Genomic DNA, 288,358 nt, shown 5'->3' with positions numbered 1-288,358 from the left:
CATTTCACATGTCTAGAAGTGAAATAAAAAATAATTTGGATAATATCTTACAGATTTTTAAATTTGTTAAAAAATCTGTCTCTCATCCTGACCGCGAAAAACTAAGAAAATCTGAAAAGTATGAAAAAAATCAGACCAATTTTTTTTTACATTTTTTCCCATAGTTCATGCATTTCACATGTCTAGACGTGAATTAAAAAATAATTTGGACAATATCTGACATATTTTGAAATTTGTCAAAAATCTGTCTTTTTTCCTGACCCCGGACCTTATGTGAAAACTAAGAAAATCTGAAAAGTACGAAAAAATCACACAATTTTTTTTTTCATTTTTTTTGCCATAGTTCATGCATTTCACATGTCTAGTTGTGAATTAAAAAATAATTTGGACAATATTTGACAGATTTTGAAATTTGTCAAAAATCTGTCTTTTTTCCTGACCCCGGACCTTATGTGAAAACTAAGAAAATCTGAAAAGTACGAAAAAATCACACCAATTTTTTTTCACGTTTTTTTTGCTATAGTTCATGCATTTCACATGTCTAGAAGTGAAATAAAAAATAATTTGGATAATATCTTACAGATTTTTAAATTTGTTAAAAAATCTGTCTCTCATCCTGACCGCGAAAAACTAAGAAAAACTGAAAAGTATGAAAAAAATCAGACCAATTTTTTTTTACATTTTTTCCCATAGTTCATGCATTTCACATGTCTAGACGTGAATTAAAAAATAATTTGGACAATATCTGACATATTTTGAAATTTGTCAAAAATCTGTCTTTTTTCCTGACCCCGGACCTTATGGGAAAACTAAGAAAATCTGAAAAGTACGAAAAAATCACACAATTTTTTTTTCATGTTTTTTTGCCATAGTTCATGCATTTCACATGTCTAGACGTGAATTAAAAAATAATTTGGACAATATTTGACAGATTTTGAAATTTGTCAAAAATCTGTCTTTTTTCCTGACCCCGGACCTTATGTGAAAACTAAGAAAATCTGAAAAGTACGAAAAAATCACACAATTTTTTTTTCATGTTTTTTTGCCATAGTTCATGCATTTCACATGTCTAGTTGTGAATTAAAAAATAATTTGGACAATATTTGACAGATTTTGAAATTTGTCAAAAATCTGTCTTTTTTCCTGACCCCGGACCTTATGTGAAAACTAAGAAAATCTGAAAAGTACGAAAAAATCACACCAATTTTTTTTCACGTTTTTTTTGCTATAGTTCATGCATTTCACATGTCTAGTTGTGAATTAAAAAATAATTTGGACAATATTTGACAGATTTTGAAATTTGTCAAAAATCTGTCTTTTTTCCTGACCCCGGACCTTATGTGAAAACTAAGAAAATCTGAAAAGTATGAAAAAAATCAGACCAATTTTTTTTTTCACTTTTTTTCCCATAGTTCATGCATTTCACATGTCTAGACGTGAATTAAAAAATAATTTGGACAATATTTGACAGATTTTGAAATTTGTCAAAAATCTGTCTTTTTTCCTGACCCCGGACCTTATGTGAAAACTAAGAAAATCTGAAAAGTACGAAAAAATCACACAATTTTTTTTTCATGTTTTTTTGCCATAGTTCATGCATTTCACATGTCTACAGTGGGTCCCCGTTAAGTTTGGACGGGTTCCTTCAGGAATCACGATCCCCATTTTCTCAGCAGAAATGGCACAAACGTCAGTTGACACAAACAACCACAAGGTGTCACTTTGGAGTTCTGCCACTACTATTTTTGATGCGACTTGACTTACTGCTTCCATGATGCAGTTTCCAAGTCAGTAGAACAATCAGAGAAAGCTGAGCCATTACCAAACATATATGATAATACAATAGCGTGAGTTTATATATCTTATACCCTATTTGTCACGGTTACTTATAGATTTGATAGTGTAACGATAAGAGCATAAGAGACTTTCAGCGGGGGCACGGAAACTTAATTTGATCACGGTAGTTTAAGCTTACACTTGACAAAACATTCTAATATGAAAATGTAGATGCAATTGTTGTAAGATGGTGCAGCTCCTTTAAGAAAGCACCGTGCAAAAAAGTAGACGTGCTGGAGCGAGTCATATTCAAAATGCAAAAAATAACACCGCAGATAAAACCAATTATCCTCATTCATTGCAACCGCAGCATGCCTGCTTGCCAACGTTTAAACAAAATATATCAAAGCACCTTTTGCGTTTGAATGTAACACGAAAAAATGTTTAAACAGCTGGACAAATGATTTAGCTAATTGATTATAGCCTGTACACCAGCAATTGTTGAACATTTGGAAAAAGATCGCTCAGCTGTTGCCACAGTCATAGGCAATGTAGAAACAACATGAGAGCAGTACACACTTCCCCGAATGTGGATGTTACACTGTCATAATCTACCACCAGCCTTTTGGCAAGTTGAAAAATAGATGACTTCTGTGAAATCTCTGCTTTAAAGCAAGACCTAAATGAGAGGAGTTGTGTTGGGAATGTCGGTGCAATGTCCATGCTATAATGGTCTGACAAACGTACTGCCTTTTCAAGCAGTTCATCATCACCGGCGAGTTGAAGGATCATAGGACGTAAAGACTCAAACACATAACAAGTTTCCCGCATGCTTGCACATCTTTGGGAGAGCTGACTGATTATGATGTCCAGAGTTGCATTAAATACCTGCACTTTTAAGTATCTCTCTGCATCGGTTAAGCGTTTATCTTCCGATAGTTCGTCAAAGTGACGCTTCACTCTTCACATTTTCAAATGTACTCTGAACCCCCATTTATTTGCGAGTGTCTGCGCTGTAGCCTTGGCCTGGTCAAAGGCACGCAGGTAGTCAGAAAGGACCGGTATAGAATTTTCCAGCAATTGCATTGCGGGGGTAGCGACGGAGGTCATAGGCCCTGGTGCGACTGCACTTGCTGCACCTACTAGGCCTAGTTACGCCACTGCGTGGAGCGCTAATGTGTCTACTGTAAATCATTCATGTGTGAAAGTCATTAGGCTGGAAGCGCTAATGTGTCTAAGCTCATTAGTCTACTTTCAATAGGCCTACTGTACAGCCTGAGAGGGGGAACATAACCTATAGCCTAGGCTACTGTAGAGTAGGCCTACAGTAGGCTACTGTAGGCTAAACAATCAGTTGTGAAAGTCTGCAACGAAAGTTTCCTAATGGAAGCGCTAACGTGTCTATTGAGCTCATTAGCCTACTTTCAATAGGCCTACTGTACAGCCTGAGAGGGGGAACATAGCCTACTGTAGAGTAAACAATCAGTTTACTTAGTTACATTTGTTTAGTTAAATCCAGTTTTCTACTCTATCTCCATTATATGCTTAGCCTATAGAAAGACATTCAAAATGTGTGAAAGTCATTAGGCTGGAAGCGTGTCTGTCAGTGACTAATGCGAGAAGCGGGTTCTGTGTTGTAGGCTATGCATTTTTCCGACACTTGGCTGCAAGCTCCCCTCCCCCACCCCCTTCTTTCACAAGCAGTGCAGCTTTCTGAAGCGGTGCCTTTTGAAGCTAATGTAACAAATACCACCAATATTGTTGTGTGGCAATAAAAGTATCCAGGGTTTGCGCAAGTAGCCTAAATATATAAATAAATTAAGGACATACAATCCTTAACGTGAAAAAGCTTAACGTAGCTTAATGTCCCAAACAACAAGTCGTTTTATGCGCTCATTATAAAGAAAGTTTAACGTGTCCCAAAACAGCTGTCAATTAATCACCAAACGTCAAGAGGGTTGAGTCTGAATGACACCGAGTTTTAGACACTGAGTTTTGAAGTTAAGAAATATTTTCTGCAGTACCCAGAAGTTCGCATCATATTGCGGGTGACTTTGTAGGCCTAGTTCTTTAGAGCCCTATTTCTACTAGCCCTGCTGTCTGTACCACATCCATTACGGACACTATTATCACGATTACCACTGCAACCTCCAAGCTATGTTGGGCAGAGGGTCGAAACAAGCATGGTATGCTTAGTGGACACCGTTGTATACACGCACCTCCATTCAGAGACGCACCGTGACTATCACTGTCATAGACGATCGATCATAATCTCCAAAAGGATATTCTTCTTCAGAATTAGAATAGGTGAATAACATAGCTTACCTAAGACTTCATCACACGTGAACGTTTTTCAACATTTGGTGTAGGCCTATTTCTGCTTAATTTCTGCTTCAATTTCTGCAACACTATGGCCTGCATCGCTTCCGCGTCATTACATATGCACGTCTTTGTGTTTCTCGCGTGTAATACAAGTATTTCCTGAAAACTTTGCGCAGCGATTTTGGGTTTGAAGAGTAGAGTAGGCCTACAAATGAGATTTGTCACCGTACCTGGATCTATCGTCTATTTTAAGCAGTATAGTTGTTTGTCGCAATGAATAGCCTCAAGGGCCGGATTACATTATTATTTTGTCATACGTCGCGGGCCGGAATTGGGCAGGACGCGGGCCGGATTTGGCCCGCGGGCCGGGTCTTTGAGACCCCTGCTGTAAATCATTCAAAATGTGTGAAAGTCATTAGGCTGGAAGCGTGTCTACTGTCAGTGACTAATGCGAGAAGCGGGTTCTGTGTTGTAGGCTATGCATTTTTCCGACACTTGGCTGCAAGCTCCCCTCCCCCACCCCCTTCTTTCACAAGCAGTGCAGCTTTCTGAAGCGGTGCCTTTTGAAGCTAATGTAACAAATACCACCAATATTGTTGTGTGGCAATAAAAGTATCCAGGGTTTGCGCAAGTAGCCTAAATAGGCCTATATAAATAAATTAAGGACATCCAATCCTTAAAGCTTAACGTAGCCTACATGTAGATTAATGTCCCAAAACGTCAACAAGTCGTTTTATGCGCTCATTATATATGGATTTCTATGAAACGCCACGAAAACATGCGTGCGCAACCAAGAGGCAGAAAGCACCATAGAACAGCATAGAGCAATGCAAAAGAGCAAAAGAATAAAATGAGTTTTTGTGCCGACAACTGCACCAATTCGAAATCACGATGGTTAGAGAATGTTAAATATGTTCAATATCCCTAACGGAATGCATGTCTTCGCCAAAAATGACAATATACGATGTTATGTTAATAATGCAAATGAACGGCACACTTTGAAATATAGTCGGAAATGAGATGTTATCATCATTGAGACAACAGGGGTATACAATAAAATCCGATTGTAGCTTACAGCAGCCGACTATTTAGGTTAAGTTTATAACGTTGTGGACGGCCACCAAGCGTCTTCTGCCCCACGGCTGCGGCACAGTCTTGAGTGACCGGATTCGTTTTCCTTTGTCATATGAATGCTGTCATTTTGTTAACTTTACTGTTAAGGAGATGCTGTAGGCAAAGGCTATATTTCAACCTCGTTAGTGTCAGAACTATTCACAAGGTTTCTGGGCAGCATTTTTATGTTCTGTTAGCAAGCGAACTTCTCATGACTACAGACAAAGTAGCCTACTGCCAGCTGACGAAGCTCTCATTTTAAAACATTACTGAGAGACAGGCACTATACAATCAAGAAATCTTGCCACTGAATCCAAAACTATGTTTAACATTATGTACAAAGCTTAGGCTACAGTGGATTAGCATGTTGCAGGGGCTGCTAAAAACAGAGAAACGCACTGAAAACTCGGCCAATCACAGCCCTTGCTGTCGAATGCGCCGTCCAGTTCGACCGTTGAACGCCACAGCGGACTATGCTGCCCCCAAGCGGCTGCAGTTGTACTTACATGTCACCCAGCTGCGTGAATCACCATTATCGTGAATGAAGTGTCAATTTTTAACGGGGACCCTCTGTAGTTGTGAATTAAAAAATAATTTGGACAATATTTGACAGATTTTGAAATTTGTCAAAAATCTGTCTTTTTTCCTGACCCCGGACCTTATGTGAAAACTAAGAAAATCTGAAAAGTACGAAAAAATCACACCAATTTTTTTTCACGTTTTTTTTGCTATAGTTCATGCATTTCACATGTCTAGAAGTGAAATAAAAAATAATTTGGATAATATCTTACAGATTTTTAAATTTGTTAAAAAATCTGTCTCTCATCCTGACCGCGAAAAACTAAGAAAATCTGAAAAGTATGAAAAAAATCAGACCAATTTTTTTTTACATTTTTTCCCATAGTTCATGCATATCACATGTCTAGACGTGAATTAAAAAATAATTTGGACAATATCTGACATATTTTGAAATTTGTCAAAAATCTGTCTTTTTTCCTGACCCCGGACCTTATGTGAAAACTAAGAAAATCTGAAAAGTACGAAAAAATCACACAATTTTTTTTTCATGTTTTTTTGCCATAGTTCATGCATTTCACATGTCTAGTTGTGAATTAAAAAATAATTTGGACAATATTTGACAGATTTTGAAATTTGTCAAAAATTTGTCTTTTTTCCTGACCCCGGACCTTATGTGAAAACTAAGAAAATCTGAAAAGTACGAAAAAATCACACCAATTTTTTTTCACGTTTTTTTTGCTATAGTTCATGCATTTCACATGTCTAGAAGTGAAATAAAAAATAATTTGGATAATATCTTACAGATTTTTAAATTTGTTAAAAAATCTGTCTCTCATCCTGACCGCGAAAAACTAAGAAAATCTGAAAAGTACGAAAAAAATCAGACCAATTTTTTTTCACATTTTTTCCCATAGTTCATGCATTTCACATGTCTAGACGTGAATTAAAAAATAATTTGGACAATATCTGACATATTTTGAAATTTGTCAAAAATCTGTCTTTTTTCCTGACCCCGGACCTTATGTGAAAACTAAGAAAATCTGAAAAGTATGAAAAAAATCAGACCAATTTTTTTTTCACTTTTTTTCCCATAGTTCATACATTTCACATGTCTAGACGTGAATTAAAAAAATAATTTGGACAATATTTGACAGATTTTGAAATTTGTCAAAAATCTGTCTTTTTTCCTGACCCCGGACCTTATGTGAAAACTAAGAAAATCTGAAAAGTACGAAAAAAATCAGACCAATTTTTTTTCACTTTATTCACCATGGTTCATTCATTTCACATGTCTAGAAGTGAAATAAAAAATAATTTGGACAATATCTGACATATTTTGAAATTTGTCAAAAATCTGTCTTTTTTCCTGACCCCGGACCTTATGTGAAAACTAAGAAAATCTGAAAAGTACGAAAAAATCACACAATTTTTTTTTCATGTTTTTTTGCCATAGTTCATGCATTTCACATGTCTAGTTGTGAATTAAAAAATAATTTGGACAATATTTGACAGATTTTGAAATTTGTCAAAAATCTGTCTTTTTTCCTGACCCCGGACCTTATGTGAAAACTAAGAAAATCTGAAAAGTACGAAAAAATCACACCAATTTTTTTTCACGTTTTTTTTGCTATAGTTCATGCATTTCACATGTCTAGAAGTGAAATAAAAAATAATTTGGATAATATCTTACAGATTTTTAAATTTGTTAAAAAATCTGTCTCTCATCCTGACCGCGAAAAACTAAGAAAATCTGAAAAGTATGAAAAAAATCAGACCAATTTTTTTTTACATTTTTTCCCATAGTTCATGCATATCACATGTCTAGACGTGAATTAAAAAATAATTTGGACAATATCTGACATATTTTGAAATTTGTCAAAAATCTGTCTTTTTTCCTGACCCCGGACCTTATGTGAAAACTAAGAAAATCTGAAAAGTACGAAAAAATCACACAATTTTTTTTTCATGTTTTTTTGCCATAGTTCATGCATTTCACATGTCTAGTTGTGAATTAAAAAATAATTTGGACAATATTTGACAGATTTTGAAATTTGTCAAAAATTTGTCTTTTTTCCTGACCCCGGACCTTATGTGAAAACTAAGAAAATCTGAAAAGTACGAAAAAATCACACCAATTTTTTTTCACGTTTTTTTTGCTATAGTTCATGCATTTCACATGTCTAGAAGTGAAATAAAAAATAATTTGGATAATATCTTACAGATTTTTAAATTTGTTAAAAAATCTGTCTCTCATCCTGACCGCGAAAAACTAAGAAAATCTGAAAAGTATGAAAAAAATCAGACCAATTTTTTTTTACATTTTTTCCCATAGTTCATGCATTTCACATGTCTAGACGTGAATTAAAAAATAATTTGGACAATATCTGACATATTTTGAAATTTGTCAAAAATCTGTCTTTTTTCCTGACCCCGGACCTTATGTGAAAACTAAGAAAATCTGAAAAGTACGAAAAAATCACACCAATTTTTTTTCACGTTTTTTTTGCTATAGTTCATGCATTTCACATGTCTAGTTGTGAATTAAAAAATAATTTGGACAATATTTGACAGATTTTGAAATTTGTCAAAAATCTGTCTTTTTTCCTGACCCCGGACCTTATGTGAAAACTAAGAAAATCTGAAAAGTACGAAAAAATCACACCAATTTTTTTTCACGTTTTTTTTGCTATAGTTCATGCATTTCACATGTCTAGAAGTGAAATAAAAAATAATTTGGATAATATCTTACAGATTTTTAAATTTGTTAAAAAATCTGTCTCTCATCCTGACCGCGAAAAACTAAGAAAATCTGAAAAGTATGAAAAAAATCAGACCAATTTTTTTTTACATTTTTTCCCATAGTTCATGCATTTCACATGTCTAGACGTGAATTAAAAAATAATTTGGACAATATCTGACATATTTTGAAATTTGTCAAAAATCTGTCTTTTTTCCTGACCCCGGACCTTATGTGAAAACTAAGAAAATCTGAAAAGTACGAAAAAATCACACCAATTTTTTTTCACGTTTTTTTTGCTATAGTTCATGCATTTCACATGTCTAGAAGTGAAATAAAAAATAATTTGGATAATATCTTACAGATTTTTAAATTTGTTAAAAAATCTGTCTCTCATCCTGACCGCGAAAAACTAAGAAAATCTGAAAAGTATGAAAAAAATCAGACCAATTTTTTTTTACATTTTTTCCCATAGTTCATGCATATCACATGTCTAGACGTGAATTAAAAAATAATTTGGACAATATCTGACATATTTTGAAATTTGTCAAAAATCTGTCTTTTTTCCTGACCCCGGACCTTATGTGAAAACTAAGAAAATCTGAAAAGTACGAAAAAATCACACAATTTTTTTTTCATGTTTTTTTGCCATAGTTCATGCATTTCACATGTCTAGTTGTGAATTAAAAAATAATTTGGACAATATTTGACAGATTTTGAAATTTGTCAAAAATTTGTCTTTTTTCCTGACCCCGGACCTTATGTGAAAACTAAGAAAATCTGAAAAGTACGAAAAAATCACACCAATTTTTTTTCACGTTTTTTTTGCTATAGTTCATGCATTTCACATGTCTAGAAGTGAAATAAAAAATAATTTGGATAATATCTTACAGATTTTTAAATTTGTTAAAAAATCTGTCTCTCATCCTGACCGCGAAAAACTAAGAAAATCTGAAAAGTATGAAAAAAATCAGACCAATTTTTTTTTACATTTTTTCCCATAGTTCATGCATTTCACATGTCTAGACGTGAATTAAAAAATAATTTGGACAATATCTGACATATTTTGAAATTTGTCAAAAATCTGTCTTTTTTCCTGACCCCGGACCTTATGTGAAAACTAAGAAAATCTGAAAAGTACGAAAAAATCACACCAATTTTTTTTCACGTTTTTTTTGCTATAGTTCATGCATTTCACATGTCTAGTTGTGAATTAAAAAATAATTTGGACAATATTTGACAGATTTTGAAATTTGTCAAAAATCTGTCTTTTTTCCTGACCCCAGACCTTATGTGAAAACTAAGAAAATCTGAAAAGTACGAAAAAATCACACCAATTTTTTTTCACGTTTTTTTTGCTATAGTTCATGCATTTCACATGTCTAGAAGTGAAATAAAAAATAATTTGGATAATATCTTACAGATTTTTAAATTTGTTAAAAAATCTGTCTCTCATCCTGACCGCGAAAAACTAAGAAAATCTGAAAAGTATGAAAAAAATCAGACCAATTTTTTTTTACATTTTTTCCCATAGTTCATGCATTTCACATGTCTAGACGTGAATTAAAAAATAATTTGGACAATATCTGACATATTTTGAAATTTGTCAAAAATCTGTCTTTTTTCCTGACCCCGGACCTTATGTGAAAACTAAGAAAATCTGAAAAGTACGAAAAAATCACACCAATTTTTTTTCACGTTTTTTTTGCTATAGTTCATGCATTTCACATGTCTAGTTGTGAATTAAAAAATAATTTGGACAATATTTGACAGATTTTGAAATTTGTCAAAAATCTGTCTTTTTTCCTGACCCCGGACCTTATGTGAAAACTAAGAAAATCTGAAAAGTATGAAAAAAATCAGACCAATTTTTTTTTCACTTTTTTTCCCATAGTTCATGCATTTCACATGTCTAGACGTGAATTAAAAAATAATTTGGACAATATTTGACAGATTTTGAAATTTGTCAAAAATCTGTCTTTTTTCCTGACCCCGGACCTTATGTGAAAACTAAGAAAATCTGAAAAGTACGAAAAAATCACACAATTTTTTTTTCATGTTTTTTTGCCATAGTTCATGCATTTCACATGTCTAGTTGTGAATTAAAAAATAATTTGGACAATATTTGACAGATTTTGAAATTTGTCAAAAATCTGTCTTTTTTCCTGACCCCGGACCTTATGTGAAAACTAAGAAAATCTGAAAAGTACGAAAAAATCACACCAATTTTTTTTCACGTTTTTTTTGCTATAGTTCATGCATTTCACATGTCTAGAAGTGAAATAAAAAATAATTTGGATAATATCTTACAGATTTTTAAATTTGTTAAAAAATCTGTCTCTCATCCTGACCGCGAAAAACTAAGAAAATCTGAAAAGTACGAAAAAAATCAGACCAATTTTTTTTCACATTTTTTCCCATAGTTCATACATTTCACATGTCTAGACGTGAATTAAAAAATAATTTGGACAATATCTGACATATTTTGAAATTTGTCAAAAATCTGTCTTTTTTCCTGACCCCGGACCTTATGTGAAAACTAAGAAAATCTGAAAAGTATGAAAAAAATCAGACCAATTTTTTTTTCACTTTTTTTCCCATAGTTCATGCATTTCACATGTCTAGACGTGAATTAAAAAATAATTTGGACAATATCTGACATATTTTGAAATTTGTCAAAAATCTGTCTTTTTTCCTGACCCCGGACCTTATGTGAAAACTAAGAAAATCTGAAAAGTACGAAAAAAATCAGACCAATTTTTTTTCACTTTATTCACCATGGTTCATTCATTTCACATGTCTAGAAGTGAAATAAAAAATAATTTGGACAATATCTGACATATTTTGAAATTTGTCAAAAATCTGTCTTTTTTCCTGACCCCGGACCTTATGTGAAAACTAAGAAAATCTGAAAAGAACGAAAAAAATCAGACCAATTTTTTTTCACTTTTTTTGCCATAGTTCATAATAATAATAATAATAATAAAGCTTTATTTGTATAGCACCTTTCATACACAGAATGCAGCTCAAAGTGCTTTACATTTGAAGCATGTAACACAATAATAGTCAGTCATTATCAATCACTTTTCTTTGCTGTTTATGATATACTCAGCAACATATCAAAAATATAGAAAATGACGTCATAAGACTGGCAGCCTTAACCCTCTTACCCCCCACAAGCACGCCATATGGCAACTGTGGCAAGGAAAAACTCCCATATTCCAGGAAGAAACCTTGAGCAGAACCTGACTTAATAGGGGTAGCCCATCTGCTTTTGGCTGGCTGCGCCCTCCAATAGTAGCAGATGTAGAATAATCTGAAAATGTAGTCTACAGGATAAGATGAGTTAACTAAAAGCTTTCCTGTACAGGTATGTTTTCAGATCTTTTTTAAAAATATTTACTGAACTCGCCTGCTTGATGTACAGAGGCAGGGTGTTCCATAGTTTGGGGGCATAATGGATAAACGCAGCTTCTCCACTTTGTTTGTGGAGCACTTTGGGTACGATTAAAAGATTAGAATTGGATGATCTAAGTTTCCTTTGTGGTTGATAAGATATTAAAAGCTCAGAGATATATGAAGGTGCTATGCCATTCAGAGCTTTGTAAGTAATTAACATAACCTTAAAATCAATTCTATAGGAAATAGGGAGCCAGTGCAGTTCAGCCAACACAGGGGTGATGTGTTCTCTCTTCTTAGTCTTAGTTAAAAGTCTAGCCGCAGAGTTCTGTATGAGTGCCAATTTCTTTAGATGTTTTTTGGGAAGACCAGTGAAAAGTGCATTGCAGTAGTCTAACCTGCTAGTGATAAAGGCGTGAATTAGTTTTTCTGCATCTTGTTGAGTTAAAAAGGGCCGCACTTTGGCAATGTTTCTCAAGTGGAAATAGGCTGTCTGAGTAACTTTACTGATATGGGGCTTAAAACTTAACTCTGCATCTAAGATGACACCGAGGCTTGTTACTTTTGGTTTGACCTGGTGTGCCAAGTTCCCCAGATTACTAAGAATAATATCTCGCTTTAGTTTTGGTCCAACCAGAAGTACCTCTGTTTTGTCATCATTTAGTTTCAAAAAGTTTTTGCTCATCCACTGATTAATGGAGGTTAGGCATGCAGTGAGGGAGCAAAGGCCATCTGGGTTAGTTGGCTCCACAGAAAGATACAATTGGGTATCATCTGCGTAGCTGTGGAAGTTTACATTATGTTGACTTATGACGTTTCCCAATGGAAGCATATATAGAGAAAATAGCAGGGGACCAAGGCAGCTCCCCTGGGCCACACCAAAAGGCAAGTCTTGTTTTTCAGATACATGATCTCCTAGACTGATATAAAAATCTCTGCCAGTAATGTAGGTTTGAAACCAGTTTAGAGCATTATCAGAGAGACCCACCCACTTCGCAAGGCGGTGAATTAGGATGCTATGATCAATGGTGTCAAATGCCGCACTCAAATCCAGAAGAATAAGGATTGAGACTTTGTTTGAGTCGGTAGCTAGTCTGAGATCATTGACTATTTTTACTAGAGCCGTTTCTGTGCTATGATTTGATCTAAAACCTGATTGGAATTTTTCAAGGATACTGTTTTCGTTGAGGAAGGTATTTAACTGATTACAAACAACTTTTTCAAGTACTTTGCTCAAAAACGATAGATTTGATATAGGCCTGTAGTTGCTCAGATTGGTATGGTCAAGATTTGACTTTTTAAGTAAAGGTTTCACAACAGCGGTTTTAAAAGCAGTTGGAAATATACCTGTTTCTAATGAGGTATTTATTACCTTGAGAAAAAAGGGAGCTAAGCCATCATATACTTTTTTGAGGAATGTAGTAGGGATTGGATCTAAAACACATGTTGAGGAGCCGGTTTGAGTTATAATTTTACCAAGCTCAGATTGAGTAATAGTGCTAAAGGACCTTAATTTTGGGGGGCTGTTTTTGGGTGTACTATCAAACATATTACTTGTGTTACCAATAGCCTCCCTTATAGAAATGACTTTGTTTTTGAAGAAGTCTGCAAATTCTGCGCATCTTAGAGAGGATGCCTGACTGAGTGTATCAAAAGGTGTTTGATGCAATAGCCTATCAATGGTAGAGAACAACACCCTAGAGTTTCCACTGTTTTCAGCAATTACCTTAGAGAAGTGGTTCCTCCTCTCATTCCGAATAGCTCTATTATAATTTGCAATTTTTTCTTTTAGAATGGCACGGTGAACCTGTAACTTAGTTTTTCTCCATGTTCTCTCAGCTTTCCTACATGATCTTTTTAGATCATGGATATTTTCGTTCATCCAAGGTGTCAGTTTGCTACAGGGCCTTTTTTTAGTCTTTAAGGGTGCCACTCTGTCAAGCAGAGCGCCTAATTCACGATTGAGAGCCTCTACCATTTGATCAATGGGATGATGTAAAATATCTAAATTTATGGAGTCTATAAGAGCTATGAACTGCTGTTCTGCTCTAATGTCCAAGAGTCGCGATTTGATTGCAATTTCGGGATGAATTTTTGGAGTATGTAGTACAATATTAAAAGATACACAATGATGATCAGACATATTTATATCATTTACTGATAAGTCTGTGACTTCTATCCCTCTGGAAATGACTAGATCGAGGGTGTTGCCAAGGTTGTGGGTGGGTCCTGTAACATGCTGCTTTAGCTCTAAACTGTCCAACACATTAAGGAACTTACTGGCTTTAGCATCAGTTATCTTATTGACATGAATATTGAAGTCGCCATTTACAATTATCCGATCATAGCTAGTGATGATGAGCGACATAAGCTCAGAAAACTGGTCGAGAAAGCCAGTCCATAGTTTAGGAGGGCGGTATAAGGTTAATAGAAGTACAGCTGGGTCAGCCTTCAGAGTGAGGGCAATATACTCAAAGGAAGCGAATTCGCCAAAGTTGACTCGTGCGCAACTATATTTGTTTGAGAGAATGGAGGCAATTCCACCACCTCGTTTGCCTTGTCTAATTGAGTGGAAGAAATTATAATTTGGGGGACAAGTCTCAACAAGAACAGCTTCGCTGTCTGAAGTCAGCCAGGTTTCAACAAGAAACAGAAAATCCAATTTTTTTTCACTAATAAAATCATTGATTGCAAAGGTTTTGGTAGTAAGTGCACCTATATTTAGTAAACCCATGTTAGCTGAAAATGCCTCTGGCTTTTGAGGAATATGCTGAGGTATGGAAAGAATATTTGTTAGGTTTCTAGTTTTAAATTTGTCTTTTCTTTTTACTATACGTTGGGTAGAAATCAACGTTGGAATAGAACTATGAGCATAAGTCATGCTATTGCATGACACAGCTTGATCTATGGTAGTAGTATTGTATGTTACCCTGCAGAAAACATTCTCAGACTCATCCACATGTATAATGCCATTCGAATCAATACCTGGGGGGCGTGAATCTGTAATATTTTCTACAGAATGTCAATGTCTCAGTGTGGACGCTATGTTGTCAGAGAGTAGCCTGGCTCCATGTTGGTTTGGGTGGAGACCATCACGCTTCAGCATACTGGGCCTCTCCCAGAACAAGCCCCAGTTGTTGACATAGGGGATGCTTAGGGAAGCGCAGTAGCGTTTGAGCCAGGTGTGGAGATCGAACAGTCTGGACCATCTCTCAGCACCTTTTCTGTAGGTAGGGAGAGGCCCAGAGATGACAAAGCGTTTTTCTGTGCCCATCAGAGTGGTGATGAGAGTTTTGTAGTTTTCCTGCAGTGCTACTGACTGCTTATCTCTGATGTCGTTCGTGCCCACGTGTACGATGATGTTGTTGACCTTGGTGTGGCGGGCCAGGATGCTTGGGAGTTTCTGCTGGATGTCAAGGACCTTGGCACCAGGGAAGCAGTAGACCTTGGAGGGACCGCTACATGATGGGGGAATGCAGAGGTCTCTAACCATGGAACTGCCGATGACCAGGGTGGAGGTTGATGAGGTCCGGGGAGGAGGGGGTCGGGGGGGCGCCGACTTTGAGGAGGGACCAGGATGGTTGTCTCGGGGCTGGAGGGGCTCCTCATCCTCGGTCAGAATGGCATAGCGATTTTCCAGTCGTATAGGTTGGGCTGGGCCTGAGTGCCGTCCGGACCGTCTGCCGTGCTTGTGATGCTTGCTTCTACGCCATGGCTCAGGCTGGTGTGGAGTGGAGCTGGCCAGCAGAGCAGGCTTGGTTCTCAGCAGAGGCCGGGGAGAGGCAACAGGGACAGAAGTTGCATTAGTGCATGGCATGGTTAAAGTATTGGAGGACAGAGTGAAATCAGGGCATCTGGCATTTGTGTGTGTAAGAGAGGTAACGTTACTTACGGAGAGAATGGTGTCGAGGAACTGTTCATCCTTCTCAATCTGATGGAGGGTCGCTATTCTGGCTTCGAGTTCCACTATCTTTTCGCTGAGAAGGACGCATGAGTCGCAGCCTGGTGCACAGCTGAGGGGAGGCATCGTGTCGTGGCGAGGGCTCGCCGGTGTCAACTGTCTTTTAAACGTTTGTTTGCTAGTTGGCTAGCAACAGCGATATCGTGCAGTTCCTTGATAACTCGAACACAGGTAGCGGGTAAGTAATCTGGGAAGATCTCACTTTTATATTGAGTCACTAGTTTTGAGAGACGTTAGAAGGAATTTGATGCTTTCTTCTTCCAGATATCGTTTCCTTGGCCCGGTATTATTTGCAGCCCTTGATACTGGCTTAACGTTTAACGTTAACGTTTGACAGAAAAGTTTGGCGATCAAGGTTATAGAGTCCGATAATCCAAAGCCTCGAGCAACAACAGTTTATGCAAGAGTTTGTTCACGAGATATAATCGGTAGTCAGTAAATCCGTAGAAAGTAGATGGTAACAAGGAGATTTAAGATAGATAAGTTTGGAAGTTTAGGTAGTTACATACGGAGCACGCCGACCGGAACCGGAAACCAATGATCAAATCAATGATCAAAGTTCATGCATTTCACATGTCTAGAAGTGAAATAAAAAATAATTTGGAAAATATCTAACAGATTTTTTAATTTGTTAAAAAATCTGTCTCTCTTCCTGACCGCGAAAACTAAGAAAATCTGAAAAGTACGAAAAAAATCAGACCAATTTTTTTTCACATTTTTTCCCTTAGTTCATGCATTTCACATGTCTAGACGTGAATTAAAAAATAATTTGGACAATATCTGACATATTTTGAAATTTGTCAAAAATCTGTCTTTTTTCCTGACCCCGGACCTTATGTGAAAACTAAGAAAATCTGAAAAGTATGAAAAAAATCAGACCAATTTTTTTTTCACTTTTTTTCCCATAGTTCATGCATTTCACATGTCTAGACGTGAATTAAAAAAATAATTTGGACAATATTTGACAGATTTTGAAATTTGTCAAAAATCTGTCTTTTTTCCTGACCCCGGACCTTATGTGAAAACTAAGAAAATCTGAAAAGAACGAAAAAAATCAGACCAATTTTTTTTCACTTTTTTTGCCATAGTTCATGCATTTCACATGTCTAGAAGTGAAATAAAAAATAATTTGGAAAATATCTTACAGATTTTTAAATTTGTTAAAAAATCTGTCTCTCATCCTGACCGCGAAAAACTAAGAAAATCTGAAAAGTATGAAAAAAATCAGACCAATTTTTTTTTACATTTTTTCCCATAGTTCATGCATTTCACATGTCTAGACGTGAATTAAAAAATAATTTGGACAATATCTGACATATTTTGAAATTTGTCAAAAATCTGTCTTTTTTCCTGACCCCGGACCTTATGTGAAAACTAAGAAAATCTGAAAAGAACGAAAAAAATCAGACCAATTTTTTTTCACTTTATTCACCATGGTTCATTCATTTCACATGTCTAGAAGTGAAATAAAAAATAATTTGGACAATATCTGACATATTTTGAAATTTGTCAAAAATCTGTCTCTCATCCTGACCGCGAAAACTAAGAAAATCTGAAAAGTACGAAAAAAATCAGACCAATTTTTTTTCACTTTATTCACCATGGTTCATTCATTTCACATGTCTAGAAGTGAAATAAAAAATAATTTGGACAATATCTGACATATTTTGAAATTTGTCAAAAATCTGTCTCTCTTCCTGACCGCGAAAACTAAGAAAATCTGAAAAGTACGAAAAAAATCAGACCAATTTTTTTTCACATTTTTTCCCATAGTTCATGCATTTCACATGTCTAGTTGTGAATTAAAAAATAATTTGGACAATATTTGACAGATTTTGAAATTTGTCAAAAATCTGTCTTTTTTCCTGACCCCGGACCTTATGTGAAAACTAAGAAAATCTGAAAAGTACGAAAAAAATCAGACCAATTTTTTTTCACTTTATTCACCATGGTTCATTCATTTCACATGTCTAGAAGTGAAATAAAAAATAATTTGGATAATATCTGACATATTTTGAAATTTGTCAAAAATCTGTCTTTTTTCCTGACCCCGGACCTTATGTGAAAACTAAGAAAATCTGAAAAGTACGAAAAAATCACACCAATTTTTTTTCACGTTTTTTGTGCTATAGTTCATGTATTTCACATGTCTAGAAGTGAAATAAAAAATAATTTGGATAATATCTTACAGATTTTTAAATTTGTTAAAAAATCTGTCTCTCATCCTGACCGCGAAAAACTAAGAAAATCTGAAAAGTATGAAAAAAATCAGACCAATTTTTTTTTACATTTTTTCCCATAGTTCATGCATTTCACATGTCTAGACGTGAATTAAAAAATAATTTGGACAATATCTGACATATTTTGAAATTTGTCAAAAATCTGTCTTTTTTCCTGACCCCGGACCTTATGTGAAAACTAAGAAAATCTGAAAAGTACGAAAAAATCACACCAATTTTTTTTCACGTTTTTTTTGCTATAGTTCATGCATTTCACATGTCTAGAAGTGAAATAAAAAATAATTTGGATAATATCTTACAGATTTTTAAATTTGTTAAAAAATCTGTCTCTCATCCTGACCGCGAAAAACTAAGAAAATCTGAAAAGTATGAAAAAAATCAGACCAATTTTTTTTTACATTTTTTCCCATAGTTCATGCATTTCACATGTCTAGACGTGAATTAAAAAATAATTTGGACAATATCTGACATATTTTGAAATTTGTCAAAAATCTGTCTTTTTTCCTGACCCCGGACCTTATGTGAAAACTAAGAAAATCTGAAAAGTACGAAAAAATCACACCAATTTTTTTTCATGTTTTTTTGCCATAGTTCATGCATTTCACATGTCTAGTTGTGAATTAAAAAATAATTTGGACAATATTTCACAGATTTTGAAATTTGTCAAAAATATGTCTTTTTTCCTGACCCCGGACCTTATGTGAAAACTAAGAAAATCTGAAAAGTACGAAAAAAATCAGACCAATTTTTTTTCACTTTTTTCCCATAGTTCATGCATTTCACATGTCTAGACATGAATTAAAAAATATTTTGGACAATATCTGACATATTTTGAAATTTGTCAAAAATCTGTCTTTTTTCCTGACCCCGGACCTTATGTGAAAACTAAGAAAATCTGAAAAGTACGAAAAAATCACACAATTTTTTTTTCATGTTTTTTTGCCATAGTTCATGCATTTCACATGTCTAGTTGTGAATTAAAAAATAATTTGGACAATATTTCACAGATTTTGAAATTTGTCAAAAATCTGTCTTTTTTCCTGACCCCGGACCTTATGTGAAAACTAAGAAAATCTGAAAAGTACGAAAAAATCACACCAATTTTTTTTCACGTTTTTTTTTGCTATAGTTCATGCATTTCACATGTCTAGAAGTGAAATAAAAAATAATTTGGATAATATCTTACAGATTTTTAAATTTGTTAAAAAATCTGTCTCTCATCCTGACCGCGAAAAACTAAGAAAATCTGAAAAGTATGAAAAAAATCAGACCAATTTTTTTTTACATTTTTTCCCATAGTTCATGCATTTCACATGTCTAGACGTGAATTAAAAAATAATTTGGACAATATCTGACATATTTTGAAATTTGTCAAAAATCTGTCTTTTTTCCTGACCCCGGACCTTATGTGAAAACTAAGAAAATCTGAAAAGTACGAAAAAAATCAGACCAATTTTTTTTCACTTTATTCACCATGGTTCATTCATTTCACATGTCTAGACGTGAATTAAAAAATAATTTGGACAATATCTGACATATTTTGAAATTTGTCAAAAATCTGTCTTTTTTCCTGACCCCGGACCTTATGTGAAAACTAAGAAAATCTGAAAAGTACGAAAAAATCACACCAATTTTTTTTCACTTTATTCACCATGGTTCATTCATTTCACATGTCTAGAAGTGAAATAAAAAATAATTTGGACAATATCTGACATATTTTGAAATTTGTCAAAAATCTGTCTTTTTTCCTGACCCCGGACCTTATGTGAAAACTAAGAAAATCTGAAAAGAACGAAAAAAATCAGACCAATTTTTTTTCACTTTTTTTGCCATAGTTCATGCATTTCACATGTCTAGAAGTGAAATAAAAAATAATTTGGACAATATCTAACAGATTTTTAAATTTGTTAAAAAATCTGTCTCTCATCCTGACCGCGAAAACTAAGAAAATCTGAAAAGAACGAAAAAAATCAGACCAATTTTTTTTCACTTTTTTTGCCATAGTTCATGCATTTCACATGTCTAGACGTGAATTAAAAAATAATTTGGACAATATCTGACATATTTTGAAATTTGTCAAAAATCTGTCTTTTTTCCTGACCCCGGACCTTATGTGAAAACTAAGAAAATCTGAAAAGAACGAAAAAAATCAGACCAATTTTTTTTCACTTTTTTCCCATAGTTCATGCATTTCACATGTCTAGACGTGAATTAAAAAATATTTTGGACAATATCTGACATATTTTGAAATTTGTCAAAAATCTGTCTTTTTTCCTGAGCCCGGACCTTATGTGAAAACTAAGAAAATCTGAAAAGAACGAAAAAAATCAGACCAATTTTTTTTCACTTTTTTTGCCATAGTTCATGCATTTCACATGTCTAGAAGTGAAATAAAAAATAATTTGGACAATATCTAACAGATTTTTAAATTTGTTAAAAAATCTGTCTCTCATCCTGACCGCGAAAACTAAGAAAATCTGAAAAGTACGAAAAAAATCAGACCAATTTTTTTTCACTTTTTTCCCATAGTTCATGCATTTCACATGTCTAGACGTGAATTAAAAAATATTTTGGACAATATCTGACATATTTTGAAATTTGTCAAAAATCTGTCTTTTTTCCTGACCCCGGACCTTATGTGAAAACTAAGAAAATCCGAAAAGAACGGAAAAAATCAGACCAATTTTTTTTTACTTTTTTTGCCATAGTTCATGCATTTCACATGTCTAGACGTGAATTAAAAAATAATTTGGACAATATCTGACATATTTTGAAATTTGTCAAAAATCTGTCTTTTTTCCTGACCCCGGACCTTATGTGAAAACTAAGAAAATCTAAAAAGTACGAAAAAATCACACCAATTTTTTTTCATGTTTTTTTTGCCATAGTTCATGCATTTCACATGTCTAGACGTGAATTAAAAAATAATTTGGACAATATTTGACAGATTTTGAAATTTGTCAAAAATCTGTCTTTTTTCCTGACCCCGGACCTTATGTGAAAACTAAGAAAATCTGAAAAGTACGAAAAAATCACACCAATTTTTTTTCACGTTTTTTTTGCTATAGTTCATGCATTTCACATGTCTAGAAGTGAAATAAAAAATAATTTGGATAATATCTTACAGATTTTTAAATTTGTTAAAAAATCTGTCTCTCATCCTGACCACGAAAAACTAAGAAAATCTGAAAAGTATGAAAAAAATCAGACCAATTTTTTTTTACATTTTTTCCCATAGTTCATGCATTTCACATGTCTAGACGTGAATTAAAAAATAATTTGGACAATATCTGACATATTTTGAAATTTGTCAAAAATCTGTCTTTTTTCCTGACCCCGGACCTTATGTGAAAACTAAGAAAATCTGAAAAGTACGAAAAAATCACACCAATTTTTTTTCACGTTTTTTTTGCTATAGTTCATGCATTTCACATGTCTAGAAGTGAAATAAAAAATAATTTGGATAATATCTTACTGATTTTTAAATTTGTTAAAAAATATGTCTCTCATCCTGACCGCGAAAAACTAAGAAAATCTGAAAAGTATGAAAAAAATCAGACCAATTTTTTTTTACATTTTTTCCCATAGTTCATGCATTTCACATGTCTAGACGTGAATTAAAAAATAATTTGGACAATATCTGACATATTTTGAAATTTGTCAAAAATCTGTCTTTTTTGCTGACCCCGGACCTTATGTGAAAACTAAGAAAATCTGAAAAGTACGAAAAAATCACACAATTTTTTTTCATGTTTTTTTGCCATAGTTCATGCATTTCACATGTCTAGACGTGAATTAAAAAAATAATTTGGACAATATTTGACAGATTTTGAAATTTGTCAAAAATCTGTCTTTTTTCCTGACCCCGGACCTTATGTGAAAACTAAGAAAATCTGAAAAGTACGAAAAAATCCCACCATTTTTTTTTCACTTTTTTTCCCATAGTTCATGCATTTCACATGTCTAGAAGTGAAATAAAAAATAATTTGGACAATATCTAACAGATTTTTAAATTTGTTAAAAAATCTGTCTCTCATCCTGACCGCGAAAACTAAGAAAATCTGAAAAGTACGAAAAAAATCAGACCAATTTTTTTTCACTTTTTTTCCCATAGTTCATGCATTTCACATGTCTAGACGTGAATTAAAAAATATTTTGGACAATATCTAACAGATTTTTAAATTTGTTAAAAAATCTGTCTCTCTTCCTGACCGCGAAAACTAAGAAAATCTGAAAAGTACGAAAAAAATCAGACCAATTTTTTTTCACATTTTTTCCTATAGTTCATGCATTTCACATGTCTAGACGTGAATTAAAAAATAATTTGGACAATATCTGACATATTTTGAAATTTGTCAAAAATCTGTCTTTTTTGCTGACCCCGGACCTTATGTGAAAACTAAGAAAATCTGAAAAGTACGAAAAAATCACACAATTTTTTTTCATGTTTTTTTGCCATAGTTCATGCATTTCACATGTCTAGACGTGAATTAAAAAATAATTTGGACAATATTTGACAGATTTTTAAATTTGTCAAAAATCTGTCTTTTTTCCTGACCCCGGACCTTATGTGAAAACTAAGAAAATCTGAAAAGTACGAAAAAATCCCACCAATTTTTTTTCACTTTTTTTCCCATAGTTCATGCATTTCACATGTCTAGAAGTGAAATAAAAAATAATTTGGACAATTTCTAACAGATTTTTAAATTTGTTAAAAAATCTGTCTCTCTTCCTGACCGCGAAAACTAAGAAAATCTGAAAAGTACGAAAAAAATCAGACCAATTTTTTTTCACATTTTTTCCTATAGTTCATGCATTTCACATGTCTAGACGTGAATTAAAAAATAATTTGGACAATATCTGACATATTTTGAAATTTGTCAAAAATCTGTCTTTTTTCCTGACCCCGGACCTTATGTGAAAACTAAGAAAATCTGAAAAGTACGAAAAAATCACACAATTTTTTTTTCATGTTTTTTTGCCATAGTTCATGCATTTCACATGTCTAGTTGTGAATTAAAAAATAATTTGGACAATATTTGACAGATTTTGAAATTTGTCAAAAATCTGTCTTTTTTCCTGACCCCGGACCTTATGTGAAAACTAAGAAAATCTGAAAAGAACGAAAAAAATCAGACCAATTTTTTTTCACTTTTTTTCCCATAGTTCATGCATTTCACATGTCTAGACGTGAATTAAAAAATATTTTGGACAATATCTGACATATTTTGAAATTTGTCAAAAATCTGTCTTTTTTCCTGACCCCGGACCTTATGTGAAAACTAAGAAAATCTGAAAAGTACGAAAAAATCCCACCAATTTTTTTTCACTTTTTTTCCCATAGTTCATGCATTTCACATGTCTAGACGTGAATTAAAAAATATTTTGGACAATATCTAACAGATTTTTAAATTTGTTAAAAAATCTGTCTCTCTTCCTGACCGCGAAAACTAAGAAAATCTGAAAAGTACGAAAAAAATCAGACCAATTTTTTTTCACATTTTTTCCTATAGTTCATGCATTTCACATGTCTAGACGTGAATTAAAAAATAATTTGGACAATATCTGACATATTTTGAAATTTGTCAAAAATCTGTCTTTTTTGCTGACCCCGGACCTTATGTGAAAACTAAGAAAATCTGAAAAGTACGAAAAAATCACACAATTTTTTTTCATGTTTTTTTGCCATAGTTCATGCATTTCACATGTCTAGACGTGAATTAAAAAATAATTTGGACAATATTTGACAGATTTTGAAATTTGTCAAAAATCTGTCTTTTTTCCTGACCCCGGACCTTATGTGAAAACTAAGAAAATCTGAAAAGTACGAAAAAATCCCACCAATTTTTTTTCACTTTTTTTCCCATAGTTCATGCATTTCACATGTCTAGAAGTGAAATAAAAAATAATTTGGACAATTTCTAACAGATTTTTAAATTTGTTAAAAAATCTGTCTCTCTTCCTGACCGCGAAAACTAAGAAAATCTGAAAAGTACGAAAAAAATCAGACCAATTTTTTTTCACATTTTTTCCTATAGTTCATGCATTTCACATGTCTAGACGTGAATTAAAAAATAATTTGGACAATATCTGACATATTTTGAAATTTGTCAAAAATCTGTCTTTTTTCCTGACCCCGGACCTTATGTGAAAACTAAGAAAATCTGAAAAGTACGAAAAAATCACACAATTTTTTTTTCATGTTTTTTTGCCATAGTTCATGCATTTCACATGTCTAGTTGTGAATTAAAAAATAATTTGGACAATATTTGACAGATTTTGAAATTTGTCAAAAATCTGTCTTTTTTCCTGACCCCGGACCTTATGTGAAAACTAAGAAAATCTGAAAAGAACGAAAAAAATCAGACCAATTTTTTTTCACTTTTTTTCCCATAGTTCATGCATTTCACATGTCTAGACGTGAATTAAAAAATATTTTGGACAATATCTGACATATTTTGAAATTTGTCAAAAATCTGTCTTTTTTCCTGACCCCGGACCTTATGTGAAAACTAAGAAAATCTGAAAAGTACGAAAAAATCCCACCAATTTTTTTTCACTTTTTTTCCCATAGTTCATGCATTTCACATGTCTAGACGTGAATTAAAAAATATTTTGGACAATATCTAACAGATTTTTAAATTTGTTAAAAAATCTGTCTCTCTTCCTGACCGCGAAAACTAAGAAAATCTGAAAAGTACGAAAAAAATCAGACCAATTTTTTTTCACATTTTTTCCTATAGTTCATGCATTTCACATGTCTAGACGTGAATTAAAAAATAATTTGGACAATATCTGACATATTTTGAAATTTGTCAAAAATCTGTCTTTTTTGCTGACCCCGGACCTTATGTGAAAACTAAGAAAATCTGAAAAGTACGAAAAAATCACACAATTTTTTTTCATGTTTTTTTGCCATAGTTCATGCATTTCACATGTCTAGACGTGAATTAAAAAATAATTTGGACAATATTTGACAGATTTTGAAATTTGTCAAAAATCTGTCTTTTTTCCTGACCCCGGACCTTATGTGAAAACTAAGAAAATCTGAAAAGTACGAAAAAATCCCACCAATTTTTTTTCACTTTTTTTCCCATAGTTCATGCATTTCACATGTCTAGAAGTGAAATAAAAAATAATTTGGACAATTTCTAACAGATTTTTAAATTTGTTAAAAAATCTGTCTCTCTTCCTGACCGCGAAAACTAAGAAAATCTGAAAAGTACGAAAAAATCACACAATTTTTTTTTCATGTTTTTTTGCCATAGTTCATGCATTTCACATTTCTAGTTGTGAATTAAAAAATAATTTGGACAATATTTGACAGATTTTGAAATTTATCAAAAATCTGTCTTTTTTCCTGACCCCGGACCTTATGTGAAAACTAAGAAAATCTGAAAAGTACGAAAAAATCACACAATTTTTTTTTCATGTTTTTTTGCCATAGTTCATGCATTTCACATGTCTAGTTGTGAATTAAAAAATAATTTGGACAATATTTGACAGATTTTGAAATTTGTCAAAAATCTGTCTTTTTTCCTGACCCCGGACCTTATGTGAAAACTAAGAAAATCTGAAAAGTACGAAAAAATCCCACCAATTTTTTTTCACTTTTTTTCCCATAGTTCATGCATTTCACATGTCTAGAAGTGAAATAAAAATAATTTGGACAATATCTAACAGATTTTTAAATTTGTTAAAAAATCTGTCTCTCTTCCTGACCGCGAAAACTAAGAAAATCTGAAAAGTACGAAAAAAATCAGACCAATTTTTTTTCACATTTTTTCCCATAGTTCATGCATTTCACATGTCTAGACGTGAATTAAAAAATAATTTGGACAATATCTGACATATTTTGAAATTTGTCAAAAATCTGTCTTTTTTCCTGACCCCGGACCTTATGTGAAAACTAAGAAAATCTGAAAAGTACGAAAAAATCACACCAATTTTTTTTCACTTTATTCACCATGGTTCATTCATTTCACATGTCTAGAAGTGAAATAAAAAATAATTTGGACAATATCTGACATATTTTGAAATTTGTCAAAAATCTGTCTCTCTTCCTGACCGCGAAAACTAAGAAAATCTGAAAAGTACGAAAAAAATCAGACCAATTTTTTTTCACATTTTTTCCCATAGTTCATGCATTTCACATGTCTAGACGTGAATTAAAAAAATAATTTGGACAATATTTGACAGATTTTGAAATTTGTCAAAAATCTGTCTTTTTTCCTGACCCCGGACCTTATGTGAAAACTAAGAAAATCTGAAAAGTACGAAAAAAATCAGACCAATTTTTTTTCACTTTATTCACCATGGTTCATTCATTTCACATGTCTAGAAGTGAAATAAAAAATAATTTGGACAATATCTGACATATTTTGAAATTTGTCAAAAATCTGTCTTTTTTCCTGACCCCGGACCTTATGTGAAAACTAAGAAAATCTGAAAAGTATGAAAAAAATCAGACCAATTTTTTTTTCACTTTTTTTCCCATAGTTCATGCATTTCACATGTCTAGAAGTGAAATAAAAAATAATTTGGAAAATATCTTACAGATTTTTAAATTTGTTAAAAAATCTGTCTCTCATCCTGACCGCGAAAAACTAAGAAAATCTGAAAAGTATGAAAAAAATCAGACCAATTTTTTTTTACATTTTTTCCCATAGTTCATGCATTTCACATGTCTAGACGTGAATTAAAAAATAATTTGGACAATATCTGACATATTTTGAAATTTGTCAAAAATCTGTCTTTTTTCCTGACCCCGGACCTTATGTGAAAACTAAGAAAATCTGAAAAGTACGAAAAAATCACACCAATTTTTTTTTCATGTTTTTTTGCCATAGTTCATGCATTTCACATGTCTAGTTGTGAATTAAAAAATAATTTGGACAATATTTGACAGATTTTGAAATTTGTCAAAAATATGTCTTTTTTCCTGACCCCGGACCTTATGTGAAAACTAAGAAAATCTGAAAAGAACGAAAAAAATCAGACCAATTTTTTTTCACTTTTTTTGCCATAGTTCATGCATTTCACATGTCTAGAAGTGAAATAAAAAATAATTTGGACAATATCTAACAGATTTTTAAATTTGTTAAAAAATCTGTCTCTCATCCTGACCGCGAAAAACTAAGAAAATCTGAAAAGTATGAAAAAAATCAGACCAATTTTTTTTTACATTTTTTCCCATAGTTCATGCATTTCACATGTCTAGACGTGAATTAAAAAATAATTTGGACAATATCTGACAGATTTTGAAATTTGTCAAAAATCTGTCTTTTTTCCTGACCCCGGACCTTATGTGAAAACTAAGAAAATCTGAAAAGTACGAAAAAAATCAGACCAATTTTTTTTCACTTTTTTTCCCATAGTTCATGCATTTCACATGTCTAGACGTGAATTAAAAAATATTTTGGACAATATCTGACATATTTTGAAATTTGTCAAAAATCTGTCTTTTTTCCTGACCCCGGACCTTATGTGAAAACTAAGAAAATCTGAAAAGTACGAAAAAATCACACCAATTTTTTTTCATGTTTTTTTGCCATAGTTCATGCATTTCACATGTCTAGTTGTGAATTAAAAAATAATTTGGACAATATTTGACAGATTTTGAAATTTGTCAAAAATATGTCTTTTTTCCTGACCCCGGACCTTATGTGAAAACTAAGAAAATCTGAAAAGTACGAAAAAAATCAGACCAATTTTTTTTCACTTTTTTCCCATAGTTCATGCATTTCACATGTCTAGACGTGAATTAAAAAATATTTTGGACAATATCTGACATATTTTGAAATTTGTCAAAAATCTGTCTTTTTTCCTGACCCCGGACCTTATGTGAAAACTAAGAAAATCTGAAAAGTACGAAAAAATCACACAATTTTTTTTTCATGTTTTTTTGCCATAGTTCATGCATTTCACATGTCTAGTTGTGAATTAAAAAAATAATTTGGACAATATTTCACAGATTTTGAAATTTGTCAAAAATATGTCTTTTTTCCTGACCCCGGACCTTATGTGAAAACTAAGAAAATCTGAAAAGTACGAAAAAAATCAGACCAATTTTTTTTCACTTTTTTCCCATAGTTCATGCATTTCACATGTCTAGACGTGAATTAAAAAATATTTTGGACAATATCTGACATATTTTGAAATTTGTCAAAAATCTGTCTTTTTTCCTGACCCCGGACCTTATGTGAAAACTAAGAAAATCTGAAAAGTACGAAAAAATCACACAATTTTTTTTTCATGTTTTTTTGCCATAGTTCATGCATTTCACATGTCTAGTTGTGAATTAAAAAATAATTTGGACAATATTTCACAGATTTTGAAATTTGTCAAAAATCTGTCTTTTTTCCTGACCCCGGACCTTATGTGAAAACTAAGAAAATCTGAAAAGTACGAAAAAATCACACCAATTTTTTTTCACGTTTTTTTTTGCTATAGTTCATGCATTTCACATGTCTAGAAGTGAAATAAAAAATAATTTGGATAATATCTTACAGATTTTTAAATTTGTTAAAAAATCTGTCTCTCATCCTGACCGCGAAAAACTAAGAAAATCTGAAAAGTATGAAAAAAATCAGACCAATTTTTTTTTACATTTTTTCCCATAGTTCATGCATTTCACATGTCTAGACGTGAATTAAAAAATAATTTGGACAATATCTGACATATTTTGAAATTTGTCAAAAATCTGTCTTTTTTCCTGACCCCGGACCTTATGTGAAAACTAAGAAAATCTGAAAAGTACGAAAAAAATCAGACCAATTTTTTTTCACTTTATTCACCATGGTTCATTCATTTCACATGTCTAGACGTGAATTAAAAAATAATTTGGACAATATCTGACATATTTTGAAATTTGTCAAAAATCTGTCTTTTTTCCTGACCCCGGACCTTATGTGAAAACTAAGAAAATCTGAAAAGTACGAAAAAATCACACCAATTTTTTTTCACGTTTTTTTTGCTATAGTTCATGCATTTCACATGTCTAGAAGTGAAATAAAAAATAATTTGGATAATATCTTACAGATTTTTAAATTTGTTAAAAAATCTGTCTCTCATCCTGACCGCGAAAAACTAAGAAAATCTGAAAAGTATGAAAAAAATCAGACCAATTTTTTTTTACATTTTTTCCCATAGTTCATGCATTTCACATGTCTAGACGTGAATTAAAAAATAATTTGGACAATATCTGACATATTTTGAAATTTGTCAAAAATCTGTCTTTTTTCCTGACCCCGGACCTTATGTGAAAACTAAGAAAATCTGAAAAGTACGAAAAAATCACACCAATTTTTTTTCATGTTTTTTTGCCATAGTTCATGCATTTCACATGTCTAGTTGTGAATTAAAAAATAATTTGGACAATATTTGACAGATTTTGAAATTTGTCAAAAATATGTCTTTTTTCCTGACCCCGGACCTTATGTGAAAACTAAGAAAATCTGAAAAGTACGAAAAAATCCCACCAATTTTTTTTCACTTTTTTTGCCATAGTTCATGCATTTCACATGTCTAGAAGTGAAATAAAAAATAATTTGGACAATATCTAACAGATTTTTAAATTTGTTAAAAAATCTGTCTCTCATCCTGACCGCGAAAAACTAAGAAAATCTGAAAAGTATTAAAAAAATCAGACCAATTTTTTTTTACATTTTTTCCCATAGTTCATGCATTTCACATGTCTAGACGTGAATTAAAAAATAATTTGGACAATATCTGACATATTTTGAAATTTGTCAAAAATCTGTCTTTTTTCCTGACCCCGGACCTTATGTGAAAACTAAGAAAATCTGAAAAGTACGAAAAAATCACACCAATTTTTTTTCACTTTATTCACCATGGTTCATTCATTTCACATGTCTAGAAGTGAAATAAAAAATAATTTGGACAATATCTGACATATTTTGAAATTTGTCAAAAATCTGTCTCTCTTCCTGACCGCGAAAACTAAGAAAATCTGAAAAGTACGAAAAAATCACACAATTTTTTTTTCATGTTTTTTTGCCATAGTTCATGCATTTCACATGTCTAGTTGTGAATTAAAAAGTAATTTGGACAATATTTGACAGATTTTGAAATTTGTCAAAAATCTGTCTTTTTTCCTGACCCCGGACCTTATGTGAAAACTAAGAAAATCTGAAAAGTACGAAAAAATCACACAATTTTTTTTTCATGTTTTTTGCCATAGTTCATGCATTTCACATGTCTAGTTGTGAATTAAAAAATAATTTGGACAATATCTGACATATTTTGAAATTTGTCAAAAATCTGTCTTTTTTCCTGACCCCGGACCTTATGTGAAAACTAAGAAAATCTGAAAAGTACGAAAAAATCCCACCAATTTTTTTTCACTTTTTTTCCCATAGTTCATGCATTTCACATGTCTAGAAGATGAAATAAAAGATAATTTGGACAATATCTAACAGATTTTTAAATTTGTTAAAAAATCTGTCTCTCTTCCTGACCGCGAAAACTAAGAAAATCTGAAAAGTACGAAAAAAATCAGACCAATTTTTTTTCACATTTTTCCCTATAGTTCATGCATTTCACATGTCTAGACGTGAATTAAAAAATAATTTGGACAATATCTGACATATTTTGAAATTTGTCAAAAATCTGTCTTTTTTCCTGACCCAGGACCTTATGTGAAAACTAAGAAAATCTGAAAAGTACGAAAAAAATCAGACCAATTTTTTTTCACATTTTTTCCCATAGTTCATGCATTTCACATGTCTGGACGTGAATTAAAAAATAATTTGGACAATATCTGACAGATTTTGAAATTTGTCAAAAATCTGTCTTTTTTCCTGACCCCGGACCTTATGTGAAAACTAAGAAAATCTGAAAAGTACGAAAAAATCACACAATTTTTTTTTCATGTTTTTTTGCCATAGTTCATGCATTTCACATGTCTAGTTGTGAATTAAAAAATAATTTGGACAATATTTGACAGATTTTGAAATTTGTCAAAAATCTGTCTTTTTTCCTGACCCCGGACCTTATGTGAAAACTAAGAAAATCTGAAAAGAACGAAAAAAATCAGACCAATTTTTTTTCACTTTTTTTGCCATAGTTCATGCATTTCACATGTCTAGAAGTGAAATAAAAAATAATTTGGAAAATATCTAACAGATTTTTAAATTTGTTAAAAAATCTGTCTCTCTTCCTGACCGCGAAAACTAAGAAAATCTGAAAAGTACGAAAAAAATCAGACCAATTTTTTTTCACATTTTTTCCCATAGTTCATGCATTTCACATGTCTAGAAGTGAAATAAAAAATAATTTGGAAAATATCTAACAGATTTTTAAATTTGTTAAAAAATCTGTCTCTCTTCCTGACCGCGAAAACTAAGAAAATCTGAAAAGTACGAAAAAAATCAGACCAATTTTTTTTCACATTTTTTCCCATAGTTCATGCATTTCACATGTCTAGACGTGAATTAAAAAATAATTTGGACAATATCTGACATATTTTGAAATTTGTCAAAAATCTGTCTTTTTTCCTGACCCCGGACCTTATGTGAAAACTAAGAAAATCTGAAAAGAACGAAAAAAATCAGACCAATTTTTTTTCACATTTTTTCCCATAGTTCATGCATTTCACATGTCTAGAAGTGAAATAAAAAATAATTTGGAAAATATCTAACAGATTTTTAAATTTGTTAAAAAATCTGTCTCTCTTCCTGACCGCGAAAACTAAGAAAATCTGAAAAGTACGAAAAAAATCAGACCAATTTTTTTTCACATTTTTTCCCATAGTTCATGCATTTCACATGTCTAGACGTGAATTAAAAAATAATTTGGACAATATCTGACAGATTTTGAAATTTGTCAAAAATCTGTCTTTTTTCCTGACCCCGGACCTTATGTGAAAACTAAGAAAATCTGAAAAGAACGAAAAAAATCAGACCAATTTTTTTTCACTTTTTTTGCCATAGTTCATGCATTTCACATGTCTAGAAGTGAAATAAAAAATAATTTGGACAATATCTTACAGATTTTTTAAATTTGTTAAAAAATCTGTCTCTCATCCTGACCGCGAAAAACTAAGAAAATCTGAAAACTATGAAAAAAATTAGACCAATTTTTTTCACTTTTTTTTCCCATAGTTCATGCATTTCACATGTCTAGACATGAAATAAAAATAATTTGAACAATATCTTACAGAATTTTGAAATTTGTAAAAAAAAACTTTCTCTTATCCTGACCGTGAAAACTAAAAAAATCTGAAAAGTACGAAAAAAATCAGACCAATTTTTTTTTATTTTTGTTGCCATAGTTAATGCATTTCACATGTCTAGATGTGAAATAAAAATAATTTGGACAATAATTGACAGATTTTTAAATCTTTCAAAAATCTGTCTTTTTACCTGACCCCAGACCTTATATGAAAACTAAGAAAATCTGAAAAGTACGAAAAAATCAGACCAATTTTATTTTCACTTTTTTTGCCATAGTTCATATATTTCACATGTCTAGATGTGAAATAAAAATAATTTGGACAATAATTGACAGATTTTGAAATTTGTCTAAAATCTCACTTTTTTCCTGACCCCGGACCTTAAATGAAAACTAAGAAAATCTGAAAAGTACGAAAAAAACAAAACAATTTTTTTTTAATTTTTTTGCCATAGTTCATACCTTTCACATGTATAGATGTGAAATAAAAAATAATTTGGACAATAATTGACAGATTTTGAAATTTTTCAAAAATCTGTCTTTTTTCCTGACCCCAGACCTTATATGAAAACTAAGAAAATCTAAAAAGTACGAAAAAATCAGACCATTTTTTTTTTCACTTTTTTTGCCATAGTTCATACATTTCACATGTCTAGATGTGAAATAAAAATAATTTGGACAATAATTGACAGATTTTGAAATTTGTCTAAAATCTCACTTTTTTCCTGACCCAGGACCTTATTTGAAAACTAAGAAAATCTGAAAAGTACGAAAAAATCAAACCAAAATGTTTTCACTTTTTTGCCATAGTTCATGCATTTCACATGTCTAGACATAAAATAAAAAATAATAATTTGAACAATATCTGACAGATTTTGAAATTTGTAAAAAAAAACTTTCTCTCATCCTGACCGCGAAAACTAAAAAAATCTGAAAAGTACGAAAAAAATCAGACCAATTTTCTTTTCATTTCTTTTGCCATGGTGAATGCATTTCAAATGTCTAGATGTGAAATAAAAATAATTTGGACAATAATTGACAGATTTTGAAATTTTTCAAAAATCTGTCTTTTTTCCTGACCCCTGACCTTATGTGAAAACTAAGAAAATCTGAAAAGTACGAAAAAAATCAGACCAATTTTTTTTCACTTTTTTGCCATAGTTCATGCATTTCACATGTCTAGACATCTAACAGCGCAACAAAAAGACAGCAAACAGTTAGAAACAGTCACGCAATTGGCTTCTTAAGAGATCGCACGCACGCACGTTCTCGCGATCAGCGATTGCACTGACACAGGTTACTGGACACCGGTAAAATTAACGGGAGACCGCGGTGGTCACGTCACGAAGCAGGATTAGAACCTGTGACGCTGGCACAATGCTTCAAGTGCTTTGCACATCGACTAATCCATTGTGCTATGGGAGCGCTGTTTAAGATAGTGCTCGGTGTTCTATCAATTATGACAGTCTCGAGACGCTGGCCGTAGCTTTTGTAAACCAAAGGCCCTCCTTCTCTTAAAAAATGATTTTTATTTCACTGGCTGTTGCAATTGATATCAGTGGTTAATATGAGTTCCATCAGTAAACAGCGCAACAAAAAGACAGCAAACAGTTAGAAACAGTCACGCAATTGGCTTCTTAAGAGATCGCACGCACGCACGCACGCACGCACGCACGTTCTCGCGATCAGCGATTGCACTGACACAGGCTAATGGACACCGGTAAAATTAACGGGAGACCGCGGTGGTCACATCACGAAGCAGGATTAGAACCTGTGACGCTGGCACAATGCTTCAAGTGCTTTGCACATCGACTACTCCATTGTGCTATGGGAGCGATGTTTAAGGTACTGCTCGGTGTTCTATCAATTATGACAGTCTCGTGATGCTGGCCGTAGCGTTTGTAAACCAACGGCCCTCCTTCTCTTAAAAACTGATTTTTATTTCACTGGCTGTTGCAATTGATATCAGTGGTTAATATGAGTGCCCTCAGTAAACAGCGCAACAAAAAGACAGCAAACAGTTAGAAACAGTCATGCAATATGCTTATTAAGAGATCGCACGCACACACGCACGCACGTTCTCGCGATCAGCGATTGCACTGACACAGGCTACTGGACACCGGTAAAATTAACGGGAGACCGCGGTGGTCACGTCACGGAGCAGGATTAGAACCTGTGACGCTGGCACAATGCTTCAAGTGCTTTGCACATCGACTAATCCATTGTGCTATGGGAGCGCTGTTTAAGGTAGTGCTCGGTGTTCTATCAATTATGACAGTCTCGTGACGCTGGCCGTAGCTTTTGTAAACCAAAGGCCCTCCTTCTCTTAAAAAATGATTTTTATTTCACTGGCTGTTGCAATTGATATCAGTGGTTAATATGAGTGCCATCAGTAAACAGCGCAACAAAAAGACAGCAAACAGTTAGAAACAGTCACGCAATTGGCTTCTTAAGAGATCGCACGCACGCACGCACGCACGTTCTCACGATCAGCGATTGCACTGACACAGGCTAATGGACACCGGTAAAATTAACGGGAGACCGCGGTGGTCACGTCACGAAGCAGGATTAGAACCTGTGACGCTGGCACAATGCTTCAAGTGCTTTGCACATCGACTACTCCATTGTGCTATGGGAGCGCTGTTTAAGGTACTGCTCGGTGTTCTATCAATTATGACAGTCTCGTGACGCTGGCCGTAGCGTTTGTAAACCAACGGCCCTCCTTCTCGTAAAAAATGATTTTTATTTCTCTGGCTGTTGCAATTGATATCAGTGGTTAATATGAGTGCCCTCACTAAACAGCGCAACAAAAAGACAGCAAACAGTTAGAAACAGTCACGCAATTGGCTTCTTAAGAGATCGCACGCACGCACGTTCTCGCGATCAGCGATTGCACTGACACAGGCTACTGGACACCGGTAAAATTAACGGGAGACCGCGGTGGTCACGTCACGAAGCAGGATTAGAACCTGTGACGCTGGCACAATGCTTCAAGTGCTTTGCACATCGACTAATCCATTGTGCTATGGGAGCGCTGTTTAAGGTAGTGCTCGGTGTTCTATCAATTATGACAGTCTAGTGACGCTGACCGTAGCTTTTGTAAACCAAAGGCCCTCCTTCTCGTAAAAAATGATTTTTATTTCTCTGGCTGTTGCAATTGATATCAGTGGTTAATATGAGTGCCCTCAGTAAACAGCGCAAAAAAAAGACAGCAAACAGTTAGAAACAGTCATGCAATTGGCTTCTTAAGAGATCGCACGCACGCACGCACGTTCTCGCGATCAGCGATTGCACTGACATAGGTGACCGGACACCGGTAAAATTAACGGGAGACAGCGGTGGTCACGTCACGAAGCAGGATTAGAAACTGTGACGCTGGCACAGTGCTTAAAGTGCTTTGCACAGCGACTACTCCATTGTGCTATGTGATCGCTGTTTAATGTAGTGCTCGGTGTTCTATCAATTATGACAGTCTCGTGACGCTGGCCGTAGCGTTTGTAAACCAAAGGCCCTCCTTCTCGTAAAAAATGATTTTTATTTCTCTGGCTGTTGCAATTGATATCAGTGGTTAATATGAGTGCCCTCAGTAAACAGCGCAACAAAAAGACAGCAAACGGTTAGAAACAGTCATGCAATATGCTTATTAAGAGGTCGCACGCACGCACGCACGCACGTTCTCGCGATCAGCGATTGCACTGACACAGGCTACTGGACACCGGTAAAATTAACGGGAGACCGCGGTGGTCACGTCACGAAGCAGGATTAGAACCTGTGACGCTGGCACAATGCTTCAAGTGCTTTGCACATCGACTAATCCATTGTGCTATGGGAGCGCTGTTTAAGGTAGTGCTCGGTGTTCTATCAATTATGACAGTCTAGTGACGCTGACCGTAGCTTTTGTAAACCAAAGGCCCTCCTTCTCGTAAAAAATGATTTTTATTTCTCTGGCTGTTGCAATTGATATCAGTGGTTAATATGAGTGCCCTCAGTAAACAGCGCAAAAAAAAGACAGCAAACAGTTAGAAACAGTCATGCAATTGGCTTCTTAAGAGATCGCACGCACGCACGCACGTTCTCGCGATCAGCGATTGCACTGACATAGGTGACCGGACACCGGTAAAATTAACGGGAGACAGCGGTGGTCACGTCACGAAGCAGGATTAGAAACTGTGACGCTGGCACAGTGCTTCAAGTGCTTTGCACAGCGACTACTCCATTGTGCTATGTGATCGCTGTTTAATGTAGTGCTCAGTGTTCTATCAATTATGACAGTCTCGTGACGCTGGCCGTAGCGTTTGTAAACCAACGGCCCTCCTTCTCTTAAAAACTGATTTTTATTTCACTGGCTGTTGCAATTGATATCAGTGGTTAATATGAGTGCCCTCAGTAAACAGCGCAACAAAAAGACAGCAAACAGTTAGAAACAGTCATGCAATATGCTTATTAAGAGATCGCACGCACGCACGCACGCACGTTCTCGCGATCAGCGATTGCACTGACACAGGCTACTGGACACCGGTAAAATTAACGGGAGACCGCGGTGGTCACGTCACGGAGCAGGATTAGAACCTGTGACGCTGGCACAATGCTTCAAGTGCTTTGCACATCGACTAATCCATTGTGCTATGGGAGCGCTGTTTAAGGTAGTGCTCGGTGTTCTATCAATTATGACAGTCTCGTGACGCTGGCCGTAGCTTTTGTAAACCAAAGGCCCTCCTTCTCTTAAAAAATGATTTTTATTTCACTGGCTGTTGCAATTGATATCAGTGGTTAATATGAGTGCCATCAGTAAACAGCGCAACAAAAAGACAGCAAACAGTTAGAAACAGTCACGCAATTGGCTTCTTAAGAGATCGCACGCACGCACGCACGCACGTTCTCACGATCAGCGATTGCACTGACACAGGCTAATGGACACCGGTAAAATTAACGGGAGACCGCGGTGGTCACGTCACGAAGCAGGATTAGAACCTGTGACGCTAGCACAATGCTTCAAGTGCTTTGCACATCGACTACTCCATTGTGCTATGGGAGCGCTGTTTAAGGTACTGCTCGGTGTTCTATCAATTATGACAGTCTCGTGACGCTGGCCGTAGCGTTTGTAAACCAACGGCCCTCCTTCTCGTAAAAAATGATTTTTATTTCTCTGGCTGTTGCAATTGATATCAGTGGTTAATATGAGTGCCCTCACTAAACAGCGCAACAAAAAGACAGCAAACAGTTAGAAACAGTCACGCAATTGGCTTCTTAAGAGATCGCACGCACGCACGTTCTCGCGATCAGCGATTGCACTGACACAGGTTACTGGACACCGGTAAAATTAACGGGAGACCGCGGTGGTCACGTCACGAAGCAGGATTAGAACCTGTGACGCTGGCACAATGCTTCAAGTGCTTTGCACATCGACTAATCCATTGTGCTATGGGAGCGCTGTTTAAGGTAGTGCTCGGTGTTCTATCAATTATGACAGTCTCGTGACGCTGGCCGTAGCTTTTGTAAACCAAAGGCCCTCCTTCTCTTAAAAAATGATTTTTATTTCACTGGCTGTTGCAATTGATATCAGTGGTTAATATGAGTTCCATCAGTAAACAGCGCAACAAAAAGACAGCAAACAGTTAGAAACAGTCACGCAATTGGCTTCTTAAGAGATCGCACGCACGCACGCACGCACGCACGCACGTTCTCGCGATCAGCGATTGCACTGACACAGGCTAATGGACACCGGTAAAATTAACGGGAGACCGCGGTGGTCACATCACGAAGCAGGATTAGAACCTGTGACGCTGGCACAATGCTTCAAGTGCTTTGCACATCGACTACTCCATTGTGCTATGGGAGCGATGTTTAAGGTACTGCTCGGTGTTCTATCAATTATGACAGTCTCGTGATGCTGGCCGTAGCGTTTGTAAACCAACGGCCCTCCTTCTCTTAAAAACTGATTTTTATTTCACTGGCTGTTGCAATTGATATCAGTGGTTAATATGAGTGCCCTCAGTAAACAGCGCAACAAAAAGACAGCAAACAGTTAGAAACAGTCATGCAATATGCTTATTAAGAGATCGCACGCACGCACGCACGCACGTTCTCGCGATCAGCGATTGCACTGACACAGGCTACTGGACACCGGTAAATTTAACGGGAGACCGCGGTGGTCACGTCACGGAGCAGGATTAGAACCTGTGACGCTGGCACAATGCTTCAAGTGCTTTGCACATCGACTAATCCATTGTGCTATGGGAGCGCTGTTTAAGGTAGTGCTCGGTGTTCTATCAATTATGACAGTCTCGTGACGCTGGCCGTAGCTTTTGTAAACCAAAGGCCCTCCTTCTCTTAAAAAATGATTTTTATTTCACTGGCTGTTGCAATTGATATCAGTGGTTAATATGAGTGCCATCAGTAAACAGCGCAACAAAAAGACAGCAAACAGTTAGAAACAGTCACGCAATTGGCTTCTTAAGAGATCGCACGCACGCACGCACGCACGTTCTCACGATCAGCGATTGCACTGACACAGGCTAATGGACACCGGTAAAATTAACGGGAGACCGCGGTGGTCACGTCACGAAGCAGGATTAGAACCTGTGACGCTGGCACAATGCTTCAAGTGCTTTGCACATCGACTACTCCATTGTGCTATGGGAGCGCTGTTTAAGGTACTGCTCGGTGTTCTATCAATTATGACAGTCTCGTGACGCTGGCCGTAGCGTTTGTAAACCAACGGCCCTCCTTCTCGTAAAAAATGATTTTTATTTCTCTGGCTGTTGCAATTGATATCAGTGGTTAATATGAGTGCCCTCACTAAACAGCGCAACAAAAAGACAGCAAACAGTTAGAAACAGTCACGCAATTGGCTTCTTAAGAGATCGCACGCACGCACGTTCTCGCGATCAGCGATTGCACTGACACAGGCTACTGGACACCGGTAAAATTAACGGGAGACCGCGGTGGTCACGTCACGAAGCAGGATTAGAACCTGTGACGCTGGCACAATGCTTCAAGTGCTTTGCACATCGACTAATCCATTGTGCTATGGGAGCGCTGTTTAAGGTAGTGCTCGGTGTTCTATCAATTATGACAGTCTAGTGACGCTGACCGTAGCTTTTGTAAACCAAAGGCCCTCCTTCTCGTAAAAAATGATTTTTATTTCTCTGGCTGTTGCAATTGATATCAGTGGTTAATATGAGTGCCCTCAGTAAACAGCGCAAAAAAAAGACAGCAAACAGTTAGAAACAGTCATGCAATTGGCTTCTTAAGAGATCGCACGCACGCACGCACGTTCTCGCGATCAGCGATTGCACTGACATAGGTGACCGGACACCGGTAAAATTAACGGGAGACAGCGGTGGTCACGTCACGAAGCAGGATTAGAAACTGTGACGCTGGCACAGTGCTTAAAGTGCTTTGCACAGCGACTACTCCATTGTGCTATGTGATCGCTGTTTAATGTAGTGCTCGGTGTTCTATCAATTATGACAGTCTCGTGACGCTGGCCGTAGCGTTTGTAAACCAAAGGCCCTCCTTCTCGTAAAAAATGATTTTTATTTCTCTGGCTGTTGCAATTGATATCAGTGGTTAATATGAGTGCCCTCAGTAAACAGCGCAACAAAAAGACAGCAAACGGTTAGAAACAGTCATGCAATATGCTTATTAAGAGGTCGCACGCACGCACGCACGCACGTTCTCGCGATCAGCGATTGCACTGACACAGGCTACTGGACACCGGTAAAATTAACGGGAGACCGCGGTGGTCACGTCACGAAGCAGGATTAGAACCTGTGACGCTGGCACAATGCTTCAAGTGCTTTGCACATCGACTAATCCATTGTGCTATGGGAGCGCTGTTTAAGGTAGTGCTCGGTGTTCTATCAATTATGACAGTCTAGTGACGCTGACCGTAGCTTTTGTAAACCAAAGGCCCTCCTTCTCGTAAAAAATGATTTTTATTTCTCTGGCTGTTGCAATTGATATCAGTGGTTAATATGAGTGCCCTCAGTAAACAGCGCAAAAAAAAGACAGCAAACAGTTAGAAACAGTCATGCAATTGGCTTCTTAAGAGATCGCACGCACGCACGCACGTTCTCGCGATCAGCGATTGCACTGACATAGGTGACCGGACACCGGTAAAATTAACGGGAGACAGCGGTGGTCACGTCACGAAGCAGGATTAGAAACTGTGACGCTGGCACAGTGCTTCAAGTGCTTTGCACAGCGACTACTCCATTGTGCTATGTGATCGCTGTTTAATGTAGTGCTCAGTGTTCTATCAATTATGACAGTCTCGTGACGCTGGCCGTAGCGTTTGTAAACCAACGGCCCTCCTTCTCTTAAAAACTGATTTTTATTTCACTGGCTGTTGCAATTGATATCAGTGGTTAATATGAGTGCCCTCAGTAAACAGCGCAACAAAAAGACAGCAAACAGTTAGAAACAGTCACGCAATTGGCTTCTTAAGAGATCGCACGCACGCACGCACGCACGTTCTCACGATCAGCGATTGCACTGACACAGGCTAATGGACACCGGTAAAATTAACGGGAGACCGCGGTGGTCACGTCACGAAGCAGGATTAGAACCTGTGACGCTGGCACAATGCTTCAAGTGCTTTGCACATCGACTACTCCATTGTGCTATGGGAGCGCTGTTTAAGGTACTGCTCGGTGTTCTATCAATTATGACAGTCTCGTGACGCTGGCCGTAGCGGTTGTAAACCAACGGCCCTCCTTCTCGTAAAAAATGATTTTTATTTCTCTGGCTGTTGCAATTGATATCAGTGGTTAATATGAGTGCCCTCACTAAACAGCGCAACAAAAAGACAGCAAACAGTTAGAAACAGTCACGCAATTGGCTTCTTAAGAGATCGCACGCACGCACGTTCTCGCGATCAGCGATTGCACTGACACAGGCTACTGGACACCGGTAAAATTAACGGGAGACCGCGGTGGTCACGTCACGAAGCAGGATTAGAACCTGTGACGCTGGCACAATGCTTCAAGTGCTTTGCACATCGACTAATCCATTGTGCTATGGGAGCGCTGTTTAAGGTAGTGCTCGGTGTTCTATCAATTATGACAGTCTAGTGACGCTGACCGTAGCTTTTGTAAACCAAAGGCCCTCCTTCTCGTAAAAAATGATTTTTATTTCTCTGGCTGTTGCAATTGATATCAGTGGTTAATATGAGTGCCCTCAGTAAACAGCGCAAAAAAAAGACAGCAAACAGTTAGAAACAGTCATGCAATTGGCTTCTTAAGAGATCGCACGCACGCACGCACGTTCTCGCGATCAGCGATTGCACTGACATAGGTGACCGGACACCGGTAAAATTAACGGGAGACAGCGGTGGTCACGTCACGAAGCAGGATTAGAAACTGTGACGCTGGCACAGTGCTTCAAGTGCTTTGCACAGCGACTACTCCATTGTGCTATGTGATCGCTGTTTAATGTAGTGCTCAGTGTTCTATCAATTATGACAGTCTCGTGACGCTGGCCGTAGCGTTTGTAAACCAACGGCCCTCCTTCTCTTAAAAACTGATTTTTATTTCACTGGCTGTTGCAATTGATATCAGTGGTTAATATGAGTGCCCTCAGTAAACAGCGCAACAAAAAGACAGCAAACAGTTAGAAACAGTCATGCAATATGCTTATTAAGAGATCGCACGCACGCACGCACGCACGTTCTCGCGATCAGCGATTGCACTGACACAGGCTACTGGACACCGGTAAAATTAACGGGAGACCGCGGTGGTCACGTCACGGAGCAGGATTAGAACCTGTGACGCTGGCACAATGCTTCAAGTGCTTTGCACATCGACTAATCCATTGTGCTATGGGAGCGCTGTTTAAGGTAGTGCTCGGTGTTCTATCAATTATGACAGTCTCGTGACGCTGGCCGTAGCTTTTGTAAACCAAAGGCCCTCCTTCTCTTAAAAAATGATTTTTATTTCACTGGCTGTTGCAATTGATATCAGTGGTTAATATGAGTGCCATCAGTAAACAGCGCAACAAAAAGACAGCAAACAGTTAGAAACAGTCACGCAATTGGCTTCTTAAGAGATCGCACGCACGCACGCACGCACGTTCTCACGATCAGCGATTGCACTGACACAGGCTAATGGACACCGGTAAAATTAACGGGAGACCGCGGTGGTCACGTCACGAAGCAGGATTAGAACCTGTGACGCTGGCACAATGCTTCAAGTGCTTTGCACATCGACTACTCCATTGTGCTATGGGAGCGCTGTTTAAGGTACTGCTCGGTGTTCTATCAATTATGACAGTCTCGTGACGCTGGCCGTAGCGTTTGTAAACCAACGGCCCTCCTTCTCGTAAAAAATGATTTTTATTTCTCTGGCTGTTGCAATTGATATCAGTGGTTAATATGAGTGCCCTCACTAAACAGCGCAACAAAAAGACAGCAAACAGTTAGAAACAGTCACGCAATTGGCTTCTTAAGAGATCGCACGCACGCACGTTCTCGCGATCAGCGATTGCACTGACACAGGCTACTGGACACCGGTAAAATTAACGGGAGACCGCGGTGGTCACGTCACGAAGCAGGATTAGAACCTGTGACGCTGGCACAATGCTTCAAGTGCTTTGCACATCGACTAATCCATTGTGCTATGGGAGCGCTGTTTAAGGTAGTGCTCGGTGTTCTATCAATTATGACAGTCTAGTGACGCTGACCGTAGCTTTTGTAAACCAAAGGCCCTCCTTCTCGTAAAAAATGATTTTTATTTCTCTGGCTGTTGCAATTGATATCAGTGGTTAATATGAGTGCCCTCAGTAAACAGCGCAAAAAAAAGACAGCAAACAGTTAGAAACAGTCATGCAATTGGCTTCTTAAGAGATCGCACGCACGCACGCACGTTCTCGCGATCAGCGATTGCACTGACATAGGTGACCGGACACCGGTAAAATTAACGGGAGACAGCGGTGGTCACGTCACGAAGCAGGATTAGAAACTGTGACGCTGGCACAGTGCTTAAAGTGCTTTGCACAGCGACTACTCCATTGTGCTATGTGATCGCTGTTTAATGTAGTGCTCCGTGTTCTATCAATTATGACAGTCTCGTGACGCTGGCCGTAGCGTTTGTAAACCAAAGGCCCTCCTTCTCGTAAAAAATGATTTTTATTTCTCTGGCTGTTGCAATTGATATCAGTGGTTAATATGAGTGCCCTCAGTAAACAGCGCAACAAAAAGACAGCAAACGGTTAGAAACAGTCATGCAATATGCTTATTAAGAGGTCGCACGCACGCACGCACGCACGTTCTCGCGATCAGCGATTGCACTGACACAGGCTACTGGACACCGGTAAAATTAACGGGAGACCGCGGTGGTCACGTCACGAAGCAGGATTAGAACCTGTGACGCTGGCACAATGCTTCAAGTGCTTTGCACATCGACTAATCCATTGTGCTATGGGAGCGCTGTTTAAGGTAGTGCTCGGTGTTCTATCAATTATGACAGTCTAGTGACGCTGACCGTAGCTTTTGTAAACCAAAGGCCCTCCTTCTCGTAAAAAATGATTTTTATTTCTCTGGCTGTTGCAATTGATATCAGTGGTTAATATGAGTGCCCTCAGTAAACAGCGCAAAAAAAAGACAGCAAACAGTTAGAAACAGTCATGCAATTGGCTTCTTAAGAGATCGCACGCACGCACGCACGTTCTCGCGATCAGCGATTGCACTGACATAGGTGACCGGACACCGGTAAAATTAACGGGAGACAGCGGTGGTCACGTCACGAAGCAGGATTAGAAACTGTGACGCTGGCACAGTGCTTCAAGTGCTTTGCACAGCGACTACTCCATTGTGCTATGTGATCGCTGTTTAATGTAGTGCTCAGTGTTCTATCAATTATGACAGTCTCGTGACGCTGGCCGTAGCGTTTGTAAACCAACGGCCCTCCTTCTCTTAAAAACTGATTTTTATTTCACTGGCTGTTGCAATTGATATCAGTGGTTAATATGAGTGCCCTCAGTAAACAGCGCAACAAAAAGACAGCAAACAGTTAGAAACAGTCATGCAATATGCTTATTAAGAGATCGCACGCACGCACGCACGCACGTTCTCGCGATCAGCGATTGCACTGACACAGGCTACTGGACACCGGTAAAATTAACGGGAGACCGCGGTGGTCACGTCACGGAGCAGGATTAGAACCTGTGACGCTGGCACAATGCTTCAAGTGCTTTGCACATCGACTAATCCATTGTGCTATGGGAGCGCTGTTTAAGGTAGTGCTCGGTGTTCTATCAATTATGACAGTCTCGTGACGCTGGCCGTAGCTTTTGTAAACCAAAGGCCCTCCTTCTCTTAAAAAATGATTTTTATTTCACTGGCTGTTGCAATTGATATCAGTGGTTAATATGAGTGCCATCAGTAAACAGCGCAAAAAAAAGACAGCAAACAGTTAGAAACAGTCATGCAATTGGCTTCTTAAGAGATCGCACGCACGCACGCACGTTCTCGCGATCAGCGATTGCACTGACATAGGTGACCGGACACCGGTAAAATTAACGGGAGACAGCGGTGGTCACGTCACGAAGCAGGATTAGAAACTGTGACGCTGGCACAGTGCTTAAAGTGCTTTGCACAGCGACTACTCCATTGTGCTATGTGATCGCTGTTTAATGTAGTGCTCGGTGTTCTATCAATTATGACAGTCTCGTGACGCTGGCCGTAGCGTTTGTAAACCAAAGGCCCTCCTTCTCGTAAAAAATGATTTTTATTTCTCTGGCTGTTGCAATTGATATCAGTGGTTAATATGAGTGCCCTCAGTAAACAGCGCAACAAAAAGACAGCAAACGGTTAGAAACAGTCATGCAATATGCTTATTAAGAGGTCGCACGCACGCACGCACGCACGTTCTCGCGATCAGCGATTGCACTGACACAGGCTACTGGACACCGGTAAAATTAACGGGAGACCGCGGTGGTCACGTCACGAAGCAGGATTAGAACCTGTGACGCTGGCACAATGCTTCAAGTGCTTTGCACATCGACTAATCCATTGTGCTATGGGAGCGCTGTTTAAGGTAGTGCTCGGTGTTCTATCAATTATGACAGTCTAGTGACGCTGACCGTAGCTTTTGTAAACCAAAGGCCCTCCTTCTCGTAAAAAATGATTTTTATTTCTCTGGCTGTTGCAATTGATATCAGTGGTTAATATGAGTGCCCTCAGTAAACAGCGCAAAAAAAAGACAGCAAACAGTTAGAAACAGTCATGCAATTGGCTTCTTAAGAGATCGCACGCACGCACGCACGTTCTCGCGATCAGCGATTGCACTGACATAGGTGACCGGACACCGGTAAAATTAACGGGAGACAGCGGTGGTCACGTCACGAAGCAGGATTAGAAACTGTGACGCTGGCACAGTGCTTCAAGTGCTTTGCACAGCGACTACTCCATTGTGCTATGTGATCGCTGTTTAATGTAGTGCTCAGTGTTCTATCAATTATGACAGTCTCGTGACGCTGGCCGTAGCGTTTGTAAACCAACGGCCCTCCTTCTCTTAAAAACTGATTTTTATTTCACTGGCTGTTGCAATTGATATCAGTGGTTAATATGAGTGCCCTCAGTAAACAGCGCAACAAAAAGACAGCAAACAGTTAGAAACAGTCATGCAATATGCTTATTAAGAGATCGCACGCACGCACGCACGCACGTTCTCGCGATCAGCGATTGCACTGACACAGGCTACTGGACACCGGTAAAATTAACGGGAGACCGCGGTGGTCACGTCACGGAGCAGGATTAGAACCTGTGACGCTGGCACAATGCTTCAAGTGCTTTGCACATCGACTAATCCATTGTGCTATGGGAGCGCTGTTTAAGGTACTGCTCGGTGTTCTATCAATTATGACAGTCTCGTGACGCTGGCCGTAGCGTTTGTAAACCAACGGCCCTCCTTCTCGTAAAAAATGATTTTTATTTCTCTGGCTGTTGCAATTGATATCAGTGGTTAATATGAGTGCCCTCACTAAACAGCGCAACAAAAAGACAGCAAACAGTTAGAAACAGTCACGCAATTGGCTTCTTAAGAGATCGCACGCACGCACGTTCTCGCGATCAGCGATTGCACTGACACAGGCTACTGGACACCGGTAAAATTAACGGGAGACCGCGGTGGTCACGTCACGAAGCAGGATTAGAACCTGTGACGCTGGCACAATGCTTCAAGTGCTTTGCACATCGACTAATCCATTGTGCTATGGGAGCGCTGTTTAAGGTAGTGCTCGGTGTTCTATCAATTATGACAGTCTAGTGACGCTGACCGTAGCTTTTGTAAACCAAAGGCCCTCCTTCTCGTAAAAAATGATTTTTATTTCTCTGGCTGTTGCAATTGATATCAGTGGTTAATATGAGTGCCCTCAGTAAACAGCGCAAAAAAAAGACAGCAAACAGTTAGAAACAGTCATGCAATTGGCTTCTTAAGAGATCGCACGCACGCACGCACGTTCTCGCGATCAGCGATTGCACTGACATAGGTGACCGGACACCGGTAAAATTAACGGGAGACAGCGGTGGTCACGTCACGAAGCAGGATTAGAAACTGTGACGCTGGCACAGTGCTTAAAGTGCTTTGCACAGAGACTACTCCATTGTGCTATGTGATCGCTGTTTAATGTAGTGCTCGGTGTTCTATCAATTATGACAGTCTCGTGACGCTGGCCGTAGCGTTTGTAAACCAAAGGCCCTCCTTCTCGTAAAAAATGATTTTTATTTCTCTGGCTGTTGCAATTGATATCAGTGGTTAATATGAGTGCCCTCAGTAAACAGCGCAACAAAAAGACAGCAAACGGTTAGAAACAGTCATGCAATATGCTTATTAAGAGGTCGCACGCACGCACGCACGCACGTTCTCGCGATCAGCGATTGCACTGACACAGGCTACTGGACACCGGTAAAATTAACGGGAGACCGCGGTGGTCACGTCACGAAGCAGGATTAGAACCTGTGACGCTGGCACAATGCTTCAAGTGCTTTGCACATCGACTAATCCATTGTGCTATGGGAGCGCTGTTTAAGGTAGTGCTCGGTGTTCTATCAATTATGACAGTCTAGTGACGCTGACCGTAGCTTTTGTAAACCAAAGGCCCTCCTTCTCGTAAAAAATGATTTTTATTTCTCTGGCTGTTGCAATTGATATCAGTGGTTAATATGAGTGCCCTCAGTAAACAGCGCAAAAAAAAGACAGCAAACAGTTAGAAACAGTCATGCAATTGGCTTCTTAAGAGATCGCACGCACGCACGCACGTTCTCGCGATCAGCGATTGCACTGACATAGGTGACCGGACACCGGTAAAATTAACGGGAGACAGCGGTGGTCACGTCACGAAGCAGGATTAGAAACTGTGACGCTGGCACAGTGCTTCAAGTGCTTTGCACAGCGACTACTCCATTGTGCTATGTGATCGCTGTTTAATGTAGTGCTCAGTGTTCTATCAATTATGACAGTCTCGTGACGCTGGCCGTAGCGTTTGTAAACCAACGGCCCTCCTTCTCTTAAAAACTGATTTTTATTTCACTGGCTGTTGCAATTGATATCAGTGGTTAATATGAGTGCCCTCAGTAAACAGCGCAACAAAAAGACAGCAAACAGTTAGAAACAGTCATGCAATATGCTTATTAAGAGATCGCACGCACGCACGCACGCACGTTCTCGCGATCAGCGATTGCACTGACACAGGCTACTGGACACCGGTAAAATTAACGGGAGACCGCGGTGGTCACGTCACGGAGCAGGATTAGAACCTGTGACGCTGGCACAATGCTTCAAGTGCTTTGCACATCGACTAATCCATTGTGCTATGGGAGCGCTGTTTAAGGTAGTGCTCGGTGTTCTATCAATTATGACAGTCTCGTGACGCTGGCCGTAGCTTTTGTAAACCAAAGGCCCTCCTTCTCTTAAAAAATGATTTTTATTTCACTGGCTGTTGCAATTGATATCAGTGGTTAATATGAGTGCCATCAGTAAACAGCGCAACAAAAAGACAGCAAACAGTTAGAAACAGTCACGCAATTGGCTTCTTAAGAGATCGCACGCACGCACGCACGCACGTTCTCACGATCAGCGATTGCACTGACACAGGCTAATGGACACTGGTAAAATTAACGGGAGACCGCGGTGGTCACGTCACGGAGCAGGATTAGAACCTGTGACGCTGGCACAATGCTTCAAGTGCTTTGCACATCGACTAATCCATTGTGCTATGGGAGCGCTGTTTAAGGTAGTGCTCGGTGTTCTATCAATTATGACAGTCTCGTGACGCTGGCCGTAGCTTTTGTAAACCAAAGGCCCTCCTTCTCTTAAAAAATTATTTTTATTTCACTGGCTGTTGCAATTGATATCAGTGGTTAATATGAGTGCCCTCAGTAAACAGCGCAACAAAAAGACAGCAAACAGTTAGAAACAGTCACGCAATTGGCTTCTTAAGAGATCGCACGCACGCACGCACGCACGCACGCACGTTCTCGCGATCAGCGATTGCACTGACACAGGCTAATGGACACCGGTAAAATTAACGGGAGACCGCGGTGGTCACATCACGAAGCAGGATTAGAACCTGTGACGCTGGCACAATGCTTCAAGTGCTTTGCACATCGACTACTCCATTGTGCTATGGGAGCGATGTTTAAGGTACTGCTCGGTGTTCTATCAATTATGACAGTCTCGTGATGCTGGCCGTAGCGTTTGTAAACCAACGGCCCTCCTTCTCTTAAAAACTGATTTTTATTTCACTGGCTGTTGCAATTGATATCAGTGGTTAATATGAGTGCCCTCAGTAAACAGCGCAACAAAAAGACAGCAAACAGTTAGAAACAGTCATGCAATATGCTTATTAAGAGATCGCACGCACGCACGTTCTCGCGATCAGCGATTGCACTGACACAGGTTACTGGACACCGGTAAAATTAACGGGAGACCGCGGTGGTCACGTCACGAAGCAGGATTAGAACCTGTGACGCTGGCACAATGCTTCAAGTGCTTTGCACATCGACTAATCCATTGTGCTATGGGAGCGCTGTTTAAGGTAGTGCTCGGTGTTCTATCAATTATGACAGTCTCGTGACGCTGGCCGTAGCTTTTGTAAACCAAAGGCCCTCCTTCTCTTAAAAAATGATTTTTATTTCACTGGCTGTTGCAATTGATATCAGTGGTTAATATGAGTTCCATCAGTAAACAGCGCAACAAAAAGACAGCAAACAGTTAGAAACAGTCACGCAATTGGCTTCTTAAGAGATCGCACGCACGCACGCACGCACGCACGCACGCACGTTCTCGCGATCAGCGATTGCACTGACACAGGCTAATGGACACCGGTAAAATTAACGGGAGACCGCGGTGGTCACATCACGAAGCAGGATTAGAACCTGTGACGCTGGCACAATGCTTCAAGTGCTTTGCACATCGACTACTCCATTGTGCTATGGGAGCGATGTTCAAGGTACTGCTCGGTGTTCTATCAATTATGACAGTCTCGTGACGCTGGCCGTAGCTTTTGTAAACCAAAGGCCCTCCTTCTCTTAAAAAATGATTTTTATTTCACTGGCTGTTGCAATTGATATCAGTGGTTAATATGAGTGCCATCAGTAAACAGCGCAACAAAAAGACAGCAAACAGTTAGAAACAGTCACGCAATTGGCTTCTTAAGAGATCGCACGCACGCACGCACGCACGTTCTCACGATCAGCGATTGCACTGACACAGGCTAATGGACACCGGTAAAATTAACGGGAGACCGCGGTGGTCACGTCACGAAGCAGGATTAGAACCTGTGACGCTGGCACAATGCTTCAAGTGCTTTGCACATCGACTACTCCATTGTGCTATGGGAGCGCTGTTTAAGGTACTGCTCGGTGTTCTATCAATTATGACAGTCTCGTGACGCTGGCCGTAGCGTTTGTAAACCAACGGCCCTCCTTCTCGTAAAAAATGATTTTTATTTCTCTGGCTGTTGCAATTGATATCAGTGGTTAATATGAGTGCCCTCACTAAACAGCGCAACAAAAAGACAGCAAACAGTTAGAAACAGTCACGCAATTGGCTTCTTAAGAGATCGCACGCACGCACGTTCTCGCGATCAGCGATTGCACTGACACAGGCTACTGGACACCGGTAAAATTAACGGGAGACCGCGGTGGTCACGTCACGAAGCAGGATTAGAACCTGTGACGCTGGCACAATGCTTCAAGTGCTTTGCACATCGACTAATCCATTGTGCTATGGGAGCGCTGTTTAAGGTAGTGCTCGGTGTTCTATCAATTATGACAGTCTAGTGACGCTGACCGTAGCTTTTGTAAACCAAAGGCCCTCCTTCTCGTAAAAAATGATTTTTATTTCTCTGGCTGTTGCAATTGATATCAGTGGTTAATATGAGTGCCCTCAGTAAACAGCGCAAAAAAAAGACAGCAAACAGTTAGAAACAGTCATGCAATTGGCTTCTTAAGAGATCGCACGCACGCACGCACGTTCTCGCGATCAGCGATTGCACTGACATAGGTGACCGGACACCGGTAAAATTAACGGGAGACAGCGGTGGTCACGTCACGAAGCAGGATTAGAAACTGTGACGCTGGCACAGTGCTTCAAGTGCTTTGCACAGCGACTACTCCATTGTGCTATGTGATCGCTGTTTAATGTAGTGCTCAGTGTTCTATCAATTATGACAGTCTCGTGACGCTGGCCGTAGCGTTTGTAAACCAACGGCCCTCCTTCTCTTAAAAACTGATTTTTATTTCACTGGCTGTTGCAATTGATATCAGTGGTTAATATGAGTGCCCTCAGTAAACAGCGCAACAAAAAGACAGCAAACAGTTAGAAACAGTCATGCAATATGCTTATTAAGAGATCGCACGCACGCACGTTCTCGCGATCAGCGATTGCACTGACACAGGTTACTGGACACCGGTAAAATTAACGGGAGACCGCGGTGGTCACGTCACGAAGCAGGATTAGAACCTGTGACGCTGGCACAATGCTTCAAGTGCTTTGCACATCGACTAATCCATTGTGCTATGGGAGCGCTGTTTAAGGTAGTGCTCGGTGTTCTATCAATTATGACAGTCTCGTGACGCTGGCCGTAGCTTTTGTAAACCAAAGGCCCTCCTTCTCTTAAAAAATGATTTTTATTTCACTGGCTGTTGCAATTGATATCAGTGGTTAATATGAGTTCCATCAGTAAACAGCGCAACAAAAAGACAGCAAACAGTTAGAAACAGTCACGCAATTGGCTTCTTAAGAGATCGCACGCACGCACGCACGCACGCACGCACGTTCTCGCGATCAGCGATTGCACTGACACAGGCTAATGGACACCGGTAAAATTAACGGGAGACCGCGGTGGTCACATCACGAAGCAGGATTAGAACCTGTGACGCTGGCACAATGCTTCAAGTGCTTTGCACATCGACTACTCCATTGTGCTATGGGAGCGATGTTCAAGGTACTGCTCGGTGTTCTATCAATTATGACAGTCTCGTGACGCTGGCCGTAGCTTTTGTAAACCAAAGGCCCTCCTTCTCTTAAAAAATGATTTTTATTTCACTGGCTGTTGCAATTGATATCAGTGGTTAATATGAGTGCCATCAGTAAACAGCGCAACAAAAAGACAGCAAACAGTTAGAAACAGTCACGCAATTGGCTTCTTAAGAGATCGCACGCACGCACGCACGCACGTTCTCACGATCAGCGATTGCACTGACACAGGCTAATGGACACCGGTAAAATTAACGGGAGACCGCGGTGGTCACGTCACGAAGCAGGATTAGAACCTGTGACGCTGGCACAATGCTTCAAGTGCTTTGCACATCGACTACTCCATTGTGCTATGGGAGCGCTGTTTAAGGTACTGCTCGGTGTTCTATCAATTATGACAGTCTCGTGACGCTGGCCGTAGCGTTTGTAAACCAACGGCCCTCCTTCTCGTAAAAAATGATTTTTATTTCTCTGGCTGTTGCAATTGATATCAGTGGTTAATATGAGTGCCCTCACTAAACAGCGCAACAAAAAGACAGCAAACAGTTAGAAACAGTCACGCAATTGGCTTCTTAAGAGATCGCACGCACGCACGTTCTCGCGATCAGCGATTGCACTGACACAGGCTACTGGACACCGGTAAAATTAACGGGAGACCGCGGTGGTCACGTCACGAAGCAGGATTAGAACCTGTGACGCTGGCACAATGCTTCAAGTGCTTTGCACATCGACTAATCCATTGTGCTATGGGAGCGCTGTTTAAGGTAGTGCTCGGTGTTCTATCAATTATGACAGTCTAGTGACGCTGACCGTAGCTTTTGTAAACCAAAGGCCCTCCTTCTCGTAAAAAATGATTTTTATTTCTCTGGCTGTTGCAATTGATATCAGTGGTTAATATGAGTGCCCTCAGTAAACAGCGCAAAAAAAAGACAGCAAACAGTTAGAAACAGTCATGCAATTGGCTTCTTAAGAGATCGCACGCACGCACGCACGTTCTCGCGATCAGCGATTGCACTGACATAGGTGACCGGACACCGGTAAAATTAACGGGAGACAGCGGTGGTCACGTCACGAAGCAGGATTAGAAACTGTGACGCTGGCACAGTGCTTCAAGTGCTTTGCACAGCGACTACTCCATTGTGCTATGTGATCGCTGTTTAATGTAGTGCTCAGTGTTCTATCAATTATGACAGTCTCGTGACGCTGGCCGTAGCGTTTGTAAACCAACGGCCCTCCTTCTCTTAAAAACTGATTTTTATTTCACTGGCTGTTGCAATTGATATCAGTGGTTAATATGAGTGCCCTCAGTAAACAGCGCAACAAAAAGACAGCAAACAGTTAGAAACAGTCATGCAATATGCTTATTAAGAGATCGCACGCACGCACGCACGTTCTCGCGATCAGCGATTGCACTGACACAGGCTACTGGACACCGGTAAAATTAACGGGAGACCGCGGTGGTCACGTCACGGAGCAGGATTAGAACCTGTGACGCTGGCACAATGCTTCAAGTGCTTTGCACATCGACTAATCCATTGTGCTATGGGAGCGCTGTTTAAGGTAGTGCTCGGTGTTCTATCAATTATGACAGTCTCGTGACGCTGGCCGTAGCTTTTGTAAACCAAAGGCCCTCCTTCTCTTAAAAAATGATTTTTATTTCACTGGCTGTTGCAATTGATATCAGTGGTTAATATGAGTGCCATCAGTAAACAGCGCAACAAAAAGACAGCAAACAGTTAGAAACAGTCACGCAATTGGCTTCTTAAGAGATCGCACGCACGCACGCACGCACGTTCTCACGATCAGCGATTGCACTGACACAGGCTAATGGACACCGGTAAAATTAACGGGAGACCGCGGTGGTCACGTCACGAAGCAGGATTAGAACCTGTGACGCTGGCACAATGCTTCAAGTGCTTTGCACATCGACTACTCCATTGTGCTATGGGAGCGCTGTTTAAGGTACTGCTCGGTGTTCTATCAATTATGACAGTCTCGTGACGCTGGCCGTAGCGTTTGTAAACCAACGGCCCTCCTTCTCGTAAAAAATGATTTTTATTTCTCTGGCTGTTGCAATTGATATCAGTGGTTAATATGAGTGCCCTCACTAAACAGCGCAACAAAAAGACAGCAAACAGTTAGAAACAGTCACGCAATTGGCTTCTTAAGAGATCGCACGCACGCACGTTCTCGCGATCAGCGATTGCACTGACACAGGCTACTGGACACCGGTAAAATTAACGGGAGACCGCGGTGGTCACGTCACGAAGCAGGATTAGAACCTGTGACGCTGGCACAATGCTTCAAGTGCTTTGCACATCGACTAATCCATTGTGCTATGGGAGCGCTGTTTAAGGTAGTGCTCGGTGTTCTATCAATTATGACAGTCTAGTGACGCTGACCGTAGCTTTTGTAAACCAAAGGCCCTCCTTCTCGTAAAAAATGATTTTTATTTCTCTGGCTGTTGCAATTGATATCAGTGGTTAATATGAGTGCCCTCAGTAAACAGCGCAAAAAAAAGACAGCAAACAGTTAGAAACAGTCATGCAATTGGCTTCTTAAGAGATCGCACGCACGCACGCACGTTCTCGCGATCAGCGATTGCACTGACATAGGTGACCGGACACCGGTAAAATTAACGGGAGACAGCGGTGGTCACGTCACGAAGCAGGATTAGAAACTGTGACGCTGGCACAGTGCTTCAAGTGCTTTGCACAGCGACTACTCCATTGTGCTATGTGATCGCTGTTTAATGTAGTGCTCAGTGTTCTATCAATTATGACAGTCTCGTGACGCTGGCCGTAGCGTTTGTAAACCAACGGCCCTCCTTCTCTTAAAAACTGATTTTTATTTCACTGGCTGTTGCAATTGATATCAGTGGTTAATATGAGTGCCCTCAGTAAACAGCGCAACAAAAAGACAGCAAACAGTTAGAAACAGTCATGCAATATGCTTATTAAGAGATCGCACGCACGCACGCACGCACGTTCTCGCGATCAGCGATTGCACTGACACAGGCTACTGGACACCGGTAAAATTAACGGGAGACCGCGGTGGTCACGTCACGGAGCAGGATTAGAACCTGTGACGCTGGCACAATGCTTCAAGTGCTTTGCACATCGACTAATCCATTGTGCTATGGGAGCGCTGTTTAAGGTAGTGCTCGGTGTTCTATCAATTATGACAGTCTCGTGACGCTGGCCGTAGCTTTTGTAAACCAAAGGCCCTCCTTCTCTTAAAAAATGATTTTTATTTCACTGGCTGTTGCAATTGATATCAGTGGTTAATATGAGTGCCATCAGTAAACAGCGCAACAAAAAGACAGCAAACAGTTAGAAACAGTCACGCAATTGGCTTCTTAAGAGATCGCACGCACGCACGCACGCACGTTCTCACGATCAGCGATTGCACTGACACAGGCTAATGGACACCGGTAAAATTAACGGGAGACCGCGGTGGTCACGTCACGAAGCAGGATTAGAACCTGTGACGCTGGCACAATGCTTCAAGTGCTTTGCACATCGACTACTCCATTGTGCTATGGGAGCGCTGTTTAAGGTACTGCTCGGTGTTCTATCAATTATGACAGTCTCGTGACGCTGGCCGTAGCGTTTGTAAACCAACGGCCCTCCTTCTCGTAAAAAATGATTTTTATTTCTCTGGCTGTTGCAATTGATATCAGTGGTTAATATGAGTGCCCTCACTAAACAGCGCAACAAAAAGACAGCAAACAGTTAGAAACAGTCACGCAATTGGCTTCTTAAGAGATCGCACGCACGCACGTTCTCGCGATCAGCGATTGCACTGACACAGGCTACTGGACACCGGTAAAATTAACGGGAGACCGCGGTGGTCACGTCACGAAGCAGGATTAGAACCTGTGACGCTGGCACAATGCTTCAAGTGCTTTGCACATCGACTAATCCATTGTGCTATGGGAGCGCTGTTTAAGGTAGTGCTCGGTGTTCTATCAATTATGACAGTCTAGTGACGCTGACCGTAGCTTTTGTAAACCAAAGGCCCTCCTTCTCGTAAAAAATGATTTTTATTTCTCTGGCTGTTGCAATTGATATCAGTGGTTAATATGAGTGCCCTCAGTAAACAGCGCAAAAAAAAGACAGCAAACAGTTAGAAACAGTCATGCAATTGGCTTCTTAAGAGATCGCACGCACGCACGCACGTTCTCGCGATCAGCGATTGCACTGACATAGGTGACCGGACACCGGTAAAATTAACGGGAGACAGCGGTGGTCACGTCACGAAGCAGGATTAGAAACTGTGACGCTGGCACAGTGCTTAAAGTGCTTTGCACAGCGACTACTCCATTGTGCTATGTGATCGCTGTTTAATGTAGTGCTCGGTGTTCTATCAATTATGACAGTCTCGTGACGCTGGCCGTAGCGTTTGTAAACCAAAGGCCCTCCTTCTCGTAAAAAATGATTTTTATTTCTCTGGCTGTTGCAATTGATATCAGTGGTTAATATGAGTGCCCTCAGTAAACAGCGCAACAAAAAGACAGCAAACGGTTAGAAACAGTCATGCAATATGCTTATTAAGAGGTCGCACGCACGCACGCACGCACGTTCTCGCGATCAGCGATTGCACTGACACAGGCTACTGGACACCGGTAAAATTAACGGGAGACCGCGGTGGTCACGTCACGAAGCAGGATTAGAACCTGTGACGCTGGCACAATGCTTCAAGTGCTTTGCACATCGACTAATCCATTGTGCTATGGGAGCGCTGTTTAAGGTAGTGCTCGGTGTTCTATCAATTATGACAGTCTAGTGACGCTGACCGTAGCTTTTGTAAACCAAAGGCCCTCCTTCTCGTAAAAAATGATTTTTATTTCTCTGGCTGTTGCAATTGATATCAGTGGTTAATATGAGTGCCCTCAGTAAACAGCGCAAAAAAAAGACAGCAAACAGTTAGAAACAGTCATGCAATTGGCTTCTTAAGAGATCGCACGCACGCACGCACGTTCTCGCGATCAGCGATTGCACTGACATAGGTGACCGGACACCGGTAAAATTAACGGGAGACAGCGGTGGTCACGTCACGAAGCAGGATTAGAAACTGTGACGCTGGCACAGTGCTTCAAGTGCTTTGCACAGCGACTACTCCATTGTGCTATGTGATCGCTGTTTAATGTAGTGCTCAGTGTTCTATCAATTATGACAGTCTCGTGACGCTGGCCGTAGCGTTTGTAAACCAACGGCCCTCCTTCTCTTAAAAACTGATTTTTATTTCACTGGCTGTTGCAATTGATATCAGTGGTTAATATGAGTGCCCTCAGTAAACAGCGCAACAAAAAGACAGCAAACAGTTAGAAACAGTCATGCAATATGCTTATTAAGAGATCGCACGCACGCACGCACGCACGTTCTCGCGATCAGCGATTGCACTGACACAGGCTACTGGACACCGGTAAAATTAACGGGAGACCGCGGTGGTCACGTCACGGAGCAGGATTAGAACCTGTGACGCTGGCACAATGCTTCAAGTGCTTTGCACATCGACTAATCCATTGTGCTATGGGAGCGCTGTTTAAGGTAGTGCTCGGTGTTCTATCAATTATGACAGTCTCGTGACGCTGGCCGTAGCTTTTGTAAACCAAAGGCCCTCCTTCTCTTAAAAAATGATTTTTATTTCACTGGCTGTTGCAATTGATATCAGTGGTTAATATGAGTGCCCTCAGTAAACAGCGCAACAAAAAGACAGCAAACAGTTAGAAACAGTCAAGCAATTAGCTTCTTAAGAGATCGCACGCACGCACGCACGCACGTTCTCGCGATCACCGATTGCACTGACACAGGCTACTGGACACCGGTAAAATTAACGGGAGACCGCGGTGGTCACGTCACGGAGCAGGATTAGAACCTGTGACGCTGGCACAATGCTTCAAGTGCTTTGCACATCGACTAATCCATTGTGCTATGGGAGCGCTGTTTAAGGTAGTGCTCGGTGTTCTATCAATTATGACAGTCTCGTGACGCTGGCCGTAGCTTTTGTAAACCAAAGGCCCTCCTTCTCTTAAAAAATGATTTTTATTTCACTGGCTGTTGCAATTGATATCAGTGGTTAATATGAGTGCCCTCAGTAAACAGCGCAACAAAAAGACAGCAAACAGTTAGAAACAGTCACGCAATTGGCTTCTTAAGAGATCGCACGCACGCACGCACGCACGCACGCACGTTCTCGCGATCAGCGATTGCACTGACACAGGCTAATGGACACCGGTAAAATTAACGGGAGACCGCGGTGGTCACATCACGAAGCAGGATTAGAACCTGTGACGCTGGCACAATGCTTCAAGTGCTTTGCACATCGACTACTCCATTGTGCTATGGGAGCGATGTTTAAGGTACTGCTCGGTGTTCTATCAATTATGACAGTCTCGTGATGCTGGCCGTAGCGTTTGTAAACCAACGGCCCTCCTTCTCTTAAAAACTGATTTTTATTTCTCTGGCTGTTGCAATTGATATCAGTGGTTAATATGAGTGCCCTCACTAAACAGCGCAACAAAAAGACAGCAAACAGTTAGAAACAGTCACGCAATTGGCTTCTTAAGAGATCGCACGCACGCACGCACGCACGTTCTCGCGATCAGCGATTGCACTGACACAGGCTACTGGACACCGGTAAAATTAACGGGAGACCGCGGTGGTCACGTCACGAAGCAGGATTAGAACCTGTGACGCTGGCACAATGCTTCAAGTGCTTTGCACATCGACTAATCCATTGTGCTATGGGAGCGCTGTTTAAGGTAGTGCTCGGTGTTCTATCAATTATGACAGTCTAGTGACGCTGACCGTAGCTTTTGTAAACCAAAGGCCCTCCTTCTCGTAAAAAATGATTTTTATTTCTCTGGCTGTTGCAATTGATATCAGTGGTTAATATGAGTGCCCTCAGTAAACAGCGCAAAAAAAAGACAGCAAACAGTTAGAAACAGTCATGCAATTGGCTTCTTAAGAGATCGCACGCACGCACGCACGTTCTCGCGATCAGCGATTGCACTGACATAGGTGACCGGACACCGGTAAAATTAACGGGAGACAGCGGTGGTCACGTCACGAAGCAGGATTAGAAACTGTGACGCTGGCACAGTGCTTAAAGTGCTTTGCACAGCGACTACTCCATTGTGCTATGTGATCGCTGTTTAATGTAGTGCTCGGTGTTCTATCAATTATGACAGTCTCGTGACGCTGGCCGTAGCGTTTGTAAACCAAAGGCCCTCCTTCTCGTAAAAAATGATTTTTATTTCTCTGGCTGTTGCAATTGATATCAGTGGTTAATATGAGTGCCCTCAGTAAACAGCGCAACAAAAAGACAGCAAACGGTTAGAAACAGTCATGCAATATGCTTATTAAGAGGTCGCACGCACGCACGCACGCACGTTCTCGCGATCAGCGATTGCACTGACACAGGCTACTGGACACCGGTAAAATTAACGGGAGACCGCGGTGGTCACGTCACGAAGCAGGATTAGAACCTGTGACGCTGGCACAATGCTTCAAGTGCTTTGCACATCGACTAATCCATTGTGCTATGGGAGCGCTGTTTAAGGTAGTGCTCGGTGTTCTATCAATTATGACAGTCTAGTGACGCTGACCGTAGCTTTTGTAAACCAAAGGCCCTCCTTCTCGTAAAAAATGATTTTTATTTCTCTGGCTGTTGCAATTGATATCAGTGGTTAATATGAGTGCCCTCAGTAAACAGCGCAAAAAAAAGACAGCAAACAGTTAGAAACAGTCATGCAATTGGCTTCTTAAGAGATTGCACGCACGCACGCACGTTCTCGCGATCAGCGATTGCACTGACATAGGTGACCGGACACCGGTAAAATTAACGGGAGACAGCGGTGGTCACGTCACGAAGCAGGATTAGAAACTGTGACGCTGGCACAGTGCTTCAAGTGCTTTGCACAGCGACTACTCCATTGTGCTATGTGATCGCTGTTTAATGTAGTGCTCAGTGTTCTATCAATTATGACAGTCTCGTGACGCTGGCCGTAGCGTTTGTAAACCAACGGCCCTCCTTCTCTTAAAAACTGATTTTTATTTCACTGGCTGTTGCAATTGATATCAGTGGTTAATATGAGTGCCCTCAGTAAACAGCGCAACAAAAAGACAGCAAACAGTTAGAAACAGTCATGCAATATGCTTATTAAGAGATCGCACGCACGCACGCACGCACGTTCTCGCGATCAGCGATTGCACTGACACAGGCTACTGGACACCGGTAAAATTAACGGGAGACCGCGGTGGTCACGTCACGGAGCAGGATTAGAACCTGTGACGCTGGCACAATGCTTCAAGTGCTTTGCACATCGACTAATCCATTGTGCTATGGGAGCGCTGTTTAAGGTAGTGCTCGGTGTTCTATCAATTATGACAGTCTCGTGACGCTGGCCGTAGCTTTTGTAAACCAAAGGCCCTCCTTCTCTTAAAAAATGATTTTTATTTCACTGGCTGTTGCAATTGATATCAGTGGTTAATATGAGTGCCCTCAGTAAACAGCGCAACAAAAAGACAGCAAACAGTTAGAAACAGTCAAGCAATTAGCTTCTTAAGAGATCGCACGCACGCACGCACGCACGTTCTCGCGATCACCGATTGCACTGACACAGGCTACTGGACACCGGTAAAATTAACGGGAGACCGCGGTGGTCACGTCACGGAGCAGGATTAGAACCTGTGACGCTGGCACAATGCTTCAAGTGCTTTGCACATCGACTAATCCATTGTGCTATGGGAGCGCTGTTTAAGGTAGTGCTCGGTGTTCTATCAATTATGACAGTCTCGTGACGCTGGCCGTAGCTTTTGTAAACCAAAGGCCCTCCTTCTCTTAAAAAATGATTTTTATTTCACTGGCTGTTGCAATTGATATCAGTGGTTAATATGAGTGCCCTCAGTAAACAGCGCAACAAAAAGACAGCAAACAGTTAGAAACAGTCACGCAATTGGCTTCTTAAGAGATCGCACGCACGCACGCACGCACGTTCTCGCGATCAGCGATTGCACTGACACAGGCTACTGGACACCGGTAAAATTAACGGGAGACCGCGGTGGTCACGTCACGAAGCAGGATTAGAACCTGTGACGCTGGCACAATGCTTCAAGTGCTTTGCACATCGACTAATCCATTGTGCTATGGGAGCGCTGTTTAAGGTAGTGCTCGGTGTTCTATCAATTATGACAGTCTAGTGACGCTGACCGTAGCTTTTGTAAACCAAAGGCCCTCCTTCTCGTAAAAAATGATTTTTATTTCTCTGGCTGTTGCAATTGATATCAGTGGTTAATATGAGTGCCCTCAGTAAACAGTGCAAAAAAAAGACAGCAAACAGTTAGAAACAGTCATGCAATTGGCTTCTTAAGAGATCGCACGCACGCACGCACGTTCTCGCGATCAGCGATTGCACTGACATAGGTGACCGGACACCGGTAAAATTAACGGGAGACAGCGGTGGTCACGTCACGAAGCAGGATTAGAAACTGTGACGCTGGCACAGTGCTTCAAGTGCTTTGCACAGCGACTACTCCATTGTGCTATGTGATCGCTGTTTAATGTAGTGCTCGGTGTTCTATCAATTATGACAGTCTCGTGACGCTGGCCGTAGCGTTTGTAAACCAAAGGCCCTCCTTCTCGTAAAAAATGATTTTTATTTCTCTGGCTGTTGCAATTGATATCAGTGGTTAATATGAGTGCCCTCAGTAAACAGCGCAACAAAAAGACAGCAAACAGTTAGAAACAGTCATGCAATATGCTTATTAAGAGATCGCACGCACGCACGCACGCACGTTCTCGCGATCAGCGATTGCACTGACACAGGCTACTGGACACCGGTAAAATTAACGGGAGACCGCGGTGGTCACGTCACGAAGCAGGATTAGAACCTGTGACGCTGGCACAATGCTTCAAGTGCTTTGCACATCGACTAATCCATTGTGCTATGGGAGCGCTGTTTAAGGTAGTGCTCGGTGTTCTATCAATTATGACAGTCTCGTGACGCTGGCCGTAGCTTTTGTAAACCAAAGGCCCTCCTTCTCTTAAAAAATGATTTTTATTTCACTGGCTGTTGCAATTGATATCAGTGGTTAATATGAGTGCCCTCAGTAAACAGCGCAACAAAAAGACAGCAAACAGTTAGAAACAGTCACGCAATTGGCTTCTTAAGAGATCGCACGCACGCACGCACGCACGCACGCACGTTCTCGCGATCAGCGATTGCACTGACACAGGCTAATGGACACCGGTAAAATTAACGGGAGACCGCGGTGGTCACGTCACGAAGCAGGATTAGAACCTGTGACGCTAGCACAATGCTTCAAGTGCTTTGCACATCGACTACTCCATTGTGCTATGGGAGCGCTGTTTAAGGTACTGCTCGGTGTTCTATCAATTATGACAGTCTCGTGACGCTGGCCGTAGCGTTTGTAAACCAACGGCCCTCCTTCTCGTAAAAAATGATTTTTATTTCTCTGGCTGTTGCAATTGATATCAGTGGTTAATATGAGTGCCCTCACTAAACAGCGCAACAAAAAGACAGCAAACAGTTAGAAACAGTCACGCAATTGGCTTCTTAAGAGATCGCACGCACGCACGCACGATCGCACGTTCTCGCGATCAGCGATTGCACTGACACAGGCTAATGGACACCGGTAAAATTAACGGGAGACCGCGGTGGTCACGTCACGAAGCAGGATTAGAACCTGTGACGCTAGCACAATGCTTCAAGTGCTTTGCACATCGACTACTCCATTGTGCTATGGGAGCGCTGTTTAAGGTACTGCTCGGTGTTCTATCAATTATGACAGTCTCGTGACGCTGGCCGTAGCGTTTGTAAACCAACGGCCCTCCTTCTTGTAAAAAATGATTTTTATTTCTCTGGCTGTTGCAATTGATATCAGTGGTTAATATGAGTGCCCTCACTAAACAGCGCAACAAAAAGACAGCAAACAGTTAGAAACAGTCACGCAATTGGCTTCTTAAGAGATCGCACGCACGCACGCACGCACGTTCTCGCGATCAGCGATTGCACTGACACAGGCTACTGGACACCTAAAATTAACGGGAGACCGCGGTGGTCACGTCACGAAGCAGGATTAGAACCTGTGACGCTGGCACAATGCTTCAAGTGCTTTGCACATCGACTAATCCATTGTGCTATGGGAGCGATGTTTAAGGGAGTGCTCGGTGTTCTATCAATTATGACAGTCTCGTGACGCTGGCCGTAGCTTTTGTAAACCAAAGGCCCTCCTTCTCGTAAAAAATGATTTTTATTTCACTGGCTGTTGCAATTGATATCAGTGGTTAGTATGAGTGCCCTCAGTAAACAGCGCAACAAAAAGACAGCAAACAGTTAGAAACAGTCACGCAATTGGCTTCTTAAGAGATCGCACGCACGCACGTTCTCGCGATCAGCGATTGCACTGACACAGGCTACTGGACACCGGTAAAATTAACGGGAGACCGCGGTGGTCACGTCACGAAGCAGGATTAGAACCTGTGACGCTGGCACAATGCTTCAAGTGCTTTGCACATCGACTAATCCATTGTGCTATGGGAGCGCTGTTTAAGGTAGTGCTCGGTGTTCTATCAATTATGACAGTCTAGTGACGCTGACCGTAGCTTTTGTAAACCAAAGGCCCTCCTTCTCGTAAAAAATGATTTTTATTTCTCTGGCTGTTGCAATTGATATCAGTGGTTAATATGAGTGCCCTCAGTAAACAGCGCAAAAAAAAGACAGCAAACAGTTAGAAACAGTCATGCAATTGGCTTCTTAAGAGATCGCACGCACGCACGCACGTTCTCGCGATCAGCGATTGCACTGACATAGGTGACCGGACACCGGTAAAATTAACGGGAGACAGCGGTGGTCACGTCACGAAGCAGGATTAGAAACTGTGACGCTGGCACAGTGCTTCAAGTGCTTTGCACAGCGACTACTCCATTGTGCTATGTGATCGCTGTTTAATGTAGTGCTCAGTGTTCTATCAATTATGACAGTCTCGTGACGCTGGCCGTAGCGTTTGTAAACCAACGGCCCTCCTTCTCTTAAAAACTGATTTTTATTTCACTGGCTGTTGCAATTGATATCAGTGGTTAATATGAGTGCCCTCAGTAAACAGCGCAACAAAAAGACAGCAAACAGTTAGAAACAGTCATGCAATATGCTTATTAAGAGATCGCACGCACGCACGCACGCACGTTCTCGCGATCAGCGATTGCACTGACACAGGCTACTGGACACCGGTAAAATTAACGGGAGACCGCGGTGGTCACGTCACGGAGCAGGATTAGAACCTGTGACGCTGGCACAATGCTTCAAGTGCTTTGCACATCGACTAATCCATTGTGCTATGGGAGCGCTGTTTAAGGTAGTGCTCGGTGTTCTATCAATTATGACAGTCTCGTGACGCTGGCCGTAGCTTTTGTAAACCAAAGGCCCTCCTTCTCTTAAAAAATGATTTTTATTTCACTGGCTGTTGCAATTGATATCAGTGGTTAATATGAGTGCCATCAGTAAACAGCGCAACAAAAAGACAGCAAACAGTTAGAAACAGTCACGCAATTGGCTTCTTAAGAGATCGCACGCACGCACGCACGCACGTTCTCACGATCAGCGATTGCACTGACACAGGCTAATGGACACCGGTAAAATTAACGGGAGACCGCGGTGGTCACGTCACGGAGCAGGATTAGAACCTGTGACGCTGGCACAATGCTTCAAGTGCTTTGCACATCGACTAATCCATTGTGCTATGGGAGCGCTGTTTAAGGTAGTGCTCGGTGTTCTATCAATTATGACAGTCTCGTGACGCTGGCCGTAGCTTTTGTAAACCAAAGGCCCTCCTTCTCTTAAAAAATTATTTTTATTTCACTGGCTGTTGCAATTGATATCAGTGGTTAATATGAGTGCCCTCAGTAAACAGCGCAACAAAAAGACAGCAAACAGTTAGAAACAGTCACGCAATTGGCTTCTTAAGAGATCGCACGCACGCACGCACGCACGCACGCACGTTCTCGCGATCAGCGATTGCACTGACACAGGCTAATGGACACCGGTAAAATTAACGGGAGACCGCGGTGGTCACATCACGAAGCAGGATTAGAACCTGTGACGCTGGCACAATGCTTCAAGTGCTTTGCACATCGACTACTCCATTGTGCTATGGGAGCGATGTTTAAGGTACTGCTCGGTGTTCTATCAATTATGACAGTCTCGTGATGCTGGCCGTAGCGTTTGTAAACCAACGGCCCTCCTTCTCTTAAAAACTGATTTTTATTTCACTGGCTGTTGCAATTGATATCAGTGGTTAATATGAGTGCCCTCAGTAAACAGCGCAACAAAAAGACAGCAAACAGTTAGAAACAGTCATGCAATATGCTTATTAAGAGATCGCACGCACGCACGTTCTCGCGATCAGCGATTGCACTGACACAGGTTACTGGACACCGGTAAAATTAACGGGAGACCGCGGTGGTCACGTCACGAAGCAGGATTAGAACCTGTGACGCTGGCACAATGCTTCAAGTGCTTTGCACATCGACTAATCCATTGTGCTATGGGAGCGCTGTTTAAGGTAGTGCTCGGTGTTCTATCAATTATGACAGTCTCGTGACGCTGGCCGTAGCTTTTGTAAACCAAAGGCCCTCCTTCTCTTAAAAAATGATTTTTATTTCACTGGCTGTTGCAATTGATATCAGTGGTTAATATGAGTTCCATCAGTAAACAGCGCAACAAAAAGACAGCAAACAGTTAGAAACAGTCACGCAATTGGCTTCTTAAGAGATCGCACGCACGCACGCACGCACGCACGCACGTTCTCGCGATCAGCGATTGCACTGACACAGGCTAATGGACACCGGTAAAATTAACGGGAGACCGCGGTGGTCACATCACGAAGCAGGATTAGAACCTGTGACGCTGGCACAATGCTTCAAGTGCTTTGCACATCGACTACTCCATTGTGATATGGGAGCGATGTTCAAGGTACTGCTCGGTGTTCTATCAATTATGACAGTCTCGTGACGCTGGCCGTAGCTTTTGTAAACCAAAGGCCCTCCTTCTCTTAAAAAATGATTTTTATTTCACTGGCTGTTGCAATTGATATCAGTGGTTAATATGAGTGCCATCAGTAAACAGCGCAACAAAAAGACAGCAAACAGTTAGAAACAGTCACGCAATTGGCTTCTTAAGAGATCGCACGCACGCACGCACGCACGTTCTCACGATCAGCGATTGCACTGACACAGGCTAATGGACACCGGTAAAATTAACGGGAGACCGCGGTGGTCACGTCACGAAGCAGGATTAGAACCTGTGACGCTGGCACAATGCTTCAAGTGCTTTGCACATCGACTACTCCATTGTGCTATGGGAGCGCTGTTTAAGGTACTGCTCGGTGTTCTATCAATTATGACAGTCTCGTGACGCTGGCCGTAGCGTTTGTAAACCAACGGCCCTCCTTCTCGTAAAAAATGATTTTTATTTCTCTGGCTGTTGCAATTGATATCAGTGGTTAATATGAGTGCCCTCACTAAACAGCGCAACAAAAAGACAGCAAACAGTTAGAAACAGTCACGCAATTGGCTTCTTAAGAGATCGCACGCACGCACGTTCTCGCGATCAGCGATTGCACTGACACAGGCTACTGGACACCGGTAAAATTAACGGGAGACCGCGGTGGTCACGTCACGAAGCAGGATTAGAACCTGTGACGCTGGCACAATGCTTCAAGTGCTTTGCACATCGACTAATCCATTGTGCTATGGGAGCGCTGTTTAAGGTAGTGCTCGGTGTTCTATCAATTATGACAGTCTAGTGACGCTGACCGTAGCTTTTGTAAACCAAAGGCCCTCCTTCTCGTAAAAAATGATTTTTATTTCTCTGGCTGTTGCAATTGATATCAGTGGTTAATATGAGTGCCCTCAGTAAACAGCGCAAAAAAAAGACAGCAAACAGTTAGAAACAGTCATGCAATTGGCTTCTTAAGAGATCGCACGCACGCACGCACGTTCTCGCGATCAGCGATTGCACTGACATAGGTGACCGGACACCGGTAAAATTAACGGGAGACAGCGGTGGTCACGTCACGAAGCAGGATTAGAAACTGTGACGCTGGCACAGTGCTTCAAGTGCTTTGCACAGCGACTACTCCATTGTGCTATGTGATCGCTGTTTAATGTAGTGCTCAGTGTTCTATCAATTATGACAGTCTCGTGACGCTGGCCGTAGCGTTTGTAAACCAACGGCCCTCCTTCTCTTAAAAACTGATTTTTATTTCACTGGCTGTTGCAATTGATATCAGTGGTTAATATGAGTGCCCTCAGTAAACAGCGCAACAAAAAGACAGCAAACAGTTAGAAACAGTCATGCAATATGCTTATTAAGAGATCGCACGCACGCACGCACGCACGTTCTCGCGATCAGCGATTGCACTGACACAGGCTACTGGACACCGGTAAAATTAACGGGAGACCGCGGTGGTCACGTCACGGAGCAGGATTAGAACCTGTGACGCTGGCACAATGCTTCAAGTGCTTTGCACATCGACTAATCCATTGTGCTATGGGAGCGCTGTTTAAGGTAGTGCTCGGTGTTCTATCAATTATGACAGTCTCGTGACGCTGGCCGTAGCTTTTGTAAACCAAAGGCCCTCCTTCTCTTAAAAAATGATTTTTATTTCACTGGCTGTTGCAATTGATATCAGTGGTTAATATGAGTGCCCTCAGTAAACAGCGCAACAAAAAGACAGCAAACAGTTAGAAACAGTCAAGCAATTAGCTTCTTAAGAGATCGCACGCACGCACGCACGCACGTTCTCGCGATCACCGATTGCACTGACACAGGCTACTGGACACCGGTAAAATTAACGGGAGACCGCGGTGGTCACGTCACGGAGCAGGATTAGAACCTGTGACGCTGGCACAATGCTTCAAGTGCTTTGCACATCGACTAATCCATTGTGCTATGGGAGCGCTGTTTAAGGTAGTGCTCGGTGTTCTATCAATTATGACAGTCTCGTGACGCTGGCCGTAGCTTTTGTAAACCAAAGGCCCTCCTTCTCTTAAAAAATGATTTTTATTTCACTGGCTGTTGCAATTGATATCAGTGGTTAATATGAGTGCCCTCAGTAAACAGCGCAACAAAAAGACAGCAAACAGTTAGAAACAGTCACGCAATTGGCTTCTTAAGAGATCGCACGCACGCACGCACGCACGCACGCACGTTCTCGCGATCAGCGATTGCACTGACACAGGCTAATGGACACCGGTAAAATTAACGGGAGACCGCGGTGGTCACATCACGAAGCAGGATTAGAACCTGTGACGCTGGCACAATGCTTCAAGTGCTTTGCACATCGACTACTCCATTGTGCTATGGGAGCGATGTTTAAGGTACTGCTCGGTGTTCTATCAATTATGACAGTCTCGTGATGCTGGCCGTAGCGTTTGTAAACCAACGGCCCTCCTTCTCTTAAAAACTGATTTTTATTTCTCTGGCTGTTGCAATTGATATCAGTGGTTAATATGAGTGCCCTCACTAAACAGCGCAACAAAAAGACAGCAAACAGTTAGAAACAGTCACGCAATTGGCTTCTTAAGAGATCGCACGCACGCACGCACGCACGTTCTCGCGATCAGCGATTGCACTGACACAGGCTACTGGACACCGGTAAAATTAACGGGAGACCGCGGTGGTCACGTCACGAAGCAGGATTAGAACCTGTGACGCTGGCACAATGCTTCAAGTGCTTTGCACATCGACTAATCCATTGTGCTATGGGAGCGCTGTTTAAGGTAGTGCTCGGTGTTCTATCAATTATGACAGTCTAGTGACGCTGACCGTAGCTTTTGTAAACCAAAGGCCCTCCTTTTCGTAAAAAATGATTTTTATTTCTCTGGCTGTTGCAATTGATATCAGTGGTTAATATGAGTGCCCTCAGTAAACAGTGCAAAAAAAAGACAGCAAACAGTTAGAAACAGTCATGCAATTGGCTTCTTAAGAGATCGCACGCACGCACGCACGTTCTCGCGATCAGCGATTGCACTGACATAGGTGACCGGACACCGGTAAAATTAACGGGAGACAGCGGTGGTCACGTCACGAAGCAGGATTAGAAACTGTGACGCTGGCACAGTGCTTCAAGTGCTTTGCACAGCGACTACTCCATTGTGCTATGTGATCGCTGTTTAATGTAGTGCTCGGTGTTCTATCAATTATGACAGTCTCGTGACGCTGGCCGTAGCGTTTGTAAACCAAAGGCCCTCCTTCTCGTAAAAAATGATTTTTATTTCTCTGGCTGTTGCAATTGATATCAGTGGTTAATATGAGTGCCCTCAGTAAACAGCGCAACAAAAAGACAGCAAACAGTTAGAAACAGTCATGCAATATGCTTATTAAGAGATCGCACGCACGCACGCACGTTCTCGCGATCAGCGATTGCACTGACACAGGCTACTGGACACCGGTAAAATTAACGGGAGACCGCGGTGGTCACGTCACGAAGCAGGATTAGAACCTGTGACGCTGGCACAATGCTTCAAGTGCTTTGCACATCGACTAATCCATTGTGCTATGGGAGCGCTGTTTAAGGTAGTGCTCGGTGTTCTATCAATTATGACAGTCTCGTGACGCTGGCCGTAGCTTTTGTAAACCAAAGGCCCTCCTTCTCTTAAAAAATGATTTTTATTTCACTGGCTGTTGCAATTGATATCAGTGGTTAATATGAGTGCCCTCAGTAAACAGCGCAACAAAAAGACAGCAAACAGTTAGAAACAGTCACGCAATTGGCTTCTTAAGAGATCGCACGCACGCACGCACGCACGCACGCACGTTCTCGCGATCAGCGATTGCACTGACACAGGCTAATGGACACCGGTAAAATTAACGGGAGACCGCGGTGGTCACGTCACGAAGCAGGATTAGAACCTGTGACGCTAGCACAATGCTTCAAGTGCTTTGCACATCGACTACTCCATTGTGCTATGGGAGCGCTGTTTAAGGTACTGCTCGGTGTTCTATCAATTATGACAGTCTCGTGACGCTGGCCGTAGCGTTTGTAAACCAACGGCCCTCCTTCTCGTAAAAAATGATTTTTATTTCTCTGGCTGTTGCAATTGATATCAGTGGTTAATATGAGTGCCCTCACTAAACAGCGCAACAAAAAGACAGCAAACAGTTAGAAACAGTCACGCAATTGGCTTCTTAAGAGATCGCACGCACGCACGCACAATCGCACGTTCTCGCGATCAGCGATTGCACTGACACAGGCTAATGGACACCGGTAAAATTAACGGGAGACCGCGGTGGTCACGTCACGAAGCAGGATTAGAACCTGTGACGCTAGCACAATGCTTCAAGTGCTTTGCACATCGACTACTCCATTGTGCTATGGGAGCGCTGTTTAAGGTACTGCTCGGTGTTCTATCAATTATGACAGTCTCGTGACGCTGGCCGTAGCGTTTGTAAACCAACGGCCCTCCTTCTTGTAAAAAATGATTTTTATTTCTCTGGCTGTTGCAATTGATATCAGTGGTTAATATGAGTGCCCTCACTAAACAGCGCAACAAAAAGACAGCAAACAGTTAGAAACAGTCACGCAATTGGCTTCTTAAGAGATCGCACGCACGCACGCACGCACGTTCTCGCGATCAGCGATTGCACTGACACAGGCTAATGGACACCTAAAATTAACGGGAGACCGCGGTGGTCACGTCACGAAGCAGGATTAGAACCTGTGACGCTGGCACAATGCTTCAAGTGCTTTGCACATCGACTACTCCATTGTGCTATGGGAGCGATGTTTAAGGGAGTGCTCGGTGTTCTATCAATTATGACAGTCTCGTGACGCTGGCCGTAGCTTTTGTAAACCAACGGCCCTCCTTCTCGTAAAAAATGATTTTTATTTCTCTGGCTGTTGCAATTGATATCAGTGGTTAGTATGAGTGCCCTCAGTAAACAGCGCAACAAAAAGACAGCAAACAGTTAGAAACAGTCACGCAATTGGCTTCTTAAGAGATCGCACGCACGCACGTTCTCGCGATCAGCGATTGCACTGACACAGGCTACTGGACACCGGTAAAATTAACGGGAGACCGCGGTGGTCACGTCACGAAGCAGGATTAGAACCTGTGACGCTGGCACAATGCTTCAAGTGCTTTGCACATCGACTAATCCATTGTGCTATGGGAGCGCTGTTTAAGGTAGTGCTCGGTGTTCTATCAATTATGACAGTCTAGTGACGCTGACCGTAGCTTTTGTAAACCAAAGGCCCTCCTTCTCGTAAAAAATGATTTTTATTTCTCTGGCTGTTGCAATTGATATCAGTGGTTAATATGAGTGCCCTCAGTAAACAGCGCAAAAAAAAGACAGCAAACAGTTAGAAACAGTCATGCAATTGGCTTCTTAAGAGATCGCACGCACGCACGCACGTTCTCGCGATCAGCGATTGCACTGACATAGGTGACCGGACACCGGTAAAATTAACGGGAGACAGCGGTGGTCACGTCACGAAGCAGGATTAGAAACTGTGACGCTGGCACAGTGCTTAAAGTGCTTTGCACAGCGACTACTCCATTGTGCTATGTGATCGCTGTTTAATGTAGTGCTCGGTGTTCTATCAATTATGACAGTCTCGTGACGCTGGCCGTAGCGTTTGTAAACCAAAGGCCCTCCTTCTCGTAAAAAATGATTTTTATTTCTCTGGCTGTTGCAATTGATATCAGTGGTTAATATGAGTGCCCTCAGTAAACAGCGCAACAAAAAGACAGCAAACGGTTAGAAACAGTCATGCAATATGCTTATTAAGAGGTCGCACGCACGCACGCACGCACGTTCTCGCGATCAGCGATTGCACTGACACAGGCTACTGGACACCGGTAAAATTAACGGGAGACCGCGGTGGTCACGTCACGAAGCAGGATTAGAACCTGTGACGCTGGCACAATGCTTCAAGTGCTTTGCACATCGACTAATCCATTGTGCTATGGGAGCGCTGTTTAAGGTAGTGCTCGGTGTTCTATCAATTATGACAGTCTAGTGACGCTGACCGTAGCTTTTGTAAACCAAAGGCCCTCCTTCTCGTAAAAAATGATTTTTATTTCTCTGGCTGTTGCAATTGATATCAGTGGTTAATATGAGTGCCCTCAGTAAACAGCGCAAAAAAAAGACAGCAAACAGTTAGAAACAGTCATGCAATTGGCTTCTTAAGAGATCGCACGCACGCACGCACGTTCTCGCGATCAGCGATTGCACTGACATAGGTGACCGGACACCGGTAAAATTAACGGGAGACAGCGGTGGTCACGTCACGAAGCAGGATTAGAAACTGTGACGCTGGCACAGTGCTTAAAGTGCTTTGCACAGCGACTACTCCATTGTGCTATGTGATCGCTGTTTAATGTAGTGCTCGGTGTTCTATCAATTATGACAGTCTCGTGACGCTGGCCGTAGCGTTTGTAAACCAAAGGCCCTCCTTCTCGTAAAAAATGATTTTTATTTCTCTGGCTGTTGCAATTGATATCAGTGGTTAATATGAGTGCCCTCAGTAAACAGCGCAACAAAAAGACAGCAAACGGTTAGAAACAGTCATGCAATATGCTTATTAAGAGGTCGCACGCACGCACGCACGCACGTTCTCGCGATCAGCGATTGCACTGACACAGGCTACTGGACACCGGTAAAATTAACGGGAGACCGCGGTGGTCACGTCACGAAGCAGGATTAGAACCTGTGACGCTGGCACAATGCTTCAAGTGCTTTGCACATCGACTAATCCATTGTGCTATGGGAGCGCTGTTTAAGGTAGTGCTCGGTGTTCTATCAATTATGACAGTCTAGTGACGCTGACCGTAGCTTTTGTAAACCAAAGGCCCTCCTTCTCGTAAAAAATGATTTTTATTTCTCTGGCTGTTGCAATTGATATCAGTGGTTAATATGAGTGCCCTCAGTAAACAGCGCAAAAAAAAGACAGCAAACAGTTAGAAACAGTCATGCAATTGGCTTCTTAAGAGATCGCACGCACGCACGCACGTTCTCGCGATCAGCGATTGCACTGACATAGGTGACTGGACACCGGTAAAATTAACGGGAGACAGCGGTGGTCACGTCACGAAGCAGGATTAGAAACTGTGACGCTGGCACAGTGCTTCAAGTGCTTTGCACAGCGACTACTCCATTGTGCTATGTGATCGCTGTTTAATGTAGTGCTCAGTGTTCTATCAATTATGACAGTCTCGTGACGCTGGCCGTAGCGTTTGTAAACCAACGGCCCTCCTTCTCTTAAAAACTGATTTTTATTTCACTGGCTGTTGCAATTGATATCAGTGGTTAATATGAGTGCCCTCAGTAAACAGCGCAACAAAAAGACAGCAAACAGTTAGAAACAGTCATGCAATATGCTTATTAAGAGATCGCATGCACGCACGCACGCACGTTCTCGCGATCAGCGATTGCACTGACACAGGCTACTGGACACCGGTAAAATTAACGGGAGACCGCGGTGGTCACGTCACGGAGCAGGATTAGAACCTGTGACGCTGGCACAATGCTTCAAGTGCTTTGCACATCGACTAATCCATTGTGCTATGGGAGCGCTGTTTAAGGTAGTGCTCGGTGTTCTATCAATTATGACAGTCTCGTGACGCTGGCCGTAGCTTTTGTAAACCAAAGGCCCTCCTTCTCTTAAAAAATGATTTTTATTTCACTGGCTGTTGCAATTGATATCAGTGGTTAATATGAGTGCCATCAGTAAACAGCGCAACAAAAAGACAGCAAACAGTTAGAAACAGTCACGCAATTGGCTTCTTAAGAGATCGCACGCACGCACGCACGCACGTTCTCACGATCAGCGATTGCACTGACACAGGCTAATGGACACCGGTAAAATTAACGGGAGACCGCGGTGGTCACGTCACGAAGCAGGATTAGAACCTGTGACGCTGGCACAATGCTTCAAGTGCTTTGCACATCGACTACTCCATTGTGCTATGGGAGCGCTGTTTAAGGTACTGCTCGGTGTTCTATCAATTATGACAGTCTCGTGACGCTGGCCGTAGCGTTTGTAAACCAACGGCCCTCCTTCTCGTAAAAAATGATTTTTATTTCTCTGGCTGTTGCAATTGATATCAGTGGTTAATATGAGTGCCCTCACTAAACAGCGCAACAAAAAGACAGCAAACAGTTAGAAACAGTCACGCAATTGGCTTCTTAAGAGATCGCACGCACGCACGTTCTCGCGATCAGCGATTGCACTGACACAGGCTACTGGACACCGGTAAAATTAACGGGAGACCGCGGTGGTCACGTCACGAAGCAGGATTAGAACCTGTGACGCTGGCACAATGCTTCAAGTGCTTTGCACATCGACTAATCCATTGTGCTATGGGAGCGCTGTTTAAGGTAGTGCTCGGTGTTCTATCAATTATGACAGTCTAGTGACGCTGACCGTAGCTTTTGTAAACCAAAGGCCCTCCTTCTCGTAAAAAATGATTTTTATTTCTCTGGCTGTTGCAATTGATATCAGTGGTTAATATGAGTGCCCTCAGTAAACAGCGCAAAAAAAAGACAGCAAACAGTTAGAAACAGTCATGCAATTGGCTTCTTAAGAGATCGCACGCACGCACGCACGTTCTCGCGATCAGCGATTGCACTGACATAGGTGACCGGACACCGGTAAAATTAACGGGAGACAGCGGTGGTCACGTCACGAAGCAGGATTAGAAACTGTGACGCTGGCACAGTGCTTCAAGTGCTTTGCACAGCGACTACTCCATTGTGCTATGTGATCGCTGTTTAATGTAGTGCTCAGTGTTCTATCAATTATGACAGTCTCGTGACGCTGGCCGTAGCGTTTGTAAACCAACGGCCCTCCTTCTCTTAAAAACTGATTTTTATTTCACTGGCTGTTGCAATTGATATCAGTGGTTAATATGAGTGCCCTCAGTAAACAGCGCAACAAAAAGACAGCAAACAGTTAGAAACAGTCATGCAATATGCTTATTAAGAGATCGCACGCACGCACGCACGCACGTTCTCGCGATCAGCGATTGCACTGACACAGGCTACTGGACACCGGTAAAATTAACGGGAGACCGCGGTGGTCACGTCACGGAGCAGGATTAGAACCTGTGACGCTGGCACAATGCTTCAAGTGCTTTGCACATCGACTAATCCATTGTGCTATGGGAGCGCTGTTTAAGGTAGTGCTCGGTGTTCTATCAATTATGACAGTCTCGTGACGCTGGCCGTAGCTTTTGTAAACCAAAGGCCCTCCTTCTCTTAAAAAATGATTTTTATTTCACTGGCTGTTGCAATTGATATCAGTGGTTAATATGAGTGCCATCAGTAAACAGCGCAACAAAAAGACAGCAAACAGTTAGAAACAGTCACGCAATTGGCTTCTTAAGAGATCGCACGCACGCACGCACGCACGTTCTCACGATCAGCGATTGCACTGACACAGGCTAATGGACACTGGTAAAATTAACGGGAGACCGCGGTGGTCACGTCACGAAGCAGGATTAGAACCTGTGACGCTGGCACAATGCTTCAAGTGCTTTGCACATCGACTACTCCATTGTGCTATGGGAGCGCTGTTTAAGGTACTGCTCGGTGTTCTATCAATTATGACAGTCTCGTGACGCTGGCCGTAGCGTTTGTAAACCAACGGCCCTCCTTCTCGTAAAAAATGATTTTTATTTCTCTGGCTGTTGCAATTGATATCAGTGGTTAATATGAGTGCCCTCACTAAACAGCGCAACAAAAAGACAGCAAACAGTTAGAAACAGTCACGCAATTGGCTTCTTAAGAGATCGCACGCACGCACGTTCTCGCGATCAGCGATTGCACTGACACAGGCTACTGGACACCGGTAAAATTAACGGGAGACCGCGGTGGTCACGTCACGAAGCAGGATTAGAACCTGTGACGCTGGCACAATGCTTCAAGTGCTTTGCACATCGACTAATCCATTGTGCTATGGGAGCGCTGTTTAAGGTAGTGCTCGGTGTTCTATCAATTATGACAGTCTAGTGACGCTGACCGTAGCTTTTGTAAACCAAAGGCCCTCCTTCTCGTAAAAAATGATTTTTATTTCTCTGGCTGTTGCAATTGATATCAGTGGTTAATATGAGTGCCCTCAGTAAACAGCGCAAAAAAAAGACAGCAAACAGTTAGAAACAGTCATGCAATTGGCTTCTTAAGAGATCGCACGCACGCACGCACGTTCTCGAGATCAGCGATTGCACTGACATAGGTGACCGGACACCGGTAAAATTAACGGGAGACAGCGGTGGTCACGTCACGAAGCAGGATTAGAAACTGTGACGCTGGCACAGTGCTTAAAGTGCTTTGCACAGCGACTACTCCATTGTGCTATGTGATCGCTGTTTAATGTAGTGCTCGGTGTTCTATCAATTATGACAGTCTCGTGACGCTGGCCGTAGCGTTTGTAAACCAAAGGCCCTCCTTCTCGTAAAAAATGATTTTTATTTCTCTGGCTGTTGCAATTGATATCAGTGGTTAATATGAGTGCCCTCAGTAAACAGCGCAACAAAAAGACAGCAAACGGTTAGAAACAGTCATGCAATATGCTTATTAAGAGGTCGCACGCACGCACGCACGCACGTTCTCGCGATCAGCGATTGCACTGACACAGGCTACTGGACACCGGTAAAATTAACGGGAGACCGCGGTGGTCACGTCACGAAGCAGGATTAGAACCTGTGACGCTGGCACAATGCTTCAAGTGCTTTGCACATCGACTAATCCATTGTGCTATGGGAGCGCTGTTTAAGGTAGTGCTCGGTGTTCTATCAATTATGACAGTCTAGTGACGCTGACCGTAGCTTTTGTAAACCAAAGGCCCTCCTTCTAGTAAAAAATGATTTTTATTTCTCTGGCTGTTGCAATTGATATCAGTGGTTAATATGAGTGCCCTCAGTAAACAGCGCAAAAAAAAGACAGCAAACAGTTAGAAACAGTCATGCAATTGGCTTCTTAAGAGATCGCACGCACGCACGCACGTTCTCGCGATCAGCGATTGCACTGACATAGGTGACCGGACACCGGTAAAATTAACGGGAGACAGCGGTGGTCACGTCACGAAGCAGGATTAGAAACTGTGACGCTGGCACAGTGCTTCAAGTGCTTTGCACAGCGACTACTCCATTGTGCTATGTGATCGCTGTTTAATGTAGTGCTCAGTGTTCTATCAATTATGACAGTCTCGTGACGCTGGCCGTAGCGTTTGTAAACCAACGGCCCTCCTTCTCTTAAAAACTGATTTTTATTTCACTGGCTGTTGCAATTGATATCAGTGGTTAATATGAGTGCCCTCAGTAAACAGCGCAACAAAAAGACAGCAAACAGTTAGAAACAGTCATGCAATATGCTTATTAAGAGATCGCACGCACGCACGCACGCACGTTCTCGCGATCAGCGATTGCACTGACACAGGCTACTGGACACCGGTAAAATTAACGGGAGACCGCGGTGGTCACGTCACGGAGCAGGATTAGAACCTGTGACGCTGGCACAATGCTTCAAGTGCTTTGCACATCGACTAATCCATTGTGCTATGGGAGCGCTGTTTAAGGTAGTGCTCGGTGTTCTATCAATTATGACAGTCTCGTGACGCTGGCCGTAGCTTTTGTAAACCAAAGGCCCTCCTTCTCTTAAAAAATGATTTTTATTTCACTGGCTGTTGCAATTGATATCAGTGGTTAATATGAGTGCCCTCAGTAAACAGCGCAACAAAAAGACAGCAAACAGTTAGAAACAGTCAAGCAATTAGCTTCTTAAGAGATCGCACGCACGCACGCACGCACGTTCTCGCGATCAGCGATTGCACTGACACAGGCTACTGGACACCGGTAAAATTAACGGGAGACCGCGGTGGTCACGTCACGGAGCAGGATTAGAACCTGTGACGCTGGCACAATGCTTCAAGTGCTTTGCACATCGACTAATCCATTGTGCTATGGGAGCGCTGTTTAAGGTAGTGCTCGGTGTTCTATCAATTATGACAGTCTCGTGACGCTGGCCGTAGCTTTTGTAAACCAAAGGCCCTCCTTCTCTTAAAAAATGATTTTTATTTCACTGGCTGTTGCAATTGATATCAGTGGTTAATATGAGTGCCCTCAGTAAACAGCGCAACAAAAAGACAGCAAACAGTTAGAAACAGTCACGCAATTGGCTTCTTAAGAGATCGCACGCACGCACGCACGCACGCACGCACGTTCTCGCGATCAGCGATTGCACTGACACAGGCTAATGGACACCGGTAAAATTAACGGGAGACCGCGGTGGTCACATCACGAAGCAGGATTAGAACCTGTGACGCTGGCACAATGCTTCAAGTGCTTTGCACATCGACTACTCCATTGTGCTATGGGAGCGATGTTTAAGGTACTGCTCGGTGTTCTATCAATTATGACAGTCTCGTGATGCTGGCCGTAGCGTTTGTAAACCAACGGCCCTCCTTCTCTTAAAAACTGATTTTTATTTCACTGGCTGTTGCAATTGATATCAGTGGTTAATATGAGTGCCCTCAGTAAACAGCGCAACAAAAAGACAGCAAACAGTTAGAAACAGTCATGCAATATGCTTATTAAGAGATCGCACGCACGCACGCACGTTCTCGCGATCAGCGATTGCACTGACACAGGCTACTGGACACCGGTAAAATTAACGGGAGACCGCGGTGGTCACGTCACGGAGCAGGATTAGAACCTGTGACGCTGGCACAACGCTTCAAGTGCTTTGCACATCGACTAATCCATTGTGCTATGGGAGCGCTGTTTAAGGTAGTGCTCGGTGTTCTATCAATTATGACAGTCTCGTGACGCTGGCCGTAGCTTTTGTAAACCAAAGGCCCTCCTTCTCTTAAAAAATGATTTTTATTTCACTGGCTGTTGCAATTGATATCAGTGGTTAATATGAGTTCCATCAGTAAACAGCGCAACAAAAAGACAGCAAACAGTTAGAAACAGTCACGCAATTGGCTTCTTAAGAGATCGCACGCACGCACGCACGCACGTTCTCACGATCAGCGATTGCACTGACACAGGCTAATGGACACCGGTAAAATTAACGGGAGACCGCGGTGGTCACGTCACGAAGCAGGATTAGAACCTGTGACGCTGGCACAATGCTTCAAGTGCTTTGCACATCGACTACTCCATTGTGCTATGGGAGCGCTGTTTAAGGTACTGCTCGGTGTTCTATCAATTATGACAGTCTCGTGACGCTGGCCGTAGCGTTTGTAAACCAACGGCCCTCCTTCTCGTAAAAAATGATTTTTATTTCTCTGGCTGTTGCAATTGATATCAGTGGTTAATATGAGTGCCCTCAGTAAACAGCGCAACAAAAAGACAGCAAACAGTTAGAAACAGTCACGCAATTGGCTTCTTAAGAGATCGCACGCACGCACGTTCTCGCGATCAGCGATTGCACTGACACAGGCTACTGGACACCGGTAAAATTAACGGGAGACCGCGGTGGTCACGTCACGAAGCAGGATTAGAACCTGTGACGCTGGCACAATGCTTCAAGTGCTTTGCACATCGACTAATCCATTGTGCTATGGGAGCGATGCTTAAGGTACTGCTCGGTGTTCTATCAATTATGACAGTCTCGTGACGCTGGCCGTAACGTTTGTAAACCAACGGCCCTCCTTCTCATAAAAAAATATTTTTATTTCTCTGGCTGTTGCAATTGATATCAGTGGTTAATATGAGTGCCCTCACTAAACAGCGCAACAAAAAGACAGCAAACAGTTAGAAACAGTCACGCAATTGGCTTCTTAAGAGATCGCACACACGCACGCACGTTCTCGCGATCAGCGATTGCACTGACACAGGCTACTGGACACCGGTAAAATTAACGGGAGACCGCGGTGGTCACGTCACGAAGCAGGATTAGAACCTGTGACGCTGGCACAATGCTTCAAGTGCTTTGCACAGCGACTACTCCATTGTGCAATGGGAGCGCTGTTTAAGGTAGTGCTCGGTGTTCTATCAATTATGACAGTCTCGTGACGCTGGCCGTAGCGTTTGTAAACCAAAGGCCCTCCTACTCGTAAAAAATGATTTTTATTTCTCTGGCTGTTGCAATTGATATCAGTGCCCTGATTAAACAGCGCAACAAAAAGACAGCAAACAGTTAGAAACAGTCACGCAATTGGCTTCTTAAGAGATCGCACGCACGCACGCATGTTCTCGCGATCAGCGATTGCACTGACACAGGCTAAAGGACACCGGTAAAATTAACGGGAGACCGCGGTGGTCACGTCACGAAGTAGGATTAGAACCTGTGACGCTGGCACAATGCTTCAAGTGCTTTGCACATCGACTACTCCATTGTGCTATGGGAGCGCTGTTTAAGGTAGTGCTCGGTGTTCTATCAATTATGACAGTCTCGTGACGCTGGCCGTAGCGTTTGTAAACCAACGGCCCTCCTTCTCGTAAAAAATGATTTTTATTTCTCTGGCTATTGCAATTGATATCAGTGGTTAATATGAGTGCCCTCAGTAAACAGCGCAACAAAAAGACAGCAAACAGTTAGAAACAGTCACGCAATTGGCTTCTTAAGAGATCGCACGCACGCACGCACGTTCTCGCGATCAGCGATTGCACTGACACAGGCTACTGGACACCGGTAAAATTAACGGGAGACCGCGGTGGTCACGTCACGAAGCAGGATTAGAACCTGTGACGCTGGCACAATGCTTCAAGTGCTTTGCACAGCGACTACTCCATTGTGCAATGGGAGCGCTGTTTAAGGTAGTGCTCGGTGTTCTATCAATTATGACAGTCTCGTGACGCTGGCCGTAGCGTTTGTAAACCAACGGCCCTCCTTCTCATAAAAAATGATTTTTATTTCTCTGGCTGTTGCAATTGATATCAGTGGTTAATATGAGTGCCCTCAGTAAACAGCGCAACAAAAAGACAGCAAACAGTTAGAAACAGTCACGCAATTGGCTTCTTAAGAGATCGCACGCACGCACGTTCTCGCGATCAGCGATTGCACTGACACAGGCTACTGGATACCGGTAAAATTAACGGGAGACCGCGGTGGTCACGTCACGAAGCAAGATTAGAACCTGTGACGCTGGCACAATGCTTCAAGTGCTTTGCACATCGACTAATCCATTGTGCTATGGGAGCGCTGTTTAAGATAGTGCTCGGTGTTCTATCAATTATGACAGTCTCGTGACGCTGGCCGTAGCTTTTGTAAACCAAAGGCCCTCCTTCTCGTAAAAAATGATTTTTATTTCTCTGGCTGTTGCAATTGATATCAGTGGTTAATATGAGTGCCCTCAGTAAACAGCGCAACAAAAAGACAGCAAACAGTTAGAAACAGTCATGCAATTGGCTTCTTAAGAGATCGCACACGCACGCACGCACGCACGCACGTTCTCGCGATCAGCGATTGCACTGACCTTAGGTGACCGGACACCGGTAAAATTAACGGGAGACCGCGGTGGTCACGTCACGAAGCAGAATTAGAAACTGTGACGCTGGCACATTGCTTCAAGTGCTTTGCACAGAGACTACTCCATTGTGCTATGTGATCGCTGTTTAATGTAGTGCTCGGTGTTCTATCAATTATGACAGTCTCGTGACGCTGGCCGTAGCGTTTGTAAACCAAAGGCCCTCCTTCTCGTAAAAAATGATTTTTATTTCACTGGCTGTTGCAAATGATATCAGTGGTTAATATGAGTGCCCTCAGTAAACAGCGCAACAAAAAGACAGCAAACAGTTAGAAACAGTCACGCAATTGGCTTCTTAAGAGATCGCACGCACGTACGCACGCACGTTCTCGCAATCAGCGATTTCACTGACATAGGTGACCGGACACCGGTAAAATTAACGGGAGACCGCGGTGGTCACGTCACGAAGCAGGATTAGAACCTTTGACGCTGGCACAATGCTTCAAGTGCTTTGCACAGCGACTACTCCATTGTGCAATGGGAGCGCTGTTTAAGGTAGTGCTCGGTGTTCTATCAATTATGACAGTCTCGTGACGCTGGCCGTAGCGTTTGTAAACCAAAGGCCCTCCTTCTCGTAAAAAATGATTTTTATTTCTCTGGCTGTTGCAATTGATGTCAGTGGTTAATATGAGTGCCCTCAGTAAACAGCGCAACAAAAAGACAGCAAACAGTTAGAAACAGTCACGCAATTGGCTTCTTAAGAGATCGCACGCACGTACGCACGCACGTTCTCGCAATCAGCGATTTCACTGACATAGGTGACCGGACACCGGTAAAATTAACGGGAGACCGCGGTGGTCACGTCACGAAGCAGGATTAGAAACTGTGACGCTGGCACAGTGCTTCAAGTGCTTTGCACAGCGACTACTCCATTGTGCTATGTGATCGCTGTTTAATGTAGTGCTCGGTGTTCTATCAATTATGACAGTCTCGTGACGCTGGCCGTAGCGTTTGTAAACCAACGGCCCTCCTTCTCTTAAAAACTGATTTTTATTTCACTGGCTGTTGCAATTGATATCAGTGGTTAATATGAGTGCCCTCAGTAAACAGCGCAACAAAAAGACAGCAAACAGTTAGAAACAGTCACGCAATTGGCTTCTTAAGAGATCGCACGCACGCACGCACGCACGCACGCACGTTCTCGCGATCAGCGATTGCACTGACACAGGCTAATGGACACCGGTAAAATTAACGGGAGACCGCGGTGGTCACGTCACGAAGCAGGATTAGAACTTTTGACGCTGGCACAATGCTTCAAGTGCTTTGCACAGCGACTACTCCATTGTGCAATGGGAGCGCTGTTTAAGGTAGTGCTCGGTGTTCTATCAATTATGACAGTCTCGTGACGCTGGCCGTAGCGTTTGTAAACCAAAGGCCCTCCTTCTCGTAAAAAATGATTTTTATTTCTCTGGCTGTTGCAATTGATGTCAGTGGTTAATATGAGTGCCCTCAGTAAACAGCGCAACAAAAAGACAGCAAACAGTTAGAAACAGTCACGCAATTGGCTTCTTAAGAGATCGCACGCACGCACGCACGCACGTTCTCGCAATCAGCGATTTCACTGACATAGGTGACCGGACACCGGTAAAATTAACGGGAGACCGCGGTGGTCACGTCACGAAGCAGGATTAGAAACTGTGACGCTGGCACAGTGCTTCAAGTGCTTTGCACAGCGACTACTCCATTGTGCTATGTGATCGCTGTTTAATGTAGTGCTCGGTGTTCTATCAATTATGACAGTCTCGTGACGCTGGCTGTAGCGTTTGTAAACCAACGGCCCTCCTTCTCTTAAAAACTGATTTTTATTTCACTGGCTGTTGCAATTGATATCAGTGGTTAATATGAGTGCCCTCAGTAAACAGCGCAACAAAAAGACAGCAAACAGTTAGAAACAGTCACGCAATTGGCTTCTTAAGAGATCGCACACACGCACGCACGTTCTCGCGATCAGCGATTGCACTGACACAGGCTACTGGACACCGGTAAAATTAACGGGAGACCGCGGTGGTCGTCACGAAGCAGGATTAGAACCTGTGACGCTGGCACAATGCTTCAAGTGCTTTGCACATCGACTAATCCATTGTGCTATGGGAGCGCTGTTTAAGGTAGTGCTCGGTGTTCTATCAATTATGACAGTCTAGTGACGCTGACCGTAGCTTTTGTAAACCAAAGGCCCTCCTTCTCGTAAAAAAATGATTTTTATTTCTCTGGCTGTTGCAATTGATATCAGTGGTTAATATGAGTGCCCTCAGTAAACAGCGCAAAAAAAGACAGCAAACAGTTAGAAACAGTCATGCAATTGGCTTCTTAAGAGATCGCACGCACGCACGCACGTTCTCGCGATCAGCGATTGCACTGACATAGGTGACCGGACACCGGTAAAATTAACGGGAGACAGCGGTGGTCACGTCACGAAGCAGGATTAGAAACTGTGACGCTGGCACAGTGCTTCAAGTGCTTTGCACAGCGACTACTCCATTGTGCTATGTGATCGCTGTTTAATGTAGTGCTCAGTGTTCTATCAATTATGACAGTCTCGTGACGCTGGCCGTAGCGTTTGTAAACCAACGGCCCTCCTTCTCTTAAAAACTGATTTTTATTTCACTGGCTGTTGCAATTGATATCAGTGGTTAATATGAGTGCCCTCAGTAAACAGCGCAACAAAAAGACAGCAAACAGTTAGAAACAGTCACGCAATTGGCTTCTTAAGAGATCGCACGCACGCACGCACGATCGCACGTTCTCGCGATCAGCGATTGCACTGACACAGGCTAATGGACACCGGTAAAATTAACGGGAGACCGCGGTGGTCACGTCACGAAGCAGGATTAGAACCTGTGACGCTAGCACAATGCTTCAAGTGCTTTTCACATCGACTACTCCATTGTGCTATGGGAGCGCTGTTTAAGGTACTGCTCGGTGTTCTATCAATTATGACAGTCTCGTGACGCTGGCCGTAGCGTTTGTAAACCAACGGCCCTCCTTCTCGTAAAAAATGATTTTTATTTCTCTGGCTGTTGCAATTGATATCAGTGGTTAATATGAGTGCCCTCACTAAACAGCGCAACAAAAAGACAGCAAACAGTTAGAAACAGTCACGCAATTGGCTTCTTAAGAGATCGCACGCACGCACGCACGTTCTCGCGATCAGCGATTGCACTGACACAGGCTACTGGACACCGGTAAAATTAACGGGAGACCGCGGTGGTCACGTCACGAAGCAGGATTAGAACCTGTGACGCTGGCACAATGCTTCAAGTGCTTTGCACATCGACTAATCCATTGTGCTATGGGAGCGATGCTTAAGGTACTGCTCGGTGTTCTATCAATTATGACAGTCTCGTGACGCTGGCCGTAACGTTTGTAAACCAACGGCCCTCCTTCTCATAAAAAATTATTTTTATTTCTCTGGCTGTTGCAATTGATATCAGTGGTTAATATGAGTGCCCTCACTAAACAGCGCAACAAAAAGACAGCAAACAGTTAGAAACAGTCACGCAATTGGCTTCTTAAGAGATCGCACACACGCACGCACGTTCTCGCGATCAGCGATTGCACTGACACAGGCTACTGGACACCGGTAAAATTAACGGGAGACCGCGGTGGTCACGTCACGAAGCAGGATTAGAACCTGTGACGCTGGCACAATGCTTCAAGTGCTTTGCACAGCGACTACTCCATTGTGCAATGGGAGCGCTGTTTAAGGTAGTGCTCGGTGTTCTATCAATTATGACAGTCTCGTGACGCTGGCCGTAGCGTTTGTAAACCAAAGGCCCTCCTACTCGTAAAAAATGATTTTTATTTCTCTGGCTGTTGCAATTGATATCAGTGCCCTGATTAAACAGCGCAACAAAAAGACAGCAAACAGTTAGAAACAGTCACGCAATTGGCTTCTTAAGAGATCGCACGCACGCACGCATGTTCTCGCGATCAGCGATTGCACTGACACAGGCTAAAGGACACCGGTAAAATTAACGGGAGACCGCGGTGGTCACGTCACGAAGCAGGATTAGAAACTGTGACGCTGGCACAGTGCTTCAAGTGCTTTGCACAGCGACTACTCCATTGTGCTATGTGATCGCTGTTTAATGTAGTGCTCGGTGTTCTATCAATTATGACAGTCTCGTGACGCTGGCCGTAGCGTTTGTAAACCAACGGCCCTCCTTCTCTTAAAAACTGATTTTTATTTCACTGGCTGTTGCAATTGATATCAGTGGTTAATATGAGTGCCCTCAGTAAACAGCGCAACAAAAAGACAGCAAACAGTTAGAAACAGTCACGCAATTGGCTTCTTAAGAGATCGCACGCACGCACGCACGCACGCACGCACGTTCTCGCGATCAGCGATTGCACTGACACAGGCTAATGGACACCGGTAAAATTAACGGGAGACCGCGGTGGTCACGTCACGAAGCAGGATTAGAACTTTTGACGCTGGCACAATGCTTCAAGTGCTTTGCACAGCGACTACTCCATTGTGCAATGGGAGCGCTGTTTAAGGTAGTGCTCGGTGTTCTATCAATTATGACAGTCTCGTGACGCTGGCCGTAGCGTTTGTAAACCAAAGGCCCTCCTTCTCGTAAAAAATGATTTTTATTTCTCTGGCTGTTGCAATTGATGTCAGTGGTTAATATGAGTGCCCTCAGTAAACAGCGCAACAAAAAGACAGCAAACAGTTAGAAACAGTCACGCAATTGGCTTCTTAAGAGATCGCACGCACGCACGCACGCACGTTCTTGCAATCAGCGATTTCACTGACATAGGTGACCGGACACCGGTAAAATTAACGGGAGACCGCGGTGGTCACGTCACGAAGCAGGATTAGAAACTGTGACGCTGGCACAGTGCTTCAAGTGCTTTGCACAGCGACTACTCCATTGTGCTATGTGATCGCTGTTTAATGTAGTGCTCGGTGTTCTATCAATTATGACAGTCTCGTGACGCTGGCCGTAGCGTTTGTAAACCAACGGCCCTCCTTCTCTTAAAAACTGATTTTTATTTCACTGGCTGTTGCAATTGATATCAGTGGTTAATATGAGTGCCCTCAGTAAACAGCGCAACAAAAAGACAGCAAACAGTTAGAAACAGTCACGCAATTGGCTTCTTAAGAGATCGCACACACGCAGGCACGTTCTCGCGATCAGCGATTGCACTGACACAGGCTACTGGACACCGGTAAAATTAACGGGAGACCGCGGTGGTCGTCACGAAGCAGGATTAGAACCTGTGACGCTGGCACAATGCTTCAAGTGCTTTGCACATCGACTAATCCATTGTGCTATGGGAGCGCTGTTTAAGGTAGTGCTCGGTGTTCTATCAATTATGACAGTCTAGTGACGCTGACCGTAGCTTTTGTAAACCAAAGGCCCTCCTTCTCGTAAAAAAATGATTTTTATTTCTCTAGCTGTTGCAATTGATATCAGTGGTTAATATGAGTGCCCTCAGTAAACAGCGCAAAAAAAGACAGCAAACAGTTAGAAACAGTCATGCAATTGGCTTCTTAAGAGATCGCACGCACGCACGCACGTTCTCGCGATCAGCGATTGCACTGACATAGGTGACCGGACACCGGTAAAATTAACGGGAGACAGCGGTGGTCACGTCACGAAGCAGGATTAGAAACTGTGACGCTGGCACAGTGCTTCAAGTGCTTTGCACAGCGACTACTCCATTGTGCTATGTGATCGCTGTTTAATGTAGTGCTCAGTGTTCTATCAATTATGACAGTCTCGTGACGCTGGCCGTAGCGTTTGTAAACCAACGGCCCTCCTTCTCTTAAAAACTGATTTTTATTTCACTGGCTGTTGCAATTGATATCAGTGGTTAATATGAGTGCCCTCAGTAAACAGCGCAACAAAAAGACAGCAAACAGTTAGAAACAGTCACGCAATTGGCTTCTTAAGAGATCGCACGCACGCAGGCACGATCGCACGTTCTCGCGATCAGCGATTGCACTGACACAGGCTAATGGACACCGGTAAAATTAACGGGAGACCGCGGTGGTCACGTCACGAAGCAGGATTAGAACCTGTGACGCTAGCACAATGCTTCAAGTGCTTTTCACATCGACTACTCCATTGTGCTATGGGAGCGCTGTTTAAGGTACTGCTCGGTGTTCTATCAATTATGACAGTCTCGTGACGCTGGCCGTAGCGTTTGTAAACCAACGGCCCTCCTTCTCGTAAAAAATGATTTTTATTTCTCTGGCTGTTGCAATTGATATCAGTGGTTAATATGAGTGCCCTCACTAAACAGCGCAACAAAAAGACAGCAAACAGTTAGAAACAGTCACGCAATTGGCTTCTTAAGAGATCGCACGCACGCACGCACGTTCTCGCGATCAGCGATTGCACTGACACAGGCTACTGGACACCGGTAAAATTAACGGGAGACCGCGGTGGTCACGTCACGAAGCAGGATTAGAACCTGTGACGCTGGCACAATGCTTCAAGTGCTTTGCACATCGACTAATCCATTGTGCTATGGGAGCGCTGTTTAAGGTAGTGCTCGGTGTTCTATCAATTATGACAGTCTAGTGACGCTGACCGTAGCTTTTGTAAACCAAAGGCCCTCCTTCTCGTAAAAAATGATTTTTATTTCTCTGGCTGTTGCAATTGATATCAGTGGTTAATATGAGTGCCCTCAGTAAACAGCGCAAAAAAAAGACAGCAAACAGTTAGAAACAGTCATGCAATTGGCTTCTTAAGAGATCGCACGCACGCACGCACGTTCTCGCGATCAGCGATTGCACTGACATAGGTGACCGGACACCGGTAAAATTAACGGGAGACAGCGGTGGTCACGTCACTAAGCAGGATTAGAAACTGTGACGCTGGCACAGTGCTTCAAGTGCTTTGCACAGCGACTACTCCATTGTGCTATGTGATCGCTGTTTAATGTAGTGCTCGGTGTTCTATCAATTATGACAGTCTCGTGACGCTGGCCGTAGCGTTTGTAAACCAAAGGCCCTCCTTCTCGTAAAAAATGATTTTTATTTCTCTGGCTGTTGCAATTGATATCAGTGGTTAATATGAGTGCCCTCAGTAAACAGCGCAACAAAAAGACAGCAAACAGTTAGAAACAGTCATGCAATATGCTTATTAAGAGATCGCACGCACGCACGCACGTTCTCGCGATCAGCGATTGCACTGACACAGGCTACTGGACACCGGTAAAATTAACGGGAGACCGCGGTGGTCACGTCACGGAGCAGGATTAGAACCTGTGACGCTGGCACAATGCTTCAAGTGCTTTGCACATCGACTAATCCATTGTGCTATGGGAGCGCTGTTTAAGGTAGTGCTCGGTGTTCTATCAATTATGACAGTCTCGTGACGCTGGCCGTAGCCTTTGTAAACCAAAGGCCCTCCTTCTCTTAAAAAATGATTTTTATTTCACTGGCTGTTGCAATTGATATCAGTGGTTAATATGAGTGCCCTCAGTAAACAGCGCAACAAAAAGACAGCAAACAGTTAGAAACAGTCACGCAATTGGCTTCTTAAGAGATCGCACGCACGCACGCACGCACGCACGTTCTCGCGATCAGCGATTGCACTGACACAGGCTAATGGACACCGGTAAAATTAACGGGAGACCGCGGTGGTCACGTCACGGAGCAGGATTAGAACCTGTGACGCTGGCACAATGCTTCAAGTGCTTTGCACATCGACTACTCCATTGTGCTATGGGAGCGCTGTTTAAGGTAGCCTACTGCTCGGTGTTCTATCAATTATGACAGTCTCGTGACGCTGGCCGTAGCGTTTGTAAACCAACGGCCCTCCTTCTCGTAAAAAAATATTTTTATTTCTCTGGCTGTTGCAATTGATATCAGTGGTTAATATGAGTGCCCTCAGTAAACAGCGCAACAAAAAGACAGCAAACAGTTAGAAACAGTCACGCAATTGGCTTCTTAAGAGATCGCACGCACGCACGTTCTCGCGATCAGCGATTGCACTGACACAGGCTACTGGACACCGGTAAAATTAACGGGAGACCGCCGTGGTCACGTCACGAAGCAGGATTAGAACCTGTGACGCTGGCACAATGCTTCAAGTGCTTTGCACATCGACTAATCCATTGTGCTATGGGAGCGATGTTTAAGGTACTGCTCGGTGTTCTATCAATTATGACAGTCTCGTGACGCTGGCCGTAGCGTTTGTAAACCAACGGCCCTCCTTCTCATAAAAAATTATTTTTATTTCTCTGGCTGTTGCAATTGATATCAGTGGTTAATATGAGTGCCCTCACTAAACAGCGCAACAAAAAGACAGCAAACAGTTAGAAACAGTCACGCAATTGGCTTCTTAAGAGATCGCACACACGCACGCACGTTCTCGCGATCAGCGATTGCACTGACACAGGCTACTGGACACCGGTAAAATTAACGGGAGACCGCGGTGGTCACGTCACGAAGCAGGATTAGAACCTGTGACGCTGGCACAATGCTTCAAGTGCTTTGCACATCGACTAATCCATTGTGCTATGGGAGCGCTGTTTAAGGTAGTGCTCGGTGTTCTATCAATTATGACAGTCTAGTGACGGTGACCGTAGCTTTTGTAAACCAAAGGCCCTCCTTCTCGTAAAAAATGATTTTTATTTCTCTGGCTGTTGCAATTGATATCAGTGGTTAATATGAGTGCCCTCAGTAAACAGCCCAAGAAAAAGACAGCAAACAGTTAGAAACAGTCATGCAATTGGCTTCTTAAGAGATCGCACGCACGCACGCACGTTCTCGCGATCAGCGATTGCACTGACATAGGTGACCGGACACCGGTAAAATTAACGGGAGACAGCGGTGGTCACGTCACGAAGCAGGATTAGAAACTGTGACGCTGGCACAGTGCTTCAAGTGCTTTGCACAGCGACTACTCCATTGTGCTATGTGATCGCTGTTTAATGTAGTGCTCAGTGTTCTATCAATTATGACAGTCTCGTGACGCTGGCCGTAGCGTTTGTAAACCAACGGCCCTCCTTCTCGTAAAAAATGATTTTTATTTCTCTGGCTGTTGCAATTGATATCAGTGGTTAATATGAGTGCCCTCAGTAAACAGCGCAACAAAAAGACAGCAAACAGTTAGAAACAGTCACGCAATTGGCTTCTTAAGAGATCGCACGCACGCACGCACGATCGCACGTTCTCGCGATCAGCGATTGCACTGACACAGGCAATGGACACCGGTAAAATTAACGGGAGACCGCGGTGGTCACGTCACGAAGCAGGATTAGAACCTGTGACGCTGGCACAATGCTTCAAGTGCTTTGCACAGCGACTACTCCATTGTGCAATGGGAGCGCTGTTTAAGGTAGTGCTCGGTGTTCTATGAATTATGACAGTCTCGTGGCGCTGGCCATAGCGTTTGTAAACCAACGGCCCTCCTTCTCATAAAAAATGATTTTTATTTCTCTGGCTGTTGCAATTGATATCAGTGGTTAATATGAGTGCCCTCAGTAAACAGCGCAACAAAAAGACAGCAAACAGTTAGAAACAGTCACGCAATTGGCTTCTTAAGAGATCGCACGCAGGCACGCACGCACGTACTCGCGATCAGCGATTGCACTGACACAGGCTACTGGACACCGGTAAAATTAACGGGAGACCGCGGTGGTCACGTCACGAAGCAGGATTAGAACCTGTGACGCTGGCACAATGCTTCAAGTGCTTTGCACAGCGACTACTCCATTGTGCAATGGGAGCGCTGTTTAAGGTAGTGCTCGGTGTTCTATGAATTATGACAGTCTCGTGGCGCTGGCCGTAGCGTTTGTAAACCAACGGCCCTCCTTCTCATAAAAAATGATTTTTATTTCTCTGGCTGTTGCAATTGATATCAGTGGTTAATATGAGTGCCCTCAGTAAACAGCGCAACAAAAAGACAGCAAACAGTTAGAAACATTCACGCAATTGGCTTCTTAAGAGATCGCACGCAGGCACGCACGCACGTACTCGCGATCAGCGATTGCACTGACACAGGCTACTGGACACCGGTAAAATTAACGGGAGACCGCGGTGGTCACGTCACGAAGCAGGATTAGAACCTGTGACGCTGGCACAATGCTTCAAGTGCTTTGCACAGCGACTACTCCATTGTGCAATGGGAGCGCTGTTTAAGGTAGTGCTCGGTGTTCTATGAATTATGACAGTCTCGTGGCGCTGGCCGTAGCGTTTGTAAACCAACGGCCCTCCTTCTCATAAAAAATGATTTTTATTTCTCTGGCTGTTGCAATTGATATCAGTGGTTAATATGAGTGCCCTCAGTAAACAGCGCAACAAAAAGACAGCAAACAGTTAGAAACAGTCACGCAATTGGCTTCTTAAGAGATCGCACGCAGGCACGCACGCACGTACTCGCGATCAGCGATTGCACTGACACAGGCTACTGGACACCGGTAAAATTAACGGGAGACCGCGGTGGTCACGTCACGAAGCAGGATTAGAACCTGTGACGCTGGCACAATGCTTCAAGTGCTTTGCACAGCGACTACTCCATTGTGCAATGGGAGCGCTGTTTAAGGTAGTGCTCGGTGTTCTATCAATTATGACAGTCTCGTGACGCTGGCCGTAGCGTTTGTAAACCAACGGCCCTCCTTCTCATAAAAAATGATTTTTATTTCTCTGGCTGTTGCAATTGATATCAGTGGTTAATATGAGTGCCCTCAGTAAACAGCGCAACAAAAAGACAGCAAACAGTTAGAAACAGTCACGCAATTGGCTTCTTAAGAGATCGCACGCACGCACGTTCTCGCGATCAGCGATTGCACTGACACAGGCTACTGGACACCGGTAAAATTAACGGGAGACCGCGGTGGTCACGTCACGAAGCAAGATTAGAACCTGTGACGCTGGCACAATGCTTCAAGTGCTTTGCACATCGACTAATCCATTGTGCTATGGGAGCGCTGTTTAAGATAGTGCTCGGTGTTCTATCAATTATGACAGTCTCGTGACGCTGGCCGTAGCTTTTGTAAACCAAAGGCCCTCCTTCTCGTAAAAAATGATTTTTATTTCTCTGGCTGTTGCAATTGATATCAGTGGTTAATATGAGTGCCCTCAGTAAACAGCGCAACAAAAAGACAGCAAACAGTTAGAAACAGTCATGCAATTGGCTTCTTAAGAGATCGCACACGCACGCACGCACGCACGCACGTTCTCGCGATCAGCGATTGCACTGACATAGGTGACCGGACACCGGTAAAATTAACGGGAGACCGCGGTGGTCACGTCACGAAGCAGGATTAGAAACTGTGACGCTGGCACAGTGCTTCAAGTGCTTTGCACAGAGACTACTCCATTGTGCTATGTGATCGCTGTTTAATGTAGTGCTTGGTGTTCTATCAATTATAACAGTCTCGTGACGCTGGCCGTAGCGTTTGTAAACCAAAGGCCCTCCTTCTCGTAAAAAATGATTTTTATTTCACTGGCTGTTGCAATTGATATCAGTGGTTAATATGAGTGCCCTCAGTAAACAGCGCAACAAAAAGACAGCAAACAGTTAGAAACAGTCACGCAATTGGCTTCTTAAGAGATCGCACGCACGCACGCACGCACTCACGTTCGCGCGATCAGCGATTGCACTGACACAGGCTAATGGACACCGGTAAAATTAACGGGAGACCGCGGTGGTCACGTCACAAAGCAGGATTAGAACCTGTGACGCTGGCACAATGCTTCAAGTGCTTTGCACAGCGACTACTCCATTGTGCAATGGGAGCGCTGTTTAAGGTAGTGCTCGGTGTTCTATCAATTATGACAGTCTCGTGACGCTGGCCGTAGCGTTTGTAAACCAAAGGCCCTCCTTCTCGTAAAAAATGATTTTTATTTCTCTGGCTGTTGCAATTGATGTCAGTGGTTAATATGAGTGCCCTCAGTAAACAGCGCAACAAAAAGACAGCAAACAGTTAGAAACAGTCACGCAATTGGCTTCTTAAGAGATCGCACGCACGCACGCACGCACGTTCTCGCGATCAGCGATTGCACTGACACAGGCTACTGGACACCGGTAAAATTAACGGGAGACCGCGGTGGTCACGTCACGAAGCAGGATTAGAACCTGTGACGCTGGCACAATGCTTCAAGTGCTTTGCACATCGACTACTCCATTGTGCTATGTGATCGCTGTTTAATGTAGTGCTCGGTGTTCTATCAATTATGACAGTCTCGTGACGCTGGCCGTAGCGTTTGTAAACCAAAGGCCCTCCTACTCGTAAAAAATGTTTTTATTTCACTGGCTGTTGCAATTGATATCAGTGGTTAATATGAGTGCCCTCAGTAAACAGCGCAACAAAAAGACAGCAAACAGTTAGAAACAGTCACGCAATTGGCTTCTTAAGAGATCGCAGGCACGCACGCACGTTCTCGCGATCAGCGATTGCACTGACACAGGCTACTGGACACCGGTAAAATTAACGGGAGACCGCGGTGGTCACGTCACGAAGCAGGATTAGAACCTGTGACGCTGGCACAATGCTTCAAGTGCTTTGCACAGCGACTACTCCATTGTGCAATGGGAGCGCTGTTTAAGGTAATGCTCGGTGTTCTATCAATTATGACAGTCTCGTGACGCTGGCCGTAGCGTTTGTAAACCAACGGCCCTCCTTCTCATAAAAAATAATTTTTATTTCTCTGGCTGTTGCAATTGATATCAGTGGTTAATATGAGTGCCCTCAGTTAACAGCGCAACAAAAAGACAGCAAACAGTTAGAAACAGTCACGCAATTGGCTTCTTAAGAGATCGCACGCACGCACGTTCTCGCGATCAGCGATTGCACTGACACAGGCTACTGGACACCGGTAAAATTAACGGGAGACCGCGGTGGTCACGTCACGAAGCAGGATTAGAACCTGTGACGCTGGCACAATGCTTCAAGTGCTTTGCACAGCGACTACTCAATTGTGCAATGGGAGCGCTGTTTAAGGTAGTGCTCGGTGTTCTATCAATTATGACAGTCTCGTGACGCTGGCCGTAGCGTTTGTAAACCAACGGCCCTCCTTCTCATAAAAAATAATTTTTATTTCTCTGGCTGTTGCAATTGATATCAGTGGTTAATATGAGTGCCCTCAGTAAACAGCGCAACAAAAAGACAGCAAACAGTTAGAAACAGTCACGCAATTGGCTTCTTAAGAGATCGCACGCACGCACGCACGCACGCACGTTCTCGCGATCAGCGATTGCACTGACATAGGTGACCGGACACCGGTAAAATTAACGGGAGACCGCGATGGTCACGTCACGAAGCAGGATTAGAAACTGTGACGCTGGCACAGTGCTTCAAGTGCTTTGCACAGCGACTACTCCATTGTGCTATGTGATCGCTGTTTAATATAGTGCTCGGTGTTCTATCAATTATGACAGTCTCGTGACGCTGGCCGTAGCGTTTGTAAACCAAAGGCCCTCCTTCTCGTAAAAAATGTTTTTATTTCACTGGCTGTTGCAATTGATATCAGTGGTTAATATGAGTGCCCTCAGTAAACAGCGCAACAAAAAGACAGCAAACAGTTAGAAACAGTCACGCAATTGGCTTCTTAAGAGATCGCACGCACGCACGCACGTTCTCGCGATCAGCGATTGCACTGACACAGGCTAATGGACACCGGTAAAATTAACGGGAGACCGCGGTGGTCACGTCACGAAGCAGGATTAGAACCTGTGACGCTGGCACAATGCTTCAAGTGCTTTGCACAGCGACTACTCCATTGTGCAATGGGAGCGCTGTTTAAGGTAGTGCTCGGTGTTCTATCAATTATGACAGTCTCGTGACGCTGGCCGTAGCGTTTGTAAACCAACTGCCCTCCTTCTCGTAAAAAATGATTTTTATTTCTCTGGCTGTTGCAATTGATATCAGTGGTTAATATGAGTGCCCTCAGTAAACAGCGCAACAAAAAGACAGCAAACAGTTAGAAACAGTCACGCAATTGGCTTCTTAAGAGATCGCACGCACGCACGCACGCACGTTCTCGCGATCAGCGATTGCACTGACACAGGCTACTGGACACCGGTAAAATTAACGGGAGACCGCGGTGGTCACGTCACGAAGCAGGATTAGAACCTGTGACGCTGGCACAATGCTTCAAGTGCTTTGCACATCGACTAATGCATTGTGCTATGGGAGCGCTGTTTAAGGTAGTGCTCGGTGTTCTATCAATTATGACAGTCTCGTGACGCTGGCCGTAGCTTTTGTAAACCAAAGGTCCTCCTTCTCGTAAAAAATGATTTTTATTTCTCTGGCTGTTGCAATTGATATCAGTGGTTAATATGAGTGCCCTCAGTAAACAGCGCAACAAAAAGACAGCAAACAGTTAGAAACAGTCACGCAATTGGCTTCTTAAGAGATCGCACGCATGCACGCACGTTCTCGCGATCAGCGATTGCACTGACACAGGCTAATGGACACCGGTAAAATTAACGGGAGACCGCGGTGGTCACGTCACGAAGCAGGATTAGAACCTGTGACGCTGGCACAATGCTTCAAGTGCTTTGCACATCGACTACTCCAGTGTGCTATGGGAGCGCTGTTTAAGGTACTGCTCGGTGTTCTATCAATTATGACAGTCTCGTGACGCTGGCCGTAGCGTTTGTAAACCAACGGCCCTCCTTCTCGTAAAAAATGATTTTTATTTCTCTGGCTGTTGCAATTGATATCAGTGGTTAATATGAGTGCCCTCAGTAAACAGCGCAACAAAAAGACAGCAAACAGTTAGAAACAGTCACGCAATTGGCTTCTTAAGAGATCGCACGCACGCACGTTCTCGCGATCAGCGATTGCACTGACACAGGCTACTGGACACCGGTAAAATTAACGGGAGACCGCGGTGGTCACGTCACGAAGCAGGATTAGAACCTGTAACGCTGGCACAATGCTTCAAGTGCTTTGCACAGCGACTACTCCATTGTGCAATGGGAGCGCTGTTTAAGGTAATGCTCGGTGTTCTATCAATTATGACAGTCTCGTGACGCTGGCCGTAGCGTTTGTAAACCAACGGCCCTCCTTCTCTTAAAAACTGATTTTTATTTCACTGGCTGTTGCAATTGATATCAGTGGTTAATATGAGTGCCCTCAGTAAACAGCGCAACAAAAAGACAGCAAACAGTTAGAAACAGTCACGCAATTGGCTTCTTAAGAGATCGCACGCACGCACGCACGATCGCACGTTCTCGCGATCAGCGATTGCACTGACACAGGCTAATGGACACCGGTAAAATTAACGGGAGACCGCGGTGGTCACGTCACGAAGCAGGATTAGAACCTGTGACGCTAGCACAATGCTTCAAGTGCTTTTCACATCGACTACTCCATTGTGCTATGGGAGCGCTGTTTAAGGTACTGCTCGGTGTTCTATCAATTATGACAGTCTCGTGACGCTGGCCGTAGCGTTTGTAAACCAACGGCCCTCCTTCTCGTAAAAAATGATTTTTATTTCTCTGGCTGTTGCAATTGATATCAGTGGTTAATATGAGTGCCCTCACTAAACAGCGCAACAAAAAGACAGCAAACAGTTAGAAACAGTCACGCAATTGGCTTCTTAAGAGATCGCACGCACGCACGCACGTTCTCGCGATCAGCGATTGCACTGACACAGGCTACTGGACACCGGTAAAATTAACGGGAGACCGCGGTGGTCACGTCACGAAGCAGGATTAGAACCTGTGACGCTGGCACAATGCTTCAAGTGCTTTGCACATCGACTAATCCATTGTGCTATGGGAGCGCTGTTTAAGGTAGTGCTCGGTGTTCTATCAATTATGACAGTCTAGTGACGCTGACCGTAGCTTTTGTAAACCAAAGGCCCTCCTTCTCGTAAAAAATGATTTTTATTTCTCTGGCTGTTGCAATTGATATCAGTGGTTAATATGAGTGCCCTCAGTAAACAGCGCAAAAAAAAGACAGCAAACAGTTAGAAACAGTCATGCAATTGGCTTCTTAAGAGATCGCACGCACGCACGCACGTTCTCGCGATCAGCGATTGCACTGACATAGGTGACCGGACACCGGTAAAATTAACGGGAGACAGCGGTGGTCACGTCACGAAGCAGGATTAGAAACTGTGACGCTGGCACAGTGCTTCAAGTGCTTTGCACAGCGACTACTCCATTGTGCTATGTGATCGCTGTTTAATGTAGTGCTCGGTGTTCTATCAATTATGACAGTCTCGTGACGCTGGCCGTAGCGTTTGTAAACCAAAGGCCCTCCTTCTCGTAAAAAATGATTTTTATTTCTCTGGCTGTTGCAATTGATATCAGTGGTTAATATGAGTGCCCTCAGTAAACAGCGCAACAAAAAGACAGCAAACAGTTAGAAACAGTCATGCAATATGCTTATTAAGAGATCGCACGCACGCACGCACGCACGTTCTCGCGATCAGCGATTGCACTGACACAGGCTACTGGACACCGGTAAAATTAACGGGAGACCGCGGTGGTCACGTCACGGAGCAGGATTAGAACCTGTGACGCTGGCACAATGCTTCAAGTGCTTTGCACATCGACTAATCCATTGTGCTATGGGAGCGCTGTTTAAGGTAGTGCTCGGTGTTCTATCAATTATGACAGTCTCGTGACGCTGGCCGTAGCCTTTGTAAACCAAAGGCCCTCCTTCTCTTAAAAAATGATTTTTATTTCACTGGCTGTTGCAATTGATATCAGTGGTTAATATGAGTGCCCTCAGTAAACAGCGCAACAAAAAGACAGCAAACAGTTAGAAACAGTCACGCAATTGGCTTCTTAAGAGATCGCACGCACGCACGCACGCACGCACGTTCTCGCGATCAGCGATTGCACTGACACAGGCTAATGGACACCGGTAAAATTAACGGGAGACCGCGGTGGTCACGTCACGAAGCAGGATTAGAACCTGTGACGCTGGCACAATGCTTCAAGTGCTTTGCACATCGACTACTCCATTGTGCTATGGGAGCGCTGTTTAAGGTAGCCTACTGCTCGGTGTTCTATCAATTATGACAGTCTCGTGACGCTGGCCGTAGCGTTTGTAAACCAACGGCCCTCCTTCTCTTAAAAACTGATTTTTATTTCACTGGCTGTTGCAATTGATATCAGTGGTTAATATGAGTGCCCTCAGTAAACAGCGCAACAAAAAGACAGCAAACAGTTAGAAACAGTCACGCAATTGGCTTCTTAAGAGATCGCACGCACGCACGCACGATCGCACGTTCTCGCGATCAGCGATTGCACTGACACAGGCTAATGGACACCGGTAAAATTAACGGGAGACCGCGGTGGTCACGTCACGAAGCAGGATTAGAACCTGTGACGCTAGCACAATGCTTCAAGTGCTTTTCACATCGACTACTCCATTGTGCTATGGGAGCGCTGTTTAAGGTACTGCTCGGTGTTCTATCAATTATGACAGTCTCGTGACGCTGGCCGTAGCGTTTGTAAACCAACGGCCCTCCTTCTCGTAAAAAATGATTTTTATTTCTCTGGCTGTTGCAATTGATATCAGTGGTTAATATGAGTGCCCTCACTAAACAGCGCAACAAAAAGACAGCAAACAGTTAGAAACAGTCACGCAATTGGCTTCTTAAGAGATCGCACGCACGCACGCACGTTCTCGCGATCAGCGATTGCACTGACACAGGCTACTGGACACCGGTAAAATTAACGGGAGACCGCGGTGGTCACGTCACGAAGCAGGATTAGAACCTGTGACGCTGGCACAATGCTTCAAGTGCTTTGCACATCGACTAATCCATTGTGCTATGGGAGCGCTGTTTAAGGTAGTGCTCGGTGTTCTATCAATTATGACAGTCTAGTGACGCTGACCGTAGCTTTTGTAAACCAAAGGCCCTCCTTCTCGTAAAAAATGATTTTTATTTCTCTGGCTGTGGCAATTGATATCAGTGGTTAATATGAGTGCCCTCAGTAAACAGCGCAAAAAAAAGACAGCAAACAGTTAGAAACAGTCATGCAATTGGCTTCTTAAGAGATCGCACGCACGCACGCACGTTCTCGCGATCAGCGATTGCACTGACATAGGTGACCGGACACCGGTAAAATTAACGGGAGACAGCGGTGGTCACGTCACGAAGCAGGATTAGAAACTGTGACGCTGGCACAGTGCTTCAAGTGCTTTGCACAGCGACTACTCCATTGTGCTATGTGATCGCTGTTTAATGTAGTGCTCGGTGTTCTATCAATTATGACAGTCTCGTGACGCTGGCCGTAGCGTTTGTAAACCAAAGGCCCTCCTTCTCGTAAAAAATGATTTTTATTTCTCTGGCTGTTGCAATTGATATCAGTGGTTAATATGAGTGCCCTCAGTGAACAGCGCAACAAAAAGACAGCAAACAGTTAGAAACAGTCATGCAATATGCTTATTAAGAGATCGCACGCACGCACGCACGCACGTTCTCGCGATCAGCGATTGCACTGACACAGGCTACTGGACACCGGTAAAATTAACGGGAGACCGCGGTGGTCACGTCACGGAGCAGGATTAGAACCTGTGACGCTGGCACAATGCTTCAAGTGCTTTGCACATCGACTAATCCATTGTGCTATGGGAGCGCTGTTTAAGGTAGTGCTCGGTGTTCTATCAATTATGACAGTCTCGTGACGCTGGCCGTAGCCTTTGTAAACCAAAGGCCCTCCTTCTCTTAAAAAATGATTTTTATTTCACTGGCTGTTGCAATTGATATCAGTGGTTAATATGAGTGCCCTCAGTAAACAGCGCAACAAAAAGACAGCAAACAGTTAGAAACAGTCACGCAATTGGCTTCTTAAGAGATCGCACGCACGCACGCACGCACGCACGTTCTCGCGATCAGCGATTGCACTGACACAGGCTAATGGACACCAGTAAAATTAACGGGAGACCGCAGTGGTCACGTCACGACGCAGGATTAGAACCTGTGACGCTGGCACAATGCTTCAAGTGCTTTGCACATCGACTACTCCATTGTGCTATGGGAGCGCTGTTTAAGGTAGCCTACTGCTCGGTGTTCTATCAATTATGACAGTCTCGTGACGCTGGCCGTAGCGTTTGTAAACCAACGGCCCTCCTTCTCGTAAAAAATTATTTTTATTTCTCTGGCTGTTGCAATTGATATCAGTGGTTAATATGAGTGCCCTCAGTAAACAGCGCAACAAAAAGACAGCAAACAGTTAGAAACAGTCACGCAATTGGCTTCTTAAGAGATCGCACGCACGCACGCACGTTCTCGCGATCAGCGATTGCACTGACACAGGCTACTGGACACCGGTAAAATTAACGGGAGACCGCGGTGGTCACGTCACGAAGCAGGATTAGAACCTGTGACGCTGGCACAATGCTTCAAGTGCTTTGCACATCGACTAATCCATTGTGCTATGGGAGCGCTGTTTAAGGTAGTGCTCGGTGTTCTATCAATTATGACAGTCTAGTGACGCTGACCGTAGCTTTTGTAAACCAAAGGCCCTCCTTCTCGTAAAAAATGATTTTTATTTCTCTGGCTGTTGCAATTGATATCAGTGGTTAATATGAGTGCCCTCAGTAAACAGCGCAAAAAAAAGACAGCAAACAGTTAGAAACAGTCATGCAATTGGCTTCTTAAGAGATCGCACGCACGCACGCACGTTCTCGCGATCAGCGATTGCACTGACATAGGTGACCGGACACCGGTAAAATTAACGGGAGACAGCGGTGGTCACGTCACGAAGCAGGATTAGAAACTGTGACGCTGGCACAGTGTTTCAAGTGCTTTGCACAGCGACTACTCCATTGTGCTATGTGATCGCTGTTTAATGTAGTGCTCGGTGTTCTATCAATTATGACAGTCTCGTGACGCTGGCCGTAGCGTTTGTAAACCAAAGGCCCTCCTTCTCGTAAAAAATGATTTTTATTTCTCTGGCTGTTGCAATTGATATCAGTGGTTAATATGAGTGCCCTCAGTAAACAGCGCAACAAAAAGACAGCAAACAGTTAGAAACAGTCATGCAATATGCTTATTAAGAGATCGCACGCACGCACGCACGCACGTTCTCGCGATCAGCGATTGCACTGACACAGGCTACTGGACACCGGTAAAATTAACGGGAGACCGCGGTGGTCACGTCACGGAGCAGGATTAGAACCTGTGACGCTGGCACAATGCTTCAAGTGCTTTGCACATCGACTAATCCATTGTGCTATGGGAGCGCTGTTTAAGGTAGTGCTCGGTGTTCTATCAATTATGACAGTCTCGTGACGCTGGCCGTAGCCTTTGTAAACCAAAGGCCCTCCTTCTCTTAAAAAATGATTTTTATTTCACTGGCTGTTGCAATTGATATCAGTGGTTAATATGAGTGCCCTCAGTAAACAGCGCAACAAAAAGACAGCAAACAGTTAGAAACAGTCACGCAATTGGCTTCTTAAGAGATCGCACGCACGCACGCACGCACGCACGTTCTCGCGATCAGCGATTGCACTGACACAGGCTAATGGACACCAGTAAAATTAACGGGAGACCGCAGTGGTCACGTCACGAAGCAGGATTAGAACCTGTGACGCTGGCACAATGCTTCAAGTGCTTTGCACATCGACTACTCCATTGTGCTATGGGAGCGCTGTTTAAGGTAGCCTACTGCTCGGTGTTCTATCAATTATGACAGTCTCGTGACGCTGGCCGTAGCGTTTGTAAACCAACGGCCCTCCTTCTCGTAAAAAATTATTTTTATTTCTCTGGCTGTTGCAATTGATATCAGTGGTTAATATGAGTGCCCTCAGTAAACAGCGCAACAAAAAGACAGCAAACAGTTAGAAACAGTCACGCAATTGGCTTCTTAAGAGATCGCACGCACGCACGTTCTCGCGATCAGCGATTGCACTGACACAGGCTACTGGACACCGGTAAAATTAACGGGAGACCGCCGTGGTCACGTCACGAAGCAGGATTAGAACCTGTGACGCTGGCACAATGCTTCAAGTGCTTTGCACATCGACTAATCCATTGTGCTATGGGAGCGATGTTTAAGGTACTGCTCGGTGTTCTATCAATTATGACAGTCTCGTGACGCTGGCCGTAGCGTTTGTAAACCAACGGCCCTCCTTCTCATAAAAAATTATTTTTATTTCTCTGGCTGTTGCAATTGATATCAGTGGTTAATATGAGTGCCCTCACTAAACAGCGCAACAAAAAGACAGCAAACAGTTAGAAACAGTCACGCAATTGGCTTCTTAAGAGATCGCACACACGCACGCACGTTCTCGCGATCAGCGATTGCACTGACACAGGCTACTGGACACCGGTAAAATTAACGGGAGACCGCGGTGGTCACGTCACGAAGCAGGATTAGAACCTGTGACGCTGGCACAATGCTTCAAGTGCTTTGCACATCGACTAATCCATTGTGCTATGGGAGCGCTGTTTAAGGTAGTGCTCGGTGTTCTATCAATTATGACAGTCTAGTGACGGTGACCGTAGCTTTTGTAAACCAAAGGCCCTCCTTCTCGTAAAAAATGATTTTTATTTCTCTGGCTGTTGCAATTGATATCAGTGGTTAATATGAGTGCCCTCAGTAAACAGCGCAAGAAAAAGACAGCAAACAGTTAGAAACAGTCATGCAATTGGCTTCTTAAGAGATCGCACGCACGCACGTTCTCGCGATCAGCGATTGCACTGACATAGGTGACCGGACACCGGTAAAATTAACGGGAGACAGCGGTGGTCACGTCACGAAGCAGGATTAGAAACTGTGACGCTGGCACAGTGCTTCAAGTGCTTTGCACAGCGACTACTCCATTGTGCTATGTGATCGCTGTTTAATGTAGTGCTCAGTGTTCTATCAATTATGACAGTCTCGTGACGCTGGCCGTAGCGTTTGTAAACCAACGGCCCTCCTTCTCGTAAAAAATGATTTTTATTTCTCTGGCTGTTGCAATTGATATCAGTGGTTAATATGAGTGCCCTCAGTAAACAGCGCAACAAAAAGACAGCAAACAGTTAGAAACAGTCACGCAATTGGCTTCTTAAGAGATCGCACGCACGCACGCACGATCGCACGTTCTCGCGATCAGCGATTGCACTGACACAGGCTAATGGACACCGGTAAAATTAACGGGAGACCGCGGTGGTCACGTCACGAAGCAGGATTAGAACCTGTGACGCTGGCACAATGCTTCAAGTGCTTTGCACAGCGACTACTCCATTGTGCAATGGGAGCGCTGTTTAAGGTAGTGCTCGGTGTTCTATGAATTATGACAGTCTCGTGGCGCTGGCCATAGCGTTTGTAAACCAACGGCCCTCCTTCTCATAAAAAATGATTTTTATTTCTCTGGCTGTTGCAATTGATATCAGTGGTTAATATGAGTGCCCTCAGTAAACAGCGCAACAAAAAGACAGCAAACAGTTAGAAACAGTCACGCAATTGGCTTCTTAAGAGATCGCACGCAGGCACGCACGCACGTACTCGCGATCAGCGATTGCACTGACACAGGCTACTGGACACCGGTAAAATTAACGGGAGACCGCGGTGGTCACGTCACGAAGCAGGATTAGAACCTGTGACGCTGGCACAATGCTTCAAGTGCTTTGCACAGCGACTACTCCATTGTGCAATGGGAGCGCTGTTTAAGGTAGTGCTCGGTGTTCTATGAATTATGACAGTCTCGTGGCGCTGGCCGTAGCGTTTGTAAACCAACGGCCATCCTTCTCATAAAAAATGATTTTTATTTCTCTGGCTGTTGCAATTGATATCAGTGGTTAATATGAGTGCCCTCAGTAAACAGCGCAACAAAAAGACAGCAAACAGTTAGAAACAGTCACGCAATTGGCTTCTTAAGAGATCGCACGCAGGCACGCACGCACGTACTCGCGATCAGCGATTGCACTGACACAGGCTACTGGACACCGGTAAAATTAACGGGAGACCGCGGTGGTCACGTCACGAAGCAGGATTAGAACCTGTGACGCTGGCACAATGCTTCAAGTGCTTTGCACAGCGACTACTCCATTGTGCAATGGGAGCGCTGTTTAAGGTAGTGCTCGGTGTTCTATCAATTATGACAGTCTCGTGACGCTGGCCGTAGCGTTTGTAAACCAACGGCCCTCCTTCTCATAAAAAATGATTTTTATTTCTCTGGCTGTTGCAATTGATATCAGTGGTTAATATGAGTGCCCTCAGTAAACAGCGCAACAAAAAGACAGCAAACAGTTAGAAACAGTCACGCAATTGGCTTCTTAAGAGATCGCACGCACGCACGTTCTCGCGATCAGCGATTGCACTGACACAGGCTACTGGACACCGGTAAAATTAACGGGAGACCGCGGTGGTCACGTCACGAAGCAAGATTAGAACCTGTGACGCTGGCACAATGCTTCAAGTGCTTTGCACATCGACTAATCCATTGTGCTATGGGAGCGCTGTTTAAGATAGTGCTCGGTGTTCTATCAATTATGACAGTCTCGTGATGCTGGCCGTAGCTTTTGTAAACCAAAGGCCCTCCTTCTCGTAAAAAATGATTTTTATTTCTCTGGCTGTTGCAATTGATATCAGTGGTTAATATGAGTGCCCTCAGTAAACAGCGCAACAAAAAGACAGCAAACAGTTAGAAACAGTCATGCAATTGGCTTCTTAAGAGATCGCACACGCACGCACGCACGCACGCACGTTCTCGCGATCAGCGATTGCACTGACATAGGTGACCGGACACCGGTAAAATTAACGGGAGACCGCGGTGGTCACGTCACGAAGCAGGATTAGAAACTGTGACGCTGGCACAGTGCTTCAAGTGCTTTGCACAGAGACTACTCCATTGTGCTATGTGATCGCTGTTTAATGTAGTGCTTGGTGTTCTATCAATTATGACAGTCTCGTGACGCTGGCCGTAGCGTTTGTAAACCAAAGGCCCTCCTTCTCGTAAAAAATGATTTTTATTTCACTGGCTGTTGCAATTGATATCAGTGGTTAATATGAGTGCCCTCAGTAAACAGCGCAACAAAAAGACAGCAAACAGTTAGAAACAGTCACGCAATTGGCTTCTTAAGAGATCGCACGCACGCACGTTCTCGCGATCAGCGATTGCACTGACACAGGCTAATGGACACCGGTAAAATTAACGGGAGACCGCGGTGGTCACGTCACGAAGCAAGATTAGAACCTGTGACGCTGGCACAATGCTTCAAGTGCTTTGCACAGCGACTACTCCATTGTGCAATGGGAGCGCTGTTTAAGGTAGTGCTCGGTGTTCTATCAATTATGACAGTCTCGTGACGCTGGCCGTAGCGTTTGTAAACCAACGGCCCTCCTTCTCGTAAAAAATGATTTTTATTTCTCTGGCTGTTGCAATTGATATCAGTGGTTAATATGAGTGCCCTCAGTAAACAGCGCAACAAAAAGACAGCAAACAGTTAGAAACAGTCACGCAATTGGCTTCTTAAGAGATCGCAGGCACGCACGCACGTTCTCGCGATCAGCGATTGCACTGACACAGGCTACTGGACACCGGTAAAATTAACGGGAGACCGCGGTGGTCACGTCACGAAGCAGGATTAGAACCTGTGACGCTGGCACAATGCTTCAAGTGCTTTGCACAGCGACTACTCCATTGTGCAATGGGAGCGCTGTTTAAGGTAATGCTCGGTGTTCTATCAATTATGACAGTCTCGTGACGCTGGCCGTAGCGTTTGTAAACCAACGGCCCTCCTTCTCATAAAAAATAATTTTTATTTCTCTGGCTGTTGCAATTGATATCAGTGGTTAATATGAGTGCCCTCAGTTAACAGCGCAACAAAAAGACAGCAAACAGTTAGAAACAGTCACGCAATTGGCTTCTTAAGAGATCGCACGCACGCACGTTCTCGCGATCAGCGATTGCACTGACACAGGCTACTGGACACCGGTAAAATTAACGGGAGACCGCGGTGGTCACGTCACGAAGCAGGATTAGAACCTGTGACGCTGGCACAATGCTTCAAGTGCTTTGCACAGCGACTACTCAATTGTGCAATGGGAGCGCTGTTTAAGGTAGTGCTCGGTGTTCTATCAATTATGACAGTCTCGTGACGCTGGCCGTAGCGTTTGTAAACCAAAGGCCCTCCTTCTCATAAAAAATAATTTTTATTTCTCTGGCTGTTGCAATTGATATCAGTGGTTAATATGAGTGCCCTCAGTAAACAGCGCAACAAAAAGACAGCAAACAGTTAGAAACAGTCACGCAATTGGCTTCTTAAGAGATCGCACGCACGCACGCACGCACGCACGCACGTTCTCGCGATCAGCGATTGCACTGACATAGGTGACCGGACACCGGTAAAATTAACGGGAGACCGCGATGGTCACGTCACGAAGCAGGATTAGAAACTGTGACGCTGGCACAGTGCTTCAAGTGCTTTGCACAGCGACTACTCCATTGTGCTATGTGATCGCTGTTTAATATAGTGCTCGGTGTTCTATCAATTATGACAGTCTCGTGACGCTGGCCGTAGCGTTTGTAAACCAAAGGCCCTCCTTCTCGTAAAAAATGTTTTTATTTCACTGGCTGTTGCAATTGATATCAGTGGTTAATATGAGTGCCCTCAGTAAACAGCGCAACAAAAAGACAGCAAACAGTTAGAAACAGTCACGCAATTGGCTTCTTAAGAGATCGCACGCACGCACGCACGTTCTCGCGATCAGCGATTGCACTGACACAGGCTAATGGACACCGGTAAAATTAACGGGAGACCGCGGTGGTCACGTCACGAAGCAGGATTAGAACCTGTGACGCTGGCACAATGCTTCAAGTGCTTTGCACAGCGACTACTCCATTGTGCAATGGGAGCGCTGTTTAAGGTAGTGCTCGGTGTTCTATCAATTATGACAGTCTCGTGACGCTGGCCGTAGCGTTTGTAAACCAACTGCCCTCCTTCTCGTAAAAAATGATTTTTATTTCTCTGGCTGTTGCAATTGATATCAGTGGTTAATATGAGTGCCCTCAGTAAACAGCGCAACAAAAAGACAGCAAACAGTTAGAAACAGTCACGCAATTGGCTTCTTAAGAGATCGCACGCACGCACGCACGCACGTTCTCGCGATCAGCGATTGCACTGACACAGGCTACTGGACACCGGTAAAATTAACGGGAGACCGCGGTGGTCACGTCACGAAGCAGGATTAGAACCTGTGACGCTGGCACAATGCTTCAAGTGCTTTGCACATCGACTAATGCATTGTGCTATGGGAGCGCTGTTTAAGGTAGTGCTCGGTGTTCTATCAATTATGACAGTCTCGTGACGCTGGCCGTAGCTTTTGTAAACCAAAGGTCCTCCTTCTCGTAAAAAATGATTTTTATTTCTCTGGCTGTTGCAATTGATATCAGTGGTTAATATGAGTGCCCTCAGTAAACAGCGCAACAAAAAGACAGCAAACAGTTAGAAACAGTCACGCAATTGGCTTCTTAAGAGATCGCACGCATGCACGCACGTTCTCGCGATCAGCGATTGCACTGACACAGGCTAATGGACACCGGTAAAATTAACGGGAGACCGCGGTGGTCACGTCACGAAACAGGATTAGAACCTGTGACGCTGGCACAATGCTTCAAGTGCTTTGCACATCGACTACTCCAGTGTGCTATGGGAGCGCTGTTTAAGGTACTGCTCGGTGTTCTATCAATTATGACAGTCTCGTGACGCTGGCCGTAGCGTTTGTAAACCAACGGCCCTCCTTCTCGTAAAAAATGATTTTTATTTCTCTGGCTGTTGCAATTGATATCAGTGGTTAATATGAGTGCCCTCAGTAAACAGCGCAACAAAAAGACAGCAAACAGTTAGAAACAGTCACGCAATTGGCTTCTTAAGAGATCGCACGCACGCACGCACGTTCTCGCGATCAGCGATTGCACTGACACAGGCTACTGGACACCGGTAAAATTAACGGGAGACCGCGGTGGTCACGTCACGAAGCAGGATTAGAACCTGTAACGCTGGCACAATGCTTCAAGTGCTTTGCACAGCGACTACTCCATTGTGCAATGGGAGCGCTGTTTAAGGTAATGCTCGGTGTTCTATCAATTATGACAGTCTCGTGACGCTGGCCGTAGCGTTTGTAAACCAACGGCCCTCCTTCTCATAAAAAATAATTTTTATTTCTCTGGCTGTTGCAATTGATATCAGTGGTTAATATGAGTGCCCTCAGTTAACAGCGCAACAAAAAGACAGCAAACAGTTAGAAACAGTCACGCAATTGGCTTCTTAAGAGATCGCACGCACGCACGCACGTTCTCGCGATCAGCGATTGCACTGACACAGGCTAATGGACACCGGTAAAATTAACGGGAGACCGCGGTGGTCACGTCACGAAGCAGGATTAGAACCTGTGACGCTGGCACAATGCTTCAAGTGCTTTGCACATCGACTACTCCATTGTGCTATGGGAGCGCTGTTTAAGGTACTGCTCGGTGTTCTATCAATTATGACAGTCTCGTGACGCTGGCCGTAGTGTTTGTAAACCAACGGCCCTCCTTCTCGTAAAAAATGATTTTTATTTCTCTGGCTGTTGCAATTGATATCAGTGGTTAATATGAGTGCCCTCAGTAAACAGCGCAACAAAAAGACAGCAAACAGTTAGAAACAGTCACGCAATTGGCTTCTTAAGAGATCGCACGCACGCACGCACGCACGCACGCACGCACGCACGTTCTCGCGATCAGCGATTGCACTGACATAGGTGACCGGACACCGGTAAAATTAACGGGAGACCGCGATGGTCACGTCACGAAGCAGGATTAGAAACTGTGACGCTGGCACAGTGCTTCAAGTGCTTTGCACAGCGACTACTCCATTGTGCTATGTGATCGCTGTTTAATATAGTGCTCGGTGTTCTATCAATTATGACAGTCTCGTGACGCTGGCCGTAGCGTTTGTAAACCAAAGGCCCTCCTTCTCGTAAAAAATGTTTTTATTTCACTGGCTGTTGCAATTGATATCAGTGGTTAATATGAGTGCCCTCAGTAAACAGCGCAACAAAAAGACAGCAAACAGTTAGAAACAGTCACGCAATTGGCTTCTTAAGAGATCGCACGCACGCACGCACGTTCTCGCGATCAGCGATTGCACTGACACAGGCTACTGGACACCGGTAAAATTAACGGGAGACCGCGGTGGTCACGTCACGAAGCAGGATTAGAACCTGTGACGCTGGCACAATGCTTCAAGTGCTTTGCACATCGACTACTCCATTGTGCTATGTGATCGCTGTTTAATGTAGTGCTCGGTGTTCTATCAATTATGACAGTCTCGTGACGCTGGCCGTAGCGTTTGTAAACCAAAGGCCCTCCTACTCGTAAAAAATGTTTTTATTTCACTGGCTGTTGCAATTGATATCAGTGGTTAATATGAGTGCCCTCAGTAAACAGCGCAACAAAAAGACAGCAAACAGTTAGAAACAGTCACGCAATTGGCTTCTTAAGAGATCGCACGCACGCACGTTCTCGCGATCAGCGATTGCACTGACACAGGCTAATGGACACCGGTAAAATTAACGGGAGACCGCGGTGGTCACGTCACGAAGCAGGATTAGAACCTGTGACGCTGGCACAATGCTTCAAGTGCTTTGCACAGCGACTACTCCATTGTGCAATGGGAGCGCTGTTTAAGGTAATGCTCGGTGTTCTATCAATTATGACAGTCTCGTGACGCTGGCCGTAGCGTTTGTAAACCAATGGCCCTCCTTCTCATAAAAAATAATTTTTATTTCTCTGGCTGTTGCAATTGATATCAGTGGTTAATATGAGTGCCCTCAGTTAACAGCGCAACAAAAAGACAGCAAACAGTTAGAAACAGTCACGCAATTGGCTTCTTAAGAGATCGCACGCACGCACGTTCTCGCGATCAGCGATTGAACTGACACAGGCTACTGGACACCGGTAAAATTAACGGGAGACCGCGGTGGTCACGTCACGAAGCAGGATTAGAACCTGTGACGCTGGCACAATGCTTCAAGTGCTTTGCACAGCGACTACTCAATTGTGCAATGGGAGCGCTGTTTAAGGTAGTGCTCGGTGTTCTATCAATTATGACAGTCTCGTGACGCTGGCCGTAGCGTTTGTAAACCAACGGCCCTCCTTCTCATAAAAAATAATTTTTATTTCTCTGGCTGTTGCAATTGATATCAGTGGTTAATATGAGTGCCCTCAGTAAACAGCGCAACAAAAAGACAGCAAACAGTTAGAAACAGTCACGCAATTGGCTTCTTAAGAGATCGCACGCACGCACGCACGCACGCACGTTCTCGCGATCAGCGATTGCACTGACATAGGTGACCGGACACCGGTAAAATTAACGGGAGACCGCGATGGTCACGTCACGAAGCAGGATTAGAAACTGTGACGCTGGCACAGTGCTTCAAGTGCTTTGCACAGCGACTACTCCATTGTGCTATGTGATCGCTGTTTAATATAGTGCTCGGTGTTCTATCAATTATGACAGTCTCGTGACGCTGGCCGTAGCGTTTGTAAACCAAAGGCCCTCCTTCTCGTAAAAAATGTTTTTATTTCACTGGCTGTTGCAATTGATATCAGTGGTTAATATGAGTGCCCTCAGTAAACAGCGCAACAAAAAGACAGCAAACAGTTAGAAACAGTCACGCAATTGGCTTCTTAAGAGATCGCACGCACGCACGCACGTTCTCGCGATCAGCGATTGCACTGACACAGGCTAATGGACACCGGTAAAATTAACGGGAGACCGCGGTGGTCACGTCACGAAGCAGGATTAGAACCTGTGACGCTGGCACAATGCTTCAAGTGCTTTGCACAGCGACTACTCCATTGTGCAATGGGAGCGCTGTTTAAGGTAGTGCTCGGTGTTCTATCAATTATGACAGTCTCGTGACGCTGGCCGTAGCGTTTGTAAACCAACTGCCCTCCTTCTCGTAAAAAATGATTTTTATTTCTCTGGCTGTTGCAATTGATATCAGTGGTTAATATGAGTGCCCTCAGTAAACAGCGCAACAAAAAGACAGCAAACAGTTAGAAACAGTCAAGCAATTGGCTTCTTAAGAGATCGCACGCACGCACGCACGCACGTTCTCGCGATCAGCGATTGCACTGACACAGGCTACTGGACACCGGTAAAATTAACGGGAGACCGCGGTGGTCACGTCACGAAGCAGGATTAGAACCTGTGACGCTGGCACAATGCTTCAAGTGCTTTGCACATCGACTAATGCATTGTGCTATGGGAGCGCTGTTTAAGGTAGTGCTCGGTGTTCTATCAATTATGACAGTCTCGTGACGCTGGCCGTAGCTTTTGTAAACCAAAGGTCCTCCTTCTCGTAAAAAATGATTTTTATTTCTCTGGCTGTTGCAATTGATATCAGTGGTTAATATGAGTGCCCTCAGTAAACAGCGCAACAAAAAGACAGCAAACAGTTAGAAACAGTCACGCAATTGGCTTCTTAAGAGATCGCACGCATGCACGCACGTTCTCGCGATCAGCGATTGCACTGACACAGGCTAATGGACACCGGTAAAATTAACGGGAGACCGCGGTGGTCACGTCACGAAGCAGGATTAGAACCTGTGACGCTGGCACAATGCTTCAAGTGCTTTGCACATCGACTACTCCAGTGTGCTATGGGAGCGCTGTTTAAGGTACTGCTCGGTGTTCTATCAATTATGACAGTCTCGTGACGCTGGCCGTAGCGTTTGTAAACCAACGGCCCTCCTTCTCGTAAAAAATGATTTTTATTTCTCTGGCTGTTGCAATTGATATCAGTGGTTAATATGAGTGCCCTCAGTAAACAGCGCAACAAAAAGACAGCAAACAGTTAGAAACAGTCACGCAATTGGCTTCTTAAGAGATCGCACGCACGCACGCACGTTCTCGCGATCAGCGATTGCACTGACACAGGCTACTGGACACCGGTAAAATTAACGGGAGACCGCGGTGGTCACGTCACGAAGCAGGATTAGAACCTGTAACGCTGGCACAATGCTTCAAGTGCTTTGCACAGCGACTACTCCATTGTGCAATGGGAGCGCTGTTTAAGGTAATGCTCGGTGTTCTATCAATTATGACAGTCTCGTGACGCTGGCCGTAGCGTTTGTAAACCAACGGCCCTCCTTCTCATAAAAAATAATTTTTATTTCTCTGGCTGTTGCAATTGATATCAGTGGTTAATATGAGTGCCCTCAGTTAACAGCGCAACAAAAAGACAGCAAACAGTTAGAAACAGTCACGCAATTGGCTTCTTAAGAGATCGCACGCACGCACGCACGTTCTCGCGATCAGCGATTGCACTGACACAGGCTAATGGACACCGGTAAAATTAACGGGAGACCGCGGTGGTCACGTCACGAAGCAGGATTAGAACCTGTGACGCTGGCACAATGCTTCAAGTGCTTTGCACATCGACTACTCCATTGTGCTATGGGAGCGCTGTTTAAGGTACTGCTCGGTGTTCTATCAATTATGACAGTCTCGTGACGCTGGCCGTAGTGTTTGTAAACCAACGGCCCTCCTTCTCGTAAAAAATGATTTTTATTTCTCTGGCTGTTGCAATTGATATCAGTGGTTAATATGAGTGCCCTCAGTAAACAGCGCAACAAAAAGACAGCAAACAGTTAGAAACAGTCACGCAATTGGCTTCTTAAGAGATCGCACGCACGCACGTTCTCGCGATCAGCGATTGCACTGACACAGGCTACTGGACACCGGTAAAATTAACGGGAGACCGCGGTGGTCACGTCACGAAGCAGGATTAGAACCTGTGACGCTGGCACAATGCTTCAAGTGCTTTGCACAGCGACTACTCAATTGTGCAATGGGAGCGCTGTTTAAGGTAGTGCTCGGTGTTCTATCAATTATGACAGTCTCGTGACGCTGGCCGTAGCGTTTGTAAACCAACGGCCCTCCTTCTCATAAAAAATAATTTTTATTTCTCTGGCTGTTGCAATTGATATCAGTGGTTAATATGAGTGCCCTCAGTAAACAGCGCAACAAAAAGACAGCAAACAGTTAGAAACAGTCACGCAATTGGCTTCTTAAGAGATCGCACGCACGCACGCACGCACGCACGCACGCACGCACGCACGTTCTCGCGATCAGCGATTGCACTGACATAGGTGACCGGACACCGGTAAAATTAACGGGAGACCGCGATGGTCACGTCACGAAGCAGGATTAGAAACTGTGACGCTGGCACAGTGCTTCAAGTGCTTTGCACAGCGACTACTCCATTGTGCTATGTGATCGCTGTTTAATATAGTGCTCGGTGTTCTATCAATTATGACAGTCTCGTGACGCTGGCCGTAGCGTTTGTAAACCAAAGGCCCTCCTTCTCGTAAAAAATGTTTTTATTTCACTGGCTGTTGCAATTGATATCAGTGGTTAATATGAGTGCCCTCAGTAAACAGCGCAACAAAAAGACAGCAAACAGTTAGAAACAGTCACGCAATTGGCTTCTTAAGAGATCGCACGCACGCACGCACGCACGTTCTCGCGATCAGCGATTGCACTGACACAGGCTACTGGACACCGGTAAAATTAACGGGAGACCGCGGTGGTCACGTCACGAAGCAGGATTAGAACCTGTGACGCTGGCACAATGCTTCAAGTGCTTTGCACATCGACTAATGCATTGTGCTATGGGAGCGCTGTTTAAGGTAGTGCTCGGTGTTCTATCAATTATGACAGTCTCGTGACGCTGGCCGTAGCGTTTGTAAACCAACTGCCCTCCTTCTCGTAAAAAATGATTTTTATTTCTCTGGCTGTTGCAATTGATATCAGTGGTTAATATGAGTGCCCTCAGTAAACAGCGCAACAAAAAGACAGCAAACAGTTAGAAACAGTCACGCAATTGGCGTCTTAAGAGATCGCACGCACGCACGCACGCACGTTCTCGCGATCAGCGATTGCACTGACACAGGCTACTGGACACCGGTAAAATTAACGGGAGACCGCGGTGGTCACGTCACGAAGCAGGATTAGAACCTGTGACGCTGGCACAATGCTTCAAGTGCTTTGCACATCGACTAATGCATTGTGCTATGGGAGCGCTGTTTAAGGTAGTGCTCGGTGTTCTATCAATTATGACAGTCTCGTGACGCTGGCCGTAGCTTTTGTAAACCAAAGGTCCTCCTTCTCGTAAAAAATGATTTTTATTTCTCTGGCTGTTGCAATTGATATCAGTGGTTAATATGAGTGCCCTCAGTAAACAGCGCAACAAAAAGACAGCAAACAGTTAGAAACAGTCACGCAATTGGCTTCTTAAGAGATCGCACGCATGCACGCACGTTCTCGCGATCAGCGATTGCACTGACACAGGCTAATGGACACCGGTAAAATTAACTGGAGACCGCGGTGGTCACGTCACGAAGCAGGATTAGAACCTGTGACGCTGGCACAATGCTTCAAGTGCTTTGCACATCGACTACTCCAGTGTGCTATGGGAGCGCTGTTTAAGGTACTGCTCGGTGTTCTATCAATTATGACAGTTTCGTGACGCTGGCCGTAGCGTTTGTAAACCAACGGCCCTCCTTCTCGTAAAAAATGATTTTTATTTCTCTGGCTGTTGCAATTGATATCAGTGGTTAATATGAGTGCCCTCAGTAAACAGCGCAACAAAAAGACAGGAAACAGTTAGAAACAGTCACGCAATTGGCTTCTTAAGAGATCGCACGCACGCACGCACGTTCTCGCGATCAGCGATTGCACTGACACAGGCTACTGGACACCGGTAAAATTAACGGGAGACCGCGGTGGTCACGTCACGAAGCAGGATTAGAACCTGTGACGCTGGCACAATGCTTCAAGTGCTTTGCACAGCGACTACTCAATTGTGCAATGGGAGCGCTGTTTAAGGTAGTGCTCGGTGTTCTATCAATTATGACAGTCTCGTGACGCTGGCCGTAGCGTTTGTAAACCAACTGCCCTCCTTCTCGTAAAAAATGATTTTTATTTCTCTGGCTGTTGCAATTGATATCAGTGGTTAATATGAGTGCCCTCAGTAAACAGCGCAACAAAAAGACAGCAAACAGTTAGAAACAGTCACGCAATTGGCTTCTTAAGAGATCGCACGCACGCACGCACGCACGTTCTCGCGATCAGCGATTGCACTGACACAGGCTACTGGACACCGGTAAAATTAACGGGAGACCGCGGTGGTCACGTCACGAAGCAGGATTAGAACCTGTGACGCTGGCACAATGCTTCAAGTGCTTTGCACATCGACTACTCCATTGTGCTATGTGATCGCTGTTTAATGTAGTGCTCGGTGTTCTATCAATTATGACAGTCTCGTGACGCTGGCCGTAGCGTTTGTAAACCAAAGGCCCTCCTACTCGTAAAAAATGTTTTTATTTCACTGGCTGTTGCAATTGATATCAGTGGTTAATATGAGTGCCCTCAGTAAACAGCGCAACAAAAAGACAGCAAACAGTTAGAAACAGTCACGCAATTGGCTTCTTAAGAGATCGCACGCACGCACGTTCTCGCGATCAGCGATTGCACTGACACAGGCTAATGGACACCGGTAAAATTAACGGGAGACCGCGGTGGTCACGTCACGAAGCAGGATTAGAACCTGTGACGCTGGCACAATGCTTCAAGTGCTTTGCACAGCGACTACTCCATTCTGCAATGGGAGCGCTGTTTAAGGTAGTGCTTGGTGTTCTATCAATTATGACAGTCTCGTGACGCTGGCCGTAGCGTTTGTAAACCAACGGCCCTCCTTCTCGTAAAAAATGATTTTTATTTCTCTGGCTGTTGCAATTGATATCAGTGGTTAATATGAGTGCCCTCAGTAAACAGCGCAACAAAAAGACAGCAAACAGTTAGAAACAGTCACGCAATTGGCTTCTTAAGAGATCGCAGGCACGCACGCACGTTCTCGCGATCAGCGATTGCACTGACACAGGCTACTGGACACCGGTAAAATTAACGGGAGACCGCGGTGGTCACGTCACGAAGCAGGATTAGAACCTGTGACGCTGGCACAATGCTTCAAGTGCTTTGCACAGCGACTACTCCATTGTGCAATGGGAGCGCTGTTTAAGGTAATGCTCGGTGTTCTATCAATTATGACAGTCTCGTGACGCTGGCCGTAGCGTTTGTAAACCAACGGCCCTCCTTCTCATAAAAAATAATTTTTATTTCTCTGGCTGTTGCAATTGATATCAGTGGTTAATATGAGTGCCCTCAGTTAACAGCGCAACAAAAAGACAGCAAACAGTTAGAAACAGTCACGCAATTGGCTTCTTAAGAGATCGCACGCACGCACGTTCTCGCGATCAGCGATTGCACTGACACAGGCTACTGGACACCGGTAAAATTAACGGGAGACCGCGGTGGTCACGTCACGAAGCAGGATTAGAACCTGTGACGCTGGCACAATGCTTCAAGTGCTTTGCACAGCGACTACTCAATTGTGCAATGGGAGCGCTGTTTAAGGTAGTGCTCGGTGTTCTATCAATTATGACAGTCTCGTGACGCTGGCCGTAGCGTTTGTAAACCAACGGCCCTCCTTCTCATAAAAAATAATTTTTATTTCTCTGGCTGTTGCAATTGATATCAGTGGTTAATATGAGTGCCCTCAGTAAACAGCGCAACAAAAAGACAGCAAACAGTTAGAAACAGTCACGCAATTGGCTTCTTAAGAGATCGCACGCACGCACGCACGCACGCACGCACGTTCTCGCGATCAGCGATTGCACTGACATAGGTGACCGGACACCGGTAAAATTAACGGGAGACCGCGATGGTCACGTCACGAAGCAGGATTAGAAACTGTGACGCTGGCACAGTGCTTCAAGTGCTTTGCACAGCGACTACTCCATTGTGCTATGTGATCGCTGTTTAATATAGTGCTCGGTGTTCTATCAATTATGACAGTCTCGTGACGCTGGCCGTAGCGTTTGTAAACCAAAGGCCCTCCTTCTCGTAAAAAATGTTTTTATTTCACTGGCTGTTGCAATTGATATCAGTGGTTAATATGAGTGCCCTCAGTAAACAGCGCAACAAAAAGACAGCAAACAGTTAGAAACAGTCACGCAATTGGCTTCTTAAGAGATCGCACGCACGCACGCACGTTCTCGCGATCAGCGATTGCACTGACACAGGCTAATGGACACCGGTAAAATTAACGGGAGACCGCGGTGGTCACGTCACGAAGCAGGATTAGAACCTGTGACGCTGGCACAATGCTTCAAGTGCTTTGCACAGCGACTACTCCATTGTGCAATGGGAGCGCTGTTTAAGGTAGTGCTCGGTGTTCTATCAATTATGACAGTCTCGTGACGCTGGCCGTAGCGTTTGTAAACCAAAGGCCCTCCTTCTCGTAAAAAATGATTTTTATTTCTCTGGCTGTTGCAATTGATATCAGTGGTTAATATGAGTGCCCTCAGTAAACAGCGCAACAAAAAGACAGCAAACAGTTAGAAACAGTCACGCAATTGGCTTCTTAAGAGATCGCACGCACGCACGCACGCACGTTCTCGCGATCAGCGATTGCACTGACACAGGCTACTGGACACCGGTAAAATTAACGGGAGACCGCGGTGGTCACGTCACGAAGCAGGATTAGAACCTGTGACGCTGGCACAATGCTTCAAGTGCTTTGCACATCGACTAATGCATTGTGCTATGGGAGCGCTGTTTAAGGTAGTGCTCGGTGTTCTATCAATTATGACAGTCTCGTGACGCTGGCCGTAGCTTTTGTAAACCAAAGGTCCTCCTTCTCGTAAAAAATGATTTTTATTTCTCTGGCTGTTGCAATTGATATCAGTGGTTAATATGAGTGCCCTCAGTAAACAGCGCAACAAAAAGACAGCAAACAGTTAGAAACAGTCACGCAATTGGCTTCTTAAGAGATTGCACGCATGCACGCACGTTCTCGAGATCAGCGATTGCACTGACACAGGCTAATGGACACCGGTAAAATTAACGGGAGACCGTGGTGGTCACGTCACGAAGCAGGATTAGAACCTGTGACGCTGGCACAATGCTTCAAGTGCTTTGCACATCGACTACTCCAGTGTGCTATGGGAGCGCTGTTTAAGGTACTGCTCGGTGTTCTATCAATTATGACAGTCTCGTGACGCTGGCCGTAGCGTTTGTAAACCAACGGCCCTCCTTCTCGTAAAAAATGATTTTTATTTCTCTGGCTGTTGCAATTGATATCAGTGGTTAATATGAGTGCCCTCAGTAAACAGCGCAACAAAAAGACAGCAAACAGTTAGAAACAGTCACGCAATTGGCTTCTTAAGAGATCGCACGCACGCACGCACGTTCTCGCGATCAGCGATTGCACTGACACAGGCTACTGGACATCGGTAAAATTAACGGGAGACCGCGGTGGTCACGTCACGAAGCAGGATTAGAACCTGTAACGCTGGCACAATGCTTCAAGTGCTTTGCACAGCGACTACTCCATTGTGCAATGGGAGCGCTGTTTAAGGTAATGCTCGGTGTTCTATCAATTATGACAGTCTCGTGACGCTGGCCGTAGCGTTTGTAAACCAACGGCCCTCCTTCTCATAAAAAATAATTTTTATTTCTCTGGCTGTTGCAATTGATATCAGTGGTTAATATGAGTGCCCTCAGTTAACAGCGCAACAAAAAGACAGCAAACAGTTAGAAACAGTCACGCAATTGGCTTCTTAAGAGATCGCACGCACGCACGCACGTTCTCGCGATCAGCGATTGCACTGACACAGGCTAATGGACACCGGTAAAATTAACGGGAGACCGCTGTGGTCACGTCACGAAGCAGGATTAGAACCTGTGACGCTGGCACAATGCTTCAAGTGCTTTGCACATCGACTACTCCATTGTGCTATGGGAGCGCTGTTTAAGGTACTGCTCGGTGTTCTATCAATTATGACAGTCTCGTGACGCTGGCCGTAGTGTTTGTAAACCAACGGCCCTCCTTCTCGTAAAAAATGATTTTTATTTCTCTGGCTGTTGCAATTGATATCAGTGGTTAATATGAGTGCCCTCAGTAAACAGCGCAACAAAAAGACAGCAAACAGTTAGAAACAGTCACGCAATTGGCTTCTTAAGAGATCGCACGCACGCACGTTCTCGCGATCAGCGATTGCACTGACACAGGCTACTGGACACCGGTAAAATTAACGGGAGACCGCGGTGGTCACGTCACGAAGCAGGATTAGAACCTGTGACGCTGGCACAATGCTTCAAGTGCTTTGCACAGCGACTACTCAATTGTGCAATGGGAGCGCTGTTTAAGGTAGTGCTCGGTGTTCTATCAATTATGACAGTCTCGTGACGCTGGCCGTAGCGTTTGTAAACCAACGGCCCTCCTTCTCATAAAAAATAATTTTTATTTCTCTGGCTGTTGCAATTGATATCAGTGGTTAATATGAGTGCCCTCAGTAAACAGCGCAACAAAAAGACAGCAAACAGTTAGAAACAGTCACGCAATTGGCTTCTTAAGAGATCGCACGCACGCACGCACGCACGTTCTCGCGATCAGCGATTGCACTGACACAGGCTACTGGACACCGGTAAAATTAACGGGAGACCGCGGTGGTCACGTCACGAAGCAGGATTAGAACCTGTGACGCTGGCACAATGCTTCAAGTGCTTTGCACATCGACTACTCCAGTGTGCTATGGGAGCGCTGTTTAAGGTACTGCTCGGTGTTCTATCAATTATGACAGTTTCGTGACGCTGGCCGTAGCGTTTGTAAACCAACGGCCCTCCTTCTCGTAAAAAATGATTTTTATTTCTCTGGCTGTTGCAATTGATATCAGTGGTTAATATGAGTGCCCTCAGTAAACAGCGCAACAAAAAGACAGGAAACAGTTAGAAACAGTCACGCAATTGGCTTCTTAAGAGATCGCACGCACGCACGCACGTTCTCGCGATCAGCGATTGCACTGACACAGGCTACTGGACACCGGTAAAATTAACGGGAGACCGCGGTGGTCACGTCACGAAGCAGGATTAGAACCTGTGACGCTGGCACAATGCTTCAAGTGCTTTGCACAGCGACTACTCCATTGTGCAATGGGAGCGCTGTTTAAGGTAATGCTCGGTGTTCTATCAATTATGACAGTCTCGTGACGCTGGCCGTAGTTTTTGTAAACCAACGGCCCTCCTTCTCATAAAAAATAATTTTTATTTCTCTGGCTGTTGCAATTGATATCAGTGGTTAATATGAGTGCCCTCAGTTAACAGCGCAACAAAAAGACAGCAAACAGTTAGAAACAGTCACGCAATTGGCTTCTTAAGAGATCGCACGCACGCACGCACGTTCTCGCGATCAGCGATTGCACTGACACAGGCTAATGGACACCGGTAAAATTAACGGGAGACCGCGGTGGTCACGTCACGAAGCAGGATTAGAACCTGTGACGCTGGCACAATGCTTCAAGTGCTTTGCACATCGACTACTCCATTGTGCTATGGGAGCGCTGTTTAAGGTACTGCTCGGTGTTCTATCAATTATGACAGTCTCGTGACGCTGGCCGTAGTGTTTGTAAACCAACGGCCCTCCTTCTCGTAAAAAATGATTTTTATTTCTCTGGCTGTTGCAATTGATATCAGTGGTTAATATGAGTGCCCTCAGTAAACAGCGCAACAAAAAGACAGCAAACAGTTAGAAACAGTCACGCAATTGGCTTCTTAAGAGATCGCACGCACGCACGTTCTCGCGATCAGCGATTGCACTGACACAGGCTACTGGACACCGGTAAAATTAACGGGAGACCGCGGTGGTCACGTCACGAAGCAGGATTAGAACCTGTGACGCTGGCACAATGCTTCAAGTGCTTTGCACAGCGACTACTCAATTGTGCAATGGGAGCGCTGTTTAAGGTAGTGCTCGGTGTTCTATCAATTATGACAGTCTCGTGACGCTGGCCGTAGCGTTTGTAAACCAACTGCCCTCCTTCTCGTAAAAAATGATTTTTATTTCTCTGGCTGTTGCAATTGATATCAGTGGTTAATATGAGTGCCCTCAGTAAACAGCGCAACAAAAAGACAGCAAACAGTTAGAAACAGTCACGCAATTGGCTTCTTAAGAGATCGCACGCACGCACGCACGCACGTTCTCGCGATCAGCGATTGCACTGACACAGGCTACTGGACACCGGTAAAATTAACGGGAGACCGCGGTGGTCACGTCACGAAGCAGGATTAGAACCTGTGACGCTGGCACAATGCTTCAAGTGCTTTGCACATCGACTAATCCATTGTGCTATGGGAGCGCTGTTTAAGGTAGTGCTCGGTGTTCTATCAATTATGACAGTCTCGTGACGCTGGCCGTAGCGTTTGTAAACCAAAGGCCCTCCTTCTCGTAAAAAATGATTTTTATTTCACTGGCTGTTGCAATTGATATCAGTGGTTAATATGAGTGCCCTCAGTAAACAGCGCAACAAAAAGACAGCAAACAGTTAGAAACAGTCATGCAATTGGCTTCTTAAGAGATCGCACGCACGCACGCACGCACGCACGTTCTCGCGATCAGCGATTGCACTGACATAGGTGACCGGACACCGGTAAAATTAACGGGAGACCGCGGTGGTCACGTCACGAAGCAGGATTAGAAACTGTGACGCTGGCACAGTGCTTCAAGTGCTTTGCACAGAGACTACTCCATTGTGCTATGTGATCGCTGTTTAATGTAGTGCTTGGTGTTCTATCAATTATGACAGTCTCGTGACGCTGGCCGTAGCGTTTGTAAACCAAAGGCCCTCCTTCTCGTAAAAAATGATTTTTATTTCACTGGCTGTTGCAATTGATATCAGTGGTTAATATGAGTGCCCTCAGTAAACAGCGCAACAAAAAGACAGCAAACAGTTAGAAACAGTCACGCAATTGGCTTCTTAAGAGATCGCACGCACGCACGCACGCACTCACGTTCGCGCGATCAGCGATTGCACTGACACAGGCTAATGGACACCGGTAAAATTAACGGGAGACCGCATTGGTCACGTCACAAAGCAGGATTAGAACCTGTGACGCTGGCACAATGCTTCAAGTGCTTTGCACAGCGACTACTCCATTGTGCAATGGGAGCGCTGTTTAAGGTAGTGCTCGGTGTTCTATCAATTATGACAGTCTCGTGACGCTGGCCGTAGCGTTTGTAAACCAAAGGCCCTCCTTCTCGTAAAAAATGATTTTTATTTCTCTGGCTGTTGCAATTGATGTCAGTGGTTAATATGAGTGCCCTCAGTAAACAGCGCAACAAAAAGACAGCAAACAGTTAGAAACAGTCACGCAATTGGCTTCTTAAGAGATCGCACGCACGCACGCACGTTCTCGCAATCAGCGATTGCACTGACACAGGTGACCGGACACCGGTAAAATTAACGGGAGACCGCGGTGGTCACGTCACGAAGCAGGATTAGAACCTGTGACGCTGGCACAATGCTTCAAGTGCTTTGCACATCGACTACTCCATTGTGCTATGTGATCGCTGTTTAATGTAGTGCTCGGTGTTCTATCAATTATGACAGTCTCGTGACGCTGGCCGTAGCGTTTGTACACCAAAGGCCCTCCTACTCGTAAAAAATGTTTTTATTTCACTGGCTGTTGCAATTGATATCAGTGGTTAATATGAGTGCCCTCAGTAAACAGCGCAACAAAAAGACAGCAAACAGTTAGAAACAGTCACGCAATTGGCTTCTTAAGAGATCGCACGCACGCACGTTCTCGCGATCAGCGATTGCACTGACACAGGCTAATGGACACCGGTAAAATTAACGGGAGACCGCGGTGGTCACGTCACGAAGCAGGATTAGAACCTGTGACGCTGGCACAATGCTTCAAGTGCTTTGCACAGCGACTACTCCATTGTGCAATGGGAGCGCTGTTTAAGGTAGTGCTCGGTGTTCTATCAATTATGACAGTCTCGTGACGCTGGCCGTAGCGTTTGTAAACCAACGGCCCTCCTTCTCGTAAAAAATGATTTTTATTTCTCTGGCTGTTGCAATTGATATCAGTGGTTAATATGAGTGCCCTCAGTAAACAGCGCAACAAAAAGACAGCAAACAGTTAGAAACAGTCACGCAATTGGCTTCTTAAGAGATCGCAGGCACGCACGCACGTTCTCGCGATCAGCGATTGCACTGACACAGGCTACTGGACACCGGTAAAATTAACGGGAGACCGCGGTGGTCACGTCACGAAGCAGGATTAGAACCTGTGACGCTGGCACAATGCTTCAAGTGCTTTGCACAGCGACTACTCCATTGTGCAATGGGAGCGCTGTTTAAGGTAATGCTCGGTGTTCTATCAATTATGACAGTCTCGTGACGCTGGCCGTAGCGTTTGTAAACCAACGGCCCTCCTTCTCATAAAAAATAATTTTTATTTCTCTGGCTGTTGCAATTGATATCAGTGGTTAATATGAGTGCCCTCAGTTAACAGCGCAACAAAAAGACAGCAAACAGTTAGAAACAGTCACGCAATTGGCTTCTTAAGAGATCGCACGCACGCACGTTCTCGCGATCAGCGATTGCACTGACACAGGCTACTGGACACCGGTAAAATTAACGGGAGACCGCGGTGGTCACGTCACGAAGCAGGATTAGAACCTGTGACGCTGGCACAATGCTTCAAGTGCTTTGCACAGCGACTACTCAATTGTGCAATGGGAGCGCTGTTTAAGGTAGTGCTCGGTGTTCTATCAATTATGACAGTCTCGTGACGCTGGCCGTAGCGTTTGTAAACCAACGGCCCTCCTTCTCATAAAAAATAATTTTTATTTCTCTGGCTGTTGCAATTGATATCAGTGGTTAATATGAGTGCCCTCAGTAAACAGCGCAACAAAAAGACAGCAAACAGTTAGAAACAGTCACGCAATTGGCTTCTTAAGAGATCGCACGCACGCACGCACGCACGCACGCACGCACGTTCTCGCGATCAGCGATTGCACTGACATAGGTGACCGGACACCGGTAAAATTAACGGGAGACCGCGATGGTCACGTCACGAAGCAGGATTAGAAACTGTGACGCTGGCACAGTGCTTCAAGTGCTTTGCACAGCGACTACTCCATTGTGCTATGTGATCGCTGTTTAATATAGTGCTCGGTGTTCTATCAATTATGACAGTCTCGTGACGCTGGCCGTAGCGTTTGTAAACCAAAGGCCCTCCTTCTCGTAAAAAATGTTTTTATTTCACTGGCTGTTGCAATTGATATCAGTGGTTAATATGAGTGCCCTCAGTAAACAGCGCAACAAAAAGACAGCAAACAGTTAGAAACAGTCACGCAATTGGCTTCTTAAGAGATCGCACGCACGCACGCACGTTCTCGCGATCAGCGATTGCACTGACACAGGCTAATGGACACCGGTAAAATTAACGGGAGACCGCGGTGGTCACGTCACGAAGCAGGATTAGAACCTGTGACGCTGGCACAATGCTTCAAGTGCTTTGCACAGCGACTACTCCATTGTGCAATGGGAGCGCTGTTTAAGGTAGTGCTCGGTGTTCTATCAATTATGACAGTCTCGTGACGCTGGCCGTAGCGTTTGTAAACCAACTGCCCTCCTTCTCGTAAAAAATGATTTTTATTTCTCTGGCTGTTGCAATTGATATCAGTGGTTAATATGAGTGCCCTCAGTAAACAGCGCAACAAAAAGACAGCAAACAGTTAGAAACAGTCACGCAATTGGCTTCTTAAGAGATCGCACGCACGCACGCACGCACGTTCTCGCGATCAGCGATTGCACTGACACAGGCTACTGGACACCGGTAAAATTAACGGGAGACCGCGGTGGTCACGTCACGAAGCAGGATTAGAACCTGTGACGCTGGCACAATGCTTTAAGTGCTTTGCACATCGACTGCTCCATTGTGCTATGAGAGCGCTGTTTAAGGTACTGCTCGGTGTTCTATCAATTATGACAGTCTCGTGACGCTGGCCGTAGCGTTTGTAAACCAAAGGCCCTCCTTCTCGTAAAAAATTATTTTTATTTCACTGGCTGTTGCAATTGATATCAGTGGTTAATATGAGTGCCCTCAGTAAACAGCGCAACAAAAAGACAGCAAACAGTTAGAAACAGTCATGCAATTGGCTTCTTAAGAGATCGCACGCACGCACGCACGCACGTTCTCGCGATCAGCGATTGCACTGACATAGGTGACCGGACACCGGTAAAATTAACGGGAGACCGCGGTGTTCACGTCACGAAGCAGGATTAGAAACTGTGACGCTGGCACAGTGCTTCAAGTGCTTTGCACAGCGACTACTCCATTGTGCTATGTGATCGCTGTTTAATGTAGTGCTCGGTGTTCTATCAATTATGACAGTCTCGTGACGCTGGCCGTAGCGTTTGTAAACCAAAGGCCCTCCTTCTCGTAAAAAATGATTTTTATTTCACTGGCTGTTGCAATTGATATCAGTGGTTAATATGAGTGCCCTCAGTAAACAGCGCAACAAAAAGACAGCAAACAGTTAGAAACAGTCACGCAATTGGCTTCTTAAGAGATCGCACGCACGCACGCACGCACGTTCTCGCGATCAGCGATTGCACTGACACAGGCTACTGGACACCGGTAAAATTAACGGGAGAGCGCGGTGGTCACGTCACGAAGCAGGATTAGAACCTGTGACGCTGGCACAATGCTTTAAGTGCTTTGCACATCGCCTGCTCCATTGTGCTATGGGAGCGCTGTTTAAGGTACTGCTCGGTGTTCTATCAATTATGACAGTCTCGTGACGCTGGCCGTAGCGTTTGTAAACCAAAGGCCCTCCTTCTCGTAAAAAATGATTTTTATTTCACTGGCTGTTGCAATTGATATCAGTGGTTAATATGAGTGCCCTCAGTAAACAGCGCAACAAAAAGACAGCAAACAGTTAGAAACAGTCACGCAATTGGCTTCTTAAGTGATCGCACGCACGCACGTTCTCGCGATCAGCGATTGCACTGACACAGGCTAATGGACACCGGTAAAATTAACGGGAGACCGCGGTGGTCACGTCACGAAGCAGGATTAGAACCTGTGACGCTGGCACAATGCTTCAAGTGCTTTGCACAGCGACTACTCCATTGTGCAATGGGAGCGCTGTTTAAGGTAGTGCTCGGTGTTCTATCAATTATGACAGTCTCGTGACGCTGGCCGTAGCGTTTGTAAACCAACGGCCCTCCTTCTCGTAAAAAATGATTTTTATTTCTCTGGCTGTTGCAATTGATATCAGTGGTTAATATGAGTGCCCTCAGTAAACAGCGCAACAAAAAGACAGCAAACAGTTAGAAACAGTCACGCAATTGGCTTCTTAAGAGATCGCACGCACGCACGCACGCACGTTCTCGCGATCAGCGATTGCACTGACATAGGTGACCGGACACCGGTAAAATTAACGGGAGACCGCGGTGGTCACGTCACGAAGCAGGATTAGAACCTGTGACGCTGGCACAATGCTTCAAGTGCTTTGCACATCTACTACTCCATTGTGCTATGCTGCCCTACAAAGGCAAAAGACCTTAACTCGCCAGAGTGTGAAACTGAGAAAAATGACTTTAAAGTTTTTTTGTTGTCCAGCCAATTGTATGATAGGTAGGACACTGAAAATTTGCCAAGTAATTGTCATAATGAATACATGTATCTACATGAAAAAAAAATCAGCTCAAACTTGACCTTTGACCCTTATTTGGAAGTTACTGTATTCTGCCTTTGCATTATCTGCAAAACAATAATGGGTCATACAAAGGCAAAATACCTTAACTTCTAATTTATTGACCATTTGGACTTTTATCACTCTATAGAAACATTTATATGATAACAATGATAGCCTTAAGATAACATTTAGTGAGTTTTGTCTAGTAAGGCTTAATATTAGGCCTCCATCAACAGAATATTACAAAATACAAAATAATGAGAAGGCTACACTGGAACATTTTAAAACTTTATCGTTGTACTTAATTTAAGTAAAATAACACTTTAAGAGCCAGAAAACCAAAAAACAGCCACAACATGATCCAAGCCAATGCCATTGGAAACATATGCAATTACAGGAATTTTGCTACTCATGGACACATAATAATTTACTGTCTGTGTCGTGCGGGCGGCGGAGGAGTCACACATTGATTGGATTTCTTTCTTGACAAATTAAAGGGACATCGACTTAAGGACATGCTGTGTAGTTTTGTTCGTATGGGAGTCAAATATTTTGCAACCAACACTGTCTAGCTTTAGCTAATAGCTTACTCATAGCGACACTTAAAATTGAATGACAACATCCGAACAACGTTGCACTTTGATAGATTTTAGGCTAGCTAGCCTGCACATAATTATATTGCGAATGGGCTTGCTGAAAACTTGTGATGGATTTAAACAATGGATTTGTCTTCTCAGTGGATGTTGTTTTCCATGGATTTTTTTAAAGGTAAGCTGCGATCTAAGTTCTATCTGCTGGGTTAGTTTGTGTGCGACATGTTCTCCTCGCCGGGGAGGGACGGGGAGGTGTATCGTGAGGCGTCCCCAACCCACTCGCTTTGTTTTCTGCCAGTGAGTGGACTTGCAGATTGGCAGGCAGCTAGCCACCCTGTATGGCACGAGAAAACGTGTACTAGGCTACTAGTTAATAGTATCCAGGCTTTGAGACATTTATGGTGTCTTACAGTTGCCTGGCACAACATCTATCATGTAGGCTATTTGTGGATCAGGAACAGTTAACTAGCTAACTAGGCTACATCCTAGCTGAATTTCATAGTTAATGCTAGATAGTAAAACAACCACTGCAACATTTTCTTTTCACTTTATTGAAGTAGTGTGGCTGAAGTGCTTCAATTAGGCCTACATACAATACATAGGCATAAGACACTCTGCCTTTGTTTTACCCACCACCAATGTTAATATGCTAGTTTGTTAATATGTTAGTTTGCTGCGCTGAAATTACGGTGCACTGTAACTTAATTCCAGCGTTCTATAGAGCCGCGAAACAAAGCTAAAGAACCACAACTGATGTTACGGGCTATGCCTTGGCTTACCCTCTGCTTTTTGAAGTTACGGCAAAAACAGCATCTTATTTTGATAAGAAAACAACAAAATTGACTCAAGATATTTGTCCACATGATAAAATTGATGCCCATTGTTCCAAAAATGACAAAAACTCATTTTTGATAAAATTGAAGTTACGGCCTTTTGCCTTTGCACGGCAGTATGGGAGCGCTGTTTAAGGTAGTGCTCGGTGTTCTATCAATTATGACAGTCTCGTGACGCTGGCCGTAGCGTTTGTAAACCAAAGGCCCTCCTTCTCGTAAAAATTATTTTTATTTCTCTGGCTGTTGCAATTGATATCAGTGGTTAATATGAGTGCCCTCAGTAAACAGCGCAACAAAAAGACAGCAAACAGTTAGAAACAGTCACGCAATTGGCTTCTTAAGAGATCGCACGCACGCACGCACGTTCTCGCAATCAGCGATTGCACTGACACAGGTGACCGGACACCGGTAAAATTAACGGGAGACCGCGGTGGTCACGTCACGAAGCAGGATTAGAACCTGTGACGCTGGCACAATGCTTCAAGTGCTTTGCACATCGACTAATCCATTGTGCTATGGGAGCGCTGTTTAAGGTACTGCTCGGTGTTCTATCAATTATGACAGTCTCGTGACGCTGGCCGTAGCGTTTGTAAACCAACGGCCCTCCTTCTCGTAAAAAATAATTTTTATTTCTCTGGCTGTTGCAATTGATATCAGTGGTTAATATGAGTGCCCTCAGTAAACAGCGCAACAAAAAGACAGCAAACAGTTAGAAACAGTCACGCAATTGGCTTCTTAAGAGATCGCACGCACGCACGCACGCACGTTCTCGCGATCAGCGATTGCACTGACACAGGCTACTGGACACCGTTAAAATTAACGGGAGACCGCGGTGGTCACGTCACGAAGCAGGATTAGAACCTGTGACGCTGGCACAATGCTTCAAGTGCTTTGCACATCGACTACTCCATTGTGCTATGTGATCGCTGTTTAATGTAGTGCTCGGTGTTCTATCAATTATGACAGTCTCGTGACGCTGGCCGTAGCGTTTGTACACCAAAGGCCCTCCTACTCGTAAAAAATGTTTTTATTTCACTGGCTGTTGCAATTGATATCAGTGGTTAATATGAGTGCCCTCAGTAAACAGCGCAACAAAAAGACAGCAAACAGTTAGAAACAGTCACGCAATTGGCTTCTTAAGAGATCGCACGCACGCACGTTCTCGCGATCAGCGATTGCACTGACACAGGCTAATGGACACCGGTAAAATTAACGGGAGACCGCGGTGGTCACGTCACGAAGCAGGATTAGAACCTGTGACGCTGGCACAATGCTTCAAGTGCTTTGCACAGCGACTACTCCATTGTGCAATGGGAGCGCTGTTTAAGGTAGTGCTCGGTGTTCTATCAATTATGACAGTCTCGTGACGCTGGCCGTAGCGTTTGTAAACCAACGGCCCTCCTTCTCGTAAAAAATGATTTTTATTTCTCTGGCTGTTGCAATTGATATCAGTGGTTAATATGAGTGCCCTCAGTAAACAGCGCAACAAAAAGACAGCAAACAGTTAGAAACAGTCACGCAATTGGCTTCTTAAGAGATCGCAGGCACGCACGCACGTTCTCGCGATCAGCGATTGCACTGACACAGGCTACTGGACACCGGTAAAATTAACGGGAGACCGCGGTGGTCACGTCACGAAGCAGGATTAGAACCTGTGACGCTGGCACAATGCTTCAAGTGCTTTGCACAGCGACTACTCCATTGTGCAATGGGAGCGCTGTTTAAGGTAATGCTCGGTGTTCTATCAATTATGACAGTCTCGTGACGCTGGCCGTAGCGTTTGTAAACCAACGGCCCTCCTTCTCATAAAAAATAATTTTTATTTCTCTGGCTGTTGCAATTGATATCAGTGGTTAATATGAGTGCCCTCAGTTAACAGCGCAACAAAAAGACAGCAAACAGTTAGAAACAGTCACGCAATTGGCTTCTTAAGAGATCGCACGCACGCACGTTCTCGCGATCAGCGATTGCACTGACACAGGCTACTGGACACCGGTAAAATTAACGGGAGACCGCGGTGGTCACGTCACGAAGCAGGATTAGAACCTGTGACGCTGGCACAATGCTTCAAGTGCTTTGCACAGCGACTACTCAATTGTGCAATGGGAGCGCTGTTTAAGGTAGTGCTCGGTGTTCTATCAATTATGACAGTCTCGTGACGCTGGCCGTAGCGTTTGTAAACCAACGGCCCTCCTTCTCATAAAAAATAATTTTTATTTCTCTGGCTGTTGCAATTGATATCAGTGGTTAATATGAGTGCCCTCAGTAAACAGCGCAACAAAAAGACAGCAAACAGTTAGAAACAGTCACGCAATTGGCTTCTTAAGAGATCGCACGCACGCACGCACGCACGCACGCACGTTCTCGCGATCAGCGATTGCACTGACATAGGTGACCGGACACCGGTAAAATTAACGGGAGACCGCGATGGTCACGTCACGAAGCAGGATTAGAAACTGTGACGCTGGCACAGTGCTTCAAGTGCTTTGCACAGCGACTACTCCATTGTGCTATGTGATCGCTGTTTAATATAGTGCTCGGTGTTCTATCAATTATGACAGTCTCGTGACGCTGGCCGTAGCGTTTGTAAACCAAAGGCCCTCCTTCTCGTAAAAAATGTTTTTATTTCACTGGCTGTTGCAATTGATATCAGTGGTTAATATGAGTGCCCTCAGTAAACAGCGCAACAAAAAGACAGCAAACAGTTAGAAACAGTCACGCAATTGGCTTCTTAAGAGATCGCACGCACGCACGCACGTTCTCGCGATCAGCGATTGCACTGACACAGGCTAATGGACACCGGTAAAATTAACGGGAGACCGCGGTGGTCACGTCACGAAGCAGGATTAGAACCTGTGACGCTGGCACAATGCTTCAAGTGCTTTGCACAGCGACTACTCCATTGTGCAATGGGAGCGCTGTTTAAGGTAGTGCTCGGTGTTCTATCAATTATGACAGTCTCGTGACGCTGGCCGTAGCGTTTGTAAACCAACTGCCCTCCTTCTCGTAAAAAATGATTTTTATTTCTCTGGCTGTTGCAATTGATATCAGTGGTTAATATGAGTGCCCTCAGTAAACAGCGCAACAAAAAGACAGCAAACAGTTAGAAACAGTCACGCAATTGGCTTCTTAAGAGATCGCACGCACGCACGCACGCACGTTCTCGCGATCAGCGATTGCACTGACACAGGCTACTGGACACCGGTAAAATTAACGGGAGACCGCGGTGGTCACGTCACGAAGCAGGATTAGAACCTGTGACGCTGGCACAATGCTTTAAGTGCTTTGCACATCGACTGCTCCATTGTGCTATGAGAGCGCTGTTTAAGGTACTGCTCGGTGTTCTATCAATTATGACAGTCTCGTGACGCTGGCCGTAGCGTTTGTAAACCAAAGGCCCTCCTTCTCGTAAAAAATTATTTTTATTTCACTGGCTGTTGCAATTGATATCAGTGGTTAATATGAGTGCCCTCAGTAAACAGCGCAACAAAAAGACAGCAAACAGTTAGAAACAGTCATGCAATTGGCTTCTTAAGAGATCGCACGCACGCACGCACGCACGTTCTCGCGATCAGCGATTGCACTGACATAGGTGACCGGACACCGGTAAAATTAACGGGAGACCGCGGTGTTCACGTCACGAAGCAGGATTAGAAACTGTGACGCTGGCACAGTGCTTCAAGTGCTTTGCACAGCGACTACTCCATTGTGCTATGTGATCGCTGTTTAATGTAGTGCTCGGTGTTCTATCAATTATGACAGTCTCGTGACGCTGGCCGTAGCGTTTGTAAACCAAAGGCCCTCCTTCTCGTAAAAAATGATTTTTATTTCACTGGCTGTTGCAATTGATATCAGTGGTTAATATGAGTGCCCTCAGTAAACAGCGCAACAAAAAGACAGCAAACAGTTAGAAACAGTCACGCAATTGGCTTCTTAAGAGATCGCACGCACGCACGCACGCACGTTCTCGCGATCAGCGATTGCACTGACACAGGCTACTGGACACCGGTAAAATTAACGGGAGAGCGCGGTGGTCACGTCACGAAGCAGGATTAGAACCTGTGACGCTGGCACAATGCTTTAAGTGCTTTGCACATCGCCTGCTCCATTGTGCTATGGGAGCGCTGTTTAAGGTACTGCTCGGTGTTCTATCAATTATGACAGTCTCGTGACGCTGGCCGTAGCGTTTGTAAACCAAAGGCCCTCCTTCTCGTAAAAAATGATTTTTATTTCACTGGCTGTTGCAATTGATATCAGTGGTTAATATGAGTGCCCTCAGTAAACAGCGCAACAAAAAGACAGCAAACAGTTAGAAACAGTCACGCAATTGGCTTCTTAAGTGATCGCACGCACGCACGTTCTCGCGATCAGCGATTGCACTGACACAGGCTAATGGACACCGGTAAAATTAACGGGAGACCGCGGTGGTCACGTCACGAAGCAGGATTAGAACCTGTGACGCTGGCACAATGCTTCAAGTGCTTTGCACAGCGACTACTCCATTGTGCAATGGGAGCGCTGTTTAAGGTAGTGCTCGGTGTTCTATCAATTATGACAGTCTCGTGACGCTGGCCGTAGCGTTTGTAAACCAACGGCCCTCCTTCTCGTAAAAAATGATTTTTATTTCTCTGGCTGTTGCAATTGATATCAGTGGTTAATATGAGTGCCCTCAGTAAACAGCGCAACAAAAAGACAGCAAACAGTTAGAAACAGTCACGCAATTGGCTTCTTAAGAGATCGCACGCACGCACGCACGCACGTTCTCGCGATCAGCGATTGCACTGACATAGGTGACCGGACACCGGTAAAATTAACGGGAGACCGCGGTGGTCACGTCACGAAGCAGGATTAGAACCTGTGACGCTGGCACAATGCTTCAAGTGCTTTTCACATCTACTACTCCATTGTGCTATGCTGCCCTACAAAGGCAAAAGACCTTAACTCGCCAGAGTGTGAAACTGAGAAAAATGACTTTAAAGTTTTTTTGTTGTCCAGCCAATTGTATGATAGGTAGGACACTGAAAATTTGCCAAGTAATTGTCATAATGAATACATGTATCTACATGAAAAAAAAATCAGCTCAAACTTGACCTTTGACCCTTATTTGGAAGTTACTGTATTCTGCCTTTGCATTATCTGCAAAACAATAATGGGTCATACAAAGGCAAAATACCTTAACTTCTAATTTATTGACCATTTGGACTTTTATCACTCTATAGAAACATTTATATGATAACAATGATAGCCTTAAGATAACATTTAGTGAGTTTTGTCTAGTAAGGCTTAATATTAGGCCTCCATCAACAGAATATTACAAAATACAAAATAATGAGAAGGCTACACTGGAACATTTTAAAACTTTATCGTTGTACTTAATTTAAGTAAAATAACACTTTAAGAGCCAGAAAACCAAAAAACAGCCACAACATGATCCAAGCCAATGCCATTGGAAACATATGCAATTACAGGAATTTTGCTACTCATGGACACATAATAATTTACTGTCTGTGTCGTGCGGGCGGCGGAGGAGTCACACATTGATTGGATTTCTTTCTTGACAAATTAAAGGGACATCGACTTAAGGACATGCTGTGTAGTTTTGTTCGTATGGGAGTCAAATATTTTGCAACCAACACTGTCTAGCTTTAGCTAATAGCTTACTCATAGCGACACTTAAAATTGAATGACAACATCCGAACAACGTTGCACTTTGATAGATTTTAGGCTAGCTAGCCTGCACATAATTATATTGCGAATGGGCTTGCTGAAAACTTGTGATGGATTTAAACAATGGATTTGTCTTCTCAGTGGATGTTGTTTTCCATGGATTTTTTTAAAGGTAAGCTGCGATCTAAGTTCTATCTGCTGGGTTAGTTTGTGTGCGACATGTTCTCCTCGCCGGGGAGGGACGGGGAGGTGTATCGTGAGGCGTCCCCAACCCACTCGCTTTGTTTTCTGCCAGTGAGTGGACTTGCAGATTGGCAGGCAGCTAGCCACCCTGTATGGCACGAGAAAACGTGTACTAGGCTACTAGTTAATAGTATCCAGGCTTTGAGACATTTATGGTGTCTTACAGTTGCCTGGCACAACATCTATCATGTAGGCTATTTGTGGATCAGGAACAGTTAACTAGCTAACTAGGCTACATCCTAGCTGAATTTCATAGTTAATGCTAGATAGTAAAACAACCACTGCAACATTTTCTTTTCACTTTATTGAAGTAGTGTGGCTGAAGTGCTTCAATTAGGCCTACATACAATACATAGGCATAAGACACTCTGCCTTTGTTTTACCCACCACCAATGTTAATATGCTAGTTTGTTAATATGTTAGTTTGCTGCGCTGAAATTACGGTGCACTGTAACTTAATTCCAGCGTTCTATAGAGCCGCGAAACAAAGCTAAAGAACCACAACTGATGTTACGGGCTATGCCTTGGCTTACCCTCTGCTTTTTGAAGTTACGGCAAAAACAGCATCTTATTTTGATAAGAAAACAACAAAATTGACTCAAGATATTTGTCCACATGATAAAATTGATGCCCATTGTTCCAAAAATGACAAAAACTCATTTTTGATAAAATTGAAGTTACGGCCTTTTGCCTTTGCACGGCAGTATGGGAGCGCTGTTTAAGGTAGTGCTCGGTGTTCTATCAATTATGACAGTCTCGTGACGCTGGCCGTAGCGTTTGTAAACCAAAGGCCCTCCTTCTCGTAAAAATTATTTTTATTTCTCTGGCTGTTGCAATTGATATCAGTGGTTAATATGAGTGCCCTCAGTAAACAGCGCAACAAAAAGACAGCAAACAGTTAGAAACAGTCATGCAATTGGCTTCTGTGAAATGTTTTTTTGACTTGCTAAAATACATGCACACAGTTTTGGACACATTCAATTGTAAACAATTTTGGTTTAAGCATGCAGTGATATGTTGCATCAAACTTGTTATCTGATTTGCAGCCTGAACTGCACTGCTGTCATGCACAAAGATCACTGTATCATCTGCATACATTTGAGTGTTGACATCGGGGCAGACATTTGGCAGATCATTTACATAAAGTGAAAATAAGAGTGGACCCAATATGGAGCCTTGTGAGACACCTCTGGGTATGCCAAGAGATTCTGATTGATGGTTCTGTGCACATACCTTTACTATACTGAGACTTATCTGAGATCTACACTGAGACATTCTCAGAACTATATTGTTGCATGAGGACTATGAGGACTAATGACAAATATATGAAACATGCATACCTGTGAATCATATCTGTCAACCATTCATACCTTTGAATCATACCTGTGCTGTGACATCTGTGAAACTTAGGGACGAAATAAAGCGGTTGCCCGCGGATGACCGCGGTCACCCGTGGTTGTGAGTCATAAACAAAATATTTTAATGATATTCGGGTCATTTGCGGGCGGGTCAGTTAAAATTAATTAAATATATATTTTCTACAAATAGGCCTACTTAAAATATCACGAGAAGGCTAGCATCAATACAGTAAAGCCTCAATACAGTAAAGTCAACAGTAAAGAAGCTGAAGACGCGAGTTAAAATAATAAAGACACCCCTTCAGGAAAAGCGATATAGGCTATGGGAAATATTGGGAAAAGTTCTTAAAGAAGATGACAGTAGTACAAGTTATGGTCTATGTAGGCCTACTTCTTGCAAAGCCATTTAAAAGTATGAAAGCCAAAACGGGCAGCCTGCAGGAATAAATGTTATGGCACAGACTACACAGCCATATCTACCGGTATGTATAGGTTCGCGCATGCATAAAAGTTACGTTAGTTCGTTGTGTTTGTGACTTTAAACAGTGGATGTGCTTTAGTAAAGCTTTGTGCTTCATTCAGCATTATAAACCAGTTCTTACGGTAATGTTTTGACCAGCAATGTATCTCTCTTGCCTACCTTGCCTCACCATTTCTGTTGTCGAAAGAAAGATGTATGTCCATGGCCTTTCAATCTTATCCTAGTGTTCTAATCCTTGGTGGTTGCGTGCGTGCTTGCGCTCTTATTCTCATTCTCTCTCCTGCGCAAACATTATGTCCTGCATGCCTACTGCGTGTAGTTCTACTGCATAAAGTTTCGCAAATAAATTAGTTTATTTTACAGAAATTGCCTACTGTCACACTGCATGCAGGCTATAACCAAAAGCACACATTTTGTAAATAAGCGGGTCGGATCGCGGGTCGGGTATAATTTTGTCCTAATTAATATTCGCGGTCCGAGTTGCGGTCGGGTTGATTAAAATATCGGGCGACCACGGGCCGCTTGTGACCAAACCCGCGCAACACTGGTGTGTGTGTGTATGTGTGCTTATGACATTTGCTGGCCTTGTAAACGTCATTTTTCGACCAGTTTTATTTGATTCACGTAGGGGGGAGGCCCCTGGAAAAAAAAATTGACCAGGGGTAAGGGCCAGGCAGAACATTTTTGACCCGATCGTCTGGCGACCGGGCCTTCCCCCCCACCCCGATAAATATCGTACAGTCCCTTAGCTGTGCTGTTAGACCTCTGTTTTTAGACCTGAGCTGTGCTGTGTGAAAATTAACATTCTAACCTAAGTTCTGTCTAAGACTGATCATCTGAAGGGCTGACTCTTATTCTTCAGTCTATATCACTATTAATGTGATCTATTACTATCAGTGTTGGGGAAGTTACTTTTAAAAAGTAGTGCTCGTTACTCGTTACTTCTCAAAAAAGTAACCCGTTACTTTACTTAGTTACCCTCTATGGAAAGTAACTTTTTATGTTACTCTTTACTTTTACGTTACTTTTATGTTGCTTGTCTTTGGGCAGAACCCAATATCTGTTCCTAAATGTGTAGGCCTTCATAAAGTTCTACTATGGAGGACATAACAGGTATTTCTTTTGTGCTCTTTATTATAAAAAATGCCAAACAGAGCACTTGACAAGAAAACATTGGGCTTATAGGCTTCAACACCATCACTAAAGCCCTATGAAACAATATAAAATAACATAGCCTCGATACATCATGGGCATATAGTTGAACACAAAATATATGAGGGCTTATTTTATAGCCTTATACTCTTTCATTAAACAGGCGCTCCTCCGAAATTTGGTGCAAAGCTAGTGCAAATCGTATCAATAGGCTGGCAGTTGAGTTAATGGCAGTGGACAAAATCAGGGCACAGTGTGGGCTACAACTAACACTTACATTCCTCCCCTTAGTTTCGAGTAATGTGAATACCTCCATCCCTCAGGAGTTAGCGTTGGCTGCGGTTGCTCTTCATTGCCACCAGCTTCTGTCACGTACCGTGTGGAGCTATGATTGCAGTTCATGCTGCTAGCCTCTGTCATGTAGGCTGCCGTGTGGAGCATGTGCCTATTGCGCAAGCGCACAGCTGAGAAAGCAGCGTCGCTGTCAAATCTGTCCCTGGGAAAAGTAATGTCGTGCCGATATGAAAAAGGAACTACGTTACGTTACCAAATTTTCAGTAGTAGCGCGTTACACTACTTTTTACTCAAAAAAGTAGTTACGTTACTGTAACTCGTTACTTTGTAACGCGTTACACACAACACTGATTACTATTAACTGAAACTCTTGCTGCCAGTTCAGAATAACCACTGATAAATAGATCTGTCTTAAGATAATATGATTGGCATTATGAAGTTCTGTAAGAACTTCCAGAAGAAATTGGTTTCAACAACTTTGATTTTTTTTACTTCCAGCTTGCATTGGTTGTTAAGGGATCATTAGTGTATTCTGAGTATAATTCTGCTGTTGTTTCTACTGTACTGTATTAAAACAAAGAAGATTAGATTAGAGGTCTTTATTGTCCACTACTGTGGAAATTCGTCTTTGGCCCCACCAAACATGTAACACACACAAGCAAGACTACACAACAGGTACAACATAAAGCAGACACAAACAAGGCTACACAGCAGGTACAACATATAGAAACATGGAAATGTGCAAAAGAAGTTGTCAATAAAATGCAGTAAATAATAAGTTAATCAGTTAATCATAAAACTCATAAATTATATTGATTTAGCAAATTAATAGATGATTGTATAAAAGATTTCTTAAAAATGTTTCTGCTTGATGTAGGTACTCTATATCTTCTTCCTGAAGGGAGTCTTTCAAAAGTGTGATGTAGTGGATGTAAAGGATCATGGACTATCTGTAGGGCTTTCCTCTTAGTGTGTGTTGTGTACAGTTTCACCAGCTGCCTCTGGGGGTTCAGTATGATTTTACTGGCTATATTTATAATTTTTGTGAGTTTACTTTTGCTCCTAGCCCCTAGATTCCCATACCAGCATGAGATGTTGTATGAGATGACACTTTCCAGCAGACTGGTGTAGACCATCCTCAAGACCTCTGTGCTAACATCAAAACTGTTAAGTTTCCTTAAAAGAAACAATCTTTGGGTTGCCCCTTTAAAAATATGATCTACATGTTCAGTAAAATTTAGATTATGATCTAGGATAGTACCTAGATATTTAAAACTGCAGACAACATCAACGTGTTGGCCCCCAATTGTAACTGGCTGACATGTAGGTATTCCACCCCTAGTATTGACCACAAGTTCTTTGGTCTTTGTGGGGTTTAGGACAAGAGCACTTTCCTCACACCAGGCCACAAGGTGGTGGATGTGATCAAAGTAGGCCCTCTCCAGATCCCCATTTCCCCTGACCATTAAACCGACCATTGCCATATCATCGGCATATTTAAGTAGGCTAAAATGATTATCACAGATCTGCAATTCATTTATATACATGGAGAATAATACTGGGGATAGAACACAGCCTTGAGGCACTCCAGTGTTTAAAATGACCTCATCAGACATGGTACCCTGTACAGAGACTTTTTGAGGACGATCAGTTAAAAAGTCCTTAATCCAGAACACAAGGTGTCCATTTGTGTCCAGTTTTGTTAGTCGTTTTAAAAGAATGTCAGTCTTGACCGTATTAAAAGCTGAGCTGAAATCAATAAATAAGATTCTAGCGTAGGCCTCTGGGTGTTGGATGTGCTTGCTAACCATGTGAAGGAGAGTTAGAGTGGCATCCTCAGTATCTCTTTGTGCCTTATACGCAAACTGAAGATTGTCTAGCAGATGGGAGTTTGCTAGACGACCCAGTACTACCCTTTCCATACATTTGCATAGAATGCTGGTGAGAGCAATTGGTCTGTAGTCATTGAGTAAGACAGGGTGGGACTTTTTAGGCACTGGGATTATTGTAGTTTTCTTCCATAAAAGCGGGACTGTGTGTGTATCAAGCAGAGTCTGAAATAGCCTAGTGAAAACATCTTTAAGTTGGTAAGTGCACCCAGCTAGGGCCCTCCCCCTAAGACCGTCCGGGCCCGGTGCTTTGAAAGGGTTAATCCTGGCAAGACAGCCAGCTATCTCCTGTTCAGTGAGAGTGACGGTATGCCAGACAGAGCTACATACTTGATCAGAGCTGACCCCATGTGTGTTTTTATCAAACCTGCTATAAAACTGATTGAGTTCATTTACAAATGAAGTAGTATTACTGATTGGGTGTTGCTTCCTGGTCTCTCTACCCATCATATTATTTAGACTATTCCATGCTTTACGAGCATCCCCTGTAACAAACTGACTCTCCATTTTATCTCTATGTTGTTGCCTAGATTTTTTGATAATGTAGCGGGACTCTACAGTCAAAATGTCAAATGAACTGTCTGGGGGCGGGGTTTGTGCATGTGTGTGTGTATGCTTGTGAGACGTTCCTCCACAGGTGCTGCCGATAATGGAGACAATTGACAAGACCCGTGATTGGTGGCTGGAGGGGATAAAAGCTGACTGGGCCCTCTCATCGGTGCGTTCCCTTTATCTGCAACAGGCGCCCGGATACATCACGCACCGCAACCCACGAGAGCCGAGACGTCGGGATTACCGCCTCTGACTTCCCAGCTACAACGGCGAATTGACCAAACATCCGTTCGGACACCGTGAGGGCCGCGAAAGGATTATCCAACGCACCCGATTCTTCACGTGAAGGAAAGTAATTGTGCCGTTGTCTTGTGAGTGGGTTTTACCCCGCGATTTATTGTGGCTACTTTGCTGATTCACTTCCTCCTCCTCGCAGTTCCTGGTGGAGTGCCGGCTGTTGACATTCAAGAAGGAGCATTGGCGACGAGAGGCGCAAGCTACCCTGTTTCAGTGCGAGAGACAAGGAGGCCGAGGCGGCGGCGACTTCCTGCTTCTGTGTTGTGGATTACGAACTGTGGGCTGGGTCGTGAGTGGTTGCTGGACTATTCATTCATCCTCTGTACAATCAATTGTGTGTTACTAGGCTGGCCATAGTTAAGATAGAATGTCAGGCTGCTCGCTACAGTTTCTTTAGAAGTGTGTGCAGGGTGGGGAAATCCATTGTGTAAACAGGACTTTAACGTAGTAGCAATTAACTGTGTGTGCGTGTCACCCTTTGGATTAACGTGTTGTGCTAGTTCGATTGAATACTTCTACTATTTACATTTGTGGCTATTCTGCCCTTGTTTTCACAATAGTGTTATCTTTTGTGGGTGCGTGTGATGTGATTTTGTGCACGAGTGTGAATCGCTAGTAATAGGCCTACCTGCGTTAGAGTAACTGTGACTATATAATTTCTCTCCCCTCTAGAGGGCGCCAGATCCTCCACACTGGTTTAAAGCAGTATTGTGTAGCTGCTTGCACTTAACTAGCTGCTATCCCTAGATCTTTCATACTGGTTTGAAGTAGTTAACTGACTACTAGCCCTAGATCTTCCACACTGGTTTAAAACAGTTTTGTAGCTGCTGACATTTAACTAGCTGCCATCCCTAGATTCCCCACACTGGTTTGAAGTAGTTAACTAGCTACTTTCTCTAGATCTTCCACACTGGTTTGAAGCATCAGGACCTAGTTACTTATACATATATGTGTAAGCACCTGTAAAAGCTGACAATTTAATAACCTGTACTGTATTTACTCTATGTACCAGAATGCTTTGTAACTTACTTACTACTGTGATTTACTACATTCTGTGTGTGAACCAATCAAATGTCTTTGTTTTGCTTTTATTTGAATTGTTTAAGCAGCCAATGATTATTTGTTATTTGTTTATGCCCGCGAAATCGCAGGGTATGTGAAGGTTCCATCTCCTCAGAGAGGGGAAGGCTCATCAGTCACGGTCCGGGTTTGCACTGGAGAGAGAGAGGATACTTTGCTGCCTGTAGTTTGTGGAGACCATTGGACAAGTTCATAGGCCCACTTACTCCGTAACATCAGCGCATTGTACTTGCTTACCCCTTCTCTTTTAAGTTACCGGTCTGCTATTATTTGTCTAGCTAGCTATTTGTTCAGTGCTATTCATATATCTATGAGTGCTATAGCTGAAGCTATCCTGACCTGGGTAGCTGACCTGCTAGCTAGTTCCTGTTGCATTCTCCTTCGGAGACGGACTCGATTTGTGCTTCGGTGCTGGGCCCACCGGAGCCAGACCTCCTAAGGACGACTGCGTTTTGCCTCCGGTGCTGAGCCCACCGGAGTGCCAACCGCCAACTACCCGCTGCTGCTGTTGAGGTGTGCACTGCAGGCTGACTGCAGCAATATCCTCCACCGGAGTCGCATCCTCGGCTAGCTGGGACATAGCTGCCTCCGATTCCTCTGTGTCAGGACTGAGCGGAATCTCCCGGTTCTAAGTGATCGGTCGTGAGTAACGTCAACTGCACTTACACTGACACACACACACGTTCTCGTCTCTGCTTGGATCACCGGCGAGTTGGAGAGCCGTTCAGCGGTTGCTGTCCTGCCTGCAGCTCAGAGCTGCCGTCCTGTGCACCACCGAGCTCCAACGGCCAGCGCTTGGGGGGTTGGGGTTTTATTTGATTATAGATTAATAATACTGTTGTGATTGGTATATTCTTGTGATTTAACTTGACTTGTGTATATTGTATTGTCTTCCACACTGGTCTCTTGTTTAGCTTAACCTTTAACGTTACCATTCGTTAACGTTCGGTTTTCCCCTTGAGTGAATTGTTCGCTCCCTGACATTTGTCAGCTTTTGGGTTGTCACGTCCACGACGTGGCTATTATCAAATAAATATTTAATTATTATATTTCTTTATGTCCAGGGTGTATTGGCAATTCATTTAACTACCTTCACCACTAGTCTTATTATTTTCACATTGATTATTTAAATTCTGTAGGAATACACTATACACGAGCTATACGGCAAGTGTAGTATTTTTACAGTGGAGGCACCGCGCTATTCAATTGAATTTATTGTCTGTAATTGTTAGCCTACTGGTATTCAGGAATCTCAGCCAGCTCACCATTCCACCGCTGAGACCTTCAGGATTCTGTTTGCGCCATTTAATTAATTGTTTATGTATTGTAATAGTGCCTGTGCACACACCCGTTAAGAAGGGGTTACATATGTATTGTGTGTGTTTTTATATGCCTTTTTTTAATGTTGTAATAAAACTGAGTTTTATATATATCCAGTGTGTCTGTTGTTGTACCTCAAGGGTCAGTAGCATAATTCCTGCTCCCGTTACAATAATCCCCCTCAATTCCCGTCTTTTTTCTTTGAAAAGTGTAGTGTTTCCCTGTGCAAAAGCATCCCTTTTCTCACAGAGGCACTTTTTCATTTCATGAGACCCACACTTTATTATTGGGGTATAGTTTAACAGTTTTTGTTATGACAACATTATTCTCACAGAATGTGATGTAGGATGTTATTGTCTCTGTTGGCTCATTTGCATCTGTACAGTTATCAAAGAAAATGTCCCAGTCTATCATCAAAACAGTCTATCAGTCTCTCCTTACAGGCATCAGACCACAGTGATACCTCTTTGACAGGTCTCTCTCGTTTGATCTTGGCTTTATAATTTGGCAGCAGATGAATAACATTGTGGTCTGACTTACCCAATGGTGGGCGGGGCACTGCCTTGAATGCATTGGGTATGTTGCCATCGCATTTATCTAGAGTCCAAGAGTCACGTGGGGCAGTCTATGTACTGTTGTCAGCAGGTGACTGGAGAGATCACAGTTGTTAAAATCCCCAAGTATAAAGATAGGTTGGTCCACTGAGCGTGAGAGTGCATTGTTATAACTCTCACTTATACGATTCGCGGCTTCCTCATACTTTGGTCCTGGTATATATGTGAGAATGATGGTGATTTGTCCGAATTCCCTCGGTAGATAAAACTGTCTGAAAGACTGAGAGCAGCTCGTAATCGGGGGTACACACTTTCTCATGAATGTTCAGCTGAGTTGCCCATTTATTGTCCACAAAGATACACATGCCCCCTCCAATCGATTTGTTCGTTTTATATTTATCCCGGTCGGCCCGTATGGAGGTGTATCCAGGAAGCGCCGCTTCGGTCTCGTCCTTAAGCCAAGTCTCCGTTAGGCAAATTAAGTTACTCCATTTAAAGTCACTTTCAACTCTTACCCTAGCCATCAGTTCGTCCATTTTGTTATTAAGTGATCTCACATTTGACAACGTTATTACTGGTAAGGGGAATCGCGAGCCTCGCCTGCGGAGCCTGTTCCGAATGCCCCCTCTTGAGCCCCTTTTCTTTGCCTTTTTGGATTTAGACCTTTTCCGTGCAATTTCGGGACAGTCGCGAGTTGATAGTGTGAGATCCAGGTGTCCTGCATGTCTTTGTAACGATAGTAGGTGCTCCCTGGAGTAAGTCAGGCCTTATCTTGGCTCAGTGAAACAGTTGTTGACGGAAAACAGAAAAAGTAAGACGCACAAAATTATCCAAGCTCTCATAATAGCCATAGTCCACTGTGTAGGAAGCTCTGACAAACGTTCAAAATGAGACACGACACGTAGCGAAATAAAATAAAAACAAACAAACAGTATGTTAGTGTGAGGCTCTGGGTCAGCCGTCGAGCAGCGCCCCGGAAGTTAAGAATGTTGATCAATATTGAATTAACAATTTATTTGTACTGACTGTCATATACTCTAAGCTAACATCTAACCTAGTTGGTTTTCAAGAATACTCTATGTAATCTGAATAATCATACTGTGAGTAATATAATGTTATACACAGCAGCCTTTTTGCATTTACATGTAATGGTAATTGGGGGCCTAGCAGCGAAGCTGCGAAGGCACCCATTGAGTAACTCGTTTTTCCTATTATTTGGGGGCCTAGCAGCGAAGCTGCAAAACTCCATTGTTTTACTCCCTTTTCCTATTATTATTAATCTGGCATTGGAGTCTATGGCAGCCAATAGAACGCCTGGCTAAAAAGTGCTGAAATTTGGCAGAAAATTGAACCGGTGGGTCGAAAGTTATGAAATTCGGTGCATTGATTCAGGACCATCCCATGATTACTCTCACCAATTTACATAACTCTATGCCCAACACTCTAGCGCCTCCAATGGGTCGAAATTGGAATTTTTACGAATCAGGTACTGTTGGAAACCTTTGGACTGACCTGAGTTCAGTGACCCCTATCGTATCACTTTCCGCCATATTGGACCTCGGCCATATTGGATTTAGTCCAAATTCTACTAAAAGTGTCAGCGGTTACAAATTCCATTCGATTTCCGAAGTGGACTCATCTCGCCGACGCTTTGAGTTAACATAACAAAACTTGATACCGTTAGTCAGGACACTGTCCCAATCACTCAGCAATTTTAGTGCATATACATTGAGCGCTCTAGCGCCACCACCAGTTCAATGTTGGACATGCATTTATGCGTGTGATCCTTGACTCTTTGTCTGATTTTCACAATTTAGGTAGTGTCTGAATCCTTGGACCATCACGAGTTCATCGACCCCTATCGCGTCACTTTCTGCCATATTGAACCGCCACCATATCAGATTTAGTCCAAACTCTACGAAAAGTTTCAGCGGTTTCAAATTTCATCCAATTTTCACGGAACTTGGCGGAGATGATTTTCAGACCGAGCCACGCAAACGATACTTTTTCAAATTCAAGTTTATTGGCCCGTGACAGCCAAACAAATATGCCAATGAAGCAGTCAAACATCTTGGCGACACTTTGAGTTCACATAACCAAACTTAATACCATTAGTCAGGACACTATTTCAATCACTCTCAGCAATTTTTCTATATGCATTCAACGCTCTAGCGCCACGACCAGTTTAATGTTGGACATGCATTCATGTGCGTGATCTTTGACTCGTTTGGCTCATTTTCACAATTGACATAGCGTCTGAATTCAGTCCAAGTCTAAACTTTGTATAGGGACTTGGTACTTGATTGTGAGGACGCACTAGAAAATTGGCATCATTTGGCCAAGTTTGTTGAATGTCAAACAAAATGAAACATTTACATGATGTTCTGGAGACGTCCTCTAAATGTTTCATTTTGTGTAACCTTCAGTGTTCCAAGGACGTCCTCTTACAGTTGTTTTGAGTAGCCTTCAGTAAACCTTTACGGAACGTTATCTGACTGTTATATTAAGGATACATTTTGTATCCTTTAACAAACGTTCCCAGAACGCTCCCTTAAGGTCTAAATGCCTATTTTTGTTGAACCTTAAAATAACCTTTAGGGAACGTTCACTGAAGGTGTTGTTAAAGTCACATCTTAGGCTTATCATCATCAGTGGAGTCTGAGGAATAGGTCTGTCATCGTGTCATAACAGGGCTGTTTTTGTGTTGCCTGTGTGTGTGTGTGTCTGCGTCTGTGAGTGAGAGTGAGTGAGTGATGACGTGTGGTTATCATGGGGTGTGGTTGCTTGGCAATGGTAAACTTCTGCTATGTCTGTTCGATCAAAGATACTTTTATCTTGATCAACTGTCTCTGGTTTGGCCAGGGGTTCAATAAATCACCAGAGCTGTGTTTAGATTCGGCATCTTGAAGAGCATGCATTGCAAGAGTTAACCATTTAAAGGCTATTATTTTTAGTTAGTAATTTTGAAACACAATAGCAGAAACAGTTTAAACTTTTCTGACGTTGTTTAGCATAATCAAGCAATTACTTCCTAATTAGAATGCATTTCTGAGGAAAGGCAAAATGTGCTCGGTTAGGTGCAGCTCACCAACAGCAGCAGATAGTGGAGTTGAACTTGACTTGTTGATTAATCTCACAAACATCGCAGAATTGCTGTTACACTAAATTAACTAAATAACTCATATTGCTGGCCTGTTACACAAACACAATGAATCTCGATCTCATAAGCAAGGTAAGACAGGATACATAGCCCACACTCTCATTGTTAAATGGGTGTTGCATTGATGAATAAGGGAATGACTGTGTTAGGAATAATGTAGTTATGATGGATGTCTCCCTTAGAGGGAGAGCAGCTTCACAGAAGAGAACTTCTGACGGCAAATTTGAGGAAAAGTTGGTAAACCACCCTTCTTACCTAATTTGAGGTTGCTGATTCTGAATATTTTGTTTACCAAGCTCAATTCTGAGTTCTAAGCCGCATAATCAGCATTTTAACATAAAATAGTGTTTTTTTTAGTAATTACTAAAATCAAATAAAAGTGTTCTCTAAATACATGTTTGAGCATTAAAGAAGCCATACTATAGTTTATTAACATATTTAATGGGAACATGATTACAACTAACATGTAATAAACTCGGAAATTCTAATCAAAACACAACCATATTTTTATTGCTAACATAGTGAGTCACTCATGTGGTGTTTAATGCATTTCATTACAATAACAAGTTGCACAGATAACCTTCAACTCAGAATATATCCTACAGTACATATGAACTTAGATAGTGGGAATAAGCCTAATGCAGAACTGCATCTACCGTCGGCAACAACCGACAAGTAAAAAATATTTTACTTCTAGTAACACTGGATTGCCTCCATACTAGAGCTTGATAATGTGCTCTACTAATATGCCATTGAGCAGCATCACTTGTTGGTGGTAGAGCCTCCGATCCTCGACATCTAGAAAACAGAGTGGCTCTGGAATAGTGTTGTACCGATACCAAAACTATGACTTCGATACAATACCTACCATAAATATCGATACTGAAACGATATCCAAATCCTAAAATATCTGGAAAAGAAAGGACGCAGGCCTCCTCCAAGTGTATTGAGTCATTTATGTTGAATTTGGTGCACTTTTGGTCAATTCTGGGTTTTAAAATTCTAAACTTCCTACATAATTATTATTTTTTTAGTCAGTAAAATGGTAGTTTGTGTGTGATTAAGTCCTTTATCGTTTGTTATAGCTCATTTATATTGTGTGGTGTTTTGGCAATACATTACCTTTAAATAGCCAAAGTAGGCTAGATCAAGGTCAGTGTTCAAATTACTGCATGCAAATCACTTAATGCTATGCAGAAGAGCCTAATCTTTAGGCCATCTGATGTAGGCTACCCTAGGCCTTCCCGTGTTTATGGGATTTCTTTGACAGTTGCAAAGGGGAACAAAGTAGTCTTCTTTGCTCCCAGTGTAATTTAATAAGTACGTTTCAACCACTCAGGTCTTAATCAGATAGGCCTACACCATTATCTGTTGCAATATCTGTGTGCATTCCTACATTAGGTCTATTTCTTTGATAGTTAACATCATTTGCTACCACATACAGTAACAAATACCAAATAACAATACAAAAGTTTCCTACAAACTTTCCTGTGTACTTCTTAAATGTGCTGCAGTCAGATGGGTGTCCTAAAGACATAACTAGATCTTGAGCATCTATTATTGTGTGAATTGAGCAGTTTTTGCAGTGATCACTACTGGACATTCCACATTGCTAGACAGCACTTGAGTGAGGATAGACTTATTTCCACTTCACAAATAACCATCGCTATCTGCAATAGCTACAGTAGAGGGACATTAATTAGTTCATAGCTGAGGATTTGTCCTAGGTCCACTTCCCTTTCAGCATCATATGCAGTAATAATGTACTGGAGAATGTTTCTTTTTGTTGCACTATAAAGTATATCTTGTCTAAATTTTTTGCAAATAATGCAATCTCCATAGCACTCTTCAGCACTCCTCAAACATGCACACTCTTTCATTTTTCTGCATGGCTGGAATTTGAATGATAGGAAAGAGCACCAGTGAGATATTTTAACTAGGCAAGCACAGTCGCCTTTACAGTGGAAAAAACAAAAAAAAACAATACCATGTAAATCCTCTGTAAAGACTGACTGTTCATAATAGTTAGTGATAAAGGACTTTCTACAGAAAAATGAGCAATCACCTACTTTTCTATCAATTTATTATCAAGGAATCTATTTTGTTTCTAAACGTCATACTGAATTTTAGCTATTATTTCAATTTATATTTTAATTTTAGCTTTTAGCTTATTTTCATTTGCTACTTGAGGGTCACTGGGGTAATTCCTGTCCTGTCCTACAAAATATCTGATACATAAAGAATATATTAATGCCTTATTTTTTGCAATTCCTATGATATCTGGTGGCAAAACCAAAAAGTAAGAGAATTATGTTAATTAGCAGACTTAAAACTCAAAATTGAGCTTGGTAAACAAAATATTTGAATTCAGCACCCTCAAATTGTGTGAAATAGACCCTTTACCGACTTTTCCTCAAATTTGCCAACAGGACTTTTTCTGAACGTTTGTTAGCTATCTGCTCTCTGGGGTGTCGGTCAAAAAGTAAGTAAGTAAGGAAATTACTTGAGGTATTGGGAGGTTTACACAGCACAGTAAAGCATAATAGGGTTCAGGCCACGCTCTCTGGTATGTATTTCGGTTATGGTTATGGGATTTGGCAGACCTACATGCTATGTATGCTATGGGGGCATGTACTAAACTGTGCCTTTATGACTCCTAACAGACACAAAATGTCATGACAAGTGCTGTGCTACATGAACAGGGTCCTTACATGACACTTGGTGAGTGAACGCTGGCGCGTCTGGCTGCCGCTGCTCCCCGTTGTCGTTTGTGTTTGTTTTACGTGTTTGCCTAATTAAGTGATTTTATGCACTGTCAGTGCCATCGCTTGATGCCATGTGCACAGTGTAGTTTCATGGCTCTTATTTTTGTCCATTCTTGGGTATTTCTTGGTTCGAGATCTGAACAAACTTGGACTATCAACAGTTGCCTACCGTAACAAACTAACTGCCTGGCCTACGTGCACCTTACTGGCGTGGAGCTAACCTGGACTACACACACTGTGGATCTATTAACTCTGATGCTACATACTGTGGATCCTCTGCGTCTCTGCTACTTTCGAGCGGATTTAAAACCTGAAAGTGAATTGCCTGCCTCCTCATACGACGGTCTGCTGGTGCGCTGCCCTATGTGTCACTGTGCGAGTGTAATAGTGGTCAAGCATCAGGGGGAACAGAGGCGAAATGTTGAATTTTTCTTCCTTTTTATTTTCCTTTAAGAAAATAAATCAAAACATTGCCTTCAGGCTTCGGTGTACCACGTACAGCATCAGATCAAAAGCATACGGCTACTCTGCTAATTACTCTCTCAATAATAGAAAATGCATAATTTTATCTGAATCATGACATTTAACTTCCCATATAGAATGGGCATAACTAAACTGCATAAAGTTACAGCACTTCACTAGAACCTATTTACATTACGGAGCCACATACCTTTAAGAAAATAAATCAAAACATTGCCTTCAGGCTTCGGTGTACCACGTACAGCATCTGCACAAGCAACATATACATCATGTATTGCGTTACTACTACGTAAACATTCCATTGTACACTTTCGCTTGCTAGCAAGCAAGGCACGCCAGACAGAAGTTCACACACATGGAATTACAGCTAATTACGTTCGGGATAACTCGCTTAACATTCACTGTTGTCTCATACATATATTGAAGCTATACTACACACATGAGAGACGCAGAGTAATATTATTTCCAATACATGTTTAACTAAGCAGTTCAACCCATGCATGCTAGATAAGACATTAAGAGCATGGACATGGCTAGCGGAGTTTATGGCTAGTTACCAGTATGGAGAAACCTATAGTCAAAAGGAAAACATTAACAAACTTTTTGTCAAAACATGCTAAATGCAGTACAATCATTACAGTGCATGTAAAATAGTATAACACCTGGGAAACATCGAAGTTATCAACTTAAACATCAACAGAAAACTGATATACTGGGTGGAGTGCTTTGTACAGTGAACCTACCAGATCAAAAGCATACGGCTACTCTGATCGGGTAGGGAAGCAACACAAGACTACACGCAGCAGATCTGCAGTACACCATATGGCCAAGGGTGGCTCCCATTCACAACTATTAAACAAGGCTGTTTTACTTTGGCGAAAATCATATATAACAATACACTACATTTTTAACCCTGTTACACGAGCCCTCTCAAAGATACCCCGCTGAGACTGCTTTGGTAAGTGTCTTGCTTGCTACATCAGTGGGTGATCCTCTTGCCTATGCGGTTACACTCGCAGGGACCTGCTACCTCCCAAGAGTGTCAGTGGTTACACTTGCTGGCTAACGTGCTAGATTATTAGGACATCGGCTAGGTGCGTCAGCGCTAACCTGCGTCTGCCTGCTGGAACCTTTTGGTTGGCCGTGCCTGCCCTCCACCGTGTCTTCCACCCTCCTTCCCTATGCGTGCCCTGTGAACTACTGTGCTCCTCAACCATGACTCAAATACTCGTCGGCCTGTCTCCACAGGCTGCGAAAAAACTGTTACAAGTATCCCGATGGCCTTATACTGCACCAACATCTCGGCATTCTGCGTCGTCGCTCCAAATACAACCACAGGGGCTCCCTTAGGAAGTTTGGCCGTTATCTTCACCCAAATAACATTGACTCTCTCTGGAGCTGGACTCGGAAAACAATACGCAACGCTGTAGAGCGCACTGCTGACTTTAACAACTTGTGCTCAATAACGTTATTAAATACCCTCCAGAATAACATATCAAAGAATGCATCGTTTTCCTTGCTCAATGTACGTTCCCTCAACAACAAAGCACCTTTCATTAATGATGTAATCACTGATATGAACATCGACTTTATGTGTTTAACTGAAACCTGGCAAGTGCCAAATGAGTTTATCACATTAAATGAAGCCACTCCACCTGGGTTTGAATTTATTGATAAGCCACGCTCGGCTGGGGGGGGTGGGGGGGGGTGGACTTGATATGCTCTACCGCTCCTGTTTTAAGGTTGTGTGTGTGCCTCTGCAGGATTTCTCATCATTTGAATGTCTTGCTCTGAAACTTACTGGTAGTCTACCACTACTAATCTTGCTTATCTATAGGCCGCCTAAAGCATCACCCAGTTTTCTAAATGAATTTGCTGAGCTTCTATCTTCTGTATGCCCTCTGTATCCATCTATCCTTGCTCTGGGTGATTTTAATATACATGTTGATTCAAATATCTGTAATTTTGCCAATAATTTTCTCAATATGCTAAACTGCTTTGATCTTGCCCAGCATGTGAACTTTCCCACCCACTCAAAAGGTCACACTCTTGATCTTGTCTGCTCCGCTGGCATCTCTCCATCTGACCTCTGCCCTAAAGATCTCTCTGTCACTGACCACAAAGCTGTAATGTTTAATATTGCTGTTCCTGAGCCTCATCGCTGTCCCCGTGCTTCACGCTCCATCACATATAGGAACACCAAGAACATTAACACAGCTGAGCTATCAGACACACTACAATCCCAACTCGTGGATAAGCCACTTAACTTGTGTCCTGATGATCTTGTCCTACTCTACAACTTTCAGCTGTCTGATACTTTAAATAATCTGGCCCCCTTGAAAACACACACTGTCTCCTTTCTACGCTCTGCTCCATGGTTTACACCTGAGCTGCGCAAAATGAAGGCTGCTGGCCGCCAACTGGAGCGACATAGCAGAAGGACTGGCCTAACTGTCCACGCACAGGCATGTAAAGACCATGTACTGGCCTACAAGGAGGCTCTTAATGAGGATAAATCTGTGCATTACTCCACCATCATTGCCCGAGGTCAGCATAACCCTAGAGCCCTGTTCTCCACAGTCAATAAACTACTCCAGCCCAACAAACCCTTTCCACTTACTCCTTCAACTGATCTTTGCTGTGACTTTCTTGATTTTTTCCAAAACAAAATAAACACCATCTACAGGCAATTTCAATCACTACCCACTGCTGCTACACTGAGTGATGCCCCCATCACCCCTGCATTACCAGTCCAGTCCTTCTCTGCTTTTGCTCCTGTGGATGAGCACTTTGTCCATGACCTTGCCACCAAGGCTAGGTCCTCTACCTGCCTCCTGGACCCTATGCCTACTCCACTGGTCAAGACCTGCCTGCCGGTGCTGTTCCCCCTCCTCGTTCACATTATAAATTCATCTCTTCTCACTGGTTCTGTCCCTCACTCTCTCAAAACTGCAGCTATCACTCCTGTTCTTAAAAAAAATGGAGCAGCTACCGACGATCTCAAAAACTACCGTCCCATCTCCAACCTGCCATTTATTTCCAAACTCCTTGAGCGCACTGTAGCCACACAACTCAAAGAACACCTGACTGCTCATGCCCTATGGGAAGTGTTTCAGTCTGCTTTTAGGGCTTAGCACAGCACCGAGACGGCCCTGGTCAAGGTCACAAATGACCTACTCCTGGTCACTCCCGGCTGATACAGGCCATGTTAGCATTTTATTACTGCTGGACCTTACAGCTGCATTCAACACGGTCTGTCACAACACACTGCTCACCAGGTTGGAAACACTCTTGGGTATCACTGGCACTCCACTCTCCTGGTTTAGGTCATATCTCACAACTAGGGAACAGTTTGTTTCCATAGGTAATTTCAGGTCCCCCAGTTCACCCCTTTCACATGGTGTTCCCCAGGGTTCTGTCCTAGGTCCCCTGCTCTTTGTCATTTACATCCTCCCCCTTGGTCATATTCTACGTCAGTATGGTTTAAACTTCCACTGCTATGCTGACGACACACAAATCTATATTCACACTAAGCCCTCCCACACACTCCCTCCCTCCAATCTGGTCACCTGTCTCAATGCCATAAGCAACTGGATGACACACAACTTTCTCAAATTAAACCATGGCAAGACAGAAGCCATACTCATTGCCACACCATCTGTACTGAAAAAGCTGGAACAATCACATTTATCCATCCCTGGTTACTTCACCACCACTACCTCTGAAGTGAAAAACCTTGGTGTCATAATTGACTCTACCCTTTCCTTTGACTCTCACATCAAATACATCACTAAAACAGCCTTCTTCCACCTCAAAAACATTTCTAAACTCCGCCCGTCCCTTAACCCCACCACTGCTGAGACTCTCATTCATGCTTTCAGAACCTCCAGACTTGACTACTGTAATGCCCTGCTCTTTGGTGTCTCAGCAAAGAGATTAGACAGGCTACAATACATTCAAAATTCCGCTGCAAGAGTTCTCACCCGTACCAGGTCCTGGCAACATATCACTCCCATCCTCCATCAACTACACTGGCTCCCTGTACAATACCGTATTCAATTCAAAATCATCCTTCTTGTCTTCAAAGCACAACATAATCTTGCACCCTCTTATCTTTCAAGCCTCCTGACCCCTTACCAACCAACCCGCACCTTACGCTCCACTGATGCCCACCTCCTATCCACCCCCACTGCACATCTCCATTCCATGGGTGACAGGGCCTTTAGCGTGGCTGGCCCCAAACTCTGGAACTCCCTCCCACTTGCACTACGTCAAAGCACTTCCCTGTCCACCTTTAAATCCATGTTAAAAACTCACCTTTTCACTCTTGCTTTTCCTTCCTACTCATAACCTTGCCTCCTCCACCCCACTTGCTCCTCTATTACTGTTTTATTTTATTTTTTTATACTCTTGTTGGCAATGTCTGTCCCCTGCTGAATGTATAGTGTGTTTTACTAAGTGTACTGTCTATTTGTACTGTCCCTGTATATGTTGCTTTTATGTCTATGTTCTCTTGTATACTGTCTCTGTTTGATGTTTTTATGCTACTCTTATGTCTATATCCTTTTCTCTTATTGTACAGTGTCCTTGGGTGACTTGAAAGGCGCTTTAAATAAAATGTATTATTATTATTATTACCACTGTACGATCACAAATATGTGATTAGAACGTTTTTCTAAACGTTCGTTTGAACGTTTAGAACAAAAAAGGTTCTATAACATGACACAACAATTACCCTCAGGGACTTTTCTGCCATTAAACAATTTTAAGAACACTGAAACTATAGAACATTCGCGTAGAATTCTAGAAGGAGCCAGGAAAATAATTCACTCTCTGGGGAATGGCATTGTCTTAAAGAATTCACTCCTCAACAGGTTAAAGTTTAAAAGAAGACACATTGAGTGAAGCCTGCTCCTATCCTCACTTACCACTGTGCATGTTCAACCCAATAAATGTGAAAGAACAGTATAAATCCACACTAACCTGTGGTAGGACACTGAATTGATAAGCGTGGCAAGGCATGAAAGTGACATTGCACATGAGTGATAAGTTGTGGAATTCATATAGTATAAGAAGCAATTTGGCAGGGTGAGCAATATGTCTACTTGAGGTAAGTCAGAGAGACTGTATAGATAATGGAAAGCTATAGTTTTCAAAACTGTATTTGTGTCCTCTCAATAGATCCCAGAGTCCAATTTTACCTTGTTTTTCAACATCGAGCATACAGGTAAAAAGTTACATGCATAACCAGACATCTAAAATGCAATTGTGGTAGTTGCAGCACCCCCTTGAGGTCAAATGAACCACATTTTTGTGCATCTTCACAATCGGGTCCCAAGTCCAAGTTTGATTTTGATACGTGAATGTTTTGCTGAGATATGACCTTACTTCCTGTTTGGCAGCTTCACCACTGATATCGATTGGTGCTGACAGGCAAACTCTTTTGAAAATCAAAAATCCTTCCACTAACTTTTGTGATGCATAGTTTGAAGCAAATTACAGCACCTGCTTGGGATCGAAGGACACCAAATTTATTGTGCATCCTCACAATTGAGTCCCGAGTCCATGTACCAAGTTGGATCTCTATGTGAAAGTGTTCCTCAGATATTAACTACTTCCTCTTTAGTGGCTATGCTGCCGATTTCGTTTGGCTGTGACAGGCGAACACTTTCGAAAAACAAGATTCTTCCACTAACTTTTGTGAGACTTAGTCCGAAGATCATGTATGTCAAGTATTGTGAAGATCGGACAAAATTTGTAACCTGTGAGAGTTTAGTTTCGCGTTCAATATAATCAAATATGGTGGAAGAACGACAAGAGTCAGTCACGCCATCTTGTCGAGCAACTTACAACTAGCCTAGAAATCTAGACTCACCCTAGCGGCAGCAAATTTAGCAACTCTCCGTTGGCTTGTGAGCTGGAAAAATTAAACTTCTATCAGGCCAATCAAATCATGTATAGAGACGTTAGGCGGGTTTAACATAATGATTGATGGCAGAGTTGCAACGGTTTGGCTTGAATTCCCTGCTACTTGAAAACAAAGATGATGGATGTTGCTGTTGGCTTTTTTTAAGTTGGCAAAAGTTTGAACTAGCCAACTAGCTCCGCTGGTGGGAAAACACATGCGACTCATAGCGCTGTCCTATTGTGTGCTGAGAGAATTTGAAAGACAACCAATTTTCCCACCACTCAGACTGAGCACTGCCAACAGTGAGTGCCCAGACCCTACATTTTATGTTTATGTTTATTCTACACAGTATGCCTGCTTTAGGAAACACAGCAATTAGAGGGTTTCATACATTGTCTTTTCTTTTCCAATCAAACTAGAACTTTTTTAAAAAAAGGAACAATTGTACCAAATGTCCTGTTTCAGACTTTATTGTCCAAGCAGTTTTGAAAGGAAATGCAATGTGAGGGCATACAAATTATTACATATTCTTTGTACATAAAAAGTGGAGCACCGGCAAGGTGGCTAAAGGAGAATATGGAAATTACAGTATACTTTCTAGAGAGATTATATTCATTTTCTAGAGAGATTATATTCATTTGCATGACAGCGGATCTCCAAATGTGAATGCACACACTTATACTTTCTATCCTTGTGGGTTTAGCACTTTACCAATGAATAGAAGTGTGCCTGTTGGCTCATCACGAACTAAAAATATGAATGGGCGGTCCACTCTATAGGTCAAATGTTGTGGCTGGACAGTAGTGGCAGTGGCGTGCTGTGAACCCTCTGTGGCCATCTCCATGACAACCTTGTGATGGACTCCAGAGAGCTTGGCTGGCTGAGCTGTGATTTTGATGAGATCTGTGTTGGCCAGCCATTCAGAAAGACCTGCAATCATTGACACAATATGGTGTTTTGATCCAAAATGACTTCTTAAAATGTTCTGTCCAAACTAGAGTGATGATTTTAGAAATGCTTTAATATTGGTTTAGAACCATAGTTAAACTAGGTCATAAGGACCTGGAAACACTTATCCACACTAGTATCACCTTATGGCTTGTCTACTCAAAGTTCCCCTGTACGGGGTTGTCCTATTCTACCATTGCTACATTTAATTTGAAGACCTATCTTTTCTCTCAGGTTTTTAGTCCAGTCGAAGATTGGTTTTATTTGATAAGTCCAAAATAAATATATCTTTTATCATTATTTGACTTTATTTATGAACAACACTTTCTCTTTTTTTGTGATTTCATATTTTATTTAGTAAGAGAGAGAGAGTTCACCAGAGCGACAAAGATGTGGCACACGTCGAAACGTTAGTCCTTATGTTGGCACCTTAATAATAAAAAGTACTTAAATTCTACATCTTTGTCGCTCTGGTGAACTCTCTCTCTCTTACTGGATTCGGTCCTCTCCCGTCGATGCGCTAGATGTGACCCACAGTAGCGCAGAGGTATAATTGTTTTCTTCATATTTTATTTCTTTGAAGGACCTATTTTATTACTTCTATTCACTTTCATGTTCACATTTACAGTGTCTATAAAAAGTTTTCACCCCTTGGATATTTCCCCTTTTTGTTTTTCTAAATGGAATCATGGTCAATATAATGGATTTTTGACAAGGATTTACAAAACTCTTTAATGTCAAAGTGAAAACAAATGTCTACAAAGTAATGTTAATTGATTAAAGATATATAGGGTTCAAATAATATCCCGGGTTTTATTTTCCAAAATCGCTGTACTGCACCAGCTTGTATTGGAGACAAGCCTTTAATTCCTTCCTTCCTTCATTCATTCATTCATTCATTCATTCATTCATTTAGTGTTGAGATGTTGTTAATTGACTGTTAGAGATGGAGATGGTGATCCAAATAGCATACTGGTAGATGGAAAGCATGACAGTTACCACATTATATAGCATAATAAACAAAAGTATAGGCTTACCGTCTGCCTATCCTTGTCATGACAAAATAAATATTTTAATATAATGTGCAAATTTGAAATAAAATGGGATAAATTGAACAATGTAGGACATAGCATAGGTCTAGTCTATATCGAAAAACAGTTGAAACAATTTGGAACTCTGGCTTTCACTGCTGCAGTCTTCATTGATGCTATCTAATCATAACTTTAGCGTACAGAATCTGCCTTATTTAAACAGATGATCTGGTGGATTTTAAGAGATTAAATACAGTCCGAAACTGAAAAACAGGCCAGGCCTCTATTTGAGACAGGCCTTTATTTGTCCAAACCTGTAGCCATACCAGGCGTGCAAAAGAGACAGGTGTCAGTTTGGGATTCAGCTTTTATTTTATGTTTTACAGTAATGCAAAATAAGCTATTTCATAAATATTCACCCCCTTCAAGTCAGTATTTAGTGTATGCATCTATGGCCGCAATTACAGCATGGAGGGCCCCATTGTGACAGTCTAAAGCGCATGGTCACTAGTCAAAGCTTATTCAAATTTAGTAGGATGTCTAGTCCACATTTGGAGTGTTTTCGTTATCAAATGTCAGGCGGATGGCGTAACAAGGCATTCCTAGGTTTCTTAATCAGTCATGAATGTGTTTGGGGCGTAACATAATTTAAACCAATGAGAATGACATCTATCATTCCCTTTAACAGCGCAAAGCGTGACGTCAAAGAATGCATTGGTATTTTGACAGTCAGCAGCACATTTGAAGGAGTCTGCTTGCGAGACCGTGTGGAACAGTCATTCCACTAAACCATGCTTTACTAAAACCTAGCATAGTATAGCCCTTACGCATTTGCACTCGTCTATTATTTGAACTCATTGGCAAAGTGAAACTAACTTCACTGTGGTGTCAGTCAAAGACAAAACAGTTATACACAGTAAGTTACTTTCACTATTGACTGACAATGGGTTACCATCGAAAACATAGGCTGGAAAAAGCAACACTTACCCTAATATTGTTTAAATAATTGAATACAACAATGTTTATCCTGCAGAGTAGGGCTGGGCGATATGGACCAAAACTGATATCCTGATATATGATATATATTGATATTTTAAACAGAAAGAGCTAAGTGTTTCGTATTCACTCAACACAACAATTATGACAACACAACAAATTTTAATTAGACTGATTTCAGACTGCTCTAACACAGCTGTGCAAAAAAGACTCCGTCCTACCAATACCATTAGGCATAGGCTACAGCTGCTCTGATAAAGCTGTGCAAATAACAAAAGACCAATAGGTCGACCCTGACTGACACACAGGCCTACATGGTAGGCTACTGCACAATGCAATATTTTGGACACAAAAATATTGCAGTAGCCTACTGCAGAAAAAAAATGCAGTTTTCTTGTCACACAATTTTGTAAGGGTTTGATAGGGCCAAGATGACAAGCAAATTTATGATGACCTAGACATGTGTGACTTGCTATCAATAAACACCGTAACTGAGTCACTCACCAATAGAGTGTGGTAGACACTACCATAATTTTGTACACGTCATTAGCATTTTTGCATGTTCCGTTTCATAAGAAAAAAACCCCTATGCGCGAATGAATGGAGTTTCGGGAATCATAAAAACCAATCCCATGAGTGTATTTAAATTAGCTATGTACCAAAAATGACATTTTACCGTCACTTGAAGAAGAGCTGTAAACAGTGTTGTAAGGCTGTGTGTACAAAACCGCTTGGAGCTCCAGCGGGATTTTGATTTCACAACGAGAATTCTCCGTCTAACCGTTGATGTGCCAACAATACAGTATGGCCAGCACAGCACCAACCTCCGATCACGGTAAACAAAATCTGACTCAGTGTCCGTCATGTTTGAAAGTTTGTAGTGCTGCAAGGGAGAATGTGCATACGCAAGGGGTGCAGTTGAGCAGAGCTGCGGCTGTTTGAATGGTCTGAACACAGAAGAGCAACTGGATTTGATAAAATTGCCCATTATTAAACATATAAACAACTACATATCGATTTCAAAAATATATCGGTCGTAATCGTAATACCAATATATCGCCCAGCCCTTACTGCAGAAGAGTTGCTTATATCTCGTGAGTCGTGCTCCATATGTGTCTCTCGCCTCTCCCCTAATCACATTTAACCGTCATTACCAATTTGCTAATGATGGTGAATAACTACTCATTGTGAGATGTATTTCGTAATATCTTTATTCTAATTATATTTCCCATTGTAATCTTGCCATTTGTAATATTTTGCATGGACGTGCACTGGTGCGCATTCATGGAGGATAGAAGGATGGTGCGTTGTGCACCTGCCAATATGACTGTTGACAATGCACTCTTAAAATAACATATGAATAACTCGCTATAGACTTCTGACCAGGTTTCTCTTGGTCAGTGGCGTAATGCGTTTTATATAATGTACGATAGTGATTTTTAGACAATGCGCTAGGCCACTCCCTAGGTTGTTAATTACCACATCCCTGGGCGCATTGTTTAAAAAATAGACAAAAAGAAAATAAAAAAGAAAATAAACTTTGCGCCGGGTGGAAAAAATTTCAAGTGTAATCAATTATTATTGCAAGGCAATATATATATGTCAAATTGTTAAAAGAATAATATATTCAATTTGTCCAAAACTCTTAAAAGATTTGCTTAGCATATAAAAACAGCAATAACATTAAAAAAAAAAACAACAGTGATTTATCATGGGCTCTCATGAATTCTTATTATCATGGTCTCTCTCACAATTGTAGTCATTGTCACGCTCGGGGATTGAACCCGGGCTTCTGGATCCAAGTTCTGACTCTTTACCTAATGTGCTATCAGCAGCAATACCTCACATCCACTAACTTACTGGTCAAACAAAAAAGTGTTTTCAGTTGGAGGCTAGCTGTAAGAAGGACAGATACAGAAATACTTTTTTACTGACTGCACTAGCACATTATAATGACTACCCCCTGAGCAGAGAGAGAGAAATAATATATTTTTTAATAATTTATATATCTATGTATGTGAATGCTGTGTTTGTCTGTGCTGCTGGAACACTGTAATTTCCCTTTGTGGATGAGTAAAGTATATCTTCATCTTTCACCGTTGCTGTCAATCTTGCTCACAAGCATCGAGTAGCACTGAACAGCTGATCCACCTCACCTTCATACAGTCAACTAGTATTCTCAATATTTGCCAAACATTGCCGAAATCTATGCTGGAATTCTGACACTCCCTCATATATGCCTTCCTTATTCTCAATAAGAATAAAGAAATATTTGGAAAGTATTAATTATCTGGTAGTTGCTTTCTAACTGGGGGTTTAAACATAGGCAATCACAAATGTAAGCATTCCCATGTGTTTGGCATGGTAAAAAACTTAAATAGACATAACGTTTTCATCTGTAGCTTATTCGGTTCAAAAGTCGTCAAAAGAGTCAAAACCCTTTTTCGGACAGTAGCCAGATTGGATTTGGGGACTTTGAGGGTCCACATATACCCAATGATAAATATATATTTTTTGTGTTTCCCATAGCCAGAAAAGGTGAAATATTTATCAACTTTACATTTGTATCTCATCTGGTTCAAAATATGCAGCCTAATCCATTTTCAGGTGGCAGCCATATTGGATTTGGCAGCCAACTTGGTCCCTAAATAATTTCAGTATCCCCCTCAGCTGCATCCATGCCAAATTTTGTGCTTGTAAATAAATTGGCAAAAACAATGGGGTGTAAGGCCATATTGTAATTGGAGGATTAACCCTTTAGGCGCCAGAGGTTTTTTTTTCGAAACGTTCGATTTTGACATCTTCATTTCAAAAGGCTATATCTTAAAAGTGATAAGAGATAGAGACTTTCTGTAAATTAGAGAAATATTAAGGATGACCCAAAGTTTATGTAGAGATTAAATATTTATATCTAATTTGCATATTATGACGTCATATGGTGGTGGCCATCTTGGATTATAGAATTTTCATGAAAAGTTGCATGTTTGAATGATAAAATGCACCACTTCTTTTCCCCCAAAATGTCCCTCACCTTCTGTATGCTATATTGGACAATACTGAATGCTCAGGTAAATAGTAAGTAGTAAACAAACTGTATAAATAATTACTAATAAATGGCAGAAACAAACCAAATGCATGTAGCGGTAGGCTGGCCTTTTGCTGTAGAGATTTTCCATTTACTACATACAGTAGGCACTCTGATTCCATGTATGGGGCACATATATATTATTCAGATGACACACAAACACAAGTAGACAAGACCTGTTTAGTTCATAAGCTCACTTGCCATGGCAAGGCACAGATCAGGAGTGAGATGACGAGACAAGACAAGAGACAATGTTAGTATTTGTTTTCTTTTTGTTGTTTTTGTTGATGTTTTTTTTGTTGTTTTTTTCTTAGCTGACAAAGACACACACATCACAAGGACATGAACACACAAAAAAGAACACATGTCCTAAATGGTCAGGGAAATAGATAATCAACAGTGTAAATCATTACTAATAAATGGCTGACAAATTTTTTTTTTATGTAGCAGGCCTTTTGCTGTAGAGATAATGACTATCCATATCCATATCCTATCCATACAGGGCCGGCATTCCCATCATCTTGTGATAGACTATGCATGGCCTAATGGCTCTCCTTCCCCGTGTCACCATCTCTGCTCCTGTTGCGAGCAGCATGGCCAGATCTGCCTCGCGCTCGCGTCGAGTGGAGAGAATTTGCGCAGCTTGGACTAGGCCTACTGTCATTCTCATTGCGACTCCCCACACTGCCTCTACGTTCCCCCCTAACTGTCCTATGAGCACTTCGACCTCGTCTAACATACCCAGTGGCATTAGACAAAGGCTCCACCACGTTACTGTCGCCGCGATTGCGGAGAGGCACACGTTCAGAAGACAGAAGCTAGCGCTATGGATATTAGGCTACCTCCAGCCTCGTTCGCCACACCACTAACACCCTGCTAACTTCCTGATGAACACTCCGAACCCGTGAAACATTATTCCCACCAGTGACATTGGGCAAATGATTCAACGTTTGTGCTTGGTGTAAGCTAAACTATGGAGTAAACTCTCACTTTGTCCAGCTGCATCATTGCAAGGCAGGGACACATCTGAAGCCTCACTAAACGAATCACCGTCATTTTCTGAAGGCAGATATTCCCCTTCAGAATCAGGGTCCGCGAATAGAAGACCCAACACTTCATTTCAGGTAAACTTTTTTGATGCCATTAGACGATAATCTAATGCAAATACTCGCTGACGTTGACAATATCGCTCTGACAAAGTGGCTCACACGCACACTAGCTCCGGTATTTCACGCACCGATTCAATGCGCTGTAGTTAGAAAGTTTTATTTAAAGCATGTCGTTTTTTCGACTCGGGGATGACGTATGACTTGTCTGCCATCTAGTGGAGTGGAGGTCGAACGATTTGACTAAATCGGCCGTTTTATTCAGTACCGCATCTTGTCGAGTAAACTCGACCGTGGCGCCTAGAGGGTTAAGGGGTGCAGATATACTGGGTCATAAATATAAACATTTATATGTGTTTCCCATGATCAATTAAGTTCAGAAAAAGAAAAAGACAAAGTTTGAATTTGCAGCTCATGTGGTTCAAAAGTTATAGTCGGAACCAGAGAATGTCTAATAAGGGGAGAACTGCCACTCTCGGAAAACTTCCGGTTTCTGAACTGGTTGCAGTTCCTTCTGTGGTTCCACATGAGGGCGCTCGTACACAAGTGCAGAATGAATGGAGGTCTATGGAGCTGTACCCCTCAAAATCCACTTTTCTCGGGATATCATTTTTTTCAAGTAATTTGAATATTGTATTCGAAAGGGGAGGCAAAGAAAATACACTTGGTTGAGTATTATATATTTTTAAAGTCACTTAATTGTTTTAAAAAGCCTTTCAAACGTGTCGATGACGTCATCCATTAGCACAATGCTAGTGTGTTATGGGCAACAACAACGACCCAACCTGTAAGAAATCAAAAGAACATAAGTACTCGTTTATTCAACTTTTGACCTATAACCCATGTTGAAGTTATACAAACTACAATCAAATCTGAGATTTGTCAACGACAATCAGGTGAAAGAGACAAATTTAGCCGTCTTGCTCCATTGACTCCCATTCATTTTGCACTCATGGCGATCGCCTCCCAGTGGAACTCAGGTGGAACTGCAACCAAAATTAGGTACAATGGGACTTAATACGGAGTGGCCAGGCTCTCCGTAGACGGGCTCTGGTCGGAACCCTTATCGGGCAGCAGCCATATTGGATTTGGCTGCCATCTTGGCCCCAAGGGTCGCTGGCTCTGGTGCCTTACCTAAATCATTTCAGTATGCCCAGAGCTATATCTGTGCCAAATTTGGCACTTGTAGATAAATTGTCGCAAACAATGGGGTGTAATTACAGTCAAAACTGCTTTTTTGGACAGTGGCCATATTGGAATTGGAGGATTAAGCAATCCAGATATACTGGGTCATAAATATAAACATTCCTATGTGTTTCCCATGATCAATTAAGTTGAAAAAGGCATCAAGTTTTTATTTGTAGCTCATGTGGTTAAAAGTTAGTCGGAACCCTTTTCGGGCAGTGGCCATATTGGATTTGGCCACAATCTTGGCAGCCCTCGGGAGCGCGTAGCTGGAAAGGTGCTTAAAGGACAATTCCGGCGCAAAATGAACCTAGGGGTTAATAACACATGTGTACCGAGTTCGGCCGTTCGCTGGGATTTCTTTTGATGCTAGTCGAATGTGACCAGTTTTATTGCAAACCGGTAATTAGCGTTTAACGCTAGCCTTCGGGGCAGACGTACAGTAAAAAGTAATCGCTATTTCTATACCACTAACAAGGCTCAAAATAGCCCCACACTTACACGGTAGCATAATGAGGGTCTCCAAAGCATTGAGAACTTTGTAAGTGTACAGGCAGTTTATTAAAAAGAAACACATTACCGTTCACGTCTGGTTCACATACAGGCAGGCGCCTTGGGAAAACTCTCTGGGATGTGAAGTGAATTTCGTGTGAAACGTTGTTGCCGAAAGAAAGCACCGAGCGCATAAGAGAAGCACTGAACGCAACAGGAGACATAAGAGATGGCAGGTTATTTGAACGAATTTGAAGACATCGAGGATGAACCCTTTCGGTATGATGGACTTCCTTATCTTTTCGAGCCAGAATATACGACGAAGAGCTGCAGGAGCTCCGTGAAAGGGCTATGAGAGAGAGAGCTCCCTGTAGTCAATGCGCAACACAGCCTCGCACTTCTGGAAACTGGTGGTGTGCCTGCGGACATTGTGAAGCTATGGCCACCGAAGAGGAGTGCCTGTGTTGCATGTGGGACCTGTTGCGTCGCGACACCCAAGAAACGCAGTGTTTCGTAGAGTCTGAAGATTTCCCCTCATTGATAAACAGGGCTGTAGTTGAAACTTATTTCTATGTCCCGAAAATAAATTGGCAGAGGCGGACAGAGTACACAGCTTCATTACTTGAGTAAAAGTACAACAGTCAGATGTCTACTTAAGTAAAAGTACTGAAGTACTTATTTTTAAAAGTACTTGAGTATCAAGAGTACAAGAGTACATTTTCTAAATATTGCATTACTACTGCCACAGTGCTTACATTTATGTACAGAAACGTCCTACATGGAGTTATGAAAAATGTTAATGTGGAGAATGTTAATGTGGAGTTATTTTTACAGTACGTCTGCCCCGAAGGCTAGCGTTAAACGCTAATTAGCGGTTTGCAAACAAACTGGTCACATTCGACTAGCATGAAAACAAATCCCAGAGAACGGTCGAACTTGGTACACATGTGTTATTAACCCCTAGGTTCATTTCGCGCCGGAATTGTCCTTTAAGTCAGTGGCAGAATGCGCAAGAGTTGTATAAGCTACATAAGAAACGCCAAAATGTTGGGGTTGCTACTCCCAGTCTTCCTACATCGCGTGTAAATGACAGATTTAAGGGGAGATATCCATGGTTCTAAATTAACTTTTTTGATCACCAGCCAATGTGTAACTTTCTAAAGTTACTAGCCAATCAAAATTTCCACTAGGCAAATTTTTTCAGGTTAATTTTCTATCTATCTATTTCTCTGTCAATATCCTCATCCCTGTAATGAATGGAGTTTCCTATAGATGGTGCTGGTGCTTTTGAGTTAACATGTATGTACGAATGGGAGATCAAGCAGTTGATATGTGAACGTGAAATAAACGACACGGTGTTCAGAAGTCTCTGAGTTAGAACTTTATTTAGATGTCAAGAAGACATTACATGATGTCAGAAGTGTTAGCCTTGACCCAGTAGTTAGACAGCATGCCTAAATTCAATCCACCAGAGGAATTTAAGTTCACCAACCCAGGATAATGGCAAGAATGGAAACAAAGGCTTTCGCGCTTCAGGGTAGCTACGAAGTTAAACAAGAGGACGGAGAAGTCCAAGTATGTTCATTAATATATGCCATGGGAGGTGAAGCTGAAAAGGTTTTTAGTTCTTTTGAATTTGAAGATGAAGCACTTAAAGAGGACTACAATGTTGTTCTGAGGAAATTAGATAGACAGATACTTTATTGATCCCCAAGGGGAAATTCAAGAAATTCGTTGAATACTTCATCCCAAGAAGGAACATCATTCACGAGAGAGCCTGTTTTTATCAGAGAAATCAACTATCGGGTGAGAAGGCTGAAGCATATATAAAGGCTTTATACAAACTTGCAGAAAATTGCGAATTTGGAAAGAACAGAGACGAGCACATTAGGGTTAAGTAGGCATAAGAGATAAAGCGTTGTCTCAGAAGTTCCAGCTAGCAGTGGACCTAACATTAGCTAAAGTTGTCCAGTAAGTGCGTCAGTCAGAGGAGGTTGCCGAGCACATCAGTCTCCAGTCCAAACCGCCAGAGCTACAGGTGGCTAGTGTTAATGCCGGTGCACGACGAAATAAACAAAACAACAGAGGAAATGCAGCGCGGGAGAGGAAATCTTCATCCTAAGAGGGCAAGAATTGCAGTAGGTGTGGCGCACAGCATTATGAAACGAACAAATATCCATCTTTCAAGAGTTTCTGTAAAAAGTGCAACAAGAAAGGACACTGGGCACGAGTGTGTCATACCAAAACTGTGACTGAGGTCACAGAGAGCTTTGGACAATTTCAGTTCTTAGGGGAAGTTAGTAATGAGCCAAGCCCAGACAAATGGACAGGAATACTAACAATTGGAGGCTCACCATTAACATTCAAAATAGACACTGGGGCAGATGTGACTGTAATAAGTGAAAAGACGTTCCAATCACTCTTCAATTATAAACTACAGGCCACAGACACACCATTCATTGGCCCAGGGGGAAAGCTCAGATGTATTGGCTGGTTCAGTACTAACACTGTCTCTCGGGCCAAAGAATATACTTTTCCGGTATATGTGATTAAAGGCAATGGCAGCAGTCTACTCAGTCGGCCAGAAGCAGTCAACATGGGAATGGTAAAGAGGGTCGAGCATGTGGGCGCGGTGTTTGGAACCAGCGGCCTACTAAAAACGGAGCCCGTAAAAATCATCCTAAGATGACGCTGCTAGACGCGTGCCGTTACCACTGATGCCTCTTGTGAAGAAAGAGCTGCAACGTTTGGAACAGGAGGACATCATAGAGAAAATGACGCAGCCCACGGAGTGGTGTGCTGCTATGTTCCCGGTCCTGAAGCCAAATAGAAAAGAGGTGAGGCTATGTGCAGACCTGAGGAGGTGAAATAGAGCCATTAGACGGGAAAGGAAAATGCTGCCAACAGTAGAGGAGTTTATGCCACGGCTGTCAGGGTCTAAAGTGTTCACATCGTTAGACACTGCCAGTGGATTCTACCAGATTCCTCTACATGAAGAAAGCCATAAATTAACCACATTCATCACTCCTTTTGGGAGATACGCCTTCCGCAGACTCCCATTTGGAATTACGAGTGCGCCCGAAATTAGACTTTAAATGGGCTGGAAGGGACAGAAATCTTTATGGATGACATCCTAGCCATGGGGAGACCGAGGAAATCCATGATGAACGCCTTGACCAGGAGCTGAAAGTGATTGAGGCAGCCGGCCTCAAGCTGAATAAAGCCAAGTGCAAATTCAGACAGCGACAGATCCGGTTCCTTGGGCACACCTTTGATGAGAGCGGAGTGAGACCTGATCCCGAGAAGGTAGCGGGAGTGGAGAAATTCCCACAACCACAGAATGTAACACCGCTCAAAAGGTTTCTGGGAATGGTCAATTACATGGCCAAAATCATCCCAGAGCTTTCAACAGTAGGCCAACCACTCCAAATACTCCAAATCCAAATGTTGAAGACAAAGATGGAATGGGTGTGGGGACCAGCACAGCAGACTGCCTTCCAGAAACTAAAGGCAGCTCTGGCATCAGCTCCTGTGCTTTCTTTTTATGACTCCTCAAGGGCCACGTGGTGTCGGCTGACACCAGTAGTTATGGCCTTGGAGGCGTTCTACTGCAGCAACACGGTGAAGACTGGAAACCGGTGGCCTATTGTTTAAGGCGACTTAGGGATGCAGAGACCAGGTACGCCCAAATAGAGAAAGAGTGTTTGGCTAGCGTTTGGGCCTGTGAATATAACAGAAAAATATCTGTTTGGACTGGGCAGCTTTCACTGATTACAGATCACAAACCCCTGGTGCCCTTAACTTGTTGAGGAGTACGATCACAAATATGTGATTAGAACATTTTCGAAAAAGGTTCTATACCATGACGCAACAATTACCTTCAGGGACTTTTCTGCCATTAAACAATTTTAAGAACACTGAAACTAGAACGTGTAGAATTCTAGAAGGTGCCAGGAAAATAATTCACTCTCTGGGGAATGGCATTGGGTGTGTTCGAAACGGGAGACAGCTGCCTACTGCCTCCCTCCCTACATAGAGAGCTGTCTCACTAGACATGACTTTGGATTAAATGCATCTTTTAAAAACGAGCGTAGCACTCTAGAATCTTTGGTTAACACTACGGTATGACGTTAGCAAAGGCCTGACGTTAAACTAAATTAGCTTACGTAAGCTAGCAGGCTAACGGTATAAATTAGTTTTACGGCCGGCAGATATATCAGACCAGACGCTATTAATGGTTACAACAATGGCATAATCAGATAGTAAATTGTTTATTTCTCATCTCTAATCTACAAATCTAAGCAAAATAAGGTCACACAAATGACATTTTAAACAGATTCAGCAGCCATTACCGATGTCATCCGCCATGTTTGTTTACCTTTCACAGCTGTTTCAGACGTTGCCCCAAGGGATTATGGGTAGGAGGGAGCATGAAGTGTGCATCGATGCTGCCTCCAAAAATGACCGTTATTTGGGAATTCTAAGATATCTTAAAAGGCAGCAGAATTTGTTTTTTCGGTTTCGAACCGCACTTGCTGCCTTGCTCCCCAGTTAGATATCTTTAAAGGCAGCAACTTTACCCGTTTCGAACACACCCATTGTCTTAACTCATTGAATGCCAAGCTGTTTTCGGAAGCTTTGTCCTAGAGTGCCAGCAATCTAGACCATTGTTGATGATTTTTGTACAGCCACAGCATATTCTGTGTTATAGCTATGAACACATACAATGGCTCGTTTAAAAGGTGAGACTTTAAGCTCTCAGTAGGTGCAAACCGTGTATTTCTACACGCCTCTGTTCCTGAGAAATCCCAAGCTAAACAGTGGCTAGTTTTCATCAAAATCGCTGTTTTTTTCTAGAAATGGCGTAACGTCTTTCATGAAAAAGTTTCTTAGTTTCAAGTGTTGCCTGTAAACTTTCCGGGAAGTGATCAGCGAGACCTGGCAAGACTGCCACCTAGTGATAGACCCACGAAAATGGCCTGGTTTTGACCTGACGTGCATGCGTCACTGATTCGACCCAAAGCGGCAACCGAGTTATGATAAAATGTCATGAGTTTTCATGAGTTTTCGATCGTCATATATTTAATTTCCATTCATCACAGAGTTCCCAAAATCACATATAAGGTGTGTTAGAGTGTCTAGTTTCGTAATTTAAAAAAGAATTCACTCCTCAACAGGCTAATGAACTGCAAAGACTTGGACAGTGTTCCAATAAGTTGCCAAAGGTTACTAATGCGACTCATGCGTTTTAACGCAGAGGCTGTTTACGCACCAGGGAAGACATTGGCAGTAGCCGATGCCCTCTCCAGAGGCCCAATACAACACACTGCTAATGAAACGGCGAATGAGGATATAGCCACACACATAGACTCAGTCCTGCGTCATGTTCCAGCTTCACCTCAGAAGATGCAAAAGATCAGAGACCACACCGCCACTGACCCCCACCTCCAGATAGTGAGACAGTTTATCCAGTCAGGTTGGCCAGACTATGAAAGTAAACAGTAAGAAATTTCAGTAAGAAATTTCTACCAGGTACGAGGTGAATTGTCTGATGCTGATGGTTTAGTGGTCAGGGGAAGCCGTATCGTAATTCCTTTGTCCATGAGGAAAGAGATAGTAGACAGGATTCATGATGGTTACCAAGGCCTAGTGAAATGCAAGGGCAAACCAGTCAGTGTGGTGGCCTAGAATGTCACAGGACATCATAACAAAGGTAACTCAGTGTAAGTTCTGCAGGGAGAATAGAAACACACACAGAAAAGAGCCATTAATGCCAACAGAGTTGCCATCCAGGCCATGGCAAAGACTAGGAGTAGACCTTTGTGAGCATAAGAAGCAGTCATACTTGATAGTAGCAGACTATTACTCCAGGTACTTGGAGATCCTACACCTACCTGTGACAACCAGCAGCCAGGTCATAGAGAAGTTAAAAGCCACATTTGCACGTTATGGTATTCCAGAAGTGCTTGTGAGTGACAGTGGACCTCAGTTTGCTTCAGAAGAGTTTAGACAGTTCAGTGTGGAATATGACTTTAACCATACAACTTCAAGTCCTCATTTTGCTCGGAGTAATGGAATGGCAGAGAGGGCTGTACAGGTAGCGAAAGGTCAGGCAGGAAGATCCTCTATTGGCCTTAATGACCTATAGAGCCACACCAGCATCATCTACAGGAGTCAGCCCTGCTGAACTCTTGATGAGATGGAAGATCCAGAGCACTCCACCCACCTTATATGAAAACTTTGATCCCAACTGGCCGGATGCAGAGAAGATCAGACAAGCAGATGCAGCTGTCAAGCAGAAGCAGGCATTTTACTACAACCGCAAGAATGGGGTGAGAGTTCTTCCTGTGCTGAACAAGGGGGACCGTGTTGTCATGAAACTGGATCATGAGAAGCAGTGGATGACTCCAGGTGTTGTTCTCAAGAGCAGTTCCACTCCTAGATCTTATGTGGTGGACACTCCTCAAAGGGGACAATACAGGTGGAACTGTGTCATCTGCTGAAGACACCCATAGTACCAGCAGACATTCCTACATCAGCAGAACGTGCTACCATGGAAAAAGCCGAAGAGCCAGGAATGGAACTAGGCTGTGAAAACGCACACACACAAGAGACAGCTGATATACACCAAGTTACACACCCGTCTCCACACTCACCAGGGACTGTCACCCGTTCAGGGAGGGTGAGCAAACCACCATCTAGACTGGATTTGTGAAGAAAAAATAAGATTGTGACGGATGTTACTGTATTCGTTAATTGTTAAATTGTTTTAGTAATGCAGAATTAACTGTTGCAGCCATTTAAAGGGACACCAGGCAAGCCTGATGCTTTTTCTCTACAAAACTCCCCCTCGCTCGGTCTGAAGCTCTTTTCTTTTTCTTTGCATCTTCCGTCAAGGGTTTTCGCTGCTTCTTCACCGGCTCTGCCATTATACACACGTTTGCAACAAACGCTAGCGTTTTGTTAGCCTGCCAACAGAACGTGAAATAAACGACACGGTGTTCAGAAGTCTCTGAGTTAGAACTTTATTTTGATGTCAAGAAGACATTACAATCCCCTTCATTTCTCTTCTCGCCCCTAGAAGTCTGTCCCAACCACCGCCGCATTTAGTTTAATCTTAACTTTTTACTAGGGTTGTCAAACAATTAAAAACAATTAACTAATTAATCTCATATTTTGAAATTAATTAATCTAGATGAATCACGATTAAAAAGTACATTTTGTCCCTAAAGATTAAAGCTTCTTAAGTGGCATATTAAATACAACATAAATCACAAAATGAATGAGTAAACATGACACAGGTAAAAGTAAAACACTTTTATATTATTTAAATGACAATAATGACACAGTAATTGTATTTTAAAGTATGAATTTCTTAAGAAATATTACTCATTTGATGCTGTTTAACTCATTTGATGCTGTTTTGTAAATGGTGCACAGATAGATAGATACTTTATTGATCCTCAAGGGGAAATTCAAGACTGCACTGCACATTGCACTGTCACTTTAAACCCATTGTGTTCACACGTTCTCATAATGATCTTTTTTACCAGCTCCATACAAATGTAGCCTATGGCTAGTCCACAAACTCTAACATTGTTTGTGCCACATGTATAGCACAATATTAAGAATGATAGGCATGATGATAAGTTGCTATAAACAGCTTTCATTCCTCTGGAAATAGAAGCATGTAATGATGATGCTAGCAAGACATGTTCTGTTTGCAATTAAACGTGAATTATGAGCTTGGTAGCCAGCCACCTAGTTAGCTGAGTGGAATGCGTTTCAATTGGCATATCATGTGCTTCATGTAAACAAATTATTGAAGACTTCTAGACTCACCAGTTCCATTACACAAAGGCAAAGACAACTCTTTATATTATTGTCCATTATCCAAATCACAGTGAGTGCAGCCTATGTCAAAGCAGTGGTGGACAAAGTACACAAATCCTGTACTTGAGTGAAAGTAGAGATACACATGGTCAAATGTTACTCCAGTAAAAGTAAAAGTCCTCCTTTTACATTTTCACTTAAGTGGAAGTACTAAAGTACTTGCCTTCAAATGTACTTAAGTATCAAAATGAAAAGTCCTGAAATGTATTATGACTAATACAGTTGCATTTACTATTGTTGAAATGATTCGGCACAGACATAGGCATTCATTGAGAATTTCTCCTCCAAGTGTAACGGGGCGAACTAAGCTAGGATGCTAGTTGCGCGTGTAAATCCTCAATTAGAACGTACTACTCAACCGTCAATTTAGTACGTTATTTATGTAGGCGAGCGAGTAGTAAGCATACATTTCGGACGTACTGGGCAGCCATCTTGCCTGTCCTTTGATGTATGGGTATTCGGATGCACCCAAGGACAAAATCAGCTAATAATTGTTGTATGTAGAAAGAACTAAAAACAAACTAATGTGATACTTCAAAGTAACCACATTTGTCTTTGTTGAATGCTTTACACTTTCGGACCAAATCAAGATGTTCCCTTTGGTGTTTGATAGTGTCAGATTGTCTATCATTGTCTATCATTTGCTCGATGGCGTCAAGAGGCTAGTTATGGTAACATGAATATTGTGAAAAGGGGTCAACAAGGTACAATAAATAGTGGAAATCACAATAGCATAGGTTAGGCAACACCATTATTTAAAGCCTAGCTCGCTTAATAGAAAATATACATGTAAGTACACATGTATTTGGACAGTCTTTTTTCCAAAAGGAACTTCAGCTAAAAGCTGTACTTCAGCTGTCACAAAATGTAGTGGAGTAAAAAGTAAGATATTTGGCCTGAACATGTACTGGAGTAAAAGTAAAAAGTTTAACAAAATTGAAATACTCAAGTAAAGTACAGATACATGAAAAAGCGACTTAAGTACAGTAATTGAGTAAATGTACTCAAGTAATGTCCACCTCTGTGCCAAAGTACCCTGGCTCAGTCAGTAGTGGGAACCAGATAAATCCGCAATCTCCTCTAACCTCTAACATCTTTCTTATATTTAAAAGAAGATATCAATTATCATTATTATTAAGTTGGAGAAAGTTCATTTGCATCCACAATTCTATGTCAGTGAGACAGGCTGTGTGGGTAGGGTGTGGATATCTGGGTTAAGACCGGGTTTTTTCAATATACGGATGATGGCAGCAAGCTTGAGGGGGGAGGGGACAATGGCAGAGGCCAGAGAGGAGTTGATTATGTTGGTGATGAGTGGGGAGGACTGGGGAGGCAAGAAATGTGGGGATGGGTTGAGAGTTTCACGCTGGAGATTATGGAGGATACATCAGCTTTAGCGATCACAATGAATGAAGAGAGTAAGTGGGTTGCAGGGGGTTTGCAGGGTGGGGGGGTGGGGGGGGGGGTGTTCATTATGAATGTGCTTGGACCCCGTTTGTTGCTATATTTTTTATTATTTTAATTTATGTATGTATTACTATTTATTTATGCATTACTGTTCTCTCCCGGGCTTGCTCGCCTCATCTGGAGCCATCATGTGCCGACCCTTCTACCTGCCCTGTGAGTTCACATCTGTAATCCTCACAGCAGTCTACATCCCACCGCAAGTCAGCACAGACATCACTGCATCCGAGTTGCAGGAAGTGATTAACAAGCAACAACATCAGCACCCGGAGGCTGCCATCATTGTGGCTGGCGATTTCAACAAGGTACACCTCAATCGGACCATGCCTGAGTTTATTTAACAGGTAAACATCCCAACGAGAGGAGAGAACCCACTTGACCAGTGTTACACGCATTGTCCATTGTCCTGCACTTGATCAAGGACAAAGTAACATATTTACCGGCTTTTTGTCGCTGTTTTTCTCCTCCCCAAGTATAAACAGAGAAGTCAGAGGGAGCCCCCTATGACGAAGGAGGCCAAGCGCTGGACTGAGCAATCCGAAGCCCTGTTGCAGGATGCTCTTAGCAATGTGGACTGGGAAATGTTTTGCTCGTCGTCATCTGACGTCAATGAGTTTACGGAAATAGCATTGACCTACATCAATCTGCTTACTGACAACATCATTCCGTAGTGAAGATTAAGATCTTTCCGAAACAGAAACCATGGGTCGATAGACAAGTCTGCACGGCATTAACAACGCATACCACTGCATACAATGCAGGACTTATCACGGCTGAAATGTCAGACTACAAGGCAGCATCATACAACTTATGGAAGACCATTAAAGAGGCCAAGCAGCGCTATAGACTCTGTGCACAGCGTCATGACGACCATTCTAATTTGACTGAAATTCGGCACATTGACTTCCGGCGAAACATAGGGACAGAGTGGAAGCCGACTTCAGTGAGGGTGATCCAGCTCGTGTATGGAAAGGACTGAGAACCATCACAGGCTTTAAAAGCAAGTCTCCTTCAGTGATGATTTTACGGCCCCCAAAGTTCCTTCTGATTTACCGTTATGATTTTTGGCACACCCTACTGGCTGTGAGTGGTAGGGGTGCTGTTACCTGCCGTTTTCTATGTTTGCTACCTAATCAGGTGATCCAATTAGCCAGGATGTGGTGCACCTGGCCAGCATCTTCAAAAGGCACATTCTGGACCTGGTCTGGAGAGCATTGTTCTGGGTTTTCCTGCTGGTTGCTACCACCTCATCATCTCCAGTTGTTCAATGTGTTTGCACATTTTTGCTGGTTCTCAAGCCTGTGGAGAGTGTCCTGACAAGTAGCATCATCACTTGGTATGGGAACTGTACAGCCTGTGACTGCAGTGCCCTACAGAGAGTGGTGCGATCTGCCGAACGTACCATCAGAGCACCTCTCCCTACCCTGCAGGAGACCTACAAGAACCAAAGGGCCCAAAGAATTGTAAAGGACTAGTCACATCCTGATCATGGACTTTTCAAAAGACCGAGGTCAGGCAAATGTTTCTGCTGCTACAAGACCAGAACAGAGAGACTGAGGAGGAGATTCTATCCTCAAGCAATCCGTATCCTGAACACACACAAGACTATATGAACTTTTTTTTCTTTTTTTTCTTTTTTATTGCCTACTTGCAGATGGACTGTACACACGCTGCACTTTTTATTCTCTCTTGTAATTTATTAAAATATTTAAATATTTCTTGATCTTTCTTTTTTCACACTTGTATCATTGTATTTATTTTAATTAATTAACATTACTTTGTATAAATCTGCTTTCACTTGTACATTATTGTCAAAAAAGTCCAAATTATATTGACCATGATTTCATTTATGTGAAAATATCCACAGTGTGAATACTTTTTATAGTCACTGCAGTTCTATGTGTTTTCACTTAGATCTGCCTTTAACATGTACTGTTTATTCCTTTTTTCTTGGTTATCTGTATTTTAGAATATTTTCTCAACTGTAAAGCAATTCTGTTATCTGTTGTAAAACGACCTATGTTTTGTGTTACAGAAATAAAAGTGACTTGACTGAATTCATGAAATTATTACTAACTGTAGACTTACCTAAATCAGGTAGTAAGGGGAGAAAATCAGTGGTGTAGCTAAGCTTCAGGACAGGAAGTATCAGCTCTGCCTTTGTTGGATGAAGAGTCATGGATAAATCCTGCACAAACTCTGCTGTCAGACTTTCCACTATTTGTGTGAGATTCTGGGTGACCTCATCTGGCAGGAAGACGAACATGCTGACCCCTTCTTCCATCTGAACTTGTGCTATCTGCAGACAAATTAATACAATTAGGGGCCAAGAACACATTGTGTACTATATACATTGAATGATATTCAGTTTGGATGACTGTCACCTGTCTTATGAAGAATGAGATTCTGATATTCCCAACCAATCCAGCTATCCATAGTAGGAACAAACTTAGTTGCACCCAACTAAAGTTACAAAAAACATGTACAGTATGGCATGAATCTTGCCAGTTCAGTCGCTATAAGGAAGAACACACCCTATCTCACATAAAGTTCTAGACTAGACAATGAGCACATTTTCATGCCGGGAATAAACTGTTTTGAATCAGTTTATTGCCCAAATTCCATTTGTCAATATTCTGTTTAACCTGTTTACATGCAAGTAGAATGTCACATATTCCTGTTTACATAGAAATCGACATTATTCTGAATAAGTCAGCGACACAGCACACAAATAGGCTCCCAATGTCATGAGGTAAATCTCCGCTGGTGGAATTTTTTGGCTGAATAATACAGCGTTTTCAGGGTCTTCCATCTGTATTTCACTTGTTCAGGCGTGTGTCGATACGAAATTTTCTCCCGTCGATAAACTCCATGACATTTGCATGATTGCAAGACGTAACTTTGTCTCCTCGTCTTTCCAAAAGTGTGCGTGTTGTTTCGCCATGATTAGGAAAGTGCATGGGAGAGGCAATTGGTTCATTTTATCTTAATTCTGTGTGAAGCATACTGTATGCTAGGGTGTGCAAACGGTTTATTAGTAAACCGAATATGGCCTTTTTCGGTTTATTTTATTCAAAACCGTTTATTGGCTGTATGAAACTGCACTCAATGCTTATAATTCTATTGAAGTGGACCTACATGCATTTGTGGTGTGACCATTGCAGAGGATTCAGAATGCGGCAATGCATTTGGTTTTTGATCACCCTCTCTGGCTTCCTCTATTCAAATCGCTTTCTCTCACTTATAGCACAACCACTAAATCTGCACCAGCCATTTTGTAACTTCTGTCATTCAGTTTTATTCAGCCTCTTGACTAGAGTATTGCTCTTTTCATGTGGTTTAAAATACTGTATACTGCTCAAAATTAAGGGAACACTTCAATCATACACTGGATGGATAAAAGGACGTGACCAAAGCTGAGGCAAGCCAGGAGATAAGAGTAGGCCTATAGGCCCGACGGTAATTGTAAAGCAATTTACAAAAGATTCACTGAACAAAAATGCTGATGTGGTACATGATAATTTAGCTAAAAATGTGGAGAATGCAATGCAATCAAGCATTATGGGCGATGTGGAGAGACAAGCCTGCAGCAGATTAAATGCTCACGAGAGAGAAAAAGAAGGCGTTTTAAAAGGACATGCAGACCGAAGCTGCAGCAAGCAGGTGATATTTAGAAATTTATTTCACAAAATCCAAGACCAAAACTGGACACATAGAGGCCAAAAATACTGAGAATTCTACCGGGAATGTTAATGAAGACGAAGGAGTGAATAATGGCAAACTGAGGCAAGCCGAAGGCTGCCAACGAGGGCCCGACGCTAACTGTAAAGCAATTTACAAAAGATTCACTGAACGGAAATGCTGTTGTGGTACATGAATATTTAGATAAAAAATGTGGAGAATGCAATGCAATCAAACATTTCGGGAGGCTACCTCATCATGCGATCAAGTATTTTGGATGATATATTGGCACAAGCTGGCATCAGATCAAATGCTCGGCAGGCCACCTCCGAAAGAGCGAGAGAAAAAAAAGATGCAGATTTAAAACCAGGGCCTATATTTCTGCACGGGATTGCGGATATTGCACATAAGTTATTAACTATTGCGCATAATTTATTAAGTCCCAGAACTCTAGCTGTCTGATAACGTTAATCTAATAATGAAGCGGCCTGAATGCGGGACTATTGACTGACTCCGACTCAAGTACAAATTATAGCCTAGGTGCTTCAACATCAACCACTATCGTCAGGAAAGGTAAACAGAACTTTAGCAATCAGGAACCGTCAGGAATTTTAACACAGAAGCATGTCAGCCTATAACGCGAGAGACCATGGATGTGTTCTCTATTTGAGGAATGTTATAATCGATTGCGGATGTGAACAGACAGCTACAGACACGGAACGCATATACGCCTACTTTTACTTTCTAGTGTGCGCATTCATTACGTGAAAGATAATTTGTAGCAAATATTACATATATGGCAGTGAGTTTTGTTTTCAAATGTTTTTATGCATGTCTAGATAACAGGTGAGGAATGTTTAGGAGACAGACTATCGTAAATCCTCAAATTATTTAGGCTGCGCAAAGCACCTTTATTTGGGGCAGGCTTGTATTCAAGGCAGCTAGGCCTTTATTTCTTACGTGGTGCGTTTTATTGTGAGACATAAGCCTACTTTTCGTTTGGAGAGGCATACCGGTAGGCTATCAAAAGCAGAAGATGTTTGATTTGGGATTTAATTTACGTTTGGACTGTTTGATTATATTGTTAAATATAATCTGATTGATGACCACTGATCTGATGGCTATTTGATGGTTCACTATTAAGTTTCATGTAGTTGAAAGAGTGTCGGGATTTCCATCTGCATGGAGTGTGTGCTGTGCTGTAATGGAAACCTTATTCTGTATAGCCAAAGAGGTCTATGATAGCCTAAATTGAGTTATTTTTTTAAATTATGCATGATTTACTTTTTTATAAAATTTGTAGGCTGATGCCTGGCAGCCACAAGCTCAGATAGGGGCGGCAAGCGACTGTTGTAGACTCATGGTGTAGGACAATGACTTTTCATTAACAACAATATTAAACCAACCAACAATATAAAATATTAAGAAGAGCTCTTTTATGAGCTTAATCGAAACAAAATTATTACTGGCCTTTATTTGTCCGAATCTGAGGCCCGGCTATAAAAAGAATCCCGGACATAATTTGAGGATTTAGGTACAGTACGCACATGTGTTTCAGGCATAGTGCAAGCACTAATCTCTGACTTTCATGAAAAGTCGCATGTTTGAATGATAAAATGCACCACTTCTTTCTCCCCAAAATGTCTCTCACCTTCTGTATGCTATATTGCACAATACTGAATGCTCAGGTAAATACTAAGTAGTAAACAAACTATGTAAATCATTACTAATAAATGGCAGAAACAAACCAAATGCATGTAGCCGTAGGCGCCTTTTGCTGTAGAGATTTTCCATTTACTACATACAGTAGGCACTCTGATTCCATGTATGGGGCACATATATATTATTCAGATGACACACAAACACAAGTAGACAAGACCTGTTTAGTTCAAAAGCTCACTTGCCACGGCAAGGCACAGATCAGGAGTGAGATGACGAGACAAGACAAGAGACAATGTTAGTATTTGTTTTCTTTTTGTTTTTTTTGTTGATGTTTTTTGTTGTTGTTTTTTTCTTAGCTGACAAAGACACACACATCACAAGGACATGAACACACAAAAAAGAACACATATATGTCCTAAATGGTCAGGGAAATAGATAATCAACAGTGTAAATCATTACTAATAAATGGCTGACAATTTTTTTTTTTTTTATGTAGCAGGCCTTTTGCTGTAGAGATAATGACTATCCATATCCATATCCTATCCATACAGGGCCGGCATTCCCATCATCTTGTGATAGACTATGCATGGCCTAATGGCTCTCCTGCCCCGTGTCACCACCTCTGCTCCTGTTGCGAGCAGCATGGCCAGATCTGCCTCGCGCTCGCGTCGAGTGGAGAGAATTTGCGCAGCTCGGACTAGGCCTACTGTCATTCTCATTGCGACTCCCCACACTGCCTCTACGTTCCCCCCTAACTGTCCTATGAGCACTTCGACCTCGTCTAACATACCCAGTGGCATTAGACAAATAATAATAATAATAATAATAATAATAAGCTTTATTTGTATAGCACCTTTCATACACAGAGTGCTTTACATTTGAAGCATGCAACACAATAATAGTCAGTCAGTCATTATCAATCACTTTTCTTCATTGCTGGGGCTGTTTATGATCCACTCAGCAACACATCAAAAATATAGAAAATGACGTCATAAGACTGGCAGCCTTAACCCTCTTACCCCCCACAAGCACGCCATATGGCAACTGTGGCAAGGAAAAACTCCCATATGCCAGGAAGAAACCTTGAGCAGAACCTGACTTAATAGGGGGAGCCCATCTGCTTCTGGCTGGCTGCGCCCTCCAATAGTAGCAGATGTAGAATAATCTGAAAAAGTAGTCTACAGGATAAGATGAGTTAACTAAAAGCTTTCCTGTACAGGTATGTTTTCAGATCTTTTTTAAAAACATCATGCTAAAGTACCCCATGCTAAAGTTGACTAAAAAGAGGAATAAAAAAATCATCTTTTGGAAATGGATCTTAAAGCCTTAATTAAAAAAATAAGGAAAAATCCAACCTTTAAGGACACCAATTTTCTAAATAAATAAATGTTCTTCATTAAAATACAGGGTGCATAAGTAATCATTATATTACATTACATTACATTTGAGTGACACATTTTTAACCAAAGCGACTAACATGGTGAACAGTTTAAGTTTTAAAGCAATTCTCAGTACAGTAAGAGTACAGTAAGAATAAGTGCATCAGTGAGTGCTGTTTTTAACAGTTGAGTGTCAGTTCAAAACGGGTGGTAAGTGCTAGGATCAGCAAGACTTGTTGTTAGTGGTGCTATGAGAGGAGATGTTCTCTAAAGAGCTGGGTCTTCAGGAGTTTTTTGAAGATGGAGAGGGATGTCCCTGCCCTTGTAGGAACTGGCTGGATTTGGATTGGCCTGAGCGTACCGGTGGTAGAGCTAGACATCGTTCGTCTGAGGAGCGCAACAGTCTGGTTGTAGCGTATGTCTGTATGAGGGCATTCAAGTAGGTGGGAGCAGAGCCGGAGACTACTTTGTAATCATACCCCTATGTGAAATTCCCATAGAAGCAGGCAGATTTTTATTTTTAAAGGCCAGTTATTTCATGGATCCAGGGTACTATACATCCTGATAAAGATCCCTTGGCCTTTGGAATTAAAATAAACCCACATCATCACATACCCTCCAACATACCTAGAGATTAGGATGGTTTTATTTCAGTTAGCCTAATAGCTGGTTTGATTTGCATTGAGAAATGGTCTTATGGAAAGTACCCCATGTCAATCGTGAGTTCACTAGTTCACATTCTGTAATTTGCAAACAGATATAATAGCATAATAGAAAAGCATGTTTGGCGAAGTCTCTGGCCAGGGTCCTGAAATGATTTGCGGGATCGTGGCGCAGGCAGGAGTCGTGCAGGATTCCCCCCAAAAAATGCATAAAAGATGAGGGACCCTATAGCCAGGACCACGCAAACAAATTCAACGGGAGAGTGCGAGGTGCACTAATTTCCTCAGATCAGAGACATTTCATCTGATATAAGAGTTATAGGCGTCGGAGGACCACGGGCAGAGAGTTTTGAGAGCTTGATTGGACAGGATGTTATTTGCTGCGTCGGTGGCTGCACCATAAAATAATGAGTAGAGTAACGGCCTGCTGGGATTCCGACTTGCGTTAAAACAGCGTTTGAAACCAGAAGCGAGTAACGGAGCGTCCATAGTCTTTAGAGGGGGATCTATCCATGCGATGGAAAAAGGAATTAGCCAAAATTTTATAGGGCTGCAGGAGAGAGTAGATGTTGAAAATGACAGCCCAAAACACGCGGTTGTGAAGTTTGACATCTAATGCACCCCAATTTAGCAAAATAAGCAATTAAAATATAGCTGACCGCGGTAGCTAACAACAAGAGAAGTGGTGAGCAGCAACAAATTAAAGGGCTGCACATGGGCTACCATAACTTGCTGAGTTGAAAAACATGTTGCATGAACAGAGGGGGAGACGCCGGAGGAACGGAGTGGAAAGACAAACTCATTGTTGGAGAAGGCAAAGCAGGTCTGCTTTGCCTGCGGAACGAGGGCAATCAATCCCACGCGCATCCAGCTCTGCTCTAATCAAAGATATAGTCCGCAGAGTAGCTCTCCTTCTTCGGGTCGTGCAGCGGCTATTGCTGTTATTAGAAACAGGCGAGCGATTGGATGCCCGAGAAGGCGCTGGGGAAGCCAATCTATGCGACCGGCGACTTGGCTCCTGGATTGACCAAATGCGTCTTGCGAGCGGAGTAACGCCGATGCTGCAACTTCGGCAGGTAGACTGTGAATAAATAACCTGTCTGATTGAGGCGTGGCAAATTCCGTCATACTCCTCTAGAACTTCCGTTTGTAAACGCCATATATGGTAAAGGGTATGTGATGATGTCTCTGATTGGTGAGCTATGCCTCTGATTGGTGAGCGCCTCAGGTTGCTTCAGTACACGCAGACAACTTTGGGGAACAGTCGTCAGAGTAGGCTACTTTCTACCACTGAAAAGGTATGGCTAATGGAGTGAAAATGAAATCTAATCGAATGAACACATTTAAGTAGGCTACAGGAGTAGTATTTGTGGAACCAATCTGTAATTCCCTGATCACAATGATGATGATGCCAATTATTATCATTTAAAGTGTGCTATTAAGCCTGCCATTTCCTTCCTACCAGACACTTTCTTATGTTTAACTGTCAATGCCAATGAAAAATAAATAATTCGACCTGACGAATTATCAGACTCATTCATATCAGTGAACTGAAACACTGGAAAAACAAACCCTGACACACAGTCTGTTTCCTCATAGATGGATATACGTTCCTTTTTTTCTTTTTCTTCTTCATTTTTTTTTTTAAAGAAAACAGCCAGGTTCAGGTGAGAAAGTAATAGGTCAAAGGTCGAGACAGATGTGCTGATGCGCTGTTGCCTATGGGGGTTTTCAAGAGGCAAAACTGCCTATAAAGATTAGTTAGCTCACCAAACTGCAACCTTCGGTGTCATCACACAACGTTACCCTTTACGAGTTGAAATGGTAACTAATTCAATTGTAAAATAAACTGGCAATAACAACATGCAAATAATAAGCCAATATTAGACCAAATGAAATTGCTAGACTATTAGAAAGCACCTGAAATGAGCTGGACATTGAGGTCAGTGATTTAATGTTAGGCCTATCTCTTGTGCATCAACCTGTTTAACTAATTTTTTACAATTGCTTTTTACAATTGCTGCTGATCACTCAGAGGCTATTTACTGGGGGATATGATATGTTTTGGTGATAACACCTATATAACCACAATGTTAGTGTCCCTAACACCATTCAAAATAATTATTAAAATAAATAAATTGGCTACAGTTCAATCACTTTTTGTTTGTTAGTGTAGGCCTATTCTAAATTCTCAATTTTAAATATTATTATGTTGTTTTGTATTTATGTTTCGTTTTGGACAAAGGTGTCTGCTAAATCCATAACCATAACCATATTCTGAAATATATTTAAACTGGACTGAACTGCCACTTCTTGGTACGAGATCCACTGTCAGCTGCTTATTAGGGGCAATTTTACTGGGGCACGTGCCCCAAAATTGAACTGCTGTGTCCCAGACTGTCGTCGATGTGTTTTTTCCATTTTTGAGCCTTAATATCTGTGAAACTAATCATCTAAGAGTGACCACATTTTGTACAGTGTTTAACCTGGTACCAGAAATGCTTACTGTAAAATCTAAGTCTTCTATCTAAAAAACTCAACTCTTCAAATGTGCTATTTCATTTCGCCAAGTCAAATTTTGGAAGAAGTTTAAGTGCCTACCATTCTAGGTTATATATTCTAGGTACCTGAGCTACACCCCTGACATTTCATGTCTAGATGCTATTAGTAATTGACTGTAGAAAATTTGAAGGCTACAGGTGAGATAGTGTCCTGATATTGCTGTTTAAAAATGGCTTTTCAGAGTTTGATGCCAAAAAATGCCCAAAATCGACTAACTATTAACAGTAGAGACCTAATATTTTGGATTTGTCCTATTAAGAAGTGTATCTTCTTACTAGAATTTTTTTCAGGAAATTCTGAGATGGTCAAGTGAGAAGATTTTCAGAATTTAGGTGAAAGGAGACGGAATGACCCAACATAGTTTAGGCTACAGCAACACTATTTCTATCCATAGATACAAATAATCAATTCTAACCCCTGGATTTCTTTTCAAAGTGTACCAGATTGATACATTTAATTAGCCTGACGTAGTCATACTCAATTCTAGTCAGAATATGAGTCTGATACTGCTCCATTGGGACGTAATTATGGGGCGTGTTTCAACCGATACAGGGGGGGGGATTCCTCTGCACTCAATTGGATAGACCTAACCAATCAGAGCAACAAAATAGCTTACCGTAAGGTGTAGGAAGAAAACACACAAACCATCCTTTTTCTCCTATATCCCCTCCGTTTTTAAAAATAATTCTGTTGAACAGTGATATGCTACAAACATGTTAAACAGCTGGGAAAGGCTGTCGCAAATCCCTCGAACAGGTGGTCAATCAGAGATTTCAAACGAACGAGGGAGCATGTCGCAATGCAACAGCGCTGTTTTCCCTTGATGAAAGTGAAACCACAAGTTTTCCCACATCTCAACTTTGGCCAAAGTTTTCAGAAATAATAGTTTTTAGTGATACAACCTCATTAAATAATATGAATTTTCAATATGGGGTCTTAAAAGCCATGTATCCTTCTAGCCACAGCGTTTTTGTTTCAAACATAAGCCTAATCTAAGCGTGCTCAGATGATGTGATAGACCAGGTGCTGTTGCTCACCTGTCCATCATCGTAAAGCCTGATTTGATTGGTCCGCCCGATATAGGGCGAGCATACTTCCACCACAATAAAGCAATACCAGACCGAACTTCCCGACCTGTGGGAAGTTCGGAATGGCACCCAGGCTAACATTTAATACAAAATTGTACAAAATTTTCTTTAGGGGGAGCATGACCCCGTACCCCCGTAGGGGGGTCTTCTGCCCCAGTGTAGCTCGAGGTGTAGTGTTGCCCCTGTTAGGGACTGAGCCCCCCCAAAGGTCTTATCCCAGAATCACCCCTGTATATAACAATATAGCTGTTGTTGCACTTTATTGTACCTTCTTTATTGTGATTACTCATATTTCAAGCCGTATTTCTCTGACCCCTCAGTTGTGATACTTTTCATGAACTGACCCCTATTACAAACTAATTGAATAGCCCTGATATAAGCGCTTAAAGTCTAGTTCACTAATGTAACTAGACTGCATATCCGAGGAACTGCAAAGCATGCTTGCTCAGGTGTAGTTCACCAACAGGAACAGGCAGTGCAATAGGGTGCATTGAACTCGGCTTGATCCAATAATTCCAACAGTACATTTTTGAAAATCGGGCATATGGGTCAAAATATGTGCATTGCAATGGCTGATGTCAAAGGGCACCAAATATCTTGTGTGTCCACATGATGGGAGTCCCGCGTTCATATACCAAGTTTGGTTTTGATACGTGAAAGTGTTGCTGAGATATGACCCTACTTCCTTTTTTCGAAAAGCTGTGACGGGCGAACACTTCTGAAAATCAAAAGCATTCAACTAACTATTGTCAGGCTTGGTACGTACGTCAAATTTCATCAAGATTGGACAAAATTTGTGACCTGTGAAAATTTGGTTTCCCTTTTGATATGAGAAACCATATCCAATATGGTGGAAAATCCAATATGGTGGAAATTGACATCATAGGGTGCATTGAACTCGGCTTGATCCAAGGATTCCAACAGTACCTATTGTTGTCCATGTACCAAGTTTGGTTTTGATATGTGAAAGGGTTGCGGAGACTATGACCTTACAACCTGTTTGGTGGCTTCACCACCGATTTCTATTGGCTGTGACAGGGAAACGCAAGCGAAAATCATTACAATCATTACACTTGTGTCCGAGTGTACCTCCAAATCTGTCTCTGAGTGCAAGTTTTGCGTCGTGGCGGTAGCGCCAACTGGAAAGTAGCCTACGTCAAGGGCGGGGACTCTGACATGGCCAAGACCTTTCTGTTGAAGAGAATTTAGATAAACCAATCACATTTTAATTCTGATCTGTGTTTTGGAAAAAAATTGCAAACTTCCCTTTATCGTAAGAATGGGACAACTGGCCCTGCCCACCTAGATCTTCTTTCAGGGAAATCTAGTCATCAATCATAGTTCATAACTGTTGCCTTCAGACAAGAAAAATGTCAGGCCAATCAGCGACGAGAGGGGAAGACAAAACTGAAACTTGTGATAAACAGAAGCAGCAACACTGGCAAACATCAAAAAATGCCAGCTAGCACAGCTGTTTTGCAGTAGCCTTTTCAGAATCAAGAAACTCAGACATCTGGCAGTCTTTTTCAGTTGTGTGTGTCAAGTGCTCCTTTTGTGAGACAAAAGGCAAAACTGAATATCCCTCCTGCATATCCTGTGGGCTTTTTGTGGGCGTTAGCGGGACCTTATGTTGTGGGAGGGATGTGGGCGGGAGTGGGACTAAAAATTACACATTATTGCGGGAGCGGGACAGAATGTTGAGGGAGTGGGCGGGTGCGGGACTGAAAAATCTGTCCCGTGCAGACCTCTAGCCTGTATTCCCACCCTCTGTTTCCAATATAAGATAGGCTACACCATTTTGCTAGTAGGTAAATGTGCAAACGATTGAATTTTTGCAAGTTTCAAATATATGGAGGGATCATTGCTTAATGTAAAATGGAACAACCTTGAAGTCTATGGCTCGGCACCCAAACTTAAATCAGGTAGGCCTACAGTAGTTGTGTATTTTCTCTTTGGACTATTTTATCTTAATCCACTCTCTTCTATTATACCGTGTGCTTAATTAGGAAAATAATAGGTGCATGAGAACATGCAAGTGCTCAAAAGTAGCATCACTAATTCTAAAACATAAGCTACAAAACCCATACATAGACAATGTCAGTTGGCTTTATTATTTCCAACCATAACCTATCCACAGATATTAGCCTAGGCCTAGCATGATCAACATATATGAATCAAGGCAGACAAACCAATTATAAAAATGTACGGTGTTGTCAGTTAATTCAACCAGTTCATTCTCTTTTTGTACAATTTTACAATTAATAGTAACGCCAGACAAGGATCTAATATTACCATAGATCTATCATCGTTATCAGATATTAACTCCTAAGGTAATTTTTTGGCATCAATGAGTAGGCTATATCCCATCGGGATTCCACTGGAGATTAAATGTGATTCAGCGTGATTCATAAAATTGAATAGCCTATGTAATATCACATATGTTTTGCTATGGATTAACAAAGTAACTGCCTTGTCAGATGTGATAAAGTATTTAAAATGGGTCTGAAAAGCTACAATCATGTTTTCGTGAATTGAATTGCTTGGAAGAGAAGAAGAAATGCTACGTATTCTTTGAAAAACTATTCAGATCAGATGCGCAACAATATAGAGATTGTAAATGCTACTGTAATATTGTTTAACACATTCCATTTAAAGGTATCGCTCAACACTGCTATTGGTCGGCTTTAACCAGATCTTTTAGGGTGCGAGTATGTCTGTCTGTGTTCCTGAGTGTGTCACTGAAAATGTGTGTGAATCCAAAAGTTTCCATTTGTCTGCATCAGATGAGTTCATACACAGGTTAATCATATATGCGACATATGTACATTGATACATACAGAATTAATAGTTGATAAAAAATTAGGAGGGCCGTAATTCTTAAAGTCTTGGGTGTACTTTGTGGGTATAAATTGTACTCTTAAGGTTGCGATTATCAAGATAAGTAGAGCAATGAAGAAAAGTCTATTAAAGGAGAACTCTGGCAATTTTTTACATAGATCTCTGTTTCTTGAGGTCAATGAGTACTGTCTGTACGAAAACAATTGGTACTACCTAGCTTGAGTTTCTGCAGCCAATAGCTAGAGCTGTCAAGCAGCTACAGTGCTACACTCTGGGGTCATGAATATGGGGGCTCATGAACATGCCCCCAGAGTGTAGCACTGTAGGTGCCTGGCAGCTCTAGTTGTTGGCTGCAGCAACTCAAGCTAGGTAGAACTGATATTTTTTTCCCATACTGACTGATCTCAAGAAACAGAGATTTACTTAAAAAATCACCAGAATTTTCCTTTAAGGGCCGTTCACACCAAGAGCGATAACTATAACGATAACAACATGAAGATCAATATCGTTGGGGCTCACTATCAGACATCTAATCAGAATCCATCACATTCATCAACACAAGGAGAGACTTTCCTTATCGTTGGTCAGTGTAGTTAAAGTTATCTATATATTTATTGTTCCTGGTGTGAATGGCCCTTTGAGAGTACACAGTTTGTATATGTATCATAAGCAGCGTACAATTTATGCATCACAGTCTGATGGGAATGAGCAGCTGTAAGCTGACAGTTTCTGCAAGTAGATCTGGTTGAAAGACTGCAGCATCATCACACAGTCTAGAGTTGGAGGGGGAGAAAAGAGACAAAGTGAGTGGACAGATCTAGATAAACAAATACGCATTGTAATTAAAGGTTATGGTGATGAAGAACAATGTTTTCACAGCCATTAGAATTTGCAGATAAAGGTCAAACTATAAGCAGAACAGTGACATGTTAGTAAACAGACATACACAAACTAGCAGGAGTGACTAACTTAAATCCTTACTAAATCCTTCCCTGATTGTTGTAATCATATAATTAAGTAAATACTTATATTAGGGCTGTCAAAATAATGTGTTAATTTATTTTTTTTACACAGAAATAATAACATGTTAAAAAATGTAACGCTGATTAATCGCATTTCATAGTGACATTTGACCCAGTGCAGTCTGGCTATCGTGACTGAAGGAGGCAGACGTAAAAGTACTGCTTTGAATGAAACATTTTGCCTAGGCCTACGTTTTAGAAGAAGAACGCCCAAACCAATACTGTTGACAGGACCATCAATCTACTATTTCTGCAGTAAGGAATTTCCATTACTTACCATAAGAGTTTGTCAAGTCTGAAGTAGCACCTGAATGCAAAAATATCCGAGCCTACGAGTTAGCACACTGATGATAATAATGCTAGCCACCAGCCTTGTCAAAGTTAACTTTGCTAATGTTTTGCTGAGCCTACCCTATGACTGACTAACTAACTGAAAAACTCCCTTAATAAACTGACTACATTTGCTGCACACTTGAAACAAAATGTCTTTAAAAGTATGTAGAAGGTGGTTACAATTATTTCCATTCCTATAACTTCACACATTACATTTCCATTTGCACTTGTAGGCTATGCTGCTTTAATTTCTTTGTTCCTACTATTTAGTTTATTTTCTTGAACTGCTATTTCTTATCCTGGACTGCCGCCTACTGGATAGAAAAGGCAACAACCTAGTAATTATGTGAATAAAAAACTACACATTTGAATGGGCAAAAAAAAGGAAAGGAATTCTAGGTGGTATTCCACACACTACCTTGGTGTTAGGGTAGCCTACTCTGCACATGTCATTGACAGTGAGTGGTAACTTCAGTCATTTGCATTTGTCATGCTAAAAATCTGACACCAGGCACTATGCCGATGCCTGACCTAAAGGGAAAATTATAATAAAAGAGAGACACATTGAATTTTAAAGTCTATAATGTTGGTTTGGCTGTTCATTGATTCACTCATCTGCCAAACTTGTTTTTAAGAGCAAAATGTTCATAGCAAAAATGGATGCATGCCATTCATTTAGATTAATTAATCACAATTATCGATTGACAGCCCTAAATTATATATACTGTAAGGTTAAATATTATGTACATGTAAAAATTAGGACTGGGTGACATCATCATGTGTGATGTCTGTATGCTACTGAGACCTTTGAATTTCCCATTGGGGATCAATAAAGTATCTATCTCTATCTATCTATCTATCTATCATTAATTTTCCCTACGATAACAATTGCTCATCCCACAATATTGATGATAAAGGCTAGATCATGACGTATTTGTGTGTACAACGCATTTGCAGCTCACATGCAGAGCAAGAACAAATATGGTGGAAGGCGGACAACAAGCTGAGGAGGAGTTTGGAACTGGTTTGGTTATAGAAAATCAGAGGTGTGTTCAAATTCGCAAATATAGGTTGCAAACAGGTTTCTTTTTGCCTTGAGTTTTTGGTGAAGGTTTGCAAACAGTCTGAGGAGGTAGTTTTCCGCAAACATTCAGCTGGACCTAAACTGGACGAAGCTGGAGCTGGACCTAAGCTGGACGAAGTGCTACGGTTATAATGGAATGTTTACACCAAATCGTTCAAATTAAACTGTTTAGAGAAAACATATTCACTTCACCTCTGATGCTGCATAAACAGTAGCCTAATAAATATGCAAAGTTTGCCTAAAAACGGTGCTTACAAAGGATGGAAACACTTCTAATTTCTTCCATCACCTCAAACACAAACCGGAGTATGAGGAAAGTCAGAAGGTGCGCGAGGAGACACCAACATCAAATAAAGAAAAAATTCCTACTCGACGTTACTTCCGTGATTTGGGAAAAGCCCGTAAAAGTCCTGGCAGGAAGCATGCATAAGGATGTAGATCCAGGAATGCACTAATATTTTGTTCGTAGTACCAGTTTGCAACAATTATTAGTTAACACTAAGTTGTAAACACTTCGGAAAAAAATATTAAAAACTGGATATACCAAAAAACGTTGATGTAATCGCTTCCTGCCAGGACTGTTACGGGCTTTTCCCAAATCACGGAAGTAACGTCGACGCAGCGGTGTAGCAGATAGTAGCATCCATCAGGCAAGTGTTATTTAAATAAACTCCTGGTGTACTTACAAACTTTTCAATGCCTTGTTTTATGAGTAAAGAACATAGTTGTACTACTGTAGAAGTTTCGTACCATTCAGGGCATTATTAGTGGGGTAATTTACGAGATAAAAGTAGGTTCCATTACGCCTGCAGAAAGTCATTAGTTTCTGACAGCGCTACTCAACCAGGGTTCAACCAAGGGAAAAAAGGTTCTGGGAGGGTGTTTGGCTCGGGGTCATGGTGAAAAGGACCCTAGGGTGAAATTAGAAATTACTCCAAACCATCTATTTTGAGTGTGGCATGGTTGTTGGTGCCAGACTGCTCAGTTACTGGGATTTTCACGCACAACCATTTCTAGGGTTTACAAAGAATGGTGTGAAAAAGGAAAAACATCCAGTATGCGGCAGTCCTGTGGGTGAAAATGCCTTGTTGATGCTAGAGGTCAGATGAGAATGGGCCAACTGATTCAAGCTGATAGAAGAGTAACTTTGACTGAAATAACCACTCGTTACAACCGAGGTATGCAGCAAAGCATTTGTGAAGCCACAACACACACAACCTTGAGGCGGATGGGCTGAACAGCAGAAGACCCCATCAGGTACCACTCATCTCCACTAAAAATAAAAATGAGGCTACAATTTGCACAAGCTCACCAAAATTAGACAGTTTAAGACTGGACAGGGTTCCCACTCTAAGTGAAAAAATCCATGACTTTTCCCTGACTTTCCCTGACAAAAAAAAAACAGAATTTCCATGACCTATTTACAATGAAGGGTACAATATACTGACCAAAGCTTTCAGAACAGTCGCATAGCATCCAAGAATCTTTTACTTTGTTTTAGAGCGGGAGATGAATAAATGGGTAGTGAATGAACAAAGTTGGGCTAACCACAACTACTCAAGCAAGCAGTAAAGCTAATAACCAGATAGATATACACCAACTCTGAGTGGAAAGATATCTGTATTAATGTATTTTGGCAAGTCAATTTTAAACTGCTACAACAAAATTGATATTCCATGACTTTGCCCCCAAAATTATAAAATTCCAAAATTCCATGATATTCCAGAAATTCCATGACCCGTGGGAACCCTGACTGGAAAAATGTTGCCTGGTATCAGACCAGGCAACATTCTCGACATTCAAAGTTCAGAATTTGGCGTAAACAGAATGAGAACATGAATCCATCATGCCTTGTTAACACTGTGTAGGCTGGTGATAGTGGTGTAATGGTGTGGGGGATGTTTTCTTGGGACATTGTAGGCCTCTTAGTGCCAATTGGGCATCGTTTAAATGCCATGGCCTACCTGAGCATTGTTTCTGACCATGTCCATCCCTTTATGACCATCATGTACCCTCTGGTGGCTACTTCCAGCAGGATAATGCACCATGTCACAAAGCTTGAATCATTTCAAATTGGTTTTTTTGAACATGACAATGAGTTCACTGTACTAAAATGGCCCCCACAGTCACCAGATCTCAACCCAATAGAGCATGTTTGGGATGTGGTGGAACGGGAGCTTCGTGCCCTGGATGTCCATTCCACAAATCTCCATCAACTGCAAGATGCTATCCTATCAATATGGGCCAAAATTTCTAAAGAATGCTTCCAGCACCTTGTTGAATCAATGTCATGTTGAATTAAGGCAGTTCTGAAGGTGAAAGGGGGTCAAACACAGTATTAGTATAGTGTTCCTAATAATCCTTTAGTGAGTGTATAATCATATAATAATAAATGCTGTAAAACCTTGGATTTTACTTCAATCGCCAAACTCAATCTGCTTATATTTGGGACCTTTCACACAAAACATTTGCACAGCAAAGATGGGAAATATTATCAAATGTATTATTAGAAACAGTATGAATATTTGCCTACTTGTATAAAAATTAGGCTATCCAAGAATATATAAAATATGATAATGAATCATTCACATGATCTAGGTCCATGGACCATGTGGACACAGAGAGAGAGAGAGAGAGACATAAACCAATATCAAAATACTGGTAGTCTGAAAGGATGAAATGATAGATAGATAGATAGATACTTTATTGATCCCCAAGGGGAAATTCAGGGGGTCTCAGTAGCATAGAGACATCACACACAACATGCACTTACAGCAGAAATGGTAAATATTAGTATAAGTATAAACATATAACCAAACTCCACTGTACAATAGAGACAGTAGGAGATAAGAAAAACTAACAAAACTAAATACTAAATATACTATATAAATGAAATGTAAAAAATCCAGTTTGCTTGAGGGTGATCAAGCATGAGACGCTTGTAGTGACAAGGCCTGTAGTTCTGTGTGCATGGTGAGGTGCTCAAGAGAGTGAGTGTCATGGTGAAGGTGCAAAAGTAGTCCAACAGTAGTCCTGTAGTTCTGTGTGTGTGGTAAGGTGCTCAAGAGAGTGAGTGTCATGGTGAAGGTGCAAAAAGTAGTCCAACATTAGTCCAACAGTGCAACAGTGCAATAATAAGGTCTAGAGACCAGCATAGATAATATGGACAAATAGGAGAGTAAAGTATAATGTAGACAAGGTAATATAAAAAACTATAAAAAAAACTATGTCAGTGAAAGAACAGGTTGAGGTAATAGGGTTACAGCCATTCAGTATTGTAGCAGAAGCCATTGATCATGTGTGCTAATATAGCATGAAAAACAGTGTAGCAGGAAAACAGTAGTAAAAACATTAGGCTGTGGACATTAGTAAAACAGTAGTAAAACAGTAGTAAAGCAGTAGTGGGCAGTCAGTACTCAAACATGAAGAGTTTGGTCAAGAAGTGTCTGCTAAATGTAATGTAATGTAATGAAGAGGGTGGAGAGGCAGACAGACTAAGCAGAGAAGTCTATCTCTCCTCTTGCCTTTAGTGAAGCATTAAACAGTTCAATTGCCCTGGGGACAAATGACTTCCTCAGCCTTTCAGTTGTGAGTGAGCGAAGTCTCCAGCTGATCAAGCTCTTTTGCTTTTTAATAGTGCTGTAGAGTGGATGGCATTCATTGTCCAAGATGTTGATCAGTTTGTTCAGGGTCCTTTTGTCAGATATTGAAGTGATGCACTCCAGTTCAGCTCCCACTACAGAGCCAGCCTTCCTTACCAGCCTGTCAAGTTGCCCAGCATCCTTCTTCTTTGTGCTTCCTCCCCAGCATACCACTGCATAGAAGAGGACGCTGGCCACAACATACTGGTAGAACATCCTGAGGAGCTTGCTGCACACATTGAAGGACTGCAGCCTCCTCAGGAAGTACAGCCTGCTCTGCCCTTTCTTGTAGAGTGCGTCAGTGTTGGCTGACCAGTCCAGTTTATTGTTCAGGTGGAGACCCAGATACTTGTAGGTGCTTACCCCCTCCACATTGACCCCATCAATGGAGACTGGTAGCAGAGCGGGCTTAGACCTGCGGAAATCCACCACCATCTCCTTGGTCTTTGGAGTGTTGAGTTGAAGGTGATTGAGTTTGCACCATTGCACAAAGTCCTCCACCAGGCTCTTGTACTCCTCCTCTTGCTCGTCCCTGATACACCCCACAATTGCAGTATCGTCAGAAAACTTCTGCATGTGGCATGACTCGGTGTTGTAGCAGAAGTCAGATGTGTACAGGGTGAACAGGACTGGAGAGAGCACAGTTCCCTGTGGCGCTCCGGTGCTGCTGATCACAGTGTCAGAGAGACAGTTCTTCAGTCTGACGAACTGTGGTCGCTCGGTCAGGTAGTCTGTAATCCAGGTTACCAGGTGAGCATCCACACCCATCTGCAAGAGCTTGTCTTCCAGTCTGAGGGGTTGGATGGTGCTTCTGGGAGGGTTGTCGTGTGGCTAGAGACTGATTGGCTGAGGCCATTGTTGCCGCACTGCTCGTGGTCACCATGTGGGGAGAGGTGCGATAGCCTGATCAGCAGTGATGGTGGAGGGGGGAGGGGAGGGGGAGTGCATCTGGGGTCTGTGTGTCTGATGGCTGTTGACTGAAGTCGTTGTCACCTCATTGTTCGTGGTTGCCATGTGGGGTAGGGGTGCAATATCCAGTGATGATGGGGGTGAGTGTTGCACTGGTAATGGTGATGATGACAAAACAGAGGTACTTCTGGTTGGACCAAAACTAAAGCGAGATATTATTCTTAGTAATCTGGGGAACTTGGCACACCAGGTCAAACCAAAAGTAACAAGCCTCGGTGTCATCTTAGATGCAGAGTTAAGTTTTAAGCCCCATATCAGTAAAGTTACTCAGACAGCCTACTTCCACTTGAGAAACATTGCCAAAGTGCGGCCCTTTTTAACTCAACAAGATGCAGAAAAACTAATTCACGCCTTTATCACTAGCAGGTTAGACTACTGCAATGCACTTTTCACTGGTCTTCCCAAAAAACATCTAAAGAAATTGGCACTCATACAGAACTCTGCGGCTAGACTTTTAACTAAGACTAAGAAGAGAGAACACATCACCCCTGTGTTGGCTGAACTGCACTGGCTCCCTATTTCCTATAGAATTGATTTTAAGGTTATGTTAATTACTTACAAAGCTCTGAATGGCATAGCACCTTCATATATCTCTGAGCTTTTAATATCTTATCAACCACAAAGGAAACTTAGATCATCCAATTCTAATCTTTTAATCGTACCCAAAGTGCTCCACAAACAAAGTGGAGAAGCTGCGTTTATCCATTATGCCCCCAAACTATGGAACACCCTGCCTCTGTACATCAAGCAGGCGAGTTCAGTAAATATTTTTAAAAAAGATCTGAAAACATACCTGTACAGGAAAGCCTTTAGTTAACTCATCTTATCCTGTAGACTACATTTTCAGATTATTCTACATCTGCTACTATTGGAGGGCGCAGCCAGCCAGAAGCAGATGGGCTCCCCCTATTAAGTCAGGTTCTGCTCAAGGTTTCTTCCTGGAATATGGGAGTTTTTCCTTGCCACAGTTGCCATATGGCGTGCTTGTGGGGGGTAAGAGGGTTAAGGCTGCCAGTCTTATGACGTCATTTTCTATATTTTTGATATGTTGCTGAGCATATCATAAACAGCAAAGAAAAGTGATTGATAATGACTGACTGACTACTATTGTGTTACATGCTTCAAATGTAAAGCACTTTGAGCTGCATTCTGTGTATGAAAGGTGCTATACAAATAAAGCTTTATTATTATTATTATTATTATTATAATGAGGTGGGATGGGGGCTGGGGGATGACCACCTCCTTGATGTCCCTGTCAAGGTTGCCAGAGTCTTGGACAGCCCAACAGGCACAGGCAAGGAGGCATCAGGCGGGGTCAGGGCGTGGGGTGATGGGGGGCTTAGGTTGTTGGATGTCCCCGGGATACAGAGCTGGAGAGACTATTTCCTATTGAGAAGGGTCTTGACATTACTGGTTATCCAAGGCTTGTTATTTGGATAACAGCGTACAGTCCTTGTGGGAACAACAATCTCCATACAGAAGTTCAGATAGTCAGTAGTGCAATGTGTGACCTCCTCTAAGTCCTCTCCATTCAGTAGCACACGCCAGTCAGTGGACTCAAAGCAGTCTCTCAAAGCCTCATCCGCTTCTGGTGTCCACTTCCTGAAGGTGCGCGTGGCAACTGGTAGCCTCTGAACTTTTGGCTTGTACATTGGCTGAAGATGAATGAGGTTATGGTCCGACTTCCCCAGTGGGGGAAGGGGGGTGGCACTGTAAGCATCCCTCACGTTTGCATACATGAGGTCTATTGTCCTGTTTTTCCTAGTTGGGCAGTCAACAAACTGGTAAAAGTTTGTGAGGGTGGAATCCAGTGTAATGTGGTTGAAATCACCAGAGATCGCAAAGAAGGCATCGCTGTGCTGAGTTTGGAGCCTAGCGACTGTAGAGTGAATGACGTCACACGCTGTGTCCGGGAGGGCTTGAGGCGGAACGTAAACACAAACAACAATGGCGTGCGAGAACTCCCTCGGCATGTAATATGGTCGTAGACTGACCGCTAGTAACTCCACATCCTTACAGCATACAGTCTCCTTCACTGTAACATGTCCGGGATTGCACCATCTGTTGTTTATGTATAGCACCAGTCCGCCTCCCTTCTTTTTACCAGAAAGTTTATTGTCTCTGTCCAAACGAGCTACACTGAAGCCGGGCAGCTCAGTGTTAGCCGGGGGGATATGGCTTGTTCCACGTCTCCGTAAAGCATAGCAAACTACAATCCCTGTACAACTTCTGATTTCTTACCAGGGCAGCCAGTTCGTCAGTCTTGTTGGCCATTGAGTTCATGTTTCCCATAACCATCGAAGGAACTGAGGGCTTGTGTTGCCACTTCTTCTCCCGACGCCTAGTCCTCACTTTAACTCCCGCTCTGCACCCCCGAAAGCACCACAGCTCCTCCGGGATGTTTACGTGAACCCTACCAGCATTCCGTCGTATTGCAAGCAGCTGATTCCTTGTGTACACAAGTTTGCTGCCGCTGGAGCATTGTAATAGATCCATATCCATAGGATAGAATGAAAACACTCCTCAAAGTGCGCAATCCAAAAAAGTTGTATGGTGGATTTTCATGATTTAAAGGGATGTAATCATGGGTTTTCATGTTTTAGAAGAATGTACAGTAGTCATGAGTGTCATAAGTTTTTATGTCACTGCATTTGCTGTGAGCAGAGTGAGATCATTGTATCCTGTGTAGGCCAGACCAACTATCAGAGGAGTGGGGTGAGTGGAAAAGTACTGGGGGTACCAGGATGAGAGCATCTCCTCCTTACATGGTCAAGGGAAGGGGGGTGTTATCCAGCTGGTGAGCACCGGACAGGACAAGGAGTAGGAGGCCGCTGTGTCTTATGATTTAGGGCCGGTCCAGCTAGGAAGAGAATTAGAAAAGGCCCTATTTCCCCAAACTGGAAAGAACCAGAAAACCACATTTTACATATGTCCTATGCATTAGACAGGTTTGCATATAGTTTTATGCATGATGGGAAGATGGTTTCCACCAATGTAAGTGACCCTGCTTAATGCTGATTGGTGAAAGGATGACGTGAGAGGGTGGCACTTCTCGAGGGCCAAGGGGTATAAAATATAGTGTATAGCCCTCCGTAGGCAGATTTTGTCGGGGGCCCTAGCTGATGATATCTCCTCCCTATTGCTTTGATGGTTGGTCTGGACTTTGATTAGGCTGTACTATCATTGCAATATGGAGAATAAAGATCAACAGTCTTCAGAAAGTCTTCTGTCTACATTGTCTCCTTCGGACGCCTTGTTCCAGAGTGCTAAATTACTAAATAGTCAAGTGGTAATTGTTAATTGGCAAATTGGATTCGGAAGTGGACATTTTCCACGACAGATCCTTAGTAAAAAGTAAACAAAAGACGGTAAAAAAACACAGACACGGAGCTACCGGAACCTGTTTTAGTAGGAATGGACACATTCAGACTTTGGCCACTACTTTCTTTAGCTTCTCTTTACCACAGTGAAAAATCTGAATGATGTAGTGCTACTTTGGTGCTCATGGTTTCTGTAAAATGAACTGAACAATTTCTGTAAAATAAATTGATCAATTGTAGAGAATCTAACCAATCAAGCGATGTATATAGCATGTACATTTTGACATAAGTTTAAACATTTAGGAACTTTGGCTAACACTGGCTGCCTTTCATCAGTGCAAAATGTATGATTTAACCCTAGGCTATTTTCAGTGTAATTTTACTACCTTTTCACTTGTTCACGTTCAGGAATTTGCATAAAGACATAAAAGCATAATAGAAGAGCATGTTTGGCGAAGTCTCTGACCTAGGTCCTGAAGTGCTTCGTGGAATCGTGCCAGAGTCAACTGCACAGACAGGAGTCGGGCAGAATTCCGCCATACACCCCAAAAATTGCGTTAAAGATGAAGGCCCTATGGACAGAACTTCGGTCTGCTGGGATTCCGACTTGCGTTATAACAGCTTTGAGCTACGTTTGAAACCAGAAGCGAGTGATGGAGCATCCGTCATCTGTAGCAAAGAGGGGATCTAATGGGGATGTGATGGAGGAACGACTTGAGTTAAAACAGCTATGAGCCGCCTGTCGTCTATAGCAGAAGGGGATCTAATGTTGATGCAAATGCCAATCTATGAGTAGACATACCAAGCCAAGACATAACAAGCAAACTTGTTTGGCAAGATTCCTAGCCAGGGTCAAGGAATGCTTTGCAGATTGGTCAGACCTTCATTTGCCACGGTGGTGGCTGTACCAATCCTAAAATAATGGGTAGGCTCAAGGGTTAACTTAACATGACATGCAGGGCAATGAGCTTGCAGTTGCAGAACTCTGGGTCAGTGCAGAGGAATACAGCTTGCAGTTGTAGAGCTTGGGGTCAGTGCAGGGGAGTACAGCTTGCAGTTGCAGAGCTCGGGTCAGTGCAGGGGAGTACAGCTTGCGGTAGCAGAGCTCGGGACCAGTGTAGAGATGTACAACTTGCCATTGCAGAGCTCGGGGTCAGTGCAGTGGGAACAGAGGACTGATGCAGTTGCAGATGCTCATGCCACGTGATTCGAAGATTTATGAGTGATTCGTTCGACATTCCAAATTTACAATCTACAATTCTGCTTGTTTGGCAAGATCCCTTGCCTCATGGAGTGCTTTGCAGGGATCGTGCAAGACTGTCGAGTCAAGCAGGATCCATGCGATCACCCCATAAAATGCAACCCAATTGAAAAGACCCTGGATCATGTAGGCTACAGATCAGGTGACATGAAAGGTATCTAAGGACCCTGGTATCTAAGGCCCCTGGAGTATTTGAGCAAGTGCTCTGGTAGACCGTTATTTGCTGCAATAAAAAAACCTAAGATGAGTAACGGTCTGTGCCAATACCAATATGCGTTGGTAGATATTTGAGTTGCCCTTGAAACCAATGAGGGTTACAGAAAATGTGCATTTTGCAGATAAGAATCAAATATATGCTATAAGGGAAAACTAGCATGTACACATGGTCTGAATATAAGGATAGTTACTGAAAAGTGATAAATGGGTGTTTATCTTCATCTGCCCCCTTATCTTATGGTGTTCCACGGATGATATGGATGCAGATGATACACAACTGTATCTCCCATTTAAATGTGGTTCCTCTGGTGCTCTAAACCCATTGCTTGATGCATAAAAGAGATTAAACAATGGATGTCCACCAATTTTTTTAAACTGAATGAATCCAAAACAGAAATTCTATTTTTTTGTTTCAAATGAAGCTGCAAATAATGCAATTAGTGAACTAGGGTCTTTTGCCAGATATGTAAAACCTTATGCAAGAAATCTTGGCTTTCTACTTGACCCTGATTTTAAATTGGAGAAACAGATTAATGCTGTTGTCAAGTCATCTTTTTTGCCACCTTAGAATCTTAAGTAAAGCCAAAACTATGTTTTCTTTCAAAGACTTTGAGATATTGATTCATGCTTTTATTTAATCCCGCTTGGACTACTGTAACTGTCTTTATTTTGGTGTCACTCAGTCCATTCTATCCCGATTTCAGATGGTGCAAAATGCAGCTGCAAGGCTGCTCACCAAGTCTAAAAGACACAACATATTTCTCCAGTTTTGAAATCCCTGCAATGGTTACCAGTGAAATTTAGAGTAGATTACAAAATTCGGTAACACTTTATAATAACTACACACAATTCATAATTTATTAAGCCTTTGTTACTTATTAGTTAATGGTTTGATCATCGTTAGTAATTTCTTGTTTATACATAATTTCTCACCAGTAAAGCATTTGTTCACACAGTTAGTAAGTTTGTAAGTACATGATTTATACTTAATAAATAATGAAACAACCACTTATAAATGAAATAATTTTCCCCATTATAAACCAGTTGCAAACTATTACAAAATGCTTTGTTCATCATTTGTAAAGCATTGCTCCTATGTTAATTGTCATAAATAAAGTATTTGTACAATAATATTGTTCATAATAAGCCTATATCTAAAATATGTTTAATGCAGTGAAATTATGTCTGGTGTCAGCCTATTTGTGCATTTATGGGGGGGGGGGGGTAAAAAGTGCAGTAGGGTTTAGTTAGATTAAGTGGCAAGGGCTGTATAAGAAAGGTGGGGGAGGATTGGGATTGGGGGGGCACCAACAAGGAGCACCCAAGAGCAACAGGGGCAAGAAACACTCCCTTACCAAGGAAGAAACCTTGGGCAGATCCACGGCTCAAAGGGCTAACCCAACTGCCAGGGGTCTTGGTGTGTGTGTTGGGGGGGGTGACAAGGGAGATGGGATAGTGTGCTGTGTATGTGGGGAGAGGGCAGTGTGCTGTAAGTATGTTGGGGATGTGTGTTGGAGAAGCTTCCTGATGAAATAATGTGCTGTGTATGTAGGGGAGAGGGGTGGGGGCAGTGTACTGCAAGTATGGTGAAGGGACTTAGTATTGCAAGCAGAGCACTGTATGTATGATATATGTGAGTGATGACAGTGAAGATGTGTGTGTGGGCGGGAGGGGAGTGGAGCAGTGACTGTGTGTGTCTGTGTACAGTGTGTGTGTGGGTAGGTGGGGGCAGTGTGCTGTAAGTATGTAGAGGATGTGTGATGGAGAAGATCCCGAAGACAATGTGCTTTGTATGTAGGGGGGGGGGGGGGGGCAGTGTGCAGCAAGTATGTAGATGAGGCTTACTGTAGCAAGCAGTGTGCTGTATGTATGTGTGGTGATGACAGTGATGATGTAAGTGTGTGTGTTTTTGTGTGTGTTTTGACGTGTGATGAAATAAGAAAATAAATAATAATAATAATAATAATAATAAGCTTTATTTGTATAGCACCTTTCATACACAGAATGCAGCTCAAAGTGCTTTACATTTGAAGCATGTAACACAATAATAGGCAGTCAGTCATTATCAATCACTTTTCTTCATTGCTGGGGCTGTTTATGATCCACTCAGCAACATATCAAAAATATAGAAAATGACGTCATAAGACTGGCAGCCTTAAACCCTCTTACCCCAAACAAGCACGCCATATGGCAACTGTGGCAAGGAAAAACTCCCATATTCCAGGAAGAAACCTTGAGCAGAACCTGACTTAATAGGGGGAGCCCATCTGTAGCATAGGGAGAGGGATGTAAAAGTGCTAAAAGTCATGTAGGTGTGTGTGTGTCGGGGGGGGGGGGGGGTCATGAGTGCTGAGGAGTGAATGAGTGCAAAGTCAGTATAGTGTGAGTTCAGAGTTGGGAAATGTTTGAGAGTGCTGAGGAGTGAATGTGTGCAAAGTCAGTATAGTGTGAGTTCAGAGTTCGGATGGCCTGGGGATAAAAACTTCTCCTGAGTCTCTCAGTTCTGGCTTTGTGACTACATAGGCATCTTCTTGATTTCAGCGGTAGGAATAATCCATTGTTAGGATGAGAAGAGTCCTTCAGGATCTTTTGGGCTCTTAGGAGTACTCTTCTGGAATAGATATCTTGTAGAGCAAGGAGTTGAGTTCTTATAGTACGTTCAGCTGAGCGCACTACTCTCTGCAGAGTACTACAATCTCTAACTGTGGAGTTCCCATACCAGGTGCTACCAGTTAGAACACTCTCAACCGCTGAAGTGTAGAAGGCCTTCATGATGGATGTAGAAACTTTGAATTTCCTTAGCTGACGAAGGAAGTAGAGTCGTTGTCTGGACTTCTTCAGAACATATTGAGTGTTAACAGTCCATGTTAAGTCTTCAGTAATGTGGACACCAAGGTATTTAAAACTTGTGACTCTCTCTACAGGTTGCCCGCTGATCATTAGTAGGGGGTAACTGTAGTTCTGCTGCTGTAATCCACTACCATTTCCTTGGTTTTATTGACATTCAGTGTCAAGCTGTTAGATTGACACCACTGTGCCACCTCATCAACCTGGTCCAAGTAGAGCTGTTCATTGTTGTTACTAATCAGGCCCAAGATCACTGTGTCATCTGCAAACTTGATGATGGAGGTATGACTATTGTTGGCTTTGCAGTCATGTGTGTAGATGTTGTACAGCAGTGGACTCAAAACACAGCCTTGGGGAGCACCAGTGCTGATGGTTAATGTGTCAGATGTCAGACCCCCCACTCTAACCACTTGTGAACGGTTGGTGAGAAAGTCAAATATCCAGTGACACAGGGTGGTGTTCAGTCTAAGGCCTTCATCTTTGTGACCAAGGTGAGAGGTACTATCGTGTTGAATGCTGAACTAAAGTCAATGAACAGCATAATTATTGTTAATACTTAATAAATTATGCAATAATATTTTGTTGATGAAGTAATATTTAACAAATACATATGCACTAATGATTAGTTAGGGTGAGGATACATATTTTTTAAACCACTTTATAACTCTATATAACGTATAACTTTATAACCTTATAACTTTATGGGCCTTCAATTTAATTGACGTGTACGTCGCTTGTCTGCTAAATGAATAAATGCAAATGTAAACTTTATAACTCATTTGTAAATGTGTTGCAAGGCATAAAACGTCCTCACTTTAGATGAGCTCCCAAAATATCATTAACTAACCACTTGTAACTCCTGAGTTAATCATGAATTATAGTATTAAGAAGTGGCTTATAAAATATGTATCCTCACCCTAACTAATCATTAGTGCATGTGTATGTAACATAATGGAAATAATTATTATTATTACTTCATCAAAAACATATTATTACATAATTTATTAAGGTGAGACACGACAGGTGAAAACAACAAAAACAACAAAGTACGATTTACACATTTAGGTGTTTATTTCATTACATTTTGTCTACTCGTGCCTGTATATTTCTCCTAAATTCACCAAAAGTTAGCCTTCTAACGTTTCATGCTCTACCGCGACCGTGATACAAATTATATCATGTGTAGAACCATTGGAAAGCTCTGTTTTTCCTGCATGATGTTGTGCAATCCAAATATGGACACTTCCTTTGTATCCGCAACCAATACCGAAAGTTCAAAGGCGAGTCTAGGCTGAGAACGGAATCTCTTGGCTGTGTTCCAAGGCTGTTTTCTCAAATTGAGTTTTTCTCATTTTCCAGTAGAAACATCTCAGCCTATGTAGCACCTATGTACACCAAACGTTCCAGTTATACACTACAGTATTCTGAAGGTATTTACAAAGGGATTTGTTAATAAATCATTCCTGGCCTGATTTATGTGACATTTTAATCAAAAATATATGCCAAAAATCGATTTTTTAAGGCTATGGACAGTATATTCTGATTTCCTAGGTAATGAAAGCAGATATCCTGAAATCCCTCTGTAATTTTATTTTCATCTTGTATGCAAACAAAATGAAAAAAAAAAAATTGTACCTGGCTTTATCATATGTTCAGATCTATCTACCGAAAGTATATGCACAATTGCGCATATTTAATTATATAATACCTAATTTGCATAATTAGAATTAGAATTAGAATTTCAAAAACTTGTAATACATTTTTTGTTCATACTTGTGTAAGTAATCAACTGAGGAAGTTTCATGGTGATGTCTGGGGGCAGCCGTGGCCTACTGGTTAGCGCTTCGGACTTGGAACCAGAGGGTTGCCGGTTCAAACCCCGACCAGTAGGCACGGCTGAAGTGCCCTTGAGCAAGGCACCTAGCCCCTCACTGCTCCCCGAGCGCCGCTGTTGTTGCAGGCAGCTCACTGTGACGGGATTAGTGTGTGCTTCACTTCACTGTGTGCTGAGTGTGTTTCACTAATTCACGGATTGAGACCAAATTTCCCTCACAGGATCAAAAGAGTATATATACTTATACTTTATTTAAAAATATTGTCATTTAGCAGAGTACAGGTACAGAGCCAATGAAATGTAGTTGACATCCAACCAGAAGTGCAAAGAAGCAATAAAACCAAGTGCAGGTAGAGTATGGTTGTGTATACAATAGAGATAAATAATGTACAGTGTATAGTTGGATAAATACAGGTTTTCCAGATGTATGTATGACCCAGACCAAAATGAACACTAGCAGGCCTCATTGTGTAGTAGAAATTACTAGCCTGGCACAGCCATCCCCACTACTATATCCACAGTACTATATCAACACTTGATTCCTGGCAACCATACTAAGTGCGCCATCCGCAGGAATTCTTTAACAAAGTCCCTATCAGTAAATGGCTTTCCATGGGTAGCTAGTAGGTGAGATACCTTATAGCTAGCTCGGACAGCAGCCTGGTTGACCTGAGTTTGGCAAAGGAATACATTCTGTTGTGCAGCCAGTCCACCCTTCATCCTCCGAATCCGGTCTTCTCTTGCTTGCACTCGCAAGCTAGCATACTCTTTGTAGCGGGTTTCGTGGTGACGACGCAGATTACATTCTTTGAAAACCGGCACACTTTCTTTACATATGATACAAACTGCACGGTCCTTACACTAAACAAAAAATAATCATTGGTCCACTGTTCTTTGAAAACTCTGCACTCTCTATAAATTTTTCGTTTAACACTAGCCATTTTGCTGTCCTGAAGACTGACAGTTCTCTGTGCGTGCGTTGTTTGTCACTGCTTGATCTCGAGCATGTCGGGTGACGAAAATTCAGCAACTATAGTTCATTTTATAACTAAATATACATTTTTAACTGAAAAAATCAACGAAATACCAGATGCAGACGTGTTATTATTTTCCAAAAAGTAATTTAAAAAAATAGGCCATGATGACTTTTGGGTATTGCCTCATAGGGCCGGTTCAAGTAGTTGGGGGCAGAGGGGCTGGGGTTGGCCCAGTTTGGTGACCCATGCTGTAAGTAATGCTTGTAAAAATTGCGCAAATTCAAATTGCTTTATGGAAGCACTGCTGCCCAGCTTGCGCACCCTCCTTCACAATGTTGAATGGTGACACGCACACAACTTGCAAAACATTGAATTGCTTTGAGTGAAGTGCGCTTGCGAGTTGCATTCCTTCTGTCCTTAATACTAGATGCTCTGGTAACACTTCATTTTAAAGTTCACATGTTAGCCACTAATACATACCTAATTAATGCCTGTATTAGTGACTTGTAAGGCATGTGTTAGGCAACATTAATCATTTGTTAGGCGTGTATTCACAAATTTCTTGTTCATGACGAATTAGGCCTTTATTCTTGATATAATCTTAATAATGACCTAGTAAGCCTTGATCTCTACTTACTAATTAGTAGTAAGTACCAAAACAGAATATGTATAACCCACTAGTATACTGTCTGAATTTCCAAATAGTGGGAGAACAGTTGTAGAATATAAAGAAAGATGCTCTTCTTCACACTGAAAACAGTGGCAGTCCTAGCTTGTATAAAATTGGTAACTTTGCTGATCATATCATTACCCACCATATTTATGATGTAAAAAGAGTGTAATTCTCCATCAAATTCAATCAGATCAGTTACAAACAATAAAATATAGAACTAAATGAACATTTTAAGAACAGTTCTATTTGTGTGTGCATTTTTTCCATGGTAAGGATGACCTTTGCATGGAATTTCCCATTTACATACAGTACAAGATATTTTCTGATTATACTGCAAGGAAATTATGAATCACAGTCATGTTAGGATACTAGAGAAAAAAGTGTGGAGAAGAAAGTTGGTAATAATTCCTTACCATACAACCAATATCAGAGTCCTTTCCCATTTTAAGAGGGTAATTTGTCTGGTGCATCATGGAAACATGAACAGGCTGTTCTCCATCAAGGTGGAAGTTTTCCATTAGACTGGTCTGGCTGAACCTTGTGAGCCACTTACCTGTGATCAACCCAGAAAGGGAAAAAAATAATTATGAGATGATGTCTGTTTATTTGCAGTGTACATAAATAACAATGTTGTGACATGAAAATGCACTGTACTGTTCTTCCTAGGCATTTCATTCTTCTTCTTCTTCTAACGCAGTTAATGCAGCTTCAACCGTTTAGCGTAGAAACTTCATTCAAACTATGTTACGTAGGTCTTACTTAGGACATCTGGGCTTTGTATTTTTCATCTTTATAACGTTTATAAATTTTAAACTATTAACTAGAAAACGCAATTCCAGGGAATTACCAGTGCATGAAAATGCAAAACATATGGTGTGAAATATATTGTTAAAACAGATGATGTGCTAATTAGCAACCTGATGAGGTTTAATATAGTTGGAATGACTGAACTAGGTAGATGAGGTTTAATATAGTTGGAATGACTGAACAGTTAAATAGGTGGATAGTTTAAAAGGTTAAATTATTTGCTAGGTAGATGAGGTTTAATAGTTGGAATGACTGAACTAGGTAGATGAGGTTTAATATAGTTGGAATGACTGAACAGTTAAATAGGTGGATAGTTTAAATGGTTAAATTATGTTGTGGACAGAGGAAACAGTTGAACAAGATGTGTCGTCTCAAGACAATGAGACTGTATGTTTAAAGCCTGAGACTGGCAGTTGATCCAGGTGGCCGGAACACCTGGCCTAGGATTCTAATTGCTTAGGGGCGGTGGTAGTGTAGTGGTTAAGGAGCTGGGCTAGCGTGCAGTAGCCTGAAAGTTGTCGGTTCAATTCCCGGCTTCCACCGGTGTGCCCTTGAGCAAGGCACTTAACCCCAAGTTGCTCTGGGGACAATGTGATCCCTTGTAATATAGCTGACATATGTAAGTCACTTTGGTCAAAAAGTGTCTGCTAAATGTAATGTAATGTAATGCTTAAGTGCTCTATTGTGATGTCATCAGCCCAATGTTAAGTCTATGGGGAACTTTTGAATAGTTTTTAATTAATAGTTTAGAAAGTATAAAAGTTACAAAAATGAAACATACATAGCACTCTTGTCCTAAGTAAGACCTACGTAACATAGTTTGAATGAAGTTTCTATGTTAAATGGTTGAAGCTGCATTAAACGTGTTAGAAGAAGAAGAAGAAGAAGCCTAGGAAGAACAGTACAGTGCATTTTCATGCACTGTAATAATAAGAAGATGATGACTAGGGAGAACAGTACAGTGCATTTTCATGCACTGTAATAAAAAGAAGCCTAGGAAGAACAGTACAGTGCATTTTCATGCACTAACTAGAAAAGCATTTCCTGAAGGAAATACAGTGCATGAAAATGCAAAAATATGATGTAAAATATCATACAGAGTAAAAACAAACTACACTGGTTGCTAGGTAGATGAGGTTTAATATAGTTGGAATGACTGAACAGTTAAATAGGTGGATAGTTTAAATGGTTAAATTATTTAGGTGGATGGTTGACGATAACTGACAGTTGGAATGGCTCTAATGTTTGCTAGCAGTTATGCTAACTATGTTAACAAAGATAATAATGCTAACCAAGTTACTTAGCTAACTTAGGTAATGTTTTCTAGCAGGTTTTTAAAAAATGCTAATAATGCTGAAGCTGTTAACTATACTAACAATGCTAACCATGTGACTTAGCTAATAATTTATAGCAGTTATGCTAAAATGCTAAGAATGCTAACATGTTAACTATGTTAACCATGTGACTTAGCTAACTTAGCTATTCATTTTTAAAATTTATGTTAACAATGTTAACTATGTGAACATGCTAACTATGCTAACCATGTTACTTAGCTAACTTAGTTAATGTTTTCTAGTCGTTTCGTCAAAAATGATAACTATGCTAACAATGCTAACTAACATGCTAACAATGCTAAACATGGGACTTAGCTAACTTAGCTAATCATTTTTAGTAGTTATGCTAACTATGCTAACTAGCATGCTAACAATGCTAAAATGTTAACTATGCTAACCATGTTACTTAGCAACTTAGCTAATCATTTTTAGCAGTTTTGCTAAAAATGCTAATAATGTTAGCGATGCTAACAGGCTAACCATGCTAACTAGCTACAGTGGGTAGGAGTCATAGTTGATGACAAGTAACACTTAGAATGGCTGAACAGTTAAAAAGTTCAGTAGTTTAAATGGTTAAATTGTTTAACAGTGAAATATTGTAGTGAGGACTTTTATTTTGAAACAGTTTTTGGCAGAGGAAGCAGTTGAACAGGATGTGTAGTCTTAATAGAGCCAGTTTGTATGCTTAAAGCAAAGATAATGAATGCGTAGCAAGATGGGTCGTCCTAGTTCATGTCTATGAGGGCAGAGTGGAGTTCAGTCAGAGATGGGCTCTGGTTCAGTTCCCGCCTGCACAGGGGCGTATAACTGACGTATGTATTACTGACGTTTGAGCGCCTCGGTTCCACGCCAGACAAGCCGGAGTACAAAACAAACTTGGTGTACGCCTTCATTAATGTTGATTTTCTCCCGACTGGAGGGTCATACTGTCACGACATTCTACTGAAATGGGGAGGAGGGTTTGGAGATCATGATACCGTGTCCGAAATGTGCATCCATTGCTCAGAAAAATAAGGCTTTGACAAATTCTGGGAAATTCTTGGATTCTGCCATAGACCTCAATGTAAAAAAGGGAGCCCGATCACTGCATAAATGTGCGGGGCGTGTACTGCTACCCTATTTGCATAAATTTCCAGGGACAGGAAATGGCCTCTCAGGAAGTATCTTCGTAATCAACCATCTTTGCTTAAAGCCTGAGAAACTGACAGTTGATCCAGGTGGCCTGGCCACCTGGCAGAAGATTCTAATTGCTGTGATGTCATAGAGGCCAATGTTAAGTCAATGGGAAAATTTTAACAGTTTTTAATTAATGAAGAACAGTACAGTGCATTTTCATGCACTGTAATTAAAAACTATTCAAAATTTCCCCATAGACTTAACATTAGGCTGATGGCATCACAATAGAGGCCCTTAACTCAGGGGTCTCAAACTCAAATGAGCTGGGGGCCAATTCTGCCAACGTCATCTGATTGGAGGGCCGGCTATTTCTGAAAATGCAATGTTCTTTTTTTCAAATACCACACAAAACTGCAAACAGAAAGTGCAAGTGTTTTTATCTAGTTTTAGACACCTGTGCTAGCAACCTTAGCTTATAAATAAAATAATGATAAAATAAATATTAATACAAATTATAAAATAAATGAAAAACATAAAAAACAGGTACAGTATGTGTGTGTGTTTCACACCAAATAAAAATATTTCCTCTCATAACTTTTTTAAACCTGGCAAACTAGGCATCAGGGTTAATAAAGCAACACCATTGGATTTTTATATAAAAATTTAAAAGGCCATGGCTTGAAAGTGGTCAGAGATAAAGTTATACTGTAAATGTAAAAATCTTTGAGTAAAACAAAAGTTTATGAAGGGGGTAAATGTACCCATCTAATTTGTCACTGGATGCCAAGCACCTCAAATTACTGTATGTACCTTTCAGTAAATACTGGATGAACATATTTAAGCAGGTTTACTTTCCTTTTTTCATACTACCCACATAACAAATTAACAGAAAAACACCTAAGATGTTGTGGTTTAGTAATAGATTACTACAATATAGGCCTACAATAAAGTTTTCTGGTCAAACAGTTCCTATCGCGGGTAATCTGCAGTAGCCTACCCAGAAGTTCGCATCATATTGCGGGTGACTTTGTAGTTCTTTAGAGCCCTATTTCTACTAGCCCTGCTGTCTGTACCACATCCATTACGGACACTATCATCACGATTACCACTGCAACCTCCAAGCTATGTTGGGCAGAGGGTCGAAACAAGCATGGTATGCTTAGTGGACACCGTTGTATACACGCACCTCCACCTCATTCACAGACGCACCGTGACTATCACTGTCATAGACGATCGATCATAATCTCCAAAAGGATATTCTCCTTCAGAATTAGAATTAGAATAGGTGAATAACATAGTTTACCTAAGACTTCAACACACGTGAACGTTTTTCAGCATTTGGTGTAGGCCTGGCTATTTCTGCTTAATTTCTGCAACACTATGGCCTGCATCGCTTCCGCGTCATTACAAATGCACGTCTTTGTGTTTCTCGCGTGTAATACAAGTATTTCCTGAAAACTTTGCGCAGCGATTTTGGGTTTGAATCAAGCTCTGGATGTCTTGCACATAGTGGCGCAGAGTAGGCCTACAAATGAGATTTGTCACCGTACCTGGATATATCGTCTATTTTAATCAGTATCGTTGTTTGTCGCAATTAATAGCCTCAAGGGCCGGATTACATTATTATTTTGTCATACGTCGCGGGCCGGAATTGGGCAGGACGCGGGCCGGATTTGGCCCGCGGGCCGGGTGTTTGAGACCTCTGGTCTAAATGAAAGGCTCAAACGTAGGGAAATGTCTTCGTTTATAAAAATACACATGCTCGTGTAAACGGGGTCTCAGTTAACATCCAGCACAATGCATTTTGTGCATTGTATTTCAGTCAATCGTTCAATGTGTGGCCAGCGGCATAGGCTACTGCAGCCCTAACATTAGCCTAAGCCTAACCTAACTTTGCAGTGACTGGCCAAATGATTAGCCTACCTTCCGTAAAACATCCTTTCTTTTTCATAGGTAAGTGTTCCTACCTGAAAGTTGCTAGGTCGGTAATCGCCTATAGAGGGATGATGGCAGAAGTGTGGTTCATCATGTTATGAGGTTACTTGCCATCAAAATGATTTTGGAAACGTTATGTTAAGGTAAAAAGAAATCGCGCTTCCACGCTGTATCTAGTTGATCATTGATTACTGGGTGTGGGTGATCATCATTGCAATATATAGCATACTTTAGCGCCGAGGCTATTAGCCCCTTGTTGTACTGTTTTGTTGGTTCCTCTGTATCTCCTGTTTTCCCGGTCTGTGTGCGTGCTTGTGTGTGTGTGTGTGTGTGTGTGTGAGTGTTTGTGTCTCCCGCTCCCTCTCTGTGTCATATTATGTGTCAGTTCCGATGTGTTTTGATTGGGTGGAGGTGTCCGGGGGGAAATAGGGGTTCAGATCAAGGGGGCAGGCGAATTCCCGGAAATAGAAGAATCGACGTAGGCTGGAGGGACCACCTCTCTGCTAACTCCCATAGAAGTCCATTCATTCTAGGATTTTTTTGAAATACCATAACTTCATATAACATATATCCTGTGCCGATATTGTAGCTTCTGTGTAATCCACATAAACACTACAAAGGCAAAACAGACTCCACTACCTCGTCCGTAACGTTGGTTACCCGTAAGAAGAATGGTTAGCTTGTTCGGTTGGAGGGAAGCTAGCTTTGACGTAATCTCTCTTTCGCGCCGTAGGGAGATAACCGTATTGTTTGGATAAGAAGCTCAGTTCACCTTACGGTCTATGACGGTAACTCATAAGCAAAACCTAGCATACACGACCGTATGTTAAGGTAAAGTCAAAGATCCTTGATTACTAGCTCCGCTTTAACCCTCTCTGGTAAAGCATTACAGAGGCAACCTAATAATAATAAAAAAGTAAACCTAATTTTTTTTAAAACGGCACTAATCATTACAGAGGTTTTCGACGGATTGACCGTAGGTCGGAAAAGTGGAAAGAAGATTAGCTTCAAGGCTATAACTTTTTTGTTTTGTTGACTGTTTTTGAAGATGATCATGTATGGTAGCTTCAACATTAACACGACTTGGTGAGGATGATATTAATAATAATACATAAATAAATGTTTAACTTTGATGACTTTGAAGGCGAAGGAAGTGTGAGAAGAATTTCTGTGTATCTATCATATGAGTTACAAGATTCAGTTCGATGGCTAACGTCACGAAGTTAAGTGTGAGTCTGCGCAGTACTGGGGGGGACCAACTGAAAAATCGTTCTATTTGACTCAGTGCCCTCCCATTGAAAACGACGGAGTCTGTTCGTCCATTTCTTGTACTGTCTATGGTTCAGATAGGTATTCAGATGTGTCAGTCATAAATTACTAATCATTCCACGCTGTATCTAGTTGATTATTGATTACTGGGTGGTCATCATTGCAATATATAGCATACTATAGCCTATATGTTTTTATTTCGGCCTATGCGTAGAGTGTTTGTCTAGTTTCTTTCGATAACTTGATAATGGATAATTGCTGTTTTTTTTTTTTACATTTTACCAGAGGCGGACAGAGTACACAGCTTTATCACTTGAGTAGCCTACATTTTCTAAATATTGCATTGCTACTGCCACAGTGCTTACATAGATGTACAGAAACGTCCTACATGGAGTTATGAAAAATGTTAATGTTAATACCTTGGAGAATGTAAAAGGAATTGAAAGTAAAATCAAGTAATTTTCATCTTTTTACCATGTTGTCAGGGATGGGCAGTATTTCTAATACATGTATTTAAAATACATATTTCAAATACAAAATACTAGTATTTTGTATTTGAAACACTTGAAGCGAAAACTATCATTGAATTGAAATAGTCTGGCGAGGTGGGGCCACAGGTTGGCACATTCCCAGGATGGACCTGCTGCGTGTCTTCCATTGTTTCGTCCATGATTTCGTCTCTTATCTAAATCTGACCATGGAGTTGACTTTGGCGGAAAGCTGAAGGTGATTGCTGATAGGCTGTCCCAATCAGTGGTGCCTGCACAATCCAATCACGTTTGAGAGGGAAACAACAAATTGAGGGTTTCCGAGATTTTTCTTTTTTCCTTTTTTTTTAGAAGTAACTGGTACTCACGGTTATGGATAGAAATGTAGTGGAGTAAAGAGTACACTATTTGCCTCTCAAATGTTTTGGGGAGTACTCATGAGTAAAGTCATGAGTACTCCCCAAAAATGATACTCGAGTAAAGTACAGATCCCTTAAAATTGTACTCAAGTACTGTACTCAAGTAAATGTACTCCGTTACTGTCCGGCTCTGCATTTTACACCCATGCAGTGCAGTGTGTTGCAAGTTCTGAAGTTAATAAACATTGCCCTGGTGTACACACCGCATTGTTTAGTTTTTTTTAGTCAGAGCTATGTACGCAGGTTTTTTTGTTGTTGGTCTGTAACCTCAAATCCCCGTTTTGAGTCGCCAGATCCACCCCGCCTTTGTGCTCCGGCACCTCCCACTTTACAAATTAAGCACTGCACACACATATGCATGCACCCCCGAGGAGATGTAAGCAAGCATACAGAGCAGAGGGACAGTGAGCAGGTGGTGGAGAGTGTAGAGCCTAGTTGACGCTACATGATATGAACTCAGTGGCGGAGCAGGTAGGTTATGTACATGCCATGGTGACGATGATGATTATGATGACTTATTAATTGCGATAATGTAATGATATGGTAATGATAACATAGTAAGGCCGTGCTGTGATTATAATAACAAATAGCGCAACTTAAATTTGCATGAGTGGTGGTTGGTCTCTCAAAGTAGAGTGTTGAAAGGGTTCTATCTTGGAAGGGTTATCATGGTAAAGATGGGCTAAAAGACTGTAGACTGATGGAAATGTAGGCTACAAAATGTCAAGTCATATTCATGCACAAGCCAACTAAGCTGTATATAACCTATACGATAGGCTACTGGAAGACATTAAAGATAATTAGTTCAACTACTGTTCCAAAATTTACCAGTAATGTAGGTAGGTAGTATAGCCTACAGGAATAAAATAATTCCAGGGTAACACTCCATAATAAGGTGCCATAATAAATAGCAAACTAGTAATTACCTAACCCTTTGTTAATATTTGTTAATTGTTACTAACATATCTATTTGGCAAAAGTTAATAGTTTTTTCATCATCAATTAAATATTTGTTGTTTACATAAAATCTGTATGTTAATGTTTTAGCAAATCTATTAACTAATATTGCATTAATATGTGTTAATAGTTAACTAAATGTATTTTTGGCACTAATTAATAGTTATTTCTTACATCATTTAAATGTTAAATGTTTTATTTACAAACTATATGTTAATAGAAAAGTGAATGACTTATCATTATTTAACTAATTGATATTAAACTGTGCTTCTGCCTATCCCAATATGAACCACTCCCCATAGGACCCTTACAATAGATAGATAGATACATTATTGATCCCGAAAGGGAAATTCAAGAAAAAAACACGGAGCTACCTTGACATGCCGCCACTCTTGTCGGCGCCAGACACACTTGCAATAAAGTTGGTTAAGCTTAATTAATATTTTAGTAGTATATAGCTTTAAGCGTGGGGCCCCTTATAATAAAGTTGGTTGAGCTTAATTAAGTGTGCTTGCAAAGCAGCACACTTATTGTTCTTCTTAAGTTTTATTATTATTATTTTTCCCGTCTCCCTAATTTTTTGTCAGCCCTAGCGCCTAGGCCCTTTGAGACAGAGACACCGTTCCAACTTTAAAACGTCCGGTCAGTACCGGTGTAAGTTGGTCGCGAAGATGACGTCAGGTGGGCGTGCCGTTCGTCCGCCATATTGGATTGAACAGAAAGCGAAACTAAATTTTCACAGGTCACAAATTTGGTCCGAACGCCACGAAACTTGACGTACATTATCCTTGGACCAAGCCTCACAAATGTTAGCGGAAGGATTTTTGATTTTCGAAAGCGTTTGCCCGTCACAGCCAAACGAAATCGGCGGCGAAGCTCCGAAACAGGAAGTCGTCCATATCTCAGGAACACTGTCACATATCGATACCAAATTTTGTATATGAACTGGGGACTCCAGTGTGAGGGTGCATAGGCAAAAAAAAAAAAACTAATATTCCAAAAGTTTCCATCATTTGGCAAACCACCCACGGGTATTTGGTAACTCACACCATTCACCTTTTCACCATTCACCTTCTATCACAATGCCTTCCACGTATGCACAATGTCTCAGAGCAGACACAATGTTTCCAGGCAACCTTGCCCAATCATGAAATCCTTGCTCTGCCATGGGATAGTATGGACTTACGAACTGAAATGGCAAGGAGAACAGTAGCTATATATAGCTTACATAATAGAGTTGTTTTCACATTGACGGTATTCAAATTAAATTTTTCATTATTGTTACATATCATGATGGGAGAGTATTATTAAAAATGTTACAAGTATGCAAATGCATATGTTTACGGGCATTTAGGTTTTACTGTGTTGTTTTGTTGTAAAGACATGCAAGGCATTCTGGGTCATGTAATGAACAGTGGTCGGCAGCACTCCATAGGCTACGTATTAATATGAATAGGTGTTTCTGTAAACCTAGGGACAATAAACAGCTATCTCTGTTACAAAAACGAGCTGGTAATCGCTCATTGAAGAGGGAACTATGATAAAAAGATTGTTTTCCTAAAAGCATGGAGGACGAAAGAATAAACGAGCAATGTCACGTTAATGTTAAATAGCCTACCTATCTGAACGCTAGGTGGCAACGTTGTATTACATTTCACTAGTGTAGCCTACTTGAAATACGGTGTGAGATTCACAAGTAATGAAGGTGCAAATATTATGTAATTTATCATGGGAAATTATTGGAAATGTTATTTCTTGTTTATTCTTGCAAACCACACACATCCATTCGGAATCACACATACACATTTAATACTGAAAGACTATCATTTCGTTTATTTGATGTCGCCTAGCAACACAGCCTTCAGAGCAAAGATTCTAGAACAGAGCTTCAGAGAGACACGTTTCGAGTTTGTGGCCAAGAACCTAAAATATCGGTTTCCATGTGCTGGATGGTGTGCGTCCTTTATGAAAGTAAGTGTTTTATACAGTTAACGTTACAGACATAATGAGTCATGTTGTAGTGGTCAACATAAATGTGCCCCTTCTGTTATTAGAATGCTAAGCGGAGAAGCATGCTAAGCAGAGATTTAGTATCATTCATTTCTTGTGTGGCTAGCTATAGGGAGGAGATGTATGTTGCTAATTGGGATTTATGTTGTTTAGCGTAATGCCATGGTCATTTGATATGAGATGCTTGCACTCGTAACTTCGTCACGTGTAACTTTAGGACTGCTATTTTTTTTACTAACAGTAATTCACGAAGCACTTTAGCCCTAAAAGTACAGTAGCACCTACGTCTGTGACAGCTTAAGGGAACTTGCATTGTAGGCATAACTAAGGGATGCAATAACACCACCAACAACCAAAACTAGCCTACTCATTGTCAACATGTACATGAAATGTAACGTTTCATGTGAATCAAATTAAAATGTTTTCTTTGCAAACGTAGGCATAGGCGTATGGTGACAGATTAATTTAATAATGCTGCTGTGTGAATCAAGGTAAGCGTGCAGGAAGTGGCCACTTCTTAATGGGACCCACTGTATGGAAGTGGGCTAAGTAAAATAGAGATGTTTTAAATAAGATAAGGTTAATCAGAATTCTACGATATGCCCGCTTGACAACGGCAGAGATAGAACTGGCCTTTGGCCATAGCAACCATCCATTTAGAACGACTGGCCTTCATAGCAACCAAAGATCTGAGCTGTGTTGCAATGTGAGGCAAAGTATAGAAAGGTGATGAAACATACAGAGACAGGTCAAGAAATATAGTGCAATGTAGACAGTAGTATACAGTTGATTTACAGACGGTGGTTTAGAGTAATATGAAGTATTCCTTTATTCTGAGATAGGCTACATCAATAGGCTCTCAAAACAACCCCAGGCTCACAAAACAATCCCAAACAGACATAAGGTCTTTATAGAGCAAATCCATATAGATTATTTGTCAAATAAACCAGTAAAACATAATTTGTGGGATGGAATATATAACATTCACACTCATAGCTCATATTTTTTTAAAAATAAATCAGTGAAAAAGTATCCTGACAAACAAGCAGCTTTTTAATGCCTTGGTCATATTTCATCATTTCAATTCCTCTGTAGGTTACCTGATAGCCCAGTTTGAGAGGCGCAAGACGCGTGACATTATTTATTTTTTGCAGCCAATCACTGCTGTCATTTTATTTTATTGATTTGATCTCAGTCATAGAAGCTAAATTCGAAGGCAGGCCAAAGGTAAAATCCAACGAATCGCATTCAACCCGCAAGGCAATTGAATAGAGCTTTTGAGGTATTGCCACTGCTCCAACACTGAAAGGCACTGTTAGAATGCTTGGATCAAGCCAGGTTCAGCATAGCGTATGTCACTGTCTGCTCACGTTGGTGACCGGACCAGGGCAAGCACACTTTCGCAGTTCCCGCCGGAAATGCAGTCTAGTTAATATATTAGTAATAATATTTGGTCCAGAAGCACGGCATCGAGAGTAAACACTTCTTACAATACCTGCAAATTAAATCATCTATCCTAGGAAAAATTAACATCCAGACAGCTAACCTTGACATTCCCCCACCAATCTCAGAGCTGCTTAATATTCCCTCTCCCAAAAAAATACTCTCCCAAATTTACAAAATTATATCTCGTTCAGAAAAAACAATTGGCCTGCCATATCACAAATGGGAATCAGACTTATCAATTACTCCCGGTGCCGACTTCTGGACCAAAATGTGCAAAAACATCTACCTCATGACAAAGAATAGTAATCTACAACTAATACAATACAAGGTTCTTCACAGATTCCACTTCACTGCACATAAATTGGCTAAAATGGGGTTTGGCTCGGATCTTTGCACTCACTGCACACAAAATAACCCAGATACATACATTCATGCAGTTTGGCATTGCACTCCAATCAACCACTTCTGGGTGAGTGTCACAAAATCTCTCTCTTCCATCTTTGGCTGTCACATCCCAGCATCCCCTTCCTTATGCATACTTGGTGATACATCCACAGTCAATTTAAGCAACTCCTGCAATAAAACACTGCTGGTAGCACTGACTATCGCCAAGAAAACAATCCTCATGAACTGGAAATCTAAGAAAAAAGCTCACATCACTCATTGGAAAAACTTGTTAACAGACTATATATCATTAGAAAACCTATCAACTACAAACTTAATCAATACTCAGGATACAACCTCTCCTTGGTACCCCTTTATCACCTACTTACAGTCCTGACCCTCTTTGCCTGAGTTCCATCTCCACACGATCATAACACACTTCATCAACAGATACACATATCATCGAACACTAGGCAGGGGAGGGTAGCTGGAACTATTATTGTTATTATTATTATTATTATTATTATTATTATTAGTAATATAAATAGCATCCCCTTTTTTCCCTCCCCCTTTTATTTACATTCTCTGATAACTTTACTAATTTCACTCTTTCTCTCTGCCTCTCCCATCGTTATTCTGCCGGGGCCCCATTGGATGGCTTGGGAGACTCGGTCCTGGCGGGTCGCTGTGTGGTTTTGGCATTGGTTGGGTCCTGTGGGTTATCTATTGGCCCTGGGCCCCCGGTGTGCACCCTCCTCATACGCTCATGCACACGCCTTGTCCTGGAAGCACACAGCACGCTTTACTCTCTTTTAATCGCACTACATGTTAGGTGACATACATAAACAAAAACTACAAAACAGGCTAGGGTAAGAGTGGAGTGCAGGTAGATGCCTCATCAGGTGTCTATCTGCATGCCTCACTTATTTTAATGCACACATTGAGGAGGCATACATCTTACACAGGGTAAGTGTGGTGTGCATGGGGAAATCCTGACAGATATTCACCATGCATGCCCACTTCTTTTAATGCTACACTCTAGATAGACCCCTCAACCTAGCCATTCACATACTGTACATATTTAGGTCAAGAGTGGCGTGTTGGGTGAAGGTCTGGGGGCGAGGTGTGGTTGGTCGTGGTAGTGGGGGATGTGTGCATATGCTGGGGGCCTGGGGCGATGGGTGGCACGCAGGTCCTCCCCTCTGTCAGCTCGTCGCAGTATAACTGCAGGGGCTGGGTGGAACTGTGGCCATTAATGGGTGCCCAGGTTGGCAATCAGTCAGGCAATCAACCAGGCAATCAGTTATTCCTATTATTATACTTATCATTAATAGAATAATTACAACTCCTCTCCTCTGAAACCCTCCCTCTCTATGTTCCAGCTTCTCTCCTCCTGGCCCAACAGCAAGCCAGCCTTATACGCGCACACACACACACACACATACATCCTCACATACTCACTACCCCTCACCCCCCATCCCCACCCCCACCCCCATCCCAACACCACCTCATTCACACTTGTAGAGCTACCATCCGCATCCCCCCTTCTTTTCATTCCGGTCATCAATTTCATCCCTGATAATCATATCTGTAATCATCCTGGACGCAAATCATCCTTAGCCTTTCTGTTATTAATGTTATGTTGTGTTATGTTTGTGGAAGCCAAGTCAATGTGATGTCTTGTTAAGTTACAGTATGTGTTTATGTAATGTGCGTCTGTTTGTCGTATGTAGTATTCATGTGCATGTCGTAGTGTTGCATTTTCTGTAATGTCAATGATGTTTGCAAATAAAAAAAAAATTAAAAAAAATAAAATAAAAAATAATATATTAGTAATATATAACTATCAGTATGGGGGACCCTTATAATAAAGTTGGTTAAGCTTAATTAATATATTAGTAATATATAACTATCAGTATGGGGGACCCTTATAATAAAGTTGGTTAAGATTTATTAATATATTAGTAATATATAACTATTAGTCAGACAGTGAAGGGACTGAGACCAAAACTGGCTTATCACATTTATTCCTTTAGGAAAAGTTAAAACAAAACATGCCTTCAGGCATACGAGTAGATTACGGGGGGACGGGTGGGATATGTCCCCACCACTATTTATCATTTGAATTTTGTCCCCACCACTTCTAAAAATGTGCAAACCAATTGCGACCGAAAAAATCCCCACATAGGCTACTGAAATCATCGAGTCTAAACCAATGCGATAGGCGCGCACAATGACATCCTCACAGCATGCACACCTGCCTAGATATGTGTGGATCGAGTGTTGTGCGGTTAAGGTTTTTTAACATCTGCACCCACCCGACCCTCCAGTCATGTAATGCCTGCTAGAGTTGACTGTAGCTCGGAATGCAATCGGTTGCCATAGTAGGCTATCCCAAAATCCAGCGATAAAACAAAGCATGAACTCATGAGCGTCGGTCTGCCCTATATGTCCTCTGATTGTAATGTTTACAGATAGGCTATCTAGGCGATATTTGTAACATTTATTTTGTATTTGGCCTGTTATAAAATCATGTAGGCCTATTGAACAATTTAAACACATTGTGAACCCCAAAGTTGGACACATGCATATAGACATTGCTGCAAATTTAAAACCGGATTACTCTGGAATGGCTAACTGTACAGGGGAGTGCTTTAAACTTTAATTAAAATTACACCTTTGTGTTCGGTAAGGTCTGCTGTTTATTCTGATATATGGTTTGTCATGTGTTGAGGGAAAGTTCGCGAAGCCAAGATGAATGGGTAGGGAGACGGGTGTAGAAAATAGGCTATGATTAAATTAAAGTTAGGCTACTTTTCTCGCGAACCGTTTACCACAACAACTAACCACCAACATTGTTTAAAAGCTGAGAAAAAGCTTGTTCGTGTGATACATGTGATGTCTGTGATGATTAGGCTACTCCGCAAGTAGTTCAGCAAATTTGGGTGGGACAGAAATACCTTACAGAGCAGCAGATCAGTAACCTGGCAATAGCCAGATGAATTTCGCTCCGCCTAGCTCCACTCATCCATCTGGAACCGATCCATTGAAGTGTTGCTTCAGAAGGCTGGGCCTAATCAAAAAATGCTTGCATATGATTGAATAAGCCACTTGTCCGTCATCTATTGACGTGCTACTTCAACCACTCACATCGAAGCCAATCCGTGACGCTAATAACAGACTCACAGTCGCTTCTACGCTATGTCACATCTATGAAACTCCCGCCCTGCGTCCTGATTGGCTAAACCATAAAGTTGGTTGGAGAAATCACTCTCAATGGAAGAGGTCCCAGATGGATGTGAGTGAAGCTAGGCGGAGCTAAACGGAACGACATTCATCTGGCTAGGGTCATTTTAGCAGATCAGGGCTGGCCATATCGGCTCTGATGTACATTGATTTAAATGCATCGCTTCACTACCCAACACGCGAACAAGAAAGAAAAGAAAAAAAGAAACCAATGAGTTTATGTCGCGATTTCCGATAGGCCTAGGCATAGAGAAAAGACAGCTATTGGTAACCTAACAAGTAGGATTTGCTTTGCCTACTCTGCTGTTTGATTGTCCCAAACTTTGAGACGACCCATACTCGCATTAACTGAATCTTATCAACCCGAACTGCGATGTTCCAAACAGAGTGACAGGATGCAATGCCTAATAATCTCACTGCCTACGGCATAACTGATACAGTGCGCCTAGGCCTACTGTTAAACACCTGAAAAATATTAAGCTGCTGTTTTCTTTTCATGACGAGCACTAGGCCTACGTTTGAATGATTTATGACTGAATGACTGAACCAAATTACTTTTTATTGTCTGAAGACATCTATCGCAAGAATCTAACATTCTAAGCAACAGCAAAGCAAATGCAAGCTAACCAAAGTGCAGTCGGTTCTCCCGCCATGGTTTTGGAAATCACACACCTGCTGCATCTGAAGGCCCACGCATAATAAGGCATACGCCTAGGCACGTCCCTGTTGCACGTCACATTAATAGCTGATGCTGCCTCCCCAAAATTCCGCATCATGTGAACAGGTCAGCAGGCTTGCAAATTTTCACCTCGTTTTCAGACACACGTTGCAGCAAAAAACCCGACATTGTTTTTTTTGTCGGGTTCGGGTAGTTAATCAGTGCATATTGAGGGTCGAGTGGGTGCGGATTGACTCTCCTGACGGGTCGGGTGGGTGCGGATGGTAAAAAATCTTACCCGGCGCAACACTACTGTTGAGCATATTGTAATGCAGCGTTGAATGGATGAATAGGGTAGCCTACCTCGCACTTTTCAAAACACACTCAAGCTTATGGTTATTGTCCCCACCACTTCTAAAAACAAACTGACGCCCTTGCCTTCAGGCACTGGCATACATAAAACAGCATCTGCACAAGCAAAATAAAAAGAAGTAGTTGAATGGGCTATATTACATGCATGATTCCTATACCATCACTGTCAGCCCTACTAGCAAGGGAGACGTGCGACATAGAATGTTCAGGTACACAGAACGAGTTTATTAATATTCTGAGACTCTAAACACTCACAGACGTAGACCATACGGAGGTAATGCATAAACATAATGCTAAACAAAATGTACATTAATTTCCTGCTAGACTGAATTGCACTTTCCATGACCACTAAGCTAAACTACACTGAATGCATGGAAAATTGCTAGCGGAGTTTCCAGACTCGTGTGTATGAAGTCGTCGTGGTCATAATGAAAACATTAATAAACGTTCTCTAAGTTGCTAGAATTGCTACCAAATCCTAAAAATACATGTAAAGTAATATAATACAGGTGGTATATAGAAGTTTTCAATGTAAACATCATTTTACAGTTACAAAATTAAAACAAAGTGGAGAGTGCTTTATACAGTCAACCTACCCAATGCAAAGCATACCGCTTCTGATCAGCTATGGCAACATTGCAAGGACAAAACGCAGCAGAGCTGCAGTATACCGTTTCTCCAAAGGGGGCTCCAAAACACCAATCTCAAAAAAGCTGCTTAAAGGGGTGGTTCAGGATTTTGGACATAGGACCTCATTTCCAAGTAAGCAAGTGTGATATTTATCAGTGGAGACCGTTTTCAACACGTTTCATCCAGTCCTTCTAATTGCAGAGTTCGCAGGTGCTAGGCTAGCGCAAGTCAACGGTATGTGCTAGCCTGCCACTAAAAACAGTCTTACCCACTCCAAAGTACACCCAAGGCAAATAAATTATAACGCCAGACTATCGATGTAAATGTCTGTATTGATAGTTTTATTTCTAACATTATTCTATCCTTGCATTTCAACGATCGCATTACATTTTGAGGGACTAGTGTCTTAGCAGCGGCGGAATTACACTTGCTCCAGTTAGTAGTACTGCGCCAAAAAGTAAACAGTAAAGCGCACTCCAATGGGGATACCTAGTAGTAGCCTTGGTAATATCAGTCCGCCGCTGAGATGCAAAATGACTACTACCAACTTCAGGGAACAAAGTATAACTATTGCAACGCGATGCGATGGTAGTTGTATTTCTTACACTATTCTATCAACACAGACATTTACATCGATTGTCTGGAATTTGCCTCGAGTGTCCTTTGGAGTAGGTAAGACTGTTTTTAGTGGCAGGCTAGCACATACCGTTGACTTGCGCTAGCCTAGCACCTGCGAACTCTGCAATTAGAACGACTGGATGAAACGTGTTGAAAACGGTCTCCACTGATAAATATCACACTTGCTTACTTGGAAATGAGGTCCTATGTCCAAAATCCTGAACCACCCCTTTAATTACGGCAAAAATCACATACAAACACTAAATTATATTTCTTACTCTGTTACACCCCTCCCCTGAATTTCACCAAATTCAAGCAGCAACCAAATAGTACTTCCTAAGGCAAAGAGTACACTACTTTCAAACACTAGACAGAGGGTCACCAATTACAGGACAGCCAACCACAAAGGTATCCAATAAGGATGAAGTGGAAGAAGAGGTGTGCAAACTCTCACACAACCAACCACTGGCAGTAGGGTGCCTTATACACCCCACAAGACCATAAAGCCATACACCATAAATTCCATAAATTCTCCACAAAGCTAATCAGAAAAGGTAGATAAATAATAATAATTCATTAACGTTTATATTAGTATATAGTTTGTAAATAAACAGTTGTAAGAAATGTTAGAAACTGTTAATTAGTGCCAAAAAGACATTTAGTTAACTATTAACACATATTAATACAATATTAGTTAATAGATTTGTTAAAATATTAATATACAGATTTTATGCAAACTAATATTGAATTAATGATAAAAAAAAAACTATTAACTTGTGCCAAATAAATATTTTAGTAACAATTAACAAATATTAACAAAGGGTTAGGTAATTACTAGTTTGCTATTTATTATGGCACCTTATTATGGAGTGTTACCAATTCCAGCAACAGCCCTGTTTATTTTGTGTTGTTTCAGTTGTCCTACAGTGATATTATTGTCTACGACAATCTAGGTAATTTAGCTCTTTATACATAGGCTTCATTGAGTAATTGAATAATTTGAAATGATACTTTGAATTCAAACAGAAACTCTTTTTTAATAATTGCTTGTATAGCCTACTTGAATATGGAGATCATGGCTACCTCTGATCAGTCAGAGTAATAGCAAATGAGGCCTACATCACTTTCAGTGCTCCATGACAGTTGAACATATATGCATATTTAAGGGAAATGCAAAGATTTTGTATATAATTAGGTGTGCCCGACCGATTTGAGGGCCGCTTGAGACAAATTTGCCAAGGCCAATTTTTGGTCCCAGTTCGCCCCTGCATGCAGGCAAGCACGCACACACACACACACACAGATAAACAGGCACACAAACCCTCACAAGTGAACCTATGCACATACTGTACACACACACACACAAAGAAAAGCACACGTATAAACAATACCAAACATACACTATGCACACAATTTACATACACAAAAGTAGGGGATGGAGATAATTGGTGGCGTTTTGAGCAAGACCGCTTATTTGCATTATCACTGAATGGCCTTACAGTGATGCTAACCGGGCAGGGTGCCACGTTGTTATTTTATACCACTAACAATGCTAAACATATAATTACACTTCTGTGGTAGTGTGGTGAGGGTTTCTACAGACAAACCAAAGAAAACTCATAAACTCCACCAATAAACACTTTAAAGAAGTTTCCTACCCATAGTCATACTAATGTAAACATACATGCCATCTGTACACATCATTCACATATGCCCAAAATACTACATATATAAAGGTCATATCAAACATATTACTAAAACAGGTATAAGAATAAAAGGGATACTACCTTTAAAGTAGGCTGCTCCTACAGAGCTGATGCCTCCATTCCGTGGCAGAGGTGCAGAGATGATTGGATTAATCTTGCCACCCGTTTCTCTCTTAAACCAATCATTGATTGTCTTCATATCACGAGGTCCCCCCAAGAGTGTAAAAGGTTTAACACCATAGTGCTTCTCCACATCACTCAGATAACCAGGCTTAAGACGTAACCCTACACACACACACACACACACACAAAACCATATGAAAATATATCCAGCACTCAGCAACCACTGATGATACAAAAAGTCTTTCTTTGTCACACACACATACTTACTCCTGGCTAATAGAACACGTGCAGCAGAGCTGAAGCCTTTTCCAGGGGCCTTCAGAGAGACCAGCAGTTCACTCAGGGTGTCATGTAATTTGATATCCTTAAGAGTGTGATACCGCAAAGCCCTGTATAGCTGTTTCTCCGCTTGCTCTGAGGCACCTGCATGTGGAAAGTTATGAAACCGTAACTAACATTGTCATGGGCATTAAGGGGCGAATTCTCCCATTCGCGCGTAAATCGTGTGTAAGCCCTTTTTTACGCACTCCAGTTACGTGCATTCTCCCATTCTCACTTCTGTCACACCTACAGCGTGTAAGTTCGAAATCAAGGTGGCCTTATTGAAAATAGAACCAGACTGATCTACCACCTCGTTAATTTAGGTTGATATGAAAACGTGGAACGTGGACTTTCTCATTGACCTTCTGAATGGCATTTCAATCCAGAAAAAACACAAACCAGTCTTTGATTTTGAAAACGTTAGCATGGTTAACTGAATGGCGAACGGCCGCAAACTGGCGTAAGACTGGGTTGCAATGAGGGCTTACAGTAAAATGGTCACCACATAGCCTGTAACAACAAAATGTAATAACAACAAAATGTAATAAATTTGCACGCCATTATGTAATAACATTTCCGCATTTTGTAATAATCTGCCACATTATGTAATAAACTGCCTCAATGCAATATGTAATACATTTTGCAGTTGTTATTACATGTTATTACATATTGCTGTTGTCATTGCAAAATGCGGGTGTTGCGAAAAAAATGGATAAAAATGTAATAATATGGTGCGTTTGAACAGCTTGATTAACTTTGTGGACACTGACTTACTGTATGGAACACTGAGCCCTGGAGGAAAAATGTTTGTTTGTTAAGAAGTTTTTGCATCTTTTCACGAATCTCTGGGATTTTCCTGTAGCCTATTACGCATCAAAGGGCGTATGACAACTTAGCCCTTCTTGTTTTATTAAGATAAAGTTCTTCTTTAAGTTACGGTGTAACAAAACCAGTTCAATTTTTGTTGGCCTAGCCAATATTTGGCAAACTCAGCTGCCAATTAAGGCCTAATTGAAAACCGTAATCCCGTCATATAGGTTTACTTCAGCCAAACGTTCGTGACTTTCTAAGGCTACAAACTGAATGTTCTGTATAGGCCTAGGTGGCTAGGCCTACCAAATAATATAATTCAGGGCTGACAACGAACTTGCCCATGCCCATTGCCCATTTTCACCAAATAACTGCCATTATTTGCTCCGCTCTAAGGTGCAAATTCTCCCATGTGAGTAAGTAATACAAAAACGTGCAACTAAGCGCTTTTCTGCCTGCGTACATTCTGCCCTTAACTTGCCTTTAACTTGTCTTTTTACTCAACATAGAGGCAGCTATGTGTTTAGGAGGAGCTACTCCAAAATCTGGCGTTTGTTATGTCAACAACTCTTGCGCGCATTCTGCCACTGACTTAAGCACTTTTCCAACTAAGCACTTCTGGGGACTATTAAGGTCGAGCACCACTACAAGATGAAACAGCATGTTGTTTGATGATTGCGCTTAAAGTAACTATGCAAATAATATTAATGGAAAGGTGTGTTCTCTCAACAAACCAGCGACCAGTTTAGGCCTATTAGCTACTTAAGTTAAGAGTGAGTTGGCTGACGCAGTCACAGAAGATGTAATGCATTCCCCTGTACAATAAAGTTTCCAGAGTAGGCCTAATCCTGTTTTGAAATGGTAGCAAATTTCTATAGGGTCTCCAATTGTGGGCTTTAAGCTTCTTAAAACCGAGCTGTGCTTAAATCGCCTATCTGTAAATATTTATATCAGGATATACAGTTCATGGCTAAGAGTTTGTCAGTGTAGCCATAATGATTTATTTGCACAAAATGCTAAGCATGTATTTAAGTGTCTTAAAACTTAAAGCTTACAGTAAATTGGTCAATGCATGATTTCATAACAGGACAAATAGAAAATATGTTAAATATGTTAAATATTTAACATATGTTAAATATTGTCAAAGAGAAAAAAAAAACTGATCATAAAATGTAATGTAAAAAGGAACGATGGTGTTGTAGAAATGTAGCGGAGTAAAAGTACAGATAGCATTAATTCCTGCAGGCGCCCCTAAACTTATACAGTAGTACAAAAAGGGTCTGTACTCATTAAACGAGGCATTGGAAAGTTTGCAAGTAGCCTACATCAGGAGTTTATTTAAATAACACTTGCCTGATGGCTTCTACTCTTTGCTGCTACCGCTCCTTCTGCATTAACTTTACTTCCGTGATTTGGGAAAAGCCAAAATTCTGGGCGTATGTTTGCTTTGCGGTCATCGTGCATATGACCCTAAGCTGAAATTCACTCCGAGCCATCACTTAAAGTGAAGGGAAGAATTTGCACTGGCTGAAAAGCCCTTAGTTACGCGCTTTTTTTTTTTACTTACGCACCCTTACGCCCCCTTACGTACATGGGAGAATTCGCTCCTAACTAAACACCACTACTCCAGAGGTAGCCAACCAGTCCAGCATTAAGATCCCCAAAAAACCCATGTCACTCTAATAAGCAGCACCCACTCTACAACAGCAACAGTGACTAGACATGGGCTAATGACACACAGGTTAATTTTGAATAGGTTTTCTTTTTCTTCAACTACAACACCAAATCAGAAAAAGTTGGGCCTCTGTGTAAAATGTTAATTTGCAAATCTCGTAAACCCATATTTAGTTGCAAAAGAACATAGATAACATATCAAATGTTTGAAAATGACAAATTTGATTATTTCATGGAAAATATGTTAAAGGTAATCTAAGCGATGCCATTCGTTTTTAGGCTAAAACATTTTATGTCACTTACTGCAAACATCACCTAACCAACCGCTAGCTGTCTGTGTCCTGAATACACTGTAAAAAAATGCAATCTCTGTGGATAGCCCAGGCTCCAGAAACGGCAACAAAAACAACCTGGGCAAACCTAACCCATAAAAACATAATAAACTGTTCAAATCACAGACGAGATGCGCGTTTAGGAGAGTTTGAACTGCACGGGAGCAGCACGGGAGGGAGGGGGAGGAAGTAGCGAGCTAGCTCTCTATTTTGTTTGAAAGTCAACAGAAGTGACGTTACCCAGCATTACCCAGTATTTTCTAAATGTGTCATTAGTCACGCAAGATAAAGAAAACAGAAACTGGATCGAAAACTAAAGTAAAATTCCGTTAATATTGGATTTTTGCCTTTTTTACTGTTTTTGTTGGGCTGAACCACACGTGGGGGGGGGGGGTAATGTCAGCTCGAGATCAGAACTTCAGATGCAGAGGGAGACATTGCTGCGTCCTGACCTATTTTTTACAGTAGCCTATGGTCCTGACACTTATGAGTAGGCCTACGTGTTCTAGCCTACTAATGTTCTGGGAGGCTTTGAAGACCTACATGAGCATTACCAATGGACTTGAGCCGCCTACAGGCCAATGTAGGCTATAATTGGCTGTTGACATTAATAAATGGATGGATAAACTGATAAATTAGGCTCACTGTTGTGTCTTTGTTTAGCCTAGTGAAACCTAGTCTAGCGTAAAGCGTTAAATAAGTAAAAATGCCATGTCAAACAGTGCTTGGGGTAGCCTGTATCCGGTATATAGCCAAGACTGACGTCGATGGCAAAGCATTCTGCTTTGGGGAATTATTTGCTATGGCATGGCCATGGTATTCAAATATACTGTATATGTTCAACATAGGCTGAAAGTTATGTTTAACGTGCCTTCTCCCAAAAAGTTTTAGTAATCTCTAAAGTAATGAGTCAAAATCACAAACAACTTCAGGCGGCACTCTCTTTCATCTAGCCTGGCCCAGCTAGATGGTGTTCTCCCCCCGGTGCTCGTGGTTCAGTCCTACCACAAGCGCAAAAAAGGAAAATTAGAAAATTGAAGCATCATTTACATGTTTAACTTCTGAACAGAAAACCGTAACTGTGCTCAATTGAAAATCAAAATAAGCAACAATAACCCATTTACTGTGCCATCCTAAAGAATGGATAACGGATTTTTAAGTCTATTTTAATATTTTTTCATGTGAATTCTGCAAATAGAACATAGCACTGCAAAGCGTTACACGGACCCTTAGAGCACCTTTAATTTTGAATTTGATAGCAGCAAAACATTTTAAAAAATGCTGGAAAAGTTGTGTATAAAAAGAGCATCACAGAGAGGCAGTCTCTGTGAAAAAAAAGAAAATCATTGTATGAGCTCAGGAAAACTTCTAATAACCATTGTCTATGACAGGGGTCGGCAACCTTTTTTGCCCGGAGAGCCACTTTTACCAATTTTTTTTTTTTTTTTTTTTATCTCAGAAGAGCCACATAAAGACGGTTACAAGAAAAAGTTTGGATATTTAACGTACAGTTACTTTCATTCATTCATTTACTTTCATTCAATTCAAGAGGATTTCTTAATACATTTTCTACTAGTTTTAAAAGTAATGTGCAAGTAACTTCAAATGTAAATTGGAATGACAGTAGGCTTCCCATGTAGGCTAAACACCACCCCCTATTTTCCCAGTGTCCTTTGGTATGCAAAGTAACATCATAGTTAACAACACAACACTCAATTTTCGTTGACATGTCATTGAACATGAATTTGAACATTAGGCCTACCAGAAATTAGATTTGGTGATGGCCTTGGAGTCTGGCTAGCTCATATTCAGTGAGGTGAAGTTTCATGCAAGAATTGAGGCTGTCATCATTTAAGGGCAACTCCACGCAAAACTGTCATATATCCATAACGCCAACTAAATACCATGGCATTGTGTTGGCGTTATGGATGTGACAGTTTTGCGCGGAATTGCCCTTAAACGTGAGCGCAGGTTTGTCTTTATATTTTTCATTTGTGAGAAAGAATTCTCACATGCAAGTGAAATAGGGTTAACACAGCAATACTAACTGGTTGCAGTGTGCGATATATAACGGGCAGTTCATTTCGCGTTTTCAGAATCAGTATTCGGATGGAAACTTTCCCATTTCAGCCCGCTTGTGTTCGCGCTCGCAAGCTGTGGTCACTGACGTTTCCTTTTTGACATTTTTCTTATCTAGCCTACAGCAAGTGCACACATCAACAATAACAATTAAAGTGTTCTCATTGACTGAAATAGAGGGAAATCTGTGATTTTGTTTGATATTGACATGGCAATGAACCGTGAATATAACAATATTGTGCAGGCTACGGTTACGGAGTCAAGTGAGATGGAAAGTTGTATAAATTACTCAGATAGACCTACAATATTACATTTTGAAAATGAACGAACTAAAATAAAATACATTTTAATTAAATACTCATTAATTATTTTCAAAAGCTGAGCCGCATCAGAGGAATCAAAGAGCCGCATGCGGCTCCGGAGCCGCGGGTTGCCGACCCCTGGTCTATGAGCACAATTTGATACTAAATTCACGAATGGTAATGTAAACTTTGCCATGCAATCTATTGAGACATGATACAGAAATGCCACTGTCTTATCTGGGCCTGAGCTAATTTAAAATGGACTGAAGTGGGAAAAGGTCCTGCCGTTAGATCAATCAATTGCAATTCATTTTGGAAATCATGGACTCCTATGAGGCTAAAGAGGAGAGTGACTCTCCAAATATCCAACTTGTTATAGTGTTCAGTTCAAAATCCAGCATCTATGATGGTGTGGAGGTGCATTAGTGCTTATGGCATGGGCATTTTGCACATGATTCAAGATTAAAGAGATTTATTTGTCACTTGCATAATTGCACAGCAACAAAGCAGTCAAATGAGGGATCGAGACAATAACTCTCTGCTGTGCAAAGGGAAAAAATAGTAGAAAAAGTAGAAGAGCAAGAAATAAAATTAAAAAAAACAAGAAGTAAAATAGAAAGCGGGAGCGGGCGGGATGAGAGAGGTGCGTTTGCGGGTGCGGGAGAAAAAGATGATTCACTGCACTCCCGCAAATTAAACATATGCGTAAAATAACATATAGAAAGTAGTGTATAGAATGATAGTTGAGCTGGATGTTGTGTTAGGCAAACGGGTTTAAGCAGCCTAACTGACATTGATATTGTCGTTTAGGCCTATAGGGTCCCATTTAGAAGTGGCCACTTCATTCGCGCTTTCCGTGATTCACGCAGCTGCGTGAAATGTATTACAACTTTTCGCCACGAGGTGGCAGCTTAAGTCCGCTGTAGCATTGCTGGTAAACAGGGCAGCGGACTGAATTCAGAGGCGTTGCAACGGCAGTGTGATTGGCAATCCACGGACCGGTGCCGGGCCGTGGGCTGGAGCTAGCTCACCGAAAAATAAGAAGGGTTCACTGGCCTGTTCTTCTTCAGTGAGTTTTTTTGGCAGTTTGCAAACGGAGTGCATTACCACCACCATCTGCTGGACTGAGGTGTAATGGCAAGTGTACCCCTCAGGCTCGTAATGGCCACCGGGTGAATAAGGCGAATTCAAAAGTCCATTTGACCCGGAAATAACAATACAATCCATCTTAAAGTGGTGCTTCCATCCTATTATGCTTTTAAACAAAAGTTTCACTCGGGTACATACACAAATAGACCCTAGGTTGCATTTTGGCGAGAGTTATGCTTTAATAAGGGAGAGGTTGTTGTCCTGGCACCACTCCACAAGGCTAGCACCTTCCTCCTGTATGAGGACTTTTTCCGGTGGGCCGCTTCACTTTTGGGCCGGTAAAGGAAAAACATATTGGCATTTGTCAAGTTAGTCTATCTTCTCTTAAAGTAGGCTACTCACGCTCCGCAATATATGCCTGACACCACGAGAACGTGGACACCGCAGCCTCTGCATGGGTTGTAGCCTACCATGTGAGGGAGTTCTCCCCTCCCAAAAAGAGTTGGTTGGGTTCATATAGCCCGTCTTTTCCAAAAAGTTTTCTCAGATAGGCCTACCGATAGCCGGGCCGGCCCTACCGTAGCGATTTAAGCGTCAGGGAGGATGGATGATATAAAGGGGCCAGGAGGGACTGAAAAGGCCAGGTAAAAAAGAAAGGAAGGCATTGGAGGAGGATGTTGCCAAATTTGCCAAGCTTCCAGATTTTTTTTTAAGACAGACACTGGCAACTGGTAAGAGAGATATCAATGATTTGCAACGTAATTATTGGGTAATATCGGATGTTAGCGTTGTCAACCTATTCACAAGCAACTTATTCAATTAATTAAAATATTAGCCTTTTTGTATCATCCAACATTGTGATTCATAGACTTTGCGAATATTATGCAAATGATAACAAAACCCAAGCTTGATCTGTGTGGCTATGCAGTACAAATTGTAGCCTCTGAGCAGTTAGATCAGCCAGTCCCTGATAATGAGCCCATAATTAGCGATGAGGAGGCCTTGAGGGACAAGTAGAGGATAAAAGAGTAAACAATATGAATTAAAATTATTTAATGTAAGAAAGATCAGTATATGACAGTAATCTACTAACCTGACCCTAGCCAGATGAATTTCGCTCCGCCTAGCTCCACTCATCCATCTGGAACCGATCCATTGAAGTGTTGCTTCAGAAGGCTGGGCCGAATCAAAAAATGCTTGCATATGATTGAATAAGTCACTTGTCCGTCATCTATTGACGTGCTACTTCAACCACTCACATCGAAGCCAACCCGTGACGCTAATAACAGTGTCACAGTCGCTTCTACGCTATGTCACATCTATGAAACTCCCGCCCTGCGTCCTGATTGGCTGAACCATAAAGTCGGTTGCAGAAATCACTCTCAATGGAAGAGGTCCCAGATGGATGTGAGTGAAGCTAGGCGGAGCTATAGCGGAACGAAATTCATCAACCTATATTCCTTGTTTGCTCAGAAGTGAGTGTAGTAAAGGAGCAGCCTATCACCAAACACCAATATGATAGCCTACCCACGCTGAAAAACATGTAAACATTAGTTCAATATGCCTCTTTGTGGAAGAGTGGAATTACAAATGCTTTATTTCTTTCTGTTTTTGTTAATATCCTTGTGGAATAGTGAAATATTTTTGTTAACTTCTCAGTTTAAGTAAATTATTATATAACCTTTACACATTTGTTGAACTATGGTACTAATAAAAACTACAGGATAGTAAGAACTGAACTGTTGCTTAATTTATCCAATTTCCACCACCATGGAAAAAGTGGGCTGGTCTTGGGCCTGAAACTCTCTAACTGAATTTGATAACCCTGGTGTTGGGCTGGGTTGAGACAGTCATGTGTGAAGAGAGTGTACAACATGGGACTCAGTACACAGCCTTGTGGGGTTCCTGTGTTGATAATTATTTCACTGGATGTAATATTGCCCAGTCTGACTAACTGGGGTCTGCCTGTTTAAAGCAACACCAAAGAGTTTTTTCTACCTTAAAATAATGTTTCCAAAATCGTTTCAGTGGTTCATCAACTCGTAACACTGTGCACGGCACTTCTGCATTCGCTTCGCGGCCCTCTATCAGCTATAACCGCACTATGTAAGTTTACCAGATCGGGTAGCGAATCTGTAGTTCAGTGGAATGAGACATAAGAAACTACAAATATGACTTGCATCTGATGTCGCAATACATCACACTTTCATAAAATCATGCAACATATTCTACCTTGTCTGTGGACATTGTTATGTCCAAAGCCAGTGCTGGATAAACAAATAGTGCGTGCGACAGAGGAAAAGTTCTTTGGTGTTGCTTTAAAAAGTCCAGGACCATTTTGCAGGGGCTTGATGGCACACCCTATGCCCCAGTAACACATACACGTTGAAGGCTTCACGTTGCTATACATGTGATGCAGTGTGTTTTTTCTCCCGTGTAGAGAAAGCGACATGCTGTTGATATGTCCTGGCTAAATTCCCAACCTGGCCGATACAATCTGGCCCCCTAATCATCCCTCCAATGTACTTAGCTCATTCACTCCCTCACGCTCCACCTCAGGCTGGTGTGGTGAGCGTTCCGGTCCATAATGGCTGCAGTGCATCACCCAAGTGGGTGCTACACATGGGTGGTGGTTAGTGAGGTTCCCCTTCACTGTGAAACACTTTGAGTGTCGTGAAAAGCGCTTTATACATGTAATGTGGTGTTGTTTTTGTTGATATGCTGGCAACACATTTTTTAAGTTACAGTGACTGAAGTCACCAGTCACTATGAACACTGCCTCAACGTGTTTGTTTTCTTGTGTGTTAATAGCCTCGTACAGCACCCCTATTGCTTCAATGGGGTTTACACAGGGTGGGATGTTAACAGATATGAATGAACAGATGAATGAATGAACAGAATGAACAGTTGTGAACTCCCTCGGTAGATAAAAGGGTCTGCATTTCAACATCACATATTCCACATCCCACAAGCAGTGTTTGCTGACAGTCTGTATGTCTGAGCTAGCCTGACGAGCCAGAGCCTGTAGGGTGTTTGTTGTGTGTTTGGGATGGGGCCTAAGCTAACGGGCCAAGCTAACAGGCTAATTTGTTTTGTGTTTGTGATGGGCTGTGCCTAGGTTGATGGTTGGTTGGCCAAGGTTTTTTATGGTTATGGTTCAGTCCACATCAACGGGACGGACCAACCTAGCCAACCTTGACCATGCCTGGGCTGGTTAAGAGTATTTTGGGTATTGGATATTTCAATGTGGTAATATGGTGGCAGCATGGAGGGGAGTGTCTCCAGGACGCTGGTTTCACTGTTAAGCCTTCATGAGGTGTCGTGGGCCTAACTTAACGAAACATCGGTGAATGAGGGTGCCCACTTGATAACCCCAATGACATGCCGCATACTATATAGGCTACTGCTGTTGGATGGGCCATTTGTATTGTGCTTGTGACCATTTGTTGGCGGATTTGTGGGTAGTGTGCTTTTTAAAGTTAAACTTGAGCAGGGGCTTCTGAATGTGTTTTTTACCTTGGATTTTGGCACAAGGGATTTTAACATCTAATCCTGTGTATTAATGTAATGCTGAGCTAGCCTGACGAGCCAGAGCCTGTAGGGTCTGGGAACTCACCATTGGCAGTCTGGTGCCAGTCTGGTTGGTCTGGATCCGCTTGACGGATCTGGTGCCAATAAGGGCTAAGACTGGCCCAGTTCCGTATGATACTCCGTGTTACTGACGTGTTCCAGATCTGCTTATCATATGCAATACGGGTCCACTTATTGTGTGTGGTACGGACCCGTTTATGATTGGTAATTATCCAGAAAAATCTGTTTGCAATAGGCTACACATTTGCAACAGGTTCGTTTAGGTTCACCCAGGCTACAAGTTCGTAATGTTTTCCCAAGAGCTTAACTAATAAACAGCATAAGCTAAGCTACAAACACAATAGGAAAAAAAAAACGTTATACATAAGTGTCTTATTATTTTTTATTTATATCAACAACCTGGCTGTAGAAGTGCAATCCCAGACAACGTTTAAGTAGGTGTTAATTCCACTGTTCCCATCGATATTCAGGCTTCAGGTCTTCATGCCTCAGTCATCTCCATGGTCAATCTGAAACAACACAAAATAAACTGTCCAATAGCCATTTATTCCTTTTACACTCGTCTTTTATCATCAGTGATCCTGTTAGTGTTATCACTGTTTTTCCAAAATAGTTATTGCGATTGCTGTTTTGCCCACTGTAAGCTAATAAACTAGTATATTGCTGAAAAATAATAGCATAGTTAACCTTACAGTAAAGTTATCAATCACTTGGCTGCTTGTTGTTGTCTCTGAATAAACCAACAAAGAGATAAAAAGCAGATAGCCTACCTTGAAAAGTTGGACTGCATCCTAGTCCAACCGCAGGCTGGCTGATCATGGCAAAAGATTGATAGTGAGCAAAGCAAAGATCCTTGATTAACGTTATGCGTGGGTTGCCTCATAGCACTGTTAGATCTGACACAAACAACAATTGACTACTTTTACCACTGCTAGGTAATAATAAAAATAATGAAATGAGCATTTGACCAATACTGTCACTGTCTAATGACTACATCAGTCCCCCAAGTCCCCTGTCACTCGTGGTGTCAGGGTTCTGTACTTGGGCCCCTCCTCTCTCTCATATACATCCTCCCTCTTGGCCAGATTATTCGCAGCCACGGTCTCAACTTCCACTGCTATGCAGATGACATCCAACTCTATCTTACCACTCCCTCTCCCTCTGACCCCCCACCACGCTCCCTCACTGAATGCCTCTCTGACTTAAAATTATGGATGCAAAACAATTTTCTCAAGCTCAACACAGACAAAACCGAAATTCTGCTTATTGGCCCTAAAAGCATCCTCACCAAATCTCCCCATCTCACTCTTAACATTGATGGCTCATCTGTCCACTCCACCCCTGTTGTTAAAAACCTTGGCATTCAGCTTGACTCCACCCTTATCTTTGATCCTCATATCAAATCACTCACAAAGATTGCTTTTTTTCACCTCCGTAACATTGCACGCCTCCGACCCTTCCTCTCTGCTAGTGATGCACAGACTTTGGTTCACTCTTTCATTATGTCCCGTTTAGATTACTGCAACTCACTTTTCCTTGGTCTCCCCACTAAAACCCTTCAAAGACTACAATATATTATAAACTCTGCAGCTAGGCTCCTCACCCATACCAGACGATCAGCACACATCCCCCCCATTCTCCATCAACTCCATTGGCTACCAGTTCCGTCCCGGATCAAATACAAAGTACTACTACTCACCTTCAAAGCCCTCCACCACCTTGCTCCCCCCTACATCTGCGACCTCCTGACCCCTTACACTCCTTCCCGCTCACTCAGATCCTCTGACCAAAACCTCTTGGCTATCCCCCGCTCCAGACTCTCCACCCTGGGTGGCAGGTCCTTCAGTGCCTTGGCCCCCAAACTCTGGAACTCCCTCCCCCAACCCCTTCGTGTCTGTCCTTTTCTTCCTTTCTTCAAAGCACATCTCAAGACCTTTCTGTTTAATGATCACTTTTCCTCCATACCCAACACATAGTTCCTACAGATAACTTGTCTTTGTTGTATTGTTTTGTTTTTTGTTATTGTATTTCCCTGCCTTTGTCTCTGTTGTATTGTTTGTTTGTTTGTTATTGTGTTTCCCTGCCTTCCTACTATGTAAAGCGACCTTGGGTTTGAGAAAGGCGCTATATAAAATAAACGTATTATTATTATTATTATTATTATTATTATTATTATTATTCCAAATGCCATTCCAAAATAACTTTTTCTTCAGCAGTCAGTTGACAATGAAGTAGGGAATGGACAGTCAATTTAGCAGAATCAGCACCTTAATTAATGTCATTATTACCACCTGGGTCTAATGTGAAAAAATGGTCCTTCGGCTCATATCCTTATCACAGGTTTGGGCCAAATCAGTGTTCTGTATTTTAAATGCATCTCCTGACTTCTGGTTGAGTTGTGGAAATCGGACCTGGGACAAATCTGTAAACCAGTGAAAACACAGCATTTCTAGCAGAGCTGAAACCTCTATCAGGTGCAGATCTGGCCCACAGTCAGATACCGTATGTCCGCTACAGGCGGATCTAAAGGCTTTTATGCGGATCCGTCCCAAAGGAAATTGTCATCTGGGTATCCAGCCAAACAGCTGATTCCGGGATACTGTCCAATAGCCAGATCTCAGTACAAATCAGCGCAGAGCAGTCTCTCACTTCTTGCTGGGATGTAATCCTGGTTTTAAGTTCATCCATCTTATTTTTGAGATATTGGACGTTTGCGAGAAGAAGGCTAGGGAGAGGTGGCCTGCTAGCCCTTGCCTCTAGCCATGTAACCCGCCTCTCTTCCGCGCCGCCGCTTGGGTTGATCCTTTGACCGGCTGCATTGTTCCCTGGTCACCACCACAAGCAGGTCTAACTTGGAGTTCCTCCGGGGGGAATATTCCAAATCGGGCAAATTGAGGACAAAGTCGTTGTGTTGTTTACCAATCTCCAGCAATGGAGGGCGCCATCACTTTGGAAACTAATAAACTAATTAATTCAAACTAAGCAATCAATAATTTACAAGGCCAGCTTATATGAACCAATTAATTATTTTGATGACGAAACAAGACGCATTTCGCCTATGCTTCATCAGGTTCAACCTGATGAAGCATAGGCGAAATGCGTCGTTCACTAAAAAATAAAATCAGCAAAGAAATCCCACCAGTGTGCGGTGATTCTTCACTCTCCTGTCTATTACTTACAAAGTACTATGTTAGTCTGACTGTTTTGGGAAACAGTTGTGATTTAGATGTTGGTTAGTTGAATAATGCATTGTATCACGCTAGTAAAAAGCTAACCTCCGTAGTTGTACGGGAAGCACACCCCTGATTGGTATTCAGTATCAGACAATACTCATAATATTGTATTGGGAGAAACACAGTTCTATAAGTGCATCCTTAGCAAGCATTATGATTTCATATATGTTTTCCTTACCCATTGACAGTTGTGTAAGTGCAACAGATACACTTATAGGAGACATAAAGACGTTGGTTGTGGGGTCTTGTGATGTCAGCTGGCGGAATAAGTTATATCCAAAATCTGAGATTGCTGCAGCCATCTTAGTAGTTGGTGTTATGAATAGGTCAACCATTTCCTCTTCACCTTCACCCACTTCAGATTGTGTCTAAACCAGGAGGGATATGTATTTGAAGACAATGTACAAAATTATTGAAAAAAAGTGAAAAGGAAGAATGTACAAAATAGTAAATAGATGTAGGTCTAACCATCTGAGCTGAGCAGAGAGACAGGAACCCTCCAAGACATAGAAGCATAAATGTCCTCTTCATCCTGAAACAAGTATTATATAAAGTTCTCTACAGTCAAACTTTTGAGGAAGTTCATTTGAAAACAGGTCTTCCATTTCAAGACTACTTTGTGAACAGCTGTAAAAATGGTAAAAGCATGGAACATGTAACATTCAATTCTTGAATCTTGTTTTGATGGAGTGCCATCATTTCAGTTGAGTATGCGCTCTGACTGCCATACCAACCAAGGCTTTGAACCGGTTCCCAAAAACGAAAACCAGAAACTTTTGATGTTTTGCTAGGAACAGATGGTGGTGATGATCGTGTATTACATTATGTGTGTGCCTGTCTGTGTGCACATCCTGCCAACCATACATCGCTGACATTAACACTAACATTAATTCCTAAAAACATGTGACCATATCTCAACATATCTGCACATACCTTTGAACTATAGACGTAGATCTGAGATCTACACTGAGACATTCTGAGTATTATATTGTTGCAGGAGGACGATGCCGACAACTATATGAAGCATGCATACATTTGAATCATGTGCTGTGACATCTGTGAAACTTAGCTGTGCTGTTAGACCTCTGTTTTTAGACCTGAGCTGTGCTGTGTGAAAATTAAGATTCTAACCTAAGTTCTGTCTAAAACTGATCATCTGAAGGGCTGAATCTTGTTCTTCAGTCTATATCACCATCAAAAGTGACCTATTTATTACAACTAGAAAAGCATTTCCTGAAGGAAATACAGTGCATGAAAATGCAAAAATATGATGTAAAATATCATACAGAGTAAAAACAAACTATATTGGTTGCTAAGTAGATGAGGTTTAAAATAGTTGGAATGACTGAACAGTTAAATAGGTGGATACTTTAAATGGTTAAATTATTTAGGTAGATAGTTGACGATGACTGACAGTTGGAATGGCTCTAATGTTCGCAAATATGTTTACAAAGATAATAATGCTAACCAAGTTACTATGCTAACTAGCATGCTAACCATATGACTTAGCTAACTTAGCTAATCATTTTTAGCAGTTATGCTAACTAACATGCTAACATGCTAACCGTATGACTTAGCTAACTTAGCTAATCATTTTTAGTAGTTATGCTAACTATGCTAACCATGTTACTTAGCTAACTTAGCTAATATTTTGTAGCAGTTTTGCTAAAAATGCTAACAATGTTAACAATGTTAACATGCTAACTATGTTAACCATGCTAACTAGCTACAGTGGGTAGGAGTCATAGTTGATGACAACAGTTACAATGGCTGAACAGTTAAAAAGTTCAGTAGTTTAAAGGGTTAAATTGTTTAACAGTGAAATATTGTAGTGAGGACTTTTATTTTGAAACAGTTTTTTGGCAGAGGAAGCAGTTGAACAGGATGTGTAGTCTTAATAGGGCCAGTTTGTATGCTTAAAGCCTGAGACTGGCAGTTGATCCAGGTGGCCGGAACACCTGCCATAGGATTCTAATTGCTTAACGGCCGTATTGTGATGTCATAATCATAATGTTAAGTCAATGGGGAAATTTTGATAGTTTTTAATTAATAGTGTAAAAAGTATAAAAGTTACAAAGATGAAAAATACATTGCCCGGGTGTCCTAAGTAAGATCTACGTGACAAAGTTTGAATGAAGTTTCTACGTTAAGCGGTTGAAGCTGCATTAATTGCGTTAGAAGAAGAAGAAGAAGAAGAAGAAGAAGAAGAAGAAGAAGAAGCCTAGGAAGAACAGTACAGTGCATTTTCAAGGATACAAGGAAGTTTATTGTCACATGCATATAGTTACTGGAAGTAAGAAATGCAGTGAAATTATGTCTGGTGTCAGCCTATTTGTGCATTAATGGGGGGGGTAAAAAGTGCAGTAGAAGAGGGGTTTAGTAGATTAAGTGGCAAGGGCTGCATAAAAAAGGTGGGGGAGGATTGGGATTGGGTGGGGGGCACCAACAAGGAGCACCCAAGAGCAACAGGGGCAAGGAAAAACTCCCTTACCAAGGAAGAAACCTTGGGCAGATCCACGGCTCAAGGGGCTAACCCAACTGCCAGGGGTCTTGGTGTGTGTGTTGGGGGGATGACAGGGGAGATGGGATAGTGTGCTGTGTATGTGGGGAGAGGGCAGTGTGCAATATGTGTGTTGGAGAAGCTTCCTCATGAGAGGGGGGGAAGAAAGGCTAGGCAATCAAGGACATGGGTAGATGGAGGAGAAATCAAAAATAATAAATAAAAAGTGTGCAAAAGTTGGAGAAAGTCAGATATGTGTGTGTGTGTGTGTGTGTGTGTGTGTGTGTGTGTGTGTGTGTGTGTGTGTGTGTGTGTTTTGACGTGTGATGAAATAAGAAAATAAATAAAAGGTCTGTAGCATAGGGAGAGGGATGTAAAAGTGTAAAAGTGTAAAAGTTCATGCACTGTAATTAACTGAGACCTATAGCTCTTGCTGCATTTTCAGAATTACCACTGATAAATAAGATCTGTCTTAGGATAATATGATTGGCATTATCAAATTCTGTACATATATTAGGGCTGTCAATCAATTAAAAAACATAATCTAATCGAATTAATTGCATACTCTGTGATTAATTCATCTAAATGAATCGCATATATAAATTTCGCTGTGAAAGTATTTTAAATATTTAAATTCAAATGAATCATTGAAAAATCAGCATTAGTGACATTAAAGTTCAAAAACTCTTTCATTATTATTTTCACTGTTCAAATAATGGCCATATGACCTAATATCCAATTCAAAAGTGCTTCGGGAAGAAGTTTTTTTTCATACAGGCATTTCAGGCCTATAACCTAGGGGACACAATGGAAATAAATTAACACTCCCCTGAATGTCAACACTATTTCTTAGCATTGATGTGCGACTTTAGAGTTAGTTGACAAACTCCGGTGATATGCAAATTCCTTGCTGCAGACATTGCAGAGGGCTTTATTTTAATCAACACTTTATTTTTATCAACATCAGGCCGTTTTTTAAAAGTAAATGTTCCAATCAATGATCTAGGCAGCACATTTTCTTCTCTCTCCTTCATTTTACAGTCTAATGCAGGGGTCTCAAACACCCGGCCCGCGTCCTGCCCAATTCCGGCCCGCGACGTATGACAAAATAATAATGTAATCCAGCCCTTGAGGCTATTAATTGCGACAAACAACGATACTGATTAAAATAGACGATAGATCCAGGTACGGTGACAAATCTCATTTGTAGGCCTACTCTGCTCCACTATGTGCAAGACATCCAGAGCTTGATTCAAACCCAAAATCGCTGCGCAAAGTTTTCAGGAAATACTTGTATTACACGCGAGAAACACAAAGACGTGCATTTATAATGACACGGAAGCGATGCATGCCATAGTGTTGCAGAAATTGAAGCAGAAATTAAGCAGAAATAGGCCTACACCAAATGTTGAAAAACGTTCACGTGTGATGAAGTTTTAGGTAAGCTTTGTTATTCACCTATTCTAATTCTGAAGGAGAATATCCTTTTGGAGATTATGATCGATCGTCTATGACAGTGATAGTCATGGTGCGTCTGTGAATGGAGGTGCGTGTATACAACGGTGTCCACTAAGCATACCATGCTTGTTTTGACCCTCTGCCCAACATAGCTTGGAGGTTGCAGTGGTAATCGTGATGATAGTGTCCGTAATTGATGTGGTACAGACAGCAGGGCTAGTAGAAATAGGGCTCTAAAGAACTACAAAGTCACCCGCAATATGAAGCGAACTTCTGGGTACTGCAGATTACCCGCGACAGGAACTGTTTGACCAGAATACTTTATTGTAGGCCTATATTGTAGTAAACTATTACTAAACCACAACATCTTAGGTGTTGGTATACATCTTAGGTGTTTTCCTGTTAATTTGTTATGTGGGTAATATGAAAAAAGGAAAGTAAACCTGCTTAAATATGTTCATCCAGTATTTAGTGAAAGGTGCATAATTTGAGGTGCTTGCCATCCAGTGACAAATTAGATGGGTAAATTTACCCCCTTCATAGACTTTTGTTTTACTCAAAGATTTTTACATTTACAGTAGGACTTTATCTCTGACCACTTTCAAGCAATGGCCTTTTGAAATTTTGATATAAAAATCCAATGGTGTTGCTTTCTTAACCCTGATGCCTAGTTTGCCAGGTTTAAAAAAGTTATGAGAGGAAATATTTTTATTTGGTGTGAAACACACACACATACCTGTTTTTATGTTTTTCATGTATTTTATAATTTGTATTAATATTTATTTTATCATTATTTTATTTATAAGCTAAGGTTGCTAGCACAGGTGTCTAAAACTAGATAAAAACATTTGCACTTTCTGTTTGCAGTTTTGTGTGGTATTTGAAAAAAAAGAACATTGCATTTTCAGAAATAGCCGGCCCTCCAATCAGATGACGTTGGCAGAATTGGCCCCCAGCTCATTTGAGTTTGAGACCCCTGGTCTAATGGTTACTGACTAGAATGGCTGGGTATCATTCTGCTGTATTAAAACAACAAGAATGTTGATCAATATTGAATTAACAATTTATTTTTACTGACTGTCATATACTCTAAGCTAACATCTAATCAAGTAAGTGGTTTTCAAGAATACTGGACACGTCTATGTAATCTGAATAATCATACTGTAAGTAATTTAATGTTATACACAGCAGTTTTTTTGCATTTACATGCAATGGTAATTCACTGGAATTGCATTTTCTAGTTCTTCTGATTATTACAGTGCATGAAAATGCACTGTACTGTTATTCCAAGGCTTTTTACAGTGCATGAAAATGCACTGTACTGTTCTTCCTAGGCTTCTTCTTATTACAGTGCATGAAAATGCACTGTACTGTTCTTCCAAGGCTTCTTATTACAGTGCATGATAATGCACTGTACTGTTCTTCCTAGGCATTTTCTTCTTCTTCTTCTTATTCTTCTTCTTCTAACGCAGTTAATGCAGCTTCAACCGTTTAACGTAGAAACTTCATTCAAACTATGTTACGTAGGTCTTACTTAGGACATGGGTGCTATGTATTTTTCAGCTTTGTAACTTTTATACTTTTTACACTATTAATTAAAAACTATCAAAATTTCCCCATTGACTTAACATTATGATTATGACATCACAATACGGCCGTTAAGCAATTAGAATCCTATGGCAGGTGTTCGGGCCACCTGGATCAACTGCCAGTCTCAGGCTTTAAGCATACAAACTGGCCCTATTAAGACTACACATCCTGTTCAACTGCTTCCTCTGCCAAAAACTGTTTCAAAATAAAAGTCCTCACTACAATATTTCACTGTTAAACAATGAACCTTTTAACTGTTCAGCCATTGTAACTGTTACTTATCATCAACTATGACTCCTACCCACTGTAGCTAGTTAGCTAAGTTAGCTAAGTCACATGGTTAGCATAGTTAGCATGCTAGTTAGCATTTTTAGCAAAACTGCTAAAAATGATTAGCTAAGTTAGCTAAGTAACATGGTTAGCATTGTTAGCATGCTAGTTAGCATTTTAAGCAAAACTGCTTAAAATGATTAGCTAAGTCACATGGTTAGCATAGTTAGCATGCTAGCATGTTAGCATGCTAGTTAGCATTTTTAACAAAACTGCTTAAAATGATTAGCTAAGTCAGCTAAGTAACATGGTTAGCATAGTTAGCATAACTACTAAAAATGATTAACTAAGTTAGCTAAGTCACATGGTTAACATACTTAGCATTTTAACACTGTTAGCATGCTAGTTAGCATAGTAACTTGGTTAACATTATTATCTTTGTTAACATAGTTAGCATAACTGCTAGCAAACAGAGCCATTCCAAGTGTCAGTTATCGTCAACTATCTACCTAAATAATTTAACCATTTAACTATCCACTTATTTAACTGTTCAGTCAGTCATTCCAACTATGTTAAACCTCATCTACCTAGCAACCAATATAGTTTGTTTTTACTCTGTATGATATTTTACATCATATTTTTGCATTTTCATGCACTGTATTTCCTTCTTATGTTTCTTCTTCTAACGCAGTTAATGCAGCTTCAACCGTTTAACGTAGAAACTTCATTCAAACTATGTTACATAGGTCTTACTAAGGACATGTGGGCTTTGTATTTTTCATCTTTGTAACTTTTATACTTTTTAAACTATTAATTAAAAACTATTCAAAATTTCCCCATAGACTTAACCCTTTAGGCGCCAGAGGTTTTTTTCCGAAACGATCAATTTTGACATCTTCATTTCAAAAGGCTATATCTTAAAAGTGATAAGCGATAGAGACTTTCTGTAAATTAGAGAAATATTAAGGATGACCCAAAGTTTATGTAGATTAAATGTTTATATCTAATTTGCATATTATGACGTCATATGGTGGTGGCCATCTTGGATTATAGAATTTTCATGAAAAGTCGCATGTTTGAATTATAAAATGCACCACTTCTTTCCCCCCAAAATGTCCCTCACCTTCTGTATGCTATATTGCACAATACTGAATGCTCAGGTAAATAGTAAGTAGTGAACAAACTGTGTAAATCATTACTAATAAATGGCCGAAACAAACCAAATGCATGTAGCGGTAGACTGGCCTTTTGCTGTAGAGATTTTCCATTTACTACATACAGTAGGCACTCTGATTCCATGTATGGGGCACATATAGATTATTCAGATGACACACAAACACAAGTAGACAAGACCTGTTTAGTTCAAAAGCTCATTTGCCACGGCAAGGCACAGATCAGGAGTGAGATGACGAGACAAGACAAGAGACAATGTTAGTATTTTTTTTCTTTTTGTTGTTTTTGTTGATGTTTTTTTTCTTAGCTGACAAAGACACACACATCACAAGGACATGAACACACAAAAAGGAACACATAGTGTATGTCCTAAATGATCAGGGAAATAGATAGCAAATCAACAGTGTAAATCATTACTAATAAATGGCTGACATTTTTTTTTTTTATGTAGCAGGCCTTTTGCTGTAGAGATAATGACTCCCTATCCTTATCCATACAGGGCCGGCATTCCCATCATCTTGTGATAGACTATGCATGACCTAATGTGTGTGTGTGTGTGTGTGGGAGAGGGAGAGGGAGAGAGCGTGTCACCACCTCCACCATGCGAGCAGCATGGCCAGATCTGCCTCGCGCGCGCCGAGTGGAGAGAATTTGTGCAGCTCGGACTAGGCCTACTGTCATTCTCATTGCGACTCCCCACACTGCCACTACGTTTCCCCCTAACTCTCCTATGAGCACTTCGACCTCGTCTAACATACCCAGTCGCATTAGACAAAGGCTCCACCACGTTACTGTCGCCGCGATTGTGGAGAGGCAAAAGACAGAAGCTAGTGCTATAAGGCTACCTCCAGCCTTGTTCGCCACACCACTAGCACCCTGCTAACTTCCCGATGAACACTCCGAACCCGTGAAACATTATTCCCACCAGTGACATTGGGCAAACGATTCAACGTTTGTGCTTGGTGTAAGCTAAACTATGGAGTAAACTCTCACTTTGTCCAGCTGCATCATTGAAGGCAGGGACGCATCTGAAGCCTCACTAAACGAATCACCGTCATTTCCTGAAGGCAGATATTCCCCTTCAGAATCAGGGTCCGCGAATAGAAGACCCAACACTTCATTTCAGGTAAACTTTTTTGATGCCATTAGACGATAATCTAATGCAAATACTCGCTAACGTTGACAATATCGCTCTGACTAAGTGGCTCACACGCACACTAGCTCCGGTATTGCACGCACTGATTCAATGCGCTGTAGCTCAAAAGTTTTGTTTAAACCATGACCTTTTTCGGACTCGGGGATGACGTATGACATGTCTGCCACCTAGTGGAGTGGATGTCGAACGAAATATGACACCCTATTTGACTAAATCGGCCGTTTTATTCAGTACCGCATCTTGTCGAGTAAACTCGACAGTGGCGCCTAGAGGGTTAACATGGGCTGATGACATCATAATAGAGCACTTAAGCAATTAGAATCCTAGGCCAGGTGTTCCGGCCACCTGCATTAACTGTCAGTTTCTCAGGCTTTGTCAGGTTTCATACAGTCTCATTCTCTTAATAAGACTACACATCTTGTTCAACTGTTTCCTCTGTCCACAACATAATTTAACTATTTAAACTATCCACCTATTTAACTGTTCAGTCATTCCAACTATATTAAACCTCATTTACCTAGCAAATCATTTAACCATTTAAACTATCTACCTATTTAACTGTTCAGTCATTCCAACTACATTAAACCTCATCTAGGCCTACCTCACAAATAATTTAGCCTTTTAAATTATCCACCTATTTAACTGTTCAGTCATTCCAACTATATTAAACCTCATCTACCTAGCAAATAATTTAACCTTTTAAACTATCCACCTATTTAACTGTTCAGTCATTCCAACTATATTAAACCTCATCTAGGCCTACCTCGCAAATAATTTAACCTTTTAAACTATCCACCTATTTAACTGTTCAGTCATTCCAACTATATTAAACCTCATCTACCCAGTTCAGTCATTCCAACTATATTAAACCTCATCTACCTAGCAAATAATTTAACCATTTAAACTATCCACCTATTTAACTGTTCAGTTATTCCAACTATATTAAACCTCATCTACCTTTCAAATCATTTAACCATTTAAACTATCCACCTATTTAACTGTTCAGGCATTCCAACTACATTAAACCTCATCTACCTCGCAAATAATTTAACCATTTATAAACCAGTGTTTTTCAACCTTTTCACTTTTGACACTTAAAATGTCTCACGGCACACTAACATCCTGTGTGAAGAAAAAATAAACATACCATAGCCTAAAATTTCAAATAATACACGGATACGGCCTTATAATGGCTTCTATGCAAGACCTGCTCAATAAAACAAGCGCCCTCTGTTTCATTTGTAGGTGACTATATCTATAATTTAATTGTTATGAACTGGATATGTGATGATTCTGTGAATACTGGATATGGGGGCCCCGTTGTACAATGCATGCATACCACAAATAGTGCAATCATACAATCAATGAGAGCATGTGGTTATAAATTCTTTGTTGCAACAGTTGCTTTTCCTTAACCGTTTTAGCCAGCTCTTTGAAATATTAATATGTTATTATATTATATTAATAAGTCTTTATTGTGTGTATTTACAATATATAAGCTTAAAATAATTATTATTGCTAATTTTAGCTTGCTGCTATTGTTTTCGGTAAGCCCTCGGTCTACTGAAAGCTGGCATAACCAAAGGGTTCTTGGCAGCATGTGAAGCACATCGATGTCAGCGTTTAGAACATTTTTAACTTCTTAAACACAAAATCCATGGAAATTACCGTATTTTCTAGTAAAACTGCACACCTAGAAATACCTAGATCTAGATAATAGAAATACCTAGCCTACCGTTTCAAACATAAGCTAGCGCGAGTGCTGTAGAAGGCATGGCTTTCCCCCCTTAGCAACGGTTGTAAACAAAACTTGTAAACAAAACTAACGTTACGTTTGTAGCGGTTTGTAGCGGTTTGTAGCAGCTAACTTGCTAGTCAGATTCAAATGGCACCAAAACTTCCGGTTCCGGCGCCGACAAGAGTGGCAGCACGTCAAGTAGCTCTGTGTCTTTGTGTTTTTTTCTACGTTTTTTGCTTACTTTTTACTTCGCAACTTTTTGGATTTTTACACACTTTGAGGAGTGTTTTTATTCTATCCTATGGATACGGACATATTACAACGCTCCAGCGGGAGCAAACTTGTGTACACAAGGAATCAGCTGATCGCACTACGACGGAATGCTGGCTGTGTTCGCGACAACATCCCAGATGAACTGTGGTGCTTTTGGGGTTGCAGAGCGGGAGTAAAAGTGAAGATGAGGCGTCGGGAGAAGAAATGGAGATACAAGCCCTCAGTTCCATCGATTGTGATGGGAAACGTGAACTCGCTGGCTAACAAGACTGACGAACTGGCTGCCCTGGTAAGAAACCAGAGATTATACAGGGAATGTAGTTTGCTATGCTTTACGGAGACGTGGCTAACAAGCCATATCCCCACTTCTAATGTTGAGCTGCCCGGCTTCAGTGTAGCTCGTTTGGACAGAGACTGTAAACTTTCTGGCAAAAAGAAGGGTGGTGGACTGGTGCTGTACATAAACAATAGATGGTGCAACCCCGGACATGTTACAGTGAAGGAAACTGTATGCTGCAAGGTTGTGGAGTTATTAGCGGTTAGTCTCCGTCCGTACTACATGCCGAGGGAGTTCTCGCACGCAATTGCTGTCTGTGTTTACGTTCCACCTCAAGCTCTCCTGTGATCTCTGCCGACATCTATCACATAACACTGGATTCCACACTCATAAATTTCTACCAGTTTGTTGACTGTCCTACAAGGAAAAACAGGACAATAGACATCATGTATGCAAACGTGAGTGATGCATACAGTGCAAACCCCCTTCCCCCTCTGTGAAAGTCAGACCACAACCTCATTCATCTCCAGCCAATGTACAAGCCGAAAGTACAGAGGCTACCAGCTGCCACACGCACCTTCAGAAAGTGGACACCTGAGGCGGAGAGACTGCTTTGAGTGCACTGACTGGAGTGTGTTACAGAATGGAGAGGACTTAGAGGAGGTCACACAGTGCACAACTGACTACCTGAATTTCTGTATGGACATTGTTGTTCCCACCAGAACTGTACGCTGCTTTCCCAATAACAAGCCTTAACCAGCAATAAGACCCTTCTTAATAGGAAAAAAATGGCGTACAGAGAGGGGGACATGGCAGAGCTGAGGCGCGTGCAAGGGGAACTCAAAGTCAAGCTGAAGGAGGCTAAGGAGGACTACAGAAGGAAGGTGGAACAGAAGTTGCAGGAAAACAACATGAAGGAGTCATGGGACGGCAAGAAAATTATAACTGGCCTGAAGAAGAGCCGCAGCTCTGTTGAGGGGGACCTGGACAGGGCGAACCAGTTGAACCACTTCTACAACAGGTTTGACTGCCCTGCTCCAGCTCCAATGGGAGTGGTCTGTCCACCACCCCCTGCAGACTCAGGCACTGCTCTTGTTTGCGTGCCTGCCCTATCCCCAACTCCCAGTCTCTCCAGCTCTGCATCCTGGTGACACCCAACGACCTAAACCATCACCACCTCACGCCCAACGACCTAAACCGTCACCACCTCATGCCCTGCCCCCGCCTGACGCCTCCTTGCCTGTGCCTGCTGAGGTGTCCACGACTCTGGCAGCCTTGACAGGGACAGGGACATCAAGGAGGTGGTCATCCACAAGCCCCCACCCCCACACCCCCTCAATACCAGTACCAATACAATACAATACGAACAATGAGGCGACAACGACCTCAGTCAACAGCCATCAGACACACAGATCCCAGATGCACCCCTCCCCCTCCCCTTACACCCCCCATCATTACAGGAAAACAAGTGAGCGCTAAACTTAAGAAACTGAACACGAGAAAGGCAGCGGGGCCTGACAGACTGTGTCCAAGGCTACTCAAGGCCTGTGCTGCTGAGCTGGGGGAGCCACTGAAGCACATCTTCAATCTTAATTCTCTGTCTCACCCCTGTGCCTAAAAAGCCACATCCTAGTGAGCTTAATGACTACAGACCTGTCGCTCTAACATCACATGTGATGAAGACAATGGAGCGACTCGTCTTAGGTATGCTCAGACCCCAGGTACGCCATGCACTAGACCCGTTAGTTTGCATACCAGGAGAAAGTGGGCGTGGACGATGCCATCACTTATCAAACGCAATTGTGGGGTGTATCAGGAACGGGCAGGAGGAGGAGTATAGGAGCCTGGTGGAGGACTTTGTGCAATGGTGCAAACTCAATCATCTCCAACTCAACACTTCAAAGACCAAGGAGATGGTGGTGGATTTCCGCAGGTCTAAGCCCACTCTGCTACCAGTCTCCATTGATGGGGTCAATGTCGAGGTGGTAAGCACCTACAAGTACCTGGGTCTCCACCTGGACAATAAACTGGACTGGTCAGCCAACACTGACACACTCTACAAGAAAGGGCAGAGCAGGCTGTACTTCCTGAGGAGGCTGCGCTCCTTCAATGTGTGCAGCAAGCTCCTCAGGATGTTCTACCAGTCTGTTGTTGCCAGCGTCCTCTTCTATGCAGTGGTATGTTGGGGAGGAAGCACAAAGAAGAAGGATGCGGGGCGACTTGACAGGCTGGTAAGGAAAGCTGGCTCTGTAGTGGGAGCTGAACTGGAGTGCATCACTTCAATATCTGACAAAAGGACCCTAAACAAACTGATCAACATCTTGGAAAATGAGTGTCATCCACTCCACAGCACTATTGTTAAGCAGAAGAGCCTGATCAGCTGGAGACTTCGCTTACTGCCTCGCACAACAGACAGACTGAGGAAGTCATTCATCCCCAAGGCCATTGAACTTTTCAATGCATCACTTAAAGATGAACTGAACTGAAAGAATCAACATTGATCATGTGTTGATTATGACAATTAAAAATAAATGACACTAAAAAATGTAATTAAAAAAATCAATACGTAGCCTTTTTTAAGCAACACCAAAATTGCGTTTGTTAGTATTAGAACGCTGCCAGTTTCAATGACGTCACTGGCATGGTACAGTGGATCCCAATTGACACTTCATTCACGATCATGGTGAATGGTGAAATGTAAGTACAACTGCAGCCGCTTGGGGGCAGCATAGTCCGCTGTGGAGTTCCACGGTCGAACCAGACGGCGCATTCGACAGCAAGGGCTGTGATTGGCCGAGCTTGCATGCTACGACTCCTTCCTTGAAATGCCTTGAAAAGGCTGTCGTTTGCACAATTTCACTAATAATCACCGGGACCGAAACAAACCTGTCAACTTTTCCCGGGTTTATCGCGTATTTTAACTTTTTCCTCGCTGTCTTAGGAGGAGGTGCAGGGCCGTCGCAAGGCGAGGCCCTGTGCGAACTTGACAGATGCAAGGCCCTTTTCACTTACGTGCATGAAATCATGCGATAGCTTACTTTACACATAGCCAAGGCTACCGTCGGTGTATTTTAATAGTAGCCTATAGTCTAATAAGCTACACCAGCTTGCCTTTATGAGGGGAAATTCAATTGTATAGCCTATAACATTAGCTGAGTCACATATTTGGCCATATGGTGTTTATCATAGGCTACATCACGAAACCAAATAGTGTAACAAAGGCGAACACTTTAACAGGGGGAATTAATTGGGCATGAATCATTGTGCTGAACGGTATTTGTCAATGAGCAGAAACACACACGACATTCAAACTATTGATAAGATGTACTGGTCTGTATCTATAGGCTAACATTGGACAAATAAATGACACTGACTCGCCATATCCTGACTCAGGAAAAAAAAACATTTTCTTGCTTTGCCGCAAACTCAGCAATGAAATCATAGGCCAGTTTGCAGGTAGCCTAACGTCTTTTTCATAGAAGGGAGAGCCCAGTCTCTCCTGTGACATGGAGGTGCGCAAATAGTTTTTAATAGCCTGTTCAACTTCGAAAAGCTTCGTTCACCCGATGCCAGTCACTGATCGCAATTTCAAAGTTCGGAAAGCTTCATCTTTTTAAGTTTTAAGTGCAGTGGCCCCTATCTGCCCCCTTTGGAATTATATCTCGAGCCTATTTTAAGGTCCAGTGCGTTATGTCCTGGGATTCGGATGTGCTCAAAAAGAAAAGAAAAAACACTTTTTTATAGATGGTTATGAGGAGCAATGTGAGAGAGAAATTTGATGATCATTGATCGTTGTTTTGGGACGTTAAGCCTTTTTCATAGGCGTCAGTGAAGGAGATTGAAGAATGACCATTTTTTTTATACGAAAATATTTCTTAACTACAAAAACTCAGTGTCTAAAAACTGTGTCATTCAGACTCAACCCTCTTGTTGTTTTATTATCTTTTTCATTGTCGTTTGAACGTTGGCAAGCAGGCATGTTGCGGTTGCAATTTAAGTGAAATTTCTACAGTAGGCCTAGGCCTACAACATGCTGTTAGGCTGGGCTACTGTCAATGTACTTGTACAGGTAAATGTTCAACAATTGCTGGTGTACAGGTTATATAATCAATTAGCTAAATCATTTGTCCAGCTGTTTAAACATTTTTTCGTGCTACATTCAAACGCAAAAGGTGCTTTGATATATTTTTCGTTTGAACGTCGGCAAGCAGGCATGCTTTGGTTGCAATGAATGAGGATAATTGCTTTTTTTTGCATTATTTTGAATATGACTCGCTCCAGTCTCAATAGCACGTACTTTTTCCACACGCTAAGTTCTAACACACATAGGCCTATCCCCTCTCGCTTTCTCTCTCTCCATCCCTGCACACGGTGCTTTCTTAAAGGAGCTGCACCATTTTACAACAATTGCATCTACATTTTCATATTAGAATGTTTTGTCAAGTGTAAGCTTAAACTACCGTGATCAATTTAAGTTCCCGTGCCCCCGCTGCGTCATGGAAGCAGTAAGTCAGTCGCATCAAAAATACAACCTTGTGGTTGTTTGTGTCAACTGCAGTTTGTGCCATTTCTGCTGAGAAAATGGGGTGCGTGATTCATGAAGGGACCCGTCCAAACTTAACGGGGACCCACTGTAGGACCTGAGAAGTTCTATAGGCAACAGCTGCAGCATATTATGTATACACGAAAATTAGTAATTTTAATGGCATGGGTTACACATTTGAGCCTGTGAGGGACAGGCCTGTAGTGTCTTGACTACCACTAGATGGGGGACGATCGGTTTCAGGCTCCAGCTCAACCTTCAGTAAGGATCATTTGGGTGAAAATGACTGTGTGGGCACTGCTGGAGCATGGACACTGGAATCTATCTGTTGCAAAGCAGTGGCAAAACGTAGGGAAAATGTTCGAGGAAGCCAAAGTGACGGGAAAAATATGTTTATATATGTATGTGTTTATTTTGGGGGGTATACATTTTGTGCAATGTATAGCGGCACAACATAGGCTACTGTAGACCTAGCCTACAGGTCACGTATAAAACTGGACGAGGGGCGCTTGAGACAGCAACACACACGCTGTCTCTCTGTCTCCCTCCATCCCTCACACACACACATTGCCTATTGTACATCCTCCAGTCCACACAACTGCATACTCACTCACCACCACTACATTAGGCCTATGCGAAGGCTACGGTGCATATACGAATAAGCTATATAACACGCATTGTCACGGCAATGTAGGCTAACGCAGTCTGGACTACTGGCACTCGTAACAGCAACTCACCCGGGCTCTCTCTCTCTCTCCCTCCCTTGAAACTTAAAAACTTCCGTTACCCCAAGATACACGGAGGATACACGAGTTTTGCCGTTTATTTAAGGCTAACGTTAGGGGAGAGTTTGCAGATTTTTACCTTGTGGAGGTTGATATTGCACGAGTCTCTTGGATAGCAGCTCTGCGAGTTAAACTCCCTCGCATCAACAATCTGCCCTGAGATGGTGAACAACTGGCTTCAGGGTGAGTAGAAAGGGACATTGGATTCTGTTTACAGACCCGCTGTGGTTACCAGCTAGTAAACGCATTATTATCGATCTGTGATATCGTCGGAGTCATGGTTTATACTCTCTATGGTCGGAGTGCTAGCTTGTGGAGTTTGACAGTGTTTCCAAAGTGTTAGCTGCTAGCCCTTTCCTAGGTTGGATCGTATGGTAGCCTATCTAACACTAGCTGCCCCACCGAGTTTGCGATAAAGTAAGCAAGAAAAGGGTTTAAGTCAGGATATGGCGAGTCAATGGCATTTATTCGTCCAAAGTTACAGACCAGTTTCCATAGTGCACATCTTATCAATAGTTTGAATGTCGTGTGTGTTTCTGCTCATTGACAAAATACCGTTCAGTATGATTCATGCCCAATTAATTTCCCCTGTTAAAGTGTTCGCCTTTGTTTCACTAGTTCACTGGTTTCATTTTGTATGAGATTTTGTGATGTAGGCTAGCCTATGATAAACGGCTTATGGTCAATATGTAACTCAGCTAGGCCTAATGTTAGTTTCCTCAGCCATGTCAGCTAGCCTCAAACTCATTATCTGCTATGGCTGCTAGTGCTAGTGCGGAGTAGCTTACCATGCCAGTGATGTAGCCGATTGTTGAAATCCAACATGGCGGCGCCCGTGTACACTTTCAACGTACAATTTTATCCCTTTTAATAAATTCAGCCATTTTAATCATTGTACCAATCAGAAGAAATAAAATACATCTGTTATATCACCTTTATTTCAAATTCCAGTTCAGTTCATCTTTAAGGGAAGAGGAGAAATAGACTTCTCCGCATAGTCTGTCTGCCTCTTCACCACCTCCATGTCTTGAACTGTCTGTCCACTAGCCACTTTACCATTGTCTTCTGCCTCACTGTTTGCGTGCTTTATTAGCACATATGCACAACCCCTCCCTCCATGCCACAGCCGAACTGTGACCACACTTATAACTTTCTTAACCCTTTATCCGCCAGGGTTTAAAAAATATAAATTGGATTTTTACATCAAAATTTTAAAAGGCCATGGCTTGCAAGTGGTCAGAGATAAAGTCCTACTGTAAATGTGAAAATCATTGAGTATGACCAGAAGTTTATGAAGGGGGTACATTTACTCATCTAATTTGCATATTATGACGTCACTGGATGGCAACCAGCGTGAATTATGCACATTTCAGTAAATGCTAGATGTTGAACATATTTGAGCAGTTTTACTTTCTTTTTTTGTGATTTCACTGACATAACAAATGAACAGGAAAACAGTCACATGTAAACCAACAATAGTAAACTATACTATAATCACAAACTATACAATAAAGTAGCCTGGTCAAATCAGTTCCATATTGTGGGTGACTTTGAAGTTCTTCATAGCCCTATTTTTACAACCCCTGCTGTCTATACCACGTCCATTATGGACACCATCATCACTACTGTCACTGGCACCTCCAGCTATGTTGGGCAGAGGGTCGAAATAAGCATGGTATGCTTAGTGGACACTGTCGAAAAAGACGCACCTCCATTCACAGACGCTCCGTGACTATCAGTCAATAGACGATCGACCATATTCTCCAAAAGGCAGATATTCTCCTTCAGAATCAGAATAGGTGAATAACAGACCCAAGACTTCATCACACGTGAATTTTTTTTTCAACATTTGGTGTATTTCTGCTTAAATTTGTGCAAAACTAAGGCCCGCATCGCTTCTGCGTTATGGAGGGAATGCACGTCTTCTTCGTGTGTTTCTCGCGTGTTTTCACGAACTTCCTGAAAACTTTAAAAAAAAAAAGGTTGAGCTTGAATCGAAGCTCTGGGTGTCTGCCAACTAGTGGTCAAGAGTACAAATGAGATTTTACACTGAACTCGCGTCTATCGTCTGTTTTATTCAGTAATGACGCTTGTCGCAATATTGCGACATGGGCGGTTAGAGGGTTAATATAGTTATTTATACATAGATATATAGACTTTATTCTTGCACTGTTGCACTGTTTGACTTACTCGTTTGACTTACTCATTTGCACCATCACCATGACACTCATTCACAAAGAGCACCTTACCTTACCTTATGCACAGAGGACCACAGGCTGAGTCCCTGCTTCAGTCATTGCAAGCGCACCTGATTGATTAATCACCCACTATGTGGATACTGTTTTTTAGAATTGATTTAGATTAAGTTTTATTTAGTATAATTTGTATTTTAGTATATTAGTATATTCTTTATCTTCTACCATCCTTATTGCTTAGTTGTGTTTTTTTTTATATTATATACTTTTAATTACTTTTTCTGCTGTTAGTGAATGTGTGTGTGTGTGTGTTGTCTGTATGCTACTGTGACCTTGAATTTCCCCTAGGGATCAATAAAGTACCTATCATTATATACAGTCTATTAATGGCACTGAATGGTGTGTGTCTGTCATTGAAACATGATTTCATTGTTTAAAGGTATAGGTAACGATAACACTGTTAATGAATGATGCAGGCCTTTCTTATCTAAGAAGTTCTTAAGTGAGAAAACAAAGAAGTTCCTAAGAAATACGACAGTTCTTAAGAAAATATTGATGAATAGCATTTAAGAACATTCTTAAGGACTTCTTATTTTTCTTCTTAGGAATCTACTTAAGATTTATCTTAAAGGAATTATCCGGAGTAAAATGCACTTTAGATCAATTTACAGATGATTGGGAGTACATACGTTAAGTTGACATCAAAATCATGTCATTCGGATGTGTTTTGAGAAAGTTCGATTTTACCGTTTTTAGGCAAAACTCGTTAGCCTGGAAGTGACCAGGGCATGTCATTTTGCCGCTACAAAACGCTATTTTTATACCTCTTCTACAGTTCCAAACAACATTCCACTTATGTGGTAGTGAGTAGAGGCTCCCTAAAGCCAAACCGAAGTATCCCGAGGTCTTTATGTGGTCGGATAGAGAGTCCAGAATGAATTTCTTCAAGCCAGTACCTTTCCGGAAATGTTGCTGCTGCAGCTGGCATCTTTAGGGGAAAGTCCTTAGGAGACTGTTTTTTAGTTTTTTTTTTAAAACGGCGACGAAATTGTGAATTTCCAGAGCGTGTTACTCCACACTCGCAATCGACTCCTACGGACATTCCCCTAAAGATGCAAGCTGCAGCAGCAATATTTCCGGAAAGGTACTGGCTTGATGAAATTCATTCTGGACTCTATCCGCTGACACCCATTGTGTTCAATGACAAGAACAAGATTCATGCCGGCACCTTGAGCGCTCTAGCGCCACCAACAGGCCAAAGTTGGATGTGCATTCACGCACGTAACTTTTGACCCGTATGGCCGTTTGTCAAAAATGAGGTATTGTTGGAATCCTTGGACCAAGCCGAGTTCAACGCGCCCTATGACGTCAATTTCCGCCATGATGGATTTTCCGCCATTTTGGATTTCATCAAAAAAACTAAAAAGTCTTCACAGGTCACAAATTTTGTCCGATCGACACCAAAGCCGCCAAACAGGAAGTGAACTCAGATCTCGGCAAGGCTTTCACATATCAAAACCAAACGCAGTACATGGGCTCAGGTCCCAATTAGGAGGAGGCTCAACAAATTTGATGACTTTTGACCTACAGGTGGCGCTATAATTAACAAAAGTACGTTTTGGCCTCTATGGGGTGATGTGTTTGAAATTAAAACATATTAGTGATCTCTGTTAATACTTTGGGAGGTCCTTAGGCTGACACATATCAACTTTTGACATTAACATAATTGATTGGACGGCCATATTGGATTTCATTAAAAACACTTAAAAGTTTTCACAGGTCACAAATTTCATCCAATTTTCACGAAACTTGGCACAGATGATCTTCAGACCATGCCTCACAAATGCAGTGCATTTTGGACCTTTATTCAAAACAAGTCAGCCGTGACGAACAATCGAAATTGGCGGTAAAGCCTCCAAACAGGAAGTGAAATGTTATCTCCGCCAAGCTTTCACATATCAAAACCAAACTCGGTACATGGGCTCAGGACCCAATTAGGAGAAGGCTCAATAAATTTGGCGACTTTTGACCACTATGGGGGCGCTATAATCACAGGAAGTATGCTCATATCTCAGCAACACTTTCACATATCAAAATCAAACTTGGTATATGGACTTGGGACCCCATCCTGAGGACACACAATCATTTTGGTGACCTTCGACCACTAGGGGGGCGCTACAGTTAAAGGAAGTTAGCTCCTATCTCAGCAACGCTTTCACGTATCAAAACCAAACTTGGTACATGGACTTGGGACCCCATCCTGGGGACGCACAATACATTTGGTAACTTTTGACCACTAGGGGTGCTATAATTAGCTAGACTTTCTCGTATCAACACCAAACTTGGTAGGTGGATTCGTGGCCACAACCTTAGGATGCAATCAACAAATCACTTGAAGTAGGCTCATATCTCAGCAATCCCAATCCAATCCAGTCCATTCCAATCCAGTCGGCTCATATCTCAGCAATCCCAATCCAGTCCAATCAAATCCAATCCAATCCAGTCCAATCCAATCAACAATCACATGAAGTAGGCTCGTATCTCAGCAATCCCAATCCAATCCAATCTAGTCCATTCCAATCCAGTCGGCTCATATCTCAGCAATCCCAATCCAGTACAATTCAATCCAATCCAATCAACAATCACATGAAGTAGGCTCATATCTCAGCAATCTCAATCCAATACAATCCAATCCAGTCCAATTCAATCCAATCCAATCCAATCCAGTCCAATTCAATCCAATCAACAATCACATGAAGTAGGCTCATATCTCAGCAATCCCAATCCAGTCCAACCAAATCCAATCCAGTCCAGTCCAATCTAATCCAGAATCCAGTCCAGTCCAATTCAGTGTTGGAACGTGTTGGAGACCCATGGTGTAGCGAGACAAGGGCTTTATGCCGCTGTTGTGTAATTTATTGTCTTTAATCATGTTTAGGCTATTTTTGTTCGGGACAAACAACAACATAGATCAACACTGCCATCTACTGGATTAGAAAGTCTGTCAGCAGGCAAATTAGAGGTAGGCTATTTGTGGATCTGGGTGGCTCCTCTGCGCAAAGATTGTCTCAAAAACACGTGTACTGAATCCACAAATGCGAAAACGAAAACTCTGTGTGCTGGTGATCCACAAATGGAAAATTAGTGTAAAAAATTTCACAAAGGCAATTTTCAGTTTCACAAATGCCATTTCATTTACAAATACACATCTACATTGTGAAAACCAATTTACAAGTTACAAATATGTTTTTTTTTTTTACGTGTGGATTTGTGTGACATTCATGCGAAGAACGTCTCAAAAACACGTAACTTTGGAAAGCGAAGAATGCGTGTGTTGGTGATCCACAAATGCAGAATCACATTTCACAAATGAAATTTTTCGGTTTTACAAATGCCATTTTGTTTACAAATGCACATCTATATTTGTAAAAATCAATATACGAGTTACAAATATGATTTTTTTATTTGTAGATATCAAAACACACATGCAAATCAAGAAATATTTGTGGATCCCCTCTGCGCATATACAAATATTATTGAGACAAATTTAGCTCTATAGCTTTGTTGCTGTTGAAATTCTAAGTAGCCTACCCTTGGGTGAACTTCGTCTTTGTAATGTGGTTTGATAGTCTCTTGAACAATGTGTTTGCTCGACCATTTTATTGTGAGCCCTGTATGTGTTTAGCTTGGTTTCTTGATGGCTAGCTCGCTAGCTATTGGGGGTTTAGCGTAGCAGTCACTTGCTACGGAAGCTGCAGGGGGAGCTGTGCAGTGAAAAATGCGAGCCCAAATCCGGCGAAAACCCAGAAACAGCGAGGGAATTACCAGACCTGCATAGTGCTTCTTTAAAACACAATATTTTTTTTGAACATGTTACGCCAGTGTTGAAGTATTTGGATTCCCAGTGCTGGTAGGCATTTTAACAGCAACTAGTCTATGCGCAAAACATACATCCATATAAGAAGCTTAATTAGCGATATGGTGCGGTAATGGTTCCGTATATAGCCTTTTTGACAGCTCAAGAATATCACTGCAGCATAGGTATGTTTGTCACCTACGTATTTATGTTTTTACAAGCAAACTTTTAACATGAGCTTCAAATTCATTGTGATGCTATAATGTATGAGCCTACACATGAAAGATTAATGTCATTATGGAGTTCGGATGTTATCAGAACATAGACTACCGTGAAACAAAGTTTTCACATTACAACTTTGCTGATAACATTTACAATAGATGCCAGTTAGCGCATTAGCAAGTTTTTGTGTCAACAAGAGCTTGTGACATTGTTTTAAAGTAGGCTACTTGGCAATGACATGGGCTCACGTGAGCTGTCAAACACGGTCCACTAGCCCAGTGTTTCCCAAACTTTTTTTCTGGGGACCCACTTTTTAAAAATGACAGACCATCGCGACCCATTTCACTTCAAATCTACCCTGCAACCACCAATATTGTTTTAGGCCACAGGTTCTCCAACTTTTCTATGCCTTCCCCAACCATACATTGCTATAGGATCTAGATAGATATAGATAGATCCTGCTTTGAACACGGTTGTGTTGCATTTTGAGCACCATCAGCATGAAAAATTGGAAATGACTACTGAAAAGATACGCGATCGTCATTTGTCAGCATAGTAAGCTGTTCCTGTATTTCTAAAAAAAAATGTTGTAGGCTACGTTGCGTTGCAGACAAATGGGTCCATAACTCTATGGACGTCAATTCCGATGTAAACAGCAAATAACTCAAGTCGTTATATTGCATTGTTGTATTATATTATATTGTATAGTCGTTATATCAGAACAAGAGGCGCAATTTTGCGCAATAGCCGGAAGAATGCGCCTTTACTTTGGAGTTAGCGAGGTAGAAAACGAGAGAAATAGTGTTTAAAATGTCCATTTAAATTGTAGCCTAATGCACTGTTGTGCATTTTAAATCCGAAATAAGAATGTGAGGAGGTTGCTATTAACTTTAAAGATTGCATCTACAATCGAAACTATCTACTTGCAAATTGAATGGCCTTATGTCCGGTCTATGGATGTCTGCTTTAGTTGACAGCACGTTCATTAGATTTTAATCGGTAAAGTTGAGGAGCTGGTATCTGTTAATGTTCGTGCCCCTTGTAGTTTGCAACTGCGAGGTACATGGCAGGCGCCCCACAGAACGGTTTCATTTTGAGAGGTAGATATCCATGCTCTGGCACCCCCTCTGCGATGCGTTCGTCCCCTAGTTTCATGCGCCAGTTTCATGAGCTTTTAGATAGATAGATAGATAGATACTTTATTGATCCCCAGGAGAAATTCAAGAACAATTTATGACAAAACTGTGACTGTGGTAGTTAACAAACTACATCCTAATAGAAAACTGTTAGCTTTCCTGGTATCAAATGACAAATGGTATCAGTTAGGCCTATAACACAACATAAATTGTGCTGGCGACCCAAATAAAATCTCCTGCGACCCACCCGTGGGTCGTGACCCAGACTTTGGGAAACACTGCACAGCCTATGTGGTGCACCCCTCTGCTTTAAGCTTATCTTGAAGTGTTTATGTTAGCTAACTGTATATAGAATGTGGTGCTATCAAAGTAAGATGCTACAGATGGCGCATGACATGCAGTGAGACCTCGTATTTAAAAACACAAAAAATGCCGGAGACTTATGGCATTGAAATGAGGCACTGAAATCCACATTGTTATTCAATGTCGTTACTACCGTCTGTCTCAGTGCCGGTTACCTATTGGAACAGCCCAACCCTATGAGGGATGCATAAGCCTGGCTCTTTGCCGTTGTGGTCAAGCTGCAGATTTATTACCCCGGAGACCCAGGTTTGGGAACGGGTAGGATGACGGCTCTCCTCCTTTGCTGCACTTGTCTAACATATAGTGATAAAACTCTTGTGTGAGAACTACCACACTTGGTTCAAACTTTCAGCTTGTTTACATTTCTGTCAAAAGTTATTAACAGTCTGTTTGTGAAGCAAGTTGAAACTTATTTTTCAGTGTATTTTGAGTGCATTATTGTTGTATTTTTGAGTGCATTATTGTTGTTCTTTTGAAAGAGCAACAGGTTGTTGTCTCTATATGTAGTTGTTTTCTCTCTATACTTTAACACTATATAGTACTATTGATATATTTATTAATACTTACCATCATGACTTATAACAATACTAATAATACCCACTCTATGGGCTATATCTTGCACTTTAACCCAATTGACTTCGCGCAAATCGCTTTGTGGGCGGATCTTGGGCGCTGTCTCTATTTTACCGGCGGGATATTGACTGTTACGCCCGACACAAATCTAAAATGGGGTGGTCTGTAGCAGCTACATTATTCATGGGTGTGGTTTGGGCGTAACGTGCAATAAACCAATCAGAGCGTCATCTCACATTCCCTTTAACAACAGGCACGCTTGTTCCATAGCGGATTGCTATTATGATGACGGATTTGCCAGGCGCAACCAGGAACGGTTCAGAGTGCTATAGTCAGTTGTGAAGAGTTTGCTATTGATTTTTCCTCTTGACAAAATGTAATACAGAAATGTCACTTTCCGATGTTTTGGGATCACTGTCACTGAATCACGAGCTTATGAATGCATGGTGATATTTTTGCAATGTAATCTAACATTACCTCACTATAGACAATGCAGATCTGCCAGATAAGCTCTCCTCTCCCGTGCTGCTGCTGGGGCATTTGGGTTAAATGGAATCGGCATGCAGTTCGTCTCATTAAGTCCTCTAATATTTCCTAATTTATGTCATCAACACATCCGTGATTCGTGGAAATGTGTTCGCAACACAGGCGCCCAAGCAAGAGCTCCTGCAGGTGTAAGCTACGGCTGTACTAGAAACACTTTCCAAGTTGACCTAACTTTCCAATTCTGCACAGTATCCCATTAACTGCATGACAGTGGGCCATTTACAATATTTATTTTATGTAAAGTAAAGTTTGTAAACACGTTATCATCAACTTAATGCACGCACAACTTTTGTTTGAGCAGGAGAGAGAATAACAATGAATAGACGCAGCAACTACAAAAATTGTAGCGAAGGCTACTTGCTGCTTTATTTTACTGTCTATGGTTGCTGGTTAACAGCACATAATAAGCTTAAGCGAATTCACATACTCAAGACTTCAAGGCCATCATGGATATAAAACGTTTTTTGAAAACAACGAAAGGATGGAGGGAACATAGCAAAGTTTTGGAGTTATTTCAGATGGGATACAACAAGGTAGGCAAATTTGTGGTGCTTGTCAAAACCTTAGCGCAGCTGGAGTAATGCTTATAGGCTGATGTTAAAGCGCACACGATGTTTAAAGCCATACACAACGGTAAATTGGAACAAAACTAAAAGGTAACTTCAGCCTTTATAGGGCTGTATAAAGTTGTCCAAATTAATAGGTCGTAATTAGGCGTTGTTGTAAAGATATTGCATGTAGATGTACTAGGCTATATAGGCTACTAAATTTTTAGTTGACCAATGCACAAACAAAGCCGGAACAGGACAAATATTTTCAAGGCTTTGAATGTTTCCATCTGTGCACAGGGTGTCTGTAGATCGGTGTGCATAGTATTCATTTCTGCAGGTCTGTGGCCATGTATGCGCCCTTAAAATAGCATCTTAATTCGCTGAAACGCCCCCGTGGGCTCACATGTACCTGTGGAGGGAAAATTCCAGTATGCGCTGACTGCAAAATAGGAAAGACAAAAGCGCGAGTATACAAAGTCAATTGCACTGGTGTGCAAAATAGAGCCTTATATCTCTCTTTCTTCCCCCTTACCTCACTTGTGAGGTAAACCATTCCAGTCATCAGCCATCCTGTGTTTGGCCCTCATCGCAACTGAAGTCCCATCCCCATGACTGCCCTACCATCGCCTGTTGCTGTCCCCTTGCCCGGATTCCTGGCCCGTTCAGCCTTGTGACACACTACTTGCCCCATGACAACTCCTAATCCCTACGGACAATTAATTCCCTACAATGGACTATTTGAACTTTCTGACATTAAATAGGATTCATGCATTATCATACTGGATATGTAACCATCCTACCTCTTTGTATTATATACCTCAGGTTGCTTTGAACACCATGTTCTATTTTCTACAGCTAACTAACCTATTCATTTATCATGTATACAGACCTTACTGCCCTGTAACTGACCTTAGGCAGATGGGTCAGGCCCTTGAGTTGTGGATCTGCTCGAGGTTTCTTCCTATATGTGTCTCCAATTCTAGGGAGTTTTTCCTTTCCCCTGTTACTCATGGGCTCTCTCTAAATGTTTAACACTCTGTATACTGCCATGAGACATAGTGTTGTCACGATACCAAAATTATGACTTTGATACGATACCTGCCATAAATATCACGATGCTCAATACTGAAACGATACTACAGCGAAATCCTAAGATATCTGGAAAAGAAACGACTCATACCTCCTCCAAGTGTATTGAATCATTTGTGTTGAATTCGGTGCACTTTTGTAGTGTGCAGGTCAACTCTGGGTTCTAAACTTCCTACATAATTATCATTTTTTATAGTCAGTAAAATAGTAGGCCTACTTTGTGTGATTAAGTCCTTTATTGTTTGTTATAGTTCATTTACATTGTGTTGTTTTGGCAATAAAGTAGCTTAGCCAAACTAGGCTAGATCAAGGTCAGTGTTGAAATTACTGCATGCAAATCACTGAATGCTATGCAGAGGGGCCTAAGCTTTAGGCCATCTGATGTACAGTATAGGCTACCCTAGGCCGTCCCGTGTTCATGGGATTTCTTTGACAGTTGCAAAGGTAGAAATGTGAGGATAGTCTTCTTTGCGCCCAGTGTACAAGTACGACATTCCAACCACTCAGGTCTTCGTCTGATAGGCGTCATTAGCCTACCTGTTGCAATATATCTGTGTGCATTCCTACATTACGTCTATTTCTTCGATAACATGATTTGCTACCACGTAACAATAAGCCGCTATTATTATTAGGACTCAACACGCTTTGGTGGTATTATATGCTGTGGGCTTTAATTAGCGCATTTCGGGTATCCTATCCTACATCTGGCCAATAATTATTAAACAAATTGCAGTCTACATGCCATGACAAATATTACCAGTAGTACTGACCGAACATGAAATAGATTGTTTACAAGTTTTTATTTTAATTTTAGTTTAATTTTATTCTGGCGTGAACTTTGCGCTTCATCGCGTTAGCACCCTATGATTACAGCTCGTTATGTCTCGTCAAAATGATTACAGCTCGTTATGTCTCGTCAAAATGCATTGATGAAGGAAGGTTCGCTTTATCCCAGAGAACCATATGCTCGTTTCACTTAGGCTAGACTAAAACAGAAGAGAAGAACTTGGCACTAACTATGTAGTCGTGTTTTCTATAGCATATTCGTTAACCTGTCGTTTTTTGAACTCTTTAAAAATGTTGGGATATGTCTGCGAGGTGTTTAGCCAAGTTCCATGCGTAGCCTACTGCTTTTAAATGACTTTGAAACATATTTTACAAACGGGCCTCTGTGTATCTGATGGCTTGCCTTCACTATTCGCGATGCATCCGAAATAGTTGCAGATTTCACTTCACCTTTTGTTTTATCCACAAGGCCGAGGACTGTCGGCAAAGAACTATGTTGACGTTGGCTGCGCACTCACTCACTCAGAGCTGCCTGCTTGACACGCCCACTTGCCTAGATGCGTGCAAGGAGCAGTGAGAGCAGCAGTTCACAAACACAGAACGTTGTAAAGTATCGATTCTAAAAACGTCGAAAATCGTATCGTTTTTTGCGTGAAGGCATCGTGATACCTTTTTAGTATCGATACACCGTGCAACACTAATGAGACATGTGTAATGTTTTGTCGCTCTATAAGTGAAATTACATTGAAATTGTTGTGCTTTCCTGTCTAGATACTAGTGTAACTAAAGTGCATTTTGAGTGAAAATGCTAAATTTGACGGGCAAATCAGTTTCCATGTCCGGCTGCGCTCGCCGCTAGATTGCTCTTGGTTGAGGTAATGTCCCTAAACAAGATTTTTGTTGTGGCACAAAACACTTATGATTTACAGCGTGCCGCGGTCAAAGTTCAACATGTTTCAACTTTGACCGCTGCACGTGCAATAGCGGCTCAGCAGCAAAATGGCGCTTGCCCAGTTCTTGCACGCGCAAGTCATTGACAATAATAAGTGTCATAGTGCAGCACTGCCGCTTCCACGTACAATGTGAACAAAAAACAATCCTTTTGGTATTTATGTAGTATGTGATTCCAGCAGTGTAGAAAAATTATATTAACATCATAGAAACATTGTAAAATAATCTAAATAGATTAAGAAAGCTACCACTATGGTCACCAACATGATTAGATTGAGGCCCCGTTTAAAGGAAGGGAAGACGCAGATATTTCCCTGCAGTTTGGCCTATCATTTACATGAAAACCCTGTTGTAAAACGGTTTTATGTTACCGGTTATGTGTTGTTGTGTCAACTGGGAGAAACGGGGTTTTAGGTTCTCAAACGTCACATTACGTGCCAGAAAATGCTTAACGTCATGTGAGTGCCCTACAGTTTGTTTGGCTACTGATCATGGATGCTATTAAGATGGTACTCATTTTTACGTTTGTGCAAACACATTTGGCCTGTTTGCATTTGCAAATACAGTTCAAAATAGAAATAGGAAGTGATTTGTTGCTGTTGTTGTTTTTTTTCGGGATTCTGATTGGCTAACGTGGGATTGAGTTTCTCCTTACACTGCCAACGACAGGTTTGGCATGCTCTTGACGGAATATATACACGGGGAAACTTCTCTGAAAACTGACAGGTGTGCACGATGTTATTTTTGAAAACGGAAAGGGTGAAATGTCTGTTTATGAAAATAGCCTGCCATGTATAAACGTAGCCTGATTTGTTTAGATTCAGTAAAATTGCTACCTTGACAACGCCATGTCATGGCTTTGGTACTCTATTGGGAACAATGTGCATTCATTCTAAAATTATTACTATATATACCTTTATATTGTCTTGATAACCAAATTTGTTGAAAACACCTATGAAAAATTGCCCTCCATTTCCAATCGACTACTACAGTAGGCTATTCATTAAACGTTTATCAACAAGTAAACAACGAGTATATGGTAATAATTATAAGGCTATCACAATTAAAATGACAACCATATGGTATTAGGCAGAGAATCTGTTGTGTTTTGTGAGCAAATACATTTAGCAAATAGTATATAAATGGAATAAAGCTCTTTAAAAACTCACATTGAGGTCTTATTTGAATGACAGCTGGTTGAACCAATAAGACATCATAATTAACATTACAATGAACTAAGCCTGGCTGTTAGCCTGGTCAGGGCCGGGCTAGGTGCACAGAGCAAATCCCCATGATAACTTATATTAGGGGTGGGCGATATAGACAAAAAAATAATATCTCGATATTTTTTGTGATTTTGACGATAACGATAATTAGTCGATATCCTTTAAAAAATTGTTTTTGTTAAAGTCTGATTTACTTTACAGCTCATTATTTATGAATAGCATCATTACATAATAATAATAATAATAATAACCAATAACCTAACCTGTGACTTTTTAACCAAATCAACCAATGCATTGTCACTCTATGACACATTTCCAATTCTGCCCCCACTTGTGTGTGTGGCAATGACATGGTCTAGCCAGCTACATTAGAGAAGATGAATAGGCCTAACAGTTTCCCAAGAGAAAGTCTGAAGCTGAAGTTTCTTTCAAACCTTTACATAGGATTCACTGTAAAACTAAGAGCAGACCAACAGAGTAGCCTACATCTCAGTTATTTCCTTCTATGTTTTGTTTTAGAGCAATCACGTAGGCTAGCATTCCAAGTTACAGAATAGAAACTAATGCGTTAGCTTATGGCTAATGTATATGAGAAATCCCATAGAGATGCTAACGGTTAGCATAATCGGTAAACATAGATATTTAGAGCGAACTTCAGTCCATTTACAAAATTGTTACATGAGTGGTAATTTTTTACAACTGACTATTAAAATACTCAAAGGCTAATACCGTGTAGGAAAAAACGTGACTGTCTCATCAATGCTACTTGAACAGAAGTAGCCGCATAAAATCCCAAGTAGGCTACTCTCGCTGCACAAAATAAACATTAGGCTGCGTGGGACAACGTTGTGACCCACTAGTGATCACTGGCACTTCTCCCGCATAGCCTACCTCCTGGGAATGTATGAGTCTTCAGTGCGTGATTTCGAGTGATTTTCCCCATAAGTAATTTAAATACTCGATAATGTCAATTTGCACATCGTTACACGCTTAAAAGTCTTCAAATCTTCAAGCTCATTATATGCCGAGAGCTCAAATATTAGAACAATATTAATCAAATATAATATGTAAAAACAAATAATGATTGATACCAAATGCATACAAAACAAGTTTTTACCACCCTTAAAGTCACTCTTTTTGCCCGGTATAGTTCCATGTTAAATTAGCCTAGAAAATCGCCATGTTTCATTTTCCATTAGTCTTATTAAACTTTTTAACTTGAGAAGAGACAAGTTATACATAGGAAAATTAGCAGAAATCTTAGTCATTTTTATATGTGATGCTAGCAAGCGAGATGCTAATGGTCTAATCCAATTCAATGATCTATCAGGCTGGAGCTAAAAGTGGTATCGCCAGACTCAGAGAACGGCTGGATGAACTTGAGAAAGGTAAAAATCAATTGTTTATTGGAGGTGGAAAATGAGTGTAATTCCCCAAATGTTAGAATATCCCTTTAACATAGGGGTCAAATACTTATTGCCCATGTAATGGAACATTTATTTATGATACATTCTTCATTCACTAAGAATAATGGTGTCCTTAAAGGTTGGATTTTTACTCATTTTTTTTAATTAAGGCATTCAATTTCTAACCAATGATTTTATATTCCTCTTTTTAGTCAACTTTAACATGGGTTCAAATACTTATTCTCCCCACTGTATGCTTGTCAAAATGTTAGGAAGAGCTGGATGTGTGGATGAATGAAGCACAAGTATGCTTTACTAATTGTGTGAAGACTGAGACTGAAAGCTACATGGAAAATATGCACCAAACAAGCTACTTTGAAATTTTGCTGTTTTCATGAATACAAAAGTTGACATGACCCTCCCCTATTTTCCTCCGGTGGTCCATTCCATATACTGAACGTGTGATGAATACGAGTGAGACTCAGATGCGGAGAACAGATTTTTATAAGTTAGAAACAGGGCAAATCCAGTGGCAAAATCCAGGTACACAATCCAGGTCATACACAGTTTCACAGGTAAAGGCTAACAATCCAAAAACACAGGTCCAAGAGTCGAAGTCAGGGTACGGAACAAGGTCAAAGAACAATAATGTTGTTAACTAGCAATACGATATTCACACAGCTTAGTAAGTTCAAACAGTAACAATACCTCACGCTGAGGCAAGGGAGACAGTCATTATAAAGCCAGTGGCTAATTAGTTGAAAGGCTGCCGGTGGTTAGAACTCCGGCGAAGCTGAGCAGGACTGGAGTGGGCGTGGTCGACGCAGTCGACGGGACAGAGACGGCTGTTCCCGCTGAACAGGTGTTACAGAACGGTCCCTTATAAACTTTCATTATTTAAACAAATTACTGTATATGAAGAGCCTTTCATTAGGAATCTAGATAGTTAGGCCTATTCAATACAAAATGTCCCACCTTGATTACAACCTTGTTATGGGAGAACATTTTCACATGTTAAAAATGTTAATTAAAAAATGAAAAATGACTATCGGCCGGTATATCTCAAATATCGAAATCGGTAGGTTATAAGGCCATATTGGTCAGGCTCTATAGGAGATGGAGACAAATTGACATACACACACCAAATGTGCACACACACACACACACACACACACACACACACACATTTAGACACACACATACACACACACACAGGCATGCAATACAAGCATACGCCAAAGTTGCAAGAGTAGGGGGTGGAGTAAGAGATGGAGACAAATTGACAAGTGTGACAAGCGGGCGAGGATGAACAGGACTTACTGGCGGTCATATTTTGTGCCACTATGCGGTACATCTAGTTTTAATAAAGGTATTACATTTGTATGGTTTTGCTGTTGTTTCAGATGGAGGATGACAAGACCTACACAGACCTTATTGCAAGCCTGAAGAGGAAGAGGTAGCTGACTGCTGATGACCTTGCGCTCACAATGCTGAAGACAATGAAGGGATGGAAGGAAGAAAGTGCGTAGGGTGGTGCAGACTGCCACTGTGTGAAATAGATTTTTTATGTTGTTTTTTACTCACTTATTGTCTCAGATTTGGTTTTACAAACCAGATGGGAGCTGGGCTTAGTAGACCGTCATATGCAAACAGTGCAGGGGCATGGAACGAAGAGACCCCAGACGAGTACAGCAGGAGCCACAGAGAAATTGTTGGCTTTGTTATAAAAAGACTTAAATAATAAAACTAAAGTAGCTTGTATGGCCCGGGAGTGTATCGGTAGGTGACTTTGTTTTATTGGTAAAATTGCTCTCAGATTTGGCATTCTGCAGAAGAGGATGTGTTTCGTGATGTGTCATAGCTCTTCTGTGTTCAACCTTCAGACAAAATCCAGACTGGAATATCCTGGAATTGAGTTGCCACTATCTTCTCAAGAACTTTGGAGAGAAAAGGCAAGTTGGAAATAGGCCTGTATTGTTGAAGTTGTCCAATCCAGGTTTTTTCAGCATTGGTCTGACAATAGCAGTTTAAAAGGATGGAGGTACAGTGCCAGAGAGAAGAGAGGTGTGAAATATTGATGTAATCATCGGAGCAATAGATGGCAGGCAGCTCCAGACTTGTTGGAAGAGGGTCCAGCTGACAGGTGGAGGAATTGCACTTTTTGATGAGGCCACAGATGGTAGTTTCAGCAGGGAGACTGAATTCACAGAGTTCATTGATGGAAGATGAGCCCAGAGTGCTCAGTGAGCATGGTTTTCATATTATACTGATTTATATGAGGAAGTTCAATCAAATGTATTTTATATCTCTATTCAGAAATGGTCTTAAATAAATATATAGTATATTTACTTCCTGTGTCACTGGTAATGACTGTAGCATTTGCTTATATACAAATAAATGGTTTATTCTTATAGACCAAATAAATCTAAACCATTGTGTCTGACTTCAATTTTAGTTATAAATCCCGTTTCCTGCATTTTTTTTACACTGATTTTTTACAATGTTAAATAACCAACAACTTGCTGAACATGTCATACACTCTAGAGTTTTCTCTATCATGTAGAGAAATAAGATGAAAATTCATTTTTAGGTGAATGAAATGAAATTTTGAGAAATTTTGGAAATACATTTGGAGAGGATTTTCAAAAGACTATTCATTACTATATCAACATACCAAATGTATTTTACATCATATCATAGAACTGATCGTTCTGATCACAATAATATCTAATTGATGGTATGTATTATACTTAACAAATACGGTTTTTTGTGTAAGGTGGTCATCCAGTACCAAAAATGGAATTCAGCGTGTGTTGCGAACTATTTGTTTCTCAGCAAAACCGGGACTTATATTCCCAATAATGACTGGCGTTCTATACATTAGGCTATCCCTTACTTAATGCAGCATAGTTGCAGCTGCAACTGAACTGTTTAAACCCCTCCCTCTGTTACATTTGGAAAAGTGGCTCTTTAGAATGACGTTAAGGCTAGCAGTGAACACGTCCCGAAATTCTTCTCCAGACAGGCCTATAATCTTTAACAGACACACAATGGTGGATTGCAAATAAAAATCCCTTTTATATAAACCACAGGACACACTTTGCCAAATAGGCTATGCTTGAGTGGCATTCAATAAAGCTGCACATATTTCTACACATTTCACACTGGCTTAAAAAAAACTTTAATATCAGACTGCTGTAGGCCTACGCCAACCTAACGCTAAGATTGCGACCATGGAATATCATACTGATAGGCTATAGCCCCTTGAAAAGTCGATTTCGGTTTCCAAACGTTAGCGATTTCTCCACGACATTAACATACGCCTACAATAGCCGAGATCACTAAGATAGAATACATTCTAGTAAATGTAGGCTACACACAACACAAATGCTAAACGTGTGTAGCCTATATGTTGTGTCGTATATGTTTGCAACTGTCCCATGGCAGAGGAACTGATGCGTCTTGCTCGATTCCTGCCTAATTGCTTTTATTTTATTTTTCGTACTTCAGAGAGCAATAGCAACAGCAGAATTAAGGTCTGTTGTGCCGTTAGAGGTTTTCGACTAACTAAAAAAAGTTAAGCTGACTGTTTTTACTATAGAATTTCCCAAACCCAAATCGTATATCAAAAGGCGTGCATGTGCGCAAAGTATGGCACAAACTGCAAATATAAATAGGATACAATTGACTGACCTGACACCACTATCTCGCCGTCTCAGGGCACGTTGCAAAAGCCAGCGTAGGCTTCAGCGAAAGCTCCTCGCCACGTTTCAAGTAATGGAGTCACGTGGTCTTTGGATATTGTGTTTAGCCCTCACTAGTCACTAGAATAATACGACAAACGGGTCCTGGGACAGCGAATTGTTGGAATCACATGACTCAGGACCAGTTGACCATTTCACAACAGTAGGGTTTTTAAAATGTGGAGGCCTTGAATTGACTCTGACTCAGGCTCCGAGACTCATGAACAATCTGTATTTCATGCAATTATTGCTTCTTTTTTTGTGATCAATTTTTTATTAACAACATTTATATCATTCAGACATACAGAATAACTTACATAACATGTCAAATGGTGTAAAAGACAAAAAACACAAAAAACATCTCCCACCCCCCACCCTCTGCGGTCACAAAACGAAACAGTCAAGACTTTGCATTAGCACTATGACATCACAATGGAGTAATTGACTTGATTTGCACCTGTATCAACTTCCAGCTGCTCAACTAGGATCCATCAAAGGGCCAGTTAAACTGATTGCACCTGTATCAACTGCTTTCTGCTTAACTAGGCCAACTCTCTCTGTGTCTCTATTCTACAAGGATATAAGGCACATTCCATCCAACTTTCTATCCATTCATCCTCTTCAAACCATTCACTCATCCACCCATTAAACTATCCATCAACATCCATTAAACAATCTGTCTATCAACATCCATTACACTATCTACATTCAACTTTTAAACTATACTCTGTCTCAGGCTTTAAGCATACAATCTGGCTCTCTTAAGACTACTATTTCCTCTGCCCACAACTGTTTCAAAATAAATACAATAATTCACTATTAAATAATTTAACTACTTAAACTATTCAACTATTTAATTGTTCAGCCATTTCAACTGTCAGTTGTTATCAACTATGACTCCTGCCAACTGTTTCCAAGTTTGTTTGGCATTTTATGTTAATATACAGTATGTTTATATTTTCATGCACTGGTAATTTCCTCGAAATTACATTTTCTAGTTTTCTTGGTTGCGGTTGAGCCGGCTAGCCAAATTTTCCTCTGTCTCTCAAGCAGGTGTAATTTAGAATCATCATTAAGCAACAAAACAATCAGGTCAGTAGGAATTAGACACCCTATCACATCAGATATTATTGATGTTGTTTTATACCAGAACTCATGCACCTGTTCACATTCCCAGACCATATGCAGGAAAGTTCCAGTTTGTTCAGGTTGACAGAAGCTACAATAGGGAGTGGGAGTGGCTTTAGAGATGTATCTCTTCTGAGGAGTCCAATATGTCCTATGACATATGTTGAAGTGGATATACTGGTGATTTGGGTTCTTGGAACAGTGGAAAATGTTGTCCCAAACTGCATCCCAATCAATGAGGTGTTCCCCTCAGGGCTCAGCTCTCGCTCCCATTTCCTTACTATTGGGAGTTCTCCTATGGATACTTGCATTAATTTATAAGTACAGCGGGTAACCATGAAAATTGTGCACTTTTTGAAAGAAAAATGAAACTTCTACCATAGTTCGGTTATACCATGAGGTTTATTTTCAGATTGGGAGGGAAGTCAAATTTGACCTCTGAGGCCCGGGAGAGGTAAAATCCAAGATGGCGGCCAATAATATTCAAAAGTGCCTCACGTTGGAACCAAACACAGTAGAAAAACACTTAAGGTGTCATTTCCCACTAACTTACATAGGTGCCAACTCTCACGCATTGGCCGTGAGACACACGCATTTGATTAGTTTCACACACTCACACGCCACACCGCCGATTTCTCACGCTGAAGTGTCAACCCGGTCGGTCAGATGCCTGAAAAATTTGTTTAGCCTATCTATAGATCTACCTGTTGAGCCACGGTTATGCTTTCAGAGACGGTGAGAGGGTTCAAGAGCACCCCCTGTCTGTGGAATTTTCTAAATTTTCTCTCATTTGCGATATACTTCAGAAGCAGTCCCAGGCGCATTTCCCCCGCATTTCCCCAGCTTCAGGTATGCTTTGAGTATTATTGAGTATTTTTCACGCTGAAGTGTCAACCTGGTAGGTCAAATACCTGGCAGATGAGGTTCAACTAAACTAAACCTATACATATGATATCACACATCAGGTGAACGTGCGGAATCTAAGCTTTCCAATGATATTAGCGCCAAGTTGCTGTGATAAATGGTTCGCGAGAAAATTAACATTGAACCGACGTGCAATTTAGGCTAATCATATTTGGATTTTGCACACAGTGCACACCCATTACTCACGGTTTAATATTTCACTAACCCTTCACACAACACGTGGCAAACCCAATATCACAATAAACATCAAACCGTACCGAATACGAGGATATAAAGCATGCCTCTGTGCAATAAGTGGTTTCTGAGTAATCCGGTTTTGAAATTGCAACACATTTCTACATAGCCTCATTGGGGCGAAATTATAATGTATTCTAATGTAAACTATTTGTCAGTAGGCCTACATACATTTTTGTAAATTGCTCAGCCATAGATTATCCCACCATCATGGTTCTTATATTGTCAGGTTCCAGCCAATCCCATTACAGATAAATGAATATATTTATATTGGCATGCTTCCTAGTGACATTAATGCAAAAATATGAAGAAAATCAAATAACGAGACACAAATATTGATATAAAGCCTGACATAAGCCATATGCAAACATTCACATCATGCAGATATGGGTATATCCTGAAAAAGGAATAGCATGTAGGCTATAGGCTATGGCCATTACAATGACCAATATATTATCTTAAATAAACCAGCTGAATAACACAGGTGACCACTTCTGCATAATTTCATTGAGTGCTGAAATGTACACACATTTTTGAACATTTCTGAACTGTGAAATGTAGCATATGTTTTTGTGGTTGTGAACTTATTGCAATATCACCATAACTATTCCACCTGTGTGTGCATGGTTATAATTCTGAAGTGCAAAATAGCTTAGGCTACAGCACAAATATTTCCATAAAAATAAGCAAGTTTGACCTCTGAATTTATTTTGAAAGTGCACCTGATTGATGCATTTAAAAGTTAAAATATACAAACATTTCTTAAATTCTTACAAAACACCCACCCACTTTTTAAAATTGTTAGTTTGGACCCCCCCCCCCCCCCCACACACACACACACACACACACACACTTTTGCCGTGCGAAATACCAGTGCTGTTTTCTGTTTAGTGTTTCATTGTCATTTTCATTGGATTCTCCCATTTGCGCGTAAATCACTCATAAACTTTTTTTTTTTGTTACACGCATTCTCCCATTCCTCTTCTGTCACACACACAGTGACAAGCGCCAAATCCCCCGCAGTGTTGAAGAGATCAGTCATCCCCCTCACTTTTGATAAGGTAAAAAGCCTTATAGGTACGCCAAATAATAACCTATAGGTTTACGCTAGGCTATGTAAAACTCCCCATTAACAGCATCATGTCACTAACCACAGCTGCACAATCTCTATTCACTCTGTTGGATATCTGAAGCCAGTTTGTCTACTTAGATACTATAAATCCTCAAATTATGGCCGGGGTCTTAAGACAAAGTACAGGCCTTTAGGGGCAGGATTGTATTCGAGACAGCCCTTTATTTCTTTTGAGACATGCGTTTCTTGGAGCGGCATACTGGTAGGCCTTCAAAAGCATGACATTTTCGGTTTAGTTTGATATTTAATTTACTTTTGGACTGTTTGATTATATTGTTAAATGTTCGGACTGATGGGCACTGAAATCTGGGGAGGTATTTGATGATCACTATTACGTTCCATGTAGTTGAAAGAGTGTCGGGATTTCATGCGCTCATTGAACGTCTGCGGTGCTGTAATGGAAACCTTATTGCGTAGCCAAGTAGCCTATTGAGTTATTTTTAAATTATGCATGATTTACTTTTTATTAATTTCGTAGGCTGGCTTTATTTTGTTATATAGAAGTATCTAAATAACCTGTTAAAATGGACCAGAATTCAGGAAATTTCATCTAGTCCAAAAAATATTTTCTGGGGGAGGACCCCCATACCCCCCCCTCTGAAATGTCCCACCCACTTTCACAATGCCTCCGACGCCCATGGTCCTAGTAGTAGGCTAGATCCTTTTGATACCAATGTTCATTTAACTCTGGGACCCTGGTCCCAGGGATGGATTACTGCACGGGCATTCTGGGCCCAGACCCAGGGGCCCAAGGTGTCAGGGTGCCCTGAAGCCTAAGCCTTTGCATGGAATCATTGCCTCAATATCAGCACATCAGGATGTACTGTAGGCTATGAATCTGATTGAATTTAGTATTGGCCATCCCCAAAATGCTAGCCTGACGAGCCAGACCCACATTAAAATGTAGGGTCTGGGCACTCACCGTTCGCAGTGCTCAGTCCAAGGGGTGGGATAATCGGTTGTCTTTCAAATTCCCTCTGCACACAAAAGGACAGCACTGAGTCCCATGCGTTTTCCCACCAACGGAGCTAGTTGGCTAGTTCAAACTTTTGCCATCTCAAAACAAGCGTAACTCGTGTCACACTGTTGGCCAACAGCAATATCCATTCTTTGTTTTCAAGTAGCAGGGAATTTAAGCCAAACCGTTGCAACTCTGCCATCAATCATTATGTTATGCCCCCCTAACGACTCTATAGACGATTTGATTGGCCTGATAGAAGTTTAATTTTTCGAGCTCACAAGCCAACGGAGAGTTGCTAGATTTCTAAGCTACCAAAATGCACCAGAATACAGGAAATCACATCAAACAAATGAAGAAAATTCTGGGGGAGGACCCCCAAACTCCCCTTCCACATGTGCGACAATTAGTGGGGAGCCCTTAATACATGTGGGCCCAGGGGCCCGAAAGTTCATAATCTGTCCATGCCTGGTCCCTACACCTGAGAACCACTGATGTACGTTTTTTTTTTACTGTACGGTATAATGCTGAATGAGCCAAACAAAAATTTCCGCAGTAAAATTTTGGTTGGCCCCACCAAATCTCACTCCAAGGTTTTTTGAAAAGTTGGCAGCCCTGCTGACACAACGTAACTTAATGCTCTGAATTCGCAGCCAACATGAAATCCATAACTTTTTGATCACCAAGTTGACATATCCAGGTCAACCACAAATAATTCCGCTGTGGCAATACTGGTGACCGCAGCCATGCCTGACTCAAGGGCGCGGGAAGGGGGGTGCTGAGGGTGCTGCAGCACCCCCTGCTGGCTGGAGATAGATTTTTAAAAAATATTATATATATTTTTAAATAATTACTAATTCGCTGTCTGACATTATTTATATTTTTGTATGTGAAATGATGAGTCAAATAGCAAAAAATCGTTATGGATAGGTTTGAATATAGGCTACTAAAAATGAACAGTTATAGAGATCAACGTGAACGTGAGTCAGTTACTGTAAGAACCGTGGCGTGGTTTCATCTATGTGATAGCGATCAAGTGTGTAGGCCTACGGTTGATATAGGCCTACATATTCTAAGTGATTTACACGTTCAAAAAAAACATGGATAAGCTGAAAGAAACTTTAATTGTGTTTTACAGTTTTGCAAAAATAATAAATGCATAGCTAGTGAAATCATTTCACTATCCTAGTCGCGAGACCTCTTGCTGGCTTGCTTGCTCGACATCACACTTGCGGCTGCGCTCCCCACTGACACACCTTTTTGCATTACATTTCATTATGCTGACATACACCACAGTTTTACTTTGGCATACATTTACTGACTTCTGTACATAGTTTATATAATAAACCTATTTTTGTGTTTAATATACTCCGGTGTGGTCTCCCCCTTTTATGTTGTGGTGGCCTTGAGTCAGGATAGGAACTCTGGATCTAATTCATAGTGACCATTGGGTCCTTGGTTACCTGTCTGACCAAGGCCCTTTGTCCCGGATTACTCAGTTTGGCTGAGCAGCCAGATCTAGACCGTTGGTTGTTCCAAACTTATCCATTTCAGAACGATGGAGGCTACTGTGTTCTTGGCCACTTTCAATGCTGCAGAAATGTTGTTATAGATCACTGTGTCTTCACACAACCCTGTCTTGCAGATCTACAGACAATTTTCTCAACCTCGTGGCTTGGTTTTCACTCTGACATGCACCATCAACTGTGAGACCTTATATAAAGAGATGTGTGCCTTTCCTAACTAGATGTACCACATAGCAGTACAAAATATGACCGCTACTCAGTCCTGTACATCCATTCCGCGAAAATAAATCACATTAATCAATTTGACTCCATCCCCCACTCTTGAAACTTTTGTGTATGCTTGTTTGTCATGTGTGTTTGCGGGCCGCACAAAAAGTAGCCTACTGATGCTGCAAAGGTTCAGAGCTATTCTAAATGCAAAAGTGCATAGAGGGAGTTATGACAAAACCGTGACTGTTAACAAACTATAAGCTATATAAGGTAGGCCCTATGCTAGGCCTATTACACAACATGAATTGTAACTAGGCTATGCTGGCGACCCAAATAAAATCTCCTTTGGGAACCAATGGCTTACAGTATCAAGCAGACTTAAACTGCCACCTCTTGGCGAAAAGTTAATAGTTTTGCATATTAGTAGTAATACATTTCACGCAGCTGCGTGAATCACGGAAAGCGCGAATGAAGTGGACACTTGTAAAAGGGACCCACGGTACAGTAGCTGAAGGTCTGTGGCTAAAGCAGCCATAATGAAAGTGTTATAATTGTTTGGATACTTCACACACACATGCTTTTTAACCGCATAGACTACAACTACCAAGCTGGAATCAAAGCACATCGACTCCCCTCTCACACCCTGAACACGCACTTCGAACAAACAAAAAAGCGCCTCAGTCTCACAGTATAGCCATAGGCAAAACTGTATCGGACCGGTGTAACGTTGGTAGGCTACTAAATCATCCATCACAAAGAATGATTTGTGTAGGTAGGTACAGCCCTGCCCTGGATACATCTCTCAACGCGCGCTCTAAAACATTTGGTTTAAATGGAGATGTAGATCATCACGGGTGCGTTAATAAATCTACATTGTGGCGAGTTGACACAAATTATTCACTTTGAGTCTTTGACGAATTTATGTAGTTTTAGTCCTAGTTACTTTACTTTGAGCCATGAATCACCTTAGCTTCGCTAGCGGCGGTCATAATAATGTCCAGTGAATTAATTTCGGCACAGGTGGACTCTAATCAAGTCCACCAAGGACCAAGAACCATTGATAGAAGTAGGATGCACTAGATCTAAATTACAAGCGTCATGACAAAGGGTCTGAATACTTAACACTCCACACTTTCTGTGGAGTGTTGGAGTATTGTGTGTAGATTGAGATGAGAGAATTGAATTAATTTTAAGATGAGTCTGAAACTTACAATGTGGAAAAAGTGAATACTTTCCTTATGCACTGTAAATATCCAAAGCCAATTTGGGAAAAGGCTCTTGAGATATAAAAGTGCATCTAAAATAAATAGAATATTGTGGAATATTGTGGAAAAGTGTGTTGGTTCAAGTAAAACAAACAAAAAAAAAACATGTTATAAAATTAACAAATCTATCGTTCTGTGTCATTGTTGGCAAAATGATCGGAGGGCTCAGAAGCCCCTAGCATTTTGGGGTGCCCAAAATTTCTAGCGACGCCCCCGACCTTGGTATTTTAAAAATTCAGACTACGACCTTGTCTGGAACATGTGCTGAATAACAGGTCTCTTAACTAACGTTAACCAGTAAAAAAAAGTACTTACCGCACATATTTCCATGTCCTTTGGTGAAGTTAATCGTGGTCTTTAGTGGCATCAATCTGATAAATAAATGCACATTATTTACCTTAACCTTAGCCCATAAACCTTCAGATGAAACACAGCAACCTAACTTATCCAACACGAGCTAATGCTCAATGTGGTCCTTATTTAAACTAGATGTACCGCATAGCGGTACAAAATATGACCGCCGCTCAGTCCTGTACATCCGTTCCGCGAAAATAAATCACACTTCAATTTGTCTCCATATTTTACTCCATCCCCCACTCTTGAAACTTTTGTGTATGCTTGTTTGGCATGCCTGAGTGTGTGTGTGCGGCTGCACAGAAAGTACCCTACTGGTGCTGAAAAGGTGAATAGATTGTAGAATAGCCAAAGAAGATGTAGAATTGTTATAAAACCTTTAAAATCTCTAAACAATCACAAGTAGGGCAGTTCATCACAGTTCATCCATTGCAACTGGATTGATGAAAGGTCACTTACACCTGTAGGCTACATTGTATTTGGGAAAAGCAAAAGGTATCAGCATAATGTTTATTTATTTATTTATTTATTTATTTTTTATGTATTTTTAAACAAAAACATCTCTGTCAGTTCCATGCCGTTTTCAACAGCTATCAAAAACAAAGGTCATTTTTGGATGGATGGATTTTTTGTGAATGTTTCTTCTTCTTACATAAGATTTTAGTCATCTTTAGTTCATGTAATACTTTATTGTCAATGCACAAATTAAGTAACAGTAGTCTGAAACGTTATTGTTAATGCACAAATTAAGTAACAGTAGCCTAGTCTGAAACGAAATGCTGTTTTACATCTAACCAGTGGTGCAAATAACTGACATGTCCAAATGGGCCTTGATGAAATGCGTCGCTAGACTGTTCATACACATTTTAACGGGCCAAAGTTGAAGAGCTTTTGTCCGTTATTGTTAGTGCAAATATAGGCTGATTCATGTTCCCTTGCATTGTTTAACTGAGGTCCATGGCTAGTCTGGCTTTCATCAGACCAAGCTCAATCTTTTAAGAAATCAAAAAATAAATAGCGGGCAGATCAGGCTGGGTTCACCCAGCCTAGTCCATAGGCACCCGATATTGTTTAATTTTCCGATTGAGATATACACGCTCTGGCTATTCTAAATGCAAAAATGCATCAGGGAGTTATGACAAAACGGTAACTAACAAACTAGATCCTAATAGAAAGCTGTTAGCTTCCCTAAGCTACAGGTAGGATTATAAGGTAGGCCTATTTACAACATAAATTGTCAATAGGCTATGCTGGCGACACAAATAAAATCTCCTTTGGAAACCAATGGCTTACGCCTTACAAGCGGACTTAAACTGTCATATCGTGGCGAAAAGTTGTAATAACATTCACGCAGCTCCATGAGTCAAGGAAAGCGCGAATGAAGTAGCCACTTCTAAATGGGATCCACTACACAGTAGCTTAAGGTGTTTTGCTAAAGCAGCCATAATGAAATGAAGGTGTCATTGTTTGGATACTTCACACACACGTGCTTTTTAATTTCACAGACTACAACTACCAAGCTGTAATCAAAGCACATCGATTCCCCTCTCACACCCTGCACGCACTTAAAACAAAATAAACAGGCGTCTCAGTCTCACGCATGTATAGGCAAAACTGTATCAGACCGGTGTAACGTTGGTAAATCTTCCATTGCACAGAATGATTTTGTAGCACGTGCAATAAATGACAGTCGAAAGATACAAACAGTGCTGCTATACATTTGCTTGGTATAACCGCATTTATAGTTTTCTACAAATGCAATAAATCAAATGCCTCCATCACTCAACCAACGCTAACGGTAACATTACCTAGGTCCTTATTGATATTACAAGATTAACGTACCTGCAGAAAAACCAAGCATGTCCGATAAACATCCTCAGATTTATTTCGGCTTCAAGAAGAAATGGGAATTACACTTCATGTGAACATCGTCCTATCCTTATTAGATGTTCGCTGCGGTAAATTACAGTCCTTGTATGAAGCGTCCATTGTTTTTTCCAACTCACTTTTAACTTCCAACAAAATTACGTCTCACTGCAACGATGCGCCATCTAGTGGACAAACGACTACTTCTCGCCAATACTGAAAATGCAGCCATGATGATGATGATGAATATTTATTTTGGCTTTCTTTTAATCCTACTGATTTTCATTTTTTACCGGGGGGGGGGGGCAAATCACAAATGAGTGATTATGAGCCAGGTTGATGTGGGCCCTTGAGACCAACATACCATAAAAGATTCACAGAGAACTGTGTCTGCCCTACCCTCCTTTCGGGGGGTCCAGTCCAGCGGGGGGGCTGCAGATGAAAACGAAAAATGACGGTTCCATGCTATCCATGTGGGGGTACATGCCCACCAAGTTTTGTGTACCCCGGTCTTTCAGTGTCCCGGGAATCCTTGTTGGTGTACGTCACTAAATGTACACATAAATTATTTTATTGTAAGGCCCCCCATGAACGAAAGTACACAAAACTTGGCATGCATTCAGAGGGTGTCATAATGATCCTACACTTTTAATTTCGTGCAGTTTTGACCTTGTCAGCCAGAGATATTGAGATGAAAACACCTAATTTTTTGCTTTTTAATTTTTAACTAGGTGGCGCTATACATGAAATAAGTGGTAATGGGATGGGTTGACATGCCCCCTTAAGACCAACATACAAAAAAAAGGTGGACCTCCTAGGCCCTACGGTTCTCGAGATATTCACAGAAAACTGTCTCCGGCCACCTACAGGCCAGTTGGTGTATAGTAACATAAATTAATTTATTGTGTGGCCCCCCATGAACGGAATTCCACAAAACTTGGCGTGCATACAGAGGGTGTCATAATGATCCTACACTTCCAATTTCGTGCAGTTTTGACTATGTTAGGTCACAGATACCTTCAATTACAACACCTCATTTTTACTTTTTTGTGTTTAACTAGGTGGCGCTATACATGAAATGAGTGGTTATGGAATGGGTTGACATGGCCCCTTGAGATCAACATACAAAAAAAAATGGTCCTCCTAAACCCTACGGTTTTCGAGATATTCACAGAAAACTGTGTCTGCCCTACCCTCCTTTCGGGGGGTCCAATTCAGCGGGGGGGCTACAGATCAAAACGAAAAACGATGGTTCCATGCTATCCATGTGGGGTTACATGTCCACCAAGTTTCGTGTACCCCGGTCTTTCAGTGTCCCGGGAATCATTGACGGAAATTTGGGCATGCGAAAAAGAAAAAAAAAAAAAAGAAAAAAAAAAAAAAAAAAAAAAGAAAAAAAAAAAAAAAATCTGACTAAACCTATATGACCGCCGCTTCGCTGCGCGGCGGTCATAATTACCGTTACTGTTACGTTAATGATTACCCAAACGGCTAACGTTCACTGTTAACAATTGCCATATGCAAGATATAGTGACATTACGTTTAACCAACAATAGCAACATTTCTAAAGACAAAGATACATTGAACATCTGAACGCTGTACTCTTACCTGCACAATCTGTGAACATAATTCGTCGGGTGTAGACAAAATATATTTTTCAGCGAAGTTGGCCGTCAGCTGTTTCAAGACATGCGTGGTACAGATATTACAGAGGAATCGTTACGTCTTCTACTACGTAATTATGCGCATGCGCAGAACGGATCTGGCAGGCGGTACGGATCGTGTACTGACTCCATCGGGAGGACGCTCAAGAAATTTGGTGACCTTTGACCTCTAGGGGGCTCTGTAATTGACACAAATGCATTTTGGCCAATAGTTGCTGATGTGCATTAATCATTATTAATTTCTATCAAAAATATAGAAAATGACGTCATAAGACTGGCAGCCTTAACCCTCTTACCCCCCACAAGCACGCCATATGGCAACTGTGGCAAGGAAAAACTCCCATATTCCAGGAAGAAACCTTGAGCAGAACCTGACTTAATAGGGGGAGCCCATCTGCTTCTGGCTGGCTGCGCCCTCCAATAGCAGCAGATGTAGAATAATCTGAAAAAGTAGTCTACAGGATAAGATGAGTTAACTAAAAGCTTTCCTGTACAGGTATGTTTTCAGATCTTTTTTAAAAATATTTACTGAACTCGCCTGCTTGATGTACAGAGGCAGGGTGTTCCATAGTTTGGGGGCATAATGGATAAAAGCAGCTTCTCCACTTTGTTTGTGGAGCACTTTGGGTACGATTAAAAGATTAGAATTGGATGATCTAAGTTTCCTTTGTGGTTGATAAGATATTAAAAGCTCAGAGATATATGAAGGTGCTATGCCATTCAGAGCTTTGTAAGTAATTAACATAACCTTAAAATCAATTCTATAGGAAATAGGGAGCCAGTGCAGTTCAGCCAACATAGGGGTGATGTGTTCTCTCTTCTTAGTCTTAGTTAAAAGTCTAGCCGCAGAGTTCTGTATGAGTGCCAATTTCTTTAGATGTTTTTTGGGAAGACCAGTGAAAAGTGCATTGCTAACCTGCTAGTGATAAAGGCGTGAATTAGTTTTTCTGCATCTTGTTGAGTTAAAAAGGGCTGCACTTTGGCAATGTTTCTCAAGTGGAAATAGGCTGTCTGAGTAACTTTACTGATATGGATGACACTGAGGCTTGTTACTTTTGGTTTGACCTGGTACGCCAAGTTCCCCAGATTACTAAGAATAATATCTCGCTTTAGTTTTGGTCCAACCAAAAGTACCTCTGTTTTGTCATCATTTAGTTTCAAAAGATTTTTGCTCATCCACTGATTAATGGAGGTTAGGCATGCAGTGAGGGAGCAAAGGCCACCTGGGTTAGTTGCCTTAAGAGTTTTATTTTGTGGTTCAATGCAATCTAACATAACCTTTTGTTTCAAATTAGAGATCCACCAAGTACAGCCCGTACTTTTTAATGTACAACATGCACCCCCGTCTACCACAGGCATTAAATGCCTGTGAGACAGACGCCGCTGCTTTTGACTTGGGGGACCCAGAGGAGGAGCTAGAGCTAAAACTCTCTGAAGTCAAGGCCCTCAATGAAAAGGTTTGTTCTGAGTTGTGTCAATGGCATGTTCAATTTGAATAAGAATGTTTGCATATTAATTTATATATTCTTATCTGTAAGGTGCTAAACAACATTTGAAAGGGCACAGGTGAAGCAAAAGAAGGCCTTTGAGGGCAAGAAAAGGAAAGGGGTGCGGCAGTGTAGTCCAGTGAAGGCAGGGGACGAGGTCCTAATTGGGGAGCCTAAAAAGAAGGTGAAGAAGGGAAATTGTTTAGAGGATCTCCACCAGGGGCCATTCACCCTCACATCCCTGACAGAGAAGGCTGTGGCAAGTGTGGCCATGTCAGGGAAAATTAAAAAATGTAAGGTTTCGCAGCTAATGCCCTACTTTTGCCTACAAGGTATTGTAATAGTCCTTCTTGGTGCCATAGTAATTGAAATATAAACATGACACTTGACAATGACAATTACTTTCCTGTTGTCTACACCAATCCTGTGACCCAGAGGGCAGCCAAGAAGATGCAGAGGACATTAGACTGGTGGACCACCAGTATGCCAATAAAGGTCCACTGTGGTCCAAGAGGTTGGGTCCTCAGCAAGAACAACTGGTGAGTGCCAAACTAAACTGGATGGTTGACATGCACAGCTTGTTGATAAGTAAGGGATAGCTGCCGAGGTGTCGAGAGGGCATCCGCCCAAGTCCATTATCACGCAGTTGCCACTATAGGCAATAGTCATGCCTTTATAACACAAAAAGGAAACAAGTGGTTCCGTTTAAAAAGAAGCCGACTTGTTCAGTTTATTATACAACTTTCTTTGGCCCTATAACAGCATAGCATGAACAGTTAGCTTGTTTACAGTTGATTCCATTGTTGCGAAGCCAGGCTCAATCGTCGTCCTACTATGTAACTACTTATAGTAACCATTCATAAGCATTGATATGGAACGGTGATTAAACTTTTTTACCAGATCTACAGTACTTCATAGGTGTGTTAATACAGAATTAATAGCCACCTCACCAGCCAAACAGAAAAGAGTATTTCTTCTCACCGGGTGGTAATAAATAATAAATGCATGATTGCTCATTCATAACAGGGATATATATATATATATTTATTTATTTATTTCTAGCTGACCTATGTGCTGGACAGAGCATGTCCAGCAAATTAAATTGTTGTTCTGGATGGCCCAATGTGCCTTAGAAGGGAGGAGTTTAGGAGCTTGGGGCTGGATGAGGAGGTGGAGAGCAATGTAAGTGGATATTGCCATGAAGAGTTTGGATGGTTGTAATGCCTTCATTGCATTTATGCAAAACATTCTGTGCTTTCAGATTGGGAATGCTTGCTTCAGGCTGGTAGAGGAGGCAGCCAGGAGACATGTATGTATTTGTATTTTCTTTGATGACGTACTTTTATAAATTTGCATTGTATGAAATATGGATATACAATATTATTCAGGGAATGGATGTCCACATTGCTGACCTGTATACAGTCCCTACATGGAAGCGTAGTGAAGCCAGTTTGCCAGTAAGTTGCATAAAGTGTTGACAAGTCCAGCAGATACACCTCTTTAAGTAAGGGATAATGTACACCGGTTATTATTGGGAAAATAAGTCCCGACAGGGCGAACCGGATCCCGACACGCAGCAGAGGGGTCTTGTTCCGCCCTGAAAGGACTTATTTTCCCAATAATGACCGGCATTCTATACATGGTCCCACTTATTACATGGCTACTTGCCAAAACGAAAAATAAACTCCCCATGATATGACTATTTAGCCTACATAGGCCAGGGGTGGGCAAACTTTTTGGCTCAAGGGCCACATAAAATACATTTTTTATAGCCTATCATTTAGTATCAAAAGTATTTTAAAACATGAATTGCTTTAAAAATACTGCTAGTTTGATGCTAGCAGTGCACTGTCGCTTTAAGGTTAATTCACGTTTATTTCTCAATGATCTTCTGCCCGCTCCGCTATGGCTAGTGCTGTACCTACCTATGGCTGTGCCCTCTCACAAGAAAAGTCAAGTCAAGTTTATTTATATAGCGCATTTCATACACAGAGGTCATTCAATGTGCTTTACATAAACAAAACCAAACAATAAATATAACCACAAGCGGTGATTTAACGGGGTTAGTTTACATATGTTTCGATTGTTTGGGCCCAATTGTTCAAAAAAAGGTGATTGGATTTCGGTTATCGGATTTCAGTTACCAGATTTCGGCTATCGGATTTCAAATCTTGAAAATTGTTGTTCAAAGTTGTTCAAAGGGAAACAAGGATCCTGAAATTGGATTAGATCACATAATCTATTCTTGGTTTTGATCAGGATAAAACCTTTGTGTTGTTCCAAACCTTTGAGTTGGATTGGAATAAATTTGATCCATAAAATTAGGATTACCCTGTGCTGTAACGTTATAGTGTGCTAACCTCCACAACCCAACAGTATTCTAACAGTATTCTATTCTAGTATGCTTACCTCCACAACCCAACTGAAGGAACTGTACGGGGCGATGTGGGTTGAGGTAGAGTGAGTGTGTGGCGAGCAGGCAGAGCCTCGGTCAGAAGGCTCAATGGTATGGAGTGATGACATGGAGATGGCAGGTTTTGGTGCAACACAAGTGAACTTTATTTGAGTTTCAATTCATCTTTTCTTTTGTTCTTTACTTGTATGTGTGCTGCATCAAAGAGGAAACAAACAGAAAATGGAGTAATCAGTGAAATAGGGTAAA

General features: G+C 41.8%; 1 protein-coding gene and 1 long non-coding RNA gene across 2 annotated transcripts; both read right to left on the bottom strand.

Moving 5' to 3' along the window:
- Positions 1-149,377: 149,377 nt before the first annotated feature.
- Positions 149,378-150,342, bottom strand: LOC121695375. Its single transcript, XR_006026074.1, has 2 exons — positions 150,180-150,342; positions 149,378-149,683 (listed from the first exon to the last, which is right to left on the bottom strand). It is a non-coding gene; the product is annotated as an uncharacterized LOC121695375 (long non-coding RNA).
- A 5,456-nt stretch (positions 150,343-155,798) lies between these two features.
- On the bottom strand, positions 155,799-273,039 carry serpinf1 (serpin peptidase inhibitor, clade F (alpha-2 antiplasmin, pigment epithelium derived factor), member 1). The gene is made up of 8 exons (XM_042076139.1): positions 272,899-273,039; positions 239,011-239,074; positions 238,721-238,910; positions 225,379-225,534; positions 225,070-225,273; positions 206,007-206,146; positions 175,633-175,843; positions 155,799-156,274 (listed from the first exon to the last, which is right to left on the bottom strand). The coding sequence occupies exons 2-8, from the start codon at positions 239,071-239,073 to the stop codon at positions 156,030-156,032; spliced, it is 1,209 nt and encodes a 402-aa protein (XP_041932073.1). The 5' UTR covers position 239,074; positions 272,899-273,039; the 3' UTR covers positions 155,799-156,029.
- Positions 273,040-288,358: the final 15,319 nt, after the last annotated feature.

This window comes from Alosa sapidissima, chromosome 21 (genome assembly GCF_018492685.1).
Source record: "Alosa sapidissima isolate fAloSap1 chromosome 21, fAloSap1.pri, whole genome shotgun sequence".
In the NCBI taxonomy this organism is placed as follows: domain Eukaryota; kingdom Metazoa; phylum Chordata; class Actinopteri; order Clupeiformes; family Clupeidae; genus Alosa; species Alosa sapidissima.
Note: the sequence above shows the minus strand (reverse complement) of the source record. Positions and strands in the feature narration are given on the sequence as shown.

Excerpts from the sequence above, each read along its gene's own strand:
- serpinf1 (XM_042076139.1), bottom strand. The coding sequence starts at position 239,073 with ATGAAGAGGACATTTATGCTTCTATGTCTTGGAGGGTTCCTGTCTCTC. Across the intron at positions 225,535-238,720 it reads ACTTACACAACTGTCAATGG|GTGCCTCAGAGCAAGCGGAG; the intron begins GTAAGGAAAACA and ends TTCCACATGCAG. Across the intron at positions 156,275-175,632 it reads CCCCTTACTACCTGATTTAG|GTCTTTCTGAATGGCTGGCC; the intron begins GTAAGTCTACAG and ends CAATGATTGCAG.